We start from the raw sequence: 288,358 nt of genomic DNA, 5'->3' as shown, positions 1-288,358 counted from the left end.
TGCGTCCGTCTAAGTATTGCTATAAAACATTGATACATCCCTATTGATCTCCACAGTACTCAACCAGTGCATCTAAATCACCTGCTAGAGAAGGAAAATCTTTATTTATTTATTTTACTTTTTTTTTTTAATCAGTGGGCAGCCCATGAAACCCACTGCAAGATTAAACTGCATCCCTGTCTCAGTTGTATCCCTCTGGCTACAGCCTGGCTCTGTCAGGTATAAACCATTTACAGGGCAAGGGTTCTTAAATGCCAGCAAGGAGTCTCCCTACTAGATAACCACATTCCACAAGCATCCTGCATTTGGGAAATCAAGGATTAAAAAAGGCAAGTGAAAGCTTGCAGAGGGAGTGAGGCAGCATCCTGCCTTGGGTTGGTGGCTGAAGGGATACCCCAAGGGTGAGTGCTGGTGGGAGGGATCCCACCCTACCCTGAGCCTCCTCCAGTTCAGGGCAGTGGGGTACCCTGACTGTGCAGCTCTGTGCACACCTCCTTTGGGGAAACAGCTGGGAATTCCTCAGGCAGCTGTGTTCGAGGCTAATAAGTCTTCTTTTCCTCTTAATGCTGGAAATTTACAGTAAAAATGAAGTCTTGTGGAGCTTTTTTGCAGCCAGCCCCAGCTTCCCAGGAGTGCGGAGGCACAGAATCCGAGCTGCCTGAACCAGATGAGACAGCAGGAGCCCCCAGAGCAGGAAAAGCCATTTAAAGCTCTTCTGCTTATAACTCTCACTGCTGAACTTGCTGAAGGGGTAGATGTTAATTTAATGAGTACTCATTAAATTATCTTACAGTAGCTCAGATATGTCCCAGCAGGTTCCTTGAACATGACACAGGATTTTGTTTTGTATTGTTTGGGCTTAATTAGTTTTTCTGAGGGACAGTTATAGTCCTAACAGAGAAGGGTATAGAAATACCATTGTACAAAACTTTGTGGAGAGAACTTATGCTTAACTCCACCTATGATCATGCTATTTTTAGAGTAATATTTAAACTATAGTTCAGCTTCCAATATTTTTCCCCCAAACATTCTAACTGAATTTTTTTTTTGAGATGTTAAAAACAGTGGCCTCAAACAAAGAAAAATATTTTAAGGCAAAACCAGTATTTATGACTTAAATGAATTTGAAGGAAATCAAGAAGTTTTTGCAGGGGTTTGCCCGGGATCCATCACAGTGTTCAGATTTCCCACAGATACAGAAGATGAGTTGTTCACACTACAGTCAGTGTGAGCTGGAGAAATGAATTCCACCTGGGATGCACAGTTATAGGTGAGGTGTGACACTTCTAGCAGCAGCAATTAAAACAAAAAAATAGGCTGATCATCTCAAACTGAAGAACTGTAGTAAAGGAGGAAAAGTGGGAGATTTGAAACAAAGAAACTACCTGTGAGTGGTCGCAGATGATGTTTTCCAAGGCTGTTCCTAAAGACAAATAACTGACAGATTATTGGAGATCCATCTTGTGTTAGTGATAATTGGGGACTAATTAGCAGCAGGGATCAGTGTTCTCAGTGATCCAATCTTGGCCAGTCTGGGTGATGGGCAGTCAGACACTCACCATGCCCAGGGCTCACAGGGCTGTCCGGGCTCTCCAAGAGGAGGTCGTTCCAGCTCCCCTCTCTGGAGAATCCCCTCCTCATGCCAGGGGAAATACAGGCATAACCCATGGACTTTGCAGAAATGGATGAGCCCTCTAAGCAGCCTAAGGTCCTTCTCCTAGCTGGTGTGGCTGATTCACCTCTTCCCTTCCTGGATGTGTGATCTCCTCTCTGTTACAGGAGTGGAGCAGAATACCCTGCGGGCCTCCAGTGCTGCTCTCTGCTCTGCAGTTCCCCGTATCATTGGACGAGAGAGCTCAGATCAGGCACAGAGTGAACGAGCAGGATGTTCAACAGCTAATTTTATGTTAGAAAAAGATTTTTTCCCACCCCCTCCCCCCTCCTTATTTGGGCTAACAGCTTATCAGCGTGAGTCAGGCCTGGAGAATGAGCACTGGGTTACATGGGTTTACATATAAAAAAGCTCCCCTTTTCTCAGAGGCAGCCTGGGCATTTTCTGCTAGTTTAGCAGAATTTTCCAGTGATTGGGGTTTTGAAGGTCCATGCAGCCTCTGCAGCAAGAATACTTGTTCATGTTAGAATTCAGTTTATATTGGAGATGAGGTGTGGTCTGGCAGTTCATTAACAGCTGAACTGCTGTGCAGCTGGCGGGCAGGTCAAACAGGAGGCAACATTAGGTAAACTGGCACAATACTCTATGGTACATTCATTTTAGGGAAATATGGAGACAAATTCAGCTCCCTCTGATAAATAAATAATATGCCAGGCTTGCAAATTGTATTTTAAAGGAAATGTCGGGTCAGTGTTTCCATGCTTCTGAAACAGGCACCCAAAGTAGGCTTCAGTTAGTGAAGTGTGGGGAGCAACATCTTAAATCATTTGCCTATAATGGTGAATTTTGAATGATCTGAGGTTTCCAGTGGACACAGCAACTGAAGGTATTTACTTCAGTAAGGAAGGACTGTGATGAACTAGTGCACGTGGACGTTCCATATATTGTGATTCATTTCTGAAATGCCTAATTCTGTGCTAGAAAGTACGGTAATGAGAGAGGCAAAACTGCCTCCAAGGGCCATTGCTCAGCACTTGGAACTCACTGTGGCTATCAGCAGCTTATTTTACTGACACTGATGCCAGAAGTGTCCAAGAGTCACAGAACAGATGTAGCTGGGGTGAGGGAGGGGAAACTGAGACCTTGGGGGGGATGTTTGGTGGATCCCAGGCTGAAAGGAGAAATCGCTGTGTTTCCTTTCCAAGGTCATCTTTGGAAAGGGACAAGGAGACCTTCAGAAACGAGCCAAGGACGGTTTTTATCACAGGTCTTTTATTTTCCAAATACAATCTCTGTGTCTATGTGTGTGTACTTACTTTTTAAGAGTATGTATAGTACTTAACCATGGTAAACCTATGGTTTCTGGTCAATTTAATGATGCTGTAAAATGTGGTTTGTGGCTGACTTTGTGTTAATGCCTGCAGGAAACTGAGGCTTTAATTTTTTTTTTCCTGTGAGAAAACCAGACAGTGACTGCTCCTGATTCTGTGGCTGAGAAGTTCCTGATCCCTTTTTTTGTTTATTTAAGGAGTCTTTTTAGTGGAACCTTTGCTGCCTTTCCCAGGTACAGGAAAGAGGCTGCTTCATTACCTTGGTTTATCAAGCAGCTGTATCCACATAACCACTTCTTTTGTTATCTGCTTCCAACACTTCCAGAATGGAACTGGGATCTGCTAAAATTCAAGGAGATCTGATGCAAGATGACAAATTATTGTAGGAATTTTATGTTGTTAAAATAAATGAATAAAACATTTGTAATGAACTCCTAACTTGTGGACACAGAACAGTTCTCCAAAATGCAGATTGTTTTCATACTTCAATACTTTCTCCATTATGAAGCAATTAACTCTCATCTGTTGTCTTTTAAGAACAGAAGCTTTTGTTTCAAATGTAGCATCTTCCTCTCTTCCCAAATATCTTTTTGCAGTTTCTTAGTCTTTATTGTTTTGGATGAAAGATTCTCATTCTTCTTTGTGTCACAGGAACAAGAGCTGAATTTTGATGTTTTCAATTTCCTAGAGCACAAGTATTGTTTAAGGTTGAGTTCTTAATATCTTTTTTCCCCAGTAAAAGTAGTATTTATTTCATTGCAAAATGAAGCAATTGCAAAAATATGGGAATGTCTGCATCTTCACGAGGTGACATAGATTTCAGCAAATTATTTTATTTACTTCAAGTGGTGATTTCCTCTAGTCATCATAGCAAACCTAGATTAGCAGTGTGATATGCATTGCAGAGGTTGACATCTGTTATATATCATAACTGAAAATGCTTGACTTTGCCATCTTATTTCAACATCTTTCTCTCCACTGCCTGCTCTTTGAACTGACCAGAAAATCAAAGTGCAAAAAGTGCTGTAATTCAACCCATGCTTGGGGAAACAAAAAACTCATTGGTACTTTGATGGAAATGAAAAACAATTTATATTTGTTAATACAACAGCAACAACAAAAATCCAACAACAGAAGGGTCATGAATTTGGTTCTAAGGTGGATTTGTGTTGAATTGGAAAACTGCCTTGAGTGTTGGAGGACATAAAAGCCTGATGTACCACTTTCTAATTTAATGCTTATTTGTTTGTGCTCAACTGGTGTGCTATTATGAATATCATTAGCCAGGGCAAAAAATAATGATTTTATGAATAATTTTAATGCTGACAGCAATTTTTAATTTGTGTTGTAACCTAAGCAGCATGTAAGCAAGCCTTTGAGTAGCTTCTGGTGATCCTCGGATCAGAATAGTTTTCCAGAATTCTTTGGGCTTTTTGGTTTTCAGACCCTCTTCTCACCTGGGCCCAAGGTAAATCGTGGCATTTAGGTATGTTAATTAAAATTCATTGCATTCCATATTTTTTTTCAAATGTAGCCTGTTGTTTTTTCCTGCTAAGGCCAAAAGACTCATTCTTTCTTGTTCCATTCTTTACATTTCTCAACCACAGGTAACTTTGGTTTCAAAAAGAGACAACTTCTTCCAGAAAATTTCACAGCTATCTTGACAAGGCAGAAGAGTAATCTTTGAAAAGCTGTTGTAAAGGATTTGTCAAACACACTTGTAGGTGTGTGGTTGAACTACCAGGCCATGTTGCTGTGAATTTTCTGTTTTATTGTGGAATTTTTTTGGTCATGGTCTTTTTTTTTTTGAGCTGTACACTTAAATAACTGTGAACTGTGACAGAGCTTAGGCTGAAAGGATTCAGAAGTGGGATTTGAACTCATCTCTGCCACCTCCCAGGTCAGTGATTCCTATTCTAGATTATGGAATTACTTGCTATGTTTTTGGGGTTATTTGGTTGAGGATTTGTTTGGGGTTTTCTTCCCCTGTAAAAAGAAATGAAAGCAGATTTTATTTTTGCCTGTGTCTTCTATATCATGTTCTTGCTTGGAGATGAATTAGTGCATAATATCCATTTTGTCAGACTGAACGCTTTGGTTTAGGTGCTGTGTATGTTAGAGGAGGTGACCTTACCTTAATTGTCACCTTTTATTCTTTCAATCAACCCCCCCATTTATTACCACAAAGCTGTATGGGAAGTACAGAACTCCTACTCCAAACTCTCCAAACTCTGCTTCCTTCTTTTTTTTTCCCCCCTCTGCTTTTTTAATGTCAAAAAGCTTCAAAAAGACACTTGAAATCCACAGGGGAAAGAGAAATTAGACTCCAGCTGACATGACTGAATTTTAAACTACTAAATATTTTACAGTTAGATTAGATAATGTGAGGTTTCACTAAGCACAGCATCAGGCTGTTTGGGAGTTTTGCTTTTAACTCAGTCTGTGCTTCACCATCTTGATCAAAACTATTGTAGGACTTGCCTGCAAAGTTGAGAGAGAATTTTGACCTTTCCCAGCACTTCATGTAACTGATCTCAGCTTCATCCCTTGCTGATTAAGGTTCACCTTATTCTCCAGGAGCAGCAGAAAAAAACCCAAAGTGCTTCCTTGGACTGGCTCTTTCTGGCTCCAGCTGATAAGGTGGAGGTGCTGTCTCTGTCACTTCTGAAAATGGCTGCAGATGGCAAATCCTGCAGTTCTCCTCTCCCAGATGATGTGGCAATTCTTTATCATAATGCTTCCTCTGACCCCTCTCACAGTCCTGCTTGGAACTTGGTCCCAGAGTGGGAATTCTCCTGGGTATTTTTGATTTTTTTTATTTTTAGAGAAAGATGAGGTAATCCAGGTCTAGCATGCTGAGTTGGCTGATCCAATCCAAATAATTACATTTTTCATATTTCTGAACAGATGTATTTAATTGACTGAAGGCAATGTAGCTGAAAGCACACTCTACTCCTTTACTTTGATCTTTTAAATATGGTCACAAATGTCTAAGAGACTCAAGTGCATTCAGACAGTGCTGAGACACATTCTAGAGCACTGTGCTGTGAATTCTTTCGGACAGAAAGAGGTGAGGGTGAGAACCAGACATCTCCTGGTGTGAGCCAGTGAACTGAGGGTAATTCTATTCTACTTTTTGTTTTCATTAGTTCCGTTTAGAATAGAAAAATAAAAGTTCAGTTTGGAAATCTTGCTTGACAACAGTGAAACCTTACAAAGTGCCTGGGTCTTGCTAAGGAATGTTGTTTGTGGGCAGGCTGTGCCTTTAGGGCAGCTTTGAGGTTCTGCTGTGAGATGACACTAAGGGGATCTTTCTGGTGAATCTTCGCTGTTTCTCTGATGTAGCAAACAGGATCACAGACCCCTCAGTCCCAGGTTGATAATTACTGCTCTGCAAACAGTGATTCATTTGATCTGCCTGTTTGCCGCACATGGATCTTCCGTATCCTTTTCAGAAGGGACAGGATATTTTTCAGCCTGAGGATTGTAGTAGATGCAGAAGAGGCTGCTATGTTGAAGGTCAAATAGTGTTTTGGTTTTTCCCTTCTCTCTGCTGAAGAAAACCCACAGTTCTTATTTCAGCACACCTCGGTGATGTGTGACACTGGAGGCAGTGCTCGGTTACTGGAGCACAAGAACTGTTTGGCATGGGCTGGTGCCACCTCGTGTGCTCTTAGAAACAGCAGTGTGTAAGAACACATTTTCTGCTCTCATAGAAATCCAGTGTGGGGAGGAAACAGGGATTCAGAGGGTTTGGTTTTGTAGCAAGAAGCCGATGTCTTCTATTCCTCACACTCCTTCAGAAGCAGCTCTGCTGGTACCCCCTGTGCTCTGCAGCTGGCTCCCACAGCCTGCCTCCTCTGAAATCCATCGGCGCAAACCACTGCGCTGCTGCTTTCTCCCTTTCTCTCCTTTGGAACAGTTGTGTGTACAGGAGCTCCTTTGGCCTAATTTTTTCCCTCCCCCTATAGAGTCATCATGTCTTTTACATTGTGCTGATGTGCAGAAGCACGGGGGGACATTTGCATATATGCAAAGCTTTACAGAATGTGCTGAGATGTAACCTCTTCTTGGTCGAGCTGTTTTCATTTGCTTGCCCAAGAGCCTTCCTCCATCCTGTCCTCTCTGTTTATTAAAGGCACTTTTCACTTCTCCAATAAAATAGCTGTTACTTTTTTCCACAGACAAGCCAGTGCACATTATCTTTTCTGATGAATAAATCTCTTTCTTGCACGTGCTAAGGCTGTCAGAAGTTGCAGAGTGAAAGAGGATGAGCAGTTCCCTCCATGGTACTGGGACCAGTGCAGCTGAACTGCTACAGAGAGGGACATTTGGAGGCCAATTTTAGAGAAGGGTAAAGTGTTGTGAGCTTGAACAAAGACAAGGCTGTACTGCTGAATGTTCATGGGAAGTGAAAACTATTAAGGATGTTTGAACTGCAGTTGTTTCCAAGGCACTTCTTCAAGTTAAAAGGGAAACTTTATAGAAGTGACAAAATCACATGCTGAGTATAATTTCAATTACCACGCATACAACTTTTTCAAGTCTGTAAGAATCTGTAAAAACACTAGAAAAATGAGATAATTTATTTCAATACTTGGTATTAGACTAGAGGTGCAGCTCCTGGAGCAATTTCATTAAAATGCTGAAGTACTGGATGCAGAAGAGAGAGGCAGGTTTACAGTTATGCTGTATTTGATACCAGATGTTATTGAAATGTCCAACCAACGCCACCAACCAACTCCATCAGCAGTTTATACACATGGAAATGTGCCTCGTGCCACTGCCAGGTTTTGTCACAAATTGATGATTACGGGGACCAGCCTGTTTGAGTATCCAGCCTGAGAGGCCTTAAAAAGCCCTTTACTGAGAGTGCTGCCAAGCTGCTTGCCTCAGGATGTTTCAGCACTGGAGGCACCTCAAGCTACTGGAGCTTTTTGAAAATCTTGGCTGTGAAGTCTGAAGCTGTGAATATCTAATATGTGATGGCACCAGGCCCAGCAGGAGTACAAACACACACATACAAAAACGCATGAGAATTTGAACAGTGCCAACAAGACAGAGATACTGTGCTCTGCTGCTGCTCTCATCCCACTTCCATAAAATAGCATATTGAAAAGGAGAATTTACTCTCTGTCCATTTCTTCTAGCCTTAAGGCTTAATTCTGAACTTTATGGGACTTTCTGGTTTCCTCTGTTTTTCATCTCCCCTTTCAACTTAACGTTGCCTTTTAGTTTTATTATCTTGAAAGCTCAGAGAGACTCTGAATTTTATCTGCAGGGAAGCTCATTTGTTTTTGAATGATTTTCAGTCTGGAAGTTGGGAGATTACAGGCAGCTGTAAAAAAAATTGCTAACGAATAAAGATGAGTTTCTTGGTTACCTGAAGACCAAAATGGGTTCAAAAGAAGAGTTTAAAAGATGAGATTCTTTTGGGTAGCTCACCAGTGATTTTGCACCTCGAGGCCTGTTAGACAACGAAGGCACTTGGATTTCTCCACCTCTTATTGTCTGTCAAACACTGAGCTGTGGCAGGACGTGAGCTCTGCATTTACTCTGTGGCACTGTTGTAGGCAGCTTTGCAGCTAAAAATCTCCCAATGTTGATAAGGGATGTGTGTGCCACTGCTCTGACCTGGCAAGGACAGCTTGGAGGTTGACAGGCAGACGAAGGAAGGGACCCCAGGCCCTGCGTGAGGTTCCTGGCTCTCCTTGAGAGCTCTGCTGAGCCCACACGAATGGGGAGAAAGGAAAAAACCCGGTGTGCTCTGGTGGAAGTGTTAGTTCTTACCACTGCATTCCCATCCTTAGTGACTCCAGGTTATCAGAGTTTGGGAGTATGATGGCACAGACCCTCATTTACTCCTGGGTTTCCTTTGGTACAAACTTCATTTCATGAGAAAAGGGCGAGTCAGGAAAATGACATGGCTGTCAGGAGATTTTTATGTTTTGTGAGACAGGTAATACTAAAATACTTTTTAATGGATGGTTAAGCTTAATGTGATTAATAGATCATTTTGGTGTTCTGCAGTTAGGATGATATCTAGGAAAAAGCAGAACAGAAACCCTAGGGAAGTAATATTTTCATCCCAGTTTTTTTCCTTTGTTTTTTTAAATTTCTTTTTCTCTCACCTCTTTTTTTTTTTTTTTTTTTTCTCCTTTTGTTGCTTTACTGCCATCATTTTGCTTTTAAGGAAAGATAATTGTGAAAAGAAAGAAATTTAAAATTAAGACATTTCAAAGTTAGTCTTCTAATATTTTCTAAGGAAACTCAGATTGCCTCTGTTTTCCATTTCAAGTTCTGTGCTGTGCTGTCCCTGATAAGGGACTTCAGTGGTTTGAATGAACACCAAAGTATTAGCCTAAAGCAAGAAAACTGGCAAAAAACATCTCAAGGCTGTCTTTTAATGGACAATGTTTCTTTCTGCGATGACTCTCCCGTGACTGTGATCAGGAATTCTAAGGACTGTGGTACCTGCAAGTAATCAGGTGCAAATGCACACACAGAGGCACAGTGGGAGGAAAAACACTGCATTTGATCTGAGGGATCAAACATTTTGGGGAATCATCTGATCTCAAGGATGTCTGCTCCTTTTTTTCCCCATGTTATGTTTTTAAAGACGCATCCCTAGTCAGGCTTTGCCACTGCTCTGTAAACAGCAGGCCTGTTAGTGATGCTGAGAGATGAAGAGATTGGCAAAGAAAGACAAGGGAACTTTTCTCTGTGTTTGTGTTTTAAATATTTATTCTGGATGTGTGCTGGACCACTTGCTTCTGATTTGGAGAAAGGGACCTCGAACACGAAGTGATACAAAACCGGACAAGTATTGTGCAGACTGCAGTCACTGCTTTTTATATTCCTGTAGCACATCCTACCCAGTGGGGACAGAGAAGCTGCTCTTTTGGGTCATAGCCCTTGTCTTGTCTCCTCTCTGGCAGTGGCTGGTGCTGGACACCTCCAGGTAACCCTCAGTGCACAGCAGCAGGAAGACTCCTGGGGCAGCACTTTTCCAGTCCTGAGGCTGAGCAGCATCTTCAGTGCTTGCCCAGAACTGCCAGGTTTGGGTGGGGGTTCTCATTCCTCTGCAATGCCTCCCAACCCTTGGCAAAAAGTGCTGTGAGCATGGGCCAGCCTTCCTTTCCATGGAGTCAAGCAGCATTCCTGCCTCTCTGTCCTTTTAAGGCATCTGAATTTTTGTGCCTGCTGAAGCAGTTTCCAAAGCTGTGAAAGCATTTCTGCTATACCTCTATTAAAAACCAAGCACAATCAAGACAGGCTTTGGTTTTTTAAAGTCTTTCAAAGGTAATTTCTTTCTTATCAATATGTCAAGGTGCTTGGAACAGGTTTCACTATGTGTGTAGCACTGTAATCCCTTCTAGCCTTGACGTGTATTTAAAAAGGAAAAAGTGTAAGTTCCCCATTCAGCTTCACAAATAACAGCCTCACAAATTCCAGGTGGGATGATTTATCACTGGCTAAAAAAGCAGTGGGCTTTCAACCCTTAACTCTATATGTTTCCTGCATAAATCCACCAGTGTGGCACTGATCTAAGTTGCTGTAAAGAAGTCACACACAGAATTTCTTCTTGTTTGTTGAGAGCATCCAAAGTTGACTTTCTGACTGCACAGCAGAAATACTCTATTTGCTACTTACATGAGCATAATTTTGTGACTACATTACTTAACTCAGCAACTAATTTCAGTGCTGCCTCAGACCTGCTTTAAATGAACAGGTATATTCATCAATCACTTCCCTTCTTCTTTGAGTACCAGCCTAATCAATAAGTGAAAGAGCTGTTTAAACACTTTCCTATTAAAAAAAAGTGCGGGTAGACAAAACAGCAGAATAAACATGAGAGAGAATTTTAGGGACAGGCATTGAAGTTAGATGCTATTTTGCATTAAGACTTTATAAATCACTAGGCAAGAAGGATTATGCAATGGTACTATTCCACCCTAAATTACTAGAGCATGGTGATTGCAGACTTGTGGTTGCATAGAGATGCATCTGACAGCTTTGGAGCTTGGATAGTTTTTTAAATACCTCAGTGCAATGGGATCACATTTTGCTGAGCAGTGTGAGCACTGAAAGCACATCCCAGTCATAAAAGGCAAAGCAAACACTGTGGACATGTTCTGTGCTGGCCATCAAATGATCAAAGTGTCTTGCTCAAGAATCCTTTATGCTGGGAAAAGGGCCAGAAAGGGGTGGAATAAGGTCTCTGGAACAGCTGTGTGTGCTGAGTCTGTCAGACCCCACCACCTCTCAGTGAGCATGGCTGGTGTTGGTGCAAAGGCAGCGCTGTGGGCTTCTTGCACAGAGCTGGTTTTGTATTTCTGAACTGGTCACAGCTGAGCTCTGCCAAAGGTTACCTGCACAATCTGCTGGCTGCAAGAAGTGAGGCATTTTAAAATACATCCCAGTGCAGTGATGCCTAAGCCATAGCAGATATGCCCAAAGATGTATTTATGATTTGGCTTTTTATTTCTGATCTAAGCAATGGTCGTTGGCACAGCAGCCTGTGCATCAGGGCTCTGGCAGTGTGAGGGGGGTCCCACTGTGTCCTCACAGGGGGAGATGGAACACAAACCTGTTGCTGAGAGCTCAGGGATAGCCTCAGTTTGCAGGAATTCCACAGAAATGGCCACAGGAAAACAAAGGATGCGAGGCATCATGTAATTAATAGCTGGTGGTGTAGAAATCTTTGCAACCCAATTAAAACCCATGTGCCCTGCAGGGCTGTGCATGTCACTGGAAGTTACCATTGTCCTTTTCATCCTGTATTTTGCAGCATTGAGGACTTTTTGCTTTATTGACTTATTTTCTGCTCTCAGCTTCTATTCTTGTGCTGCATAAGAATGAAGTGGCTAAAATGTGTTTGCAAACCAGAAATGTTAATTTTTAGAAATATCATTTCTTTTGGAAAATTAATTGGAAGCCTGAATTAATGGTTTTATATCATGATTCATTTAGAAGAAATGTTTAGTTAGATATAAGCTTTGTTTGCATGCTCAGTACAGTAAGACAGAGTCTGAAGTTCTTGCATGAACAATATCCTTCTCTCTCCCTCTTTGTGTTTAAAACTCCTTTCCTACACATTTCACAAAATGAAGCTTTAATAACTTCCTTTTCTCTCTCTAAATGTACCGGTTAAGTCATATTAGTCTGTTTTCCACCTGTAAAACTGCATTTACATGCTTAATCACATAATCTCTTAAACCCATCATTATCTGCAGCATGTGCTTTTATAATCAGAGGGTTTTTTTCTCTTTCAAAGTAAAAGCATGCTTCATTGTTCAGAAAGTGGAGGCGTCTCTTCTAGATATTGTGTAGAAGAGGACAAGCTGCTGCATGTTAAAGAAACATGAAATGTGCAGATCAGCTTCCCTGTGGAGGAGACAACAGAGAATCAGTATATTAAATACAGCTCTTTATTTATCTTTATTTACATACCTCTGTGAGTGCTGCAACAGAGGCCACCACAGAGCAAGTACTCTGACAATTCTGCCTTCCAGAAATGCCATCCTGAAGCTAAGGACACCTTCCTGGGAGGCTTCTCTTCCCTTACGGATTTAGAGGACAGGAAAAAATTGCAGGAAAACCAGCCCTGCGAACCAGCACTGATTTTCTCCAGGGGCAACTGCTGAACCAAAGTTAAAACTCACAGCTGTCTTTAAAGACTGAAGCCTTCCTCATGTGATGTGAGGGCTAAGTTAGAAAAAGACTTTTCTTTGCAGTAGTTCTCCTTTGTACCATATCTCAGCACCTTTTCTCCTTCATTTGAAAATTTCTGGGGCTGCTTTTCTTCTATTTGTGTATACTTTTAACACCTGGTAAAATCAGTGCCTCTAAGGAAGAATTCTTTTTCTTTGGTGCAGTAAGGTACAGCTCTGCCATCTAAAACCCTGGGTTGGCAAAACAAAACCAAAGCTGAAAGATTCCCACCTACTGCTCTTCTAAATCCCTGTTGATCTGTAGGGGATGGGAGCAGAGAATTGCTCCCTTCAAAGACAGGAACATTCAGATGAGGAAATTTTAAAGCTGCACGTTTGTTTCAAATGGATCCTATTTAGCTTGACAGTAAAAGAGCCACGGGGTTGAATTTTATTAGACATTTGTGCAACAGGCATTAAATGTTTCATGTTAAGAATATATTAAATTCCATAAGAAAAAAGCCACATTCAGAACAGATACAGAAAAGGAGTAGCATTCCTCTGAGATTTCTGTGCACTGAAAACCTGAAGATTGAAAAAATAAGTGATGAAGGCAATACAGAGATTTCATCACATTTCCTGCCTTAGGTCTGCTGTGTTTTTATGTTTGGATTTTTGGGGGGCTGGTTGTGGGTTGTTTGTGCATCTGAGTTCGGCCAGTTCAGAAAAGTACCTTCAGAGGAGTCAGCAATCCCATCATTACTTCAGCTCTTGCCGTGAACTTGCTGGGCCAAGCCTTCATGAAAAGTCAGACCCAAGCTAATGCTCTCTCAGTGGCATGAAAATCAATTTGGAGCATCAGTCCTGAAGAACCAAATCCTCCCATCTTCCCTTTTGTAGCCTCTTTGATTTGGGTATTGTCGCGGATTTGTCTCAGTAAAGGTGAGAATTCTGCCTGTTTGCAGAGAAAGCAGCTCTTGGGCACAAGTGAAATGATGGAAATGGACCTGACTGAGACAAGATGGGAAAAAAATTTGCAGTGTTTGAATTGAAGGAATATTTTCACTGCAGGTGACTGTCGTGTTTGTGCACCCTCAACTCTGAGAGGGAAAATACTCAATAGAATGTGTGTGGGGGCCAGTTTCTTGCTGTAGTCTTCACTGGAGTGACATCAACATGTGGTGGGGCTCTCTTCCGTTTGCCACTAATTGATAAATGTTTTAGGGCTATTTGGAGAGTTTTGTTCCATATCCTCTTGCAATAGCAAATGAATGTTCCTCAACACTGAAACAATACGAGTGTGTTCTGACCTGGGGAGTCATAGACAGGCAGATACACAGATTGCTAATTGCACTGCCTATAATCATTTCCATATCATAGACAACTTACACCCTGCATTCCTCTGTTCCCATCTGGCTCTGTGCATTCCTGCTTCTGCCTTTTAGCCACACAGCATTAACTATGTTATAGATGCCAGAGTGGAAAAAGACCATCCTTGGAAGCATGTGGGGGAGGAATGGTGAATGACTGGCATTAATCATGCTGCAATTAGACTTCCTCGTTGAGACTCTGATAAGTCTTTGGGTGACCAGGCTAACAAACTGCCAAGTGTTCCTCATCACCAAACTCTGTGCTGGTTCTTATCCCCTCTTCTCAATAGTAGTTTCCTTTTAGCACGTTAAAGGTATAATCAGGGGACAAGGATCCAAATTTGTGTGCTGTGTGTGGGTGGGATCTAACCTTTGTGGACTTAGCTCTGATATCATGGCACCTTTAGTGACAAAGATAGTGGGGCTGGAGCAGTACAGAGAGGGCACTGCAGTCCCCTGGGGTGGTGGACACATCTGATACACATCTGAGAGCATGGAAAGGGCCCCATGTGTTCTGTATAGGTTCACCTGACTGATTCCACAACACAGCCAGAAGCAGTATTTCTGCTGAGGCTGACTGCACAGAGCAAAGGCCCAGGGTCTCACAAGGTCCAAAAGGAAGTGGTGGCTTCCCCATTCCCAGCAGTCTTTAGCCTCAGCCATCCTGAAATAGAAACTTTGGACAAATACAGGTTCTGAGGGCAGCATGGGAGCAGTTCAGTGAAACAGAAGACCTTTGCCTATGTGGAGTAGCTCTTTTAATCTGGTCTAAACTCTCAGTGTTAGTAAAAGCAAAAGAGAAGAAAATGCCTTCCAGGTCTGTAGACAAGGGTTTCCTTTGAATACCTTTCCTGAAGCACCAGCAGTGACATGTCTGAAGGGTGGTGTGACATCTGAGCAGCTTCTGAATCACTCAGGATGCTTTCTGCAAGTGGGAAGCCAATGTGACTCATGTTTTAGCACCAGAGGTTTCTAAAAGCAAAGCTGTTTTACAGCAGCAGTGTGGCTTTTGTGTTATTCTTTGGTTTATCAGAGGAATATATTTTAGGTTTGTTATTAAGATTTCATTTCTCTATCTGGGAAGACTTGACAGGTTATGACTATTTGTTCATATTGATGACTCAAAATGCTGGATCTGGACTGGATTCTTTTCAGATGCCTTGTATGTGCTCTGTCAAAGATGTGGAACTAGGCCTGGACCATAACCAGGTACAGAGTGGTCTAAATACATTATTCCAATGTCTGTATCTTTATCCAGAGTAAAGATTTGCCTTAAAGATGGCCTTAAAATGTCTGAATAGTGTTCTTTTGCCTGATGTCCCCTCATGATCATTTTATATTTCCCCTTGTTCCATGTAGAGTAGCAAGTGCTGACTTCCATTCGTGTTGTGGGAGCAGCAGGGTCATTTATTACCATGGTCAGTGTCCTGAAAACCTGATAAAAGAGACAAACTAAGGATGAAGTGAGCATTACTTATGCATGACTGACAAGATGTGGAGCAGGGAGAAGGCTGGCTCACATCTATGCTGAAGCTGCTAATTGGCTGGTGATATCCAGGATTTGGATTTAGATCTTCTCTTCCTTTTCTTTGCTATGAGAGGGCCCTTCTGAGTTTTCTTGCTGGCATTTTAGGGATGGTGGCCACAGAGTCTAGAAAGAGAGTGAGCTGTGGAAATGATTCTACCATCCTTCCTAATCTAAAAGGTAGCTAAGCATCAAGTTTTCAAGAACTCCACAGGACTCTTTTTTTCCCTTGGGATCCTGATTGACAAGATTTTTTTCTATCAGTTACATCAATGGCTTCATGTCTCAATCATGTTTCTCCAATTCACTGTTCAAGAAAAATGTGTTCATTGTGCCTGAACTTTTAAATGTGCAGGTTCTGGCTGTGCATTTCAAGGTCAATCTAAAGCTTGAATGCTTTATTTATCTGAATGGGTAGAACGTTTCAGCGGGTTATTTTCATTTACTTGTACAATTCTGATGCAGAGCAAAACTGAAGAAATGAGGGTGACAAGTAAACATGCTGCTTTTGTTCCTGGAGAAACATCAGCTGTGCACGGGTGGCCTCAGGAGAGAATAGGCACTTCAGGTAATGAAAAATAAAGGCACATGCTGGTTACTGTATGATTCTTCTGTTCAGCTACCCTTGTCCTTCATATGCAGTTCTTATGCTTCTTAATGTTATGTGGTACTTACAAATAAACATCTATTGCCTATTCACCCTCTTAGTCAAGGCAGAATGGAAAGCAAATCTGAATTTCCTCCCCCCCTCTATCACCAAGTTCACTTTGTCTTGGCATTCAGTAGATCTTGAAGGAAAGAGCTGAGTGGCTGGGTCACACTGGAGCAGTAACAAACCAGATGGCATCTCCATATGTGACAGGCCAGGAGGTTTTGAAGCTGTGCATCTGCTTTTAAGAATCAAGTTTAAAATTAATTGACAGTCCTGTCAGATGGGCAACACAGAGCTGCTCCAGCAGGTGATAAAGCTGCTACAACACAGAAGGCTGCTCTGAATTTCCCAGTCTGGAGCTTGTGTGCACTCAGATGAATCTGAATGTGAACAGGAAGATGCAGACTCGTAGTGTCTGGCCAGGCCATTGTCTGAGACATGCCCTGGAATTAAAGTCAGAAATTTTTCTAGCTCTTGCAGAGGTTGCTTGGAATGTGCCTTCTCTGGAACTGAATGAGCATTTTTACTACTTCAGGTACAATGATAATGTTTTGTAAGCAGAATTCAACTTGACACTGGATGCCTTTCCACTCTGACTAAGGGATTTTTGCATACCTTACTGTTGTGGTGGCTAAGTCCACTTTACACCCCCCAAGTTGCCCTAGAAGTGGTCTCTCCTTACAACACTGTGCTAGAAAGTTCTCCCTTTGTCTAGATCCTGCAGGTCACTGGTCCTCTCCCCCTCCCATCCCTTTTCCCATTGGCCCCTGTTGTGCCATTCACCCTTACCTCTGCCCCCTAGCCCTCAGACCATTGGTTTTGGATGCTCTGCCCACTTTTGGGAGTTTTCAGGATAAAACTGGCATGGGCTTTTGGTTTGGTTGTTCTTCTTGCCTCTGTTCCCTTCGGGCTGTTGCTGTTAAACACCTCAGAATTGCATGCAGAGAACCCCTCTCACCTGTCTGTCTCTGGTTCATACACAGACTGGGGGTGTGAGGGGCTGTTCACAACCACCTGCGCAGGTGAGATCGTGTGCACATGTGGGTGCCAGGAGAGCGCCGCCTCAGCGGTCCACGAGGGACCCAGCAGGGGCAAACACAGCATCCATCCCCCGAGGCCCTCTTCCATACCTTACAAATCAAATCACTGGGACTCTCACTGTTTTATTGACTGTGCCATCAATAGGACTCTGTAGCACGTCCTGCTTTAGGAACAAGAATGCAGCTCTGCAGCTCTGTCCCTGTGTACTCAGCAAAGGCTCTCCTGCTGCACAGCTGTGCCAGGGCTGCTTCTTGCTATTCAGAAAACCTGAGGACTGTAAAAATGATCACCAATTTCTGCTGTCTGTAAGGATGGATTTGCTTCATTTGGTGCAATGTCTCACACTATCATTGCTTGCTCAGAAGTTGCACAAGATCCATCTTTTGTTCCCCCTGCCCCAGGATGGAAAATACTTGATCAGGACTTTTTATTTCTGCTGAAGGCCTACATGGCTTTATCCAAAATCACATCTGTCCATTAGAAGGTGAGACACAGGAGCCTGTATGCTTGTTTGGACTATTTTCAGTATTCCTGTGCCCACTCTAGGATAAGGATCATTATCCTGAGTTTTGTTTTTATTTTTGTCTACATAATTCCAGGCAAAACAGTATACTAAAATCCAGATGCCATCCTGGAATACAACTTGAAATAATTAGCGGGGAATGATTTCAAAATTCAGGAACATGTAGTTTAATTTACTGGAGGAATTTGTTAGGAAAGCCTAATTGTTTTCTCTGTAGTATCACCAACTTTATCTTTTACTGCATAAATATTTAACAGGGGTCCTTTTGTGAAGAAAATGCAAGAGAAAAGTATTATCATACAACATAAAGAGCTAATAGTTTATTTGCCACAGAATTGTTAATACTCTGTTTCTACAGCACTTTAATGCATTTTGTAAATCTTTCAAAAAAAAATTAAAATGCTGTGAGCTCAGGCATTGTGTCCTCTGCTGTCTGGCATCTAAGTCTTGGCTCAGCAGGAACAAACCCAAATTTGAATAGAAAACCATACTATGTATATTCTTCCTTTACTACAAGTGCCTGTTACACGTGAAATGCTGTGAGGAGCAAGCAAAGCACATGCAAATTGCCGAAGAAACCGTGCAAAATAGATTTCCCAAATGAAATATGTCATGCCATGATAACTTCCTAGGCTCTGGAGCAAAATACCCTGGCAAGACACAGGAGAGAAGGATTTGCTTGCCAAACCTTGGCATTGCAGTGACACCCAGTGTAGCCCAGGAGAGCTGAACTGTGCCAGGCTCAGCTCAGGTGTGGGATGAGGGGTTTCTTCCCTTCAAAGCCCCCCACTGCAGTCCAGCTGTCTGTGTCAGGGAGCTGGCAATGCTCTGCTCTTTGGTTCTGTGTAGAAACTGGCATAAAATCCAGATTCTCACATCCTGTAAACAAAATTCAGCTGTTCAGAAGTTTTCCAGAGGTTGGATTCCATCTCCCATCATGGCACCAAGGGGATAAAGGTTTGCTTTATTTGTTACAAAGGGGTTCAAGATATTCCTATCTTAACTGTAGGCTTTATTAGAAGGAAAGGCTAATATTTAGGATAATAAAAGCACACAGATAATTAGAATAACAAAACTCCAAAGATAATGAAAGCAATTAAAGTGGGTGACATAAGGATTTGGAATAATCTTCAGTAGATCTGGGGGTTTGATTCTAGTGAAATTGTCTGTGACCTGAGAGTTGAATAAGAGCAAAAAGCATTTAAAACTAAAAATGGCAGAGCTGAGCATTTCCCTTCTCATTCTTCTGGACTGTAAAACTGTTTATCTGAAAAAATATTTAATTTTCTTCAGGATCAGTGTGATCATCTGCCTTCCCTTTTTGCAATGCAGGCAATAGTGTCATCTACAGCCCTAGTCTGAAGAGCTGTAATTTCTCATGAGAGATCCACCTGCTAACATAAGTTATATTTCAAAAGGCAACAGAGATCTTTTGAGCTACAAGAACATTAAAATGTCTTTGTGTTAGCCAAAATTTTCTTCTGTTTAATAAAATAGAGGTGTTGGGCTCATCTCCCACCTCCCCTTTCTCCTGTTTGTGTTGTATTGTGATGATAAACTCTAGGCACTGTCCTATCTGTGTTTCTTCAGCCCCTTCCCCACTGAACCAGAGCACCATTCTGGTGCAAATCACTGAGACCATTTAGGGTGTGGAGCATCTCAATGTGGTTTCCATCATAAGGGCTTGGTGGCCCGGTTGTGCTTAATTTCTCCCCATCATTTCAGGCTTCTGGTACATCCAGTTCTGTGAATGTTTCCTCTGGGATGTGTTTATCATCTCACAATATTATGTAATTCCACCCCCAGCCTAACACTTGGGGTTTTTTTAGCTGATTGAGTTGGGGCTTTTTGTTTTGGGGTTCTGTTTTTTTTTTTTTTTTTACTTCAACCACCTTGATGAAAATAACACCAGTGTGGACTTGCTGAGATGTGCTGGTAGGAAAGAAACTATTATCATTCACACAGTGAAGAGGAAAAGCAAAATTCTTATTCTCTACAAAATCATTCTCAGCCAGGGCTCCTGCTGGGTTTATGTTGTTTTTATTGTTGTTTCTTCCCCACTTTCATTAAAGCTGGTAGCATCTCTTATTTCTGACAGTACAAACCTGAGTATTTTAGATCAGGCAATGACAAACCATCCCCAGAACTGTGACCAGCCACTGCTGCACGTGGTTGTGTATTGGGACCTGCAAAAATAAGAGGATGACATCTTGGATGGAGCAATGGCACTGTCTGTCACCTTCATTCTGAAGCTGAGAAAAAGGAAAACTCTACAGACAGGAAAGTAAGGCAGGGAAGGCTTCTAGTGCAGTCCCAATGAAAAGGTGAAGTGTGAGCAAGAAAAGCAGAGTACACTCAACAGCACAGCTATAAGAAAAGTAAAATTATGCCCAAATCCTACTTGGGGATGAAATGTTAACCAGGGGAAGTGGAAGCAAAACATAGGTTTGTGTGACTTAGTGAGAGTTCTTGGTCTGTGGGCAGGAGCAAAATATCTGCGTGACTGCTGGTCTTACAGAGAGATTTTATTTTGTTTTTCTCTCTCCTTTCTGGTTAAAAGAAAGCTTCCCCGACAAAAAGAAGCTCTGCTTTTCACAGAGAATTACTTGAGGATTTGTGACTGTAGAACAATGGATCGATATTTGTTTGCGAAAAGCTTCAGTTAAAGTGGGACAAGAGGAGATTAGCCCGATGATCTGCTGGTTGTCCATGGCTATAGATTTCTCATTGTTAGCTGGAGAGGTTTATCTTGCCCTCCCTGTTCAGAACTGAGAAGTGATCTGGGATGGACTGCGTGGCTCACAGGAATTACAAATAAAAGCTGTAGGTGCCACAGGTGCAACTGGAAAGAAGGACTTCTCTGAGGGAGCAGTGTGGGCACCTCGGAACCTCTTTGTGCCTTGGACAAACTGCCCTTCCTTCAGTCTCCCTTTGTATCCAGAGAAGCCTGAGCAGGCAGGTTATGGGCTTGGGACGAGGTTAATCAGCCTCTGGTTTTATAATTGCTGTGTAGAGACACCACAGAAACAATGAAGAAGGCTCCGTCTTAAACGGGTGCACTTCATAATTTTCATGGCTGTACCCTTGTGCCCAAAACAGAGCTGGGTTTTCTCTCAGCCAGTTTTGCCCAGATGCCAAATACCAGCTCTGGGGGTTTGACAAATTGACACTTGCCACCAATTGCTCAAAGATCCACTAAAATCAGGAGGAGCACAGAGGTTTAACCTTGTGGCTCAGACTGTGGGAGATAAGGCAGGATGTGATTTTCTCTGAGATTCAGAAATGTTCAGGTTGGAGTGAACCACACAGTGTTTTTAATCTGAGTTTTTCAGTGCCATATAGTCAGGTCATTTTTATACCAGTTAGATTCATTCTAGTGTTTGTTTGTATTTCAGTAGGGAACAGCAGGACTTAATGTGGGGTTTTTCAGTGATGTGGATGTATTAACCAGAAGTGTCTAATTATCTTTATTGATTAACCTTATCTTATAAAGAAGTAGTCACTCAGTAGAGCAGTCCATATCCTGTACACTGCAGAAAGAGAAAATGATTAATTTACTCCCTGGATTGTACTGCTCTGTATGCTGTGAGAGTAAGTGATGGATAAAGGACAGCCTGCGCTGTCTTGGGTCAGAACAGGAGGTCAGAGTCATTATTTACCTTTTGAATATAGAGTGAGAATTTCCTCTTTTTGCAAATCATGATCCCAATTCACTTGTGTACAGGGAGAGGCAGAACTGTGACACACACCTGTGTTCTGCATATATTTGTGTATATATAGAGCTGCATTTCCAGCAGGCCTGAAGGAGATGTGGAGGGAAGTACAACCTGGGATTTCTGAGATGAATTAGAAAAGCTTTCTGTTAAAAGTCCATAGAGCTTTACTGTTCATTTCTTTCAAATCCTACTTTTCAAACTGTCTTCCTCTGTGATGCCAAGAAAAAAATGATCATAGACAGAGTTCATATTTGCTTACTTTTTATGTCAGCCAGTAACACCTTGCTTTCTTCCTTGTGATCCACCACTTGTTAGTCTGATGTTACAGCTGGAGCTCTTGCTTTGGTCTGTGTTTGTAAGTCTTTAGTGCAGTAAGATCCTGATGTGTGGTGAAGGATTCTAAATGCACTCTAATGACACAATCTGACCTTTATCCAGGTTTTTGTATGGTGTGTGTATGTGTGTGTCAGGGTGGTGTGTGGGTACATATGGTTTCTATTCACATCTGGAGATGCTTCTGTCTTACAGACATCAGACAGGAATGCTCATCCTGCATTGAAATTGTTGGTATATTGTAATATTTATTGCAATGGAAACAAAGTTATGTAAGCAATAACCCAAAAAATCCCAGAAACAGAAAGGTTAGCCCAAGAATGCTCTGTCAGTGCCCTGTGGGTCAAGAGAGCTGAAGGTTTCACAGCATTCCTTGCTGTGTTTTTCAGCCTCCCACTTGGTTTGTTTTCTTACCCACTATGTCTCAGGTTTAGTTTCATTCTCTGCACAACCAAGATTCTCTTCTAGCCATTCCGTATTCTCAGGTTTCATTCTGCCTTCTGTGATCCTGTTTTTTGTCCTGGAGGCAGTCTTACTCATGTTTAGGTCTTGAATGCAGTCACCTTCTTCTTTTGTTACTTTGCCTCCTTTACACCTTAAGGAGAGCTTCCTCTCCCGCAGCCCATCAAACGAGGCCCCTCCACGGTGGTAATCACATCCGCTGCTGCTGTCATCTCTCCTGTTCCTGAATCACTGCTCCCTTCCACTCCAGCAGGATGTACTGCAGCCACTGTTACTAAAAGCACTGCATTCCCCTTAATGCTGAACCAGCTTTCCACTCTCTCCTGTATCTGTAACCAATCACCTGCTTCCAAAGGAAGTCTGGTGTCCCTTGCTGCCCAGAAAAAATGGGGTCCCCTTAATCTTCGGGGCTCTGAGTGTTCCCATAGCATCCCAAATCATCCTGAGGGATACTGAACACATTCATGCCTGTCTTTCTGCAAAGGCTGGATGAAATCATCTTCTGATGAGTCAGATGCTTCTTGCTATTGGTAAAACAAATGTAACTGAGTCAATTTTGCCTTTGAGTAGTTTCACTTTTATTATATCCCACCTGATATGCTGACATTTTCACCCATGCCATACTTCTTATCTAAAAAAAACCAAACAACCTCGTGATTTTATGTGGGTTTTTAGGGTTTTTGGGGATACTGCTCGATGGTGATTTTCCATATTCTGGGAGCTGACAACTTCAGAGATGATCAGGGAGCTGCATGTCCTTATAGCTAACCTGGTGCCTGCTTAGCAACTTCTGCCTGTTGTCCAGAGTACCTATTTTTGTCTCTAAAGGACATGAACTCAGTGCTCAAAAAGAAATCTCCTCCTTAATGTAGCCCTGACTTTTGTGATTTCGGGCGGAGTCCTATTCATATATTTTTAATTTCATTTTTATATTATGTTTACTTCTATTACACAACTGTAAGATCATGAGATTGAATGATAAAGTAATAAACAGGCATTTGCACTTATCACAGATTCTGTATCCTCCACAGAATTATTCTTCTGTCAGTCAGATCTTGTCTGCCCCACTGACATGCGTAATAGCACTCTTGAGACCAAAGAATTGTAGGGATTTTCCTTCTATGGGGAGAAAATCTAACCTGAGCAGCACTGCTGATAGAATATTCTGTTGATTTGAGGTCTTCTGGTTATGAAAGGCAGCTGGGGTTTGTTCTTCAGACATTAAAAGGGAGAGGTTTTTAGGTTTCATCTTCTGTTTTCCAAATTTAACCCACAACATTTATTTTAGATGATTGTATCACACAGTATAAAGTAAACTTGGGCTAGATTAAAAGCCATTTTATGGAGTTTACACTTTGCTGGTTTTACAGACTAGCATAAAACATAAAGGTACCTTGGGATTTTTTTGTTCCTCCACAAGAAATTGAGGATGTTTTGCTAGCTGCTTGAAAATGGAATACCAGAATGTGCATTAGTAGAAAATGACCATTTTGATCATGTTAATGCTGCTCTGTGGGGCAAATTGTGCCTCATGAGGGCAACCTTAAATTTTTCTACTACTGAAATAATTATGTTCAATTACAATTTGTAATCCAGGGTTTAATTTAATCCAAGGATAAAACGTGTGCTTTGTCTTCATCTTCACTATCCAGCTGTTAAATGGAACAGAAGGGAAGCATTTATCACTGGGAAAATTTGTTTTTTAAAAGTTCGTGTTATAGCTTTGCTTCCATCAAGTTCTGTAAATCAAAGGCATTCATTAGTGGGCCTTGTCAGGGGTGGGACTGGATAATCAACACACACAGAAGTCTACAGCTTTTCTTTCCACATTTTTCCAAAGGTACTCAGGATGGGAAGGTGCCTTGTGGAGGTTTCCCACTTCATCCTCAGGCTCAGGCTGATCTGTGTCCACATGGCAGCTGGAGCAGCTGATCCTGTTTCCTGAGGCAGTTGGCTTTAGGAAACATGCAGTGGGTAAATGTCAGGCTAAAAACTACAATGTGGAAGAGATAGGGTTAGAAAAACACTTAAATGATCTTTGGGGGAAGTGTGAGACCTGGAATGATGCAAGTTGTGTTTCAGGGTAGCCCACGAGCAGCATTTACAAAGCAGAAATCTCTAAGTTGTCTCTAAAATAAATAAGTGTGGCTTCCAGAGCTATAAGAGCATGTTTGGGAAAAGGCAATATCTTGTACTGACTTTATTGTGCCCCTAATAAAGACTAAGACTTGAGTGTGGGGTTAGACTGGGACATGCAGGCAGCAGGTTGAGCTCCTCCCATGGCCAGATATGGCCTGCTCTCCTTTGTGAATTTTGCTGTTCAGCTTGATAAACTTCTGCAGTTTTTCTATTATACAGGACAAAGCATCACTATTGATTTTTACAGCCTGATGAATTTTATTTCTGTTCTCTTGCAAAATCAGCACAAAGGGGAAAAATCACAAATCATTATACATAACTACAGAAAATTTTCCAGCCTAATGAGAGCTTTGTACTTACATCTGAAATTTTAAAAAGCACGTGTGTTGGACCATCCTATTGCTACTATTTTTTCTCTGGCAGCAGCATTGTTGAAAACAAACTGATTGCTGGTTTGACCATTTGCTATGTGGAAAATCAAACTGCCATGAGCTATTGCTTTTCATCTGATGAGGGAAACATGAACACACAGCTCTGGCTGAGTGGGCTGAAGGAGAAGTTATTGAACACAACCACTCTGTGTGTCTTTGTCCAGGGAACCTGCAGACATCAACCCTGAAGTCAGAGCACTGAATTCTGCTCATGAAATCAAGTCAGCAGGAGCTTTGTTTCTCAGAAATCTCAAAACCATATCAATGAGGAGAGGCTCGTGCTAACAGTCACATGGAGCAGGAGTTGCCTGGGAAAGCATGGGGAAGGCTGATTTTAGCATTTCACTGGGTAGGGGGAAACCTTTCCTCTGCTTCACACTGTGATGACGTATAAATATATCAGGTATTCAAGAGCACAACAGCCACAGGAAAAATAATTCCTCCTTTCTCCTAGACTATAGACCATTTTTGAGGTGGATTTAAAGACAAGAGGAAAAACCTTTCCAAACTATAAATTAATGGCTCAAATATTTCTAAATGAAATTGGAACAGTGTCTGTGGTGTTTTATTATCTTTTGCCATACAGGGCTGGCTTTGAAAGAGGAAAAAAGCTTAGTAGAAAGTAATTTCAGAGCCTTGACTGCTTTTTGATTACAATTCGGGATTACTGTTTTAATCACTGCTTATCAAGTAATACCACAAACCTCAGAGCATGACCATCTTTCTCAGGGGAAGCCAGATTTAAAAGCCAATTTCCAGCAATCCGTCCTCTTTCTTCCAAGCTCCTCCAACCAATATGGAGGGATAATAATCTGAGATATTACAAGAGACCCTAAGCAATGCATGAAACTTGCTGTGTTCTCAGATTCCTTCTGAGTTGTGCTTATTGTTGTGGAAGTGGAAATACTGGTGTAAGGCTGAGCCAGCTCTTGTTCCAAGGCAGCCTCCACTGGAGTGCAGGATCTCACACACTCGCCCTTTCCCAGGCAGATGACAAATTTTACATATGCAAACATGTCCAGATGGAGCACAGGCATGTTTTCAGGGGAGGTCTGAAATGTGTGCCTCGCATTTGTGTGCAAAGCACTGCTGCAAAATGCCTTCATGCACCAACCAAAGCTCTTGCAAAGATGTGAATGAGCAGCCATGAGAGATACTGAAGCTAAAAGATGGATTTTAACTCGAAGTTACTGATATTGCATGGTTTTCCCATGGCTGGAGATGGGTGGCAGCCCTGCATCTGAAGCAGAGTGAAAGAAGAGCGAGTCCTTGGTTTCTGTAGTGCATTGGGGTGTTTGCAAGGGGAAAGACCCCTCTGTAAAATTTAAGGAGATGCTCAGTGAGGATCTAAAGTGGCCAAGATCAACTCTGGAGCTGTTTTCTTGTGTTTTCACTGGTGACTCTGTCTCACAGTGGAGCACCATGAGCCTCTCTGCAGGATCCCTGGTATGTCTTAGCTCCTCCAGATAAGTATTGCTGCTGCTCTTTTCAAAAGAGAATGCAAAGCCTCCCTCCTCACTCCAGAAAGCTTGCATCTAATTAAAGTAATCAGATTCATCCTGACCACAATTAACTTCTCTCTGAGTTATTCAAATGCTGCTCAGTAATGCTAAGGATGGAAGAGGACCAGTGGATCTTTACATTTCTTCTCTGTAGAAAGCAGGATGTGACCTGATGGGAGATGATGTATTTTTTGTTAGTGCTGCTGTGAACCGTCCTTGCCACAAGGCTTGGAATGTGCTGCTGCCTGCTGAGGGGCCTCCAGAGCTGGTTCTATGCAAGAGATCATTTAGTGAGGTACAGGAGCTTGTAGACAGTGCTTGGAGTGTGTGTACTATGGCTGAGGAAGGCAGTGTTCACTGCCAGGTTGGTTCCTGTGAAAAGAACACTTATAAACAAATCACTGCTTTTGTTTGTTTGTGTTTGGGTTTTTGTGTGTTGCATATGCAAAGAGAGTTTCGAATGAGGCACTGAGTAGTGCTAATGAACCGATAAACGGCTGGAAGGGATAAATTGGTGTGCACCCAGCTTCCAGGAGTAACAGAGAGCTCCCACTACCACTGTGGGCATCCATATTTTACCTACAAGTGACCAAGTGACCAGCATCATTCCATGAGCCAGAGAAAAAACAATTACAAAATCTCCATGAAATATTCTTTCAAAAGGAAGTGAACTCCTTTACCTGTGGGTCATCAGTCACAGTAAAACTGGCAAGGAATTACAGTCTGGAAGTCCTGAGCTTGTCTGTGTGGTAACCCAGTGAGATATCTCTGGTACAGAAGCCCAGCATTCTATCCCTGCTTGTTTCTGCTTGTAAAATTAACATCATCTTCATCTGCTCGTTCTGCCAGCCTAAATCAATGTGCCAGCCAGCTCTAAAAATATAAAAAACAAAACCCTCCACCCTGCTAAGAAAATACATCAATGCCAGCAGCTCCTATACGTGAATGCGCCTCGATAAGCAAACCACTGTGCATGGGTGGCAGAGGAGGAGAAAAACAAGGAATTGATAAAGAAATATATTTCACTTTCAGGCTTCTAAGACATTGGCTTAAAAACAACAGAGAGAGCAAATAAACCCAGTCATTTTTTAAAAGCATGAAAAATTCACTGAGAGATTAAGTAGTTTAAGGGTGGGGGGGTTGCCTGCAGAGGTAGGCCTGGGAATTATTTTCAGTTATTCTTCTGGGGCTCTAGTCAGGTTCCTCAAATATGGATTGACCTCAATCTCTCTAAAAGCACGATTCTTGAACCTCTGACTTCTTGTAATGTTCAGCTAAAGTTTTGGATAGGTGTGTTAGACTCCCTTGTTTTTAAGATAGCTACAGGAAATGGTCTCTTTTGTGTGGTTATCTCAAATGCCAAAGCAAAACTCCCTTCAAATTCAAATGGTCTGCTGGTAATTATGAGTCAGGGCAGAGGATCTTGCTCTGGAGAGACAGCAAAGTCAATGTGCTCACAAGTGAACATAGCCAAGAGAGTTTTGATACTCACCTAGAGCCTCCCAAAAATGAAGCAGGGCCTTAAGACAGAGATGACTCAGGTGGGCGATTAACTCAAAACGCAGGGGCAAAAGACGTATTTTAGCATGTGCTTTGTGGGGGCAGAACACATTCAGTGTGTCAGAAAAAAAGTGGAGGTAAAAGGGCTTAGATTGTTAATGCCAGTTCTGCCAGAAACAACCTTAAGAAAGATGGCTCGGTCTTTCTGCAGAGTATGTTGCATTCAATGTGAACACAGTATTTCATGAAACAGGAGCACTGGCTGGCTGCTTGACCTGAAAGGTGGTTGTGAACAAGTCCAGGCTTTCATCAGAAAGGTGTAAAAAAAAATCCTGATACCTTTGGTAGCATCAGTTCTGTAAGTCTGAATGTGCTGTAAGAGAGGGCCCGCTGGGTGGGCCCACGAGGACGTGGATCTTCATACATGCATCTCTCTGCAAATCCTGCTGCACAAACACATTTCCCTATAGCAGCTGAGTGTTCTCCTTCTCTCCCACACAGTCCCACAGAGGTCAGATCCTCTTGTTTTCCTCCAGTGCAGATGATGTACAGAGGCAGGAAGTCCAAGGGCCAAATTTATAAAATCGTTGACTTGTCCTGAGATCTGAGTCCGTTTGCTGGTGGATTTTGTAAGTGCTGAACTCCCAGTTGCAGGAGGACATGCGCATCTTCAGAAGTCTGAAACTGCTTTGGACCTATTCCTGGGTGATCTGCCCAGACCACAGCATTAGTTCATTGCTGTGGGAGTGTCAGACATGAGACTGGAAACGCCAGCCTCGTTAGAGATGTCGAGGGATGAGGTAATAGCATGTGGATGTGGCAAGGGAGGGCTGAAAGATGAATCAGGTGACTTGTTTACATCTCCCTCCAATTTCTTGGTGAAGAATGATGTCCATGAGAAGCTAAGTTTTGAGGGCTTCCTCATCCTGCACAGGCAGAGATTTTCTGGACTTCCCTCCACTGTGTTCTTGCAGTGTGAGAGCATTAGGACAAGGGAGGGTTGCCATGTCTGTCTGGTATATTGCTCACCAGGACCATGGTTGATTTATTTTGCTGTGTAGATTTTCTCCCCGTGCATCCATAGAAAACATGGAATAAATGACATAGACTGACTGAAATCGTGTCTCCCAAGCCTCCTCTGAAAACTTAATTAAACCCACAGGGTCTTGTTTGGGGATAGAAAAGCAGCAGGATGTGGTACTGAAGACCAGTAAATAAATTGTTGATGTTCCTTGCTATTTCACTGTGCTGCTAGGGATGTGAAAAAAAGTAAAAACCTATTCTTTCTGCCTGACTATTTTATCATTAGCAGCTTCTTTTTGTTTTATCCATGACTTCCTGTTGAAGAAAACTGCACTGGGGAAAAAAGAGTTTTTAAAGGTTGGACTTAGGCTCATAAATATACAGGGAACTTCTCTGCTGAGCCTGAAATTTGTTGCTGCTATTTTTCATCCAACAGATCTCGTCTCACGGGCTGAACTGGAGACTTGTGGATGTAGTCTGGAATGCCAGCATGACTTTATGTGACACTGGGACACAGTGGCTATGGTGGGGGACAGAATCCAGTGACCTCTGTAGTAAAGCTTAGCATGCACAGCCCATTAACCATCCTTAATCTTTATCCCCATGTTTGGTAACTTATCTGTTCCAGGGAATTGTGGTTTATATTTTCAGTGATCTATTGAAGTAAGATCCTGGGTGAACAACTGAGGTACAGTGACACGGTCAAGGTCCCATGGAAATCTGTGTTGGAGCAGGGATCTGGAATGCTTTTTTGACTGGATTGGTAATAATGGATGGGGCTGAAAGAGAAGTATGTGCCCCTGTCAGATCCAGGCAGAAAGCAGAATACAGGAACAGTGTTATGTGCAATGAGCAAGAGAATGGCTTGGGATCCTGGCAGCCACAGGAAAGACTAAAAATTATATCCTGTGCCTGCCCTTTGTGCTTCTTCAATGGTGGCAAAATCTGGGAATGACTGGTGCCTGAAGCTGACAGTGGTATTTGCAGTCTTCACCTCTTCTGTCAATGATGTATCAGCCTAATTATCAGTGGAAAAGAGGAAATGCCAGTTCCAGAAGTGCTCCACACCAGTGTCTGTGCCTGGAGGCCATGGCCAGGCAGGGCTGGCTAAAGTCCCTCATGAGGGAACCGAGGAGCTTCAGCAGGACATGGGTTGGCACAGGAGGAGACAGGTTGGCACAGATGGAGACAGGATTCCTGAGTGCTTCACGTCTGGGCACAAAGCCCTCTGGCTGATCACCTTTAATCTGCCACTGTGAGGGGAAAGGGACCCAACTTCTGCTGCTGTGTAGGAGCAGCCAGACAGATTTAGCAGACAGCAAACTCTTTCCTGCAGGGCCTTGTGGATGCATTTGCTCAGTCCTGCCTTCACATAGGTAGACGTGAATGGAAAGATGCTGTGGATTGGCCTTTTTGGCCACTGGTTGTAAAATAGGATGGTTAGATTCCGTCAATAATTGCTGTGTTTTCTTCTTCTCTTTAATGAAATTGAAGAAGAGGAAACTTAACAACTTCTGCTTTACATGTAAAAATTTCTATCCACATTTCTCTTCAGGGCCTTTCCTTTCAATGGTGTAAGTACAAGTGGAGGACAAGCAGTTCTTGCTGTTGTTATGTGGAAATGAATAATGGTTTTTGGGCAAAGACCAACCTCAGTTTCCAGAAGGCTGCTCTTCCCTGCCCGTTCATCTATATGATATAAAACGAACCCAAAATATACAGCAGGAAAAAAGGACTGTTTAGTATTCAGAGCTCCAAATACATTTAACAACATTGCCCTCACCTAGGAACCAAATTATTTCTTCAAGAACTGTACAGAGAACACTTGGCTTTCAACTTACAGCATGATCTGTTGGAACACACTGCAGTGTCAAGTGTGCTGTGGCAGGATTGCTGAACTTGTACCAGTGAAGGTTCTGAACAGCATCTTGCAAATCTGCCATATCAGAGAGTGGGTTGGAGACTCAGATCAGGAGATGGATTTTCTGATGCTTTTTCCAGAATTTTTGCTGTTTCTGGAGGATGAATGTTCTACAAGAGAGAAGATGAAGAGCTCAGAGCCTTGTGGTTTAAGCAGTAGATGTTCTTTAGGCTTTGTACCTGAGCTTCATTGGCTAAACTAGTTAATGCATGCCTTGGTTTCTGCTTTTTAAACTGGGATAACCCCTCTCTTAGACCTTTTCTCCAGCCCAAATAGGTTGCACATTTTTAGTTACCCAAATAGGGATTACAGGGCTTTAATGTATTTGAGTGAAGCTAAGACTTAAAAGGGCTGATCTGTAATAGCCATAACTGCACTATATACAAATATGAGGACAAAACTTTGTGTTTCACCAGGATTGAAAAAGTTGTGGAAAGTCCTCTGAAGTTCCCTGCCTTCCTTTGGACAGAGTAGAACATTTTATTATCTCATTTCTAATTTCATCTATTGAATCTTTGGCCTTTTGCTGATATTGCTAATGTTCATAGTTCATGAACAAGCTAGAGTTTGGGAAATTAGAAGGATTTTCCATATCTTCATGGGAATGTGTGCTGCTGCTTTTATGCTGAAGAACTGACCTGGATAATGCTGGGTTCTGTTTCTTTAATGCCCCTGGCTTCACTCATTCTTGGACATATGAGGTATTTATTCATTCCAGTTTATTAGAGAAAAATTGTACCTGAAGGCTAATTTCATTAAGACCTTTAGAAGCAGAAAATAGCCCTAGTAAGTTAGTCTCTTAAAAGGAAAAAAAAAAAGAAGAAAGGTAATCATGCCAAATCTAATTAAATGTGGGAGGACTTTGCTGTGGGGTTTTTTGTTTGGTTGGTTTGCTTGCTTTATTTGGCCTCTCCTTAGATTCTCTGGCCATTTTGTTAATGGCACAATGGCTAGCACGTGCCCATGCTGCCTCTCCTATGATGGAGGAAGATGTGCAGCATGAGCATGTGTGAAGAGACCATGCACAATCCACTGGGGACACAGAGGTTTCCACAGCAATTTTGTAGAAATCCATAACAAATGCATTGTTAGGTTGGTTTATTCCTTCTCTTTCCTGCTGTGTAAAGTATTTGATATTCAAATTAAAATGGTGCTTGTTTAGGACAATTCAGTTATAGAATAAGCCTGGTAATTGGTGCCCGTGGGACTGTTTACACTCCGCTTGGTGTAATCCACTTATGGAAAATTAATGAAAGGCAATTTCCTCCTCCGTTGTAGCTGTTTTAATATGTACACTATGTCGTTTCCTCTTCCAGCTGAAGCTTCAGATGGTTATTTGGGGACAAAAGCTCAGACAAACCAACGTGCTCCCCAGAGAGCCCCTTGGGGTTGTGGGTGGTTTTGGCGACGCAGAGGTTGCACGAGAGCCCCGCGGAGCAGCGACTCAGCACGCTCTGAACTCCAAACTCTTCCTGTTCCCAGGGCTAGTTTGCTACCAATTCATAACTTTTATTTATAACAACTTATGAGACTTCCCAGTGGCAGCTGAGCTGAGCTGGGGGTTTGTCCAGCCAAGCTGTCAGGCTGTGCCCTCTGGAGCACAGCGCAAATCCACACCCGAATGTTCAGATCCAGTGCTTCCTCCTGCCCCAGCTCTGGGGAGCTGCTTCAGGGAGGGGACACAGACTTTTCTCAGGAAACAAATGGTCTGAGTCTGAATCTCGATTGAAACAACTGTAGTTTTTCAGCTTCCTCAAGTAGCTGCATAAGCCCTTTTTGTAATATTGAGGAGAAAGTGGAAGGGAAATAAAGGGGTTACTGCACACCTGTACATGCTGTGATATACTCAGCGTGCAGCAGGAGTGTGATGGGATGTCAGTACCACTTCTTACATTCCTGTAGAGACATTACTTTCCCTGCAGGTTGGTGAAGGGAGGAAACCTTTCCAAGGCCTGAGTGAAGTCTGAGCTAAGGCACTGCTGTCACTGTGCTCTGATTTCCCATTTCCCATTTTGTCAGACAAGGGGAGGAAAGCCAGCATTGCTTCTTTACTCAGGGATATTTTCTAGCTGTTTCATAGAGAGATGACTCTAAGTGCAGGGGGGAATGTGAGAAATGAAGGATTTCAGTAAGTAACTGTTCAATTTTGCAAACAGCACTAAAGCAGTTTTGGGCTGTGGGATACCTGAGTCAATATGGCCAAAGCAAAGAGCTCCAGTTCCAGAGCAAATAGCAGCAGCAGAATTGGGAATACTGAGAGTAGAAGTAGCATTGTTTTGTTATTCATGGTGGCTACAAAAAAAATTGCTGAGGAAATATCAAATGCAGAAAGCTGGAATTCAAAGAGGAGAATGAAATCAAGCTGATCCTGGAGAAATTACTGATCTGCTTTGCCTGAAAGGGATGTGAAATCATTGCCTCTTACGTCAGCAATAAAGCATCAGGGGGAACATAGGAAATATGCTCCGTTTGACCTAGACCTATTACCTAGATACCAGCTCTTCACTGTCTCACCCCAAATTCCCTTCCTTCCTTCAGGCAGTGGACAGACTGTATTTTCTTTATCACTTCTAAGAAATGCTTTTTTTTTTTCTTTCTGTGTTCAGTCAGATTTCCTATCTAGACTGTCATGCCTTCAAGTCAAAAATATTGTAGCCTTCTCTCAGCGTCCTTAAAATTGGCATAATTCTCCCTGACCCAGACACAATTACAAATGCTGAAATCGTCTTTCTGATTCCCACTTTGCCTGTTTTCCTGGGAGCTCCTTCAAGTCGGGGCCCTCCTTTCACAGTCTCCTGCTAAGAGATTATTTGGGTAAGATTAGGCTGACCGAAAGAGGTAGATGGGGAGGGGAGGAGATTGTCCCCTTTTTTGTCCCCCTTTGTCATCTCCCAAATGTACTTACATCTGAATAAATAGCAGGGGACAAACTCTCCCTAGATATTGATGTGGAAAACGTGGGAAAACTCAGTATTGTGCATGCCTCTTTGTCTGGTCTACTGATGTGAAACACTTGTTTGGGGAATGTGTTGTTTGTCAAAGAGGGTCCTGGGCAGAGCTGCTGTGCTTTTTGCAAGTCCAGAGCCCAGAGTACAGGCAGCAAATGCTTTGTTTTCCCCAGTTCAGCACCATCCCATGCCTGTTCTGCAAACCGTGCAGCAAACCTCACCTGCACAGTGTCTCAGCCCTTAAAAGCTTGATGTATTTCACACAAGGTCCAACCCATAACGGGCTGCGTTCCACAGCTCATTTGGTGTCGTTCTGAGAAGCATCACTCAGCTGATGGCAGTGTGATCCCTGAAAACAATGCTTCATTCTGCATCTCGGTCCTTTGGGAGACGGGGAAGATTTACTGCCTACAAATAATGAGGATAGGTGAACTTGTATCCCAGGGAATGGGATGGAGGCAATGAGCTTGAGAGATGAACAGCTCTGGGGTCACCTGCATGTTCCCACTGGCATTATCAAATGGAGATGAATCAGATTCACTCTGCCTCCCCACTCCGTTGTGTTCCTGTGCAAGAGCTGAACCTCTCCTTGATGCAGCATCTTCCAGGCACTGGGCCATCTACAGGATGCCCTCAGAGGTGGGCTGAAGGGGAGACAAAGAAACTTTTAAAGGTTTTTATTCAGTTCATCAATACTTGAAGGGAGTTGAAAGGAAAAGACATTTCCAGAAAAATTACTTTTCCTATCCAGTCAGTTGAATGCCATTGAGAGGTTCTGTCTGTTATCTCCAGGTGATTGGCACCTCCTGCTCCAGATTGAAGGAAACTCTGTTCGTATTAACATAACTTTTATCCTTTTGTCACTTTTGAAGTCCCTGTGGACTTTAATTTTTGCTTTAGGCATGGTGAACTTTATTATAATTTTATTTGAAGAAAATAATGAAAGGGACTTGCTTGAGAAGTGTCTTGTTTCCTCAGGACTCCTGGGTTCAATGACCAAGACCTCCAGTTGTCTTTCAACAATTCACACTTGGTTGTTGCTATGCATTAAATTCTCTTTATGGATACTAGATGTAAATGGTAAATATTCATCAACTGCAGGAGCTGGGTTGCACTTCTTGCCATGTAGCTGCCCAGCTGGGGAAGGCAGAGTGCAGCCTGTGGTCCACTGCACCACCTGAGTGGTGTTTTGCAAATGGGGAATTGTTTAAACGGGTTTTGAGAGCTGTCACTGCATGTGGTGGGAGATGGCCAGTGACTTCCCATGTGTTGGGTCTCATGATTTGAATGCAAGGGCAGGAGCATAGAATGGTTTTGTTAAAATGGGTTTCATCAGGAATTGCAGTGACAGGACGAGGGGGGATGGCTTCAGACTGAAACAGGCTAGGTTTAGATTAGATGGAAGGAAGGAATTCCTCCCTGTGAGCATGGTGAGGCCCTGGCACGGGATGCCCAGAGAAGCTGGGGGTGCCCCATCCCTGGAAGTGTCCAAGGCCAAACTGAACAAGGTTTTGAGCAACGTGGGATAGTGGAAGGTGTTCCTGCCCATGGCAGGGGTTTGGAATGAGACAGTCTTTAAGGTCTCTTCCACCCCAAACCCTTTTGTGATTCTGTAACTTGGTTATCTCTGATTCTGGGAACTACTTGGGTGAGCAGTTGAGGGGAAATAGGATTTTGCACAAGGAGCTTGCCTGAAATGGAGCAAGAATATGAGGAAGATAAGAATAAGATAAGAATATTTAGGTCTATACCACTGTTCTTCTAAGCAAGTAAAATTAAAGGAAGCAAAAAAGGTCTCATAATGACTACACCCCTGTTCCCTGATTATTTTCTGCAGGTTACTGGGGATAAAATAGAGCAAAAAACTGAGAGTACCTGAAAATCACTCCACTGTCTGTAAAACTTATGACAGATACTTTTCATTTAATTCATTCAGGAAATCGATGTGTCTTACAGAATCATTTGACTGTGGTTGGCAGGGAAATGATAAATATACATGAAAACAGAATTGGATTAATAATTTTTGACAGGTAATATAATGCAGCTCTTGCTGAATGATATTAACGAGAGAAGACATGTTAAGTCCCAATGTCAGAGTAAGGCTAGGTGGTTATAATGTCTGAATAAATTTCATGCTTTGACTGAAGACTCTGGATGGCAGATGGAGATTGACAATATAAAGTTCCACTAAAAAGTCCTTTGCTTTGCAAATTCTTGACTCTTTTACTGGTCAGTAGTCTGCTCATCGATCTTGGCTGACTGAAATAGAATTTCCCCATTCTGTCTGCCTGAGCCAACACATTTCATTTGCAATATACTGAGTTGTGAAAAAGTGGGAAACTTCACCCTCCTGAGATCAGCATCCCAAAGAAGGCTGTGGTCATCTGGGCAGGGCAACATCTCTTTTACCTTCCTTCTTTCCCAAGTAAGACTGAGATTTTTAGATTTCTTTCTTCAAGGTTTACAAAATGTTAGTAAATGAATATGAAAGACAAAATTTTCTCTGTGAAAGACATCAGATTGGGTTTTTTGCAGTTTTTCTCTTCCAGTTTTTTTGTTCCCCTTCTTTTAATTTTCTGGGTTTTCGTTTTGTTTTTTTGTTTTTGTTTTTTTTGCTAACCCCCTAGACCAGTTGTCTCTCCGCTTTCCCCTGTGTGGGATTTTTTTGTCCCCAAATAATGCAAAGTAATCAGAACTCACTTTTAACTACCTATGAATTCCACCTGGAAAAAAGTATTACATGTGCTGTTTTTTACAAAAGACAGAGAGGCCGAGATAATCACATTTTGACACTGTTCATAGAATGATGAGATGAAAAAAATACACTGGGAGTTTTTCTGTAGAAGGTCCTGTCTACACCCAGCAGAAATAGAGCATCTCCATGAAGAACCTGCTGTCTGAAACTGCTGTCTCGCTGGGGGGGGTTGTGTCAGTTTTGGTTGTCTAATAAAGGCTGAGAATTGCTGCAAGCTGTGAAGTGACTGGGATGTAGAAAAGGATCTGGTTCAATACTTTTCATAACAGTACGAAACAGTTAACACGGGGAGAGCCTGGAATTAATTGAACTGTTCAGCCATAGCTCATCCACTGCTCTGTCATGAAACCATCAGAGCTGCCATTTTATTACTCATCCAGGACCTGGACGAATATTTTAGTGAGACAGAGTAGATAAAGAAGCAAGGAATATAATGGGTAGCACTGGAATTATACAACTCTTATTATAGCTTGTTTCAAAGATTATTTTAATTTAATTGATCAATTAGATAAAATTATATACCAGCGTGCTGCTGGCACAGGCTTGGGTGGGTGCTACCAGAATTTTTAATGTCCACCATATCAGTCACAGGTATCTTTAAAGTGATTTACATGATGGAAAAGAATGTTTTTAATTAGAGCATTACTTGTTATCTTTACAGGATTATTTAAACGAGCACTGGGAACGGCGGCTTGATAATGTTCCTGTAAGAAATAATCTGCCAAATGTACAGCCCATAGATCTTGAGATAGACACATTTTGACTGGCTTTACAGCTTCACATATCCACTTTTGCAGTGATTAGAAATAAAATCACATCAGGAGATTAACCTTCATGCCCAGGTTTAATTGCTATCAGTTAGAAACTGTTTCTTTCTCAACGTGTTTGTTGTTTTCCCCTTCCTCTTGTCATATTCATCTTTATTCTTTCAACACATAGCAACAATTTCAGCATCCTTAGCTCATGCTAGGCTTTTAATACATAGTATTTAAAAATAAAGAGGCTTCCTGTTCACAGTTTTCTCTAATCTGAACAGATTCTTCTCTTGTTTTGATAACTTTACAGCCTCTTCATTTCACCACCTTCCATTACTGAGTGATCTTGATACTCTGGACTACTGAAATATGGAACATTTTCTGATACTGCTCTTGTACAGAAATGGCATCTTTCAGTGTGATTTCAAAGCCTTTCTGAATAGAGCTTCAGCTGTCCTGTATATTAGGAAAACATCATCATCAGGCAAACATCATCACCAGGCAAACTGCTTATATCCAATTAAATTAAATGTTTTCAGAAAGTATCTGATTTTGTCTAGCAATGCTTTGTCTTTTATTCACAGGAAACAGCCCAAACTCTCTTTTAATCCAGCTTTTAATGTCACCTTCTTTAGATTTTGTGTCTAATAAATGCCAGTGTTTTGCAAATGAACATTTCACAAGCACAAAAAAGGCTTTGTTCAACTTCTCCCCAAGAAAGGGAAAAAAAAGATTGTCTAAATAATCCCAATCCTGACAGTTCTGCTGAAGCAGAGAAGACACTTCCTTAAGTGGCACAAAATGCGTGATAAACACAGATAAAGATGGATCTCTGTGCTCTGGGTGACTGATGTCAGTCAAATCCTGGCCAGGCTTTGCTTCCTGAGAGAGAGGTTGGAAGAGGAGGTTCTGTGCTGAGCACTGAAATACTTCTGGGGGGCTGAAGTCTTCCCTTGCCTTCACCTCTCTGCGCTGCATCGGCACGTTCCGAGGAACACAGAAGATTGATATTTCCTGGTAACTCTTTGGAAGGATTCAGCTGGGTAATAGGGTAGGCATTCTGCTCAGGAACTCATTTAGTCTGCTTCTGTGTTTCCAGTTTATGCCATGATGAGATGAGTTACTCGACAGACACACAGGACCAACGATGTGCTGCGGTTTGATTGCCCCCTGCCAAGCCCTTCAGGTGGTTGTGTGCCTGTGTAGACAGGATGCAAAGCAGGGGAGGATTCTGCCCTGGATTCTGCCATTTGCCTGGTTTTTAGATGCTGATGTGATCAGAGTGAAGGGAGAGTTGCCAAAGCAGAGCAAGGCAAGCGCCTGCTGCTTCCAGTCCTCTGTGTGTTGTGTGCATGTGATCTGTAACATGCAACCATGGACCTCCGCTGGGTTTGTGACACTCAGGGAACCTGTGCAAATGCTGGGACTCTCCCTGCATCACAGGCCAGCCCAAACCTCATCCTAGGATATCAGCAATCCAAATTACTGAGCCTGTCTTTTCTGATTTCAAGCATTTTTTTCATTTACCTTGCACAGAGTAAAGCAAAGGACTGCATGACAGACATGGGCTAATCAAGCTGTGACCTGTCTTGTTCTTTCAGCAGATTTTGAGATGTGTGCATTCTGCTGGGGGTTTTAGGGCAAAAATATACATTTCTTCCCAGTCTGTACAGTTTTCATTAGTTTTTCAGGGAGAACAGGATGGGTTGAGGAGAAAAACCTGAGGATGAAGTCGTTTCTAACGAAGGTAGGTTCTACATTTGCTGTGTGGTGTTGTAAAATAGGGCAGGCATTTGCAAGTAGGAAACTGAGGAGGGGGAAAAACCTAGAGGAGATGTCTGTGTTGGTTCTGCAAGTCCACAGCAGAGACAGGAATGTGTGTTAGTTTTCATGAATCACATGCTTTAACCAGATTGCTGGTTTAATGCTAGAGAAGAGCCAGGCTGTGTTGGGACCCTACAGAATTCTGCAGGAACTCCTGTCACACCCTTTTTTTGGGGTGTGACTGCTCAGCTGTGTCTCAGGCTTTTCCTGAGCACAAATATAACCCAGAGGGTGACTCCACGAGAGCAGCCTGTACCTGCTGAGAGCTGCAGGATCAGACAGGGGATGGGGAGGCGGGAGCTGTGTCTGCAGCACCATTCCTTCCCAGGCCCCTTGGTTTGTGCCAGTCCTACACTGAGCAAAGGCTCAGTCCAGGTCATGGTTAATTATGAGGTAAGTGTCCCTTTTGATTAAATTTGATGCTTTTTAAAGACTTCAGGCAAAGCATGAGATATGCTGGGACCCTGGAAAAAAGAAAACACACACACCCCCCTCATGTCCATCTTTAAAATGATGTGAGTAGTGTATCTGATTTATGAAAAATGTATAAATGTGACTTGGGAACAGCTTGTGCTTTCACACTAAATAAAAGGAGAAGACAGAAGAGGGAACTTGAATGTCTGTGAGCATACTCATGTATACAAATGACTGTCATAAATCTTTTTGCATGATTGCTTTGCTTTGTGGCATCTCTTTGGGGAGTTCTGCAGGGAAAAAAAAGCCCTGCAGTTTGGGAAACTGGAAAAAAAATCGCAGAAGAAAATGGATTTGCTGATATAATTATGCAATTCATCTAGAACATATTTGGTCTGCTAATCAGAATGGAAGGGAAAAGCCTAGGCAGTGCTGTTGGTTTAAGGGAATTGAATTAAAAGACCAAACATCCTGGGTAAGACTGCTGCAGCCTCAGGAGACAAGCCTGGCTCTGGAGGGAGTTGGAAACAGAGCCCTGCAAACCCTGCTACTGTCTCGTGACTGAGGAAAGGAAATGCTTTATTCTTGCAAGGTGGGCTGGGGAGAAAACAGATTTCTCAGCTGGTATAAATTTGCCTTGACGTTGGTGCTTGCTCACATTACCTGCAGCTGTGGTGCACAGCATCCTCAGCTGGGTCTAAAGTCATTCCTGATTGTGGTGCAGCTCCATCAGCCTGGAGTTCAGGGTAGGATGCAGAGCTCCCCAGAAAGGCAAGAGGAGCCTGGGAGAGCTCATGTCCCCCGGGATTAGTGCTGCCATGGCCACAAGGGATCCTGGACCTGAGCTGGGGCTCCTCTCTGACTGCAGCAGCTCTGCCCCGCCGAGTTCCTCACAGCAGTGCTGCCCTTTCTCTTCAGGCTGTAGGGTGATTCTTAGTGACCCTTCTGGTGTGTGAAGAAGAAGAAAGTGAATGAGATCGTTCAGAAAGATGGCAGAGAGAAGAAACGAGGAGAAAGACAATGGAAAATAAACAGGAAACTGGTCATGCCCGTCTAATGTGGTCGATAGTGTTGTGCTTTTCCAGGAAAGCTCCATCTTCTGCAGAGGGGAAGGTGTTCCTCAGCAGACCCAGGCTAAGGAAGTGTGACTGGCAGCTCTGTGGCTTGTTCCTGCCTCTGACTGTGTGCTCCTGATTTGCCCTGAGCTGTACATCTCACTGTTGCTTGCATATAATCTTGCTGGGGACCAGGGCATACCTGAGAGGTATTTCTGCAATTATTAGTTTGCAGAGGAATGCCTGTTAATTGGCTGGGCTTTTGCATGCTTGTGAAATAGTTAAATAATGTAGAAAGAGTATTAACAGTTATAAATAATATTGATAATTAAAGCCCCCAAATAAAGCTACAATAAAGTGTCCCCCAAAAGTATATTTGGATAGCAAGGAAGGATTTACTCTGATGGTATTGAGGACTTTCCAAACCATGGTGGTTGTGATTTTCTCTTCTGTGAGAGGGTGTGTGCATGTGGGATAGAACAGCTCAGAGCAACACTCATGATGGGCCCTCGTGCCTGTCCTGAAATGACCGTGAACGGTGCCAGCAAGTTCAGTCAAGCTGCTCTGTCCTGTTTCTCCTCACATCAGCCATCTGGCTGCAGAGCCTCTGTGCTGTGCCTGACCAGCCAGCTGGCCATCTGCACGTCCCAGCCTCCAGACCCCTCAGCTCCCTTGGACCACTGCTGCCTTTGGGGCTTGAAGAGCAGTTCAGACTTCCACGAAGGTGCAAGTCCAGAGAAACTCCTTCCTTCATATTCAGTGAAAAGAGCAGTAGCCACATGGAAATGCCATTGCCTTTTTGTCCTGTCATTGAAGTGTCATGCAAAAGGGAAGAAAAGCAAAGATTACAGCAGAGTTGCTGTTAGTATGGGGGAAGCAAAGTCCTCAGCTGCTACACGCTGCCGTGGTTTTTTTTTTTTTTAAGGAGCTACTTATACTAAAAGCAAAAGTAATTGTCTTTGATAGATATTTGTTCCTTGCAGTTGAAAGCTTCTTGAATTTTGAAAGCCAGCAGAGAGTTCCTTTGCCTTCCTTCACAGAGTTTTTGAAGTAACCAGTGAGATTCATGTTGAAAAGGGAACCCAGGACCTGTTCTGTGGTTTTCTCATGCTGTGCTCAGTTCCTCCATCCGCAGCATTTTTTGCTCTGGCAGCTCCCAGCAGAGCCAGGCCTGGGCTGACTCCCATTAGCATGGGCAAGCAGAGCCAGCTTTGGTTCATCTACCAGGGCATTTGTCTGAGACCTTTAAATTCTCCTCTAAGTCCCAACTGCAGCTGTTGGAAATCTGTCTCCCCTCTGCCTCTCTGGCAAAAGGAGCACAGCCTCTGAAGGATTTCAGTAAGGACAGGCTACCTGTGAGCAGCCACCTCGTGCAAGAAGCAATATTTTGGCCCAGAGGCTTTTGCTAAAGGGGGGGACCACGTCCCAGTGCTTTGTAGAACAGAGTAACAGAAGAGAGGGAGGGATGTATCTTGCTGTAAATGCCATTCTGTACTCTTTTGAAATAATCTTTGATAACTCAGAGAAAGGTGCAGCTGTGCCTTTCATTGAGCAGTGATGAGTATGGTAGAAACTGCTTACCCCTACTTATGCAGGCTTTTCTTTTACATTAATAGCCATCTCTCTCCCTGGCTGGGCTGCCCGGGGTTCACTCAATTCCTGTGCTCAGCAGCCAGGATGGAAACTGTGCCACCAGCAGTTCTTGCTGCTGTCATCCAATTTTCCATGGGGTGTATAACATTAGCAGCTGGATGCAGCAGGATTTGGTGGGTTATTTCCCTGTGCTGGAATCTGTCTAATCTGCCCTCTCCTCAGGCCTCTCTGCATTGTTATTGGGAGCCAGGTCTGCTGCAATTTTCCAGGCAGAGGTTAATGGGATAGATTAGCATTTTATTACTATGATTATCTTATTGTTCTTTGCGTGACACTGACCTAAAGTTTGCAATGCTGCATAAAACATAAAGGAGACATGAGTCCCACTCATAAAAATAATCTTTAGATTAATGCAAGCCTGGTCCTGCAGGCACTCGGGAGGCAGTGTGCTTGTTCCCATTCTCTTTCCCAGGCTGTTACTGGGAGCATGGTGCTTGTACCAGCTTTCTCCAACAAAGTGCCTTCTATGTGGCTCCTCAGAGGTAGATGCAGCATAATTAGGAAGGGAATTAAAAAGGTTTCAGCAGGAATTTTTTAAAGCTCCCAAGTCATTAAGGAATGCAAGTAACAAAGTAATGGAGTGACCTTTGTGCTCTTGAGGGCTGAGATGCTTCTGAAATCCCCTTATTTCTGCTTGGGGCCTGACACAGCCACTGTCAGTTGCTCCACTGCCTGTGGAGAGCATTGGTCTCTGCCCTACTCAGTGTTTACCCTTGCTAGCTTGCACAGGCTCTGGAGGACAGTTCACCACTCTTTCCCTTGGGATGCACCCTTGTGTGCTTTTAAGTCTCATTTGTTGCAAGGCATTGGAATTCCTGGTCCCAGTGCTGTGAAAGGTGACACCTTTGAGCACAAAAGCTCTTATTTCAAAGAACAACAAAAAATCTGCCCTCAGTCATTTACCTAGCCACTGTCCAGGAAAGCAAGTGCCCTTGGTGTGTTCAAGGAGCTCAGGGTTGAGACCTTCATCAAGTGGCACCACCGAAGCCTCTGAATGAAAGCCCAATCAAAGGTGTCAGTTCAGCTGCTAAGCCCATTAAAATGTCTATAACATTGTTGTCAAGGTAGTAGAAAATACTAATTGCCTACTTCTACTGAAAAGTCCGTATTTTAATAATTTTTACCATCCAAAGGCAGTGTCAGTGTATTCCATCATCTGCCCTGAAGACAGATGCCTCATGCACCAGAGCTCTCCATTTCCCCACTCATCCCTTGGCGGGGGAGGGAAACAGCCACGAGCAGCTCTTGCTGCTGCCATCCCATTTTCCATGTGGGGCGTGCCATTCGCAGCTGGATGCAGCAGGGTTTGGTGTTCTGATGGGCAGGGGTGGGGGGCACTGCAGGCTCCTCCATCTCCACCCTCAGGCAGTGTCTGTGAGCCTCTGGTCACACACCAGACATTGTGGGGAAGAGCTGTCATCACTCACAGCTCCTGGGCCAGTTGGGAGCCCAAAGATGCAGCTCTTCCAGCCTCGAGTACAAAATTATGTTTGTTTTTTTAAGATTACCTAAAGCTGGGGTTTTTTTTTGTTGTTGTTGTTTTGGTTTGGTTTTTTGTTTGTTTTTTGGTTTTTTTTGTGTTGGTTTTTTTTTTTTTGTCAATATATACCCTACCATGGAATATTTTTTCCCCTTTTGGGTTTTCTTTTACCTCTTCCTAAAATCCCTGACTGGGGAAACAGCTCAGTAGCAGATACAAGTTTCTCAGCAGTTTGAAGCACTAAATTGAGGCTTAATTATGGAATTAAGAGCCTGACCGTATCAGGGCTGACTACATTTTGGTGTCTTAGCATAATATCATAAACTAAATTTTGTCTAGTGAGTTATAAGACATTAACATCTCATTAAGGATGAACTCTTTACCCCACAGAAGCCTGCAATGGCACTCATGTTGTTTCCCATCTGTGAATCATCCTGGGATGATACTGCTGGCTCTGCTGTAGACTGGATAGACACTGCTCCAAACCGCAACTGCATGTTTGAAACTCTTCTCCAGATACTGCTGCCCTCTGTTCTTCTCAGAGGGGAGTCAAAGGAACCAACCAGGAAAAAAAGAAATTTTTTGGAACTATTATTTGAAGAACAACAACACTTAAATAGCATGCAGATTGAGGGTCACAGACCATTCCATCTCAAGCAATGGTTTTCAGACCCCTTTAGAGACAGGGTCTGGAAACCTACCAAATGTAAAGCCATTGGACCTATTTCCCACTGGATTTACTTCCACCTCTGCACAAAAAGTGCAGAATCCACCCAGAAGTAGCAGAGTTTTGCATATGTTCAGATGACTGTGTAGTGTCAGGGCAAAGAGAACACGACCCCATATTTCCCTGTGGAAGACAAGAGATCACAAAATAGGAATGTGGTGTGGTTCCTGGTTTTGCCTTGCTAAACCCAGTGTCCTTGTCATGTTAGTTTGGAAGGTTGGTACTTACTTTACAACTCTACCTCCAGGAATCCTGTGGGCTGGGAAGAAAAAACCTGCCAGAGACAGGACTAAACTCTGCAGCAGATAATGCTGCAGCTGTTGATCATGGATGCCAGAGTGATTATTTTATATTTTTTTAAAATTAGATAAAGTAATGGTTGTTTTCCTCTAATGAAAGAGATTTGTCTTTTCACTGAACCTCCAGCCTCCCAATCAAGGTTTTTTTGCCCTGTTTATAATTTTTTTTTCTTCCCCTTCTTTTCCCCTTGTGCAATCAACAACAACAGACCAGGTCTACAGCAGTTTGATGTTTATAAAGTGGTCCAATCATAGCTTCACTTCTGGGCAGGAGTAAATAAATTCATCAAGCAGTTGATGCTTTTGCGCTGCTGTTATGATAAATGTTGCCATCAATTATACCAGTATGCTCAGACTGCAAGGAGCAGAACTAGCTGCACATGCTGCCTGAGAGGAATGACAACAAGACAATTCGTGTTCCCTCTCTTTATGCTTTGTATTCACAAGCACAACTCTCCAATTATACTAATTTGTTTGTTTGGCTTAGCTGATGGATTAAGAAATGTTTTTAGTTAACACTTGCGCATAACACACATTAATATTTTGGCAAACATGACATAATTCTCTGTGTTGGGCTGGAATCAGTGTAGTCTCTGTGATGCTGGGGTTTCACCAGTTCCATGCCTTTGGAGTGTGCTGAGGGAGCAAACACCCCTCTGGCTGGGACCCGCTCACTGCAGCACCAAGAGAAATCCAGATGTCACCAACATGGGATCTGGTACGTGGCAGCATTTGAGAATCACCTGACTTTGGATTCCTCTAGAAAAAATGGTACCAGTCCCCTTACTGAAGGTGTTTGTTCATTGATGGTTTTGAGGAGAATGTAAGGGGTAGTTTTTAGGAGATGTTGTGTTGTTTCAGCTCAAGACTGGCAATAACAAGGCAGTAACTGGCTTTTGTTTGGTTTCAACATTGGTTCTGGTGCCCTCGCTCTGTTATTCCTGTGTGGTGTTTAGCAGAGTCCTTGCATGATGTGTTTGCAAAAGATTTGTTAGAGAAGTGGAAACCAAACTAGCAGATAGCACACTGTAAAACCTAAACCATATTTAACATTATTTAAGGCGTCCTTTCTTTGATCACAAACTGTGAAGTTGAAGTCTTGCATGAATTGAAGGAAATTAATTAATTCAACAGAGAGTTCCCTTTCTTCCTTTGAAATTAATAAACAGCCAGTGCCTTTCAGAATTGGACATTGTCACTAAAATACCAAGAAAAAAGTGCATCTTCCAGCTCAAAGTAGAAGTAAACATACAGCATCTGCTTGTTGTGGCCCAGAGTTCAGCGTGTTTATTTGATAACTGGAGTTTTAAAATTAAGCAAGCATATGTGGCCCCCATATAAATGGCTGCTGAAACATTCCTTACTTGAATTCTATATTCCTAGATTGCCTGCATGCAGCAATTAAATCCAGAAAAGAATTCTGTCTGTGGTGTGCCGTCCTAAGAGCTTTATTTGCCATGTCTGCTCTTGTCTTTAACCCATTCTTTTCCTGATCAGATGCTATGGTGGGGTAGCTGTGCCCCATTTTGTTTAAGTGGGAATGGAGATGAGGCATGTCAAATACCTCTTTAATGGACACTACTGGCATGAATTTCAGATCTTTGTGCAGGTAGGTTTAGGTCAAGAAATAGGCAATTCTTAGCAGAGCATCAAATTCAAACTTCCCTTTCTGTCTGCCTCAGTACCTCTGAAGAGACAACATAAATGACAATCTGGTCTGTGTAAACAGCAGTTGTTATTTGTTATACTCCTGGCAAAAAGCAAAATAATGGATCAAAACCATTGCAAATTGATGTTACACTACGAGGTGTGAGGCCAGGGATTAACCCACTAGTGCAGCTGTGAAGACAGCCCTGAAAAGGACCAGAGATCCCTGTATGCATGAGACTGTTGTGAGCACAGGGAATTCATGCAGCTGGTTCTCTGTGGCTCAGCCAACTTCTCTGATCCAGCCAGGACAAGTGGTGACTTCAAGGAAAGCTCTCTGAGAAGAGGAGTGCAAGTTTTCAAACTGGGAGTGGGATCCTCTGTATGTCACCCATCACACGTTCAGCAGTGTGCCGGAGCTGGTTTGTTACGGTGCAGCACCTGGGTCGTGGGCACTGGAGCATGAACTGAAAAACACAATATGCAACATCCTTATTAAACACAGCCCGAAAGGAGGAAGGCTGGGCCCTGTAATCTATTCTGCAGAGAACAATCGTGTCAGGGTTTGTAAATGACATTTACAAATGATTAGAGGAATGCTGTGCTAATAGCATCCAGACAAAACAATTCTCTGGAAGATAAGGAATGGGTTTCAGTCCTCAGAGCCATTCTTGGTCTGCAGCAAAAGGATTTTGTCTTTTTAATAGCATTTCTTCCATGTATACATCTGCCTCTTTATCAAGAATTCAGGCTTTCAACTAGCAGAGTTCTGAGTTTCTAAAGAAGGTGCTTTTTTTGTGTTTGCAAGTTGAAGGCTGGTTGTGGGCATCATTTACTCTGTTGTCCTGCTGGCTACTTCCTGATCTGCTGTAACACAAATAACAAATGCCATTATGTCTGGATAAAGCAAGTATCTGATTTACAGCCTCTGCTAAGGAAGCAGCACAAGTCCCATCGTGCTGCCTCAGGCTCAAGGGCTGCCCTCTGGATGAGGTGGGCACCCTGCATTCCTTAGGTGGGACAGGTGGGCAGCAAGTAAGTGAAGGTCCTGACTGATTTTTCAGATTACAAAAGCCCATCTTACACTTTCCTGGGCTTCTGCATGAGTGTGTAGTGCTGGGGTTTTGTGATCAGAGCCAATATGGAAAAGGGTTTTCTGATTCCCCACAATTCCTGACGTTGCAATGATGGATTCTAGAAATAAAACAACTACATTCCACTGCCACCAGCTCTGGGCACCTGTAAGTGTAGCTGCTTTGGTGGACAAAGATTGAGTTTGCGTGAGTTCCTTTGCACCCTCTAATACCCCACTTCTCATTTTGTGCAGTAGCTGTAGAATGTTCTGGGCTAACCAGTCTGCTCCTGATGTAATTGTAATGAATGGTGACAGAATGGTGACGCATGAAAAAGAAAGAAATCAATCAATCTGATTTTGAAGAGAATTCCTTTTTCTTGAGTGAATTATCTGTGGAGCCAGAAAGTGACAACCCATGTAGGTGGTCCAGCAAGTTGCCTTGCCATGAGTTTATGAAGGGCTGTTGCTTCCCAGACAGACCACCCACCACCACCATCCTCCCCCCAACTCCAATTTTGAGAATTGAGAACTTCTCAAAATAGTACTGAATACCAATGCTGTTTAACTGGAGAGGAAAGCCTTGCTACAAATACAAGCAAAAATAACAGAGGCACAGTGTACCTCACAGAAGGACTTTGTAGAGTTTTCTTGGCTGAGACACCAAGGAATATCACAGGGACTCTGCATTTGCAGGGAAGCTATTTTAAGTTATTGTGGAAGAGGCGAGTGTGATTTTGTACTTCCATTTCCATCCTGCATGACTTCTTGTAAACAGGCACAGCTTAAACACAGATAATTGGGTGAAAAGGGAAGAAAGTGGTGTCTCTTTATGTACAAGTAATTGCTGTCACATCTAGGTACTGCTGAGACAGGGAACAAGCTTTGTTCTATAATTGCTGTGCAGCTGTTGCACTTGCCCAGAGAGGGGTGTTTTATATTTACCTTGCAGGACTTTCAGCAGCAATGCAGAGTGGGCTGCTTGGGTGAATCTCTGGGCTTGGTCTCTGTGGATGCCTCAGTTTCCAGCTGCTTATGGCAAGGCAGTACATCCTTGAGGCAGATGTGGCACCTTGTGTTTGTAGCTTTGGTCAATGGGGACGGATTGCCACATCCTCACCTGTGGTTAAGGTGGTTTTGAGGTGTGTTTTTCATTCAGTGTGTAACACAGCTGGGAGTTTCCTGTGCAGTGAGCTATGGCAGTCCCTGGTACATGACATAAACAGATTTATATTTCCCCCAGCTTTCTGCTCTGGCCACTGTTAGCCGGGTACTGAGACAGCTTCTGTAGGGAGGGACCAGACAAAGGGAACAGCCTTGCAGGGAACCACGGCTCCACACTGCAGCTGGGCCTGAGCTGCTCCACAAAGGGAGCCAGGCAGGTAAAGAAAAAGCTGTTTTGAATCTCAGACTGATTGTAAATGATGAGTTATCAGGGAGCATAAAGAAGGAACCACTGTACCTTTCATAACACCGATACTCTTTGTTAGACTACAGACAAAAGTAGGCTTTGACTTGAGACTGCAGGAGAATACAAGATGAGAGCCTGTAAAGATGGAACATATTGATCTTCCCTTTATCTTTTCAAAGCATTCCTCTTTTGTCTAGGGGTCCTATTTTTTGTACAGCATGTCCCCATCTTCCAATACTTTGTGCATTTCAATGCACATATTTTAGGGAAATACATCATTAATGTTTTCTGTAATCAAAATCTTTTTTAAACTGAATATTTTTGAGTGATGAAACACATATATTTTCAAACAAAAAAGTTACTCCGAATTGAGATAGTAAAACCAGGTAGGTTGCTGGCCTGGCATGAAAGCACAGTTTCATGTTCCTCACCGAGGGTATATTGATTTATATGAACTAAACATCTTTTTCTCTAAGTCCCAGATCAGAGTGGGTTGTTTTGAAGCATGCTGTCTCCTATAAACTTGAAAAGGGAAGGCTTCACTAAGGAGAATGGAGATATACAAATAATTGGCTTGTTTATTCCTTTGTTGATGAAATCAAAGCATTGGTAAAGAGAAATATCCAGGCCAAAATGAATTATTTAAGCTTTTTCACTAATATATATACATATATATATATATACATATGTATATAAAACTGAAAGTTCTTCAGGGTCAGAATTGGCCCACTTCATGTCAGGGCATCATTTATAAATGTAGAACTTGAAAGTGTGGAAAAATGTGAAAAATTTGAAACAAAGCTACCCTTATAAAGTTTATTTGAAAAAAAAAATCCTACTAACAGTTGCAGTAAATTCATATTTTTTCATATTCATGGCCCATTTTGGGGTGCCTGAAGTCTGTTTTTCAATGGATGAAATCCCAGGTTAGCCAAGCCCCTCGTCCCCACGTGTCTTGAGCACAGAGTGCTGTTCAGTCACTCCCATGTTCTGACAGCACAGGAATGGGCCATGGTGAAATTCCAGGAAATAAGGGTTGACTAATGCTTTCTAATAAAATATAGTGGTGTGTAATACAATAAAACACACACAACCATTATTCAAGGTGCAAACCTTTAGAAAAGCTCTTATGGTTTGGTTTTGTTTTTTTTTTTCCAGTGAGGAAACAATTGAATCTGTCCCAAATCAGCTTCTTAATCCACAGCTGCTATAAATCAAAGAAGACGAGAATTAAGTTTCAATTGACTTTCCTGGCTTTGAGCATCAAACGAGAATAGCTTGAAAGATGGAGGGAACTCTGCAATTTAAAATTCAAATGCCTTGCCCTGGTAAGCTCACCAGAGTGCAGCTGAGGGTGCTGTGGGGCTCCAGGAGATCCCCTCTGCAGCCAGGTGGCTCAGCTGGGGGATGACAGCAGAAAGGGCACAAAAAGTAGGACTTGCAAATACATAAATGTTGAACAATTCCTTGTTCTGCACAAGCCTTGCTTCCCCAAATGAGAAGTTATCAGGAGTGAAACCATTCAGATGTGACAATGGGGCGCATTTATTCATCTGAAGACTAAAAGAATTTTCTACACCATCATTTTGGAGGGTTTTCTTTCTCCCATTTCTTCTTCTCTTATTTTAAGTCTTTGTTTCAGCTCAGTACAGAATGTTTGGGTTTCTTTTCTAATCATGTGAGTTGCCTCACGAAAGTAGAAATAAATAGAGTGCCACAAGCTTTCTATCTGAAATTTTTTCAAAGTTTTTAAAGAACCTAATAAATTACTGGATTTCTTTCTTCTTTTCAACAAGGAAGAACTTTGTGTCTTTAAAAACCTTTTTTCCTTCTAAAAGCAACAGAATTCATAGGTCTGAGGAGCTGAGTACTTTGATTTTGCTCTACTTTGATGGAAAATGCGAATTTACCCTCAAATCTGGTAAATCTGAGAGGGGTATTGTTTAAAGTCTGTGCAGGTATTTACAGTCAGTTCTACAGTTTGTTTGCTGGAATTTCAGTGCTACTTTAAAATATCACCTGTTATTGTCCTTGTTGTTTTAATGGACCATTCTAGTGGGTAGTAGAGTTAACTACCAGCATTTGTTAGTGCCAGCTCCATTTCCAACGTTTGCCAACAGAAAAACACATAGAGAAAAATTCCTCTTCTGTTTTGCCTTCAGCATGATCCTTCTTTCAAGTTTGCTATAAATCTGTGTAAAGTGATATTGATTGGTTTCAGTGTCCTTGCTTGAAAGGCTGGGGCACCTTTTCATTTTGGTTCGATGTTATGGAAAGGTTACTGTGTTCCAAGGTCATCTCCCACTGAAGTCATGCTGGGGGAGTGCCTGGGGCTGTATCCTGAGCTGATGGAAACTGGAGCAGCTCTATTTACTGCTGCAGGATCAGGCCATGGTGTGGAAAATGCTAGAGGCATTTTAAAAAGCCATGAATCTTGGGATTTATTTGTGAATATCAATATTAATATTGAATTAAGTAAAAATGAAAAAGAGAAGGAATTAGCATGAAAGAGCAAAAGAACTGCAAGAAGCAAACAAACAAACATTACTTTTTAATTGGGTTGTGTATTTTCTAATTCCCTTTCTAATCCAGTATAAGCAGCTGGCTTGTGACAATGAATTCCCCAAAGACTAAGCAATTTTCCCCTAGCATACCAAATTGCGTCCATCATGGCACTGCTTAGTGTCTTCTTGGCTATTACATCTAGATTTTTCATTCCATAAAACAAAGGGGTCTTGTCTTCCCTCTTCTCTGCACCCCAGAATCTCATTGGGGTAAGAATTTTTTATAGAATCGTTTAGGTTGGAAAAGTCCAACCATAAAACTGAAGTATCTATTACAGGATTTACTGTGCTTTAGAGGAGTGCACAGAAAGGTGTTCAGGTACTTTTCTGACCATTTTAAGACACCATCAGGTTTGCTGCAAGTTCACATCGTGCAGTTGAGGAACAAGGCGATGGAAGATTTGGCTTAGAACTGTTGTGTGTGCCACAAAAATTTGAGGTGAATTTGGGGTATGTTTGTCTTGGTATTGGGCTTGTCTGCACATCTGCAGCATGCTTTGGAAAGCTGGGTGAGCATGAAAGAGAATACATTCACTGATTCTGAAATAGATTTTTCTTAAACTGAAGGTTTTACCTGGCAAAGGTCAGGCTTAGAACTGCTTGTTCAGTTCTCGTGTTTGAATTTGCACTGACGCTATGTACAATTAGTGGCAATTAAATGAATTAACATTTTCAAGGCAGAGAATTTTCTCAACACCGTCTGCTCTTGATATCCAGCTCTTCCAATTCCATTAGTATGAGTGTTATGTGGCAGCCTTCACTTATCTAATTTTAGAGTAGGCTATTTAAAGAATAATCTGATGTATTCATTTATGTCATACATAGAGTGGATGTTATGAAGATGCACTGTTCTTATCGCTGCTGCCTATCACTTGTCCTGCCTGTGTATTACGTGTCAGGTGGAAGCAGCTCCCTGTCCCAGTCAAGACAAGGGTCCTGTTGTAGATAAATGCTCCATTCAGGCACTGAGAACAAAAAATTTAGCAAAGTGCCATAGGGGAGAAAAGAGGACTGTAAGATAGATACTGAAGGATTCATCAACAGAATTCATTTAATTGTAATCAGTAGTTGCACCTGTGACCAGTTAAAGCTAGGAGTAAAATGTGTTCTGTGAATGTCACTTCTGGCTCCATTACAAGATTAAATTATAAGTTTTCACTTTAAGCCTTTCTTACCCTCTGTTCCAAACCTGACTTGTGCACTCGTGCTTGAAACAGGTGTGCCCCTTCTGAAGGCTTCCTACATGTTATTTCCTCAAAGCAAACCTGCAGAACACTTGCCTGGGCAGGTAATCCACTTCACTTGCCTCCAGTTAGCCAGGTAACAGTGGCACCTAGTCTGGATTGGGCTCTGGAGCTTTGGGATGATCTGTTTATTATGTGAGTGTCTTTTCATAGTGCACTGAATGTTGTCACCACAAGAAATACATTATTCTTCCTATGCCATTCTGTCTTTTTTTGGCTCAGGTGCCAATTCCTCTGAGGCCCCTCTGTGCAATACCACAGCAGTTCCCTGTGCACATACTGACCTCAAAAATCTTCAAGACTTGGAAGGAAACCAGCTTCAGTTATTTTAGCTACAAACACATCAGATAAAATTGAGATCTTCATTAACTTTTATTCTTTATTTTTTGCCCATTCTACCCTAGACTATTTTGGCAAGTCTGTTTGGATTCCTCTGTATTCACCTGCCTGCCTCTAGTTTCCTCCTGCTCTAATCCACTTCATGTCATGGTGTCCTCCTTCCTGTGCTCAGGAAGTTGCAGTATTTCATGTGACAGACAATTACTGTTCCAAGAGAATTCCCCTAACCTTTTGTCAGAAGTTGAATAACCCCAGTCTATCACTGAGCTATCCCTTAGCGTTTTCTCTGGTGGGGAATTGTACTAATTGTGTTGAACGAAGTGTGCTAACAGGCAGCAGTGCAGCTCCCTGCAACGCTCTCTGTTAAATAGCAACTGAAACCCCAGGATTTCAGGCCAAAGCAGGGCCCTGCTAAGCTCAGTCCAGCCATGTCCTCCTGGGATCTATGTGCCTGAGGGGTGGAGGGCAATACCCAGCACCAACAAAACCCTTGCTCAGGGCTGGACAGCCCAGACACCGCCTGCTGCTCATCTTTGGTTTATGTCAATCAAAAGCAGCTCAATGGACATTAAAGGATTTAATGTCAGGATTTCTTTTGTGAGCTGATACCGCTGGATGTGTGTTGGATATAATATATAATAATAAACAACATAAAGAAAACTACAGACTGATCCATTTCACATTTCCTACAGATCAGTGGAACGTGATCTGTCCTTTATGGCTGGTATTAATGTCTGTACCACAATCAAGCCACCAATGTAAAATATCTCCCTGTATTTAGTATCAAAAGCAGCAAGTGATCTGTGTCTGTAATTATATATCATGATGTAGTGGCTGATGGCAGGCACAGTATGGAATGCTTGGGAGCTTGGCCAGAGGCTTTGATGCTGCAGTTTCACCAGGGAGTGCTTTGCTGAAAAATCGTTTTCCCTCAAAATAAGTAAATATATAAATAAATGAAGCTTTTCAAATTCATAGCCCAGAGCAAGATTAATTAATAGGGGAAAATGCTTAATCTATGTGCTCACCACAGAATTAATGAATAATAGAGAATGTCTTCCCAGCATCTAGAGCTAAAAGGGTGATGAATATGTGTGCCTGTCATACCTCCATGTCTCTGCCTACCTGCAGCTCCCCTCACCATTGCACTTTTTGTTGCACTTTTGGTGCCTCCTAACAGGTCCGTTGGTTTTCCTTGTTTTCCTTGGTTTGGACTTCTTTTTGTTTTAAACTCCATATGGTCTCTAAATCAATTGAGAGGGAGATTAATAACAGCAAATTCTGTCACTTCCCTTATGGCAAGCTGTCCCCAGTTTTCAGATGGAGAAATTGAAAGCTAGAGAAGTTGTGTGGTCTGGAACAGGAAAAGACAGAACTGCTCTGAGAGTATTTACTGTCTTAAATGTTCTTTTCCTACTGACTGGCTAATTTTCAAGTGTGTTTTAAAAATCCCCAAAAAACAAAACCCTCAAAAAACTCTCTCCAAAACTGTTAAATTGGACTTTGCCCTTTACTGGGAATATTAGGGAATCCAACCAGACTAAGTGAATATGGTTTTGTCATCCTATTTCCATCTGTCAAAGATTCTCACTGACTTAGTTTTAGGATGGAATTTCATCATGCATCAGCCTTTCACTTTTTCTTTTTTTAAGATGAAATATTTTTAAAATACATTGAAGACTTTAATGCTAGAAATGTTTTGGTTTCTATTTAAAGATTCTGAACATCTCTGTTAAAGGCAGATACAAACTGTACTAAATGTTCTTTATTACTCATACATACTCTGTCCCTGTGAAAAACATCATACATCAGAGGCAGCAGGGATTCTTCAGATTTGCCCAGTGACAAGGCACCATATAGCTATTCTTTGCTAAAAATGTCAATGTCAACTTTATTTGCCAAAACATGTTTTCTTCTTTCAAGCTGCCAGTTGTTGTTTCAAAATAAATGGAATCTAAAAATCTCATTATTTTTATTGTTTAAAGCCAGCATTGGGTGCAGCTCCGGGGGTCAGAAGGTAACAATACTAATTTACCCTGGTGCTGCTGCACTTAGAATATTTAATCTCTTAGGACTTTGACATGATGGCTGGCTGTGTTTCTTAAGTTTGTTGTGAAGATTTTGCTGGAGGGCCAGGCAGCTCTTAATAATGTGCATCAAGACAGAGACGAGTAAGTAATGAATATTGTATGAGGTTCTTTTCCTACCAGAGGATCAGCCTGGACAAATACCTGCACAAGTCCACAAGCCTGCTCCTCCTGGCAGAATTGGGACTGCTACAATGATGGCCAAAGATTAATGTGCCCTACTGGATTCAGTGCAATTCCAGTAGCAAAATATTTTTAGCTATTCTAAGCCAGGGATAATGTTCAGCTTTTTCATAGGCTTTCAGCTGGATTGGACCGGGAGCAACATCCTTCCAGCTTTTTGGTGCCAGTGAAGAACTCTTATATTCCACATGTATCCAAGGGGCTTCTCCCCAAAGCCAGCCCTGCTGTTTTAAAATGCTGTCATAGAAAACTTGATCTGGACAGTTTCCTAAAATAATATCTGATCAAATACTAATAAAAGACCTGACAGGAAATTGTGCCACCATAAGGTTGGCTGTTTAAGAGTAAAAGTGGAAATGAGACAAATGGATTCCAAGGAGGAACTGAGGATCATAATCCACAGATGTCACTGACAGAGCCGAAAATTGATTTGCTCCTGGAATTAGGAGCATCATTCATGAATCCTTTTTTTAAAACAGCCCTATCAAAAAGCAGTCTATGTTTTAAAGGCTGTGCAGTGCATGAGAGCAGCAGAAGGAACATGCAGAACCAGAAGACAGTGCTGGTCCGTGTGAAAAGTAGAAGTCTCAGCAAGCAAACAGCCTAGCCATTGTTTAGGATTTTGTAAGTTTTCTGGCATCAGGAATAAGTAAAGATGGATTTCAAGGAGTATAATGAGGTAATTTCTATATCTGTAATAGCTGGATATTAAGTTACATTTATATATCTCTTGCACATTTATTTTCTTTATTGCAACTCTCATAAACATAGAAGCTGTCCTTGAAAGCTTCCCTGATTTATTTCCACTGTGAGTCTCTGTCTTATCACAGCAACTCTGAAATTCCTTGCAGTAAGTTATGGTGAAGATCAAAACCATCACTCTGCAGCTTGGGATCCCCGTGCAGCAGCTGCCAGGCAGGTCCCAGCCACCTTCCCTTTTCTGAGGTGCAGGTGGGCTGAGCCTCTCTGTCATTTGGGGGAGACGAGGTCCTCAAGGTTCTTTTTCTCTTGTTGCATGGGTAAATCTGAGTCCCTGCAAGTAATTTTTTTGATCAGGGTGAATGGTGATAATCCTCTCTTAGCAAACAAGCACCTATTCAGGAATTACAGTAGGAGATAATAATAGGAAATGGATGGAGGACTATGCAGTTGGATTTTAAAAAGGTAGCTCAACTCAATTCTTATTAAAATTGGTGAGAGCTGTAATGTTTATAAATTAGAGCTTTGAAAAATGTAAGTATGTGGGTTGAATATTTTAGTCTTGGTGTTATTTATATTCTGTTTTTACAATGACAGGTTTATTGGGGGTTTTAATGTGCGTTTGGATAATTGTTGAGTTTTATCTGTATGCTTTTACTGCAGGGTGGTCATCAGCACAATCTCACAGGCATGAAAGGAGCAGATCTGCTGGCAATTGTGTTTTCTATTATAAATTCTCTCTGCAGGGTCAACCTGTAGCTTTAATGCAACAGGAAGAAGATAAAAGCAGTGCATATTTGTGTCACAGCCACAGGTGTTAGAACACAATGTGATCTGTATATTTGAAGAACTGTCCCATGTGCAAGTGGGCATTGCTGCAGTTTTAGAAGGAAGCATCCCAAATTCCATTTATGAAACTTCTGTGTAATCCTATTAAGTGACTAATACAGCCAAAATTAAAAGGATATATATAAATATATTACATATATATATATAATTTCTGAAATGTGTGTTCAGATTTTAAGGCATCTCATTTCATTTAGAACCATCCTCAAGATGCATTTAAAATTCAGCACCTCCAGGCTGATCTTGTGCATACTTAATCCCTGTGTCATGCCCACTGCTTTGAGCAGGTCTGCTCATTATGAGTGAGTCTTTGCACACTGTAATTGTGGCCCCACTAACAAACGCTGCTGGCATGGTGTGTGTAATAAGTGTCGCACAGAGGTCATTTTACTAAAGCAAACACATTCAGCCTGGCTCAGCCACAGCACAGCATGTTGTCATTCTGCCCCACGGAAAGCAGAGCTGATCAGGGTCAGGGCTGTCCAGTCTCCACACACCTTCACTTTCTGAGCCAGCACTAAATGCTCCCAGTGCAGGATCACTGCACAGACATCGCTCATGGCTTTTGGGCTTCCAGCCTTGTTAATGCAGTGAGGTGGATAGCAGATTCCTCTCTCACTTCTCTGCTTCCAGTGACGGGCACTGGGTCAGCTGTGAATGTGCCCCAAAGCCTCAGCATCCACAGGAGCACAGTCGAAGCCCTGGGAACCTGGAAGCACCTTGTTGCAAGAGGAATTATTTACTGTGGGCCTTCTCGTGCACTTAATTCCAGCTTGACATCACCTCCCAGGCTGCAGCAGCAAAGGTGACAGGCTGGTTGGAAACATCTCCAGCGTGAGACAGCTGAGGCTTCCTCATTTATTTCTCTCCTAACTTGTGCAAAAAGCTTCATGCAAACGTCGTGTTTGTGCAGATCTCATCTTACAGAGCCTGCTGGCGCTTGGTGAGCAGGGGCTGCGCAAACTCTGAACTGAACCCGAGGGGCTGCAGTGCCCCTTTGCAACAGGGCGAGGGCCTCAGCTCTGTGTGTCTGGGTATTCAACAGATCTGAGACTCTGCTGGCTGGTTTTCTTGCTGTTTTCTTCTAAGTAAGTAGAAAAGTAGAAAATGAAGTAGAAAAATGTTAGGCTATATTAAAACTCTAAGCAAAGTGCTGGCAAATGCAGTTGGGGTTTCACTAGGAAAATGGCAGGTGATGTCTGTGTGTGAAAAAATACAGCTGGAATCTACACTGGCATAATATTTTGTCTGTGGTGTCTTTTTCTTTCTTTAAAGCTGGTGTTCAAATATTTTAAACATCAAAGTCTTCCCTTCTGCACATTATTCATTCTTGCAAATGTCTCATATCATGCAGTAGGATGATCAGAAAGGTATGTCTCTTTAGATATGGTAAATCAATCTTGTCCTTTTGGAAAAGTGGTTGGGAATGATTTTACGGTTATTAACTTGAATTCAATATTTTTTTTCAACCTAGACTTTTTAAAATTCAAAAAACTTTCAAGCAACTTTTCAATCATCCTCTTCTTGCCTTTTCTCAAAAGTAAAATCTTACTTTTTTGTTTCATCAGCCAATTCCTTCATCTCATTTAAAATGAAACTCAACACAAAACACCTCAAAGAAAATTGAAACTCACTGGTTATCTGAGTAGGCACCCACCATACCTGGGACTGAAGGCATGGTGCCTCCAAGGGTTCTACCATAGGGATGGCACTTCGACATGGTCCCTTTTAATACATTTTTCTGAGGACTTTTTGGGAAAACTGGAACTTGAGAATGTCCAGATGATGGTGGGTATCTTGGTCATACTCAGTTGCTGCACAATCTACAGATTCCAGCAGCTGGCTAAAACAATGTGTATTGGTTGAGGTTAGTAGCTCCAAATAAACTGAGGTCAGATTGACTTGGAGTCTGCTGCCTTGAGGAGCTGCATGATGGACTCTGCAGATAATGGCTGTAAGACGGATGCTTTACTAATTTTCTTTTCAAAATATTTTAGTTCCATGTTGCTTTCAATGAAACTTTCTGTCTCATACCTCAGTAGCTAAGTAGAACAGGATTTTAAATGCAGAAGCAGCTGAAGTTTTCCTCTGTATCAACATCTTCGTGCCAAGATGGAGCATTCTGCAGTAACCAGGAGTCAAAAGAAGCAAATATAACTGTTGCAAGATGAACGTTGCACAAGACCAAGCACAGCTTCAAGGAGAGCCCCAGACAACAGCAAGGTTTGGTTTCACATGCTGCTGCTACCATTACAGCCTCAGCTATCTGACAGCCCAGTAGCAGCTCAGAAGTGCCCCAAGGCAATAAATCATCTTTGCTGCGTTTGGGGAGATGCCTGTGGCAGGTGGATATTTCAGAGTGCTGACTGGCTTTCCAGAGCCCTTACCTCTGGCTGTTTGACCTCCCCTTCATCTGCAGCCAGCTGTCCTTTGTCCAGGTGTTCCCTTTGGCTGAGCACAGTGGGAGCACAGCAATGTAGAGTGTGGTCACCTGTGGGCTGACATTTGAATGCGAGAGAGAGAGAGAGAGAAACTGGATTTGTGGTTTGGAATGGGATCCCAGCATTGCCTCTGGCTTGTTCCATTGATTGGGAACACGCTAGCAATGCCTTCCCATGATCTCCATTTGTAGGATGGGAAGAAAAATTGGAGCTTGACCCTTTTGGGCAGGAAACAGTGGCTTCAGCTCAGTGCTGTTTGTGTGAAAATATTTCAGTGCCTTTTTTGTTTGGTTCCAAGGAAAAAATAAAATATCATGAAATTTGATCATGAAATTTTTCCAGAAACACTTCTGCTGTCCTTCAGTCAGCTCTAGTATGTCTTTTGCAACTTGCTTTGAGATGTCTGAAGGAAAAGTGAGCTATACAAACTAGCTACTATTTGAGTGATACTGGGTAAGGTTTCAGCCATGTGAACATAGTCTGTGGTGTGCACAGAAGAATATGAGAATATTTTAAGCTGACCATTTAAGAACATTTACTTAGGTCAAAAAGTGGTTTCCTTTAGCTAAGCCAGTCATGGGTGAAATCATGTCTGTGAAAGCCAGTTTAAAACTGCAGTGGTGCAAAAAATCCTCATCAAAACTTGGGAAGTTCTCTGAGAAATTTGAAGGTGTTTTACAAGCCTTGGGACAAACTATAAACCCGTGTCAGAATCCAAACTGAATTCTTGTGGCCAGCTTGTGAACTTGGGGTTGATAATGGAAATACGGATGTAACAGATTCTTAACCATATCAAGACCAGCAGGTGTTGCTATAATATATTAAATGCTGTGGAGCCATCAAATAAGCTGCACTGGAGCATTAGTTGAATATTTTCTTATACCAAATGGTTATTTGCTAGGAAAATGTAATGCTGTGAGAGATTTACAATAAAAATACTACTGAAATAATCAAAGCACTGGAAAATTTCCAATTCTGAGCTGCTTCTGCTCAGGGACTAAGAGAGTTTTGCTATACCTTGAGTGGAAGATCTGATCCTGCACCTAAGGCATTATTTGTGTTTAAGAATCCAGTAATGTAGGAAATAACTAAATCCTGGACATATTTCCATAGAGACACACCTGTTTGGAAGAGATGACACTGCAGAAACTTGTGGCATCTGCTTCCAGGGAAAAGATTAGATGGGTGAAACTCCAGTCTAGGTTTTTTCTGCTTTGCTGATCTTCTCAATGCAGGTCCAACTGGTGATCCTGAAAAGACAAGGGAAGAATTCCTCTAGGACAGAAACACATCTTCTCAAAGAAACTGTACCCTCAGGGGCCTTGCAGAAGGTGAGCAGCAGGAGTGCCAGAAGTAGGACCAGCCGTGGAGAATTTATATCTCAGGAAAACCTGAGCAGGACTTACTAAGTTTCAATGAATTCAGGGAGGTTGTAACTTTTGCTGGACTTTGAGTTGGCAGCTCCTGAAACCAAGAAGGAAGGATGAAAGGAAAAAAAAAATCCCAGAACCAGGATATATCCTATGGTATGTGACCCTCTAAGTGAGATGGGTATATCTTTTTGTATAAAAGAAGGATCACTGTGAACATGAATGGAGAAGGTGTTGAAAGGGCATATTTAATGCCTGTAGGTGTTGAGATTAAAGAGTTAATGGTTTTGACCCGAGAGATTATCAGTTTAGACTAGATATAAAGAATAAATGTTTTATGATAAGGGTGGTAAAATGCTGGCAAAAGTTGCCCAGAGGGCTGGTGGATGCCCCATCCCCGGACACATTTGAGGTCAGCTCAGACAGAGCTCTGAGCAACCTGATCTAGTTGAAGATGTCCCTGCTCACTGCAGAGGGCTTGGAGCAGATGGGCTTTTAAACGTTTCTGCCAACCTAAACTATTCTGTGTGTCTGTATTTCTATGGATGCTCGGCAAGAACTTCTCTTGCCTGTGCATGTGGTCCCAACCATGTCATTTCCATGTAGGATCCCAAGCCAGTGTTGTACTCGGGCTGCTGGGAAACCCACGGAGCTGAGTGCGTTACCAGCTCTCCCTCTTGCTGGGAGCGTCTGAACTTGTTTCAGCTCTTTTCCACCGGTGAGACGGGTGGGGCATCACCTCCCCTCCAGGGCTGCACCACAGCCAAGGACACCTTCGTCCTGCCGCCCTCAGGAGCTGCCCGTAGCGATGCTCGGGCAGGACAAGTGCTCTCCAGGTGGGCAGCGGCGACAAAATGGCCCCTGGCGCGTTCCGCGGGCGAGCAGCGCGCAGCTCCCGCGGCGCTGAGCCCGCGGCGGTGGCGGGGCCGCTCCGCAGGGCGCGGACGCGGGGCGGGCGAGGCGGGGGGGGCGGCGCGGCTCCGCCGTGTGCATGTAGATGAGATCCCCCGGAGCACGTCACTCCGCACCGGCGCTCTGCGTTTGGGGCGGCGGACAGCGAGCGAGGGCGGGCGAGCGGGAGCCGCCGGAGGAGCAGGAGGAGCAGGAGGAGGAGGAGGAGGAGGCTCGGCGGAGGCTCGGCGGAGGCTCGGCGGAGCAGCAGCGCTCGGCCCCGCTCCATGCCGCCCTGCCCGCCACGGCGCGGGCCCCGCGGGGCGACGGCGGGCGCGGGGCGGGGAGCGGCGCGGCGGTGCTGAAGGACAGCTCCGCTCCCCTGGGCTCCGCTCCCCTGGGCTCCGCTCCCCTGGGCTCCGCTCCCCTCGGCTCCTCTCCCGTCAGCTCTGCTCCCCCTGGCTCCGCTGCCTTTGGCTCCGCTGCCTTTGGCTCCGCTGCCCCGGCTCCGCTGCCCCGGCCCCGCTCCGCGCTCCGGGCGCGCCCCTCGCCGGGTGGCCGCGGGGCCGCCGCTCGCCGCGCCTGGATGCGCCCCCCGCCACCGCGCCCGCGGCTCCCATGGCGGTGGCACGGAAAATCAAAACTTTGTTGACGGTGAACATCTTGGTCTTCGTGGGCATCATCCTCTTCTCCGTCTACTGCAGGATCCAGGACCGCTCCCAGGAGCTGGTGCAGATCGTCCGGAGCGCGGACCGCCGGGCCAGGAGCCGCGGCGCCAAGGTGGGCAGCCTGGCCGACAGGGAGTCCATCCTGCAGCGCCTGGACCACCTGGAGGAAGTGGTCTACAACCAGCTCAATGGTACGAGGGGCGGGGAGGGGACGTCCTGTGCCCCCGGAAGGGTGCTGCAGGGTGGACAAGAGCCCCCAAAGTGTTCCCCCGCTGGGGAGGGGAGCCCGGGCACCGCTCTCACTGACCCCAGCGCTGAAGTGCTGAAAACCCAGGGGAAGAGAGGGTGCAGGGTTTTGCTGGAGGGGTTCGTTGAACCTCCCATCACCAGCACCCTGCCTCTCTGCCAACTCTTGGTCCGAAGTCAGGACTTCCTCAATAGATACAAAGTTAAGGAGGCTGACGTTTAGGGGTTTCAGGATCAGAGGAAGTCCCTACGAACTGTTACTAGGTTTTACAGTTTGTCTGGATGTATTAACTCTGCATAGGAAGTTGTTTGTATAGCAAATACACTGTTAGGTTATAGCTGGAAGTCATATACTTGGTTTCAGAACTCCTTTAAAAACATTCTGCTGAGTTCTTACATTGTGCACTATTAATGGTCTGTTCAAACAGAGCACCCATATGCTTCCTTAATGATTTTGCCACTTAAATTTGTTATTGTCATTGATGAGGAGGGGAAGCATCCACTAATTCGTTTTATGACTTACCATTCTCATTCACCAGCCTTGAAAAATATTGCTAGGTAAGCAAAGAACCTTTCCATGGTAGCTAAAACAGGCTAAGCCATCAAAGTTGTTATAGGACAGATAACATTTCATATAGAAACTAATTCTTCAAAACAAGTGCATTTGTATTTGCATAGATTTTTGAAGTTCTAAGTGTGAGACATCAAAGAAATAAGTATGTGGTTAAATACAGCAGTGTTTTGGACAATAAGAGGCTGAAGGAGTGAACTTCTGCATGAAATTAGAATATAAATGTAACATTTAGTGTTTCTCACCAAATAAAATTTCCAGTGTAAATATGTTTAAGTAGAGCAAATGTGCTTCTGGGCTGCTTGTGGAAATCCTAACTCATAATATTGATTTAAGAAAGGCTACTGTAGTCTCAAAATGCAGACGAATAGGAGGGTTAGCATAAAGTATGTTTCCTATTACTACTTTGTGAATGAATGTATAAATCTAAGTAAGTTGGGCTGTTATGGTAATACACAGCTTGTGCCAGCAAGTGTTAGAGAACAGGCATCCCCTTACGTTCTCCTCTGGATAAACAGGACAGACAGAGGGGGAACGTGGAGTGTGGAGTGTGTCCCAAAGCCACACATTCAGGAATGAGAGAGAAAGTGTCAACAGCTGTGCTTTCTAGCCATATTTTGGAACAGTTTTGAAGAATGTAGGATTTAAGAGGAAAAACCTTCTCGTGAATTCCACAAAGCCACAAAGTTCCCAAACTAAATCAGATTGCTCTGCAAGATACATCCATTGCAGCTCAGTGAATGGGGGGGTTTTTTGGCCCAAAATGGATTTGTTCTTGATGTTGTTCATAGGGGGGACTTTGGGTAGGATTTTCCTGTGCTGTATTCATCTCAGCATAGCACCCCCTGGAGAATCAGCAGGAGTCCTTAACGTGCTAGGAAGGCACCATTGCACGCAATGACTGGAAGTTCTCTGTAAAGTATGCCTCTACTTTGGGAACTATTTTCTTCATCTTCTTTAATTTCATTTATTGGATATGGAACTTCATAGTGAAATTACTTGAAATTAGTGCTATGTTGTTTCTTCAGGTCCTATCAAACACTGCAGGCAGTTTTCTTTTCCTGAAAGTTCTTGCACAGGAAAATACAGAAAGTTTTTCAAGCAGACCTGTTCAAATTTCCTATTTATTTCCCTTTAATTTCTCTCTGATGTGTTTGGTGGGGGTTTTTTCATTACACAGTGGTACATTATCACAGATTAATTTATTATTTCATCATCATTCTGAAGAAAACCTTTTTTTTCCTCCCACCCTGTTTCAACAAAAGCAAAAAGTCCTAAGAAATTAGGAGGTGCTCCACTGAAATGATCAGAGTTGCATTGCTGTAAGTAAATCAGTATCAAGCATCTCTGTTTGGGTTTAGCTCCCTGGTATTCTGTTTTTAATACCATGACTCATTATTTATGCCATTAATGAGCATAATGCTGCTCTGGCAGCGCTGGGATTTGGGGGAGCCTGTCTGACAGGGCTGTGCTGTGTCACACAGCAAGGCTGGTGTTACACAAACACTCCATGTGCTCTGGAGCTCTGCGGCGTCACCTGAATGTTGAGTAAGGTTCTCAGACCCTGTCCTGTACATGCTGCCTGATCACAAGGTTAGAGAGCCGACTGAGGCTGTCTTAGATGTTACTTTCTCATAAGGTGGGTCAAAGTCACTTCTATATGGAGAGACAGACACAGGTAGACAGATTTTATTCAGGAGGAATACGAGTTCCTTGCATACCCAGAACCCCTCAAAGCACCAGGAGGCTGAGTCCAGCTCAATGTTATCATTGCAGCAGGTCAACCCAGCCCAGTATTTCAGTTTTCTGCTCTTGGTTGTTTCTCTTTGAGATCAGCAAATTTAGAGCTACTTATTAAGTATATTTCTGGTAATAACATCTCAGTGTTCTTTTATTTCATTTTTCTCTTCTGTTCAGATGAGACCTGAACTCCTAAGACTTACTTGGATGTTCTAGGGACTCTGTTTATGATCCAGTGCAATAAAAAGTTACTCTGTGAGAGACCAGCCCTGCAGCTGCACAGAATTTTGTTTCTGTCACACATATTTGTTTACATACAATCAAGGAAATGTTATTGAGAAGTGTGTACCTTCTGCAAGGAAAATAAACACAGGCAGTAACATTACAAATGTATAAAGAGGCAATCCAAAACTGATCACTTGAGACTCGTTAACTTTTCAGTCTGAATAAAATCTGTGAGTGCAGTGCCTGTGGAGGTGAGTGCAGGACACAGAGGACCATGCATGAAAGTCAGGAGAAAGCTGCTCCTTGTGATTATCTTTGGCAGATCAAGAGTTTTTAGAATGGGATGAATGAGAATTTCCATGATTCCCTGCAGAGTCGTGCAGACATACACCCAAACAATAGTTTTCATTTGGCTCGTGCTCTGGTTTTTTATCAACTTGGGAGAAATAGTGTTTCTGAAAGCTTTCTTTTCACTCAGCTGCTGCTGGGTTTGGTGGAAGCAAATGAGCGGAGCATGTAAAGGGAAAGGAAAGCAATGAAACGTGTCTGTGGAATTTTCTTGGTCAGACTTTGTATTACCTCCTGATGCTTGACCTTGGGTACAATGTTTCTTTTGAAAAATTGAGTTATTATGGATGTAGTTGAGCAATCTATATATCTTCTTTTTTTTTTTTTTTTTTTTGCTGTGGTATTGCTATTGATGGGTATATTTTATTGTCATTCAACACAGAACTAATGCCAGCTAGACTTGGTAGCAATTCATTAAATGGCATAATGATAACACCTTGGTATTTTCTTCCTTTGCCTTTACTTTTTTTGTAAAGGGGAAAAATTAAAAAAAGGATTTAATTGACTGAGTTTTTCCCCCTAATCAGTTTTGCATCTAAGTCTGTTGCTAATGATTTGCCATAGAGGATAAAGAATTTTTGATGCCCCAAGTAGAGCATAACCTTTCATGCCAAAAGCAGTTGAAGGTCAGACTACAATTTCAGTCTAATTGCCTTTTTCCCTTTTCACTGTCTCTTTCCAGTAATACACAACAATCAATACAGCATGTAATTAGATTTCATTCAATCTGCAAAGATTAAGAGAGCTTTCATGTTCTCATTATGTATTCTCACATCATGTCTTCCTACCCATGTCTTCTACACTAGACTCCTTTGACCTGATCTGTTTTAGATGTGGAGGGATAAGTTGGGAGTATTCCCTTGAATTTGACAGGTTATCATTCGTTACACATCATAATTTGATTTTGCTCTCTTTGGGAAGATTAAATGCAATAGTAATTTCCAGTGTGATAAATGGGGTTTACATTACATATGCATTTCATGGAGAAGGCTGGGGGAAAAAGTGGACAATTCACATAATTGCAGCACCGAGGCTTAAAAGGATGGAAATAGCTGGTCCTGGATGCAGAGTACTGATTCCTGCTGACTGGGACTCCTGATTTTTAGAGTGCACTGGAAGCCAAGTGATTGCATTTAGAATTCTTCCTGGCAATCTGCATAGGTAAAAGTTACAGTAGTATTTTTTAAAGGACAGTTTATTCTTTGTAAGCTTGGGACTGGTCGAAAATGGGTCCACATTTCCATATTTGAAAGTAAGGGTTGGGAACAGGCTGCAAGTGAGTCATGTGAATGTCCACATCAGCTTTGACAAAAAGCAGTTTTACAGCTGGCTGCTCTCAGCTGAAGAGCAGTTCCTTGGCAGAGGAGAGAGGTAAAGCCACACATGCATGGGTCACATTTAGTGTGACAGCAGTTTTGTACCAATGAAACTGCACCTTCTCATACCCACACATTTTCTAACTATTTCTATTTTAGGTGGTTATGGTCTGCTGCTAACATAAATAACTCCAGAAGTATCTGCTCACTTGTGGGCTCTGCTCTTAGCCCTGTGCTTTCCTTATCTCAGTGAGGGTCTTATCTTCACATGGTCTCATTTTCAGGACATTTTTAAAGAAATGCAAGGTTGGGCCTCATGAAGGCAGGAGTGAAAAAAATACTAACTTCTTTTTTTTTTTCTTTTTTTAAGTTAGGCTGCCATTTCTTGGTTTACCACACAGTATTTTCTATTGTGCTGGGTCACTTTCTCAACTTTGGGTAAGTCACCCTTGCTACAGGCCTGACCTTTTGTAGTGCAAAGTGATGGTCAAGTCCAAAAGACTGATTTCCCCATCACACCTGCTTTAGTTGTGTTAGTCTTGATTTATGTAGCTGAGGGGATTCACAGTCAGTGCTTTCAGGAAGGTGAAGATTTCGTTCCCTAAAACAACAGAAGGAAAATGTAATGAGCCAATATTTAGATAGTGTCTATATAAATATAAGGTAATATTCAAAATAATATTACTCTATTTAGGCACTTTAGGAAGAAAAGTTCTAGAAGTTTAGTTTAAAAAGAGTGCAGCTCCCTTTTGTAAAACAGGCAAAATTGCACTCAGCTCTGAAAAATATTGACAAATACAAAAAAAAGGTCTCAATTCTAGCAGGACATCAGTGATTTTAATGCCTTTCCCTGTACTCTGTGTTTCATATAGTGGTAACTATTTTTTATGTAATGTTTCTGCTTTTTGCCTTTGTAGCTGGGAAGAAAGCTTATTTTGACAGGAAAAAAAAAAATCATGTGGTAATTTTATCATTGACTCATTTGTGTGGAACTTGAATCATTTGTACCATATGAGATTAAAAGCAAAGTTTACAGAGGCAGAAAGGAAACCTTTGACTGATGTTGTTTTTGTTGCCTTTTCAGCTGTATTCCAGTTCAGTATCTTTCCATTTCTTTGTACATGTAGCTGGAATTGGAAAAGCAAATACGGGTCTCTCATCTTCCCAGAGAAGAGCTGCAGTGTGGTGGTTGCACACCTACAGCCACTGCACAGGTTTAGAGGATTAGAAAACCTGGCTTTAACTTAATACCCTTGATAGAGAGAGGTGGAGTTGGTTTTTTGAGTTTAGGGGGTTTTATTGTTTGTTTGTTTGTTTGATGTTTTAGTAAATAAAGGCAGGTAGCAGTTAAACCAAGAGCACCGTTTAAGAATGAGGTTCCAGACACTGAATGTGTGGCACTTCTCCAAGGAAATACTAAGATTTATGAAAGGAAGGAAAATAAATGAGTCATGTTTAATAAATTGGCTTTTTTTTAATGCCCTTCTCTAACTTTACTAACGGGCACTCAGTTTCTCTGGGTATACTTGGCATACTTTTTTATTATGGTTGTTGTTGTTTGTGGGGTTTCTCTTGGTAGTCATTACCATCATTTAGTTTAAACCAACACACTGAAGGAGAGAAAAAAAGAAAAAAGAAGAAAATAAAAAGAGCCTGTGATGTTCTGGATAACAGGAAGGAAGAGAGCCAGTAACAGCAGAGCAGCTTCCAACCTTGTTGTAGTCCTATTGATCAAAACTGTCCTCTGAAATAAGACACCTCCAGTTCCTGAGAGTGAAAGCCAGAGAGATCCTGCCAGTGACCCAAAGTCATCTTCTTCTGAGAGCACAAAGCTAAAGCAGCCAAGTACTAATTGGATGTGTCTGCTTTTCCTAAAACTCATAGCTGTGGTGCCATGGAAGTGGCTGTGAATATCTGAAAGCCTCATATGTGGAGGCAAAACCCGTTTCTAGGACAGTAGGGCAGATGCAAACAGATTAAAAACTGTCTGTCTGCCCTAGAGTTTTATCCTTTCAGGTGTTCTGGAATATCTAGGTTCCCCAGACAGTTATGAAGTCAAGATGCACCACAACTGGCACTTGCTGGTTACTCAGAAAGTCCTGTAGGAGATAAAAAGAGTGTAAGGCCATCTCCTGAGCCAAGATTTCTTGACTTACGCAACAGATGGCAGCAATCAGGAAGCAGCAAGATGCAGCTTGGTCTAGGGCCCTCTGTTTAGCTGGGGTTACTCTGAGTTTAAACACATGTGGTGCTGCTGGGGATGAAGGTGACAACCCTGGTTCCATCAGTTATTTCTCAGTTGGATCTGTTGGGCTTTCAAATTCTTGTTTCTTGAAGTGATGTCACACCCGTGATCTGGTGTAGGTCCAAGTGAAGTAAGCTCTGTGTGTATGTGCACATCTGCAGATGTCCAAGGAAGGGACAAGGAAGGAGCTGAGTTCTGCTGTCTTATCCCTGTGATTTGATGCTCTCCTCCCACAGTGAGGGAAGGGGGCTTGTGCTTCTGCAGTTCTTTGCACTAAGTTTTTATTTCACCTGGTTTAACTAAGTTGGACTCATTGCTGTGCATGGAAAGACAATACAGCAGCACCTTTGGTGGGAAACCCAGCAGAACGGGAGCTCTCACACCAGTTTCCTACCCCTCTTACTGCACTTGTCAGGTCATTTCATTTCTGAACAATTCTGTGTTTGTGTTTAATTTACTTGGATGACTTGTTCTGAGGCATCTTCTCTCAAACCAAGGATGAGCCTGGGGCCATGAATTGGTTTGTATCCTTGTTGAGGCAGTCCTTAGTGAAACAGTGCAGTAGAAAAGGGCTGGTTTTGAGAATCTCAGATAAATGGCAAAAGACCTAATTTTTTTGGTTGGGGTTTGTTTTTTTTTTTCCTTCAAGTTATGTCCTTGATTACTGGCTTTGAAGGAGAGTCCAAGGGCAGCAGCAGGGTAGAGAGCTGAGGAGACAATAGAGTGATTCTGCTTTGTCATCATGCGCAGTGTGGACGCAGAGTTCTCTTGGGGGCTGAAGAGTTGTTGAAGTAAATGAGCAAAACGTTTTTAGAGAAGGTGAGAATATAGATTTCTGAATATCTTAAGCCTTGCACCACCTCCTATGGAGCCATTCTATAGAAGCACTTTCACATGCCACCAGTCTGATTTATCCTTTTAATACATGAGCTGTAATTTGCATGTCATCCCGGGAGAATGGGCAGTGCTGAAGAAAACTAAACCAAGGAAGAGGTTTTTAGAAGACCTTCTCTTTAAGTAGCTTTCTGCTACTTTAAAGCAGTTCTGTCAGGCAGAGATATTTGATGCCAAAACACTACAGGAGAGCATTATCTGTTTCACAGCATAATGCTTGGAATTCCAGTGTTGGGAATCACATTTAAATAACCAGGATTTGGTGGATGAGGATACAAAGGAACATGCTTGGCCTCTGGGATTCTTTAGTGTGCATTTGCTTCAGTCCCAACCTCCTGGGCTGCATGTTAGAACAGCAAGCCCAAGAGGCTGCTGCAACACCAGGATCTCCCTTGGGCTGAACAGCCCCTGTAAAATGGCACAGCACTGGCACAAGCCTTGCTCTCCCCCCACAGATTCCTGACACTCCTTCCCCTGTGCAAAGCCAAGACAGGTGTGTGGAAAGAAGCTGCTGGTGTAAAGGCCTGTGTTACCTGTGTGCCACTGGGCTCTGCTGCCATAGGATTCATAGCACAGAGCTGGTCTCTCTGGGATTCCCAGTGTGTTACTGGGTTTTGTTGCTGAGGAGCTGTTGAAATTCATGTCCGTGATTGAGTCAGTAGTTGTGTTGAGCTGGGAATGCAAGCCAGGTACAAAAGTGACACTGCTTTCTAAGCAAAGTGCAGGTGCTGCCAGCCCTGCTGTGCTGGAGCAGTGTGTGGGGTGACAGACTGCTGGCTGCACGGGATGACTGCCTCAAGTAGGTTTTTATGACTGCAGCAATGATTCAAATTCTCCTCAGCTCACCCGTGCACTTAGTCCTGCTGAAACCAGTTGTCTAAATTAATCTTTGCTATTGATCCAGAGGCATCAGCACAGTCAGTAGTTATCAGTACAGTAACTCCAGTAGTAAATTTGGCCAGCTGAAGGCATTTTTGCCACAGGATGAGCAGGAGATTTGGTAGTCATGATGATGTATATGTCGTACAAAGGATGAAGTCTTGCTGTGTCCCTGTACTACTTCAGCATGGCTGAGAACAGGGTCCTTCCTCCTTGAAGCTTTTGGACAGATTCCCCTTTCTAGTAGAGCTTTGGTGAACTTTGTGTTCCTGCCTCTGACTCCTAATCCTGGGGGTTCCAGTTTTTTCTGTGTTTGTGCTGTTTGGCTCCAGTTGGCATTTTGCAGAAAGGAGTTCTCAGACCAGGTCAGATTAGCACTTCATCGTGGCTCCCTTGCCAGAGGCACTGCAGGACCATTTGCAAAGAAAAAGGGGTTTTGTTGCATAGGAGCTCATTTTTCTTGGAAGATATCCATGAAGACAGCTGGAAAGCCCTTTCCTGCAATACTGGGAAAGTTTGCTGCTTCATTTTTTTTTCCTCTAGCATTTTTGGTAGGGTGGTGGGGTTAATTGGTTGTTTTTCATTTGGATTTTTTATGCTGGTTTTGTATTTTATTTGGCAATGGGGCCTTACTGCCCTTTTAGAAATTGAGTTTATTTTTTCTACAGCTTTCACATGCCTCTAGGATGAGCAGCTTTTGTAAATAAAAATGTATTTTTTATTATATTAACTCATTTTCAAGCAAGCCTTGTGTTGTAGAAAAGATTGGTGGTATTCTTTCCTGTGCATGCTGAACTGAAGGCAGTGATAAGACTAAAAATATCCCCAATTGAAATAGCATTGTATAACCCATAGGTTAGTTTTCCTCAGGATGAAAATTTGCAGTTTCTCTATAGATTCCTTGTAAGACAGATTTCTGGTCATGCAGCCATGTGTAAAATGAGGCTACTGATAGCTGCAAAGTTCTGTATCTGCAGAACTCAGCCCCACGGGTGTCTGCCACGAGCAGAATTCAGCTGGTGGCCAATGCTGACACCCACTGCTCTGGTCTGAGCTGAGGGTGAGTGCTGGGTGTGTTACCAGCACTGCACTGCAGGTGCAGAGCAGGGACCAGGCACTGTTCTCACCTCTAATAGGAAAAACAGGCTCTCCAGCACAGAGCTGTTAATCCTAAAACCTGCTGATGGATTGCAGGTGGCTCCATGTACCAGATGGGAGTGGAGTGTGAGGGGAGAGCATGTTGGAGTTATTTAACAGCCTAATGCCCAGCTGCTGAAAGAGTTGATGCTTTCAACTTCCACAAGCAATCAGTGGGTTTGGCTTGGAAAAATGGGTGGTTGGGTGGCTTAGGTGTGAGCCTGTGCTGGCCTTGGGTTTGGAAACCACTTTGTTTTTGGGAGTTCTGTTACATAATTTCTGTGTCACATGGAGAATCCCCAGGACCCAGGTCTGTGGATTTAGGCTGGTGACTCAAAAACCATCACAGGGATGTGGGCAGCCAAATTCTCCACTGGAGCCTGCTTTATGTATTTCTTCCAGGTGACCAGTTGTTTCTACCACTCTTTAATGAACTTTTGCATCTGCCAGAAGTTGCAACTTTCTCAGCAGTTGAAAAATGTCTTTTGCTTATTCACTGCTAGTATTGTAAGGAGCAGTGAAAATGTTTGCAGGTATTAATTATAAATGTCACATATTTCTTCAATTTAATATTTGGCAAACTCACTCAACACATCCTTCCTGGGGTGCTCCTTTAGGCATGGACATGGCCATGTCAGCACCTGCACTGAACACTTCACCCTCAGCTATTCCAGCTCTGAACACACAAACTCAATAATCTTTCATTTTAGACCTGTGCCAGCCTGAGCTTCCTCCTGAAATAGATCCATCTGGCTCAATGTGTTTCCATTCAACAGAAAATTAATTCTGGAAGGGAAGTGGCTTTTATAATGCTTGTATCCAGTGGGGTTATATGTAAAACCTTCTGCTTCCTGAAAGAGTCAGCTTGGTATGGGTCCCATATTCTCAGCTATGTTCCCATTCCAGGCCCACATCACTCAAAGCCAGGCTGCAGAGAGCCCTCTCAGATGAGGTCATGGAAGGAAGAATTTCTTCTGTGATTCATTCTGAACCTGATCTGCCTAATAACTGGATTCTTTGTCTCCCTCTTTCTGTCACACATTAAAAAGTTCACAGAGTGAGAATATTCAGTCTTCTTTACACAATGGGAAGAGCGAACAAAAGATGTGCGCAAATGGAGGAGAAATATTTATGAGGGAACAAAGACATGGCCTCAACTTTGAAGCCAGGATGGAGCAGCCCAGCACGCCAAGGGACACGGGCTAAGTGATGCAGCCCTCGCAGAAGGAGCTGATCACTGCAGAAGGATTTTTGCATATGTTACAGGACTACTTGTTTAGGCATCTCTCAGCCTTTAATCATGCTGACAAGAAGCTGGAGCACAAACAGAGTCTTGGAGACACAGTGGAGCCTGTGGAAGAATGAGGCCAGGGTGAAATTTTTCTTACTGCAGTTGCTTATAGTTGATGGAAGTGCTCATGGGATGAGTGAACTGAGGTCAGGGTCTGTGCCCAACTCATGGCAGAACTGCTCTAGCCTTAATAAGGAGAGGTGGAGCTCCCCTTGGCAGCACCATGCAGGACAGGTCACTTTGGGAAAGCCCATAGCAGAGTTTGACAATGCATCTTAACATGGAGTGTTGATACCTATTGTGGACCAGTTTTGAGGGAGAGAAGCTCTTGCATGGCTTCCTGATGGCACTGAGCAGCAAAGTCAGAACCAGGCCCAAAGGACAGGACAGCTCATGCAGGATCAGCACCAATTAGACATGACTAGGCAGTGCTCTGTGTGAGGGCAGGCTGACACATTGTACTGTCATAAAGCAAAATGATATTTCTGGATGGAAATTCATTGTAGAAACAGAAATCAGCCTATAGGCTTCTGGATTTGTCCCTGAGCTGGAAGAAGATGCCTCTAATCTGTTTGATGGGTGATATTGCATGCCTGTGGGCTCTCAGCGCCTCAGCATATGGTTGTGAAACTAGAGGTTGATTATTTTCAAAAGTATTTAAACAGATATTGAACTGAAAAATTTCCTGTTAAAAAGAGAAAGAGAGGTTCTGTTTGCTCCTCTGCTCATGAGGCTTTGTGGGTTTGAGATCATATCTTACTTTATATTCCTTTCAAAGGTAGGGAGGGAAAAGCACTCCTACTATAAGCAATCAGAAGGATTAATTTCTTAATAAATTCCAGGGGAAACAGGCAGAGCTGCATGGAGTGGGGTGCCCTGCTGTCATGGTCCTCACCTCTGTGTTCTCCCTTTCCAAGGGTAGAAGTGCTAATCTAGCAAGTCAGGCCTTTCCATGTAAATTTTCTTTAACATGAGAAAGTAGTTTTAAATGGGATCCCACACATACCTCATTATTTCATTAGGAATCCCCTAATCTGTGACCAAAAAACACACTCTTTTATCACTTACCCTGGTTCTCATCACTGCCACTAACACCTGACTGGAAGCAGAGTGTGTGAGCTCACAGAAACTGGAACTGGGGGCAGAACGAGCACCTCCAGTGCTGGGGTCAAGAAAATATTTTAAGCTGCTGAAATACAAGTCCCAGACTCAGGAGACCTGGCCTTCATTTCCAGGGGGGCCATCCTGTGCTCTTCACCCTTGGTGACAGCCTATCTCTCCTCCCCTGCTCCCCTCCCCTTATCTGTGTCCTCAGGTTAACTTTGTGATCTTGTTAATCAATGGTCTGTATGACTGCCAGACTGCCAACAGACCTAGACACCTAGTAATTAACACATTTAATCCTAAAAATATGTGTTTAGCTCCTTGAGCAGCTAAACCAAGAAAATTGACTTTCTTGTGGCTTGGCATCCCACAAGTGAATTCTTGGGTGGTCTCTAACAGCTCCAAGAGGTCTCTTGTGTTTGATCTTTCACCAAACCTCTTCTCCCAGGAGGAGCATTTTAGTGGCACTTTCTTCCCAGGTGTTGGCTTCTGTGGCACTCAAGGAAATGTAATTTTTGGAGACCTCTGACTGTCTGCCAAGCTTTGGCTGAAGTTAGAAGCAGTCCTCGAAATCTAACGATCAGAGTGAGGGGAGAGTATAGAGAGGGAAGCAGACTGATAGACAAATGGAGACAGCATGATCCCACAAAATGTTTTTTCTTAGCAAACCAGGCTAAAAATCATATTGGTGACAAATGGGGTTTTTACTTATTTAAACACAATCAGGAAAACTAAATTTTGAGCTTTTAAAGGAACCAGACTCAGATATCCACCTTGAACTCCTTTGCTTGCTCTGTTAATTTGCAATATGTTAGCACAAGCATTTTTTTCTCTACTTTCCTGCTTATTTCAGTTAATAACTACAGCAGCATGACATTTCCCTGACACTACACCAGTACTGCAGGAGAGCCTGCTTTATTTTCAGCCTGCTGAAATGGCAGACTCGGGTCCCACTAACCTGTCTCAGTGCCTTTCAGCAGGGAGTGAATAATTGAATTAGGAGCCGAGCAGTGATGCCGCGCGCTCTGTGCTCGGCAGCATGACGCATGTCCTGCTGCTCATCTCATCACATCTCCCTCATGGCCCAGGGGGCTCAGCCCTGCCTTTCTCTGGCACCACTTGATGCTGGGGAGCTCTTTCTGCTAAGGAGAAATGTGGGTGTGACCTGAAGTTTAAGCGTGACCAGCGAGTGCGTCTGCTTTGTGTCCTTGAGGAGGGATGAGCCCAAGCTGTAAACTCAGAACTCGGGTTTCTGAAATTCAAATTTTGATTCATTCCAGTCTCTCCACTGAAGGATGATCTTCTCCTGTATAAAGGCACCTTCTATCACTGTCCTCGTTTCTCTCTTTACTGTGTAATTGAACACCTCATAATGTAGTCGTAAGTACAAGCCGGAGACACATCAGGGGACAGGGACATTCATTCTTTCATGGAATTTTGGCATAAGGGAAAGGAAAGCTCAAAGAAAAATTGAGTCTCTGAAAACTTGAGTTTCTCTTTACATTGCCTTGGTGGAAACCAGATAAGCACTATTGCAGTCAGTGGCATTAGGAAGGTAAATTGAAGAAGGTAGATCCACAACTTCAAAAACGTGGCCATTGTCTTTACATATGATCTGAATTCTGTGTATGTGTGGTAATTTAAACATGCTCTGTAGGTGGATCAAAGCAGCACATTGTTACCAAATGCATCCTTTTCCAAGACAAGCCCAGTGGTCCTGCTGTGGGTATGTCAGGGCCCAAACCAGCCCTAGGTCACAGTAAATTCGTACAAATACCCACACGCAATGAAGCCAATCTTGTTAATAATGAATCAGTTATTATAGCAGGGCTGGTTTTTAAAGTGCCTGTAGTACTGGATTGTAGCTTTCCTGCTCCTGGGAAGTCTGAGTCAATTTATCTTTATATCAACAATAAACCAGAAAGGGCAGAAATCAAAGTAAGCAATGTTTTTATTACCACTTTTAAATAAAACATTGTGCCAATATTTTTTCCCTAACATTACATCTTTATTTTCTCAAATTTATCGGCAATTGCTATTTATCTTCACTTCTCCTTTCTTTTGCAAAGCTATCTCATCCTTTGATTTGCTTCCCCCAGAGAATGCAGTACCTAATTCTTGTTATTTGTCCTTGATAAATCCCTGATTAATTGTATGTTATAAGCTATCCATGCAACATCATGTCTTTCATTTCTAAATAGGCTTTCTTTTATGAATATCAAGAGCTAAAGCTTTCCTTTCTACTGCCAAAACCAAATCCAGACTCAACATTTCCTTGAACAATAGCAAGGCACTTCAAAACCAAGTAAGATTCTCAGCACTGTAGACTCCTTCTATTCCTCCTCTGTGAGCAGGAGAGACTCAGACCTTTATTTGGACACATCCTCTAGTAGATAGATCTGCTATAAATGTGGCTGTCACTTCATCTCATCAATCAGGAGGACTCTGCATAATAACTTTCTTCATGCATTTTAGCTTCAAACTTGCCATAATTTGTTAATTTCTAAGCATTTTGGTTTAGATGCTGGATTCAGGACTGTATTTTTGCCATTTAAAATGTGTCCTTTGTTTGGTTTTGAGCTGACTTGTCCTGCTGGCAGAAAATTAAATCATACACACATTAAGAGGTTGATGGAAGGAGGCACTGCAGCCTGGCACTGACAAGCAAGACACAGCTGTGGTGTATGTTGACATGAGATATGAAGATAAAGTGAAGGGAGGAAACGGGAGGAAAAGCAGAGATGAGAGTTCTGTCCCAACCAAATTCCCAAGCTAAGCTCCCTGAGAGGTGTCAAAGATGCGCCTGAAAAGGAAGAATGCAAAGACAGGTCAAGAAAAATACACATATCTACAGATCTAAAATAGACAGTCTGTCAGGAAAGTAAGTGTGTTTTGAAATTGATGTGCAACGATGCAAAAAAGAAAATGTATGTCACCTTTACAGAGTTTTTAAGGCAATCCCACACTGAAAGGAAAAGGGAGGACTCGGGGCTCTCTCTGGCACTTGTGAAAACCAATATCCAAATTAACTGTTTTTCAAGAGATTGGGTGGAAATATTTGAAATCTCACATCCTCAATAGCAGCTGATCTCTTCTCCCATCTATTCCCAAGGAGAAATGTCCGATGATAAGGTGGAGAGGCAGCAGAGGGAGAACCAGCCCTGCTCTGACAAAGTCGGGGATTTTCTCAGATAATTTCACTTTCTCATGGCCAGTAGGGGAGCAGGCAGTGACTCTTGGAGCACGGAAGGGAGAACAGTGGATGTAGCCAGCAAGTCTGTAGTGGTTAACACTGGCTCTTTATTGTGGTTGCATTGCCAGGGGTGAACTCAGTGACTAATTTCACAACAGTGGAAAATCGAGATCTGCTTTCAAGCACGATGTGACTCTGAGCTCCAGCAGCTCCCACGTCTGGGTTTAATGCTGCCATCCTCTGCTGTGCAAAATGAGCTGAACAACCGGGAGCTTTTCAGCTGTACGAATGGCAAAGTGTTCTATATGACTTTGTTGTTGGGAAAGCTTTCTGTGTGATTATGTTAGTTTAATTTAATAGCAGGCTGTTTAGGTAAATGAGCAGGGAGGCATATGAGCGTCTGCTAATAATGTGGAGCGTGACTGCAAAATGATGCTGCAGGAGATGGGCTTGTCTGGCCCTTGTCGGGGCTCTCCAAACACCCTTGAGCAGGAGAGGAGTCTTCCTTAACCTTGGACAAAACCCCTCTGAGACAGAGACCCAAGGGTGAATCCTGGGCTGAAAGGCAGTAATTTGGCAGGTTGGGCAATGTCAGATGTGGTAGAGCCTTTGATGAGTTTGGACTTTAACATCAGCACAATGGAGTCTGGAATAGTACAAACCTGCATAGGACCTGAAATTAGATAGATTTTTTTTATTATTATTCCTTGTGTTTAAAGATATTTTTTTTTTCCTTTTGGAACCTAGGCCTGTGGGATTGACTGTTGGAGTGGAGCCGGTCTGAGAATAGAGCAGTCAGGGACTTCTCATCCTGAATTGCATCAGAAGTCAAAGGGGTATTTTTAATGGTTAGAGGTGTGCAGTCAGCTCTGTAGGGTCAAGGAAATGCCATTGCATCGAACAGCAGCTTTCCAGCTGTGGGATCCATCCTGCCAGACCTTGGGTCACAATTCCCTTCCTGCAGTGCTCCACTGCTTTCCTTCCCTGCCTTTGATTAATACAAGCAAACTCCTTGCTTTTTAAAAGATACAAAAGATAGTTTCCTCATTTATGAAACAAAAGCCCTTTAACTTGGCTGGACCAGCTTGTTCCTGAATCTAATTAAACAGCTGCAAAGTTTTATCTCTTGCACTGTGGAGCTTTTCAAGGAGAAGTCCCTTTCTCTTCCTCTAGAATGGCTCTGTTATTGTTTTAATCATCACTTTCCCAAGAGTTTTCACCTCTGTTTCCCTGGAAAAACTAAAGAAAATCTAATATATTGATGCAGATGATCCATTTCATGTGAGTTGGTGACGCTCTGGCCGTAACAGTACCAGAGAATTCATTGCTGCAGGAGCCCATTGAATCTAATGTTAGTGGCCGGGCTTTTAAAGGACACTGCGTAGTTTTATGCCCTGTTTCTACCTGTCTGAGTTAAGATAATGAGGGTAATCTAATATTATGCTTCAGGGCTTTAGTTACCTGCCCATGGGGTTCAGAAAGGAACTCTGCTTCCAGGGACTGTGCAGAGTTTAATTGGCCAAGTGCTTTATCATCTGTGTTTCATTTCCTCTGAAGCCTCAGGTACTGGCCACTGCCAGAGGACAGGTGCCAAACTGATGACACTCAGATTTTGTCTCCTTTTAATATCAGTGGGCTGCCAGGCAGATACACCAACATTTCAGCTCCTCCCCCTCAACTCCAGATTATGCCATCACCAGAGGAGTTTTCTGGCTTTCCTCCAAAGCCCTAAAGAGAAAAATCCATTTTATGTTTCACCAGCACAAACCACGAGTCATCTGAGATTTTAAAACTTCCAGAAGAATCGTGGCATCTGTTATTTATTTAAAGATAACAAAGTGATCTTTCTCTGTGAGTGATCTTTTTGATCACTGAAATGAAATTTTTTTTAAAATCTGAGTTACACATATAATTTAAAATTATCCACATGGGATAGGGGCTTTTTATTTTGTCTCTCTAAATATATCACATAGCTCTTCCTTGCTTGAGGAGGAAATCGATTTTTGTTTATATCAAACTTCTGGCAAAACTCTGGCACCTCTCTGTAAATTTGGGGTCAGTGTCCTACCTCACAAATGATGAGCTTTTATCTTCATCTCCAATGGACTGTACAGCTGCTATTTCTTGGTCCTTCCGATTGTCAATCTGTTTATCTCCTCCTGAATTATCTGTTGTAATTAGAATACATTTTCTCATCTCAAGGGGAAACCAGCTCCAAATGAGTGTTCTATAAAAGCAATTACTTTTGATATTAGATATCTGTACATAAAAACACAGTATTTCTTCCAATTAAAAAGCACTAATGAATTTTGTGTCTAGAGAGGCAGTAGCCTACGCAATGCTGCAGTTTCTGTGAAGCCAAGGAACAAAAGATTAGGCCTGTAAGAGGGCAGTGGTGTGTGTGCTGCACCACTGAACAGCAGATCCAGAGAGAACGTGGCTCTGCAAGGACATTGTGTTCCTTTCTGTCCCCAGCAGGCCTTTTGTCAACACTGCTGAACTAGATCCCTCTCCACATTGTGCCAAGATGACTAACACAGTTTGTCCTACTATGCCTGTCTCCTACACCTGGCCCTCAGTCTTTTTATTTCCTCAGCTATTCCTCTCCTCTTCTTCAAAGTGTGAAGTCATGTGGTAGGACTCTTCCATTTGGCATGGGGCAGCTTTACCAGAGGTCTCCATGGACTCCTTCCCTCTACAGACACAGAACTGCCACCTTTCGTCATCTCAAAATAACCTGATTGAGTAGGGAGCTTTTATCACAAGCTTTTCTACAAAAAGGATAATTTCAGAAACACCTTGACCACGTTATATTGTCTTCATGTCTTCTTTCTTCATTATCTTTCTTGCATCTGGTTCTTGTCTCCATTGATAGCGAGTTCTTTGGGGTGGGAACTGTCTTTTTGGGCTCATGTAGCATCTGCTGCAGTGGTATCCTGATTCTGGACTACATGCTAGGGAAACACTAAGGGAAAAATCTGTTCTGGCCAAATCCTGTCCTGGTAGGACTTACCATGTAGGATTTAAAGATTAAAGCATCAATATGGTGGGAGCAGAGTGTGTAGGATGGAATAAGGGTCAGCTTCCAGCCCAGATGCTGAGAACAGCCCTGGGCATCTTTATGGAATTTTCCATATAATGTATTTTGAGCACCTGACAGATGTTGTGTCTCAGAGTGCTCTCTGCAACCTGGAAAAGTCCTTGTTTTGAAGAAGAAACATATGGCAAAGCACACGAGGGGTTGGATATTGGTCCTCTTTCCAGGTAATTTGTCCTAATCTATGTAATTTCCAAGGCACCTGGTTCTGCACTCTCTGCTGAGTGGCTTCTGTGGGTGGGAAAGGAGCAGCCCCCTTACAGGCAGAGCTGCCAAATCCCTTCATCCCCTCACCACCATTCAGCAGTCTTCTCAGATGGATGTCTTATAGGATTCCCTCTCATCTGGGCATCAGGACTGAGAAATATGGTCTCAGGCTTTCCATTGGGGTCTTGAGATGAGGTTAAGCTACAAAACCACTGCACCTCCTGTTTTCAGAGCCAAAAAGTTGTATATTAACTGCTTCAGGTTTACAAGTTGCTGTACTGTTTTCCTTTTCAAGCCATCAGCTGCAGGATGCTGTTTGTCTTCTCCCTGATACATCTGCAGAGATACTTGGGGCTGATACCAGGCAGCAGGGGACATAAACTTTTCAAGCAAGGATGCAGCAAACTTGACTACAACTATAAAAAAATAAGACTGTGTTTTGGGTTTCAGATAAATGGAAATGCTGGAATTACTTAGATGGGGTTTTGTTTGTTTCTCTCCAGTTTCCAGAAGTTGGAGCTTGTATCCCTGTGGGATGTGATTTGCTGAATGTTTCTGTATGTAAAATAAATCTCCTCCACATTCAGCATTCCTTCTAGTTTAGAAGGTGAGCACCTTTAGATATGGGCAAAATTCAGGTCAGTTCTCTGGGCAGCAAATCTTACATATTATGAAGGCTTGCTTCAGGGTCATGGTGGGAGAAGCTGATTTGGGATGTGGAAAGTTGGGATATGCAGAAATTAAGGGCCAGGATCTGTTTAACATTTAGATTGAATCATGAGCTAGACACTACCAAGTCCCTTTGCTGCATGCTGCTGTTTACAGAGTTGGCTAAAACAGTGCCAAATAGTGAAATAGTTCCAAATAAGAATTTTTTTCTGCATATTGTTGATCCTCATTCTAGAAACTGCAAAATGCTTTTACTTTCTCAGGTTTAATATTGGTGCACTGACCTGCCAATGGATTCACTGAATTTATGCCTATGGGGCTGTGCTGGGGTTGTGTGAGAGGCAAGGGGCTGTTTACACCAGCGAGCCTTTGTCTGGTGTGAGCATGTTCTTTTAGAAACTGTCAGCTAATAGTTATTTTCAGGGATCACTAAAATGAAATTATAAAACATCTGGTGAGCTGAGACCTTTAGCTTAGTGTTGAATGGCTCACTTGTAGCGCAGTTTTCTTCCTCCTCCTCCAACCAGCTGCTTTTCTTGTGCATCTGCTTCACTCTAACATGTAGCTCCTGAAGGAGGAAGACCAATGCTTCACTCCATGCCTACAGCTATGCCATTCACTGAGGCTGCAACAGAACAAGATTACAAAATTAGCACAATACAGTAATTCAAGGTGGAAGCATTAGGGCTGATTCAGTAATTGCAACTGCTCTAATTCCTGCCTCCAAACAGGTGGTTTCATATAAAAATAGCTTTAAAAGACTTTGTAAACTGAATCTTGTTTAAGCTGTTACTGAACCTATTCCAGAATCTCTGAACTTTTTTCTTTTCCTTCCAAAGCTGTAACTGGAAATGCTAAAAGTCAGCTTTGTCAATCTATGTGGACTGCTATTGTCCCTGATTCTTTTTTCTTGGTTGAGCTAGGAGCCAAAGGTTTTTGTTGCCTTACATGGTATGCAGTGATATTTTCAGCTGAGAAATAATAATTGGAAAAGGAAGGAAACAACTGTTCTGCTGATGAGTTTTATGTTTCCTGTTTAAAAGAGAGAACTGTTTCGGGAGTCACAGGCAGAACTGCTAGGTGACTATGGTTTTTTGACCTATGCTAGGTTTTTCAGAAGGAAATGTTTTATCCCCTCCTTTTAAGGTCCTATAAACTGAAATACTTTCCTGTAATTATTCAAATGTGCAGATGATGTAAGTGTAGATAAAGCTCAGAAGTCTGGCTTTGGAGCCCTCTCAAGCTAAGGCTGAGACAGGCCAGCAAGGGCATTTCAGAGACTTTGCAGCAGTTCTGTCTGTGCTCTGACATTCTGTTATAATTTTCAATCACTTATTTTTATTTTGATTTGTCAAAAGTGTAACTTTGTCTGAGAACCTTGGCTGAACCTGATTTACAGCTGCCTGTAATTGTGTTGCAAATAAGAAAAAATGATAGTAAAATAATCACAGCCATAATCTGATCTAGCCTTTGCCATAGTTTCTCGTGTAAATCTCCTTAGTACTTTTCCCATTGTGACAGGGTTTATGATGAAAAATAGAAGATCTCTTTTCTTCCTAGAAAATTATGCATCCTGTGGAGTAACTAATCTGGTTAAGGAACTAAGGCTGGTTTGTTCTGCTCTCCATTCTCTCAACAATTTCTGTCCTACACAGAAATCTCTGCAGTGAGAGCAATAAATTTGAAATGAATGACAGACACTAATTATTTGTGACCTCATTGTCATCTGGAGTGTTGAATGGGCTATGACCATTCCCAGTGCATCAGCTGCAGATATTTTTAGTCTAGAAATTTTAAACAAAAGACAGCTTTAAAAATAGCTGCTCACTGGGCATCCCCTTTCTGCACATCCCCATTCCAAAACTGGCCCCATGACCTCAATCCTTGGCTCTGGCTGTCAGCAAAGCCGCTGTGCCTTGCCCTCCTTGGCTTCACGTGCCATGGAAAAATGGGTGTGAGTTAGGACTGTAGGTGAGTAACCCAAAGATAAGAGGAGGATCTGGAAGTCTGCAATAAGCTTCAAAAAAAGAAGAAAACAGAGAAGTGCTCTCAGATGAGGGCCTGGAGGATGTGCTGGAAGGTGTTCACCAGCAGTGTCTGCTTCAGCCCGACTGGGGGATGCTCATCCCGTCACCTGTCTCCTGATCCCATCTCTTAATACCAACCTGGTTTTGGGAAGATGCTGCTGAACTGTCACTCCTTTTCTGTTTTGTTAGAAGGCTAACCAATGCAGGAACTGTGGATTTGGGGGTTAGCAAGTCATCATCTTGGCTTAGAGAGTGATGGGAAAAAGCCTTCTGTTGAGGAGACACTGGCTGAAGGAACAGCAAATCAACTTTCAGTTGGAGAATGCAATGCAAATATGTGAGACATGGTTATGTTGGGTCTGGCTAACTAACCATGCATAGAGGAACATTGCCTGTAGTTGCTGCAACTAACTCACGCACATATATAAAATTTAGCATATTCATTGTTCCTAAGAACTTCTAGAGACACTTTAGTGCTCTTCTTGAAGAAGGAAGCAATGTGATATCATTTATTTAATTGCTGCTGTATACTGGTCAGTGTTACTGCATTGATGAAATAACTGTCAGTCAGACTAAGCTACAATTTGGGTAAGGAATAGAGAAAAAACCTCACAGCACTGTGCTCTGAGAGCAAGTCAGACATATGATCACTCCTTTGCAGAACTAGATCAGATTAGCAGCACAAAGAGCTAGAATATCAGATTTAGAAAGAGGTATGTGAAATAATTGTCATTATGCATGGTTTGGCAGGCTGTCTAAATGATTCTCACAGAAGTAAAATAGCCAATTGCTTGATGCTTCCTGTGGGTTGGCAGTTTCATTCTCACATTACTTGGGCCATAAAGACTCGAAGAGTTTTGTTCCATAAACTGCAAGAACATGTAGTATGAAGAATAAAGGTTTCAACTACTGGAATTAAATTGTTGCTTCAAGTCAAATGAGCATACCACATCTTGGAAACCCTTTCATTAAAGCAGGTCAGTTAATTTGAATGAAGTCATCTTCAATTTGTTTTGATGTTATATCAGAACCAAGCCCAGATGATTCCAAATGAACATCAAATGAATTCCCACATTATGGTCTTGCAAGGATATAGGCTTTGTCAAGTTTTCTGGGGTTTTGACTTTTAAAGTGCATAATTTGACCTTTTTTTTGGAGGGAACTGCTGACTTTTCTCTGAAACTGAGCCCCCTTTAAGATTCCCTATATTGGGCATGTAAAGCAGAGCTTGCAGCATCACTGCTGGTGGTGTCTGTTAAATCTAAGACTGTATCATGCAGGAAGATTAGGCTGCTGTGTTTTTCCTTTTGGATGAGGAGAGATTTAGAGTCTCAGACATATAATTTCTGTAATTACTTGAGCAAGGAGTCATTGTCAGGCCAGCCATGGAGGGCCCTCTGTTCTAATTTTTCCAAAGGCAAATCAAAGTGCCAAATAGCCTCTCATCCTGAAAAACAAAAGGACTAATGTTAGAATTTTCTTCAGAATTAAGCTCCCTAAAATATTTTCAGAAATACTGAACATGGATCGAAGTGCTTCACTTAATAAGCTAGAAGATTTTCTGTGGTTTGAAATCAAGAGAAGTGTTGCGTTTTAGTCATGTTTCAGTGCATGGTGATGAGGAGCATGAAGAAGCTGTGAAAGGCACAAACACTGGCAAGGTCTGTCCTGACTCAGGACCACTGATTGCAGTATTGATGTATTTTTGTAGGGAGTGTCTGAAATTCAGCAGCGGAATTCCTGAGTACTGCAGGTACTCAGCCCTTTTGTGTTAATTTGTTTGTATAGTTGCACTTTATATTAGCACAGGATTTTGTCATAAGCACTGCAGTAAAAATGCACAACTTTAGTCTTTCAGACCAGTAATGAACCACTGTCTCTCTGGTCTGTCCTGTCATGAAACAGAGATGTTGATGGAGCTATAACAGGTAAGGACATTGTTAGCAGTGAGATGCAAGAGAATTCCTTCATGAGGGTCTGAACTGCCCTCCTTAATGCGCCTTGGAGAAGCCAGTCCCACATTTGTACTGCCATATGTGTTTGTTGCTACCAAGTGCTGACAGTTTCTCCCTTTCTTTTTTAATCATTTAGTTGAAATAATGACTTTTCCTCTTGAAAAAGTCTTGATTTGAAAAATGTTGAGCAGGTCAAACTCTAATTGCTTTACTTGGTGTCGTAAATGATTTGGGGGAGAGTCACACATTGCTGTATGGTATTCCTGAGATTATTATAAATAGCTTTGTCGCTTATAATGACTTGTTGATAGCGAGCCTTTTGGAAAGGAAAGCTTTGACATTAAACACAGGATATTTGAGGAGCTTATTTATGGGAATTCAGCACCAAATTAAATGCCTGTTGCCATGGAAGAGGTTCTTGGCGATGTGATCATATGGACATTTTTTATGTTGGTTTAGTTTTGTTTTACTTTTATTTTTGAGTTGACCAGTGAATGAAACCTGTAAAGGCATTGTTGACTGGCTAATTTCTCAGCACTTACCAAGTGTCCAAACTTTCTGCTGCTGTGAGCTGTACAGAGCTGAGTATCTTACATATTTCATTTGTCAGATGTGAAGTACAGAGGAAATCTGGAGTGATTTCCAGGTGAGAGACAGTGTCAGCTCCATTAAAATAGTTTTAGCACATCTTTGTGGGAACGGGCTGGGCAGGGTGTGCAGCTGAGTCCAAACAACCTATCTGACTCAGGCAGTGAAATCAGCTTTATCCTGTATTTCCTACCCAGCAGAAGCTGGTGACCAGTCCATAGCTGTGTCCCCAACATGGGAACCAAAGCTTGACCAAAGCTGCAGTGGTCTTGGAGTCACAGAGCAGATACCAGAACTGACATTAATGTGGAGTTAAACTGGCACACCCACATGTGGTAGAAATTCGACATCTCTCCCTTAAAATGAGGGAAGCTATAAAGGGCTACATGGGGAAATCTTCCAGTTCTTATGGGGAAAATTTTTTCTTAATTATCTTAACAATAATCAGGCATTATGGAAAAAGAAGAAGTTGTGAAAGCTGCTAATTGATTCTTTATCGTTTGCTCATTATGCACAGATACTACAAGATGTGTTGACTTGGACTCTGGTTTGGAAAGCTGAGGATAATTTCCACAGAGCCATGAGGGTTTCAGAGCTGAGATTCCTGGGAATTCAGATCTCATTCATCTGAAAATATTCTGTGGTCACAGAAGAGGTTCTGTCCGTATACTTTATATTAATAATTCGATTTTTTTTTTTTTTAATCTATTTCATTTAGGTCTGGCAAAGCCCATGGGATTAGTTGAAGGTCCAGGAGGCTTGGGCCAGGGGGGAATGGCTGCTACCCTGAGAGACGATAGCCATGAATCAGAGACTAAGTATGAAGAATATGGTTACAATGCCCAGCTCAGTGACAGGATATCACTGGACAGGTCCATCCCTGACTACAGACCAAAAAAGTAAGTTGAATTCTGCATTATTATTGGGAGTAAGAGATTGGTTGTTGTTCTGTTGACCCATGGTGGCATTCTTCTCTTCACATCCCCTCCTGGTTGGAATACGACAGCAGTTACTTGTACAGATAGCCCTGAGCTGAGTGAAAATTGAATAGACCACTGCCATCTCAAGCAGGAAGTGCCACATTAAATGCATAGCTAATTCTGTCAGTAGTGCATTAATATGCACGTTCAAGGCCTCAGATCAAAAACTACATCAGGATATCAGTGCTTACTGGGTTTGGTTCATTTAGAGAAAGCCTTCAGAGGTGGCAGCTTTAATCTGAGCTTCTCGTAGTCACATGCAGTGGGAGTGGGGCAGTGCAACAAACACTTTATAGTCGCCAGTCCCTTAAAAATAACCCCAACTTATCAAATCAGCTGTCTTTAATTGCATCTGATATTCTTAGAATTGTTTAGTCAGGGTTTGCAGTGTGCTGAAACAAAGACTAAGTGCAATCCATCAGCGTCCTGTAATTGCAGTAAGATTTTTTTTGTCTTTGGAATGTGTGTCTATTTTTATTCCAGCGTTTATAGTCTTCACACGCCCGTGCTATGCTTGACATTGCAATTACATGTTTATTATTTGCACTGATTTATTATATTTTGTATTAAATAACTTTCAGATCTTTCATATTTATGGAGTTATATATTTTCCAGATGAGACATCCGCACTGTCATCCCATGAATGACAATCAGTAATGTCTTAATGCGGAGGAGATCAGCAACAATGCCTAGTTGCTCTCAGGAGACAGAATTGAAAAGAATACTTAATTAATTTCTAATAATAATCTTCTGTTTTAAAAGACCCACTGGGGCTCCTAGGCAGAACTGAAAGTTAAATAAAAAAGTATCTTATTAAGTGGTGAGAAAAGTTTAGCCAAGCAAAACAGCTGTGCTCTGTGAGTAGATTGCAATTGAATTAGGATTTTAGGCAGTTCAAGCTGCCAAAACCAAAACTTCAGCTTAACTAGAAATTTCATTAGCTGTGTTACATATTAATCTGATCTCAGAAGTATTGACTCAGGTTTTGTTTCTCAAACCCTTGCTATAGAAAAGAAAACCCAGGTAATAGAAGTGGCAAAGAGAAAACAATTTACCTTGATACCACATTTGATGCAAGTACACGGACTCGTTCAATGGTCTCGTCTCTCCTCGTCTCTTGTCTCTTGTGATGTATCATAAAAATCCACCGTGGGATTATGCTGGGCGAAAAGGAGTCTGTAATTATGCAAATATTGGAGGTGTGCATCAGGTCTGGCCTAGAGACCCTTAAAGTCAAAGTGAAGTTTCCCGAATGGAGGTCGGTGAGGTTTGACCTGGCTGGCTTTTGCTGCTGTGGGGGATGAGGATAAATGAGATGTGTTCTGCTAGGAAATGCAAAAGCAAAGGCTGCAGAGCTCGAATCCAGCTCAGCAGCTGTCAGAGGCATGAGACCATTTGCAATGCAGTGATGTTTCACTTCAGATTATGCTCTCCCACAGTTTTACTTAGAAGCTTTGATGCGTCATTCAGATGAGCTTTTCTCTCATTGTGGGTATCTCAGAAGGCCATTCCACATGATTAAATGTCTGAGTTACTGGGAGAACTGCCTTCCTTGCCATGGTTTGACACTTCTGAGGTGGTTCTACTTAGATCTAGATGCTGCAATTGATGCACTTGTCTCTAGATGCTTATGAGTCACAGGAAAGCCCTTCAGACTGAATTTGCTATGGAAAATGAGTGACAATTTGGAGAAGGTAGAAGGTCTTGGTATACGAAGACTTTTGCCCACTTAGATGGATTGAGAGCAGCCCTGAGGAGGAGGACATGGCGGTGTTGGTTGACACAGAGCTCAACATGGCCCAGCACACTCAGAGTCCAGAAAGCAAATGTGTCCTGGGCTCATCCCTCACAATGGACAGCAGGGAAGGGAGGGGATTCTGCCCCTCTGCTCCACTGTTGTGACACCCACCTGGAACTGCATCCAGCTCTGGGGCCATGAGCATAAGAAGGACATGTACCAAAGCTGAGCTTGACTGTTTGGTTTAGACACTATGCTCTAATTATGTTTTGGAGAGAACTGAACCTCCAGGAGCTTGAGACAGGCTTTGAAAAACCCTGCTTGTCCAGCTTCTCTGTGTGCTGACTTGCCCTCCCCTCTCCATCACTGAGCACTTCTCCGTTTGCTTGTGATTTATATTCATGTAATTCCCAGAACTGTTCATTTTTAAAAAGAGAGGGCTTTTCATTTTTAAATTGAGAAGCAAGGTAGAATTAATGTCCAAGGCTGTGTACAAAGTCCATGGCCAGCCTGTGAACAAAAACACTTACCTCAATTTACATCCCCACAGTATTAAACTCTACTTTCTCTCCATTCTGGCTTCCATTTCAAATATTCAATCTATGTATTTGCACACACCAGTAGGTATTAAAGATATGAACTGGGAGAATTCATACTCAAGTTTGCATTGCATAGGCACAATTTATGAAAGTAAACATGATTTCAGTATGCAAACTTGGGACTTGTAACATTCCAAGCTTGATGAGAAATACTGTATTTTAGTTCATTTGAGCTCCCCTCTTACTGCTGTCCACTATCTTATTCTGATAGAATAAGCCTTCTGTTCCATCTGCAAGCATGGGTTCATAAACATTTGGCAGTTTAATTGCTTTTCAGGAGATACTTTCATCCCCATGCAGCAAATTAAAAAGTATGTTGCACTACAGAGGTGCACAGTCAGCCAGCATGACCATGAAGGCTCCTAAATTGGAGTCACCTCCCTGTCGTTCCAGTGAAGCAAAGTCTCAAGCCTGGGTGGGTACTCCTGCCCTCGAGATGCTTTTCTCACATTTGGTTCTGCTTTCCTACCTGCTGCTGCCACTGCAGATATTCCTTTTAGCTCAGACACCTTTTCTTTAGGATACAAATTTGTGTTGGTACAGGAGACAAGAGCAAATTTTGTGCATGTTGTGTTTGTGTGCCAAATAGAGGCAATGACAGTAAACAACTTGCTTGTGATTCCGAATCACACAATAATTACAAAATTGTAGTTTGATTCTAGCGTGGTATAATAAATGCATCTCAGCTTTTTTTTCTCAATATCAGAGATTTTTTTAAATCTATCAGAGATGTATAAATAATATAATACTTCAAGTTTTTTAAGGGCTGTACCACTGTAGGAAATATGTTGCAGAGAGCTCAGAATGATTGACGTCCTGATTTCTCTTCCCAGCAGTAAAATATTAGCAGGACTTCAAGCCCTCACTAACACATCTTACATCCTCTGTGCAAGAGAAGAAAGAGAAGCTCTTCTTGTAAGGAAAAAGTTATTTTTGTTTTGGAAGCACATGGCTTAAGCTAGAGCTTGCTCTGTAGTTCTCCAGGAAAAGTGTTATTTGATGGTGAAGTGTTATTGGATTAATTTCCATACATGTTCTTCCATATATAAAATGAGTATCATGATTGAAAAAAACTGAGCACTTAGTGAAAATAATCCATTGATGCCAATGAACCTTGTGTGTGGGAAAGCATAAGAACATGTATTCATGTCAGTTATCCCTCCCAATATGTGTAGGTGTAGAATAGTCCTGAATCCTGCCCCTGGGAATGCTGTGAAATCTGCTGGACCCTCTCCATGCCTTTCTTACCATAATATCAAAGGGACAATGTTTGATTGAATAGTCAAAACCAGACCTGGAGCAACAGAGCTGAGATTTTGGTGGAGTTTCTGCACTTCCCAGAGTCAGCCACCTAAACCCCTGCAGGCACTGAGCAGAGGAGAACAGGTTTCCCTGTGTGGCTACAACAGGCTGCCAGAATTCATCCTCCTGCCCTTTTGGGGGTATAACAGCCACTGCTGCCAGCTCCAGCACAAAATATTGGCTTCTGCTTCAGTAACAAAGGATCAGACTCAGTCCTTCCCAGCCATGCATGAAGGCAGAGGTGCTAGAGCATGTGACAGTAGATTTTGACTTTATCAAAGATAAAGAAAGTAGAAAAAGTCCAAAATATTAGGGAATGTCATTCAAAGATGGGGGAAAGGCCCCCAAACTTACAAAAGCTGTTTGTTTTACAGTGTAGCGTGCTGGAAAATTGGGAACTGTCAGCTCACCAGATGCTTTCAAACATAGGCATTGTCTCTCAGGATAACATTAATTCCCTTGTTCTTTTTGATGCACAGCCTGGATAGCAAGAGGTTGAATTGAACAGGTGCAACACCTGTAAATCCAGCATTTTCTATCTTTCTATCACTTGACTTTGCAACTTAAATAACTTCAGGGGTTTCTTTACATGCAGGACACATCCACACACACACAGACTCACACACACTCAGGCACTTGTCAAAACCACTTGCTGTCGTGCATTATGCATACTTTTGAGAAAAGTTAATATGATCCTGGAGCTTCCATAATGGCTAAATTGGCTTTTACACAAAATTGTCACTGCTTGGTGAGGATCTTTAATTTAACTGATCTTTTTTTGTGCAACTGGATGCCGAGTGCATTGTGGCAGTTCAGTGATAACAATATTATTAATATATGAATTCAGTCTGCTGGCTCTATCAGCCAAAGAAGATATTTCTTTGTGTTATGGTCAGGGATGTTTGTACTGAGAAAATCCAGCCCTAAAGAACAAACTTATTAATGCTGTGGCAACTCAAGTCTTCAGCCATAAAACGCAGAGAAATCTGGGTCTCGAGGAAATTGCTTTCATTTATTCAGTTCTTTTATGGAGGCAAGCATTTTTGTGGTTTGCTATAGACATTTCACAATAGCAAAAGAATTGCATCTCTGGGGCTGTGAAGTGTAATTAATGGTTCAATCCACTCCATACCTAAGGAAAAGCTCTTTTAATTACCTATCAAAGAGAATTCTGGAGTTGATCAAATAGTGTTATCAAGGGGGCAGGCTTGGTAAATAGACCTCTGATTTGTTCATTCAAAGGTTTAATAACAGCAGCTTGAGTGAAGCCAGCAGCTGGAGAGCAGCCCTGCTGTCAGAGATGGTCCTTAGTGACCCGTGAGCTCCAGCCGTCTGTGAAGGCAGAACGATCACCTTGAATTCTGACCCTTTCTTTTGGTGGTAGATCTCTGGGGAGTCCCTGTGATACTTAAGCCATCAGTCAGCAGCTCTCTCGAGCCACATCATCTGTGTGTTTGCAGTTTCTCTGTGCTGGGAGGAGGGCTGGTGGTGTGGTTGGATGGTCCCTGCCCGAGGCTGTCGGCGGCCGCTCCTCTGCCCGGCCGTGCTGGATGTCGCTGCAGGAGCAGGGCATGAAGGCAGATGGCTTTCAAAGAGCATCAGCTTTTGGATCAGTGCACTGGAGAAGGCTAGGTCTGGGATTATTTGGTCTTCTCCACCTCTGCTGCTTGCTCTGCCTCATGACCTGTTTTTCAGATCCTCTGGGGGTGCTGGGTGTTCTTTGAGCCACTTAGAGAAATGACACAAGAAAGTCCAAATTAAAACAGACCCGTAGGATTCTTTCCAGGGTAACCAGAGTGCAATGTAATGGGCTTCTTCACAAGGAATATTTGAAGTGGAACAGATCCAGAGCTTTCCAGGAATCAGAATTTCTGATTAGCAGAAAATGACAAGTGAAAAAAAAATATCGCCTAAAAATATTTTGTGTTAGGCTGAAGATCTTCTGTAAAATGTTTGTTTAAACAAAGAGTTTAGACCAATGAAACCTTTAGTTTCCCATTTTAAAAATCAGTCTTGAAATGATGAATTTTCCATTACTAGCTTGTTCCAATACTTTCAGATTAAATATCAGGTCGCAGTAAAGTGAAACATTAGCTGAAATTAAGCATTTCATTTTTTTTAGGCAGAACGATGTTTCACAATCAAAGTACAGGCATGATATTTTGATTTCAATTAGGCTTATTTTTTATAGGAAAGCATTTGACTTTTTTTTTTTGCACCCACTCTCAATTAATTGAAAAAAGCCATGCTGAAATTCTGAAAAATCCCTTTTTTGGGTACTCTGAACACATGACGTAAATTGAAGCAGAGAGAAGGAAAAACATAGACAGAAAATGAAGCAGACAGAATTACCTCTGGGCAACAGATTAAGATTGTTTATTGGAAGGAAATTCAGTAAGAGATGAAACTAACTGGAGTGTTTTAATTAGATCCCCAATCAGTGTCCAGATGTGGATTTTGAACAGGGCGAAGGAGGGGGGTGTGTACACGTGCTCTGGGACTTCCTGTAGCTGTTGACCAGCTTTGCCAAGTCACATGGGCTGGGCATTTTTGGGCTGTGAACCCCCTACAAACAGCACTTTGCACACACATTATCTGTGTGAACAGCTGGAGATACAGCCCCACAGAGATGTAGCCGAGTTTCAGCTGACTTTTGCCTTGCCCAAGAGGAGAAGGAACTGGTGTGGACTGAGTAAATCCCTGTGCTGCTTCCTCTGACCAGCTCTTCCTCAGCGTTTGGTGTTGTAGTTCTGACTCAGATCATTTGGGATATCAGCTGACAGCCTAAATTCACTCACACTGCTGCCTCTGGGCCATCTGTGCTTATTTGTGTACGCCACAGGCTTATCACTGCATTTTGGGAAATGTTTCTTATTTGGCTGTAAAGGGCTCAGATTGGAACTGTGCAAAGCCCTCAAAGGAGAGGAAAAAATCACCTGTTCCTTTGGCTGGGAAATAAAACTCTGAGTCATAGGTACTTCCAGCACCTACACCCCAGTGCTCTGTATTAGCCCAGCCTGTAGCTGTCACTGAGTCCTGGAGTCATGCCCTGACCCTATTTATGAAGGTACTTCAGGTCTTCTCCCAATCTCTGCTGGAGCTCTGCTAGCCTTGCACAAATAATGGTTTGGAATTAGTTGGAATGTGGGCTCAAACCTTTGTCTCCCAAGTCCCAGGTCACTTTTGGGTCTTTGTATATTTAGTTGTGCAATGTTAAATTACTCCAGGGAGAAGACTGACTGAGAAAGAGGTTAACACAGTGGCTGTGTTTCCTTGTAATAATAAAAAAAAATATTGAGAAACCTTCCATCCCCTTTTTGAGGCCAGTACCACAGTTTTTTGCAGGACATGGCTCATGAGCAGAGCCTCCCCATCACCGGACTCCAGGCTGTCTCCATAGCAGCAGTGCTGGACACGTGGCAGTATCTCACAGTTATTTCTGATATTCGATAGCTGTTTTCTCTGGCTTTTCCCATTAGATTCATTATTGATTCCCTTTTGTTTAGGGCTAGGTTTTCCAATTAAGTAGTGACTTTAATTATACTGCAAAGTGTATAACATAGGTCTTGATTATTAACACTGACCCGTGGGATGAAAGGAGCACCAGAAAGGCTAAATTAAAAATAACCATAAAAATGAGCAACCTTTTCCAAAAAGCCACCTAATGTTCAAATGTAGTCATTTTCCTCTTCTACATTTTTGCAGTGCCTTTGTGTATACTAATTGTTGAAGACAAGTTCTGCATGATTGTCAGCACTAATAAATGTGGATTTAGTGAAGGCTGAATTTGATTAACTAGGGAGTATGAAAAATAACTGATTGCAATGTTGTGTTTAAATGCAGTGAGACTGGAAGCCATTCCCTGCAATTTGTCTGCACCAGAATGTACTCTTGAATACATGAATAGTTTACCTAAGGTGGGTTGCATAACACTAGAAATTAGACATCTAATTTAGGGTGATTGACTTGGCTGCCTGTGTAGTTGATGGAGATGCCATGGCAGCATTGCTTATCATGTACAGAGTGTAATGTCCTCTGAAGTCCCTCCCTCAGGAACCTAGGGCAGCCAGCTTAAATAGGATTTCAGGTGAATCCAGCCCAAAGTGTTACATGCTCCAAGGCATGCTGAAACAAGATGGGATTTCTGTACTAGCAACACTCATTGAAGAATGACCTGCCAGCATGGGCAGCCTGGTCAGCTGGGAGGAAAATAAAAGATGCTCTATTTTGCATCCCTCAATTTTTCTTATCAGTCCTCAGACTAAATGTGTCTCATGTGACCTGCACATTCACAGGTACCTTAAACATGTGGTTTTTTCTCTTTTAAAGTATGCTTTAGAGACTGCAGTAATTTCTTGAACTTAAAAAACAGAAAGCCACAGTATTTCCATGGCAGAAAGAGTATTTCCTCCTAAAGAAGAGCAATGGTGGGGTGCTGTCTACAAATTGTGTGAGCTGTTCTTTCATAGGTAAAGGCATATCTGTAGTGCAGAAGCACTACCTGCAGATCCAGCCAGGACATGCAGCTGTGTGCTGGCATTTTAGAATTTCTTTCATTTCCCTCCCCTGAGCCCATGGCTGGTTGTTGCCTGCTATCACTTCCAGGGAGAAAAGGGTATTCCTGTAAATTTCTGAACTGTCATGTTATGTTACACTCCATGATATCACATTACAGGATAAAAAGAAGTAGCAGAACAAGACAGGCAATGAATTCAGGGTGGTGTTTCTTTTCCTTTTATGTTTCCTTGCATGTCTCTCTGTTACACTACACCTGAGATTCTTTGTAGGGCTTTGAAGGAGTTCTAATGCTTTGAAATAATGTTTCCCGTTTCTTTCTTAAAAGGTGTATGCAAATTTAGTTCTGCTGACAGTGTGAGGTATGTGTTATCTCCAGGTGTCTTCCTGATGTAGCTTTAAAAATTACCGAGTTCTGATTCCTATTTTATTTGGATAGGTTTCATAGTATAGGAAAGTCAAGGTTTCAGGTCACATAACCTCAGGGTTTTTTAGTTGTTGTTGTTTGTGTCTTTGTGATAAAAACATGAACAGGCCAAAATGTCAGACAATTTACTCTTCTGTCTGAAATAAAACTGAATTGTGAACTCCAGGTTGATGCAGTGTTTCATTTTAATAGTGTCAGTTCGTGCTTGTTTTGCCTGTGTCTCCTGTTTTGAGTGAATTTAGTGCTAATAAAAGTGAGAGACTCTTAAAAGTAGCCAGAGCCAGAAGTACCTGACAGATACAGGCTGGCAAATGTTAGCTCCCTGTCTTGGTTAGCTTGATCTAGATGCTTTCCAAGGTTTGGTTTCTCTGAAACAGCATCTGCCAGTTAAGCTGTTTGAAAGTTTTGTGATATTGGAGTGTGGGGACTCAGTTTTCTTTTCCTCCAGCTTTCTGAAATGTTTTTGTCTTCTGTTACATTGCATCTAGACCTTCTGCTGTGGTCTCAAAAACAAACCACAGTCAATCCAGGCCACCTTGCCAAATGCAGCTCCAAAGGAGCTTGGTCTAAGATGTGCACCCACAATTTCAGGTGGTGTTGGTGTGTCAGAATTTATCAGTGAGGCACTTAGCAGATCTAAATTACTGGAGATATCATCTCTGTGTATTACTTCTGCACAAGCTCCCTGTTTCTCAGCTTCTGGAAACGAAACCCTCTGGAATTGCTTTTTACCTGTGTGAGATGCCTTCAGGTTGTCAAATAGTTTCTTAATTAGTTTATTTTCTTCTTTGCTCCAGGGGATATTATTTATTCTACACTCCTAGACTTTTGTTAGTCTGCATTTATGTGTTTTGTCTTGTGAAGGCCCCAGCAGTGGGCTGGCCTCTGGGGTGGTATGAAACATGCCTCTCAGGCAGACACGGTACTTCAGACTTGAATAATGGTGGAATATTAACAGCAGCAGTAATAATTAAAACAGTGCACTAAAATACCTTGGGGTGTTGTTGCTAAGCTAGTCTGTACCCCAAAAATTTCAGAGGAAAGGCATAAATTTTAGTTCTTTCCATCCACAAAGTGAACAGTTGTCTCATTCAGTGACTGGAGTAAGCTTTCATCCCCGCCATGGATGTTTCATTAGGACACAGTTCTCCCAGAGGGTCATGGTGCAGTTTACATTAAACTCAAGATAAAAATGACATTGAAGCTTTGCTCCTACATTTTCTGCACTGCCTGAAAACAAATGTTTGACCTCCAGCTACTCCACTGGCTTATTGCCTTGGTGTTATTAACCCGCGTGTACCAAGAGGCAGGGAATTTGTGTTCTGTTTGCTCAGAGAGCAAACTCCACTCCTTTGCCTGACAGACCTGGGAATCTATGGAAGCACTGGGGGGAAGGTTTCTCTAAGCGCAGGTCTGAGCAAACAGTGTGGAAGGCCCTGGTTGGATGTGTGTGTCTGCAGATGAGGGATGAGGAAGGGCACGGTTGTGAACAGAACGTCAGCCTGCTGGGCACGCAGTTAATGGCAATGCCCCGTTCCCCCAGTGCAGAGCACTCACTCCTGGCTTTCTCTGTTGTGGCAAATTAATTTAAGTCTGCAAACACTGAGGATGTGAATTTAAAATGCTTGTGTTCGGTGGACAAGATAGAAAAGATACCAGAAAACATAAAGTGAAAAGGGAAGTAGTTTCTCAGCAGGCTGGTTTGGGCAGGAGCAGTGCAGGAACACTGATGTGCTGCAATGGCCAAATCCTCTCAGAGCCAGGAGAAGGCTTTGAGTGTCCTTGGCCTGCTCAAATTCACAGCCTTACTTATGTACGTTACCTGGTCTAGGACATGTGCCTAATTTCTGTCAACCTGAGTGAAAAGCAAGCACATGTTGACCTGGTTCTTTTTTTGAATTAGGATAAGAGCCCATAAATATAAAAAATCCCCATACATTGCACTGTTTTGCTGCTATCAAGCGTGTGCTCTAGGTATTAGCTGTGTGCTAGACAGTAATTGTGGCTGGATTTTTAAAAACTGTTTTCATTTCTACATGTAACCAAAGCTAAATAAAAACGCAAGAGTTTTCTCTATTTATATAAACTGAAGCTATATAAATAGTTAGAAAGGAACTGTTGTTAACATTTAACTTCTAAGTTCATGAAATTATCAAATACTGTGCTGTTCACCTCTAACTAGCCTTTAATTTAAACAAAAGCTATAAAAGTGCAATTAGGCTCCAGTCCAATGAAGCACTTAAATATGTTCCTAGTTTCAAGTGTATTAATAACCCCAGTGAAGTTAAGACATGCCTAGGTGCTTTACTTGAATAGGACATTTCACAGAGTAGTTACAATGCATAGAGAACAATCCTGCAAGTATCACTGGGGGAGATGGAGAGAGGAGTAAGGTCCCATCTGCACTTTAGGATTTGACTGCTGTTGCCTGATGATTTATCCTATGGGATCCTGATCCAGAGTTCATTGAGAGCTTTGGATGTGCTCCATCATCTGATTGTCAGGCAGCTTCCTACCCAGATACAGCACATGCACCTTCCTTTGTCCTCTCTGCCTGACTCAGACTTTTTATAAACACTCTGCTGCTGCCACCAGGCTCTCTCCTCAATCCCATATAAAGCATCTAAACATCATGGATTTAATACTCCCATTTTCAGTGCTAAATCAATGTTCTTTATGCATTTGTTCTTGGAACACTGCTCTGTTTGAACCATAATTCTTCCCACATACCATAAACTTGGTTCTGTTTTCACTCTGATAGGAATTGATCATTAAAAGTAAGAGGAAGCCCATGACTACTGTTCAAACATTTCAAGGCCATTGCTGGTTAGTCAAATGAGCTTGTGCACCACCTCAGCCAAGTGTTGTGATTACTAGGGGAGCATTACCTTTCTGGGCTACAACCAGCCTTGCAGCAGCTGGGAGAAGTGAAGATTAAAGAGCTCTCACTACAGTTTTGGCAGGCAGTGGTGGGGTGGGTTTATTCAGTTTATAGCTGACCTCCCATTTGGTGGTTTACTCCTCCAACCATCCTGTATTTGTACATAGGTAGAAAGAATCATTCTGCTGCATAACTGAATTTGACCAAAGATTAAAGCTGGTCTCCTGTGAAATACACTGGAGCCCATTAAAGAAGGGATTGTTTGCCAAACATTGTTGTATATCCTCCCAAGACCATAAAAAACATTGTTAGCTGAAGTGATAGTGGAAAATTATTGCATTCCTCTATTCTCCTCCTTACCACTACACTGCAGCGTGACAGCAAACCTGTAATGAAATTCATGAAGTGCTCTGCAGCAGTTACCTTGAAAACTTTTTTATTGCCCTACATTTCCAGGTAACACTGTGACACTCAGCCTCTGTCCAGCACCAGCAACACCAGCTGAGGCAGAGAGATAGTCAAAATTAAACAAAAGTACCTGGAATTTTTAATATTAAGTACTTGCAGTACATTTTTTAATAGTCAAGGATAACTTCCTCTATTTACATATTATTATCTGAATAACAAATAGCTTCAAGGGTACAGCAAACTGTTCTGTGCAAATGGAAAAGGGTGAGCTTACTCTTATGCATTATTTATTGAAAATAATTCCTTTGATTTCATCAACTCCACTGCTTTTCCTTTGTGTCTGGCATGGGCTCAGTAGGCAATAGGAGAGATGCTTCAGAGGAGGGGTGGTGTCTTCAGATACATAACCTGCTGTTGGGTGTCTGGGCTGTTACCATCTCACTCCCTGCAGACATGCTGGGACTAATTATTCCTTTGCCATAAAGAACCTTTTCTGGGATCTTGATGCATCACCTTGAGTGGAAAAGGACTCCTTTAATGGGAAATGTACTGACAGTCGCTGCTGGAAGTGCAGCTAAATGGCTTCACGTGGCTTGCTGGAGAGCAAGGACCCTTGGTGGCAGCAACAAGAAGTGGTGCCACTGAGTAGCAGCCAATTTTGTGAATGCACCCTGGAAAACAACTTCTGGCTTTTTGGGTAGCTCTTTGTGAACCTTCCCTATTTGAAATAGGAGGTCTTAGTTTTGGCAAAGCAGAAATGAGAGTGTAAATTCTCTGTTCCCCACGGACAACATGGTTCCCAGAATTAAGTTTTAAAAAGTTGCACAAAAGGTAGTGTTTTCCTGAATGTATTTTGCTGCTATGAACTTCAAATCAAATTGACACAAAGTTTGGCCTTTATTTAATAATCACTTCATCAGCTTCACCAATTTTTATATTTCACTTAACTTCAAAGAGCTCTTCAATCTCAAAGCAGAATTTTCTAACACTGCCTTTATGGCTTTTTTTAAATAAAATTCTTCACTAGTTTTTACTTCAAAAGGATGCAAGCTAAGAATCCAGCTGGAATTGGAGTGAGGATATTTGCAAAATCATGAGAATCACTAAACAAGCCATTTGTTTTAATCACCTAAAATGAGGCAGAATACATGTCACTTGGAATTTAGCTGAGCTCCCCCTTAAATTTAAGTGCAGCACCATTAAAAATAAAGTTGCACAGGGGATCTGTTTTCTTTGGGGATTTTTGGAAAGCATTTGAAAGCAGATTTCAGCCTCTCCATTAATTTCAAATGAGCCTAATGCTTTGTGATGCAGCATGCATACAGCCAGAGGCAGATCCGGACTGGCACACTGGGGGATAGAGTGGAAATTTTTTACAGATGGTATTTCAAAACATATTAATGACTCAAGGTAAGTTACAAAAAAAAAAAAAAAGGCAAAGACTTTTTACTACAGAAGGATGTGAGCACGAGCTTTTAGCCATTTTTCATGTTAATAAAGAGGCTTGTTTTTAAAGTGATTGAAACTAGTTTTAGCATTTTTATATGTATAAATCAATAAGGGTATTAGACATAATGGTATGTTTCTGGTATTGTTTGCCTGAGGAAAACCAGAAATAGCTCACTGAAATACAAAGCCTCTTATTTTATGTGTGCAGCAGCTACTTTTGAAGAGTCTAATAATCTTAAATATAAGGGTTAATATTCTTCACAAGTAGAGTTGTCTTTATGCTGCATTTGTTAATTCTGCATTTATATTGCGCTACCAGTCACTGATTGACAGTTCTCAGGGCTTTCTACTATAAATATAAAAATAATTTGTCATAGAGAAAGGAGGAATTAAACCAAATCGAGCAAGTGTGTTATAAAACAAAAGGCACGAACATGTGTTGGGTTTTTATGTGCAGAGCAATTAGTCACAGTTGTACTGGCCTGGAATTTAAAAGAAAGGAAGAAGAACAAAAAACAAAGCTGTGATTCTCAGGAAACACTTGTCCAATGTGTGTTATTGGAAGTTCATGGGGAGCTTTAACCTACCTGTGTCCAGCTTGAAAGGGCTCTCTCCTTCATAGAAATATTAGAGGACTGAAATTCCTGTAAATTTGGTCTTTCCTGTAGGAAATAGGACAGTGAAGAGAGAGTCCTAAAGTATAAAAGGCAGTTATTTTAGGAAGGCTGCCGCTGTTCTTCAGTCTGCAAATCCTACAGACATCAAATCCAAATGTTCAGCCTGGGAATGTGGGAAATTCCCATGACCAGGTGTGTTCTGGAAAACTCATTGCACATTGCAATAAATTGCTTGTGGCTGACATGGAAGAACATTTTTCCTTGATACAGGAAGTGTTTGAGGTTAGCTCAGGTACAAGGACTTGGTCTGGTTTCTTTCTGATGAGTGTGGGGGATTTCTTTCTTAGCCTTTTGGATGCAAAATAAGAAAAAATATGTCAAGAAGCATGTGAAAAAAGCTGCTGGGAATTCCCACAGTATGGAGTAGATTTAAGATCTCACTTTATGAGAAAATGATCATCAACATCACTGTGTATGAGGAAAGATGGAGAACAGGTTATTTTAGTGGATTTCCTCTGACTTACAGCACCAACAAGAATTGCACCGTGTGTTGTACCTGCACTTCTCCAAACATTCAGGAAGAAGGAGAAGGCATTGATTTTTCTGCTGGAGGATATTTGAAAATGGAGGCTGTTCCATAAGGAACACAGAAGAAGGCATCTTTTGCTATCAACATAATTCCTAGGCTTTTTCTGAAAATGATTCACTTCTTGTTTTACCTTAGTTGTAAGTGTGCTGCTTTTCTCAAGGTACATAGAGCATCTGTGTTCTGTACCCCTGCTCTCTTGTTCACAGTTGTATTTATATGTTCTTAGGGAATGCTGTCCCTGGGCTGAAAAACAGGAGCAGAAAGTAAGAGCATATTCTGAACTCAAAAATTTACCATTTGGGTTTTTGGATAGGGCAGGAAAATCCACCCTCAATAGAAAGAGAATGTTGTGCCATAATACAGTTAACATCTTCTGTTGAGAGGAAGAATTAATTAGGAAGGAGTTGGAGCCTCTGGCTGACAGATTCATGATCCATGGAGCTAATCAGTTTTGTGGCCTGTCACTGCTTTTGCTGCTGACTGGTCAGCAGCTGGATCCCATGCTGGGGAAGGAGATGTTTGCAGCTTGTCACATTTCCTCTTTTGTGCCAATGGGGAACAGGAAGGTAATGTTAGTTTATTTTTGCAGCTCAAAAGTTACTATTACATCCAGCACTAGCTGTAAAGCCTCAGTGCCTTCCTGGAGAAAGAAATCGGGCATTGAGCTAGACACTAAATTAAGTGATTTAGCTGTGGTAAATCGTCTGTGCCTATAGAAGCCACAGCAGCATTTAGGTGCTAAAAGGTAACCATGTAGGTAAGATTAGTCTGAGCCTTTGGTTTAACAGGGCTCAAAATACATATTGATCTGGTGATTAAAAGTAGTATTTGTTAGTATTAAAGAGCAAGGGTTCAATAATCTTTTTTAATATTTATCTTTGTCCTTTCATTGATCATGTACCAAATAAGGAGCTGTTCCAAGTCTTTCTCCTGCTGTGGCTATAAAACATGAACACAGATCATTCTGAAGCTTTCAAGGTGCAGAACATGTTGGGGTAGGGGTTTTTTGTGCCAGAACTGCAGATGTTTCTTCATGCCCTGCAATTTCATCAAGTTTGTGAAGGAGAGAAACCTTCAGTCATCTCCATCCCAGTAGTTCATTGGAAAAACATATCTTGTATTAAACACTTTAAAGATTCATGAAGCAGCTTTAATTTTGTTTGCATTTCTTCCTGAAGGGTAAAGCTGTCAGAAATCTCTAAATGCATTGCTTAATCCATTTCCAAACTCAGTATATTAAGGTCTGCAAGCAAAACTCATTTTTGGAGTTTAGCAAGTTTGCAGACAGGAAAAAAGGGCAGGGGAAATAGAGCAGGAAAGATTTTTCTTTCTTTGGTAATGCACTGAACTACCAGCATGGCTGCAGTGTCAGTCGTTCACAAAAAGTAGTGCAACCCAAATGGACTGTAAGAGCAACCTGATAAACAGAGGACTTCATGTGTTTCGCTTGGATCAGATACCAATAAACTAAATACATCTATCAGGGAATGAATGTTCAGACAAAAGAAAACTTCCTTCCTCCTTTTATTGCCATGAGCAGGTTCACGTGCAGCTCAGTACCTTTTGTTTTCTCATGTCCCAGTTTCTATGACCTTTTTATGTCAGTACATGGGGTTTTTTTCCAAGGTTCTGGTCTGCCAACCAAAGAGCTTTCCCTGTTTTCTTATGCCTGCAAGACAGTGCTCGCAGTTGGGCTCAGGAGGCTGGCTGGGAAATGTTCATCTAAGGAACCAGTTCAATGTAAAGGAAAGAATGAGTGAAAATCATCTCCAGAATAGAGAAAAATGATCTGACATCAAGCTCTCTATCATGTACAAAGGAAATACCTCTGGGTTGCTAGCCAAGCTCTGCAGTAGCAAATACAGAATGAGAACACTCAAAAGACCTTTCCCAAGACAACAGCAGGATGCCCCAGGTTTGATGCTTGGCGTGTTGAATGAAAGCTGCCTGAAGGGCTGTTTCACATATCCGGTCTAATCCATCCTCAGCTGGCCCATGGAAGTGATTAGCCATGGCACTGCCAGCCTTTGCTGGAATCCCTAGTCCTGCACACATCCAGGGTGTGTCCCTGTCCAGGGTACCTGTGTGCCCTGGAGACCCGAGCTCCTCTGCTGGTTGTATGCTGTGGGGCCTGCTGACAGTTCAGAATTTGAAATTTTTTTGAAAATTTGAAATGATTTGAAATCACAGGAATATCCCACGGAAGCTGTGCCTGCCCAGCTCAGACTATCGTTAGCTACCACAGAGGTCAAATGTGCACTCTGAATTCTTCCTGAACTCAGGAGTGCTGGATGTTAACGAGGCCAAGTTTCAGCTATTGATTACTGTAATTGTCCTCCCTCACCTGGTTGCCACAGTTCACTGTGTGGTCAGACCTGGTACACAGATGTGGAGACTGTGCTGGCACCCTGCTCTCTTCCCTGGCAGAGCATTGGGTGCTTTAAACTCTCAGGCAATTCACTGCACAGCATGAGGGCTGAAAAAGGCATGATTTCTACATTTCTTACTAGAGTTCTGTTGGCAGTAAGGCTGAAGGATTGTAAAGGTGTGCCTTGCTAGTACATTTTGCACAGTTTGATTTCTTCACATTCCAGTAATTTTCTTCTCAAAAGAAATAATAAAAGTGACTAGTCTTGTGCTAAGCTGCTTCATCATTAGCTCATAGATTTCTTGTTGAAACCTCTGCATCCAGGCTGCTGCTCCAACCGTTTTCTGCAAAGATGCCCTTTGGCTCATTGAAAGTCAATAGGTTTGTTACAGCCTTACCTTTTTCCTCTGTAATGAACTGTCCCCTGCTGCCTTGCTCCAGGGCCATCAAGGGCTGCTCCAAGGAGGACTCTGTGTGTTCTGACACTCTGATTTTCTGTCCCTTGCATACAGGCACCACTGGCTGACCCACTGCAGTGCACTTGGTCCATTGTCAGCCTCTGGCTGAGCAAAGGTGGTGAGAGGTGACAGTCATGGGTTTGCTTTGGCACTTTGAGACTTGCTAATGTCACTGTTTGGCTCAGAGTGTCAAGCTCTGGTTCGAGTTTCTTGGAATGAAGGAAGTATTAACTGTAAATTGCTGTGGCTGGTATCTAATTAGAGAACACACTGGGAAAAACTCGGGCGACAATCCAGAAAAGCACTTAAGCACCCACTGATTTTTAAGGAAAGACACCTCAACTGGGACTGCTCATGCTCTCAAACACCATCAGAAGTGTTTGTTAGCAGACCAGTAATTTCTCCTGACTACCTCAGCACATCGATCCCATTTTCTGAAGTGACCTAAGGAGTTGGGAGTTCAAGGTTGACTTGAAGTCTGCAGCAAATAAACCCTTAAATCACTTCTGTGCTTTGGAAAGTGCTCAGCTGGACAGCTGCTTTTGTTGTTCTTCATCCTCACTGCAGTAAATAAATTTATGACAGCTTTTAAACTGCTGCTAAATTCCGAGGTTTTGCTTTTGCACATCTAGGTGTCCCTGTTGCAGTGGCATTACCAAAAATATTCCAATATATATTGTTTGGAGTGCTCTTTTCAAATGCAGCCAAAATGCAGTTTTTCAACTATGTCCTGCTAATAGAAAAAAAAAGGGGAGAACTGCCAGACAGAAGGTTGCAGTGAGAAGTGATAGGGATGACTTCATCCAGGTGGAATAAGAAATTCAAACAAGTTTTTTATCTAAAGCAGTCCCTGATGCCCTACAGTGTAAGTAATCACTGAGAACTAAGGCATGAAAAGTCTTGTGAACCAGCAAGGCCATGGAGTGACACTTGGGACAATAATGCATTGATTTAGTGTAATGAAGAACAAATAAATAAAAAATTAGGAGGTTATGGTTTTGGTGTGCTGGTTTTAAAGCTGGAATTAGATTTTTTTTATTTTTTTTTTTCCTCAGAATGAAAGCAGGAGGGTGGCAGGAAAGCACTGGAATTAGTCCTGCTCACGCTTACCCTGTCAGTCTGACCAGGAACATGTGGCTGGATGCCCAGGTGTTTCAGTTCACTTGCCAATAAAACAAATACTTTTTACTCTGAGAAGTTCAGCAAAATTCCTAATTCTCTGAGGTCTTGTAGTATTCCAGTGGTTCCCTGTCTTTTCCTAGGCAATCTTGGTCCTTCCACACATGCCTCTTTGTTTTGGACATTTGTGATCATCCCACCTTTCCTGTAATTGCTTGTCCCTTCTGTAGTAAGTGCTGCTTTGACTGACCTCTCATTCTTGCTGTAATCCCTCCTCCTGTGTCACAACCTCTTACACACTTTCCCACCGTCCTTTCCTGCCAGCTCTGAGTGCTGCTGCAGGACCCCACGAGGATGGATGGCCTGGGGTGGGCTTCCTCCTCTGCCTCACCTCCACCTGGGGACTGGTCTGTATTCCTGAGGTGCAGTTTGTGATGTGTTGATACAAGTGAGACTCTAGAGAAAATTGCTGTCAGGTAAAAGATGTCCCTCATCACAGGAAATCTTGCAAAGTCCATGTTTTTAGCTGATGGCTCTTTCCCATTACTGAAGTATTCCTGACGGACTTCTTTGATATGTTGGTGTGCTCAAGAGGAAAATTGCATTCAAACAAGAAATGCAAAAAAGAGGACTGTGTCAGAGCATTCACACTCTCCTGAAAACCTCTCTACTTGTTCCAGGCTTATTTTTAGGCTTTGTAAGAGTGCTGCTTAGCCAGAAGTTTTACACAGTGGTCCTCTGTGTGGCACAGGCCACCAGCAAGCTGCCAGTAAGTAGCTATGGTAACACTGGAATCAATGACAAGTGCTCAGGTCTCTGAGCAGATAGTGCTGGGATCAGGAATTATGAACAATTACACTTTACCAGAATTCATAACTGACTTCCAGAGGTTACTCAGCAGTCAAGCATTTGTCACCTGCCCTATCCCCATGACTGCTAATAGTGGGGAAAAAAGTGATTGTTATGCCAAAGTAATGAGCATAGAGGTCAGAAAGTTTGATAAGAGCAGGAGAAGTCATTTTCTGTGATATCATTAGCAGTATTTTAGAGAGCAGATTCAGTAATTGCTATGGTAATTCTGAATGGCTTTTGACTGTGAGAACACGGAGGTAGTTTTTAAAGTTAGATCTTTGCTAATGGGAGAGAATTCCACTGAAATAAGGCAGTGTGGTGTTACAGAGGGGCATGGGCCGAGGACTTGGGAAGCAGGAGCTCTGCTCTGTGCTGTGTGACTTCTCCAGGCCTCAATTTTTCTTCTCAAAATGGTCTGTGGTAAAATATACGTGTCGGTGAGCAGCACAAAAGCAAATTGTGAATCAGGATGTAGCAGCCTAGCAAGTTGACGTCTCAGAGGGAGCAGACCTGTTTACAGATATTTCAGCAAGTGCAGGCCTGTACGACAGCCATCACGTGTTTGTTATTGCTGCACAAACTGCACACTCAGAAAGGGTGGCAAGTGCTCTCTGGATGGGCAAATCCAAACTTTGCTCGAGTGAATGTTGGTTTGAAAAGTATGAGATGCGGTTCTGCTGATGGTTCCCCTGGGAGCACAGCCAGGGTGTGCCATTGTAGGCCTTCTCCAGGCTGGTTTTGAGCAGAGTCATTGATGTTCCTTTGGTTTTCAAGAGATGCTTTTAACCTTCCAGGGAATGAAGCTGCTACAAATCTGTGTGCATGCACACACCCTGTGTTTTATACTGGGCCAATGAAGAGGTTCCTGCTCCTGACCAGGTTGATTCTTTCAAGCCTTTACCACATCTTTCCTTGGGGTTAGAAATGACAAAGTCTGCAAATCCCTACCCAGATGGAGAGCAAGGAGAAGAGGATGCTCTTCAGTCTGTTTTGCCTCCCAGTGGCTGCTTGGGTTTTAATTGTGTCTTTCTTCTCTCCAGGTGCAAGCAGATGACCTACCCTGATGACCTGCCCCAGATCTCTGTGGTGTTCATATTTGTGAACGAGGCTCTCTCTGTCATCCTGCGCTCCGTGCACAGCGTGGTGAACCACACCCCATCCCACCTGCTCAAGGAAATCATCCTGGTGGATGACAACAGTGACAATGGTGAGCTTTTGTCACTTTGCCTCTGAGTACTGTACCCTGTGGGATTTCTAGATGTGCAGTGTAAATGTGTTTGTTGATGAGAGGGTTGATTGAGCCATTTGCACAAAGCTGTGAGTAAATATTGACTATTTGTATAACAAATAAACATTATGTGGATAAACCCTGTTGATTTCATTGAAACCCTCACGGAATGAAGGCATTTGTGTAGGCAGTCTTAATATGACACTTTTCTCCAAATTTTCAGACCCAGAGGAGTATCATCATTAATACACTAAAAGTTTAAATTCTGCTTCCAAGGAAAAGTGAGGCTACAGATTCTCCCTAAAGAAAGTTCCTGCTCTTTTACATGGCAGCACATTGTTTCTTCATGATTTAATCCAAAATCAAAATACTGGTGAGCATACAGGGTGCTGTTGATCAGCATGTTTCACAATACAGTCATGTTTGAAGAATTCTCAGGATACAAGGGGCTAGCAGTATTGTTGTGTGTAAAGTTGTTGTACCTTAGACTTCTAGAACTGATACATGCATCCTCTAAAATCATATTTATTTCCAATAAGCCTAAAATTTAGCACTTCCTCCTCAGATAAACAGCTTTAAGTTCTTTCAGTTTTAAGTTGCTGTTACTCTTCAGGATCCCCAAAGAGACGGGAGAGCTGAGAGAAGAGATAACTCAAACAAAAATAAGTTCCAAAACCTGTAGATTTAAGAAAATGTTTGTGCAATTCAGATTTTAGTTATGGCAGTGTAACCTGTGGAGTAATTACGTGAGATTGCAAAGTGTTTGAGGCAAGGCAATCCTGAGGAAAATTGAACTCATCATTTCTCAGTGAACTCTTAGATGGCTTTTCTCTGCCACTCTTCTAAATAACTGGAGATTTATCAAGTCTTTGATTCCAATGGTAATGATTCTATTGTCTAATATAGATCAGAAAAATGAGGCTCCTAATGTCCTGGAAGCCTCTACTAGTTTTCCTGATAAATATATTAGGGCAAAAGCCACTTTATGAATACCTTTCAGTGTAAAGGAATTACCAAACTACATTGATTTAAAAAAAAATAGAGAGACCGTTTTGGTAATTTGCCTGTTTATGAGCCTCTTGAAATGAAGCTGAGAAAGGGTGAATGAGTTCTGCTCCATCTGTGATTGAATGCCTGAAAATGAACAAAAGAGAAGTCTAATTGAGATCTTCAATATCCATTTAGTTAAAAAAGAAAGAAGCCTGGTACTGAGGAATCTTAATTATATTTAAGGGAAAACCCTGAAAATAAAGGGAAATTAATTGTGATCTGAATTAGGTCTTGACCCAAAATCCATTGCGGTTATTTTTCAAACTCTTACTGAACAGCATAAATCAGAAAAAAAAATCACCAGACTGACATGTTACACTTCCTTATGGTCAGAATTGCTCTTCCAGAGGCCAGTTGTAACCTAACACGAATCATCAGAGAATTAGAACGGTAATTATTTAAAAATATTTAGACAAACTACTTCTTCAGCACTATACTCAAATCCATCAGGCCACATTAAACCTGGGAAGTCTCTGGTGTGTAGGGAATTTCTCTTAGCTGAAACCCCTGGAACTGGTCCATGCCTCAGCTGTGATACTGGCTTTGTATCTGTCAGACTGACCAGGGGTTTAGGAACATTTAAGGATTCCTTTCCCTTTCTGTTGCAGAATAAGAGTAGAACACAGCATTGCAGGGCCTTTCTCATTCTAAATGTTTGTGTGGCTTGGTTTTTTCTGTCCTGCAGTTGAGCTAAAATTTAATCTGGACCAGTACGTCCATAAGAGATACCCGGGCCTGGTGAAAATAGTGCGCAACAACAAACGGGAGGGGCTGATCCGAGCCAGGATCCAGGGCTGGAAAGCAGCAACCTCTCCTGTGGTCGGGTTCTTCGATGCCCACGTGGAGTTCAACATTGGCTGGTAAGTGCTGGCTGTTCTCAGAGGGACTGTGGCACTGGGACAGTGGCACTGGGACAGCGGCACTGGGGCTCCAAGGCTGTGGGAGGGCTTTGCTCAGCTCAGCTTACAGGGATGAGGCGGCTGCAGGCTGCTGTTACCACATCAGCAATTACTCCTGATTTGTGTTCCTGATTATTGCAACATTGCTGACAGGCTCCTGCAAGATCCATAAAAAAGCTGTTGTGCCTGGTCTAGCACAGCTCAGTGGAGAGAGAAGTAATTGAAACCACAATGGATGTGAAATCCCAAAGCAGTCAAATGGGGAGACACCATTAAGGAGGCTCTGGGCTGGAGGATTTCAAGTGCTTTTTTTACCTCCTTGTCATTTTCTAGCATTTCTTCTTAAAACCTTGAATACCAATCTGATTTCCTCATAAATTTTCTTGCATTTACATTTGAAGGAAACATTAAATTATTGCCTGAATATTTTAATAGGGCTTGAAATTAGCATGCCTTTCCCCATCCCCTTTTGGTTTAATGGGCCACAAGTGCATTTGAAATAAACCTTTGTAGCACCACTTGGTGGCCAGTATTTGGCATTACTGGAAGTCGGGACTGTCGGAGCTGATTTGTACCATCAGCTGCAAAAGGGCTGCTGGGACCTTCAGCATGTAAAACGTGCATTTTCCAAAGATAGGCTGGTATTTGATAATGATGATGCAGAGTTACAGTGGAAATGATTATACTCTGCAATTCTGGGAGATATCCTCAAATTAAAACTAAAAATAGCTGTACTTACAACTAGAGAGAAACTTAATTGCAAAGGAGTAGAGTGTTTATTTTTATATGTCCATGAATATCTTTATAAAATGGAAGATACAATAAAATAAGTCTTGTAGTGCACCTGCTTTATGTTCATCCCATTTTTTTTCCTTAGGACTATGTTAGACTATAATAGCAGCTGTAGTTAATTTTCTAGAAGCTTAAGAGCGGCTTTAATTTATTTATTTGCTTTTAAAGCAAGTAGATTGTTCAAATCTTTTCAAACATTCATCTAGGGTAATACCAGCTAGGGGACAGGATCAGGGACAGGGGAGAGCATGCTCTGGGTGCTGTCCCCAGTGCTTGTCCTGCCCAAGCTGCAGTTTTCTGAGGCTTGAGGAGAATTTTGTTATCATTTTATAAAGACATTGAGGTCTGACTGATGTACTGTACCCAGGGAAGCTTGGCAGTGGTGTCAGTAAGCAGGGAAGGGCTTTGTGGTTGCTTTGGGGTTTGTTAAGGTTTGGTTTTTTTTACTGTACTGCTTTGCATTAATGTCAGAAAGGGTTGAAATCAGCATAGCAAGAACCTGGACTGCTCAGTGAGAGTGTGTGTGTATCCAAGATAAAGAGTTTGTGTTTCCTGTCTGGTGCACCCTCCTTCCAACAGAGCACTCAGGTCTCAGTTGTTCTGCTGAGCCAGGCTCTGCTCCTGCTATGGGGCACTCGGTGGATAAATGGGGACAGCAAACATGCACCAGGGTCATCCTGTATCCCTTCATTTCAGAGCTGCACCTGTGGGCTTGCAGCGTTCCCTGCTGGTGTTTCTCCTCTTGTTCCACTCAACCTGTGTGGCTGCTCAGAGCCATCTCAAACCCTGTTCCACCCACTTCCTCCTAGTTTTAATTTTGTCCACCTGTGCACATGTGGTTGCCTGTTGTCTCCATTTTCATCTCATCTCCTTTGACTGGGAGGAGCTAAAGTCCTTCCATCTGGACTGCTCTATTTTTTCCCACCAGGTTAGCACTGCCCCCACTCCACAGCCCTATGAGCTCGGGAGTCAAGTGGGAGTCTCTTGTTAAAGCTCTGCTGTTCTGTTCTCCTACTAAGTTGCACCTTGCATGAATGTTTCCCCCCATTTTCAGTGCTTATTTATGTATTCAGAGGCCACACGGTTTGCTCCCACTAAAAGCTGTCTATGGATTATTTGTGAGGCAATTAAAAAGAAGCCAATTCCTTTACCACAGAAAAGAGTATTAGCTTTCTGTTTGGTTTGTGTTCCATCTAAAAGTCAAGTGGCTGCAGTGCAATTTCGTTTCCCAATCTATGGCTGTTTTACCTGCCTAATCAGTTGGCAGATTAATTCATAAAGAATCAAAGAAGGACTTCATCAGTTTCTCATGAAATATGCAGGACTGACAACAAAAAATCTTCTTTAAACAGTAGTGGCCCATTTACAGGTGGCTTTTTGCCTGATACCTCACTGTAGCATTTTATGGGCTCTCACAGCATTGCTCTCCAGGGACACTTCTTCTAAACTAAATTACAATCTGGTAGGATATAAAAAAATACTCTACAACCTGGCAGGTCAAATTAGCTATTGAATTATTTATTTTGCTGTGCTTAATTGCTGCTTTTTGGCTTCTCAGGTGTAGAAATATGTTATCTCAGAGCGGTGATTTTCAACTGACCTGTTCCCCTTAAGGCTTTTGGTAAGGTGAGCCAATACTGCTGCTGTGAGAGTGGGAAGTGGAGAGGACTGCCTGAAAGGGAGGCCATTGCTATTCATTCTCAAATGGAATTTAAAATTAGAATTACAGGGTAATATATGTGTACAGTTCACATGTGAAATTCTACCTGTCCCACTGTAGAACCTGGTCTGTTTTTAATGGTTACTTGATGTCAATGGGAGTCAGCAACCCAGCAGAAACAAGAGAGAGGAAAAGCTCCTGTGCTTTCCTCTCTGAGGGTATATTTAAGCTTGTTTAGTTCAGTTTTACTTCAGTCCTCTGAAGGTTTCATCATTCTTGCTCTGAATTTTGGGTTAGGTCTACCCAGTGTGCCTGAATCCACCTCCAGTAACACTGAGAGCAGACCAGCATATCCTGGATGCTGATTGTGTTGCAGAACATGCAGAGCATTGTATAGACTCGTGCCTTTGAGAGATGGGAAAGAATAACATGACAAGGAGAAGAGACCTTCCCTGCATTATGTCTGGGAGCAGGAAAGAGATTACAGAGATAGAGTGTTAATTCTCTGGGTGAGAAAAAGGACACATTGAGTGAAGGAGAGCAGAAATCAGTACATGAAAGGCAGAAACCACAATATATTAGCAGCCATAAAGAGGGTGCTAGGAGCAATAAAAGAAGACATAATGATAGAGTATTATTGTTGCATTCTATCTTAAGAATTGCTTTTGCTCCTATCACAGAGGTATTATCAGAGCACTGAATGGAGTTATGCAGTCCTGTAGTAATTAAAATTTTGCCAGACAAAGGGCGAGTATCAATAAGGAAGCAGTGAAGTAAGAGGATTTAATCAAAAGATTTCAACATACCGGACATGAGAAAGGGAACATGAAATATAAGTTGAGTATCCATCAGACTGTGTCACACGGGTCCCATCATTATGGATTATCCCTGAAGTTGTATAAAAATATACAGAACTGGTGTTTTAATGAACTGAGAAGAGCTAAAGATCAATATCCCTAGGCCTGTGGATGGTACTTTGCAGATGCTTCTTTATACTGTAAGGTGCAGTTTGCTGTGGTGACCATAAGCAACTGATTCTCAAAAAGGCGTGTAAAGAAGGCAGGAAGCTGATTTCCTCCTCATCTTCTACTGACTTTGATTATCCCAAGTACTCTGTAAGATGTGGCTGTGCTTTTTTGGGGCAAAGCCACAGGGTCTTTTTCCCCCTGAGAGCTCCCTGGTAACCTTTTCATGCAATGTACTGGCAGCCAATCTCTATTCACAGGTAACCTGTCCCCCCTGTTCAAGCTCAGGTGGCTCTCTGGGGATGTGACAAGGTCCAGGTGGCTCTTTCCTTCTAATGAGAAAAGTGGTGAAGGTGAAATTACCTTTGCAGTCCTTCTCCTGTGCAGTCTCTCCCCTCTGGAGTGTTCAAGTGCATCACTCCTGCTCAGGACATGGTTCATTGCAGCATCCCTGGTACCGGGCCAAGGCTGACCTGGGAAGCCCAAATAAAAAGGAAAGGAGAATGTGTGTTTAGTAGGGGAGTTTTTCCTCATCCAAAGCCTTAGGATCATTTTGGTAACTTAATGGAATACACGTTTTAGATAGCAAAAGTGAACCAATATAATCTGAGTGGAGCATGCAACATAAGCCACGTGGGCCTTTGGGATCCGTGGGACTGTGCCAGCCGACACGCAGAGGATGTACCAGAAAAGCAGCTTCAACTGTTCATCTACCTCAACAACCTAGAATGTTCACTGAAGCATCCTCATTGCTTTTCAGTGGTGCAGAAAAGAGCTATTGAGGTTTGGCAGCCAAAGAGCTGATCTTTAACTCTCCAGCAGGCGTTGGGGCCGCGTTCCCTCCGTTCTGGCTGGGGGCTGTGGGTTTGAAACTTCCCTGGGCACGCGGGAATGCTGATAGAGATGTCAGGCAGGACAGATGGGGAAGTTCTCTCTTCTCTTAGAGACCGAGGAAGGGAGAATGAAATTTATTTCTTTTCTAGTTCTCTGAACACTTATTTACAGGAAAGGCATTCCACATTAAATATTCTGCAGATGGCCTCAGTGAAGAATTATGTATGTCCGTAGATCTGCTTGTCTGCATCTGATAAATGTATATTGTCAGTGAAATGTGAGGTAGCATGTAAAATCATGCAAAATAAGCTTTCAGTTTACACAGATTTCTTTTTTCTTGCATTTCTCTGTTAAGTTTACACTTCATGGTACCTGACAGTGGTAGAGCCAGAGTAAGATACGGTGTTAAACCCCTGAGCAATAAAATCTAGCAGATGAGACTTTGTTGACTTTCATTTATGTCTTATAAGGACTCTTCCCTAACTGCTTGCAAGAAAAGGAAAAATTCTGATTTGTGAAAGCAGGAAAAAGAAGGTTGGATTTTTTTAATGTTAGTTCTTCATTTTTTTATTGGAGTAAAAAGTAGCATAGTGATGGTGGAGAAGAAAAAATGACAGCCGTGTTTATGTCAAAAGAACCCAGAGATGAGGGTATTTAGATACCCACCAGGGATAGGGCAGACTTGGAGAGACATTTCCCAATGCAATTCCTGTCATTTAGGAAAGGACTTACTTTTTGAACAAATTTAGAAAAAGTGACATTTGGGCTGCAGGGAGGAATTTTTTGACAATTGCCTTGTACAGCCATTCTGATTAAGAACTGGAAGCTAAGATCTGCTTCTCAGATGGTGCATGTTAGCAAAGCATCCCTGAAGTTGTGAAGGCCATTGAAGTGACAAAGTTGGGCAGCAGAGGATCTGGCCTGCACCATGCATGTGGATTCCCTTGGATTATGTGCATTTATTCCAATGTTGTGCCTTTTTTAAAGTCTGCTTGAAGTCAGCAGGTGTTTTTTACATGTTTTAAAAGGTGAATTATATAATCATGTGCACTGAGGAGCTCATTACTAACTTCTTTTTATCTGTTTTTTATCTGGAAGAAGCTGTTCTTTTTAGCATTGTGAAAAATCAGGCTTCCCTTTGGCATGAATTCTCCAGCAATCTGATAAGGATGTAAGACAACACAGAGTTTTTGTTTGCTGTGGTTTCCCAGGGGGTTGAGCTGCTCTGAATCAAGCCAGTGTTAAATACAGAATGCATATATGTTCAGAGATAGACTTACAATGGGATTAGAGAGGCCTGTGTGATCACAGTATGGCTCCTGCCTTTGCTCTCAATCTTCTTACAAGCTTATTCTGGACTCTGGCTTAAATTCTGCCTTCCAACTCTTTTCCTACTCCCAGTGCTTATCTTGGGAGCATTTACTCTTTGAATCCCATAGAACCAGCATTTTTGGAACTCCCAGTAAAGTCATCATGGGTGCTCAACACCTTGGAAAATCCACTGTTAATGAAGAAATCTTTCCACTGGTAGGCAAAAGCATTGAATGCATGTGCTGTTTAGTGATGTGCTCAACAGACTTGGACAAATCAAAGTGAATAAAATTGAAGTGAAAATACCCTTTAGCCTAGCAGAGTCTATAATAGAACTAAATTTACTGTCCTTTCTCTTCTGGTTTTATTAATTCACCATCAATCTTTTCAGAGAGAGAGGAGGACAGTGACAAATACATCGTTTTAGAGGGGATGGAAGGGAGAGGATCTTCCTATGTCACTCACATTCCAGTCCAAATTGTCTGCTTGGTTTTTATTAAGTGGAAAAAAAACCCCACTGGATGATGTGAAGCACTACCTATAAAGCAGAATCTTTTGATTATATTTAGTTTACTGAAATCCATCATGTCTACGAATATGCCTGGGAGAACTTTCCCTCTTGCTCCAGTAAATAACTTGTTAACAATGCATGCTGCTCTTTGCCCATAAAGTATCTTGACTCAGATGCAAGCTGGGAACCTAATATTTTTGCATCTGAGTGAAAAATGGAGATGGATCCCAAAATTCACATCTGGCTTATGCACCTAATCAGGCAGGGCTGAATCCTGCCTCGCTGCCAGCGGTGGCCATGTGGAAAGGAAATACTCCAACACCACATTGCAGCTCATCAGCTCCATGTGTTGGACATACTTGGACTTCAGCAACCTCTTCCCCTCTTATCCTTTCAGTCCTGTGATCTGCCAGAAGCACCTGACTTCTGCAGATGGACAGCAGAAAAAACAAGATAAAGTGGGGGAAAAAATCACAGAAAGAACGCTGGTGTCTATAAAGAGGATGGGTAAATCTACACAATAATGTAGCAGTTTGAAATTAGGGAACAAATTAGAAATTACTACGAAAGATTTAATCATAATCCTTTCAAAAGACTGAAGCAATTATATAAAGCCAGAGTGACCAGGAAAGGTGACAAAGGATTTGATGAATGTGCAGCTCAGCTCAGCCTTACAGACTGACTCCGAGGCTGGACTTTGCTAGCCATGAATAGCGATGAATCCCCCTCATATTTCATGGATTACTCAAGATAAGCAATGCAAACACAGTCCATTGCCCAGTCCTGTTCAAGCTCATAGTCCTTCTTTACTGGCCATTACCTGGGGATCTTGGCAGGCAGAAAACCAGCCCACAAGCAGTGTTGGCAGTGAGAGGGCATTGGCAGATCTGGGATTGGAGTGTTCCTGCAGACCTCACTGAGATGAGCTTGGGCTGAGCCTCTGAATACACCATTGCTGTCTCTGTTTCTTTTATAGGGCAGGACAGGCTGTGATATCTCTCAGGTATGCAATGTTTAATTAAAAGGCTCTCCATTCTGGGTTTTTGCTAAGAGAACAGCTCTGCCCTGGATTTTCTCTTTCCATCTGTGACTCAGAGCCTACTTTCTTACTTGTGGGTGTGAAAATATTTTGGGAGTTAGGTAGCTGTGCAGTCTATCCAGATACTGAACCTTTCCTGTTCCTAATACATGCAGGGGTGTGATTTCCACACATGTGGATACCAGAAGAGCTAGGAAATCACCTCCATGGGTGAGATGGGAGGTTTAGAAGATGAAGTTCCAGCAGTTGCTTTCATACCAATTGACTCCATAACCTTGGCATGGCATTTGACTTCGTCTGTAACCTGAGGGTAGAGAAATTAACACTTGTCGAAGCAGTGGTATCTTAAACATTTACATTTCTTGAGTGCAGGGGACTTAAACAGAACTTCCATCACATGGGCGGCTTATAGATGCCTTGGATTACATGAAAGTTCAGAATCTGTGATTTCACATTAATAGGTTGATAGAGATTAATGGAATTTGATCATGTGTTTTGACCACAACTGTTGCATTACACCCCAGAGATCCCTCCTTGCGTCATTCAGATGCAAAACACCATGTCAGGTGGTAATAAATGTGAGCCACACAAATGGGAAAACACAGAAGTTCCTCAGGTATAGAGTGACAGGAGTAGTTTGGTGATAGCTGGTGTGAGAGCAGCACCAGAGCTGGGAATGGATTGTTCTTCATGTAAAGAATTAAATGAGGACTCAGGTTAGCATTTCCAAGACTCAAGTATTGGACTTACACAATCCCAAATATGATTAAGGGCTGAAAACCAGTGTGACTGTTGAATATTTTCTTCACATTCTTTCTCTAACCATTATTTGGGATACACTTCAGCAGTCCAATTTTAAGATGTCTTGCAAAGTAGCAGGCTAAATTCCCTTTATATTCAAGATAGGCTCCTCTGGAACATTATTAATCTCACCCAGTTTCAGTGTCTACATTATTATGAGAAGCATCTGACTATAAAAGTGCCAGCCTTTGCCTTCCTCTGCTGAGAATGAAAGTTTGAGGCAATTACCATGTGTATGGGGGGTCCATTGCAGATATCTGACATTAAGGGAGAAGAATTCCTTATCTCCTTTCAGCTTTTTTATTACACAATCTCAATCTACCCTACGAAGTAAAATACTTGAAAAATGAGCACCCCAGGAGGAACCGTAGAAGGGACATAGAACCTCTGGGATAGTTTTGCTTTGTATCAACATAAATACGCTATTAATTGAGGACCTGGTGACCAAAGAATTCCCACCAAGAGGGAGAAAAGTAGTTTGGAAAACTCCCGGTCTTTCCTTGTTTGTCCAAGACCTGTTTCCAGAATCAGACAGTAGTGAATGGCAGAGTTTGGTTCTTACAAAAGGAAACCCATTTACAGATTTCTGCTGAAGAAGGCATGCTGTTGGAAGCCTGGGTTCTGAGAATTTCAGCCTGTCAGTACTGAGAGGCAGTGATCCTCAGAAGTACACTGCATTCAATCCAAAACCCTGGGAAAAGCTTCCTAAATTGTGTGATAGCACTGGGGTTGTTGCTGTGTAATTGAAAGTTATGTCACTGGGTGAAATATGTAGAAGTGTAGAAAATTAGGTTTAGGGGTTATAGGTAATAATAGGTTACAATATGGAGGATTTGGGGTGTGGATTTATGTCTTCTTCTTTCTCCTTCTTCTTCACAAATCTGAATGTTCTGTTATTGTGTCAAAAGTTCTGCACTGCAGAAGATGAAAAGTTAGTAATTGCATTATAAGTAAAAACATATTACTTAGCATTTCATAATTGGTTAATTTAGATGTTAAAAAACCTTGGAAGTGAAAACTCACAGCCATTTTCCACCCTGCCAACTAAGAGGCACATACTGTGCAGCTTTGTTACTGATAAGATATAAGAAACAACTAAGTCCGAACAAGAATTCTCAATCTCCTGCATCTTAATTCACACTCTGAGTAAAAGAACTCAAGATACAAAAAAAGAAGAAAAATAATAGCATGCAAGCAGCTTTTCTGCTTTGCAGGGCAGATCTGGAAATCAGACCCAAACATAATAAATTTCCTTGTGCCGTGGGAGTCACTGGTGCAGCCATGTCCTGCCGTGTGCACCAGGTCTCACTGGAGGGTGTCATCCCTCTGCTCTGTGACTTCCCCTCGTACCAAACCTTGGAAGCTGTGCCCAAGGGCTTCAGGAGTGGACCCCTTCCCAGGAAGGTGTTTGGATTGCAAAGGAGCTCAGAGGCAGTTCTGCTGCAATGAGGGCTCTGCTGCAAATGCTCCACAGGGACAGTGATGCGCACCAAGGTCATTTTTTTCCTCTACAACCTTGAAGAGGAAGATTCTTCTTCCAGGCAAACAATTAGTGACACCTGTACCTGTTGTCTGGTATTTTGAAATCCTTTGTTTCAGAGTCTAGAAGGGAGCAGCAGAGCTTTATGCCCAAGGGTTACGGTGTCCATGCATGGAGTCGTTGGATTTGTGATGACATGTCCATCGTTCTGTATTTTCTTCTGCTGATGAGCAGAGGTTACATGATGGAAAGAACAAAGCAGATTCAGCTTTTCTGCATTTGTCCCTGCTTTGTTGGATTTGCAAGAGTTTTTCTGCTACCCACCCACTGGTTTTTAAAACACTTAATCTCATAAATATAATGTACTAATAATGGAAGTGGCTTATCCAGATCTGGGAGGTCACACTGGCTCTATGGGGGTGCACAAGTGTGGCCAAAAACCCATATGAATTGAGAGTCTGAATAGGGTGCAGTATCTTCTGTTGGCCTACACAAGAAAATTCATGGTAACAAACTAAATAAAACAAAATATGAGGTAACAACATCGAAACCACAAAGGAGCAATTGCCTTCTGACCAACAGCAAAAGAGAAATGAGAAAAGATCAGTGTTCAAATCCTCCTACGTCTGTGAGTTGCAGCAAACCTCCATTCCCTTAAAAATCCATGTGAGAGCTCTTTAAAATCTTCAAAGCTTATTTCAAGGGGAAACACACTTACAAAGGAGTGAACCAGTGGCTCTTTCTAATACTGCTTTGAGGAGCGATTTCCACCCTTATGTAAGTCTGCTACATCTTTGGATCAGTTTCTCTGTAAATTCAGAGCAAACTCAGACTACCTTGGTCAGAAATGTGTGCTTGCACTGAAGCTTTTTACTTTCCTTTTGGGATGTAGCTTCTGTGGAAAGCACATTGATGTTTTAAAGCCTTTTGAAATGATGGAACATTTCCTGCAGTTCGCTGCTTTTGCACCATCTGGCACCTGAAATCTTCTCATCACCAAAGAGGTTTTAGAAGGCATAATGCAGCCGCATTTGTCATTCAGACTAGATCTGATGGGGGTCAGTCTTGGGAAACAGGATTAAAATCTTTGAGTAACCTTCAGATTCTTGCAGCCCCTGGTGTGTGTTTAGTTCTTCAGGCCATGTCAGCCAGTATCTAATGGCTACCAGGAATCCTGGTGGTATAGCCAGTAGGAGACCATTTAGCTGCTGGTGGTGATGGTGTCTCTCAACATTTGTCCATTGTGAAATGAATTAACAGTCTCTAGGCCTCAGAATAAGTGTTTGGTCAAATTTTGTCTTGTTAGACTCTGGTGCAGCTTCACAGAGGTGATAATTCCTGTGCAGGTGCTGTGTGCAGTGTCCCACACCAGCTGCAGTCCCGGCAGCGTGTGGCTGGGATCTGTACCCTGTCCCTCTCTGCCATGCTGTGGGTTTTCCAACTCGCTGGGCTCACGCTCACAGGATTAGAGAACCTCATTTTATCAGCCTGCAAAGCAGGAGCTGTGATTACTGGATGGCTGTAAAACATTGTGCTGTTTTCATTGCTCTCAGGGCGGAACCTGCGCTTACCCGGATCAAGGAGGATCGCAAGCGGATCATCCTGCCCGCCATTGACAATATCAAGTACAACACTTTTGAAGTGCAGCAATACGCCAACGCAGCCCACGGCTACAACTGGGGGCTCTGGTGCATGTACATAATCCCACCACAGGACTGGCTTGATAAAGGGGATGAGTCAGCTCCCATCAGGTAAATCTCCCCTGTGCTGTCACTCTGGGCCGAGCGATGTTTCCATCTCGGCTGTCTGCCGAGGGGGAATTCAGGTGAATGAGGCTGCAGGCTTTGTGCAGGAGTAACACAGACTGGGGAAAAATGATGGCTCTACAAAGCTGTGGATGCACGTGCTGCCTCTCAGAGCTGCCCCACAATGTACACAAGTGCTCTGGCTCTGAGTGTGTGCTTCAAGCACCTTTTCTGGCCCTTGGTAGGATAGCAGGATCCTTTTCATCTAACCTTTTATTTTCCAGTGGACTCTGGCCCGTTGTGTACATGAGAAACAAAGGTATTGTGTATATGATTACAAAGAGGCTGGTTTCTCTCCTGTTCTGTGGTTCTTAGGCAGTCTTGGCCATCAGCCTAAACCAGAGCTTCCCAGGAGCACCAGTAAGAGCTTTGTTTGAGAGTTGCTCTTTTTTTCTTTTTTTTTCCCCTTGAGAACTTTGCACATGTTCAGAGTTTTCCTACTGGTTGAATTTTAAAATGAAATATCACCAGACCATGTAGTCAGTGTGTCAATTTACTTTTCCCTTTAAGAGAACATTTTACATTACAGAAATGGAATTTTCTGAGGAAATGCTGTTACAGGAACTGTGAAGGTGTTTCTGAGAATTGTTACAGTGGGAAAACTGGAACTGATGTGAAAAGGGCTTTCTCTCCCCTTCATTTGAAAAGTCATGTCTCCTAGCCTTTCATCTCCAGCACAGATGCTTGTCTAACAGCTCCTCTGGGACATATTGTGCTGGGTTAAGGGTACTGTTGTTACCAACTCTAGAAATAAAAGCTAAAAAATATGAAGCCCAAGTATGCACTTTAGGATGCTCTTATTTTTAAGAGTTCTTATGCACTTTAGGATGCTCTTATTTTTAAGAGTTCTTAAGAAGGACACAAATTACCACCTTAAAGTCATCTTCATTTTCATGTATATCAGCCTCATCTTAAATTAAGTTAAAACTCTACTGTATGGTCCCAGTGTGGGCTCTGGCAGAGGAGCTGATGTACTTCCAGTGCAAAGCTTGAGTTGTCAGATCCTGAAGAGTTTGTCCAGCCACTTCAAACAACACACCCACCTGAAAAAATGCAAGTGATCTCTTGGAAGTGAAAAGACACTGAAAAACTGATCCCATTTCTAAGTGATCAGTGGGATGGGACCACCTCACAGGATCCTTCCCTTATGCAGAGTAGTATTTTAATCTGTATTTGAGCTAGTGTTGCAAGTTGTACTTAGGTTCATTCTCATGCTCTGTGACTGCAAAACAGAGCTATACAGTAATATTAACCTTATTTACTACAGGACAGCACAGTCCATCATCACTGACCTTTTGCTTGGCTTGAAACCTCAATAAGCAGGGAAGTAATTACTTAGGAAATCAGTTTTCCTGGATAACATGCCCTGCTCACCTCACATTGTTTTAAAGGTGCAGATGTTTTATACCTGTTTCAGTCAGCCGTGAGAAAGTTTATTGATAAAGGAAAATTAATCATCCAAAGCTTTCATTCCTGAAAGGTTTTGCACACTTCATGACTCAGAGTTTATATGTGAAATCACTGCAGTAATTTTTACATGGACTGCTTCAGTATTTGAGTATCTTCTGTTCTGGAGACAATGATCACATAAACAGATAAGAATGAATTAAGAGGTTAAACCTCAGTAATAAAGGGCCTGATTTACCATGGACTTGCTTCAGATTTACGTTCAAGCTCTTGCTGGTGTCATGCTGGCACTGAGCTGGACTGATACAGAAGTGAACAAATCCAAACTCAAGCACTGAGCAGTGTTAAAATCTGATGCACACGAGTAGCTGGCTCCCAAGAGCAGCAATTTTATTCTGAACCCGAGTGAAGAAACCCTCCCATTCAATAGTGCATAAACTGCCCAGAGACAGATGAGACAAGCAGCAGAAGGAGGAGGACACGCAACCCTTGCTGGCAAGTATCAGGAGCACTGACACACTGCAGCTGCCTAAGCATCTCTTCTGCAAATTAAGAATTACATGTCCTAAAATGCAGAGACGTCCACATGGAGCTGTGGACACTTCCATGTCTCCCTGGGCACAAGTTCTTTGAAGGCAGGGATCTAGGAGAGCAGAGCAGCCACTTTATGGCCACACTGCACTGCTTGCTGAGGGGCTTCTGAAGCTGTAGCACCTGGATGGATTTGCTAAAGCATTTGGCTGTTGTGTTCTTCCTGCCCGTGGAAATACAATGCAATTTTGTGGCTTTTAAGTGATATACCAGTGTAATTATGGTAATGCAAAGAGTGACTGTGTGATTGTTATTGATGAAAACAATCAGGAATCCTGTCCTTAGGACTGAGATTTTAAAGCACTCATGATGGGAACTTAGTAGCTGTGAAATATTTCAAGTGTGTTTTCCAAAGGAAGGCAAAGTCAGGCTAGTGAGCAAACTTCTAAAAAAAATCTCCATTAGTTTGGTACAGATTTTGGTTTTGTAACCAGCTTTCCAAACCACATTCTGCAACCATGATTCCTGTTTCAGTCCACTTTGCAAGACATGCACATGGGTGCATTTTGATGGGGTTTGAATCCGTGTGTGTGTCCAGTGCATTCATAAGATTGCAAAGCTGCTCTTCAGCATGAAAACTGCAAGTTCATTTAGTCCTTGCTAACACTGTTCCTCTTGAGGCTTTCTCTGATGCTGTCTTCAGCAAGTATTGGGTTTGGTTTGTGCCTCTCTGTGTTTTTTTGTGAAAGAAAAGGCTGGCAACAAATAAGCCTGTGACTGGTTTTGTGGTTGGTGTAGCTGAATACTTCCTGCCAGATCCCCAAAGGGATTTGAGATTTTCAGCATTAAAGAACATGTGTACCCTGGTATCAGTGAGGATCAGAGCCCTGGCATTTCTCTTGTTTGCATTGTATGAATAAATATCATCGATGTGCAGAATTGGGTGAGGCATTTGGAAAGCAGGGTCCAATTCCTGTTTTCTTCTGGGACTGCACAACAGATGTGCTTCTTTCCTAAGAATTTTTCTATTTGAAGCCTGATCCTCTAATTCCTTGAACACTGACAGTGGTGTGATTCTACTCAGAGCCTTGCTGGGAAAGAGCAGGAACTGTCCCTCACGCCAGTGGGGCGTTCATAGGCAGTCATGTCAAGTGTGCACCATAAAATGTCACATCAGCTGTTGTGAGCTAAGTGACAAAGGGGATGTGGCCTTGAAGTGCTAACAAAGGTAAAGAAATAGCAAGAACAAAGTGTCAGATTTTGTAAAGATTTCTGATGCACTTTAAAGTTGGTTCTTTTTTTCCCCCCATGTTAATACTCTGAACTTCAGAACAATTGATGTTCCCCGAGCTGGCTTCCGCAGGCAATCCATTTTACATGTTTGACATTAGAGATGTGAGATGTCTGTAACGTGAAGATTTAAATGAGGATTGTTATTTTGACACGCTGTGTCCATCACGTCATTTTCCATTTGTGTTCCTGCGATCACGCTGCCCCAAAACGTCCTTATCATCTGGCAACACACTGTGTAACAAAGGATCCTATTTCAGAGGGCTTCTAATGGATTGGACTATGCATTGAAACAAGCTGGGGTTTTTAATGCATGCTGTATATTTTTTTTTCTGGGTTTTGGAACAGCAAGGAAGGTTTCTGGTATTCTGAGCTCTGGCTCTGACTCGTCCTCCCTCACCTGCCGTGATGATGATGGACTGCACTGCATTTGATTTCTTGATCAGCAGCCACTAACATTAGAGTCATTAGTCAGCCTCACCCAGCCAAGCACTGCACAGCTTTCCATTTTATCTTCCTCCAGCAGCAGTGGTGCATTTCATTGTTGCATATGTTCTCACTTACTGCTTTAATATGCCATAGCTTGGTACCAGTAGGGATGTGTATGTACATGCACTGCATCAGCCGCTCCAGAAAGTGCCAGTGCCTTGCTCATGGACGTAAATCAGAGTTTGATGTGCCCCCAGAGAAGTGTTTCGTGCTGCCTCCTCTGTGTGGGGGTGTGCGTGCCCATCTCATATGCAAGTCAGGCCCTGTGCTGGTCTGCAGTAACAATACTGATGAAGCCAATCTGGGCCTTCACTGCTCTGGGAAGAAATCCACCTGTGTACCTGAGCTTAGGAAGTCAAGTCTTTCAGGATAAACCATGCTGTCATGTAATAATAAAGCTGGTGACTGTTTACTGAATGCTTATGGCCATCTTTTCAGTTTCTGGTTCACAGAAGCCTGTAACAGAGCAGTTTCGCTTTATTTGTCCACATTCTGATGGGTGTCCTGCCTGTTCCAAAAAATTTACTTCCACAGGGCATCAGAGACTTATTCTACACCTGTATTTGCTCTGCCTTTCTAGCTGAGCATTAGCTTGTCATCTTGTCTTTTTTTTTTTCCCCTGTATCTCCTGAGCAGCAAATCTGTCCTTAAGTTCCATTCTCAAGGCCTGGTGTGACTCTTTCTTGCAGGAGACATGAGTTGTAAGAAAAATAGAAATACTTATGCAGGTACCATGCAGATTTCCCCACTTACATGTCAGACCAGGGCTGAGGTGCTGCTTAAGAACCTGAATCAAAGAAACACTCTGCTGGGAGAGGTGGAAAGCTCAGAGACAGGATGTGTGATGTGTCATTTGAAACTCCTTTTCTCTCCTTATGCCTGTATATATACATTTATGCTTATATGTTTATTTATGGTTCTATTTGTGTTTGAATTTATGTATTTATTGTGAGCATTTGTCAGTTTTCCTGGAAATTGGAGTTGGCTGCTCAGGAAACTCTTTCAAATGTGACCTGATTGTATTGTGCACATATGTATATATAAATATATAAATATACATATGTGCTGACCTTAAGGCAGGAGAGACAGATGCATAAGGCAGAGGAAGACTGACTATCACATGCAGTATGTCAGCTTAGTGCCATCACTTTCTCCTTCACTTGTTCTTGGATGAAGCCCCCCCAGGCAACTCCCTTCGGTTGTCTGTGAAGGGGAGGGATGCACCTGGCTGGAGAAATGGGTGTCAGCACCCGCTGGAATTTTAGCAACAGAGCTGTGCTCGTGGGGATCTCACTGACACAAAATAATTCTGCCTCACACCTACAGCAAGTGCCTTTCTTTCCTGGCCAATGTGCCCTCTGTTCCCTGTGCCCCATCCCATGCCAGGCACTGCCCTCCTCACACAGGGCCTCTCTTCCTGCTGCCACAGGCAGGCAGGGAGGGAGAGTTCACCACCAGAAACCTCTCTGTGCTTCCTCCCTTTCCCCAGGGCATTACCCAGAGCAGTGTTTCTGTGTGTCTCCCTTGCTACAACAGTGCTATCAGGTAATTCCCCCAAACTGACTATGCTGTATCTTACTCCAGCGCAGAATCAATACAATTCTAGGCTGCATTTTAAGCTTTTAGTGGCAAAACCCACTTTGCTGTGTTTCCCACATTATCCTTTGAGTGCTTCTGTTGATTATAATTGATGCTTATAGCATCCTCCATTGTGTCAAAGAATATTCCACAGATCAATTAAGTTTCACAACACCTTTGAGGTGTTGGTAAAGAACAGTGCACTTCTAATTGCTGTTTTACTAGAAGGTGCATGATTAAGGAAAAAGGTTGTTTTATATAAAGCAGGTTCATATGTTGTGCTCTGAAGCTGTGAAGTGCTAAGGGCACTCACCTTCTCAAGTGCTGCCCCCTGGGCAGTGAGCAGTGGGTAAGAGGTGCTAACACAGCTGCTTCTGCTCATGTAGCCATTTCCAGCTTTCAAGATGAGTCTGCTGCACTGCACTAAAAGTGGTGGGTGCACTAAAAAAGTGGATGGACTGGAGTATTTCAGGTACTGGAAAAACCCAGTTTTAGCACCAAGTGAGGGCCTTGAGCTTTTTTTCAAGCAGGTTTTTTGAAAAATGTTTGCAATATGTCAGTGTGACACTGTAGTCCAGTATAAAATTATAAAAGCTGGATATGGTTCCTTCTGTCTTTGTGCTGCTGGTGTTGCTCAGTCCTGAAAACACTTTTTTTTTCTGAAAAAGCCATGAAGGTTTGTGAAGTCTATATTTGAATATATATAATGAGCAGAAATAAATGCTAGAAGGGAGAGAGGGAGTTGCAAAGACAGTCCTCAGTGGCATTCATCTGTGAGTGATGATTATATAGTTGCATCTAAAATGTATTTCCCACCCCCATTCAATTAACAACTCAGTGTTTTAATGGACAGAGCCAGCAGCTGCAGAAATCCATCCCCCAGAGAGAGAGATTCCAGCACCTGAGAGCAGTCTGCAAAGCCTGGCAGTGCAGCTCCTCATTAGAAAGGGAGGGGATGTCCTCATGGGAGCATCCTACTGCTGTAAGGAACTGCCTCCAGAGGATTTTTGTGAGGGAGGAAGGGCTGGAAAGAGAATGAGTCTAAGCCCAAACTAGCGTCTCAGTTTTGCAAAGCAGTGATGCCTTGATCCATTGAAGCCTGTGTTTAGCTTTAAATACACAAAAAAGAAAATGAAGAAAGTGGTGTGTGTTTCTTCCCCCCATCTCCTTCCTTCTTTTATCATGGCTAAAACTTAAAAAATACACCTGAAATATTCCCTAAGAGGCTTATTTCATTGCAAAGGTACTGAATTTCCTTACCTTGGTTGTGTACTCCTTTTATTTCAGTTTCTAGACCAAATTTATTCCTTGTTAGCCTAAGATCTGCTTTTCAGTGATACAAGATGTGAAATCTTTTCAGTGATACAAGATGTGAAATCAAGATGTATATAGGATATGTCTTATCCTGTGTACAGGAGAGCTCTCAGCTTTTTTAGGCAAGTCTGTTTCCAGGCTTGGCTCTGGGAAGTATAATCAGGAAAATGCATTTTATCAAATAACTTGAATTTATAAATGCAAAGATCCTGGTGTATAAATATATGCATCAACAGAGGATGGAAGTGCCCAGCCAGGAGTACAGAGAACCCTGGGTGGTTTTTGTAGAGCCTTGAGACCACTTCTAACTAGAGAATGATTGAACAGAAAGTCTTCAGAAATTACAGCACCAAATAGAGTAGTACTGGAATTTCTTGCATCCATGAAGTGCCATGTGATTGATGCTATAGGTAAATTTAAAATGTTAATTAGAAGACTAAGAACTGTTTAATCTGTGCAAATTTGTTCTGAGGTGGGGTCTGTAATAGCTAATCAATTAAATTTTTGCTTTAATCTCTCTGTGCAGGACACCAGCCATGATTGGATGCTCTTTTGTGGTCGACCGAGAGTATTTTGGTGAGATTGGCTTGCTCGACCCTGGAATGGAGGTCTATGGAGGAGAAAACATCGAATTAGGCATGAGAGTGAGTAACAAGGAGCAGACCTTGTGCAGCGTCCCTTTTCAAAGAGTGCTGGGGAGCTTGTGGCCCAGCAGAGCTGCTGTCTGACTGATGGGCTATCATGCTGGAGTAATTGAGGCTGCAACACTATCTGGAAGTGACAGTGCCAGTAAATGAATGTTCCTGGCCTTACGGGCCGGGAGAGAACTGATAACAGTCAGAAATATGCTTTATTGGTTCATTCTGTCAGTGTCTGAACCAATGAGAAAGATTTTCTCCTTTCCCAGTATCTTTCCTCGTGCAAACAGCCGCTCTAAGTCTCCATGTGCTCATTGCCCTTAGCTGATGTTGCACAGGTATGGTCTAACAGATGCAATTCGTACAGAAAACTAAGGCCAGGCTGGTTGAAGTCAGTTGTAATGTTCATCATAAACACATTATGAATTCTGGGATGTTTTGCTACTCTAAGGATCCTCCTTGTAGAATAAGAACTACAGGGTACAGGTATTCAGTCCTGTCGGACAGGCCAGTGCAAAGTGTGGGCAGATGACTTTGGAACAACATCAGTCCCTGCACCCTGGACCTATGGGAGGTCTGATACCTGTGATCCCTTGCCCTTGTTTTCAAGGGGGTGCTTGCCAGCAAGTCCTCCTGAAGTCCAAGGAATATGTTTTTGCTTAGCATTTGAAAATTAGGCTGCTTAATGTTGCGTGAACAGAGTTTCCTCATTATAAAGCTGGCTGTTTAATTATTTTCCCTCTACTCTTTATCCCCTGCTTCCCAGTAACATGTCCCTGGTGCATGTAATGTGCTCATTAAAGCATATATTCTGCTCATGGTGAAACATTGAACATCAAATTAGTCCATTCTTTATCTGACTCTTTTTTTTCTAAAATGGCTACAAACTCCTTCACACCACTGGACTGAGGAGGAAGGTCACTGCAGCAAGAGTTTATTTTCACACACGGGTGTGTATTTGTTATTCCAGCATTGCAAGAGGGATGGGGTTTGTAATGGGACTGTGTGAATACACTGCTTATACTTTAAGGTTCAGAATTCACATAGGGGACAGAAAAACTGCTACCACAAATCATCCAATTTTCCTTAAGAGGGTCAGGCTATTACAAGGATTGTGTGAGCTTTCCTTTATCATTGTGCAGGGCTTTGAGCTGTTTGAAACTTTCTCCACATGGCTGCTCCGAGAATAGATTGAACACTCTGGCAATACCCTGACGTGGTTGATGAATAAGCCTCCTAAGAAATCTGAAAGCTGTCGCTCCTCCTTAAACGAGGAGCACTTGCTGAGTCCGATTAGGGCTCCTGGTAAACAGAGGCAAAGGTTTTAATAGGATTATGAAATGGCACTTGCCTGAAGAGACAAGGATTTGAAGTGAGCAAGGACAGGTTTTCAGGGATAGGGAACCTGTTAAAGCCTGCAGAAATCTTAGATCTAGAAACCAGCTCTCATTCTTTGGGTTTTGTTTTGTTTGGGGTTTTGGTTTTTTTTTTTTGCCCTATAAGAAAAACTAACCCTACTGTTTGGAAAAGGTTTTATGAAAGTACAAGAGTATGAGTTTGTTCAATCTGAAATAAGCTGTGTGTCCATAGCATGGGTCTGTTACTCTGTGTTTCCAGCCTGGATCCATCATGGTAAGTGATATACAGTGTCTGCCTCCTAATTTGCAAATCCTGTGTGTGATCCCCTCCTGTGTGTCTTTCAGAGCTGTCAGAAACTAACAGCATGAAAATGCACAGGAACCTTCTCCCTTCTCTCCAGGCTATTTATAAAACCACTGTGAATTTACCAAGCTGGGTTTTTTTTTAACTCCAGAACCTGCAAGTACATTGCAAAAAATCACTTCTTTCCAAGGGCCTGGTGCAGTGACCCATGCAGGGATATTTGGTGCATCCCCCACACCTGCCCAGAGGGATGCTGTTGACCATGTGTGACTGCTTGTGTAAAGCAATGAGAGACAGAAAAAGGAATGAATAAATGAATGAATAAGTAAAGAACAAAAATTAATATAATAATAAATAATAAGACATAGAGAAAAGTGGTAGCACATGCTTGGCTGAAAACAATCCCTATTTGAAATAGCTGTAACAATAATCCTTTAAAACATTTTTGCAAACTATTATCATGTTACTGCTAAAAGAAAAGGGATTAGGTTTGGAGTGTCTGAAATAGATTACATTGCATCTAGTGAACCCTTGTTTAAATTGTTTTAATGAATTGAAATAGGAAAACTCAGTGAAACTAATGAGCTGATTTGGGAGGATATTGTTTGATAACTCAGCTAATTCCCATTAAATCTATTGTTTATTAAAAAATCATGATCTGGGGTATTTCACAGCTGGCTTTGCCCTTTTCTAAATTCCATAGATGGAAATATTTAAATAATTAACCTAGGTGATTTTCTATATTGAATAAGCAGTGCAGCAACAGACTGGGGCTACTACTATGCCTGTTGAAAATATTTAGGCCTCTGCAGCTCTTCTCTAAACTCCTATCATTTTTTGTGTAAACTTCACAGTGGTTAGAGCTGCAACGTTCTCCTGTTGGGGCAACTTTACACTGAAGCCAATGTCTGTTTGCCAAGAGAGGGAGATCCTGGTTTGGTTGAGAAAAAGCACCAGCTGTTCTGGGAAGTAAAAGGGCGATGGACACATCTGCAGGCTTGTGAGTGTAAGGAAATAGATGGACACTTACAGAATGTCATCTTGTACTATATTTTTCAAAGGTGACAGTTTCACTGCAAGGTGGATAAATCCAGGGGAATTCTGTTAGGACAAATGGTGCTGTTCTCTCACTGTTCACCAACCAGCTACTGAAGCTGATGGGAGTTATTATTAGCACCTAAACACAGGAAATTACAGCATCCAGTCTTGGCTGACTCCTCTGTGGATGAGTTGCCCTTCATGAGCACAGGCTGAAGAAGAGCCTCTTAATTCAGGGTAGATCTTCTTTGCTGCTCCTGAACATCAAATGGTCTCTCTGACCTGTAGTACAGAGAGATGTCCCAGCAGGAAGAGAAATTCAAGCAGTGCTTGAATGTGGAGAAAGACAGGGATCCCTTTAAGTGAGGGTCCTAAATTGTGACCCTGTAAGAAACTGCGTGGTTTGCAAGCATCATGTGAGTTCCATTCCTAGTGGGAGCCACAGACACACTTAATTATTTAGAAAGGGATCGTATAAACATTAAATGCCTAGTTTATGATTTAACCTAATACAAGCAGTTTATGATGCATCTTTTTATAGTGAGTCATTAATCATTGCACTAAGGATCCCTCACTTCCTCTGGTGCTCCCGTGATAAGGTGAATGAATTGCTGTTCTTTTTACTTTGTGCCCATCAGCTGTAATGGTGGGTGGGAAGAGATCAAGTGTTTATTTTAAAAGATGCTCTAGCAGAAATTAAATTCTGCTGCCACCCTTAAAAATCCAAACAAATTAAATAGAAAAATATCTCACCCCATTAATAACCTCAAGTAAAACTTCTTTTCTTTTATGGCCAGCATCAACAGGCCAGGCTGCTCTATTCTCAGTAGCACTGTGTCAGCAGCAGCAGGTGTGTCCCAGGTAACTCTGGCCAGTTTTGTGGCCACTGTCAGTGGCGTGGCCCTGGGAACACACAGCTAATCAGGATTGAAAAGAGCTGACCCAAAGCAGGATCCAGCTCAGACCCCGTGTGCTCTCTGGTGTTGTGATTTAATTGGTGATGGAGGCCGGGCTGCCCAGCTGAAACCACGGGTTGTGTGAACAGAAATGCAGTCCCACCCCTGGCTTACACAAGTACTGTGTGTACTGTAAAAAAATCATGATGCAGATGCACCGAAATCTCTTTATGAGGAAATGAAGCTCATTACCTAATGGACTTCCATACACAAGCAAATCATTATACTTTCCAATCTTATATGTCCTGCCTTTACTTTCTTTAACAATAGATGAACTACATTTTTTCTGAGCAGAAATGCTAATGGTAGATTGTTGAGTAGTGAATTTTTGACCTCATTTTATTACCTTTAGCTAAAGAGATTTAGATTCCTTTGAGCAGTCAGTGTTTTAAATGCAGATTCCAGACTGGTATGCTGTAATAAAAATGTCACAAGGTTTATGTATAGCAAACTTTAATTCTGGATTCTGGACAATGCTTTTTGCTCTGTGTGATTCATGAGGCCAGGTCCCCAGTCTTAGAGCTAAATAGAAACCCAGTTCTGGTGAGTTACTCAAAATTCCACCATTTTTTCACACATGCTGTGGTAACAAGTGAAAATTGTACAAAAATAGAGGTTAATCAAATTGTCTTATTTTGGTGAATACAAAAATACTTCATTTTTATTTTGACCTTTCCCAAGCTGTAATTTTTAGTATAAATTAATTCCGTTTTGAATTAAAGGTCTTAAAGCCTTTTAGTGGGAAGGCCTTTAATCACTTAAATGATGTTAACAAAACCCCACAATTGCCAACATCTGAAAATGTAGTGTGCTCTGTCCTGAGACATGCCTATTCACACTGGAGTGCAATAAATCAGCATTTTCAGCATGAAGTTAAATGCTATTAAAATGTTTCTGAGCAGTTCTATACTGCCTAAGCAAAATCCTAGTAAGTGATGTAATCTGCTGTTATTGGAAGTTGCCCCACTGCTGAGGTTGCAAAGATCTCAGTGATAAATCTCCCAGGTCTCACGCTCCAGATAAACGGTATAAGTGAAGGTGTCCCCTTTTTCCATCTCCAGTTTAATTTAGCTGGTTTATAGCTATTTCCTAAGGTAAAAGAATCCTAAGCTTGTAAAGCCAAGCTTTAAGAAATCATGAAAGGATTGAAGTCATGGTGCCTGGATTACATTCATTCCCAGCTCCCTTCCCTCTTCAGAGCAGGGATTGGAGCAGTTGCTTCTGTGGTGCTGTGCATAAGTGATGAGCCAGGTCCTCAGCACAGCCGAGTGCTCAGCGTCTTCTAATTCCACTGGAGTTGCACAGATTCAGGCAGGATGGGATTAGGCTTGACATTTGTGTACAGCAGCAATGCATTCTGTCTGGAAAAGGGGACAGGCTTCGTGGCAAGGGAAGGAGCTCATGCAGGCATTAAATCCCAGGCTGCTGAGCCCTGGAGTGTCCAAAGGCACCTGGAGTCACCGCTGGTGGTCCTCCATGGCCAAAGTCCCAATGTGCTGCAGAGGGCAAGAACTGCATTAACAACTGCAAGGGAGCTGTCAGCAGTGCCAGGGACTCTGATCCCAGCTCTGAGGTCAGATCCCCACCCCGAAACAGATCCAGTGCTGCCAGCAAACAAGAAAATGGTGGGAAAGCAGATGAGGACAGGCTGATTCCAGTGATAACCAGCACTGGGGACAGGGTTCAAATGTCTGACCTCAGCCACATTTCAAACCAGAGGGTTTCCTCTGTAAAGGGTCTTCCCCCGCCTGAAAGAACAGGATGTGCAAAGAGTGTAAAGCAAAGCCAAAGAGCTAAAATGGGGCCCTGGGCCCATTCTGATGAAGTTAAGAGTACTTGGGTTTTTCTATGACCAGATCATTAATATAGTCCTAATTGTATTTTTAATAGGATGTATGAACCTGGTTTTGGAGGACAGAGCCCTGCCTGTCTGCAATTTCTTTGAAGCATACTGTCCTTTTTCCTTTTCTTTCTTATTTTCTTCATTAATTTTCTTTTTATTAAATTGAGGATAACTTTAACCTAGCATGGAAAACAATGGTTTCATCAGAACACAGCACAGTGGTGCTCTAGCATGAAATTGCCAGCACACTACAGGACTGGAGCTTGTGAGTACCCTTAAAAACACTCTCTAAAGTGGGAGCATTGGAAATAGCTCAGAAAAGAGCATCTGGCCATTTGGCTCCAATATCACATCATGCTCCATCGAGTGTAACATTTTATGTTACAAACTCTTTCATGTACCAGGACATTATCAAAGCACAGGGCTGGAAATTTCAGAAAGAGATCGACAGTGAAAGAACTGAGGAAAGAAAATGCTTCCTTTAGTCTTTGCCACTTTCTTCTCAGCCACTTTCCTGATGGTTTGATCTAAATCTAACACAGGTTCCTTTTCAGAGGCAAGTGTGAACTGAATGAGAGAGAGAGAGGGAAAATGAAGAGGAGTGTTAATTGTGTTGAGATTGAAATAGGTTTCACTTGCCTAATGATGAGTCTGAACCAAACACTAGAGATGAGCTACAGCTGGTCAGAAACTTTCTGATACAACATATTTTGTGTTGCAAAATAACAGCTCATCCAGGACTCCAAATGGTCTGTAGAACTCTAAATTTTGATGCTGATTACTGAAAGCCTGGCTTGGGCTATGTTGTACCCAGAGGTGCCCAGCTGTCAGTCTTTAGTTTGGTCCCAGCACACCTGGCAAAAGAGTTCTTTGAGTTTTTCTGGAACCATTTTGAATCTCTCTCCAAACTATTAAAAAAGATGAAAAATCGGGTTTGTGGAAAGCATCCTTTTTCCACTCAAAAAACGAGATGTGAAAGTGATCCAGGATACCAGCTGTTCCCAGAGCAGGGGATGCCTGTTTCCTAATTGACTTTTTGAGTAGCTCCCCAGTTGGTGCTCATTTTTCTGGGGATGAGAGGTTTAATCAGGAATCTCTAGGAAATATAAACGGCTCTTAAGATGGGAGGAGTCCTTGCAGTCCAGGTTTCTGCAGCTGGAGCAAAGATTTGGCTTGGAGGAGCATCCTGTCTGATGGTTCTCCAACCCAGACCAGCAGCCTGGGTAAGTGCTGGAGGAGCAGCTGGTGGATGTGAGGGTCAAAGTCCAAACTGCTTCCCTTGGCAGTGCCCAGGGCTACTGTGTGTGGTTGTGTTGGTTTTCCCAGGTACCTCCACGTAGGTGACTTCATTTGGGAAGGTTCTTTTTAGCCTTAGGGCTGAGCTGTCAGATTTATAGGCTCCTCCAGGCTTGAGTGCAGGGTCTGGAGGTGGGGTTGTAGATGTTTAAACGTACAGCTGAGGTGTTACCCTTGCAGGAGTGTTGAGGTCACCATTATTTATGACATTAAACATGAAGTCGTCACCACTGGCAAGTGGAAGTGTTTTTGTCATGGGAGCATGAGGGTAACAGAGCTGATCTTTGAGAGTTGTGGGTTTGGAAGGCTAAGAGTTGTGGGGCTTAGGTTTGCTTGGCTTTGTTTTAATTCTGCCTGGAAGATTTTGGGAGGTAATATATTTTTTTTCTGTACATTTTCTGGTCTGCTAAGGAAATATCTAACTGACTAATAATTATCCTTGCACTAGTGTCACCTGATTAAGGCAAAGCATGTTGAGCTGGCCTGTGTGACAGGTACCTCTGAGCTGAGGAGCAGGAGCAGGGAAGGAATAATGCATGTAGCTGTGTTGTTGGATAAAGGTCCACTCCTTGGTGCCAAATTTATCATTATCTGCATTGTGTGTAACACATGGTAAAAAGGCAGCTTAACACTGTGCTTGAAAGAGCATTTTCTGTGAAGGCAGCAGCAGATTAGCCAGCAGTGAGAGGTGTAGTTGGTGCTTCTCCCCCAAAGAGCTCCCAGAGGAGTGAGGTCTGGCACCTCCCCCTAGAGGAGCCAGAATAGGGATCCAGATTCCTATCTGGCTAAGCACAGACAGAAAAAAAACTTCATTAAAACACTTAGAGCCACAAAATGTCAAGATACTCTTAAATTTTGTTTTCTGCATAGGAAAAACAGGGAAGCAGGTCGGCTGGAAAGCTTTATTAGCACATTTATTGTAACATAGCTCTCTGTGTAGTTTCACTGCTTGCATGCTGCAGCCAGTGTAGATAAACATAGATAAATTCCCTCTGCATCCTCATGTGTCATTGTTTCTCTTCCATGAACATCAGATTAGATTTCATGGCAGTGTTAGACGTATATTTAATGTGCACAAAAGCATTGGTCAAGATGCCAATTGCTTTCCATTGGTAGCTTTCTTTCAATGTAAAGGAAAGGCGTTAGCTATTTAAAAGAGAGGAAAACAAACACAAAATGACATAACTGTCGTTTCTATTTGTATTCTAGGCTTAGAAAAAGCAGATCTCACTGAAAAATCATACTTAATATGACCTACAGAATTTATAGCATGAGAAACGGAGCCAAGGAGAACCCACAGAAGCAAGAAAATATATTTGCAAAATCTGTTTTGGGTGCAACTGCATATCCCATAGTCAAGTGTTTTGACTGTGATAAAATAATTTATTCACGTGTTTTGGTAAAACTGTAGCCTCATATTTCTACCTAAAATGCCACTTAGATTTCCTCTGTGTCTCTGAGAGAATGTCATTTGCACAAATATCTTCCTATCAGAAGAAAAACAAATGATTCAATAACCTCAGAGCATGTCTGTAATTTCTGGCACACTCTGAGGAAGCAGGTAAATGAGTTTGGTTTCATTAAGCCAAGGGGAAGCTGAGGCAGAAGGCTCCAAAGATGTCCTCACAGGAAGTCTGAGAGTCATTTGTTGGCAGAGCCAGGCTGAAACTATTTACAATAAACTTTATTGTATTTCTCTACTAATTGGTCTGCATTCAAAACCTGAAATGATTACTGGAGGTTACAGCATGTGCATACACTGTAAGAACTCTACTTGAAATTCCTGTGTTCCTTTAGGGCCTGATTGAGTGAAAAAAAGGACAAGGGTGATGGACTTCAGAAGGAATGAGTGAGTCCTAAATCCTGGGTCTGAGTAGGAGTGTGAGAGCACATTCAAAGCAATCCTCTTGAGATCTGTCTTTTCTATTCCTGTTTCCAGCTGATGTTGCCACGTTGTGCTGGCAGGTAGCTGGTGGGTTGCAGACTTTCTGATATAATCTTCTGTGGCCAGGTCACTGCTGCTGTCCCTGTTCCCCCGAGGAGAGGAGGTGGTGTCATTTTCTGTCTCTGCCTCCCCTCAACTTGCCAAGGACATCCCTTGGGGCCAGTCTGGCAGCAGTCTGCTGAGGACAAGTGGGGTGTCCTGTTTATGCACACACGTGGCATATTCCTTCTTCACTCCCCTCCCTCACCCTTCTTACCCCTTGTCAAGAAATCTCTTGGCTGCTGAACACTTGTACTGCAGGACTGTGCAGTCTCGAGCTGCACTGGTGCACATGCTGGGCTGGCTGGTGGGTCTGTGACCACTGAGCTGTGAATGGTGCTGTATTCCCTACCCCTCTGTCTGTGGCTCAGCCTTTCCTGCTCCTGGCCTGAGCGTCTGCTGCCCTGACATCGTGCCTTGAGCCGAGAGGCGCCGATCTGCCAGACCCCGTGAGCCTCAGAGAGCTGCTGACAGTTCAGCTCCAGTTAGCTGCAGTTCAAGGTCAAATGGGACTTTAAAATATGAATAAATGTCAGGGTTTGCTGGCACATCGATCTCAGCCTTTTTGATTACTGCCAGATCGCATGAATAAATTAGCCTTGACAGGTGCGATAAATTATATAGACTACTGATCTCAAACAGTAAATGTTAGAGAAGGACGTGGAAGGCCTGGAGGGGAAAATACCCTCTGCAGATGCTTGCATTAAATGAGGTGAGCTTTGATACAGTACTCAGGGGGTACTCTTCAGGCAGGAGGAGGACTTTTGTTCGTTTGAGATTCTGTGCCAAGCCAGGACACGTCTCCGCCTGTCGTATTGATTTCCTTTGTCAGAAGGAGTTTGGGTTGCTGTGAGTTGTGAAGCGAGAGAGCTCGGCTGCCTTTCCCACCCACTGCCCTCCCCACCCTTCCAGGGGTGTTAAAATGGCCTGGGCTCAGGCCTTCTGGGTCCTAAGAGGGGACAAACAGCAAGCAGGTCTCTAACTACAGTAAAACAGAAGTAGAAGGCGTTGGAAGTGGCTCTTGATATGTTGTCATGCTATGCTGAACAGTGTCGAGCCACAACTGACTTTTGCATGTCAGATCTTTGCTTTGCAGGGTCTTTTTACTTAGAAACCGAGGCTGATATTCAGAGAAACTCACATGACACATGACACATGCTTTCTTCCCTATGATTTCCTGTAAAACATAACTGGGATGCTAAATTTCCATATTATGCATAAATATTAGCAATGTCAATCACTAGTTAATTTTATTTTTACTAAGCGTTTTTTCTCTTTTATTGATTGCTAAATGAGCCTGTGAAAAGAATTTGAGGATAGGGTGGGGTGTTTGGATCCTATTTCATGTATCTCTGTCCAAGAACTTCCAGTTTCGTTAAATCTACAATCAAATATTGTAATCCTCTCCAATATCAGACACATCGCAAAGCCAGACTTTTTGTCACAGACATTTAGACTTGTTCTTTTACTGATATCCTTTAATTAAGCATGCCCTCTTTCTGCAGCATCATGTACACATTCTGTCTCCCCATCTTGATAACTCATCTGTGTGTTTGTGTATATAAGTCTGTGTATCCATATTTATATGTAAGTAGAGATCATGGGCTAGTGCTCATTTTGGGCCATTCCTCCTCACAAGGGCTTCTGTGAAATACTTGGATTTATGCCGAGACACTGAGCTTCACAGTGCAGTTAATCTGAAATGCCCAATTTCAAATGCAGAAGCATTTTTCTCTCCAAAAGCAGAAAGGTATGGCATCTTGCTATATTTTGTAGCAAGAGAATGAAAGAGAGAAACTCTGGGTTTGCCTCAGTCGATTTTACAAAATGAAATCAGAACAGAGTCTGAATCCAGTGGATTTTAAATTTTCATTGTGAAGGTTCTGCATAGCTCCACTGTCTTAACTATAAATATACAGCCACCAGTTTTGCACATAAATTGCCCCTTTAATATACATAATCAATAGCATATGTATAATTTAAAAGAGACTATTACAAATCTCTTGTTTATATGCCAAAATGTTTGGGTTCTGTGATGAATTGATACATCTTCAATACATGTGTAGTGTTAGAATGGAAGGAGTTACTAAAAGGATTTTTACTTGTCTCGAAATGCCTTTTCAATGTAAAAATAAGGTGAGGTAGACAGAGATCAAGACAGAAAAGGCTGGGGGAGAGAAAGGGCCTTTCCTGTTACAAGATCTTTGCCATATGGGTGAAATCCTGCACAGACCATGCTAAGGAGGGTGTTAAGAACAGTGATGAGAAAATGGGGTGTATGACAGAAAGGAGGGTCAGCCATGGTGCTGAGTGGTAAGAAGCAAATTGCCTAGCAAGAAGGATTTTGAGAATCATAGAGGAGCTCTGGGAAGATTAGCCAATGCAGGCAGGTGTCTCCAAGCCTCAAAATGTGTGCTTTTCTGATTACTGGTATTAGAGAGGAAAAAAAATGTTTACAAAGCGATAGGGAGGAGAATGAAGATTATATTTTGAGGGCCAGGGAAGTATTGTGCCAGACTTAAGAATCGCAGAAAAAAAAGCTGTTGAAGTAAATAGATAAGAGAGAAGCATTAGTATTGCTAGAACTGGGGCTTCTTGAACACATGCCAAATGAAATGTGGAGGGATTTGCTCGTAAGAGTCGAACCATCTTCAGTCAAAAAGGCTGCAGAGATTATTAAGGATATTTTTTGCATGCCTACAAAATTGCTTCCCTGTTTCTGCTCACAATATCCATTAGTTTTCTGATCTGGGGCAGAGCAGCAGAATGGGGCCATGGCTATGATGATTCTGTGTCAAAACAAGCTTTGCCAGGCACCTCCTGAGAGAAGAGGTGGAGTCTTGGTAGAGTCAGTTTGGAAGCTACCTATGGTAGTGCCAGCTGCTTGAAATGAACCTGGCCCATCCCTGGAGGGGTTGGAGTTGTGGATAATAGATCATGGAGCCAAGCCCCAAGTGTTCTGCTGTGAGCACCCTCAATTTAAGCCAGACCTGGCATAAACTGAATCAGTCCATTAACTTTCCAACTTTTCCTTGCCTCCTCCTTCCCAGCTCCTCCCTAGGCCATTTTTTAACTTGAGGGTCAATGTGTTTTGCTCCTGGAGTTGTGCTGAGGGGTTCTCTGGGCTGCAGAGAAGTGGGAAGTGATTTTGGAAAGCTGCATTCTGACCCAGGCTTGTGTCACTGCTCAGTAGCACTGTAGGTGCTTTCATTCGTACAGGTTACTCGTGGTTATCTCCAGCTGGAAGCACAGCAAAAATAATTGCTGAGGGAAATGTGGTTCATTTTTCTCTTTCCTCATTAATCCCTATTCAGTATCTCTTCAGGAAGATGCAGTGATGTGCCAGTGTGCTGTAAGTTACTTTCTCTCCATTCCCTCTGCCTGTTTTAATTAAGCATAGCCTGTTGTCCATCTTACTGGAGCAACATTCCTGGCATGTCAAATGCAGTTTCTATATGAAAATATAGCAAATTCTTGCACTTATTAAGATGGCTTTTTTAGATCTTTACACAAAATGTTGTCATTCTGTATACCTCATGGGACACTGACTTTTTTTCTAGAGTCTAGATGTGAAGGGCTGACTGTCAGCCACATCCCTATTTATCTCTAGGTGCTTTCACAATAGTTTCTGGGGTAAACATGGATCTGCTGTCGGTTCTGCCTGGTAGTGTTTCAACATACAGAACCAGAGCAGGGCTAAGGAAGGTGTAAATGTAACCACACTGGTTGTGTGTCAGGCCCCAGCTTGAGAACCATGAAAATGAGATGCAGAGGGAGGTACATGTTTGACTTTGCTCAGTTGTCAGCCCTGGCAGGAAGGTGTGGTATGCAAGCAGCACTCACGAAATCTTCTCTAGGGAAGTCTTGGGGCTTTGGATATCTTTTGCAATCCACACATGGAGCTGGCAACAAAGGAAGTGTTTTGTGGGGATAGTGGAGATGAGCCACTGAAGTGTGTGAGACAAATGGCCACGACTGAATCATCTTGAGCTGTGCAAGGGAGGTGTTGAAAATTCAACCCACCTTGGTTCAGCTTTTCTCCCAGTCTTAAATCCTTTATTTCTGGCAAGTGTTTAGATTTTCTCTCTACCTTCTGTCTCCTGCCCTTGCCAATGTATCTCACTCTATTTCATCCCTCTCCTATCCCTCCCTCCGCCTTTCCTGGCTCAGCTCCACCAGGCCTTAATGTTCCACATTCTCCTCTAGCTGTGCCAGTGACTTATGAGCTCAGTGCTGCTGTGGACACCAGACCTCTTAAGTACCTTAGCAACTCCCAGGAAAGCTCATAAATGTCTTTCACAATGGATGTTCAAAGTAAGAGAAGCATTAGAGGTTTGAGGAGTTTCTTGCCTAACAGGAGACGCCTAAACTAGATGAGAAGGGGAAAACCTATTACCCGGGGTAGAAAAACACAGATGCCTTTTTAATTGAAAGAATCCTGTCTGTGACATGAAGTGAGAATGTAAAGGAAAGGTTTTAGTTTGAACAGAAATTAATTCAGAGGAAAAGTAGAAGAGGCTTATGTTTTGTCGGGAAATTAACCTTTTTTGATCATAGAGCTTTCTTTTGACATCCCCTCTGACTGTAGAAAGATGGTAGAGTAAGGACTTCTAGAGGTGTTATGCATTTGAAAGAAAAATTTGAAACAGTGACCTCAGGAAATGAACACAGAGGTGCAGGCAAATAGAATCTGATTAATGAGTCGAAGGAGGGCCAAACTCAGATGCACAGGGAGAAGTCTCTGAAACCCTCAAGGTCTCAAGAACTAATCCTGTTCTGGGGTTTGTCTGCTGTATTCCTTATACCTCTGTTATCTCTTGCCTGATTGTCTCTTCTGCTCCTTTGGTCTCTCTTTCTCTGTGTGGCTGCTTGTTTTTGATGCTGCTTTCTTTCTTTCCATCCACTCGTTCCCCTCAGGTAGTTGGACAAAGTAGCTTGGAATTATCTCATGCTAATGAGAAGCCAATGCTGCCTTTCTCCCACTTGATGAAAACAGACCTTGAGGCCCCACACTGCACGAGGAGCAGATTGCATAATATGGACATGGGTTTAGTACAAACACAGTCGTGGGGTGTAGAAGTGGAACAGAAAACAAATTTTAAATTCTTACAGTGCCTTGTAACATTAAATCCTGGATATTTGGGCTAGATGCATCCCTCTTCATATCCAGTGCAGCCACATTGTTTTAGGGGTGGTTTTGATGCTAATAACTGTTTGATATCATAGACAGGTTGATTTGGTTGATTAATTTGGATGTTCCAGCTTATGTACATGAGTATTCCCAAACTACTCAGGGGTTTTTCCAACAGCTTGGCTGTGGTGGCATCAAGCTGTGCCTGACACTAACTGTGCCAGCTTATGGGTTCTGATCCAGTCAGTCTTTTCTCTCGCTTTGAACCAAAACATCAAAGTACTATTTACTTTTTTAAGCAATCACCTGTGAATTTCTATTGGTTGGCATCAGTAAAATGTTACAGGTGGGTGTCTTAGGGACCAGTTCCTTTGGATGTTCAATGCCACGTGGTTTGAACACCCTAACATAGAGATGTGCACAGACTGGCTGCCTGCATGCAAAGCTGTGTTTTCACTGAATGGTCATGGTGAAGGTTAAATGAGTGCCCGTGCACACACTGCAATACTGCTGACATTCAAGTGGCCAAATCTGCTTTAAAGAATTGGTGTCATCACTCTGAGACACACTGTCCAATGTTTGCAGCTATCGTTTAGTTTCACGTGTATTTAGGAGGTGCCTCTTTTGGGTGTCCATCTGACTAGGCCTTGGCTTCTGGCGAACATAAGCCTTGTGTTTCAGAGGAACTTAATTCTCTATCAGCTTGACTGCCCAACAACAGGAGCGCTCTGTCTCCAGTGTTTGTTAGTGATTGGCAGTCAGTAAGACACTCTAGAGTGACAGCTTAGCACTTTTCTACATATCCTTTAGCTAGGTTCAAGTGACATTCATGTGTTGGCTCCAGACAGTCATTTGTAAGACCCTGTCTACATCTCAGACTAGTGCAAGATGAAGCATTAGATGTCATTAACTGGGACAATGTGGTATCTAGATTTCCAGCCCACATCTGGGCCAGAATGTGGTGTACATTCTGCTGTATGAAGGCATCAAGAACCAAAGAACCTGATAAATTGCTGTTGGGGTGCATTTTCAGAGTAGTGTCTAGCAATGTGGCTGGGCAATTCCATTAATATTAATAGGAATTTAGCAGATAAATCTCCTTGAATAACTTTTAGAAAATTTACCCTTAATGTGCCTTACATTTCAATAGGCTGAGCTGTGTTTTGAAATTCCATTTGAGAAGGGTAAAGTGATAGATATAATAATGAGGGATATGCAAAAAACAGTGGGATGCATATTTCTGTGTGACACTAAAGGCTTACAGTACTTTTAAATCAGAGCATCCTGGAATACTATTAATGAAATCCCCTTTAACCTTAAGGGGTAATTTTTTCTAAGTGATCCACGGGGGATTTGGCTGTTAAATTTCCATTAGCAGTAATGGGATTCACAATATTACAAAGCAAGTTCCCCACTAGCCATGCTGAAATTCTACCCCCTGCGGCAATTAATCATGCCCATTGGGCTCTCTAATGGAAATATGAAGCAAATTATCTGGCTAATCATGATATGTGATCAATTGCCTCTCCTGCAGTAATTGATTGCCAACGAGTCAAAGCCAACTCACAGCTTTTGTAGCCGAGTGACGATAGACGGGGTGTCCCTGTCACAGGTGGAGGTGCCAAGGCATCTGCAGCCCTTGGATAGCCCAAACCAAGGCTTGCAAGTAGCTGTTCCTCCTTGTATTTTCCTATCTTCCATCTCCTGGTTAACCCTTTTCCAGCAGTCCTGGAGAGGCTTCCTTCCATTGCCAGGGTGTAGCAGTGTCCTTTTGTTTCCTTTTATTTTTTTTTGTCATATCCAAGCCTACTTAGTTGATTGGTTTGGGGGTCTTTTTCCTCACTGGCATTCTGTGAAGGCTTCACATTCTGCCAAAATGTACCTTGAGCTGGGCTGCAGGCTCAACTCTTGAGGATATTTTTTGATATACATGGTGGTGTTATGGTTAAGCTAACTGGCAAACATGCAAATCCAGATGCATGCACGATGCCGTGCAAAATCAATAGCATTTCTTCAGGCAGCAGCACGCTAATTTATAGCCACACTGCATGACTGTGTCGTTTTCCTAATGAATTCTCCAGTGTGCAGAGGTGCACTAAACAACAAAGCTAAATACTGGTGTGCAGAGGAGCATAATACAGATTTATAGCCATAACAGCACACAGAGTACAGATGTTTTGCATACAACCAAGATTGCTTTATGAGCTTTTGCAAGCAGGGGTATCTGTATTGTAACTAAGGACTGTTTTTCAATGAAACTTGAGATTAATAAAGCAACAGGAATCTTCTTAAAATACATTTTGGCACCATCCACACAACAGCATTTTCTGCGTGCCCCACTACGTGTTTCAGCTCCTATTGAGAGCTGTCTGATGGCAGAGGTTGGGTGCTAAAAAGGGAGAATCCTTAAAGTCACCTGAGCAACTGTGAAACAGATGTCATTGAAAAAGGACACTTACAGGAGCACTAAGCAATTTTTAAAATCCCTCCCAGAATGTGTATTAGGTTAGCCAGGCACCAACACAATGAAGAACTTTTCATTGCCCGCTCTCTCATTTGGCACAGAAACATTGACCGCCTCGTTATTAATTTTTATAAATTTGGGAGCTTATTTCTGCAGAAATCTTGATTTTATTTTTCTTCTTGCTGGGGAAAATAAACCAAACTGCTTCTATTATTCTGTGTTTCTGTGGGGAACTTTACTAATGTACATAATACGCAACAGCTGATGGCAAGTGATGATAAGCTGCTGATACCACGGGGAGCTCTGGAATGAGTGGTTTACAAAGCCGAGTAAGTAATGAAAGTCCATAAACAAGACACTCCATGGAGCATCAGAGTGACAGAATTTTGGCTCCAAGATTGAGGCTGTTTGGCTGGTATTGGAAATCCATATAACATCCTTCCCTCCTGGCATCTGCTACTTTGAGAAGGTTCGGTTCATTACAATAACAAATTTCAGCTAAGCCTGATTGCAGTCTGTGGCCCCATGGATGGATGGGTACATCCTGTAGCTTGGTCTCCCACTACTGGGTGCCACAAGACAAGGCCTCTGTGGTCATTTGTCACTCCCTGACTCTAGGCAGGGTACATGTGCTGATTTGTAGTTAATTCAGGTGATCTTTGTAGCCTTTCTGATCAATCCAACCTAATTAAAGGAGTAATTCCCTGGTTTTGGGGCCAATTTACCTTTCCAAGATGGTGTGAATGCCTGCAGCTGAACTAATAATGAGGTAGCATCTTAGAGCCAATGAAGTGAAAATGAATCAGTAGAGCCCATTAGACTTGGTAAAGTTCACTAAGAGATGGAGCAGGTGAATTTGTCCTTGTTAGGAACTCTGGTGTCATATGGAAAGTTAGAAAAGTCACAGCAAGCAGCTTCTCACACAGGAATGTCAGGCTCTGAGTTCCTGAAAGCAATCCTTGTCTTCAGCTTCAGCCAGCAAACTGATGGCTTCCTAAAACAGCTGTGCTAGTTAGAGGTTAGGGATTCAGAACAACTTATATGTAACATACTTCTGGATGTTCTTTTAGTGAATATTCTTGCAGATCAGCCCTTGTCCATGAAAAGATTCTATTAATAAAGCCAGCTGTGGAATAGGAAGGGAGAGTGATGTTATTAGTAACTGCAAAACGCTTTCAAAGCACTATGCATCATCCAAATAATTTACTAAATGGTTTCTGAGAAGAACTATTAATTAACTGGCAAGAATGAGCCACATTAACATTTGTTTATTGCGCTCTATCTGTTGGCCTCATGAGCTTGGACCAGAAGAGAAATTATCGCAGAGGGGCAAATTTTAGCTGTGCCCTGCATGGACAGAATATCTCAGTGATTCACACTGTGAAAGCTGCTTGGGATTAAGGCCAGATCCGAAGCCGTGGTGCTGCAGCTCTTTCAGACTCAGTTCTGCCCTCCCATCCTGCCTGATTCCCAGTCCTCCAGAGAAACAATTCAGTGGCTGTACTTTAATTAGGTGTTTAATACTGTGCAAATCAACTTGATGAGAAGAACACATTATCGATGTAATTTAAAATATGCATTTGTTTTTCTCTTCTGAAATGGGACAGATTTGAAACATTGATTCATTCTGTAATTTGGTTTTTCTCTATTGAAAAGTGCACTTCAATAATCACTATGACATAGAAGAAAAAATAATCATGTTTTTTTCAGTCCTCTCTGCTTTATTCACATCTACCTGTGTTTCTATTTCATCTTTGCTTTTATGCAGATCATTAGGGTTTGTTCATTCAAAGGTAGTGGAATTGGAGAAACACATGTTAAGCCTGAATTTTTTCTTGCATCTAGGTCATCACTACAACAAGATGAACCAACTTGCTTTTCAGCTTCCCCTTTGAGGCGAGGGAATAAAGAACAAAAAGTGTATTGTGTTTACCTGAATATTAAAAAAACTGACCACACAGTGGCAGCCTTCGTTGCTGTAACTGAGCTCGTTCAGAGAGGGTTAGAAAGGCAATGGGTGAGTTAGAAAAGGCTGCTTGAAGGGTCGATGTCAGCCTGTAATACAAACCTTGGGCTCAATCCACAGGTTCTTCCAGTGTGAGATATCCATAAAGTCATTAGATGGATTTTCTCAGCATGTGCTGTGTCATCTGCACTGTTCTTCTTTCACAAAGGGGAAAAAGCTAATTGAATGATTCAGATATGTGAACAGAGCTGGTTATCACGAGTGTCTTATGCTTCCTTGCCATGTGCAAACGGGAGAAGATGGTTGTACAGCTGATGAGCCTATTAAATAGATCTGCGTCATCAGTTTCAATGATGAGACCTAAATCAGAGCCTAATGTTACCTTGCTTTGCAGGTGAAGTGTTCAGTAGTACATTACACACTTCTTGCAAGCAGGTGCTATGGACAGCAGCTCCAGCCTAGATGGTCTGGTCAGGTGTGTGAGCCACTGTCAGGACATCTGGGCAGCCATGGTCAGTGCCGAGTCATATTTGCATAGTCATGGGGGTTTAATTTTATTTTTTTAAAAAATGCTGTATGGGGTGCAGTAGGCTGGCAGAGTGTGAAAGGCTTTTCTATGCCTTTGTTCCAAGCATCCTCAGTGACGTTGTTTTCCTTGTCTGTTGTCTCTGTGTTTACCAACTCCAGTTTTAGATTGCTTTAGATTGCTCCGCCAGCCGATATAAATGCCTTTCACTGTTCAGTGTTTCACTTCAGTGTTTCAAAAGGGTGGCACTGAACTACTTATTCATGTCAACACTGAAGGCTAAATCACTTCTCTCACTTACATGTCTGTGACAAATTTCAAAGTGTTTTCAGAATTTGACACATCCTTTCAGTGAAGATGTCAAAGAAACTAATGTCTTGCTGATTTGATTCAGAAAGAGTGAATCAATTCAAAGTGTGAAGGGAACATCTGTGTTCAAAGTTGCCTTAGACTGCTAACCCAGATCTGCCATGTAAAGAGACTTTCACCTCAATTAGAGCTTTCATAGTAGTCCACTATGTTTGTTTAATTACATACGTTCACTTTGATATCTGTTAATTAACCAGTCTTAATTATCTTTGTGTTGAGAAGTCCTGAAGTATCCGGATCAAAAGCAGAAGTCTTATATTGTGCCCTGCACCACTGAGCTCTTAAGTGGATTTTCTGTTGTGCTAGGGCCACATGTTGGGCTGGTGGAAGAGACCTGGGCTCAGTGACTGTTGTTTGTGGATAAATTTATATATGAGACCTGAAAAAGAATATCTGAGGACTCTAAAATAGTGGTCTGGTAGTGAAGAGCAAGAGAACCTTTCCAGGAGGTTGAATTTGCATGATGAAGACTTAAAAACAAAGTGTTTAACATTTGATTGTTATCTCTCCTCCAAGTCCTAGGCTATATCTTATTCTCCTTTTTGGCAATCTCAGACTTCCTTTAAAACTTTCAAGCATCTGTGAGAGTAAGAAATATGTTAGCCTAACCTCTGGAGACAAGCTTCCATCTAGCATGAGAATCAACTCGAAGTTCTGGACTATAAATTTTGTTCTTGCCATTAGAGCTGAGAACCCTCAGCTGAAGATGGACTAAGAAATAACAACATTCAGACTTTTGAAAAATTGCCTCTGATTTACAGTAGTGACACAAAGCTAAGTATTGAGTTATCAGCACATTCATCACTAGATTTAGTGCAGTATCTCAAGATAACTTTTTTTTTGAACAGTGTTACTGTCTGATTTTTGTGAAGCAATCTAATGTTCCTTTTTCATGCATCTCAACTACCCCTTTGTGCAAGTTATTACCCATCACTTCCTTTAGGCTTTTATTTATCTGCCCTGTGTAAACCTGCTGATATTGCATTTTCTTTAACTTCTGGGGTGTATCCTAAAACTTGGTTATGGCCAGTGATAAAGGGGTTATGTCCAATTCTCAGTTGACAAATGAGTGTGGTTCCCTTGAAATTGGTAATGAGATGCCAGTCCGCACCAGTGCAGGGTATAAACCAGGAAGCTGTACTGGATCCAGAGGCATGTAGCACTTAAATTTTATTTATTTCTCAAATGCGTTAAAAAGCCTTGTGTGAAATGTTTCTGCCTTAGCAAGCTGAAAGCTGTTGATGTTTTTCCAGACATCGTCCTTTTCGAGCTGCAATCCTGAAGAAAGCTGAAAGGTGCCAGACTCGCTATTTCTATAGTCATGTACCAGTGAATCAGAACAGCTTGAATTTAGTGCTGGGTTTTTTTGACAGCTTGGAAATGCCTTATGTCATTGGAACTCATGCTTCGTGCATGGGATTCACTCCTTCACCTGCTCAGAAGACAAAACTGTCAAGTTCAGACCTTGTGCCCACTGAGATGTGAAGTAGGACCTTGTAATACTAATTTTTCCCCTGTGTGCCTGTTCTTCCCCATAATCTTGCCTTGAGATTACCCTAATGGCATCTCCCATGTTGCTGACTTGGGGTTTTATTTCCAAATTAAGCCTCCTGTCCAGAGTGACCTCTCTTTCCCATTTTAAAGACCAGACACACTGGGTTTTGTGAAGGGCTGTGTGATCCAGCACAGGAATTGGACCTGGGTGCTGAAACTGGGTCAGTTCCCAGGTAAGTGGCTCAAGAAGAAAATTAGCTGTTCTGGAGAAAATAAAATCCTTATGACTTCCATCAAAATGCCAAGAGGCTTTTCATTTTCCAGGGCCAGCCCTGCCAGAAGGGGCAGGTTTCTTGATCCTTCTTTATTTTGCAGGGTCTGGTAAGAGTAGTATGGGGCTATGTGGACACAAATAAAGCTGCAGCACTTAGAAAATTGTATTAAAATAGAGATCAAGCAGGAATTAGGAGAGGGAAAGGAAAGGGGAGTCACTATCTGGGGACTGAGAAGCCACTTCAAAGGAAAATTATGTCAGGAAAGAAAATCTGAAGCCACGACATTAAATTCTTTCAGTGTCCCTGCATTATCTGTTTGCCTGTTGGAACATCCTCGAGTATTACAGCAGCTGAAATTGCTGAAGAGGAGCAGCGTGAAAAATAATAGAAAAATAATCTCTTTATAGGAAGTGGGGGCTAATGCCCGGAGGCATCTTGACAACAAACAAATAACAAATCCCTTACACAAAGGAGAGGTACTCAAATAAGGCAGCAAGCCTCCCTGACACCAAAGCCTGCTGAACAAAGCTTCTCTTGTAAGCCCTGCCCACTTGCTTGCAGTAGATAAATGCCACTAAACCTTTCCAAAAGAAGCTTAAGAAAACTAACAAACAAATCACAAACAGCAACAAAAAAAATTCCACGAACCTGCAATCTTGGCTCTTTGCCCTGTCAAATACCCAAGACATATTTATTTTGACATGCAGCCAATAGAGACAATTGAGAAGAAAAATGAGGGCCAGGTCTTCTGATAATGTAAATCCTTCTGACTTGATTGCTAGCCCAAAAAATCAAGTGGAGTGGAAGCAATAAAGTAATGGTAATATTAAATATTTTTTTGGCTTGAAGTGCCCTTTCCTTTCTCTCCCCCTTCCCAAGCACATGTGCAGTCACACTTCTGTTTCTTCATAAAGCCAGGTGTGCATCTGATTTAAGGAGTGATCAATAAAAAGGGTGAAATTTTCCAGAGGATGTTTGATGACCTGGATGCCCAAATCCCATTGAATTTTCACTTTAAAATTTCACTGGTAACACTTTGGCTGCAATTCTGTCAGATCCTCTCTGCAGGGAGCTTACAGTACTGTAGCACACCTCAAACTTAATCTCATACTTGTGATGTTACTTTTGGTGAGGTGTTTGTTTGCACTTTCCCTCAAGCAAAAACTTTGTGGAAGGATGCCAAGAGTGTGTATATCTATCCCAAATATATATATATATATATGAACCATATCCTAAAATTATACTTGTGTTTATGTGATTTTAATACTTTGTATCAAAATATGTGTAGCCACCATGTCATTTTAATGACTGACAGGGAAACATGCTCCCAAAATTTAAATGGTGTGTCAGAGCACCCATAGCCTGTTTGCATGCATGATGATTCACATGTAATTATGACAGGATTCACACATTAAAATAATAGAAAAAAATCATTTATATTAAAATTTTCTAAGCTGATTTGCTGGGTAGGAGAACACAGTGGTTTGTGGTTATGTTGTTTTTTTCAGTCAATAGCTTGGAGAAGCTTTGGGATGTGCACCCAAAGCAGACCCAGACTCTTACTGCATCTTTGGGGCTTTGCCATCAGTGAAGCACTTGTGCAAGTCCCCTTGATGTCACCAGGAACTGAGTGCCTGGTTAAAGTTAAGCACATGCTGAAGGGCTTTGCTGCAGGAGATGAATGCAGGTGAGCTGTGAGGTGTCCTCTCTGTCTTAGCCTGAAAAATGAGTGCCTCAAACCCAACAGTGACATTTGAAAAGTGTTGTAGCATTGATTTTCGCAAAGACATGACAAACGAATTTGTGAGAAAGCAGCAGGGAGCTGCTCAAAGCAACGTGGTCCTCCACTGTAAATGAATAACAGTAAGGAAGGGGATCTTGACTGGGAGGAAGGAAGAAATACCAAATCTATTTTTCAGACTGGGAAGAGGTATTAAATACGTACACCAGCTCCATGGCTGTCTCTTTCTTTGGAGAAAAACTGAACTTTTAGGGAAGTTCCTGCCTTTGCTTCATCTGTTTTCTCCATTTGCCTGAGAGGACAGCGAGTACTTTGAGGTAGGAGCTGGTTCCCTTTCAATGTGTTTACAGTGCAATGATGCCCTCGTGTGATGCTGTACTGCCAGGAGTGATGGTGTGAACCAGTGCACCTTCTGAAAAGCAGAACAATTTGAGCTTGTGTTCTTCACAGTGACTCAAATCACCAAATGCTGCCTCTGCTTTGTTTCTTCTGAATGACTTGAAGGAGTTGCAAAAGCTCTGCCCAAACAGGATTGGACTTTGATAAGATGGGTGGGTCGTGCTACTCCCCTTTGACTTAGTGGTGCTGGCTTTAAAAGCTCATCTAAGATGAAAGATCACAATCATTTTAAGCAACAGGTTCATGAGAGACACCTCCTTACATTACAGAAGCATTCCTGAGAAACAACGTTTTTAATATTTGATTCTCATATTTTTTGCTATTGGAACTGTAGAACAGTAAGGAACTGCTGACAAGTCAATCAGATTTGTCTTCTGAAGAATTTTACAAAAGCTGGATTCTTTTGTAACATTGCCTTTCAGTAGATAGGCTGAGCAGGGCTGTATTTTGAATTCTGTCAGGCAAAACTCTCGTCAGTTTGTGGCAGTTTTCTCCAAAAAGCTTTTTCTTGCTCTGTTTTCTTTAAAACTTTTTTTTTTTTCAGGCAGCAAAATACTTTACCCACATTGCTACAGCCATTCCTTGTGGACTTTGCCACTCTGCTCTTTTGAAGCATCCTTCAGGTTATATCAGAACAAGAAGAAAGTTGGGTTGTTCCTAGGTTTTTCAGCCACAATTTTTGTTTAAATTCCTGTGTGGTGTCTTGTGGCGTGCACTTGGCAGAGCCAGGAGACTGGATTCCCACTCATGTATTTATGTCTCTGTTTGCATTGTAATGTCACCCTGTAATGCCAAGATGTGTGACTGGATGAAAAGAGAGGGTATTCCATGGGCTCTTTGTTTCTAAGTGCCAGGTACAAAGGTCTGTGGGTCCAAGACTGGATTTCCAAGGTACTACAGTGGAAGAAGGAAACAGTGGTGGTAAAACAGACAGGGAGTCATGTATTCAATAGCTGAAACCACAGAAAGAGTATGTTTCATTAGTTGACATATGTACGTAGAAAAAGTAGGAAGTTTTTGAGCTCAGAAACCTTCCTTCAATTTTATTTATCCCTAAACCATATGGTTATAACATCACTACAGCATCATTTTACAGCAGGGGTGAAACTTGTTTTGTATCATTCAGCTGAAGGAAATGAAATTGATGTTTTCTGTAAAATTTTACAGCCCGAGGCTGCTTTTAAGGAGCGTAAACAGAAATATCAGATCTTGTCTTCCTGAATCCATTGCATATTTATCTGAGTTTTGAAAAGCAGCTGGTAGAAGCATCAGTTCCATGGTGTGACAGGACTAAGGTGGTTATGAGAGAAGAAGGCACCTTGGTAGGAAGTGCTGATGTCCCTGTGACAGAGGGTTTAGCAGGCTGGTTCCCTCCTCAGCAGCAAGCCCTGACATGTGGTGTGATGTCCAATGCTGTCACTCTTGTGACTGCTAATTGCACTCAACAGGCTTCTTAACTGCTGCCTGTCAGTGCCCAAAATGTGTCTGGCACAAATGGGACCACCACGTCGCTGTTTTCTTGTGCTAAAGGCACTGTAAGGCTTTCAGAAAGCGAAAAATAGAGCAGTGTCATGCACATACTCCATCTTCAGTACCTTCAGATCCCCACTTTAAAATTTCATAACTGACAAATGATGCTGCAGACATTTCAGCAAATACACTGTGTGGTTCTTAGAAGGGCTTTTATCATTTTAAAGCTGTGATGTTTCTTTCAGTTTTTCTCCTCTTTCACTTTCACAAAGCAGATGCTTTATGTTTATAGGTTCAGTTTCTATATTTCAGCTGATGAAAATGTATTCTGTTTCTTTCTGAGTGTAAGAGTTGCCTGACAGTGTGCCAGTGCCACTAATCACCTCACTAATGGCACAGCCAAGCACTCCCAGTGCTTCTGTGTTTGCAGGTACATTTTCCACACCAACAGATGGGGCAGACTAATATAACTTGGAGCAAACTGTGAGTGCTCAAACCTCTACCCCAGGTGCTAAGGTTACCCAGGGGACCACCAGGCAGCTGGGGTGTAAATGCTTTGGTTCTTTCCAGGGTTGCAAAAAGGCAAGGGGAGCAGGAGAGTAAACAATTTCTCCTTCAAGCTTCACTGAATTTACTCTTCTGGACCTACTACTGACTCTGGAAAAGAGTCAACTTTTCTCTCCCAGAAAATTTTTAATTTTACTTAGGGAAACACTGAAGAAAAGCAGAGGATCACCCTGATGCTAACCTGCTAACACAGGGCCTATTCTGTGGCTGAAAATGGCTGAAAAGGACGAAAGCTGTATGCACTGAAAAGTTCACTGTGTACAATGGTTTAAATTGCTGCCCTTAAAGATCAAAGGCTTAAAGAAGAACAATTTGCTTCATTCTTGGTGTAGATATCATCCATTACAGACATAAAATACTGGTTTGTCCTAATATGTGTCTTGATCAAATTGCTGGGAGTAGTACCCATTTCACAGATGACACTTCAGTTAGGGCACAATTATATTTAATGGTGTGTGCCCTTCCACTGCTGATGATCCACCTAACAGGAGTGATGTGCTGCACGGTGTGCTGAAGGAGGGAGTAGCACAAAGGGGGTCACCCTGCTCAGCCAGCATCTTCTTGCTGTTGCTAAATTGGGAAATAACTGCAGGTGGCTAAAAAGAGATGCATTCATTGACTCTGAGGAGCCCCAAATCTGCCATATGCAAACTGAGGCATGTCAGTAATCAGGAGTGTCTGGAGGACCCTCACTCTAAGTCAGCACAGAAAGTCCTACCAAATATGTGTGAGCAAATTGTCAGTATTTTAAAACTCCAGTGCTGTTTTGTTAGAAACAAAGCAAAAAACCGCCCCGGGGTCTTTTAATTGCTGTGTATTTTTTTCAGCTTCTGATTCTCCTGTGTCTTCAACAGAAGGCAGTTTTATTTTCTGATCTTTACATGGAGAACACTGAGGTATGGGGTGTCTTATTCAAATACTCTGCTTTTGGCAGAACCAAGGATTCCAGCCAGCTCTGCTTCTCAGGCTTACAAAAATGCCCTACCAACAAGGTTATGCTGTCTTCGTACATATGTATATTATGCATAGTTAATACCCATGAAATCAGTACCTGAATTTTCCACAGTCCCTTTATCATCTCGAGACACCTTTTTTTCAGCTTCTTGCTTTGGAAAACACACTTTATTTTGGCTTCTTTCATAGCTTCTATTAGAAGTAGTCATGGTTTGATATTAATGTTTGCAGTGCTTTTGACACAGTGTAAAGCATGAATATCTGAAACCAGCTTTGCTTTGTATATTTTGTCAGCAGTTTAATGTCATTTCTCTTGCTGAGCAAGTGAATTTTTTCAGAATACAAAATGACTGTAATTTAAGGAAAAAAGCTGCCTCCTGTGCAGCAACTTGGAGATGTGAAATATCAGAGAAGTGAAACAAGGCAGGATTGGAGGGGGGTTCCATTTGTTGATTAGTACATTTTTTGCTAACTTAGCCTGCTTTTGCTAAGCTCAACACTTTAAACAAAATTGTTCAAAATGTATCACATTTATCAAATACTGTTTGATTATTGTTACTTTGGTTGTTGGGTTGCTTTTTTTCTCCGCCTGGTCAGACTCAGAATGTCCTTCAATGATTAAACGCCATTTCTGAATAACAAATTAACCATGTTATCTACATAGTGAACTCAGAATTCATCAAAACAAACGATGAGGACTGTTACTTGTCATCTGAAATTGTGTAATCACAGCTCTGCTGCGTTGTGTTTTGATTAAGTGGAAGATGATTACAGAGATCCGTCTCGCAAAGATGCAAGAGCACCCAGGGCAGATTTAATTCCATTCCCATATAATAGAGGTTTCTGAGCACAGTTTTAACTTCCCACTCAGGTCAGGGAAAATGCTTAAAACTGCGCATGTGTTTAAGGCTGTGCACCCATCTGTTTCTTCATTTTTCTTTTCCAAATGAAGAAATGGATGATGGAGCAGAAAACGGACAGGAGGCAACATGTGCAAATTTTGTTACCATAGTATAAAGCACAGACTTCTGATACTCAGCCAAGTATCTCAGGGCCACAGATTGGTTTCTTCAAGTTGTAGTATCCAGAGCTGGAGTGAAGAATCAGGGCTGACATCTTCCAGTTTGGCTTAGATAACATGGACTGCTGAATGAGTCTTTGAAGCAGTCAAAGGTTAGAATTGGAGCAGTTTTCTGTTCAGAATGAGGTCACTCAGAGGTCCCTACTTCTCTACAGTCATTATGACATTGAGGTCTTTTTCTTCAAACCCTGAAAGTGTCAGCTGAGAAACTGAGAAATGAAGTTAAAGTCTGTTATCTGTAGTGTTTCCCTGAAAGCATGTGATCACCCTCTACAATACTTCTCCATAAGATAAAAATAGTGTAGGAATTCCATTTTAAAGTTCATTTTAATTAAGGTAAGTTTAGAAATGTGAAGGCTCTCACTACAAAGCTGAGCACAGCATCTGAACTACTCCAAGAGGTCCACAAGACAAATTGCAGAACTGCGCCACTAGTTTTGTTATCAGTTCCCTCTTTTGTTTTTTTAATATGCTGAAATCAAAGAGGATTCCCGGGTCCAGTTGTGATAACAAATCAGGTGACAGGAGAGGATCACAAGAGCTGTTCTTATGGCCAGCAGCTGCCTTTAGGCCAGTACAGTTTCAGAGTAACTTCCCCACAGTCAGTGAGTCATTGTAAATTTACAACAGCCAAACTGAAAGTACAGTTTAGTCTTGTTATAAGAACAGAGGAAAAAAGAGAAGGAAACAGAAGATATAGCCAGTATGTCAATGATAAATTGTAGGACACACTTCCTAGAGAGCATCCAGAGGAGCACACTGAGGCAGCTTTAAATGTAGAGAATGATGATGATCAACATATGAGCATTCTCTCAGGCAAGGAAGCTTTTTACTCTGTGGCTCTTGATGTTCTCTGGGAAATATTCCTTATGAGTTTGTGAAAAGAGACAAATTGTTACACTGCATCAGACTAGGTACATAATGGAAAATTTTACTTGCACAAAAGACTCCTATAATTCACTTATGGCTGGGGTACTTGTGAGTTATTGGGCTTTCAGATGTGAGAAATAACCCTCATAAGTCATTGCTGCTATTGTGACCCATCCTCTTTTCCTTTACACACAGTTTTTCTTCCTTACCCTTCTAGCTGGAGCATATTACAATTATTTGATTAGATCTGTTACATGCTGCTCTATAGAGCAAAATGATGAGACTGTTTTCCCAAGTTCTGTTTTCAAAAATGCCAGTTTCTTCCTGAGGTTACTTATGCTATTCTCAGTTTAAACGAAACCCAAAAATCCTCTCTTCCCAGAATTTTGGTAGTCAAAGTCTGAGTGCTCCAGAAAGTTCTTTCAAGATTAACTTTCATTTTTCACATACCAGCACTTGCAGGCTTCAGCTGAACTAGAAAGGTGAGAGGCTGGTTCTGTGCCTTTTCCAGCCTCTGGGAAAGCCAAGTCTGTGCCTTTGGGAAGTTCACCCAAAGCAAACCTGTCAGTGGGACAGAGACAGGAGCTCTCCTTGCCCCCTTACTGGACCTCAGTGCATTTTGACTTTCCCTCATCTGCAGTAGAACACTTCAGGGAGTTATGTCTGTTGTGACAAGGATTAGTAATTCTTTATTGATGAACACATTGCTGCTGCTTTGCCAAATCTGGCTGGGCAATCAGATTGTACCAGTTGGTTTTGTGAGGTCTCTGATGTCCTAGGTGTCAACACACACCCAGGGCTGCTGCTCACAGACACGGAGCTTTTTTCCTTCAAGCATTTTTGGCTTGATTTCATTAGCAAGAGGCACTACTTAGTGCCACTTTCTTCATAAAATCTATTAGGTATTAAATTTTTTTCTTGGGTATAAAATTGGTTTAGAACATTCCATCCCAGGCTACTGTAGCTGTAAAGATTTCAGTGGAAATTCATGAGATTCATGGAAAATTAGAGACAGCAAGGCTTCCTAGGTAAATCAAAAAAAGGAAGACCCACCCACACGGTATGTACTGCCTGAGGAGATGACTGCTAATGAGATAAGTGTGATGTACAGCTCTGTTATTAAAAATTACATAAGTTGGAAAGATAGCAGGTTCTTCAGTAGGTCTCCTCATGGGTGTTTTCAGGAGCACATTTACGTGTTCAGCTTGGAGTTAAGAGGAGTTTTAAGAGAAGCACTGCAGTGAGAAGGAGCGACAGCCTAAGCAGGTTGAGGTATTGGCGGTGAATTGTTAACAAGCCAAAAACCTACAAGGCACTTAACCAGGCATTTAATTTTAACTGTGTGAGTGGTCTTGCTCTAGTCAATGGAATAACACAGAGCTGTGCAGTTAGGCAAGCAGTCAAGTGCTTGGCTGGATCTGGAACTACAGGCAGTTGCAAATTGCTTTCCTGCCCTCAGTAAGGCCATTCTGCAGCAGCAGCTAAGGCAGGAAGGGATTTCCTAATGATCTCAAGGGATATAAAAGATAAGGAAAACTCACACGTTTTCCTTATGTCAGCAGGCAAAGGCAAAATGCAGTCTAATGGTTAAAAATGGAAAGCAGTTTGGAAGTAAGGTCCAAGTTGAGATAATCCACGCAGGGATACAGGGAAAGTCCTGACATCCACCTTGGGACTGCCCTGCAGTCCCTGCCTCAGAGTCCCTGGCAGTCCTGTGCAGTCACCCTGTCAGGCTGGGAGGTGGCTTTGATCTGCTCGTTAGAGAGGGCAATTTGGGAGCACCTCACTTCACCTGCCTTCTTCCCAGTAACTCTGCTGCTAGCTTTTGTTGCTTTTTTTTTTCCAACCTAGCACCAAATGACGACTGTCCCAAGGGCTAGCTTAAAAATAAAGTTCCCACTTTCTACTCAACAAAGACATTTACAGAACATTTGCTTCTGAGGTGTTGTCACACAGCGTGCTCAGTCCTGGCCATAGTTAGTCCTGTTTGGTAATAGCTGTTACTTGCTGCCTACTCTTGTGTTTATTAATATAAAACCATGACTGTACTGCTCACAAGTGCAGTAAGTTTGTTCTGCTTGATAACTTTTGGTTTGCTGCACATCCTTAGTCATGACAAGCAGAGGAAGAGGTTGTTCTTTTGTATCTTGGATTACCAGAAATTGATGCACTGGGCATTCATTATTCTTCAGCTTGTGAAGGAGTTGTTAATCTCCACCTGTATCTCTTGCCCTGTAACTACAGTAATTGTAGCATGAGAAATTTGAGGAAAGAAATATTGTTTGAAGAAATTCTAATTCTACATCAAAGGATCATTAGGCTGAATTTAGCCCAGTCTAGGAAGCTTGCCTGATTAATTTTTAATACATAAAAGTTTTATATAATTTATAAACATTGGAGAAGTTTGCCAATTTTTGGACTTTCTTTTGAGATGTGGTATTTTCTTCCTCCTTAATGTTTTGTGAATTTGATACACAAGGTTAAATTCCTCAACTTCTATCAGGCTTCTTTAATTAAACTGGCTAACGAAGGGCCAAGATCCTGACCCAGCATCTTACACAGAGAGCCCCATCATTTCTGTTTGAGTTTTTTGGTAGGTTTTAGAAGATGCCTACTCTGACTGCAAAAACCCTCCAAGTGGTAGAGAATTTGCCACAGTGGGCCAGCAAGCTGTTCAATGTTTAATTATCTTTGTTGTTTAAAAAGCTCCAATTTATTCTGAAGTCAGAATTTCTCTAGCATTATCTACCAATTATTAGCTTTCATTATGTCTTCTTCTGCTACATTAAAGAGCTACAACCAGGAATTTCTTCCCATGCAGCTGCTTATTAAACTGTCTCTTGGACTTCTCTCAGAAAATAGATTGGGCTTCTTACATCTCACACATTGCACATTTTTGAGGTTTAAAGCCACACTTCTGCTATTTAGGAGGAATGCTAGTGAAATACACTTAATTTGTCAGAGGAAGACAAGGACTTTTTCTTGGTCTGTTTGCACTATTTTGAGCAAGTTTGAGCACTTTGACAAGAGCAGACATGGGACAGGTTTACCTGCAGAGTTTTCTGGTGCTGTCTGGCTGCCCCTTTAGATGCCCTGCAGTGTCCCACAAGCAGCTCTGGGCACACTGGAAGCTCACAGACAGGCTGTGTATTCACTGGGGCCCTGTCCTGGCTCACCTGGGGCTGCCAGTGCTTCTCAGCTCCTGTCAGAGCACCAAGGGAGATTTCTCTTCAAAATAAGAAAGGTGAGAAAGACTGGCTTGAACACTAATTTTGCAATACTGAGCAGAACTGATGTTTTCTAGCCAGAAATCCTGTAGAGATGTGCTACTGAGTAACAGCTCTCTGCCTGTTCCACGCAGAGCCCAGAGACTCACCACAGCTGGCTGTGTTAGGATGATTTTTTGGCTGAAGATTTCCAAAAATTGGGCAACCTGAGTTCATTTTTTCTGACTTCGCTGTTGTTTCAGATGTGACTTTGAATAAGGCATTCTATTTTTGTATATTCAAATTTTTTTCTTATGGCAGATGGGAGAAAATATTTGTTTCTGTCCATGTCCATCTTTCAGAGGAGGAAATGCTCCTGGTATTTCAAACTGCATATGTAGCATCTGGATGTAATTGAGGCTTCCATAACTGCTGCCACATCAACAGCCACAGTACTGCTCTTTTAAAAATTTAAATTTACCCTTTAACAGGTCCATAAATTGTAGTTGGGCATTTTGTGTCCAGCAAAGCTACAAGAAATGTGGCCTCCTCTTCCTCTTCATTCTGAAACAGAGATTACCATTTGCTTAAACCTCAGTGCATGCTTAGCCTTCCCAAATCTGTTAAAACAATGGAATATCTTATTATCTAAGTGTTTAAACTAGACTGTATCATTTTGAATTATGATTTACCCAACTTATGGAGCATTTGCACACCCAGCTCAAGCAGCAGGGATGGGGGAGTATGGAAGGCAGGGGGACTGAACCAGGACTGGCACAAACACCTCTGGGATAAAGCCCAGTCAAATAAACCAACCAACCTCCAGTTTAGCCTGAGCAATGGGACACAAGCAGCCACAAGGCCCTTTCTGCTGTTGTGGTACAGGGTACTTGAATTACTCTTTTCAACACAGCATCCTTCATGAAAAACTGGAACTGCTCAGGTGTCGGTTCAATCATAGAGCAGAGCCTGTTACCAGAGCTGGTTGGCAGAAGGTGACAGAAACAGGGGAAATGGGGAAAGGAAATAGTTGTTGCCATCACCTGACAGAGTAGATGATAAGGCTGGAATCCCTCTGAAAACGTGAGTGGTAGAAGCAGCAGAGCATGTAAACATTGACACAGGGCAACAGGGCAGGATTTTGATAGAGTGGACACTGTAGTTAGATCTAGTGAAGAAATCCCTGGGGGCCTTGACTGTGGTTATTGCTTTTGTCTTATTTTATCTCTGTAGAGGTATTAGCTGCTTGTGACAGCCTGACTCTGAGAGTAGATGGAAAGAGATTATTTAGAGACAAGAGGAAAGACAAGTGGGTTGTATTCCATGTTACTCACAGCAGACGTGCTCCAGGGCAAAATTAAATGAACTGCAAGTCCGGAAGAGTGCCTTCATAAAAATGATGTAAAGCCGTATTTTTTTCAAATTTTGCCTATAGATGATAGGCAGAGTAATGCAGCCCCTGTAATTGTTCTGTTGGTTTGGGTTTTTTTAATCATCCATCCCATTTTACCAGAAAAGGGTTTTTTTTTAACAGAATTGTATTTAGGTTGAATAGGAAAGACTCTTGATTATTTCTTTGGCAGCCCAGAATGTTTACAACAAAGGCTCCACAAATAAATAGTTGGATGACACCTGGAACTCAGTAAACGAAGAGCACTTGTGATCCAGCAGGGATAAAACACATCAGCCATGTGATGAAAGAATTACTTAACCCTGTGGCACTGTCTCTCTCAGTTCTTGGAAATTCAGACTTTAATGAAGCAAAGTAGCATTTAATGATTACTGCCATTCTACAGAAACAAAAAATTACTGGAGTAACAGGGGAGTTGTTTTTATTTGTTTATTTTAGCCAAGCTGAGGTTGAAGTGGATATTCTGAAGTAAAAGTATGGGCACTGTCTGGGAACATAAAATGCTGTGGGTCACTATGTAAGCTCTGTATTTATTCTAATGCAGTATTTTTCTGGTCACATCTGACATGCTTTTAAGGTCAGTTTTGTGCTGATACAAGTGAAGAATGGTGATGAATGACTTAATTAGGTAAGCTCTGAAAAGGCAAAAGGTAAATGTTAATGCCTTCTTTGTAATCAGCTAATGATCTTTTTGTCTATAATGGGACATTAATTTGCCGAATAATTTATCTGAGAAAGAATACAGATTTGGCAAGGAAATATATCTAAATTCATGTGTTGAGAAAGGAGAAGCCATTACATTACATCCTCAAAAAGGTTATTTTCAGATGTTGTTGAAACAAAATATTTTGCTGGATCTGAAGTGAACTTTCATTCCATACTTTGAGTTGTCAAACACCTTGAAATGCCAAGCACAATTTTGGTTCAGTTTGAAACCGTATCTGTATCTCTATATATTTGACTTCTAGAAATCTCTTGCAAACAAAGAACATCACTTATTTGCTCAGCACTTTTATAATATGGGACACTATCTTCCCAATAAGCTGAAGCTAATATTTGCAGAGTTCAATTTTGAGGACACTTTTAGCTCTTGGGAGAAATACTGCCAAATTCGTGTGTGTGTTTTCACATCCTTATGCTAGATGGAATGTGGCCTAGGTAATTTAAAGAATAAAAACATGCCTAGCAAAGACCTTTACATGTCACCATTGATAAACTTATGTTGGTTTCATTATACAACACAACAAACAACCAAAAAGAAAATCCGCCAAACAAAAGAATTTGTCAACTAAAGCAAACCATAATCTAAGTCTTAGTAAATGGGAATAACTGGTCTTGAAGAAATGAAATGAAAAGAGCCAGTAAAAGGCTGTGTCTGGTGATACACCTCACTTCAAATTTCCCTGGAGAGGCAACAAATCTACAGATGTGACAGCCTACTTTGCAGTCCTGGAATGTGGAGATTCTTTAGGGAGCTGTCCATCAAAATCACAAACAGCCTTTTTCTTTCGTGTTTAACCCAAATTGCATCCCCTTACCAGCTCTTTAGGTGGTGTACAAAATAGCTTAGTTTGTCAGTCACTTCACAGCCTGTGATTAATGGTAATATCTGTCCATTAATAGCAGCAATAAAGCATTTAAGCAGAGTGAATCACTAGGACATAATAGCACTTTCTTCTCTAAAAGTTCTTTTTCTCTACCATTTTGCATTTCTCTGAGGTATCCAAAGACCATTCCAGACATCTGCTGTCTGATAGTCAGAAAGGTAAAGTCAAAGAATGTTGTAACTGACTCACCAGAGGGAGGGTTTGCGTATTTTCAAGTTCTTTTTGCAGCTCAGATAGCTGCCAAGGCTGGCGGTGCCTGGGTGAGAGTGCAGTGTAGGCAGAGGCATTTTCCAAGCCTCAGACATGTTTCAAATATCCTATTCCAGTCGTTTATGGGCATTGCCCGTCCTTTGGTGCCTTCCCATAGCTCTGGGAGGAGAATATTAATCACAGGTTTGCCATCCCAAGTAAATAAGCATTCCCAGGGAAAGCCATGCTCACACACATCTTATGTTTATCAAGGATTTGGCACTTGCTGTGTAAACCAGGACATCAGCTGAATTCAGTAATCATGTGGCATTTTAGTGAGCAGGCACTCCAGCTGAACTTGTCCATTATAAGCAGGTGATGATTTGTGAGGTTTTTAAGTGCAAGTTGCAGGTTTCGTTTGCTGCTTTAGAATGGGAGTATGGGAAGGGCTGCCTGGAATTACTGTAATGATTTGTTAATACTGGAAATACTGTAATGATTTGTTAACACTTCTGCTGACAAACTGATCTTTTTCTTATTGCTCACCTCAGATATTTTATTAATTATCTCCTAGAGATCAGTTTTGATTTACTAAAATACGACTATCGATCTAGTATCGATATCCAACTGAGACTGACAAAGACTCTCTAACAGTTTAGAGTTAGAAAGTGCATGTTTATTTGGTGCCAGGCACTGCATGGGATAGCTCCCTAAGATGCAGGGCCCTGATCCAAGCAAACACAAAGCTTTTTATTTACAAAAATTATGAATATCTAAAATACAAGTGCATATTCATAACATCAACACCTCCCATTCTCCTCTTCGTATGGAAATGAGCTTTAATGTCATTCAGCATGCATAGTGTGTGTCCTGAATTGAGTCACTGGTCTTGAATTGGGTCAGTGGTCCCAGACAGATGAAGTAAGCTCCTCTCCCTCATTTTGACCTTTTTTGCCTCTCTGAACTTTAACAATCCTAATTACTTTAGTGACCTCCAAACTTCCTCTTGTGTGACTTCTGAATAGGTTCTCACAGAGGAGGAAATTGGTAATTGTCCTTGTTCCCTACACCAACTGATCAGTATTTCTGTTCCTCGTTCTAAGCACAGCTAAACAAACATACAAATGACAGATCATCAATTATTCCATAATCAATTACTAACATCTTGAAAACTGTTTCAGGTCCAGCTCTCTGAACTATTTTAATTAACTCTAGCTGGGCCCGAATTCCTTCCTATTCTAACTAATTTCAACACAGCTAGCCTATAACTAAAATCTTTGTTTCTTTTAAATCTATGTTTCAGTTTTCAGTGTAAATTCTAGCTCCAGTTTGAGTTTTGCTGCTCAGGGCACAGGAGAGAATGCTTTACTGTGGTGTCACTAGACTGGCTGGGCTCTGTGCATATGAGGGATGAGTTCACACTATTCCTTACAGCAGGATTACCTCTGCTGTACACTTAAAGCACTAAGACATGGCAAGATTTATAGAACTATTAAGGAAGAGCTATCAGGTAGATCTCCTGGATGATAATATTCATCGTTCTGCGTTCGTACAACTGCTCCCTCGGGAAGGTCACAGAGGAGGACCAAGATGGAATTAATGCTTTGAAAAACAGGAGTGCCCCTCCTCATCCTCAGTCTGTCTGCAGGTCACAGCTGCCAGGTGAGAGTTTAAAGAGCAGTAACAAGAGATGGAAACAGCCACAGCACGCTGAGTGCCAAACATCGAGCATGAGGACAGTGGTTTTGCTCACGTCTGCCATTTTTCCCATTTTATGCCTTGCTTTATTTCCCTTTTTTTTTTTTTCTGTCAGCACTGCCCTGGAGATTGTTATGGAGCAGGGCTGTGCAGGACTCACACCTCTCATCTTGTGTGTCTTCCATAGAGGTCCTGGTGAGCATCTCTACTGGTGAGGCTTCTCTGCTGCCTGGATGCCTCAGGTGCCAAGGCTTGAACAAATCAAACTTTTTGTGCTTCAGCCACCAAGAAGCCAAGTGACAAACGTGCCTCATCTGTGATGGCTTCGTAACGTGGCCTCTAAGCTCTGTGTGACCACCCATGCTCCTGCTGTGTGCCCCTAACACTGAGTTCTTGGGACTTCTTGTGACCATGTTCAAAGCTGAATTTAAGCTGACACACCAGATGTTTTCGTGGGCTAAAATATTAGTAATTGATCTGAGTTTGTAGTGTTCCTGCCTTGGAAGAAGCTTTTACTTTAATAGGATTTTTTTTTTTTTTTTTTTTTTTTGGAAATGTTATTCTAAGTAGATCAGCATGCTGAAATTTGCATCGTAAAAGATTGTTTTGGAACAAAGCAGGATCTAATGAGCATATAGTAAATCCCTTGGCTCTGCAGCACAACCACAATAAGCATAATAGCTCTCACTGAATGAATCCCTTGCAGCCTAAAAGCTTTTTTCTTTAAAATGAAATAGCAACCTTGCAGGATTTAGTGTAGACAATATGCAAAGATCATTTAAGGGTCTGCTGTGGAAAGAGAAAACAAATGAGGATGACTCCACTTAGGGTCCTTTCAAAAGACCCTTTGTGATCACTTCATTAGTCAGTCTGTTTCAATATTTTCTTATTCAAGAATGACTTTATTCTAATTGAAGCATCAATAAATCCCGCTCTTTATTCTTCCTCCCTGTGGTCTCAGCTAAAATGTCAGGAAGCATTTTATCATTTTTCAGCCTTCTTACTGAAGGCTGAGCACACAGTAAGTATTATTTCATTAGCAAAAGGCTGAAAGTGTGAACTACTGGTATTGCACGAGAAAGCTGAGAACTCACTTTGAGGGGAAAAAAAAAGTTTAACAACTTTTACTTTTTACTTCCACCCTGGCTTAGCTTAGGTAACAATTGAAGGGAGAAGCTGTTGGAGGGTTAGTGTTGTGCTCTTCAAGAGATTTCTGTGGTCATGTGAACCCCTGTATGTCAAGGAAGGCATCCCTGCTCTGACCTAAGGTATCCTCGCTGATCTGCCCCGGCATCTGACAGAGATTAAATGTGGTTTGGAGATGGCTGCTGTGCTCAGCTGATCTAATCTTGAGCCTCTTTTAAGCATTTTCTGTGGGCTGGACGGTGTTCCAGAAGCAGCTGCTGAGCTGACCAGGCAGCATTGCCTGGTGGTTTGGTGCAGATTAATAAAGCACTGTCTGGCAAAAGGGGTATTTTCCTAAGAACTTAAATGTTGCAGGAGCTCAGCTGCAGATTTTCTCATGTAAGCTTAGTGTACATAAAACTTTATCCCTTGCTGGGCTTTGAATTTAGAGGGAGATTTTCTCTATGGTCCATTGGGATAAGGGAGGAGAAACAACCTAAAGCAATCACATGAAAGAGATGTGAGGAACAGGAATAACAGGCTGGTCTTTAATGCTGTTCAATATATCCCATACAGATTGTATTTTTCCAAGGCCAATTTGTTGAATTTTAACAGTTACAGTACAAACAGTATCTGTGCTGTCATATTTACAGAAATGACTGACAATGATTCTGTTGGTTTGGGAAAAAGTTGAGTAAATTTGTAAGAAAGCAGAAAATTATTCTCATCAAATCCATTCTTAAAGAATATGTTATGAGAAGCATCTGCCTGGGACAATTAGCAAACTACATTAGAGATACCAAATTTCATTTACTTTAGAGAGGAAAAGTTATTTGTGCTTGCAAAACACAACATATATGGTATTAGACCAGAAGAAATCTGCAGCCTCTTTCAGACTTGAGGAGAATTCAGAGAAAAATAAAGTTATTATCTCTAATCCATGAAGTTTGAGGGTTTGCCTCAAGCCAGTCTCTTTCCTGTGCCTGTCATTTACATGATTGGAGCTGTTAACATCTCTTGGAGCATTTTGAGATGCCAACATTCATTAATTTGCTAAGAAAAGCAAGCCTTTGAAAATTAAAGCCTTGCACTTAGGCTGTCCTGTTTCCTTCTCCCATTCCTCACTGCTTCCTCACCCATCAGACCCTGCTGACCTCCCTGAGCAGTGATGCCAGGGAGGCTGGAGTAGGGGGGATTTGCCCAGCATCCCTGCACTGACTGAACTCCCCTGAAGAATTCCTGAACCACCACCACCTTTTGGAGTCAGGGATATTTTATTCTTTGCCATTTGAAGTCTGTGTGTAAAGCCCAGCAGTGTGGCAAAGGGCATCCTGCCTGTGCAGGGGCAGGCTGCTCTTCTTGCTCTGAAGGGTTTTTGCAATTTCCGTCTCCTATCAGCAAGACATTTCAGAGAGTCTGGAATTTTCCTTGCAGAAGGGAGATCTGCTTCCCACATCAAATCATCAACTTCTTCCCCAGACATGCTTTTTTTCAAAGGTGCATTACCCTTTGTAAATGTTGTGCAAAATATGGGTTTATGGAGATCGGATTAGTGGTTAAAGCATTTGGGGCATTTTTATTATCAATTTAAATCCTATCTCCTCCCTTGCATAGCAGCCAGTCTATTAATTTATCAACCCCGCTTCTTTACACACAAAGTTTATCTTTACAGCAAGATAGCAGCTGCTGAGGGTGAGTTTCTCTAGAACGTGTTTCAATTTCGTCACGCTTATCTATTTCCTTCTGGAAAAGGGTTAACAGAAGGGTTTTATCTTCTTCTGGTGTTACATCTGAGATCTTAACTGGCTTGAGGTTCTGCGTAACCTCTAAGAAACCTGTGAAGGACAGCCTCTAAATTTGGCAGTGAAGAGGCACCAGACAAATATAAAACATGCATGTGTTGAGTGTTTCATTGCAAGAATGTTATTGTTCCACTGCCTTTTTTTTTTTTTTTTTTTCTGAAAGCAATTCTTCTGTAAATACCAGAATACCCCAAGGGATCAAAGCAAAAAGGTCAAACTAACAAAGTATTAGAAAAAAAAAAAGCTAAATTCTAACAAATTTTGAAGGCTAATCAAGTACCTATGTAAAAATTGGTTTACTTTTCTATAAAGAAAAGGTATTATTTTGAGTCTGCTGTGAAATTCACATTAAATTATTCTGCAGAAGGATCTTGCAGCACACCTTTGAACTCTATTGTAATAGTTCTAGGAAAAGCAGCAAGCTTCCAAGTATTCCTCACTGGGACAATTGAAATATTGATAAAAATAATAATCATAAAGCCATAATACTAGAGCCAAACATATCCTGACTACTTGTATGGCTACATCTACTCTATCCTCCCTATCTCTGCTTCTCTCTTCAAATTAGTTATTGCTGTTTGAGCCAGGAAAAAAACACGAGGAGAGCCCCAGGTGAAATTCAACCCTCCAAAATCATCAGTCCAAAAACATTGCTTTGTGTTCCCAGCCTTCCAGGGCAGCAAGAGTAAGGGATGGTATTGACACACTTAGGATAAGAAGATTCCTAACAACAGAATTAGCTTTCATATTTGAGCTAATAATTTGCCACACTCCCTCTACATCTGCTGTGAGCAGATTATCTGCAGACTGCTTTGAGCAGGAGTTGAGAGCAAAAAGGAAGGATTGTCACTAAGTCAATGTCAGGATCAGTCGACCAAGGACCCTTTTGGGTCCTGAAATTTGAAGGCATAGGTCAGAAGTTTATCCTGAAACCTCTGACAAAACAAAGATCTGTGGATCTTGAGATGTGATTTCTTCCTTTTTTCCAGTCTCTTTTTGGCAGCTAAAAATCTCTCTGATGTAAGCTGGTTTGTCCCAGCGTGGAAAGATTTTTGCTCTATAAGTGCACCATTAAACAGCACAGGCTATTTTGAGAAATGACAGTTGAGACTTATTTAAACCATAATTATGGCTGCCTTTAAAGAAGATGATAAAAATGCAGTTGATGAACAAAACGAGACCATGTGATTAATTTTTCCATATGATGTGTTTGATTATGACAGCTCCCCAGTCTCTAACAGCTTCCTATGTGAAGTGAAAAACAGAGAGCACTTCATCTAGCACAGCTGATTAAATATGACTATCTAGGCAGCTCTGAGAATATGTGGAAGGAAAATATCCATAAAACTCCATTACACAACAAGAAAATGTCAGGCTATAAATTACTTTGGAAAATCAGCTTTCAGTGAACTACGTAAATTGTCAATATCAGAGATGCAAGAACACTAAGTGTGCTATATTCATGGTAATTTTTTGTTTCTAGTGTGGGCACTAGAAGAGTTGGCACATCCCTTAAGGGCTGGAGGATAAGTACAGAGCTCCCATGTTTCAGATGGGAAAGGATTTTGTTGTCATCTTTCAAATATACTTTGAAGAATCGCTTCTGATTCAGACCTTGTTGGTTCATGGCTGAGTGGAGAGAGAAACTGAAACTACAGCATCCTCTTCCTGTGCAGGTTTTTAAGAATTAAGAATTACCTTCCTGTTTGACTTCACCAGAGTAGGAATTTTCCTGTAGCTGCAGTACACATGGATTTTATTTTACACTGTGGTGTTCAAGGGGCTGAAGAGGGCTCAGTGGTGCCTGCTGTTGAGAATTTACTACATGTCCTCCTGCCCTTCAGGTATCACAACTTCTGTCAGAAATAAGACTTGTCACCTCAAGGAACCATAATTTGATCCCTCTGTCAGATCCAGCTGATAAATTAAACAAAAAATATTTCTTTTGAACACTCTGCACTTTGGCAAAATTTCTAAATGGGAACAAATACCTGGTTTTAATGTTGTCAGAAGATTGTGTTGTTCTATTTTTGCAACAAAGTTTTGTGTTTTCAGTTTAAACTGACCTTTCAGATTGAAATATATATATGTAATCTTACATTAAAAAAGCTTTTAACACCAAGCAGATATTCTGAAAATCATCAGTTACTCAGTTTCAGAAAAACCTTTGTGGGAAACACAGGTGGAGGTAACAAAGAGCTTGTGTTTCAACCGATGAAAACATTTAAAATTGATGTTATTCTTGAAATTTAGGTCAACAAAATTTCTGAAACATGTGGAGATTCTTTCATCATAGAAAAATCTTTTCCAATCCTGCTGTAGGGGTGTGTAGGCAGTCTAGAAGACATCCATTTCTGGTAGTCTTTGCCTTGAAAATCAAAGAAAACCTGAGATCCCTGACTTTTAAGAATTCCCACGCTGGAATATCATGAAACAGGGATATCTGAGCTGCTTTAAAAACTCCTCCATCTCTTCTGCTGTCTTCACTCGGAAAAGAAAGTTTGAAATCTGAAAGGCTACTTCTGTGGAGTGCTGCTCAGGTGGAGTACAAAACTGCTCCATAAAACCTCAGAGCCCTGTTCCAGCACAAGGGTTTTGTTTCAGGATGTGCTGAACATCCACGTCTGAAGTGCTGCTGCTGGCAGAGCTGTGGCACAAGTGCCGGGTGACATCCTCTGCTGGGTGTATCAGAAATGAGGGGCCCTGCTGCCACATGTGTGTTCTGAAGCTGGTTCCTTCCATTTTCTTACTGCTGGAAGATGCAGACTGTGATTATTCCTCTCAGGAAAGGCCCACTGAAATACCCACAAGTTCTTGGAAGGAGATAAAGCACAAAGCTGCTACAGCACCCATGCACGTTGTGCAGTGACGCCTCCAGAGAGATTGCTAACTATGAAAAATGGGCTCAAAGCCTCAGGATACTGAAAATTTCATTAATTGCTCGGTGTTCTATATCAGTAGAGAAGCTGGACTAACCCCAGCTTTACCAGAAAAGTCAGCAGGTTTTAAAAGAGATGGAGACCAACACGTTGCAAATGCCTGGGTCACTCTCCACTGGAGTTGATTTGTCATCTATAAACTTGTGATGTTGAGAGGAATGGATGGAACTGGTGTGTCTGTGAAAAGGGTATGAAAGTGTTAGCAAAGGGTGGTTATTTGGAAGCAAATCCCACACACACTGAAGTGTCCTTTCCACTATTACATGTTCTGGGATACCTCATCTCTCCAGCTGCTTAAATCAAAGGTGTGTTTGGTGGAAAAAATAGTTGTAACAGAGAATCTGAGGCTTTTCTTTTTCTCTCTCACTGAACACCAGGGTGTTTAAACTGAAAAATTCACAGCAAGGTACAAAGTTCTTAAGGATCACAATCTTTACTTCCAGTCTAAGTTTTCAAAGTTAAAACTGTCTTCCCAGCTTTTCCTTCACACTGTGGTGCCATTTTTATTTTTACCTATTGATTTTGCTTTTAGTGAGATCATCTGCACCAAATTAAATAACCCTGTGCAGTCACTTCAGTGTACAAAATAATGTGATATTCAATTTACAGAGCACCAAGTCCATGGAGAGGGAAGAGCCCTCTCTATAATCAGCAAGAGCCTCTTGGGAGCTACAGCCACTCTCTTGCCAATGGCAAATATTAAATCCCAGGAATGATACTAAAAATACTAAAAATGGCAAATATTAAATCCCAGGATATTTCTGAGCTCTGACATTTGCTCTGCAGGCCATGATGCTGTTGGAAACAGGTCTCACCTGCAGAGCAGGAGACCACATCAGCAATGTTCTCTCTATATGTATTTAGGAATGGATTAGCCCAGCAGCCTGGCTAGCTCTACTTCCTGCTCAATGGTGGCCAGGCTTGTTTAACTCCTTTTAACTTTAATTTTTTTTAAATCCTGATAAAGATGGTAGTTTCAACCTTCAGCAGAAAGTACATGTGGGAAAATGCGTTTCCTCGGAAAACTTGTTACTGTTTGTCAAGAATTAAAGCTTGGCACCTTATTAGCCTTTCTAAATAATGTACCCACGCTGCCTTCAGGGAACTTTGCTGATGCCCAGTTGAGGCCATGGCAGACAAGACATGGCCTCACCTCAGATTTTCTCTGATGCATAGAATGTGATGTCCAGCTGGCTGCTGCATAAATAAACACTTGCCTGTAGGACAGCCACACCTCAGGTGCATAGGAATAGCTAATAATTAGTGTCAGTAAATCATTATAGTGCAAGCCACAAACATTATCACTCAGTTTGTAATTTAGTCCTGATGTGGGTACTTCTTCTTCTCAATACTTAATATGTCTGTTTATAGAAAAGTTGATTGAGATAATTAGCAGTAAAAATGCTAAGGTAACACGGCTATGGTAACATTTAAATTGCTATCAATTTTGTTTATAGCAGCCTAAAGAGCAGTGCTGAAATTAGAAATTAGCTACAATTAGCAAATAAATTGAGTGTCTCTTGGAATTACTTGATCATGTCTTAAAACGTTGCACAGTGTGATGCTCAGAGAGGCAAAGCTGAGTCCCTGGGCTGCTCAGCTGCACCAAGTCAAGGAGCACACACTTGGCTTTGCTGCTGCTCCTGGCCTTCCATGGAGCCTGGGCTGTTTCCTCACAGTACAAGTTTGAGGAGTGCATGCTGTAAAGCCAAAAAAAAATTTTTCTCTAGGAGATTTGTTTCTCCATGGGGAAAAAGAAGGCAGAGTGGGATTTTCAGTGATGTGCACCCTTGTGGAGAGCAGCTCAGGGACTGAACACTTCCACCTTCTCAGTAAATGAACCTTGAGACACACATTTAATGTTGGAAGCTCCATTTGAGAGGAATAACTTGGGCTGGAAATGTGTTGTTATCCCAGAAGACAAGGCATAGATATGGAAGTCAGTTTTCTTTGATTGCCTGAAATGTGTCGCTTTGGAGGGCCTTGGGCAATATTTTATGCTCACAGTTAGAAATAGTTTGCTTCCCCCAGTAAGGTACTTTAAGGATCCTGCTTGATAAGTGCTTTACAGAGGCATGTAATTATTTTCCTGGCATAATTTCATAGTTTGATGTGGAAAGAAATGTGTTGTCTGCTACTGTTAAAATGGGTCATTAAGTACAGTTTTGAGAATGAAAAGAGGAGGGGAATCAACCAGTTTCAGGATCAGCCACTGACTCACCTCTCTCTTACCTGACTCATACAAGAAAACCTTCCTCATTCTTTCACCCTTTGTTAGAAGCAGACAGGCAATGGTTTTCTGCATCACAACATGCCTTTCAACTCTGTGTCCAGAGAGGAGAAGGTGCTGCTGAACCTCCCATCCTCCTCCTTCAAGCCCAAGTCTTGAGTACTCATCCAAATCTCACATGACGGCTCTTAACTGCTGGGATCTTGCCCAGTTTTGAATGCACATATTTGATTATACTACAGAAACTCTTCTATTTAGTGAAAGTTTAAGTAATTATTGGAAGGGAAGGAGAGAAGATCTTCACTTTGTTCTTAGCCATGTGCTGAAAGGGTGTGGGGATACTGAGTCATGTCTGTGCTCCACTGAACAGCAACTAATCTTCATGAAGTAAAACAGGAGACCTTATTTGGCCTGGAAAGAAATGACCCACAGCTGTGACATTTGTCTGGGATGTGAAGAGATAGTGGCACGATGATGTACACCTGGTGATCCACAACCATCTGACTCCTTGCCCCCTGTGCTCTGCATCCAGTTCTCTTTCTCTGGGGTTGGAAATCCCATCCTTATCCAGGGAAACATCCCCTGCTGGTGGTAAAAGTTACATATTCCCAGAAAAAAAAAGTTGTCTGGGGTAAATTCTAATATCTTGTAAGGAAGAAAAGTTTCCTTGTGTATTTCCTGGCTGTTCCCTTCCTTCCTTCCATGTCTTCAGCAGATGTTGCCTCTTTAAAGAACAAAATGGGGCTGAGGGGAAGGGTAAGAAGTGACTGAATGTCGGTGGAAAGCAGTCCAAGGGATTAGGGATGGGGCAATCACACCACAGCCAGACCCACGCTGAGACCTGAGCACCAGGATCTGACAGGGTGTGAGTTATCTGGCCTGAGGCTGCTGCTGCCTTTTTTTGTTGTGTTTCCTTCAAAGCCAGGTGTCTGTGTTCCCTGTGGATTTCATCTGTGGGGAATTTATAACTGATAAATAACTGTTTGTGTTGAATTTACAGATGAGCTAAACTGTTTTCTTTAATGTTGCAGTTTAATACCTTTTCCTTTTCAGGTTTTTGTGAGCACTGGCATTCGAAGGAAATAAATCTGTCACTCAGATAATGTACTTGCCCTTGGTACCAAAATATATAAATAAGAGTTACAAGGTCATTAGGCATATCAATAGAAAGAAAAATGTGCTGTGCATGAAATAGCTGACTTCCAAGCTGGGTTGGGCAAACAGCAGTATACTAAAGTGTACTGCTCATTTCTCCTTCTGATCGTGAAAATCAATTAATTCCTTTCTTTTTTCTCTTTTTTTTTGGTAGCAGTTCCCCTTTGCACTGGAAACCCTCAGCACCTGTCAGTCCAAATTTATGAGCATGTTTTGCAGTGTATTCCATTTATCAAATGTAAATTCCAGTGGCCAGTGATTTACTACAGAACTGTTTGGAAAGCAGCAAGTAAATACTACCTAACAAAGTATTTAAAAAAAAAAAAAAAGCCAGAGCAGAGATCTTATTTGCCACTTCCCAAGCACTTCATCTTTATCCTTGAGAAGGCAGGTAGGCAGGTTAGGTGGAGAACTGCCCCAGTATGGTTCTGGAATGCATCTTCTATGGAAATGTACTTTTATTCTAAGTAAAAGGCAACCTTGAAAAGTACTGAATTATTGTTTCTATTTTAATATCTTTTATTTACTTCAGCTAGACTCTGCTACTCGGTGCAGACCTGAGGGAGCTGAATCCATAAGCCTCACTCACTCTGCGTCACTCCAGATCTCACTGATGCAAAGAGACAAGTCCTCATTGTCCCCTGCCGTGGAGTTCAGACAGTAAATAGCCAACAGGGGGAAAATTGCACAGTGTGGGTACAGTGGTATCTGGGCAGGCTGGCTGATACAGTCTCCACTCAGCCCCTTTTATCCCTCTTCATCAGCTCAGGGGTAGAGAGATACGATGATGAAAGGTCTGGAGCACCTCTCCTGTGGAGACAGTCTGAGAGAGTTGGGGGTGTTTAGTCTGGCGGAGAAGGCTCTGGGGCGACCTTAGAGCCCTTTCTGGTACCCCGTTCATGTGTCAAACACAGACAGATGATACAGCTGATTTCTGTTGAAGTTTCAGTAACAAACACTGGGTTAAAGCAGCATCCAGGGCAGAGGTTACCCCCTCACAGTTCGTTCTCTGCCTAGTGGTCCCAAGAACAGGGATATTATGGTGAAGGACTCGTCTCTTTATGGCTTCTACACTTATGTACCTAATGCAGCCATCTGCATTCCCCTCCGACTCATCTGCAATGCACAGAGAGAGGTAAATTGGGCGATCCTTTTGAACTGTTCAATAGCCCTCACCTCCAAACCGCAAACACTCTACACACAGCATCTGAAAAGAAGCACTTGTATTGCCTCAAAAGGGGAACAAAAGGCCATGTGGTTGTTTTCTGTGCCTCCCCCAGGTGTGGCAGTGCGGGGGGAGCATGGAGGTGCTGCCCTGCTCCCGCGTGGCGCACATCGAGCGCACCAAGAAGCCCTACAACAACGACATCGACTACTATGCAAAGCGCAACGCCCTGCGCGCCGCCGAGGTCTGGATGGATGACTTCAAGTCACACGTTTACATGGCCTGGAACATCCCCATGGCAGTAAGTACAGGTCACACTCTGTCCTGAACAGGGGCAGAAACACGGATGGCTGTTCCTAATTAGCTCTTCGAGGTGAAGGGTGGTGCTACAGCAGCACAAAGTGGGCTAAGCTCAGGGAAAGTGCTTTGGTGCATGCTCAGTAGGGAGAGTTCTGCCATGTGAACTTGCTCCCTCAGTCTAAGTTTAGTTGTGCACTCAGTCCAGATGGTTGTATGCAGTGACACAGATTTATAATTTCACCAGAGCAAAATGTCTCAGGTTTATGTGCTCCCCAAGAAGTCGTTAATTTGGGGCGCCCTTAAACTCTGAGGTGTTCATATGCTACAACGGTGGGGACGGCAGAAATGTCCATAAATAAATATCATCATTCATCGTGAGACTCAATAGACCTCACCAGCATAAAAAACAAAGTATGCAATAAAAGAATCACACATTAAATAGCTTTATTGTCCACAGGCTCAGAGGTGCAGTGTGGGCACGTTCTGCTTCTCACCGCACATACGAATTGTAGATGGCATGTGGGGGCCTCTAGGAATCCATGTAATATAAATATTAGATAAACTCTAGGTTTGGTTTATCACTTTGTTCTGTAAGCATATCACATGCTACATCTGCACTGAGCATAATTCTTGCAGAGAAGAGCTATATGTTATACCCCAGCCAGGTGGAAGCTGGCTGTTGCTGTGTTCCCTAGCTGTGTTTGCACCCAAGTTATTCATGTGAGGGGTAGTATACACTGATCTGTAGGTAATGGTGGTTTATTTAACCCTTATAGCAGGGGTTTGCCCAGAGCTGATTGAAGCAAATAGAAACAGGAATGTTCCTATCAGAACAGGAAGATACACAAACCCAGCAGTGTCTTTGGGAATATTCAGTTATGACCTAGAGTTCATCAAAGTCATGGGAGTCTTGTCAAAGACTTTATTAGATTTAGTCTGTCCTGGACATCTACTCATACTGTGGTACACAATTAATATGTGTACCCATTTTTGTTCTTTCCTCTTACAGTTTTTGAAATACACATACCTAGAGGAGTAATGTGTCCTCCTTGTCCATGCGGTGTCTGAATATGTCAGATATTCTCAGAGCTCTAGATTCACTCACTGCTGTTCACTGTTGGACACTCTGTGCAAGGTCTCTGAGATGTGTTTTTGGTGACTTCTTTTGGCACAAGAGGTAATTGCAGAGAATTATTTTGCCTTAACAAAAGGCAATACTGCATAACTTTTTCCACACAAGATTTCTGTGACAGTAGGAGGAAGACAGAGCAGTGTCCATTAAAGATTCCAGGGGCATTTTGGCCCTGTCTGCACACATAAAAAACACTTGCTAAAATGGTCAATTTTCAATTAGGAGATGAAAAGTTAACCTCTGTAAATTTGCTTGCTTGATGACATCTGCAAATGAATTCTGAGAGAAGATGATATTTAAATAAGCATTTACACCAAAACATGTTTCCCTTTAATCTGAGATTACTTATTGATGCAGTTTTCTGTGCTGAGCTATACAGCAGAGCTTTAAAAAAAACCCAGGCACATCTACAATAAAAGACATAAAATCAGCAGAAGTACTGAACATTAAAATTTTCTTTCCATAAAATAAATTGATTGATTGATAAAATGTGCATCATAAAAAAAAGCCTATTAGCTCTCAGGAAAAGGAAGCTGATGTTAGTGTTCATTATACTATTCACTGTAGTATTTGATACAGATGGCAGAAGTACTGTACTGGAATAAGCCATCACAAAAACCTTCTGCTGGGGAACTAGAAACCTTGCTAGCTGGTTAAAAAGAATGTGTCCACAAAGTAAATCCTGTGGACACCTCATTCTTACACCATCAAACTGTAACCTGCCCATGGTGACTGCAGCTGGCACAGAGGGTGAGCACAGCGTTTTCATAGCTGCTCAATTTGCTGCTTTTGTGCTCTGCAAAAAGGGCAGTGTGTTGCCTCATTTTAAACAGGGAAGAAAAGAGGCAAGTAAAATATATGCATTTTCCCATACCACAAAACCAATCCAAATTAATTGTTTTATAACTCCCATCTTTTGTACAAATCACAGGTTACTGAGAACATGTGCATAATGTGTATCTGGATTAGCAGCTGGTCTTGGGCACACCTGCAAGATCATGTTCCTATAACCTTCAGCAGCAGGTCAGCGTAGCTTTATTTTAGTTAACCAAATATTTGGTACATCCCCACTTATGATTTATTCCTCAACAATTTTAGTGATAAAGGAATCTTACATTGAATGATTTATTGCACTGAGTGCCTCGGAGGATTGCTCTCCTTCCATGCAGCCTCAAGTACTACGTAAATTAACATTCATTTGAATGGATGCTGCACTGAGGGCTCCTGACAGAACGTGCATCAGCAAGCAGCAGTGAGCACAGCAAACTCTTTATGTCGCAAATAGGAAAACCTGTTCAGTATTACACTTGTGTTCTCTCCTGAAAAGCAGGCATCTGTTGGGGATCTTAATAAACCCTGAGCTAAGATTTGCTGCTGCCTTGTAACCCTGCATTAGAAACAATCTGTAAAATGTACAGATATTCTTCTGGAGGAAAAGCACAAGGCACTTCAGAGAGATCTCACACAAAACTCCCCAGTTTCAGTCCATTTTATTAATAGTGTCGGAAAAGGGTTTGGATGAGGTAACTCTTACTGTCTTAATGTTGAACTGTGATGATTTACAACACTTTAAATCAACAGACTCTAAGTCGGGACCCACCAGTTTTAAATGGCTGACTTTGGTCATATTAACTTGAATCTTCCAGCCTGTGACTTTCATGGGATTTGTATTTAAACATAAGTTAAATTCTGAAGTAGAATTATAAAGGTTTTGAGTTTAACTGCATTCTATGGCTCAAGTCTGCAAATGAGCTCCAGTTCTAGTAAAAACTGAATGCTGGTCTATATGAATGCTTAGTGGAACTTAATGACTTTCTGAGCAGCTTTGCTTTGAAGTTTTAGCAGGTCTGTTCTGACATCATTTACATTACTGAATACCCAAATCTCTTACTAGAGTAAAACATGACCAAGCTGCTCTATTTTCGATCAGAATTACTGCCTAATTCTAAATGAATCTGAAAGTAAAGGCTTCAGGACTGATTGCAAATACTTAGAACTCCTGTAAGTAACAACATTCTTACTGTATTCTTATTATTTTGATTTATTTTTGGTTTTTGCTTGTTCTTTATGGTTCTTTTTCCACTGGCTTTCATTAATATTTATTGTCTGCATTCAACAGCAGCTGTTTGATGAGCTGCTACTTACAACAAAAGAAGGAAAAGAGGGAAATACAGCTTGGTATACAAAACGAACTCCAGTTTGATTTCAGTAAAGATAGCAACCATAAAATCAGTGCAGTGAGATTTCTTTATTCGCTTTCTGCTTTGCAGAACCCCGGAGTTGACTTTGGAGACGTTTCTGAAAGAATTGCTCTGCGACAGCGACTGCAGTGCCGGAGCTTTAAGTGGTACTTGGAGAACGTGTACCCTGAGATGAGGGTTTATAACAACACAGTCACTTACGGAGAGGTACAGTATGTCTTTGGGAACACATCGTGGCTGCATTCGAGCAGTCCTTTCCTTTCAGTGCTGGGTGTCAGGATGTGCAGAGCAATTACAAATCAGCACAGCAGCGACAGCAAAAATGCCCTCCCCTCCTTTTAGTCAGCACCAAGGAGTGTGGCTTTGGAAGCTCCGTTCCTTTCGTTGGAGTGCAGCTGGTGAAGTCATCCACAATGACGATGACATGCAACCGCCTAGGCTCTCATTTTAAAATACTGAGACATAAGTTTGAGGCAATCATTTTCCCAAATAAGACGTCACAGTCATCATGAAAAAACATCAGTGGTCAGCAGAGCTAAAACAATTGTGTACATGAACGGCAATTAAATCCAAAGGCAGGATATTTTTCCCACAAGACAACTAAATGGACACTGTTCCTTTCTCTGCCACTTGATTGGCTTCATATAAAAATCAGTCAGGCACTTGAGACACTGATACAAAGTGCAAGTTCTATTGCATAATATCACTTTGCATCCTAATACAACTATCCCCATCAGGAACTGAGAAAAGACATTGAGCAAATTCAAGAGGAGCTGTTGGTATCTGTCAGCTCGGAGGACGTCGTTAACAATGAAGAACATTGGCAGAAGTGCCAATGTTGTGTCAATTATACCAGACCCTGAGCAAGCTGGGCTCTAAAACAAAGTTTGTTCCTCTTGAGCTGTCACATAGAAGGTTCTTGAGTCAAACAGGAAGTTCAGTGATGCAAATATCTATTTCTTTAACAGTTTAAATAAAATAGAGCCATGCAAGCTATTTAGCTGGTATAAACCAGCCTAGGTCCCTTTCAGTCGTACTTTAGGCTTCATCCTAAATGACACCGAGCTTGTTATTAAATACTTTCTCTTCTGGTTGTTTTCCTGGAGGAAAAGACGCCTGGATTTTTGTGAGTTTCAAGGAGAATAAATGTATTGAGTAGATGTGAAACAGATTGAAACAGTAGTAAAAATCTATTTCCTAGTGACTCAATTCCCATTTTTTTAAAGCCATCTCATAAAGCTGTCTTCATCTTCTTTAGCCTTTATAGCACCCAAGCCATAAAATAAACCTCCTGAAATTTGGTTGTTTGTGAGCCCCCTTATCCAGTCAGATTCCCTGTTATGCTTGTACACTATAATATGAAGGATTATATACTGATTTTTTTTCTGGCGCCTTATGCAGCAGCTGTTCCTATATTATGGGGGTGGCCAGACAGGTACTTCACAGTCTAAAGCAAAACTTACCTGTTGAGTCTTTTGAAGTGTCTGTCTAAGTAACTTCTTGTTTATGATATCCCTAAAATTTTTCTATGCCCAAAATATGTGTGTAATGCTTCCAACCTCAAGAGAAATGCCTGGATTTTAACAAGAGCTCCATCCCATTTTTTATAAACTTGTAAATTCTCCTTGTCTGGGGAGTGCAGGTTGATCTCTGAACCTGTGCCCTTTCATAAAATGTGCTTTATGTCAGTTCTGTACATAACAATGTACTATATTTTCAGTTCAAATAAAAATTTTTCACATGGTTTTTTGGTTTTATAGAAACAATAGGAAGAAAAAAAGCATGTCACATCCAACACCAGTCCTAGGTAGTTCCTATCCTGTTTGTAAAGCCACATTCTCAACAAATAGGGTCAAAATTTATGTTTGCACAATGGGAATTTGGAGAAAAACTTGGCCTGGGTTTCTTAGGGTGGATTTTAAGAAGTTCTGATCCTTGAGTAATTGCTGAAAACACATCTCTGCCCCAGGGTCTGCAAAGACAGCAGGTTGTCCAAATAATGTCTTTTCCTGGAGCAGATTCACTGGTGGCACCCTGTCGTAGCTGAAGGAGAAGCATGTGTCTCTCAGAGAGCAGTTTTACGCAGTACTTGTTCCAAGAGCTGTAGCACAGCTGAGATTTAGCTGGACTGAACTAAAATCAGGATTAATTTCCAGCTCAGCTGTTTTCATTCTGATCTGGTTACAGGTGCGTAACAGCAAAGCCAGTGGCTACTGCTTGGACCAGGGGGCCGAAGAGGATGACAAAGCCATCCTTTATCCATGCCATGGAATGTCCTCCCAGGTAAATGGTGAAAATCCGATAATTAACAAGAAACCTTTAACTTAGAGAATATTCAGAAGATACAAAGAGTCATTTGGTATATTTGAGTTGTGTTTGGCAGTATAATTCCTGAGCTGCAAAGGCAAATGTCTGGCTTTACTCCAGTCTGGTTGGGTGCCTTTTCCAAGGTTGTCCAGCATGTGAATCTATACTTCAAAACTGCCAGTTAGGAAAACAGAAGAATCACATTATTTTATTTAAATAACAGGGATCCACTGAAGATTAATTAATTTAGGTAGTCTGTGTGAGGGAGCAGTTCTTCTTGTTATGACATTACTTATTCAGGGTACCTCTTTAATTTAACTGTTCCTTGGTCCAACAGACTCCTGGGCAGAAATTATTTAGCAAGCTGCTGATTTGATTCCCTGAGAAGGCAAAAAGTTAAGCACGTATTTAACATCAACTTCAAAGGGAATTAAGAATACCCTCTAAGTTAAGACTTTTCTAAAATATTTCTTTTCTAAAAGATTTTTTTTGTCAGTCCCTGTGCATATTATTATTTTCTTACAGATGTCTGAAGATTTTAAAATGACATTTCTTCTTTCTGTGCTCGTAGTGATGTTACCTGTTTTTTAAATACAAGTTGGATAATATTTAAATCCAGGACTTGAGCTTCTTCTGAAATGCAATTCCAGTTTCTTTTGAAGGAGCATCTGAATCAAAACTATGTTAATGAACATTCTCATGTGTAAATAAACTCTGACCTTATCAGGCTTAACAATTATCTGAGGTTCAGTCATACATATATTGATTGGGAGTCCTGGCACGTGCATCACCACGGAGGCAAAGTGAGATAGACAGTAATTCCTACTGGCATAATGTCTATCTTTGGCAGGATCATTATGGAGTATTTGACTGACACTCTCCTAGTAGAGGTGGAAGGAGCAGCCTTTAAATAAGGTAAAAAAATAGCATTGCTTAATTAGATGTAAATTAGCTTTTCAAGAAGACTCTCGTTAGAGATGTTAAGGTGCTCAGAGAGAGTTCAGTCTCTTGCTCCATTCTAATCTGAAAGTTGCAAATTTAAGTCCTTCCAGAAAGTCCCCTAGCAACATCTAATCTCTATCAGTGTGCTAGCACTTAAAAGAGTAATGAAGTAAATGGTTCTGACTGTAATTTATTTTGCAATTTAAGTCCTTCACCTGCTTGTTTGCCTCCATGATTCCTGTTTCACAGAGTAGGCTTTGACTTCTGGAAGAAAATAGATGAGGCCATAAGTTATAGTGAATTTCTTTGAAGGTACAACATGCCCAGCTTCTCCTGACTAACTTGGGGGTATAAAGTAGCTCCTTTTAGCAACCAGCTCTGACCAAGTGCCAATGGGACAATGTAGGTACATTCCCACAATCCTTTGACCCTGGTTGTGAGTCTGATAGTCCATTTCCTGCAGCAAGCCCCAGGTATCTTGGGTTTATATTGCATGATGAAATAACACTGTTCCTCAGGTGATTCTGGATTTGGTAAAGAATTTTATGTAAAACACAAAGAACACATTGTACAGTATGGCACATTTATTTCTTAAATGGCCCTACCAAGCTCTTCGTTAAATTCCTTACCCTAATACAAGAAGAGTGCACAAAAATACCCAGATATTTTCCCTTTTAAAGAAATTTGATACTTCAAAGTATTCTTCAGAAATTCGCAAAATATTTACTGCCTAGAAACTTGAAATTGGGTACTGACCCATTAAATCCTGCAGGTAGATCTTCAGTGTCCTGTATATGTGAATTTTCTGGAAAAGCCTGAAAAGTTGGCTTTAGACTTCACATTGCAGCCACAAGCTAGAGCTGCTTTGTTATCAGCACTGTATAAACACATAAAAAGAGAAACTCACTCTTTTCAAACCCGTAAGATCCAAAGTATTCCATGTGTCCAAGAATTATCAAAGTATGGGAAAGGCAAAAAGTTAATTTGTCAAATCATCCTGCAGCACTTTTCATTTCCCTTTAAAACAAACAAACCGACCAACAAAAAACAGGAAAAGAGTTTTCATTCTGCAAAATACACCAAGTGAAGGTGATGAAGAGGTGATGTTTTATCTAAGTTGCGTATTTCACAGACAAGCATGGGTTGGAGCCACTCAAATGCAGCCAAGTTAATTAATGATTACACAGCTGGAAAACTTCTGTCATCTCACTACAATTTACAAAATTAATTCAGTGTGAGAACCACAGCTGCACAAACCCTAATCAAGGATATTCAAGCACATAGCATGAAAGGTGTTGACAGCAAGCGTTTTAATATATTAAATAAACATTTTTAAAGCCCCTCTTCTAATCAGCCTGGGTGAGCATAGTTGTCTGCTGCATTTAGCTTTCCATTTTTGACATTTTTCATCTCAAGCATAGGATATAAAATACCCCTACTGAGCCAAGATTTGGTTTATTTGTACATGCCTACTGAACATAAATTAATATAAATATGGAACTCACTTTCCCCAGTTGGGTTATCACTGGTTTTCATGTGTCCTACCAAAGTGAAAGCCTCTCCCAGTTCAGCTACAGACAGCCTTGTTTGTTGTTTGTACTCTTCAATTCTGACAAGCACCTTACCAGTGATTTTAGTGTACTCATGGTTCCATGGAAACCCACACAAGTCAGGCAAGTGTTTAAAGAAAGCTGAGTTAGGGATAAGATTACTGTCCATCTGTGATAAAACATTCTTTTTCTCTATGTCTTACCCTTCTGTTTCCCTTGGATGTTGTTGTCCTGCATTACAGTGGCAAAATAAAGCCACTCCACTGTGACTGCTCCATGAACAAAATGCCTTTCCCTATGTGTATTTTCAAGATCAGTTTTCACCATGATAAATCACATCTCTGTAATGACATCAGCTTTTAAATTTCTTTATTCAAACAGGGACAAGCTCTTTAACGGATGCTCTGGAATGCATTTAGCCTGAGTTTACATCAATTTAGTTTAATGAGTTTGACTTGAGCTAAGTCATTGTAAGCTAACAGCTAGGAATATCCAGACAAGGTTTTGCATCAGTCTGAGTCGATTTCAAAACCTATTTTACAGAAAAGTAGTGTCCTTTTTATATGTGTTCATTGGATCTGAAGTTTGAGTCTAATGGCTTTCAGGAAAAAACTGTTTGCAAATACTGCTGGGAGAAACAGTCCAGGACTACAGAAGATTTGTAAAGAAAGGAATATATTGGAAGTCTTGAACTGCTTTGCCTCTGTGTGTGGCCTCCATTATACGATCAGCTGCAAAGCCCAGTGGTGCTATAGCATTACATTATACCCTTTCATTGTAAAATAAATTTTTAAAAAAAGTGGGATTGTGAGGACAGATACAACGCCCCCAAAAGTGGAATGTGTTGTTCTGGAAGCTTCTTAGAATGGTTATAGGACATGCAGGTTTTGAACCATCTGAGAGCACTTACACAGCCCCAGTGGAAATATTCACTGCTGTGAATGCTGTGATGTGGAGCTGGTTATATGGTATGTGAAAGAGAGGAGAACTTAATGAAATGGCATCTTGGGACAGAAGGGCCACGGTGAACAGCCTCCTTCTCCACCCTCCTCCTTTCCCTTTCACAGCAGAGAAAGGGGAGGCACTGCAGCTGTGAAAGAGAGAACTCCCTCTGCATTGAGATCAACCAGAAGGAAGGGAGAGCTCCGTGCTGGGATTCCCGGGGCTTGCAGCTGCACAAACAGACGGAATGAGAGGAGATGAACGGCTCCACTTAAACTGTTGCTAAAGGACAGATATTTAACATTTTGCTGGGCAGAGCTGTGACTGCCCAGACTTGCATGCAGGGCAGCAGGGTGGATAAACAGGTAGTTTCTCCACTTGCAGGAAGAGGTGGGTGAGATTCTGGAACAAACATGGAAGTTTGGTACCTTGTGATCTGTTTGCCTTGAGGGGACAGGGACTCTGGAGATGTAGGGAGTTTGGGATTCCTGCATCACTCTCTGTTTCAGTTCCTGTGTCAGCTTACAGCTTGCTTTAACCTGCAGAACTGAGGGACCATTAAAGATTGCCTTTTGCCTGGAGAGCAATAGTGAGAGAGAGGTTAAATTGAGTGTGGAAAGCTACCAGGCCCATCCTAGTAACTGTTTCCTACAAACAATCAATCACCAATCATTGTAATCATTTGGTGCTTTTTTCACTTGACTGGAAATTAGCAGGAATGGATGTTTTTGAAGTCAAATCCTCCAGTTAAAAGCTGCCATTTTCTTACCACATTGACACTCCTGGAGGATCATGTTCCATAGGCAGCAGCACTGACTATTTTTGATCCAGGTATGGTGGCTTTGATAAACAACCTTTGACATCTTTTGCATTCTGCTCAGATTTCTGGATGTTGAAGGGAAAACTATCCTATCTTACATCAGTATAGAAGATGGTATCAGGATTAGATCTTGAGTATTTAATAGAGCACTTGGCTTCAGTGTCATTTATGTGAATCCTTCAGCTCTTCCCAGATAAAAGAGAAAGGCTGAGTGAAGGTCCATCCCCATGTGATGTATAAAAGTTTGCTTCTGTTCTGCAGCTTGCAGTTTGGAGTATGTGGATACTGAAGGATCTCAGCCCATCAAAACTGGCACAGATTTTTTTTTTTAATTAATAAAATTTAATATTTCTTAATAAAGGGGACTTTGTCATTTGATTTTGGCTGGTTGGCAGCAGGAATGGATTTAACATGATGTATCATGCCTACAGTCCTAACACAAATTCAGGGATTATTTCTTTGTGGATATGTTAGTGACACTTAACATGAAATTTGAACAGAGAAGCCATCATTTTCATTGACTATATCCCAGTTCCTGCTTTCTAGCCTGTAGTAATAAGCAACTTATTTTAATGCTTATTTTATTTTCGCAGTTTATGTTGTCTCTTGGAAGTTAAGATTGGAATTCTTTGGAGGGAGATGTTATTAACCACATAGTAGTTTCTTGAACCTTAATTTCTGGTCTGATTGTGCAGAAGCAGGCACTACAGCTTTGCTATGTAATATGGTCTGAACTGAGATAATTCTTTGTGGGTGGGTTTTTTTTAGAATTCTATTTTATTGCAGAATAAGCCTAAATTTTCATGACTGTTGGAACAGCCATAAAAACTTGACAGAAAGTGCAGATTCAGGAAATTAAGCCCAAGCTGTTCCATTTGTCTCGAGATGGTACAGATAAGTTTCCTGCACCAAGCCATCCCTGACCCTGTTGAGCTGTAACACAACTGCCACTTTCAATACTGCAGGTGGTTTAGAATAGAGTTAATGTGTCTTCCACTTCTAAAGCCTAAGAGAACTGGTACTTTCTGCTTTGACAGGCTGCTCTATGACAAAGTCTTTCCCAAGTACATGGCCACTGTGATGCAGAGCACATGTAACTCCCTGGCTACTGAGATTCTGATGACAGAGAATGTTTTAGACTGTTTTAATATTAGTACAGAAAATGCTGCTCATCTCAAACCACAGGGAAAATTGATCCTATCCTACAGAGCAGATAGCCCATTATAAACAGTGCGTCTGATTATCTACATAAGGCAAAGCCAACAAGCTTGTGGGGTGGGATTTTGGGACTACAGAGAGGTAATACACACTGCAAGATGAATACATTTTCTGGTCAGTGTTTCAGCCATACCTGCAGTTCATTTGAACTCTGCTGAAAACCCATTAAATAGAAGTGTGAAATATACAATCAGGTTTTACTTTAAAAAAAAAAAAAAGAAAGAAAAAGAAAAAGAGAGAATGTTGTGTTTGCTTTGGATTTTTTTCCCAGCTCCTTTTTATGTGAAAAAAAAAAGTTAATTTGTCAGACCTGGCAAGTCCATTCATAATTTGAATTACTTTGCTTGCTTGAGCTTCTTTCACATATGTCCCTCCTAACCTCAGAGTGGAAAAAAACCCCAAAAGTGTCTTGATTTAGTGTGTACAGACTGTGCCATGACAAAGGCGCTGTTCATACCCAGAACAACCTCGTGTGGTTATCTCTCTGCTCTTCTCTCTTATGTAGGCTCTGTTCTACCTCTGTGCTTCACATGGCTGCTCTGAACAGAAGTGGCAGGTGGGAAAATGAACACATACTATGTCAAAGAGCATCTGGTCTGGGAGCAAGTAGACCATGCTCTTTTTACCACCAGCAAGAAATGATTATTCACAGCATGATTCTTCTGAGGTTAATAAGGATGGCAGTAGAAAGCCAGACTCTAATTTGAGTTTTTTGATTGACTCTTAATGATATCTCACACACTGGTCAGTGGCATCCAATAAATGGCAGGCACTTCTGACCTTCCTTCCCTTTCTTGTTAAGTAATTTCAGCCATATAACAGCAATAAGCCCAGACAGGCAGTGAATTTCCTGGGTGGTAATTGCATTTCTTTGGTGGCTCAGATCCTCACCCTGCAGCATCCAGACTCACAGCACACAAGCCACGTAGCTGACTCCACTCTGCAGTCTTTTGGCACCTGGCTGTTGCACTTTCAGAGTAAGAAGGGCAAAATATTATGCTGGTTTAATGACTCTGGGTTTAAGCACAGAAGTGAGAAGTAGATAAGTCTGATCTGACGTATTGGCCTGCTGCCAAATTAGCATCGTGCACTTTTGCTTTAATGTGCTTCACACAAAACTGAAATACCAGAGTGTCATTGTTTATTATGTAGGCCTGAAGCATATGTTAGCAAATTTGCTGCCATTTCCTTCATGGTTTCTTTTTTCCTCTCATATTTTTGGATACTGGTTGCATGGTTGGATTTTTTCAGTAACATTTATTTACAAAAACTAATTAGACTTGTTGCTATCAATAGCCTCTAACAGAGCTCTTAAGAACAAACTGCACGACGAAATTGACATTGTGTCCTTGTTAAATCAACTCCTGCTGAGTGGGCATGATTTACATATTGATTACTTCACTTTCTTGATTGCCCTTTTTACAGTGAAATACTGGGTGGGGAGTGGTGGGGAGCAGAAGTGTGGGAGAAGGGACTGTTGTGTTCTAGGTTTTACCAACAAGGTTCCCAAGCTTTGCCCTTGAGCAACGTGTGCCAGACCCAAGGTGCAGCAGGACAAAGGGCTCCTCACCACCTCAGAACTTTCCTTTCTTCCCCAGCTTGTCCGCTACAGCTCAGAAGGTGTCCTGCAGCTGGGGCCACTGGGCTCCACCGCATTTCTGCCCGACTCCAAATGCCTGGTGGATGACGGGAAGGGCAGGACACCCACCCTCAAGAAGTGTGAAGATGTCCTGAGGCCAGCACAAAGGTTCTGGGATTTCACACAGGTGTGGAAGAGCTCAGGAAGCCTTGTAGAGATAAATTGGAGAGGGATGATGCTCTAGAGGGTATTCCGTGAAAAACAAGGATGTCTTTAGAGGGCTGTACTAGGAATTGTCCCAGTTGCCTTTTAGAAATAGTCAAATATGTTTTCCATAGATCATGTGCTACCCAGGAATATTCTTTCATTATTACTATAAATTTTGGAGTATGCTTCCTAGGAATTTTTACTTATCCTGTCATGGAATATTCTCAATTTCTGTCATGAAAATCAAGAACATGCTTGTAATTGTTTACTGTCCAGGAATTTTTGTGTCTAGAACTTTTCTAGAATTCATCTAGCACCTTTATGGGCTTTTTGTTTTTTTCTTCTTTTTTTTTTTTTAAGATCTAGAATCTTCAAATCATTTTTAAGACTTTCAAAAGCATTATTACGGTTTCTGGGATTTCCTATTTCTTGGGCTTCTGGGATTCACTAGTGCTTTTTAGATATTTTCTAGTGATTTGGGGGATTTTCCCAACAATTCCTAAATCTACAATTATCAAGGAATTGTTTTGGTACTTTGTATGCATTAGCTAGCTTCTCGTAGGAATTTCTAGCACCTTCTGGGGCATTTATCACTTGATATATACAGAAATTTCCATGCATTTCATAATGTTTTTGAGGATTTACAGATCTAGTACTAGGTTTTTTTTCAGTCTGTTCCTTCCTCTAATCCTTTTTTCTCCTTCTTTTTTTTTTCTTTTTCCAGAATGGTCCAATCATCAGCAGAGACACTGGCCGTTGTCTAGAAGTGGAAATGTCAAAGGATGCAAATTTTGGGCTCAGATTAGTTGTACAAAGGTGCTCGGGGCAGAAATGGATGATTAGAAACTGGATCAAACATGGTCGACACTGACTGTGGGGCTGAGCTGCCTCTCCTGCTGTTGTCCATTGCTCAGTGTGCCATATCTTGTGAGGCATTTGTCTTAAAGCAAATTAGTTTGAACAGGTCTTAGCTCTCAAGAGTCCTCTATAGTTGGGCATTCCAAGGAAAGAAAGAAGAAAAAGAAAAGCAGACACACACATGCCCTGTTTGACTCTTCCTTGCTCCAGCAGATGATGTGGGAAGCTTAATGAGAGTTTTCTGTTGATTTGGAAATCTTGTGAAGATCAGAACTCAACAGGAAAGTGGATTCCTTAAGCTCTCCTAGGGGAATGGATGGACAGATCTTTCTATGCTGAGTTCAAAGGAGACATCTCAATACTGCCTCATAAAGAGAGTTCTCTGATGGGTAGCTTTTTAGCTTTAAGTTTTGGACTGGTGCACAACTCCTATGGTGAATAATTATGTGCCTTTTTTATTGTACTTCGTATAAAAGAGGACTGGAAAAATCCTACCTTTTCAGCATGTCTGGTTCATTGTACTAAACAAGAAGATCTGTAAATAACACTGGAAATATATTATAATAGATGATACATTTCAAGGTTGATTGTTTAGGAGTCTCTATTTCTAGAAAGAGACTGTTCTGCAAATGTTTACAGGTGGTTCTCAACCTTTGAGCTGCTGGAAAGCAGCATTTTAGAGACCTCTTCTAGTTAGACACAGGTAAATGTTGAATAGGTAAAATAGCCACACGCTCCGTTATATTGCCACGTTTTACATTTGTTGGCTGTAGAGGCATCACAATTTAGCACTTGGATATTTGGCTCTCCCGAGGCAGTAAATGTACTGGCAGATGGATGGATTTCAGGAGGCCTCAGCTGGCCCCAAAGCCCTGAGTGTGTGTGGGTCTCTGTCCTGCAGGTCACTGTCGTCTTGTTCCAGAGACTGCCTGGAACAAGGATACTCCTAATTCTGGAGATAAGTTGACTGGCTTAGGTGCCATCTGTGGAGCTTAATAACTCAGATCTTCCATTTGGTTTCCCACCCTGTGAAAATGTCAAATGTGAGCAAATACACTTTGTGAGCCCTGTCTAGACAAATTTCCTGAACAAACCAACAAAGTCTTTTCAGCATTTGAAAAACAAACACAAGCCTAGTGATAAGAAGGCAAATTAGAGCAAGAGGTAGGGAGCATATATAAATACTGTTATTCTGAAATATAAATATTTTACTGTAGCTGACCCACTGGCAGCATCTTTGTGAACCTGAATTTAAAAAGGTATCCAGTTGCTCATGCAGGATCTGTGCATATGGACAGAGCAGTGACAAGGTCTTATCCAAAAGGCTGTCAGAATTGATGACCACTGTCATCAGCAGGTTTTGGATGGGGCTCTGTGGCACACAGCTTTTCAGTACAGATTATTTCAGTCATACTGAAGGAGAGACACAGATGGTATCTGTTAATTTCACTGTTTAATATTTTATAGTTATTTTTTAAAAAAAATGTTTTGTTTTACTGAGCCAGGAAAATAGGTAATTGCAGTCACTGTGGTACTGTGAATCTTGGTGATCTGTTCCTTGAATAGTTTTTGCCATTCCTATTTCAAGGCATGCTGAACAAAACTGAATGGAAACAGTTAATTTTTCAAGGGCATGATATGTAATAAAATATTTACTTTTAACATGCAAAATCCATCAATTCTTGTCAACTCTTGGTTAGTATCTAGAAAGCATATCACTATATTTTGCCCCAGTTTTATTCTTGAAATAGACTGTGCAAGATGCAATACAAAGCCTTTTCTCCTGGAGTTTACTTGTGGCTAATTGCTGATCTTTATTCATGTCACATGGACCAGGTTACACATGAATATACACAAAAGAATAATTCTGGGTGAGATTCTAGATACAGAAATGCTTAAAATTCCATGTTTTTGGTAAGTTGAACAAAACCTTTTGAACAGTGTAATAAGACCTGCAGGGAGAATAGCATCTTTAATAAATCGAGCAATGCTGGATAAAATCACGGACAATCTCAGTTTTCAAGCCTTCCTGCAGGTCCAAAACATGTAGGAAGCTTCAGGCTAAATATAGATTGGGAACAGCTGCCCTGCATTTAACCTCCTTGTGTTAACCTATCAGACAATTTAAAATTATATTTGCCATCTATGGAGCAGGTGTTGAAAGCTTTGTACAGGGTGAATTTGTGAGTGAGTTTTCATCTTCTCTCCAAATACAAGTTCCACCTTTTAAATTGTATGAAAGCTGTATTCTCCTTTTGTTTGCTCTGATGGAGTTTTACTCGAGGGAGGTGAGAAAGCAAAGGAAGGAAAAGATGGTTTTACCAGGTGAGATTTAGAGGAATACCAGGTTTTAAATCTTCTCTCCTAAAAGGGGTCTTGCATGTGCAGTTTAGGAGCTTTGAAGCTGAGATGACCAGATAGATCTGTGTTTACTGGCAAAGATTTCAAGGGAGATTTCAAACCTTCACTCTGACACAACTCTGATGACATAAAATTGGTTGTCTTGGAATTTTGCCACTGAGTGCTCAATGCAGAGCATTTGACCATGGCCACGCTGTCTGAGAGTGGTCAGTCCTGGCAGGTTTGAGTGCCAAGGCCACCAGCTGCAGGAGGCTTGCAAGAACCAGACTTAGGGTATAAGAAGGAAAACAGGTTTTTGTGGTAGATAAATGGCTTTGAGATTTACATAATAATATAAAAGAAATCAAATAACTCTTAAAAGGTGGAGTTGGTATTTTATGTGGTTGTCATTTTTTTTAAGATTTGTTGGAACAATTTCTTATATTTGCAAAACACATCTGTTGGATTAATTTTACTTTAGTCTTCATCTGTAAGAACCACTGCTTTGGCTGTGGTACTAACATGGTGACTCTGCATGTGAGAGAGTCTTAAATATTCTCTCATCAAAGGAATAATAATAAAAAAAGCCTTGAATATTATCTCTTTTAACCAAAGTCTATCGTTCTTTTGTCAGTGATTCACCCCTTAGTATAATCTGAAATCCTGCTTAATGGTGTTCACATTTTCAGTCTTGTTTCCTACAGTGCAGCATTCTAGATCTCATGAAAAGTATTCAGTGTAGTGTAATATGCCTTGTAGAGAAAATTCAGTTCAAAGGCTTCAGATGCTAGTTTGTTTGATTCAGGAGATTATGGAGCTAAATACTAGGTCATAGGACAAAAGAACAGAAGGTAAGAAAGACTATCAAGTCTAGCACACTGTTGTCAAAGGCAAGGCAGGAAAAACGTACTTTTTAAAGTGTGTCAGGGTCCCTAAAAATTAGCTTGAGTCCCGTGGTAATAAAAAGCCCTTTCTCCTTTGAGAGCTACAATGTGTTTTCCAAGCTGAATTTAATTTTGCTTTGGTTTAATCTGTTTGTTCCTTAGCCAGAACAGTCCTCTGTCCTTACTGGCTTGCTGATTCCTGAGGCATGCTAAGCTCCAGTGGGAGGGAACCAAGAGAAAAAGTTGGTGTTTTGGAAGGACCCACTGGATTCCCCTGCAATCATATAAGATCTCTGTTGTGTTCACCCACCAGAACTCTTCAGGGCTGTTCCACATCAAAAAAGCCAAACTCAGGTTCCATAGAAGTGATCTAAGACCAAAATATGGAAACAACAGGTCTTCATACATGTTTTGAAAGTGTTGAAGTATTTCCCTCAGTTGAATGAATAACTGGGGGCTCAATGTGTCTGAAGATGAAGCCTTCACAGTCCTTCATTTATATTCCTTTTCATCAGCCTATTCCTTTTTAAAAACTGTGATCTAGTAGATGAAAACCTCACTTGCCATGTGACAAGGGGTGTAATCTATCTGACACAGGACAGCTGCAATTTTAAGTACTTAAGCCAGAGCTAATAAGATTTAATGAAATAGCACCAGTCCTAATCTGTTCTTTAGATCAATTACACAGCATGTAATTCCTTCAGTATCCAGTATTCATTTGAAGTGGTTCATTAACAGCCATACAAAAGTGCATTATGGTCTGTTTTGAGATCCAGGGAGCTGGGCTATAAGAAGAACTACAATAGAAGTTGTAGTTCAGAGGGAATTTGGCATATTATTATTCAGTTAGGACACAAATACCTTTGGTTTTTCATGAGAGGCTTTGAGAGGAAAAACAACTACCAGAATTCACTTGATTGAAGGTGTTTCTAACAATGATGTTCTATTTTTGCCAGCTGCTATTTTGACTACCTGCTTCTTAGTGCTGATCCAAGTCAATGGTAGAGGTCATACCACAGATAAAAGATGGTATTGCAAATTAGAAGATCTAGCTAAGAGGCTGGACAGAAACCAAGGAATGATCAGGTCTTCACATGTCTCTGGATCTGGATGCCACCACAGTAAACTTAATACTCAAAAATTCTCTTTGGAAAGAATTCCAAACTACAGTGACCTCTTTAGTACATTATCATGGATTTCAGAATGGCTTCACAAAATACAGTGACTTATATTACAAAAGCATTAATGACACGTAACTAAAAGTTATTGAGTTCAGGGGTTGTCCTAAATGAAAACAATGGGTTTTAGCCAAGAATGCTTACAAATACCCAGTGAACAATATATGGCAACCTGCTTTTGAAAAACATAATTTCTGAATCAAAGGTTTCTTCAGACATGTAGAAGCATGGATTACTTTTCATAGTATTAGAGTTTCCTATTGGCCATCAACAAGTGTTGTGCAGTTTCCAAACTCTTTGTAATGTTTAATTAAAAAAGAATTGCAGCAACTAGAATACAAGTTGTGACTGCAAATAATTTTTCATTATGTGGCACTTCATCAAATCAATTTGTATTCACACTGGAAAAGTTAATAAATTACTATGCATTTTACTGCTGACATGAGCAGCATGTTTTATTATTGTACATTTGGGAACGTGTATTAAAATTCAAAGATTCACACAAAGGAAAACTAGAATAACAAAGCATATGGGCATTTTAAAATTTAAATTGCACGTAATGTGTTCTGAAAGGTAGTCACCACACACTCGTAAAAGGCTTGGCCCTGAGGGTGCCCATCCAAAACTGGATTGGTAACAGTACAGAATACTGTCATCTATATAACCCAGCATCTCGTCACTGAAAACAGTCAATAACTGGTGTTTAGAAGAATGCAATAGGACACAAGGGATAATGTAGAATGATCCTTTCACCATATATCTCCCCCTAGTTTCTCAGGGTAAGGCCCTCCCAAGCCAGAGGCTCTACACACCCGTCCAACCATTAGATTTAATGAGGACAGTGGGATTGTATGTATCCAATCCACTCAGAGCTCTGGATCTCACAACATCCTGCTGTAATAAATAGCACAATTGCTGCAAGTCAGTACCACAGCCTCTCCATCCATCCATAGGATGCCCCGTAGTTCTCTTCTGGTGAAAAGCTGTGAATAACTGCTGCCAACTCTTTTTTAACACCCTTCTTAGTTTGACCTCTGTCATCCTGTTTTAAAATACATTTCTGAACTGACTGTTGTGCTTTTTTTGTGTCACCAGCAAACAACTTTGTAACTGTACAAGCAGATGCTCTGTGTCATCTCTTGTGCTGGGTGATAGCAGGGTGAGAACCCATCGGGTTCCTGAGGTGCTCAGTGGGATAAAACATACATTGCTGGTTTCAACATTGATTTTGGATCTCAGCCAGGCTGTTTCTGCAGTGTGTATGACAAAGTTTGCAATTTGTGATCAAGGAGAACAGAGCATCTGAGAAAGGATCCAAGCCCTTCTTTCATTCTTCCCTGCCCTGCGGCTCCTGTGGGGAAGAGGCTGTGGGGCACATAAGGTTAGAGCCGAGTGACCAGGGAGGGACATGGCCATGTTCCTGACTCTCTTACACCCCTCTGGTCCAGCTGAATCAGCTGGGTGAGACCTGAGTGCCCAAGTTTTTTCTTTCCCAATTTCTGCAAGGACAGTGACTGCCTAAGTGGAAGAGCAGCTACCGATTCCCTGGTTTTCCCAGAGGAGGTAGGGTTGGCTGTAGTCTTCAGGTGGGTGACAATACCACCAGCCTCAGAAGGAATGGCCTGATACAGCCTTGGCAAATTTAGCTCCATCCCCAGGATCTGTGTTTGCATTCTTTCGCATTTCTTTGCAACTCCATGCTGAGGACTCTGTGTAGAAACGCTGCTCTGTTTCAAGCCAAGGCATTCTGTAGACCCAACTACCTATTGTAATCAAGCCAGCATTTCTTGGATGAAGAAACATCACCTTTAAAGGTACCATATGCTTGCTAGAATAAGTGTTTTGTGGATAATACCCAGCAAAATTAGGTTTGTATAAATATTTTGTCAGCAGTTGTGCATCTGACAACATTTGTACTGCAGAAGTTATCCTAAGCATCAGATTTTTCACGGTGAAGAATGTATTCTGTGGATGTTGCCACCATTTTGTTCAATAAATCTTCATTAATCGACTCTGAACCATTAATATGTGCCTGTAACTGAGCATTGAGTGGCAGTGATAATGATTTTTCAGCCTATTGTGGCTTGGTCATTGTTTTGTTTTGGCTGTCTGTTGTTACTGTAATGTAGTTGAGCACCTTTACTTGATAGACTTGCCTTTGCATCCTGACTCATTACTGGACATTAAAGCAGGGAAACAAGGGCAGGGGTATTTTTCTGCAATGTTGAGGCAATATTTTTCTGTAATGTTGAGGCAAAAGCAAGCAAACGAACAAAACCCCCTTTCTTTACGCTAGAATTTGTGAAACATTCCTAACCTGTGAATTAATCCAAGAGTTTATTTCAGTGTCTAACTATAATCCTAAAAACCAGGAAACAAAACTCATGCAAATTTAGAGCAAGGTCTTTCTGCACTTCATTCTTCTTATCATAAGCTCACTTTTACTGCTTAACTATATCCTACAATTTTCCTTTCAGGCTTTGTATTTTTCTATCAACAATTATTCCTAATGCAGATCTTCTTTCCGGTGTGTTACTGATGTCGATGACCTGTACTGGAAAAAAACAGCCTTCTAACTAACAAAATTCTGTCATTCACAGAACTTAGGGGTAAGGCTGCAACCAGCAAAGTGATGTGACATTCATTGTACAACATTATGTATTTTAGAAAAGCCTAGCAGAGCTTCCTAGTGGCCTCTGTCTTGCTGACAGTGCAGCCTGTGAGATGATTCTTTGGGTGGGCCCAGCTGGCAGAAAAAGTTCTTGAGGAACTCAGAGTTACAGTAATGGGATGGGAAGGGAAGGACAAGGCACATCAGGATTCCCTTGAACTGGAAAAGTGGGGGTTAAGGAAAGACTGAGCTGCAGTGTCCAACCTGGAAAGCATGAACTGACACACAGCAATTCACCTGGTGATAAGGCCTTGGGTTCTTTACACAAATAACTGAGCTTAAGTAAAGAGATTATAACCAGGATTCAGGAAAGATTTTTCTGCTTTTGTGGTTTATTACAGTGAAATCTGCCTAATCTGTTGACAGAGCTCCAAAACACACAGGTCAGTGCTGTGGTGTGTTAGCAGTGAAACATTTGCCAAAACCTATTGAAATTCTTCGTGTACTTCAAGCACTGGCATTCTGAGCAGAAACTGGTGCCACCTATCATCAAAAATGAGGAAATTAAACACCAAAATGATGTGTTTAAACTGAAGAAACTGCTATTTTCATTGCAAAGATGATTGTTTTATATTAAAAAGCAATTAGCAAGATGTTGGGGCTTCTCAGGATGATTCTGGGTGAGGTGGTGACCTGGCCACTCTCACCCTGCAGAGGAGGTCAAGGCTAGACAGATGCTGGATGTTCTGGTTTTGCTGGTCAAAGGGAGAGTTATGAGATTATAATCTGCATCCAGGGTACAAATGCAAGTCCAGCAGATCAGCTGAGGTCCAACTCACTGCAAGTAAGTAGTTAAATATTTTTGTGAATCTGAACATAAATAACTTTTTTCTCCACTTTTTCTCTTTTTAGATGGTGTAAGTCATTTTGAGTCACTCTTGAGAGCAGAGTGTAGGCTCATTAAAGTGACACAGGTATTTTGAAAATGTTTTTCCTTTTTCTTTGGAAGGGTACATTGGAATGATAACCCTGTTGGAGTTTTTGTTTAAAATACTGAGAATACATCCTAGCCTGTCCAAGCCATGTTTTTTCCCTCACAGTCTCAAGCTATCATAATACTGAGGCCCAGGATACTGCATTATGCCTTCTTTTTCTGAAAAGAAATGAAGTTCAAAGCTTCAGTGGGCTCCTGAGGGGCAGTGAGGGATCTGTGTTGTGCTCAGCCTTATTGGAAAAAAAGTCACCACACTTTTCATCTCTTAGAAGCCGGCTTCATGTTTTGATCCTGGAGCCAAATCGCCTTTCTTAAGTCTGAATCAGAGACCCTTTTTGCCAGCCATCAGGCCAGGGTGACACAAGGCTTTTCTCCTTCTTTATGACTCTGTGTAACTATTAAACTTATTCAAGACCTTACAGTTCTAATGGTTTTGAAGTAAATTTTTAAGTTCTTCGCCTGAGCACAAGTCAAAACAGTGAATAGGTTGTCTTTCTTTCTTTTCCTTTGAAATGCATTGATAAATGCATGGATGATAAATTTAGTCTGAGACAAGTGCACACAGCATCATCACATCTCACAGAATTTTTCTTTCATACACCAGCTGAAGATTCAGCTCAAGTAGAAAAATGCTGGCTGCTTAGAAAAATGAGGCTCCTAATCAGTTAATTTGTGCCAGGCCTGAGGACTTCATGAAAACCTGTGGGTTTAATGTGCCATGTATACATATCATCCATATATTAATAAGAGACATTCTGAAAACTCCTCCCTCTCCTCCTCTTGTTAATGTGCTGATGAAATCTGATTCAAGATAAGGTTCTGACTTACTCAGTGTGTAAATATCGGTGTGACATTTATCACAGAGCTTTTATGTCACACAGAGGCCAAACAGTAAAAGAGCATCAGCACCATCATAATAGTGGAAAAGATGACAAGCAAAAATTATTTTAAATATGTTTTTACAGTCTACACCTCCACCGTGCATCCCTCCCTCCCTTCATGCCCCAAGGTGAGTCTCTTGCTGCCAGAACTAAGAAGTTCTGGTCTAGCGATGTTTTGTTGTACCTTATCACATAAAACAAATGTTTTTCCAAAAGCTTTCTTGCATGAAGGCAATGAAGTAAATCTAATCTCTAACGTTCAGCTCAAGCTTACAGAAGGGCAAAGAGGACTCTCTTTGGCTTGGATGGCATTTATGGCCTGCAATCAGCTCATGGATAGGAAAAGGCACCATGCTGTTCTCTGTAGGATGTACAATCTGAAACAATTTTATCAGAAATGCTGGATAGAACTCTTAATAAGCTGGATTTAAACAACTGGGTGGTTTTATCTTGGAGGGAAAAAAAACCCAACCAAAAACCAGTACATTTAAAATCTGCCATATGCACAGTAACTTGCAGTTAGTAATTAAATTCTCACAACATCCTTCCATAGTGCCAGGCAGAGCATATTGGCTTAGGTTGGCCTGGTTGTCGAGCGTGAACTGAAATGATTTCTAACAGCAATCAAATACATTTTGAAATATGCTCATAAAAATGCTAGCTCAGAGGCTCAAAGCAATAATGATTCATGTGTTAGCAAATGAACCTGTCCTCCGCAAGCTAGCCCCTGAAATGTAGTAAGGGGTCAGTCCAAGGAAAGAAAAAAAGTGTGTTTATTAAGATGTTGAGAGGTAGTATTTTGGGATGGGAGTTTGGGGTGACATCTATTCAACATCTATAGATTGAGGTGTTGGACTGGCCTCCAGAAGCCAATCTTTGTCAAGGATGCCTTTATCAAATCTATATCCACAGAGGGATTTAGGAAATGTACTTGCTAGAATCCCTCTGTCCCTTGGTGGCACCCAAGGTAAGCTCTTTGGTCCCTGTATCAGCAAGATTGGGACACAGAGAAGGTGAGAACAGCTGTCCTGCATCTCCTGTGCTGTGAGGATGCTTAGGAAAGGCCTGTAGGTGAGACCTGGGAGATCTCAGATAAATAACACAGCTACCCTCCTCAACCACTTCTGCACATGTCCAAATACACTCTGAAGAGATTGTGAATTTTAAAAAAGTAGTAGTAATCTCCTCTGGAGCCTAATGGCATGAGCAGTGGCCAGACACCTCTTTTCTTCCTTGTTTTGAGCATGAAACAGGGGTCCGTTCTCCCTCTCCTTGAATGCTCATCACCTGGCACTCAGGAGGGCTCGTGGCAGAGTGCCATCAGTAAAAAAATGGGAACAGGAGAGGAGAAGCAGCATGGAGAATGAATCAGCAAGGGCTCTATGAGAGCAGAAAAGCCTTAAATAAATATCTGCACAGAACCCCCACTCCTTGCATCTGAGATGATGGTCCATTGTATCCCACAGGCTTTAATTTGTTGCCCGAGGCTGCTCAGCTAAGTGGCATTTAGTGACTCAGGGATGAAGGGGACAGCAGTGCAGCCTGCAGACTCCAAAGAGCCGTGACCTTTCCCAGCACTGCGTAGAAAACCTGCCAATCTCACGAGGAGTGAACAAATCCGGGCGCCGCGGGCAGAAACCGGCCCTGCCACCATCTGCAAAGGTGACGCCTCATTAACCCCAGGCACAACAGCCATCCTGCTGGGGTAGGACACACAGGGCCATGCCACAAGTCTGGGGGCATGGCTGGAACCCCACTGGGACAGCACAAGCCCTCAGCGACCAGGCCTCAAGAAGAGGCTGCCAAGGCCTTCTCCTCCCGATGAACGGGCCGTGTGCTGCCTGGGAGCAGCCCTTAGCCGGGACACAGCCACTGTCACTGTGTCCCTGTGAGGGGGAGCTCGGTGTGGCACAGCTGCCCTCCCTGATGTCTGCTGCCTGTGGGGATGGAGGCCTGGAACAGATCCCACCGGGAGACTTCTGGAGGAGGGCCAGGAGAGCAGGAGCTCCCAGCCACCTCAGACCTTAGGGGAATGGGATATATGAGCTCCCAGCCGCCTCAGACCTCAGAGGGATGGGATATAGGTCTTTTCCTGAGGGGCTGGAGGAACAGTCCCACATACACCCCAAAAGGGGCGGCACTAATGAATGCTGTCTGTGAGGAGGCTCGGGGATGCTCTGAGCTGCTCGCTGGGAAAGCTGGAGGATCCTGCACAGCCTGTCCATCCCTGGAGACAGAGGTGGCACCGCAGAGCCAGACAATGGCCTCTGCTCAGCTCAGGGCGCTTGGGAAGCTGGGCACTGAGGTGCAGGAGGCAGAACATGTGGGCACAGACTGGGTTCATCATAGCAGCTCTTGTGTATTCTCCATGGGGCGTGGGCTAGAGCAGTCTTAATACACTTCATGCACTGAATTCGCTTTTCCTTTTCTAGCATGCAGATATATTTGTTTTCCTTTCCAAAACCTGTGCATGTCTCTGTTCAAAATGCTATTTTAAAGTCTCAGGTGTAATATCCCTTTCATTCCCCTGTAGGGACATCTGTGTTCTTACAGGTTCTTTGGATACCAAGCAACATTTAGTCACAGAAATCTTCATAAAATAAAATAAAATTCTTCCTAAAATTCTTCCCTCTCCCCAAATATTCATGAGGGTTTCAAACTTTGAGACAACAACCTGATACTGGCAGAGCCTGGAATTTTCTCACATGAGGTGCTGCTGGGGGATCCAAGACAGAGATTTAATCAGGACCAGGGGCAGCTATCAGAGCAGGCTGTCATGCCTAGGAAACCTCAAATTACATGCTAATTATCTACCTACACTACCAGGGAATAAATAAATAATGACTTCAGCTTACTGTGCTAAAGATAATTCCAGTTGTTACCAGACTGCAGGCTGGGTTTTTTCTGTGGTGTGTTGGAGGTGCAATAAGGAGGAAGAGGGTTTGCTCAGGAGTGATGGGGTGGGTTTTGAGTCCCATGGGCTCTGGAGCAGCAGAATCAAAGCTCAGGGTGGTCACTTTGGAGGGGTGACTGCTGGTCATTGCCTGCCTCCTGCAAGGGCAGTGTAATGATATGTGGCCGGGTATCTGCTCTTTTCCACTCCACTTTCTTGCTGAGTAGTGTTGCATTTAATCACAGGAAAGGAAAGCAGGTTCAGGGAAACAGGCTTTGTCCTCACCTTGACCTTGCAAACAAAAGAAAATGCTGACAGGAAGATCCTTATCGAGTCAAGGTGTTAGAAGTATTGTTCAGACTTGAAAATTTCTAGAGCTCTGATCAAACTAGATTAGGCTCATGCATGTGAGTGAAAAATAATGCCAGCCTTTCTTTTAAGCATTTGAAATGAAAGTTTGCTCCCTTGCTTCTTTAAAAACTAGAAAAATTAACACTTTTTCTGTTCTAGGAGTTCTGTGTTTGTTCAAGTGCAAAGGCTGCTGGCAATAAGGGAAAGTACGAGAAGAACTGTGAAATTAATTAAGTTGACATTTCAAGAAAATACCTCTATTGTTGTAATCCTCAAAACAGCAGTATAAAGAAAACTTACGACATTTTGCCAAATGTTGTTTTTCATTATTAAGAAAAGCTAGAGATTTTGCTAAACTCTGAAACCTGTGGGTTTGGTTTGATACACATCCTGAGGGTGAGAGCAACTGTTTGTTGAACTGCAGGAACCTGGATGTATCTCTCCTTTCCTGTAGTTCTCAAATAATGAATTGCTCCTAGATGGCATTTTTATTAATGAATTATCATTAAGACTTAAGTTCAAAATGTGCCATAACTTCTTTTTATGATTTTTTTTTTTTTAAAGTACGGTGCATGCTATGAAACCCATACAAATCTATTCTAGTTCTTTAAGGATCCCAGTCATTAATGAATAAGAAGGATAATTACCTCTTATTGTCCCCGTTTGGGTGTTTTCATCTCCTTTCCTAGATCTTCCTTCCCCGTTTTAAATTTGGAATAAGTGATTAAGTGAAGCTGGTGAATTTTGTTAGCACCAGGAATAACTCTACCTGGATTTGAGGACAAAGGGAAGTAGGCAAAGAATGAGAAGTAGCAGGTAAGGAGATTAATGTAGGCAAGAAAGACTGACTATTCCCAACTTGCAAGTCATGGTTTAGGTGGGATTTTTTGTTTGTTTGGGTTTGTTTTTCTTTTTTAATCCAAGCTATTGAGCATTGATAGCTTTTTCTACATAAGCCTTTTCACTGGTGAAATTCAGAAGCCTGTATATGGCTCTGCTTCAGGGTAAAAGATATCTGCTAGGCAAAACAGAAACCAGTGCAAGAGTTCAGACTGCAAAGCAGGGCAGTAGAAGCAGAGGAGTCTTAACAATGGCCTTGACTGAAGGGGTGAGTTTTTTCCATGCTTCACATATTCAGAGACCTGGATTTGTTCTATAAAGTGATGAGAAAAATGGCCCACATGGGAAACCATTATTGATTGCTTCCTCTGCCCTTCAGTGATAAATATTGCATGACTACCTGCTCATCCTTTGCATTAAAGGAACAATCTGATATCCATTTGTGTTTTCTCCACTGTGCTAGTATGACAAGCTCTTTCCTATTCTTCATAAAAAGCAAAACCCAAAGAGGTTTCTTCTGAATGCTGGATGACAAATAGGAGAGTAATGCCTTCCACAGGAAATTTCATGTTGCGGTTGTATACACTGTCAGGATTTTTTTTTCCCAAATTGATAGTGGAGAATATTTCAAAGCTGTTAATGTGGGGGATAACTTTATACCTTGAATGTGTTCTCACCATTAGGATTCCCAGGTCAGCTTCTGAAAAACACTTGAAAATGTTTATTTTGTTTGCTTGCAAAATCTGCACCTGCAGGCACGCTCTCTTAGAGCTTCTCAGAAATATATTGACAGAACAGAAGCAAAACTCGTGCTTCCAAACCCCAGTACTCAGCTGCAAGTAGTGGTTTTTTTCCTTTAGAAAACGCTAAAGGATCTTGATGAACTCAATAAGCAAAATCAATACAATAAAATTTAGGGATTTGTTTCTTCCAGCTGTTTGGTCTTAAAGCAAATATTACTTTCTTCTGCTCTGTAATTTTACAAATTTTTGTGAACAATCCAGATTTTATATTTAAACAATATGACATAAAATTTCTCAATTATTTCCACACCTTGAAGCATTAACAGCTGAAAAGAAATAGGGTCCTGGCAGGTTTTTTGTTGAAATCCCCATGTCACAATTCCTCTGCTTACTTTGTTGTGTTTGAACTGTGCTTGTGAATTTTCATTTCGGGGCTCATTTGGGCAAGGGATCTGCTTGACCTCTGGGTGGCCCAGCTCTGATACCCAGCTGTGACCCCCACATATCTTCCTTTTATTCTTCAATCTCCTGAGTTGCTCTGTACGTTATTATGCCATTCTGGATAGGTTCTTAATACCATCCATATTGATTTCCAGGAGATAAATGTCAGGCATGGTCCGTATGTCACTGTGATCTAGCACTGGCCAACCCAGGTGAACAGCAGAGGTGAGAAGCAGTGTGACAGCACCACATCATTTCTGGGACCTGCTCTTTGCCTGGGATTGGCAACAGTTATCAAACCCTAATAAATAACTTAAAAAGACTTCAAATAGGTGTTGGTTGATGGAAAGCTGCTGAGGAGCTGTGGCTAGGTGGTGCTGTGCTTTGCTGTGCTCTGTTGGCACTGGTCCAGCTGATACGAGATGATTTATTCCTTGCAAATCAGCCCAAAATGCAGTTGATGCCTTTATCTTTCTTTATGCAGCTCATTATAGCAGAACGTTAACAATACAGAAATGTTGAGACTGTCTTTCCCCTCTGGTGCAAACTGGCTGCTTTGGAGGTGCTGATTTACTGCAGTCCCTTCGTGAGGAGCAGCAGTTGGTAGAAGCCAAGCATAAATTGCACTGGAACAGCTGCTGTGTGCTGCAGAAACTCCACGCTGGGTTCTAGAAATTTCAGTCCACTCATCACTTTGTTTCTGCCATTAGACAGGCTCAAGTTACCAGGTCCTGTGGAAAACTACTCCTTAACCTTGTCCTACTGCTTTTTCCTGGTGTATGTCAACAGCAAAGTTGGGAAAATGCATATAATTTATGAAGTAATTTCAAGACTTTGGAATAAAAATGGAGAACCTAAAAAAAAATCCTCATAAAATGCTGTGTTTTGCACTTCTTGAGGCTGGGGGAAAACTTGTGCCATATATTCATTATACATATGTTCTTTCATTTGGTTATTACAATAAAAATAGCCAGGGATAACAGCAAGGGAAAATCTTTCAGCTGTGTTAAATCCCAACGTGTTGTTTGATAAGGGCAAGGCATCAGCATTATCAGATGAATTTTTAACAGTAAAATATCATTTTGGGAAACATAAGTTGAAAGAGAGGACTGTAATATTAAGCTTGGGTTAGTTGTGTCTTTTTATCTTGTCAAGAGTAAGGAAGAAAATACTGTGCTTCCCTGTTATTCCTTGTAAAAATACATAATTTAGAAGGTTAAAAATATATTTGATTTAACATAAATATTTCTTTTCTTCTGAAACTGTTTTGCAGAAGGTAACATTATTGAGAGAACCTCTGTTTTGGTTTTTGCAGCTCACATCTATTCTTATTTTTCTTTTGCAATTGTTCTAAAAAAAGTAGCGCAGATGCTATTAAAAAACTCATTGCTCACCTTGGTTGTTATCACCTGGAAAGTTCTGTTTCCTCCAAATTAAATGTTCTGGAGTAAACAAGGGTTAGGTGGCATGAATTAAGACCTAATTTAAGGCAGCAAAAATATACCAGCTGGATATTGGGGGACCGGGGATGGGGGTGGGGGGGGGGGGAAGAAAAGGAAAGAAGAGAAGGAAAGGAAAAATTGAGAATTGAGTTATGCTTCATATATACCTATCAAGTTTGTTGAAGGGCAGAGCTGATATGATAGAAGAAGAACTGTAGGATTTTTCCACTCTAAAAATTTGTATTAATAATTAAGTGATAAAATATTTAAACAAAAAGGAAGTGCTTACATTCAGACAGTGCATCACTTTGTCAGTGGTTTCCAAGATGATTATTCCAGGGTACATTTTTTAACCTAAGCTTTACTCCTGAGAGAAAAGGAGAGAAGGAATGTGAAGAGCCAGAAAAAGAGGACAACTTGGAGAAGCAAGTGAGGATTCCACATTCATGAGAGCAGAAGATTGGACCTTGCCTTCTCCTTTGGCAACAACTTGTTGTGCTCCAGGCTGCCTATCCAGTGGTTGGTTTGCTTTACCACTTCCCTCCCTAAAGCATTTGCAGTCCCTGGTTGGTTTGTATAAGTTGTTTTAAGCAAGCTTTAAGAAAAGACTAAGACCAGGACATTCATATGAATATTTCTCTGAGTAATCAAACTGTACAATGGTGAGCTGTTCCCAATTCTCCAAACCCACCCATCATTTTTGTCATATGCTACACAAACAGAGTTTGTTCTTTCCCACTGCCTCAGCAGCAGCTCACACAAATTTCCACAGCAGTACATGCAAAAAGCAATCCCTGGCGGTTGCATTTGTAGTTCTAAACAGGAAAAAAGCATTTACAGTTAATAATCATATTTTATTGTGGGGCTAGCTGTTACAAAGACAGGCTGTTTCTTCCATACTGCCATTTCTGAGCCATCTAATGAGAATGTGTTGCCATAGCAACCAATGCCATAAGTACTTTTTTTAAAAAAGTAATTAAACTTTCTAAGTCAATTTTCCCTTACTTGTCAGGTTAGGAAATAGAATGTTGCTTATTGTTTTCTGCTGGAGCATTGAGGTAACTCAGAGGGCCAGCGGGGTTGGAGCTACCTGAGGAGATATCAACTATGCAAGCCCTTTGTTAATAAATTATTCTTTTTCTGATATGTGGCAGGTGTGGGAGGGCTCGATGAAAACTTGTGGATAATTCCATTCCAGCTGGATTGGTAGGGTGTTGCTAAATGGAGACATGAGGTTAAATACAAGGACTTTGCTTTGTGACCAGGTGAATGTACCGGAGACCAGGATGCCATTTCAACAAATGTGTGTGAGCATGATATGAAAAACAGTGTCTTTTCCAGGCTGATAGTGGAATGAGACAGACATCCCTGATTCAAGCTCTGCTTGGTGCTGTCAGATTTATTTACCAGCCCTCATATGCTGTACAACATGGAGTTTATTTCCAAGGCACAGAATGCCCTAAGAACATAACGGAGGGAGGGGACCAAGTCTGCTCAATTCCTGCAGAACAGGGATCTGTAAAGTGCCCGGTTCCCTTTCCTGTAGCTTGATGCACAGACGTTGCTGGCTGCCCAGGGCATTCTCTGCCCAGAGCGTGCCTTGGGAATACCCAGAACATATGGGCCAGCCACAGAGCAGGATGGAAGAGCGAGGCCCATTTCATGCCTCCTTTGATTCTGCTTGAATTTCCTGAAGTCACTGTATGCTTTTCCAATGCCTGTCAAACCTCATCTTAAAAACTACAGCTGTCAGCTATCAGATCCTACGAAGTTTATTTTAGCTACACTCTGCTTGTGCCCTTTAGCTCAAAAGAGAATGAGTCTCCAGCAGAAAACGGAGGGAAGAGTCCTTCAAGTGTTTCAATTTTTAACTGTGAAAAGGCTCTGTTTAAGCATCAGAGACAGAAGCAACGACCCAAAAAGCTGCAACTTTAAACTTTAGAAACTTTAAAGCGTTTCAGTTTTATTGATCATGCTATTTGCTGTTCCATTGAATTGATATGAAATAAGGTATAAAGAGATCTTTGTAGAATATTTGGTATCTTGACTTCCGTTGGACAACGGAAGATCCAAGCAAATAATGTAGGTTTTTTGTGCTTGGTGGCTGAAACTGGAAGCAAATTTTCTTTCAGCTTTGCCTGAATGCCACACTTTAGCTTTTCGTACCAAACTAAAATTTGAGACAAGTAGTCTTGGTTTAGAAGGAATTTTGTTATTGATGTGATTTCGTAATAGAACACTGAATTTAGCTATTAAAAATTGCAAAGCCTGTTTATTTCCCCTTGAAGTGCAATTTTTTCCTGCTACCTAATGAACATCTCTAACCTGTCCAAATATGTCTGAAGGCTGATTTGTATGTCCCCAACCTGTGCCAGCTGTTTCCTTCTCCCCTCTTCAAGAGTGCTGATACATGACAGTGCTCTTTGCAGTATTTATTGTTTTTGGACTGGCCTGTGCCCTGAGGGGCTCTCTGGGTGTCTCATTTGAAATCACTACAAATCCATGACAGCATAATTAGGTCAATCTGGTTGATGCAGGTGCCTTTTTAATTTGCTCTGGTGAATATGGAGCATTTTCACAATGACATTCCCTCTAGCAAATCAGAGCTCACAGATTGTCTTTAAAGCACGAGTTTGCTGGCTCTCAGAGCAGGAGAGTGATGGAGCAGCAGAGCAGCTTTGACATCACATTTTGTTTTCTACCTTCCCTCTAAAGCCTGGTTAGCTGATATGAAAGCAAGAGGGCATTTGTCATGGAGGCTTTTGTTTCCCAAACTGCAGATGCTCACCTCGACAGCTCGGAATCTTTGGGGGTGGGGGAAAGGCTGGGCAACAGGTTTCTCGTGTTTGTGCATGGGAGAAGGAGTCTGGCATTATCCAAACTCCCTGGTATATCCCTCAGCTATTAAAACGTGGAAAGAACTAGGAAGGAAGCAATAATGAGAGGAGTCACAGATATAAGACACAAATAAGAAAGAGTGAAATATAGTGTAATTTGACAGCAACGAGGAAAATACTGAGAAATCTATCACATCTGTGCTCCTGGTGTTAAGAAGGCAGAGAGAGCTGTTAGGGAGGCACAGAGCATGAACTCACAGTACTTTTATGCAAAGGCTACAGTAATGAATTCCAATCTTGCGTGGGAGCAATTCTTAAGATAAGCACAATGGTGAGTTTGGAGTATTGATTTTACTAAAAGGACGATAAATTGGAGTGAGTTGTAAAAAGTTAGTGCTGCCTGGAACAGTTCACATTAAATCAGTGCACAAGTAAAGAGGTGCAGGCTCAAAGGGGAGTATATCAGGATTGAATTTTGGATCTTGGAATCATTGCACAGTAGGGTCATTCCTTCTTCCATTCTGTTCCCTTTCCCCTGCCTCCTTTGTTGCAGTAACCCCTGTGGATAGATCTCCAATTAATAAAACTTACCTTTATGTATGCATTATCATAGTAAAAAGGCTCAAGGGGAGCACAATCCCTTCATGCCTGAGCAAATTTAAAACTCATGATTCTCCTGGGATGCTTGCTGGGAAATAGAGAAAGGGAATAAAGGGCATTCTAACATTTCTGCTGAATGATTGCTACTCCTTGCAAAGTGCTATGAAGCTTGTTAGATTCTGAACATTTATGGGAACCTTATTGCTATTAGATCCTTTGAAATGACTATAATTAAAAAATTCTGGTCCTTTTTACATGGAAGATCTGCACTGTGTGTTAAATCATTTTCTTGGAAGAGCCTGGGAGGAATTAGAGATGTGATTGGTACAATAAGAGCAAATGACTAGAAATATTTAAATTGCCTATGTTTTTTAATGGAAAATACTGTGAATGCCAGGTGTGAATGCACATATACATTGGCCCATGTTTTATCCTTGGGACACCACTCTGTGCTAATGATTACTGATATTAAAAATTCTGGGTTTTCATTGTTTAGTCTGTTGTGTGACTAGAGGAGTCAGGCCCATCACAGTTTGTGCTGTACAGAGCATTTATGGAACAGCAGCTGCCCAAAAAAACTTAAAATCTATCAGGGCTGTAGTGACAGACTCAGTTAAAGAGATGGGTGAGGGAGAAGTCAATAGCCCAGTAATGTAATTATGGCAGAGTTATAATCAAAACACTCCAGCTTCCCAGCCATTGCCAAGTGGTCTTCAGCATGCCAAAAAGCACAACTGTAATCCAAGACTTTAACAATAACTTAGTGGTGGTGGAGGATTTGTGTGAGTGTTCACACCACACATGCACGTTCAATGCAATCGCTGCCCATTAAGCAGATTTAATAACACTTTGCAGAATTGTGGCTTTCATTAACAATCACCTTGGAGTGCCAAAGGGACAAATGAGAGGATGAGCACATTAAATAAAGAGATTTTTACTATTTGGCCTATCTGTAGAATATAGTAACTCCCAACTTCTGTTTTTCTCCAAGAGTGAGCACGGTCAAGGAATGTTTAGGGCCTGGGAGGAGCCTAAAGGAGCATGAGTTCCCTGTTCATGATGCTGGGTGTCTAACTGCAAGGAAATCCTCTTTTGCCAGAAGAGGAACCTGGAACCTCACTAAATACCTACTTGACTAAGACAGGTGCCCAACAGATAGCAAACACTTTTCACTTTGATCTAAAACCTTGCACACAAAGGAAGACATTCTTTCCTTGTTTGTAATCCCATGTTGGGTGAGAAGCCAGCCACAGATTTATGGTCCAATTTTTATTTTGTTCTGTGTTTCATCCAGTTTTCTATGAATTTATTTATAAAAGTCCCAAGTGAGAGTGTGGGGATATTTCTTCTTGGTTTTATAACCTGAAGTTCATGAAAGATTTTTGCCCCAATGATTTTGAGAAAAGACTCCATACAAGGCCTTCCTTCCCATTCCCAAACCATTCCTAGAAAGGCAAGGTCATTCCTTAGTGAAATCCTGTACATATTTACTTCTAGCAATACCAGATAAATACCCACAGGGACAAGTATAATTAAACTGCCAATCTTTTTAAGTCAAGTAGTTAGTAGCTACTAGATAAATAAAATGAACTCAGACTTATTTGTTATGTGTTCTCAGTCTTTAATCACCCAATAGTAATTCCATAATTCAATTAAAGTACTTAACCATTCTAATGCAAACTGTCTGGCTTACAGTTCTTCAATGAGTAAATTATTGCAAATCAGGTACCCATGATATCAACATTATTCACTTATAGTTAATTTATCTTTATAATAATGAGCTAATTTTTGTTTATTCCAGAACTGGATGTCTTTTTATTTGTGAAAATTGCAAATTTAAAACTTGGATGGCTTCATAAAACAAAACTCTCACTTTGTTTTCTCTTCTTTTTTTAATATTATTTAATATTTCATGAGACAAGGAAGAGAATCCAGGAAGGATATGGATCATAGCAGCAGGCCAGCTTCCACTGCAGTTTTGATAAAGTGCAAGCAAATGAACTGTAGACAAGAAGAATGTTGCTAAATATCTGAGAAGGAATATAAGAATATTTATGAGACTATACACACTGTTAAGAACTCCTTTTCATGCTTAAAAAGAATAGAAGGATTTGCCTACGAAGAGGAAGTATCCTAATTAAAAAGGCATTTTAATTAGAAAAATTACTTATGATTTAACAGAATATTTTAGCAAAATTGTGAGCTACTTTAAGAATATGTTTATTCTGCTCATAAAATACTAGCCAGGAAGAATTTACTAGAGAAACTGTACACAGATAATTCTGTAACTGCAGCAGACAAGTCAACAGCTGCAGGTAGCAAGCTAGGTGTCACAAATTGAAATGGTCAGCAAGGCAGAAGGTAACTTCAAACAGGAAGCTTCTTCTCTATTAAGAACAGGGTAGTTGGACAAGCTTCAGCTACTGAGCTTCTGAAAAGGTGAAAATGCAGTTTCTCCTAACTGATGTCTGATTAACCACAATTAGCATCTGGTAAACAGGTGCCTTTAGCAATACAAAAGGATGGTGGTTGAATAGTGGTTGTGCTGCTCTGTGTTTTTCAAGTCTGTTAAGAGTTTAGAGAAGCCTTCTGAAATTTTAGAGAAAGGGAATTTTTTTGTTTTGTTCTTGTTGTATGTAGAGCTCTCTTGACTTTGTCTCATGAAAGCAAAACAATGTAATATGGAGTACTTCCATGAATAAAAAATACTGAGTTGCCGAATGCTTTTGAGGCAACTCTTGTCAGCTGCTCAGAGGACTGAATAGTTCTACTATAGGAAAAGTTGTAGTGATAAGTTCATAAGGGCTGTGAGAATTTTGTTTTCTCTTATAATTTTTTTTGCCTGGTCTTTTATTTTGTTTGTTTTACGTTTTATTTGTTAGCTTTTGCAATTCATCGTTTTAGGACCTAATTCTGCAGCACATATTAACCTGATGTATCATCTTACTACAGATACATGAGGGGAGGAAAAAGCTTATTCCTTCTCTAAGGCTCACTCAGTCTTACAATAGAACAAGTCTAATTTGATAAAAGGCTGAGGATTATTTTATGTGATGATAGCAAAGTACACATGCCCTTACTGCTTTGTTTGAATCAAAGTAATAGGTAACTTCTGATGTAGATTCAAAGCCTCAAGTCAAAGTTAAGATACCAGGATGGGAGGTAGGTGGTATTTATGTGCTGCAGTAAGCTTTAAAACTTGTACCTGGTGCTGGGGCACTCTTTGATGTGTGAGTACTGTGTGTGATCCTTGTCATGTGGAGCCTTTCAGAAAAAAACAGTGAGGAGCTTTGCAGCTCCCAGTGTCTGTTGTCTGTGCAGTCTCTTTCACTGCCTCTGAGGTTTCAGACGAGTTCGCCTGCAGGTTGGTGTAACTCAGAGTCAGATGGGAATTTCTGAAAGAATTAAACAGAAATTGCTTTCACAGTTTCTGAAGTAATAATTAGTTGAATTTCACTGTTAGAAGGATACAAAAGTTTAACATTGTCCTTCCTCTATATTCTTACAGTTATATGCTGTCACCTTCTGCTCAATGGGTTGGACAAAACAGTTTGAGGCTCCAGAGCATGAACTTGTCACTCTGATGGAGGTGGCCCACTGGTGGGAGATCACTTGGTGCTTTTTTTGCTCTTTTACTGGGATGACTCGGAATCTTCTTAGCTTGCTCCTGCTCTTTTTTGGGTGTCTGAATTCATAGCAGACTCCTCCCTAACAGAAATCCCTGCCATATGATTGCTCAATTATCCTTGTCTGTACGAAGTCTACAATGACTAATCCGATAGAAGCTTGGAATGGGATTGTGAATGCTGTTACATTTATTAGCTACATTTATAATACCCTTACTTTTTAACTTTCAGTATTAAAATATGTTACTTTATGGTATTACTTTTTTGACAGTGACAAATAAATGCCAGGCACAGTGGGAGCTCAGAGCACAAAGTGGTTAAATATAAGTTTCACGCAAGGTTAGAAATAAGGGTTACCATGAAAGGCAGCTAATTGCATTGCAAGGCTTGCTTCCTGTTTAAGGAACATCAGATGTGCAAATTCCCCCATTGTTACGCCTGCCACGTACTGACAATTAAAGCTTTTACCTGAGAACACCAGACAATTGTATGGATGTAAAAGGGGGAGAGGGAAAACCATTCTTTTTGCAGTATGCTGGGTAGAAAATGATGGCTGGTACCTGATTAGGGTAACAAATGTTCAGGAACTGTAAAACTCAGCTTTTGGTTTGTCTGGCTGTTCTAAATGAATGGTTTAATTTGAAAATGTTGTTACAAATCTGGCTGGACTCTAACTCCCACTAACCTCTGGCTCCTTGAGTCTCTGTTAATGAGGTGCTATTTATCAAACTGTATCATGAGCTATACTTATACTATACATAAAATAGTTCTGCTGGCAATATGATTATTTGATTCTAAGACTGTTGCCTTTGTAATCTCTGATGATTAGAGTTATCCTCTTTCACTTTGCAGTTAAAATATTATTTCTGTCTTGACAATGGATCTGTGTTGGCTCAACCCTGAATGCCCTAACCAACAGTTCCTGGAGTATATGCTCTTTTTAATCCTATGTGAGACTAAAACACCTCAAGTATATTACATTCTTATGATCTGTCTAAGCTGGGAATTTTCTGAAGGTGCTGGTGCTGCAAACCTTACTTGAAAGTACCACAACTTATGGAGTGAAATGATGGGAAGTGGGTGTTAAGCATATCCCAGAAACGTGGGATATTGGTTGTTAAATGTCTTCTGTTATTTCAGCAGATCTGTAACACTGAAGATCAGTGTGGTGTTTATTAATTCCCGATACTTCTCTTAGTAAGGTACAGCAAAAATTGGTTTTTAACCATTAGAGGAATGAAATTCTGAAGCCAGCATTATTCTACTTACAGTGGGGCAAGCGAGCACTCGTAATTTGTGTTAATGAATGAGATTTTTATGATGTGCTCACAGCAATAGCATAGGCTTAGGCTGGATGCAGGAGTCACGTCCCACAGATGTTACATCCCTACTGTTTATCCCCATCCTGCCTACAGTGTAGGGAAAGCAGAAAGGCGGTGTGAGCCACTGAAGCCGAGGCAGAGGGTGAGTTAAACCCTGTTCTGCCATTTGTGCTCCCCCCTCAGGCCCATGAGAGCTTGGCCAGGTGCCATAAGCTTGGAGTGTCCCAGCTGCTGTTTTCCTGCACAGGAGTGGGAAAACAACCTGTATTTTTTGTTGGTGTTGCATGGGATTACCCTGTTAGACCATGGTGTGTCTTTCTTGCTTTGTGGTGAAATGGTAGAGATCAGGGAAAAGATCAGTATTTTGTAGTAAGAAAAGAAATACAACCACGAAAAAAAGCACTCAAGTCTCTTATCACACCTGATCACTGGCAGGTGGCAGATGTGATCTCATCACACAGATGAGTTTTCTCTCCGAAGTTGAGCTGGGCTGATAAGGAAAGGAAGTGGTTAAGCAACCTGAGGTTGGAGTTACTGCCCTTCCTGCGTTGTGTCTGTAGGCAAAGTTCTCCCTTCAAGGACAGAATGGGCTTGAAACTCTTACACTGAGAAATGCATGCTTTTTGAAAGTTTTGGTATCCCTTTACTAATTAGCTTCACCCTTAACTTTCCTCAGTATTAATAGGTGGGTTGCTAATGGTCATATCATGCACATTTTGTGACTGTAGCTCAGTGTAATTGAGAATAATGATAACATAATAATGATAATGGTCTATACTGCAGCTCTGTCTCCAGGCAGTGGAAGTAGGATGGAATTTCCTTGTCAGTTAATGAAAAGAAAAAAACATTGCTTGAGACCTGCAAAGGAAATGATAAAGCATCTAGGAAAGTGTTTGTAAAAACCTCCTGAAAAATCTGATACAATCTGTTTTTAGGATCTGCCAAATATGTTTTGGGGAACAGTAAAGATGGTTGTATTTAATCAAGCATTAGCATGATCTGTGAAAACAGATGCTCTCCCTCAAGGACAATGATGAAGCATTAATTACAGGTAGAAGTGATTTGAAACAAAGACTGGAAACCTGCTGCTACCAGAGCCTTGTTTTGGTAGAGCTGATTTATTGTAGCTAACTGTAGAGTCTAAGTCCTAATGAAGATGAACCTTGAGACTAGGCAGGCAAATGTACTCTTCTATAGTCCAACATGATACATTGAATTTACATCATGTTGGAAATTAGGCTTGGTAGGAATTGCAGTTGTAATGAGCAGTTTACCGTGTGATTTCAGTGAAAGCTCCTGATGGTGATAACTGCCTTACAAATGCCAAGGACTCTTACTCTTCTTTAGAGCAAATGACTTCCTGGACCACATCAGTCACAGAGTGCTGGAGGTGCAGCAGGCCTAAATGAAAATGAATAAATTCAAGTGGGTAATTAAATGTTGCTGCCTGTGATAACCATAAAGCAGAAGATTTGCCTTAACTGCGACAGAATAGGCCAATTTATGGTGGGGTTTATTGAGTCAAAAAAAGGCAGCTGATAGAGGCAGAGAATATCACACCTGTAAACGTGTCAGTGGGCAGTGGGTATATATAAATGAGCACTGGAAGGTGCCACTTAAAGCAGAGTAACTACAACTTTCTGGTGACCAAGGCAAGATAGGAAAATGTAGAAAATAAGAATTTGAAAGCTTTTAATGACTTTAATTACTATACAGTCTCACAGTCTTTCTGTTATTCTGATTTAATTCTGAAATAAAATCACTTGGAGTGATTCTTTCATGGAATCTACTTGTCTTGATAGCTGTGAAGACAAAAATATTCCCAAGAATTTCTCAGTTATAAAGGCATCACCTTTCCCAGGGAAAACTGAGGTCCTGTAGGGACGGGTGTGTGCGAAGTTTACATCAGTAACCTGTTTATTGCACTGTAAACACGAGTGATCGGGTGTGCTACATGTGTAACTAACAGCAAACTGGGAAAGGCTTAAATACAGGCATTGATCATGCATCTGGAACTATTGGCAAAGTTGATTGCAAGGGGGACGAGGGTCATGTATTGATCAGATTGTAATGAAGATTTATTGTGAAGAAACTGGGAAAGTAGCAATCTGTTCTTACATAGAATCAGCGATTTGGGTGTGAAGGAAAGAGAATTAAATGCTGCTTAAAAGTTCTTGTCTTTCCCTGACTTCTGGGATTCAAGAACGTTTAGTATATCATATATTCTCCCACTGGGATTGGGGGATGCTTATGCAGCAGCTTTCTGGCTCATACTTGTAATAATTGTAAGGGTACTTAAAATTCTTCCAACAGAAGTGCTCTGACTCCTCAAGGCCTCTGTGGTCCAGGTTGCACTGCAAAAAGCACCTGTATTGCATCACCTGCAGAACTGAAACTGAGCTGTCTTGCTATGGAGACCTTTCTAAGTCTCCAAGAATAGCAATGACCTCCATACAGAGGAAGTGTCTGTTTGTGTTTTGATGGCAGACATCTGGCTGAAGATCAGGCTGATCTGTTTTCTCAGAGAGAATTCCTTGGACTTACAGCTAAACAAAATTTTCTCCTTAAAAGACAAAGCTTCTATTCTCCAAAGCAAATCAGCAGCTCTTTCAGAAGATGTGGGCTGAGCCTTCCTTGCCAATAGTACAAATCTATTGATTGATTTCCAAGCGCTTGAAAATGGATTAATGTTGTTTCAGCTCCCAGGGGAGCTTTCAGAGGAATTTGAGACGAGTTCAGTGCTATAGTAGCTGCCTGGGCTCTGCTTCTAGTCCATGTGTGCTCCTATGGTATCAGAGCTGAGTCCTCATTTGGTTTTAGAAGGAAGGGCACCAGTGGAACCACTGCTGCCTCTTTTAATATCTCTGGGTGAGATTGTGCTGAACTTGCTTGCTGGCTAAAAACTCAGGAGTAATGTTAAATATAATTTTTAATTTACAGCAATACCGCTTACAAATGCACAGAAATGTGTCTCTGGGCTGCACTTGTGCATGTGTGTTTTATACTACTTTCACTCTTTCCAGCTGCTCTGGTGCAATTGTGTAATGACTGCACCAAGTCACAGATCTAATTGAGATGGGCTGGAATCCCTTTTTGCCAGGAACTGTTACACGATGGCAGGGACCCAAGGGAGATTTTAGAATTCACTACAACAGGTTAAGACAAGAAGGCTGAGGGAGGCAGGAAAAGAGCAATTGAAGATGACAGTTGTCAGATAGAATAGTTTGCATGCCTGCACATCTGCATTGATGTACTGTGGTGTATTCCCCAAATAAAAGCTGACATTGCAACAATGGAATGGTCATTCCTAGACAAAAACAGTAGTTCTTGCTTGATTAGCTGCCAAGTAAATGCTGTTCTTTTGAATAAGTTTTTTGATGAGTATTTCCACTTTGCAAAATAGGGATGTGGTATCAGGCTTGCCTATCATCTTCAGCTTCTCCTATGGAGAAAGCTGGAGATAATCTACCTCTAAAATATCCTCAGCCCTGGGGGAACAGCATTCATTTCATCCTTTTGCTGATTTTCTTTGCTGATTCCTGGATAAATAAAAACATTCAAGTTGTAAACATGTTACTGCTGATGAAACTCATTTTTAGTTTGTTTTGGGTTTTTTTCAGTCGACATTTCTGTGAATATTGTAATGGTCTCAGCTGACTTTCAGCCAACTGCAGAGATTACTTTAGTTGTTCCAGCAAGTTATTCCTGATTTTAGGGCTGCCAGTTATGTTTTGTGAGATGTGCAATTTGGATGGAAGCAAGATGGAAAGACTAGATGAGAGCAGCCAAAAGTTAAAACATAAGCTTTTCATAAGTAAACAAGAATAGTTCTTCCTGGGATGTCTTATTTCAGGGAGCTGCATTCCCTGTGGAATGAGGGGCTGTCCAGCTGCTGCTCAAAAGATGGATTTACTCCCATCTCTGCCATTTCCATCCCAAATGGAGGCAGATGGTGCAATGGCATCTCTGGACCATATGTTCTTGGTTTGCTCAGTTGGTTCCTCCTTTGTCTGTTTTTGTAAGTCTGCCCTGGTTTCTCCACCTGCTCATTTGTGAAAGATGAATGGGCTCTTTGCTGAGCCTTGTCTGTTGTATTTCACTTTATTTCCCCTGACCACACTTTTAAATGTCACTTTCTCGGAATTGCCAAGCAGTGACTTTTTGAGTATTTGATTCAAAAAGACCTAACCAAAGCAGCATAAGGCATTAAGGGTGCAGATGTCCAAGCAGTTGCAGAGTAGTCCTTTCAGATTGCTGATTAGTACTTCTTTTCCCTTATGCTGGTTTAATTTCAGTGACTTTGCTGTAAGTGCTCCCAGTTTGGCATTCGTTAATGCTTCAAGTCTGACTGCTGATAGATTGAAAAGAATTGATTGTAATTGTTTTGGGTGGCATTTTGCTTAGCTACTGTAAGTTGAGCCTGCCCAACTTAGGCATCATTAAGAAAAATCATATGTTCCATAAATATTTTTATTAAAACTTTATTCCCCAGCTGGAAGACAGAATTGCCATTCTAAGATAACTGACAGGCATAGTGTTAAATCAACATTACACTGTCAGGATGCAGGGAGAAATTGAGTCAAAAGAGGCTGCTCCTACCAAAACACTCCCATTCTATAATAAAACTAATGTGTATTCCTAATAGTGTTGAGTGAGCTCTTAAGCAAGCAATTTCTTTTAAAGTTATAATTAGAGCACATTGTTGCTGCTAAAGATGCCCTGTTTTATTCTGTAGCTGACAAGCAAGAGAGATGTGAATTGTAATTGCTTCCAGTGTAATGGAAGCAAGCTGCTGAGGTGGAGCAGCAGGTTTCTGGTGGCTTGTGAGATTCCCTAATGCCCTTTTCTTTGTTCTTCTCTGTCAAGTGATACCAATAAACTGCAATCCTGCCACGAGGCAAGTCCTTCCTCATCATCCCATTGATTTAAGCAGGAAAGTGCATGTGAGAATTGGCTGAGGGAGTTGTGTAAAAGCTGAATCAGTTTGCTGTGTCCAGGAGCTTCTCTCCAGCTGCTCTGGTACCTGCAGCCCTTGCTGCAGTGCAGTGCCTGAAGAAATTAAAGTCTGAGCTCTCTTTGTTAGGGCTTGGCTGCTGAGCTGTGACAGGGTTAAACACCTTTACCAGCTCTTTTAGTCACTCTGATCATGGCTGGGTTTGCACTTGGGCATTCTTCTCGCTGGCATATCCGTGTTATTGAGCTTGTCCTGCTGCTGGTGGCATTTGATCAGGTACTTGTGTCTGTCTTAAAACATCTCTGTTGTGACTTTGTTCTGTGTCCTCACAGAGCCATAGAAAGGGCGTGTTAGCAAACCTTCCCAAATGCAGTCAGAGCTGGCTGCCACAAATGTGCTTCCTGCCTCTGCCAAGCTGCAGGAAACCAGAGGAATGAACCCATGAAGAGAAATTGAGTACAGCAAGTAGCTGTCTGGCCACCAATCTCCTTTTCCCTTCCGTTTACTTAGGTGTGTGACAGATGTTTACCCACAAAGATTTATGAGGAGGCTTATTTAGAAAGATTTGATCTGGCATTTGAACCACGTTCATAATTGGGAACATTTTGGAGGATAAGTTGATGAGTAAGCCCATTTGTTTAGCCAGGTAGGATGAAAAGTAGTTTTAAGGTGCAGAAGATTCATCTAGAAGGACTTACAATTATAAGTAATAGCTATTTGAGCTGGAGAATGGTGTTGACAAGAAAACACTAAATCATGTAAAAACTGGCTCTGGATAAATTTAGACTGGAATTTGAAGACTTACTATTATATCATGGTTTAAATTGAATGTTTCAGTTTGGCTGGTTTCTTTGACAAAACTGAATTTTAGAGAAAGTTGGCTGAAATCAGTCTGAGACAGGAAAGCTCATGTGACACCAAAGAACAGGCTGCTATTCTTTGAAGCAAATCATTGAAAACTTGCCAGACTGTCTCAAGGCTCGGTGGGAGACGCTGTTAAAGCCAAAGTTTTAAAGAGTAATGCATAAATCAACACTGATATTTCCAGTATCCCTATGATTTAATCAAATTATTTCTGTGTTGAGACAAACACTACTTCCTCTATAGTTCTGTGATCTTTGATACGTTTTTATTTAAATGTATTCTACTGGATAAAAACTATATCTTTTCAAACTTAGAAATCACAACCTGATGTTTGCTGAGCTTCCTTCCCACCCCAATGACACTTGTTTGGAAGGCAATGTTTCGTAAATTTCAACCATTTCAGAGCATCTCAGTTTTGCATTTTCATATTGTCAAAACTAATGTGCAATCACATTTTTCCAAACTCCCATTGTAAGTTAATATGAACTTTCTATTAATTACAAAGCTCTAGCTGGAGACTTTTATGGTAAAGGAAACCTTTTCTCTGAAAAGAAATGTCAGTTTTACACGTTTTCCATTTGGAAGTGTGGAGATGGAAAATGTCAAGGAATGACTAGCCAGTTTTCCCTACCATACCGTGAATGAAAACCAATGGAGAAAATTAATCTGGTTTTATCAGCCCTGATGTACAGTGTGCAAGGTTGGAGCAAATATTTTTCAAAGGAAAACTCTTTGCTGAGATTTGTTTTTTTCTAATCTTCATCCATCACCCCAAAAGATGACGAACTAATAAAGGCTGAGATATGAATATCAAAGTAATGTCAAGAGGATGTACTTGCACAGCAGTCCAAGGGAAGCTTTAATACCTTCCATGTAGATGATGATATATGTTGATTAATCCATATCACTTCCCTCACAGATGTGCAGAAATTCCATCAGATGCTTTATTGCCTACAGAGGGAGTTGCAGTTAGAGTTCACCTGTCGTCTGCTCGGAATTTATTTAAAGAGGGAAAACAACAACGCTTCCCTGAAGAGCTGCAAAAGTTGTGGCTGGTTCCACATTCCCTTTCATTATAGGGAGCAGCCAGTCCCCTACCAATCATTAGCATCCTTTAGGCACAGTGACATTGTCTCCTGCTTTCTTAAGGAACTTCATTTTCCAAGATACAAGATACTGAATGGGCTGTGGGAATAAGTGTCACACTTGCTGGAAAAGAGATTTCCTGCAGACCAGCAGCTGGGCTAAGGGGCACATGTAGCTGCTGGTAGGGACGGGAATGAACACAAGGCAGGGAAGTTTGCAAGAGGAGGGAGAATGGAAGTGCACAAAAAGCACAAGGCAGTTCTGCAGTTAAGTACAGGTCTACTGGATCACATGCTGCACTAATGGACAAAAGAATACAAGTTGTGCAGAATCATAAAACCAGAGGAAAGTGTTCAGTTTGAAAAGATATCATGACTTTAGGGCCATCTGGGTTCATTCAGTGAAGAACTAATTAGGTTAGCTTTGAAGAGTGTGGGGCTATTCCAGGATGACCTCCTCGCTCTACAGAAAATGATTCTCACTGCTTTGCCAAAAAATTCAAGGATTCAACTTCTGGTAACCTATTCTACTTCTCTTTCAAAAAACATCCCACTTCTCTCTCATCTAGCTAGACAAATTAAAGCCAAAATAACATAGGGCATTTAGCTCCTAGAGCAGCCACTGTTGTTTCCCTCCGTGCAGATGAAGAATGATTTTGCCTAGTGGGAAGTCAGACTGAGTCCTCATAGACCTTTCAAGGAACTTTGGGGCTGAAAATTGCTATTTTTTTTTTCTTCCCAGCCAGTCATCAATACTCATTACATTAATATTTCTTGTATGTTTATTACTTTCTCCACTTCTCTCACTTCTGTAAAAAAGAAGGGACTTTTATGAGAGTCATGAAGGTGAATTTCTGAACTGGCAGTTTCCTTTAATAAGCTCTTTTAGGAAGATTTTCTTCTTGTAGTAATGAGAAGTCAATAAAGATATTTTATGCAGGATGAGCAATTCTGGCTGATGGTTTCCACTAGGACAAAATGACCAGCTTGTTAGTTGATGATCCCACTCCAGAAGGAAATAACCATTGATTATTATACTAAAGTGAGAGAGAAACAGGGCTTGGTTCCCTGACACCTGTGCATGGATAATCCAGGGAAACTGTTATTTCGAAAGCAATGCAAACACGAGTCTTTCCTTTTTCTCACTTGAACCTTTCCCTGTGCTTTTATAGCTGGGCTGGGGGTTATTTTTTGGGTTTGGGTTTTATTGCTGTGTTGGTTTTGGTTGGTGGTGGCGGTGGTGTTGGTTTCTTTTTATTTGGTTGGAGGGTGGGGTTGGTGAATTTTCTGTTTGGTTGGTTTTTGTGGGTTTTTTTTACCCTTACCAGGGATCCACTTACTCTTTACAGGTAGAGAAAACTAACTTTTCTTGCTCATAAATAATTTTTTGTCATGGAGTATCTAATGACCTCAAGTGGTCAAGGGCTTCATTTGTATTCTCTAATACTGTCTACCCTAGAGCTTACTTCAGAATTAAAATAATTATCATAAGCAAAAAACTGTACAGCAAAGGCAAAATATCAGGTGAGAAGGAAAAAAGGACAGTATGAAAAAACTGTGTGTAAATAAATGGCTTGTCATAGATATAAATAACAAGAAATTATTCTCCTCTTGCCAGAAGAGCAAGGAATTACTGAAGCTGCAGATATTCATGCTCCTTGTTCTCACACAAGGATTTATGTGAATGTGGGTGTACATATATAGGTATGCAACTAAATTTATAGGCTGCCTTCCTATGGAGATTGGAGGATTAAATGATACTTGCTCCAGCTGAAGTTTGCTTGTGAATTGGTCATGCATCCAGTCTGTTTGATTTGCTTGGTGTTTTGTACTTGTTTTCCTTCTTCCTCCATCCCCATCTCCATGGTTTCACTCCTCCTATGTTACCCCTTTTCTGCAGCCAGCGTGTGTATCCCTGGCAGGGAGAGTTATATGGAACCCCATGGTTAGAAGTTTCTCTTTCCTTGTCTCTGCCCTGTATTGCAGCAGAACTTGTGCAATGTGGATGTAGGAAAGTCACGCATGACACGCTCCTCTGTCCCTGTGGTGATGAGAGGAGGAGAGCCAGAGAGCTTTCAGTCTCTTCTTTGGGATAAATCCTGAGCTCCACCACTGTTTATTTTAATCTGTATTTTCCTGAACTGATGCCTCCTCTTCCTTTGGGACTGTGGCACCTCATACATGCAGAGTTATCTCTCCAAGTGCATTCTCTTCCCGTTTTCTGGTGGAACTGTGATTACTACACAGAAACGGGTCACAGAGCCACATGAGGCTGCTTGGAGTCGTGCCCCCAGTAACAGTTCAAGGCTTGCACAGAAGTGCATTGCTGTCATCTAGTGATGAACAATGACAGGCTTGCAAATTAATTGTATGGATCACAGGCGCAGCTCTTGCAGCTGTTACCAGGTTTACTGGCCAAATCTGTTATAAAAGAGCACTAGTGAGCTCTCTAACAGATGCCTGGGTCTGGACTGTGGCCAGTTCTGCAAGAAAGAAGCCCACCAACCTTTCCTCTCCTGTGATCCGTCCAGATGGAGAGGAGCCTACAAGAGTGCCTGGGGGAAAGGAAGGAAGAGACCTCATTACCTCGATTCACAGCTTTGGTTTAGCACAGACTGAACTTGTGCTGCCTGCATGGGGTCATGGAGGCTGCAAAAAACATTGGGGGCTCTTGTGCTGCGCATGGGAAGGCAGCAACTGTGCTTAAAACCTGCCTGTGACACAGGGAATGCAGGATATGGACTGCTCCTGTGCCTGTTGGAACAGCAGCCAGTGTGTGCCAGGAACAATGGCACAGTGTGTCAACAGGAATCTCTGGGAATTATTTGTGGAGGTGGCAATGGCCAGGTTGTACCTCCATCTAGTTACTACATCCTGCTAGTAAGCTACTGGACTCCTATCCTGACCAGTAACATGGGACTCCAGAAGAAAGCTCCTTCCCATGCCAGGAGGAGGAATAACCTGTGCTGCCTCACCCCTGCCTTAAAGCTTTTGTCCTAATGTCTAGTCACCAGGAAAAAAAAAAAAAAAAGGCTTAAGATCAGGAGGTGAAGATTTAGTGGCCCTTTGAAGCTTTGGGGTCACCTGCCCTCATTGTGTGACTGCCTGATGCCCACTCCCTCTTCAACTTTGATGGATGATTTCAGCCTTAACGAGCATCCAGTGGCCAATGAATTTCTCAGCCTAATTACATGCTGTCAGATGAAGTGCCTGCATGTAGGTTTTCTTTTTTTTTCCTAATCTGCCATCTTGTAGCTCTGATTAGTGTTGGCTACCAGCACTAGCTATAGGATTGACATATGGCAGCCCAAGCCTCAAATAAATACAGAGGGGTCTTTTTTGTTCTATCCTGCATACGCAATTTTTGGAAATGCAGTTATGATGCTATGCATGAGCTCTCAGGCAAAATCCAACCTGTCTTGGATCCTAAGTGCATGAAAACACATGGCCCCTCCAGATTTATGGCAGCAAAACCATTGTACTCCAGACATCAACAGTGTAATGCCAGTCACATCCAGGAGCACCAGAAAAGCTTTTCCTTGATTAGTATTCTGATGTCTGCTGGCATTCTGTTTGACAGGGAGATTATCCTTTTGTGATTGCAGACTTATCACAGCTCTTCTTTGTCTATTAGCACCATTTCCCAAGGTGATGGGAAGAGAACTTTACCATCTTCTATCTTTTGTCCTGGAATTATTGATTATTGCTTTCACAGGGACTCTGAAATTTGCTTTGTGAGGAAGGTGACCCTCACAAACGAAAGTGGGGAGAAACCTGGTGAGACTCTAATGTTGAGCAAGGTCCAGGCTGGTCACTAGCTGCCTCTTACTTTTTTGTTTTTACTGCTTTATATATCAGAGGAGAGGCTGGCATTTTTCATGGTATCTCCCATCCTCTGTGTTCATATATCATCTTTGTTTTCACTGAAGTGTGGGTGTGTTTCTCCTCAATTAGTAGACCCAGGGATCACCCTCTCCACTTAGTCCATGAACCAGAATCTTAGAAACGAGCCCTTATAGCCAATGCTGAATGTTACTAGGATCTATACCACAGTATTTTCTGCTTTTTTACCTATGGCTCAAATGAGTTTGGGAGTCTAGATTGCAATAAATTGTTTCTTAAGAATAAATACTTTTTCTTTTTACTTTTTGCAAGTTATTTATATCAAGTTTAACTGATAGATACTGGTTGTATGAAATAGCTTTCAGTGCATTCTGCTGTGTTGTCCATTGCTCATTCTAAAGACCTTGTAGTCTCCAGGTTTCTTATTTTCTTTTTTTTGTTTCCTTAATGTCATAGCTGACAGTATCTCCTGACTGAGTAACTTCAACTGCACTCCAGCTTCTGGGGCTTGAGATCTACAGCCTGGGAGTGGAGGCTAAAGAGGGAATTGATTATAGTACAGCTATATAAAAATAAATTTAAGAAAAGGTACAAACATCAATCTGTCAGAGGAGAAAGTAATAATCTTCTTCCATCTTCTTCTGTGTAATCTTATGTTCTTTATTGAAATGAACAAAATATGCTTTGCTTCAAGGTCTTCTGTTTGATAACTTATCCTCTGTGATCTCTTGTCTAAGCTTTCTTCTCACTCCCCGTTTCCTTAGTTACATCAAGTTCTCTTGTTTATTAAACATGAAGACCTCAGTGTGTCCCCTTGATCATTCTTTAACTTTCCTCTGCTGCATTTTAATGGAGGCAGGTACCCATCTGCCTCAGGTATCTTCCTGAAATAAAATGATTTGGGGGACTGTAAAAGGAAGGGATACAATGTCTTGTCCAATCCACTTTCCCTTTTTAGCTTTAATTATTGAGCTCGAGCAAGAAAAGGTTGACATTACTTAAAATAACTGTTGTCATTATGTCCTTCTGGGGTATGTGAGGAAGCCAGATATCCAGAGCATACAATGAAGGCTGGAAAAACAGGGCAATAATGGTGAAGCAGCACATGCCTTAAAGAATTCTTACAACAAATCACCAAACGCAGCTTTGGTCCTGCAGAAAAACCTGATGATCTGAAACTTTTTTCTGTCACAGAAGAAGATGTCAAGAGGGAAGCTTGTGCTGATTTTGAAAACTTAGTGCCTAATTTTTTGAAAACATGCTGTGCATCAGGGTTCTTTATGCAAGCAAAAGTCATCCATGTTACACAAATACCATGCTGGGTTTTTGGCAAGAAACAAATGTTTTCTTGATTTTTTCCATTTGAAAAATACTATTCAAAAGTATTTAAAATATAGTACATAGCTCATTATCTGGTAGGAAAGCTGATTTTTGTTTGTGGTCAGTTTGCTATTACATAGAGTGATAATAGCAGTCCATAGAAAGAAGACTATTTTTATTTCAGGATTTCTCTCAGTGAGAGACAATACATAAATAAAAGACAAAGCTCATGGTTTGTGTTTACAGACTCTCAGCTCTGTGGGAAGGAGAACAGGGCTTCCATATGTTGTTGATTTAGACATGATATCTAGTAGTCATTCGTTGTTTATCTGGAGCTGGTTCTCTCCACCTGAAGTTTGAGTTAGAGCTGTTTGTGGATTAATCATGAGAGATTTGAACGTTTTCTGATTATTTTTACAGTTTATAAAAACTTCCCTGAATTGGACTGTTTTTCAGATGACCAAATGAAATAAAGTCTTTGCAATTGTTCAGACCCTCTAATGCTTTAAAAGAGGAGCTGTGTAAACAGAACTTTTCCTCATTAAAAGATTGTTACCTTCTCATTTTAATGTTTGTAAATGGACTTGAACAAATATTATAAGATTTCAAATTAAATGTAATTTTATAAAAAGATAAAAAGGAAACTTCAAAATTGACATTCGAGTCTGACACCTGTACCTGGTTTCAAGGAGAAAAGGTGAGGAAAAAGGAAAAGCTCTGATAAATCTTGAGAAAATTGGACCATCCAAGTGAATAATAGGATCAGAGGCCAGAAAATTTTATACTTTGAGGTCTAGAAGGGGAGAAAACTTTTCAACTGATGCTTGAAAACAAAGGTTAAAAAAAAAGGAAACATGCATCAGAATATAAGAGTTTTGCCCTGAAATGTGACACTAAATAAAGGGAGTGTGGAAAATGGAGGAGTGGCAGCACAGGGTGATACTTGGTGGAGGAGCCCCTCCAAAGCTTTGGGAAGCAAAGCAGTTTGAATCCTTGGCTCTTGGCAGAGTAGGAAGCCAGTGTGTGATGCCATGGCTGTGTTGGGTAGGGGAGAGAAGGCAAAACTGGAGTTTCTGGGGAAATTTTCTCTGGAGCCCTCAGTGCAGGTGAAGTTACCTCAGCTTTACTCTCTGCCATAAACTGCACTTCTCCCTGCTCAGCCTTTTGTGCCTGGCTACTCCACATTTAAAGACCAAGTTTAACCTCTCCAAGGTGAAAGGCAGGAAGCAGCGTGGGAGGTGTGATCTAACAGTGAGAATTGATCCAGCAGTGGAGATCTGCTGCCCCAGCACACGAGAGAACGCGTGTAAAGAGCCTGAAACCTTTCATTATTGTTTTCAGAAGTTTCCTGTATCGATCTCTGCTGCTTAGCAGCAGGTACCTCTGCAGTGCCTCAGCTCTGTGGGAAGCCCTGATCAATAGCTCAGTGCAATGGCCTGACAGTTATTTACTCATCAGCTCATTAGGGTGGGAAGAGTAGATTACACTTCTCATAATTTCACTATTGACTGGCACACTGCACTATGGTTTTGTTGTTGGGTTTTTTTTGAAGTACCCTGTAATGAAGATGCCTGAAGGAGAGGAGTAAAACCACAGTCTTTTAAAATGAGAGATGCTTGTAAAAGCAGAGGAGACTTATCCATGGCAAGACAAAATCTTCAGCCATCACAAAGAGCAAATAGGAGAAGGGAGGAGCATGGGCAGCTCAGCCCTGGCTAAAATGAAGTTGTTTATTTGCATTACATTGTGTGAGCCAGAATCCCTTGTTTTGTTCATCCAGGGCTATTGACTGAGGGGAGAAGAAGTGAATTTAGTTTGAGGTCAGTGATGGTGTGGCACCGGCTAACAGACTTGTACTGACACTTGCCTGGAAGGACTCCAGCTGGGAAAAGGTATTTTAGGAAGCCTTACTCAGCAAATGTGTTGCTTGCAGTCCCTGATGAGATTTACAAACTGCTGGTGACTACAAAAAAGGGAACCAAGACCACTTTCACTGCCCAGAATTGTCCCGAGAGTGGATACCAAAATTTTGAATTTTTTCCTGGCTTTTGGGTGGATTCCATTCATTTCAAGTGAGCTCAAAATGCCAAAGAGCTAAGAAGAAATCCAAATAAATTTAAGATGGGGTATATATACTTTTATTTTTAAAGTTGAGCATAATTACCTATTGGAACAAGCTGGTAAGTAATACATGACTTCTGCCTCTCTCTTCAAGCCTTTGAGACACTGTGGCCTGTCTGGACAGTTTTGATTTAGACTTAAGTGAAGTGAACAGAACTCATTTGGCCATGGAAGGGGTAACTGAATAAAATTCTGTGCCTGTGTTGTACTAGTAATTGGACAAAATAATATCTTCTGGAATTAAACTCTATTTCCATCACGCCATTTTTCAGGGAACCTGACAAATTTTTGCTGGAGTTTAGTCACACTCTGCCCAGGTAGGGCTGGGGAAGTACTGGTAGAGATGCCTACAGTGGGTGAACTTTTTGTCACCAGTTGTCAAATCTAAGTGGTGGAACATGATTCCTTCATTAAACTGTGCTCTGGGGGGGAAAGTTCCCACACTGGATTTGACACCTCTGACTCTGTAGCCTAGGAGTTGCTAGGAGAGGAACAGAACTCAGTACAAGTAAAACTGAAAATGTGGCATTTCCAAGGCTCCCCTCTAAAAATTTGCTTTAAACATGAAACTTTGTCTCTAATCCAGATTCATGATCTATAAAGTTGGAGCCCCTACCCGAAAATTCTTGTTCCGCTCCGGGACACCTTTGTGATGCAAAACACATAAACAAGGGCTGCATCCAGTTAGAAACCATGGGGTTTATGCACCCCTTTATGTACTCCATGGAATAGGAGCCTCATTCTTCTGCTGAACCACCTCAAGCAAACCTATAAACCAGGGCCTCGGTTTTCTTGATTGCTTGCCAAGTTGCTGCTTTTTCAACTGCCTATAAGGAGTGTTTTTATAATTTTGTACCTTTATGACACGAGGTATTAATATTTGAGACCGACTCTCCTTGATTTGATATATCTTGCATTTTTTAATTTGCTTTCTATATAATTCTTCTTGGGATGAGCAAGTACATTATCTTTTGGGGAGTGACTAGAATGCTGGATCCAGACAGTGCTAAATCTTTTATGAAGCAAAGCACTCCAAGAAGCTAAAAAACTAATTTATGAGAGCCATTCAGAAAAGGAAAAGTGTCAAGAGAAGTGTTCAGCCCTTGCATTGATTTTTCTGTAGCTGCTTGCATTCTGAACTGGTGCTTATATTCATTGCCTGAAAAACTGTCTGCTTTGCAACTCCTGCCAAGGGTGTATTTTGTATTTTTGATTGTAGTCTTATAAGGTCTTTTTCTCTTCTGTTTTTCATTGCCAAGAAAGAACCAATTTCCCCATTGTAAGAACTAAATGGCACTAGGGGCTTTTTGTAAAGGCATTAACTACCAGTTTTACTCACCGGATTTTGTGAAATATTGAGGTCAGCTGATTATTGCTTGCCCCAAAATCAATCTTCCAAAACTAGACACTAGGCTATGCAAATGAGCAGGCTTATTGTGAAAACATTTGAAACTGACCCAGCAAAAAGAAGCTGTCAGTGGCAACTTTTCCATTAGCTTCAATAAGCCCTAATCAAGCTCCTGTAATAACACAGCACTTCCAAAACATGCTGTTTCAAGAGCAGTTGTAGGTCATTTATGGAGAGCTGGAAGCAAAGATCAACAAAAGGAGTTAATCTGTGAAACATTTATACAGGCACATCTGTAAAGTACCATTGTTTCCTTACAGAGCCTTTGCAGGCAGGAATTCTTGTCCATTGATGTACTACAGTCTTCTGATACTTGAAAAAAATAAAATATCCAAAGCCCTGTGTCCTTCCCAAAGAAGAACGTGATGGCTTGGTGGACAGTTTTCTATTTTAGTAAAATGAGTTCTGAGCCAGTGTGGGAGCAGTAGCAGCTATCCCAGGGTTTCAGCAATCCCACAAGCAGCTGTGGAAGTACTGGGCTCAGCAAGGTCGGTGTGGATCCATTAGCACTGCCCCATAAAACATCCCCTCCCAGCCTTGCCCTGCTCCCTGCAGTGGTTAAAGCACAGCTGACTCTGCCTCAGCAGAACCCTACACAGCCTAACCAGTTTCAATTAACCATCAGCTGAAGGACTGACAGTTTTATTTCATCCAAAGAGAGGCAGGGAGACCCTTTAAAATGCAGGCAATGTCAGGTTAAGCCCTTAAAGCCATGTTTTAGCACTGAAAAAGGAGCCGAGTTTGCTGGCTAGGACTGAAATTAGGTGGAGGGAGGTTTGGTTTTGCAGCTGAGGTGGGTGGCTGGGGCTTCTGAGTGCTGGGTTTTCTGCTTTTTTTGGGGTCCAGGGAAGCCCACAGCACTGCAAGCACTTGCATGGGGTGAAGTGCATGGAAAGGACTGCTGCCACAACATTCTGCTGATGGATGACAAAGAGAAGCTGTGTCCATCATTTCTACTTGTTCTCCTTTAACACTCCAAAATGCAAAACATCACTCTTCTTCACAGAGCCCTTGGGGAGTGTCCTGATTGACACCACAGGATAAATTCTAGGACTAGGGACATGTGAGCAGTGAAGCTGAGGGGGCACGATCAGTGGTTAATAAATCATAAACCTGTTTTAAGAGTCCTAGCCTAGTTATTGTTTGATCCCAAGATCAGTTTGCTAGAACTCATTTAAGGCAAATAGAGCTTGAAAAATAAACATAAATGTGAAGCAGAGTTATGTCTTTTAGAGAATACATGAAAAGAATGAGAGCATGAGGCACCAAAAGGAGCAGCTGTGGGGCTGACAGCAGCATATCTGTGTTTGTGGGGTTTGATTGCCCTCTTGTACCTTGATTTTTGTGAAACAATCACTTCCTACTTTCATTTTCTGGTTTTTTTCTGCTCTCTCCTTCTCTCATCCAACAATTAAATGGAAATGGATGCCTGGAGCTCGCTGCTAAGCTGTTCTGCTTAGGAATGGTGACATTCACCAGTGGGAAAAGAAGCACATAAATGCACCAGTCTTCAGCACAGGAGTCCTTTGTGTGGTGGCCAGAGTACTGGTCTCTTTCCCACTGATCATCTTTGCTCATTTTTCTTATTTAGTTCAGCATGACCTTTAGTTTAAATGAATGTTGTGTGATATTTTCTGGGGGAAGTGTCCTGTGAGCTCCAGTGCCACAGCAAATATGGTGCTTGCTCTGGGAAAGCTTCATAATTTAAGATCATCTTTGGGAGCATCAGACACTTAAATTTTTCATGGGTTCTTTGTCTCCTCTCTGGATATAAATGTGAGACAAAGATTGTAAATGCTCTGGGGTAAAATAATAGAAAATGCCTGGAAAATGCCATTGTGAACAGAAAGCAGCAGTGAGCTGGAGACAGAGATCATAACCCAAGAAGGGCAAACCTCGTGCCAGGAACCAGCTGCCCTTGCTGGGTGCATTCACCTGAGCACGCAGGAGCTGCAAAGTCTGTTTGGAGGTGGAGGGAACTAAATTTAGAAGCTAATCTAAGTGTTGCTACACTGCATGTCTCTAGCTGGAATATCTGGTGCTGTTCTAGCCCTGGGAGCCTTCAGACAGACACTCAGCTCCACTGGTGGCAATACCTGGCACGTTCAGTGCTTGAATTTTTCCCAATCTGCTGATGAAGTCAGGAGCTGTTCATTTCCGTGCCCTTTGTAAGTGGCTGATAAGCACATTCACTAGAGGTCTGCAGCTCTGTTGCACTTATCATGGTGTGCAGTCTCTAAAGAAATAAATTTTTATTAGCCTTTTGAAGGAGGAGAGGCAGACAAAGTAGACAGCACGTTGATCAAATGGGCGACACTTGTTCCAAGGCTTTTCCCTGAAGCAAATATTATCTCTTTATTACCATCTTTCAGCTTGGAAATAAAGGAGCTAAACTTTCCCAGTTGGACCTTGATTTGTAACTTTTCTTCTGGACTCGCAGCAATTTAGATTGAAATTCTAGTGGCATACTGAGAATGGGATGGAGACTTTGCTTTTGTGAATGTGTGGTATTTAACCATTTTCATAAGAGCTCTCTACTATCTCATGGAAAAATGGTTTATTTTAAATTGGGGTTATTCTGGGTCTCCTTCAGAAATTCAGTCTAAAATTAAGTTGTCTGTTGACTAAAATTGATTTGTCCTCACAGAACCTGAAATCAGTTTGTCTAAATAGATTTGGAAAAGCCAGCACAAATGTGGAGGTCGAGGTGCCCTTTTAAAGGTTTTGTTTTGAAAGCTGGTGAAACCAAATGAAGAGAAAAAATTGTTTGCTCAGGGGAGGACAAGGCAAGAGAAGAGAGTTGTAAGCAAAGCAAACTTTTAAATAGCTGCTGGATAATCATTTTTAAAAAGGACTCGCTCATCCCTTGGAGAGCAGGGTACTCAGGGTTAGGATGGGGAAAGGATGTGCTGCTCCTGTAACTAGTGCTCTCCCCACACCACAGAAGAGAAGGGCACAGAGGCTCTGGGTTAGATCAAGCCAAGTGCTGTCTTCCCTGAGCTTCTGTTTTGTAGGCAGGGCTTCTGTTCTGTATCTGCGGTGACTTGACACCTCTGGAGTGCAGCTGGCAGGGAGCACCACGAGAGGGCTTGTGAACAATTCCAGCCATGGCTCAGCGCGAAGGGATTTTCTGTTCCAGCTGTTGTGCTGGTGTGTCCTCTCCCCTCACCCTTGCTCCTCTCTACGGCCACCAATGGTCAGTGACTGGCTAGCCCAGGAGCTGTTGCCTTGTTTACTTACACAGCACAGTTTCCCTGGCTCCCGCACCTATTGGCACTAAAACCCCGCTCTAATTCCAAACCTATGATACTGCAATACCCGTGGAGAGACTGGGGCAGAGAGGCAGAACAAAGTGCTGGCATTCAAGGCTTTCTTTAGTTCCTGTGTTTCTGAGATGGATGTAGGTCAGCAGCCACCACTCACCATTATCGCTGACACTTGCCAAGGGCAAAAGCTCTCTTCCTTCTTATTGCCCTCCTGGGAACAATTTTGGATTTGATCTTGCTGGTGCTGGCTAACTGCAGGATCAGGCTGAGCAGGAGTAGGATTTATTAATGGACAATTACTAGGATGTAAAAAAGTAGGCCAATCTGTTCTGGTTTAGTAAAATAAAGTACTATGCTTGGGAACTGCAAGTGTTGAAGAGATGTGGGTTGGGTTTTTTTTATTTTTACGCAGCTGGGAAGCAGTGGTTTAAGTAAAGTTCACACTGAGCTCACTGGGGAAGGCAGGAGCTACCTGTGCTCCTGAGTTCTGGAATCCAAGTTTGTATCTCTGGGAAGAAAAGAATGGGACTGGAAGAGGAACATGGGCAAAGTATAAAAGGGTTAGCCCAGACTGGGACAGGTTATAAATAGGAAAAGGTGTCTCAAGGCCCTGTGCAATATAATATTTAAGAGGAAAGCTTATTAAACGTGCCTGATAGGTCAGTGACAAGGCACACTGGGGATTCATTTTATTGTCATTATTAAAGCTGGTGAGAAAAGAGAATCAAATCTTCACTGACAGAGTATCCTAAACCACTTCAGTCTTACTGAGTAAACGTAATCCCTGACTTGTGAAACATTCCCAGCCTTTTGTGCTTTCCACAAATCCCAGAAGTTGCCCATAGAGAAACACTTTGTATTCAGATAGAGTCCAAAAATTGGGGTTTTTTTCCCCCTGACAGCACCAGAGAGCCAGAAGTTTTTTCTTTTTTAACCTGGCAAGACCTTTAACCTAGAATACTTGGGAGACCAAATTACAGAATGGAAGCAACATGCAATCAGCAGCATATCCTGTTGATGGTAACAGTTGTGTTACATTCAGTGTTCCCTGCTGCTTGCCATGAGTGTCCAAGCAAAGGAATTCATCTATTTTAGAAGGTACTTGAGAAGTTACTGCCTTGCCAGAGTTCACATAGCAACGAGCCAGAGGCATCGGCTTGCCTGTGTTACTAATAATATAAATATTTAAACTCTCATTGCAAGTATGGTTTTATCTGTAAACCTCAAACAAGAAAGCCATGCTCAGTGGTCTTCCAAAGAAGTCTCTTCTTACACAGAGAATGATGCCAGTTGGATTTGCTATCCCTGTAACCTCCTGTAGAGCTTGGAGAGACGCAACCTGTGCAAATGCACAACCCTTTTATGTGCGCATTGATGACACAACTTGCCTTATGTTTTCACATTTAAATGCCAAATCCTTCTTCAGTCACACAGGGAACTGCTTTGGTGCAATACAGATTATCAGGCTTCTGGGCAAAAAAGGCATTAACTGTGTTAGAAAGTACTTTTATCTCCACTAGAGTATTGTATAATTGTCTGCTGTGGAGTTTCTCTGGCTTTCTTTGAAGCATCTGTGGTTGCTGATTGGAGCCCCACACAGGATTAGCTTGCATGCTCGTGTAATGAGAGGTAGCAATTACTTCTTTTTCCAGACCAGAGCAGTGGGTGCCTTTGTGATTAAATGGTTTATACACTTTAATGGTACATAATAAAATCCAAAATTCAGGCTGCTTTGCAAAGCCTCAGGTCTTCATTCTACTTTATAGGTATTACCTGAAGAACTTGGATCACGCAACTGCCATAAAAGTGAATTCAGACCCAATATTCCCTTTTTTCCATCTTTGCTCCTATTTCTGCCCATTGTTGTATACCTAGGCCAACTTCTTTTCTAATATGAACCAGACCTGTGTCTGTTCCTGTGCAATATAAGGTGTGTTTGCTTTCACTGCTACAAAAACTCTGAGTCAGCTATCACATCACAAAAAGTCTAATTATTTGCTGAACTTCCCTGCCTTTCCTCTCTTGCCCCCATGACTATTATTTTACCTCATTCTTTGTGTTCTTGAGCTTTTGGCTTCACAAACAAATAGCAAATGACCACAAAGGGAAAAAAAATCTTCCTGCCTTTTTTCTTGTGTTGCAGCAAAGGTACAAAGCACACATGAGTGTATCAAAGACAGGTGGGTCAGGGCATTGAGGGACCTGGATCACACAGGCCCAGATCTTTAAAAATACTTACCTAGGAGCTATATTCCTATCACAGCAACTTCATACTTCATCATTGTTTGTAAAGTTCCTTGAGCCGCTTCTCTTGTTTAATGTGGAATGGGATTCACAGTCAAAACTGAACTGTGGCATGTTAAAATGTGTATCATTCACATTTTAGGAGAGCACAAACATTTAAAAAACAAACAAACTTGTTAAACAGATATTTCATATCAAGCATTACTTTGTGCATCTGAACCAGTCGAAAATCAATCACTGTAGCTGCCAGGGAAGATGTAATGTACAAATGTAGATGGCAAAGAGAGAGTGAAAGAAAGCATGGCTTTAAACTATGCAAGGACTTTGTTGGAGCAGCCTGCTTTGTTGAGGAAATGTATCCAAAAATCCTGACTCAACCCAAAATTCCATCTGGGAGGTGAAGTTTTTGCAAGAAAAGTTATGGAAATAGCCCTCAATACGGGAGTCAGAACCAACCCACCTTCCAAGTGCTTTGTTTCTGTATTATCTCATGGACTGAAACACCACAGACAGATGTTTTTAAACCTGCTCAATTATCTGTTATAATTATTTAGGTCTGGTGACTTTCTTGCCCTTGGATAGGACAACACGGGTTTGGGTTAGGTAAGGACCTGGCTCATACCAAGCTCATCCTCCGTTCTTAATGCTCCGCTGTCTCCAGACCATTTTTACAGTTCTGAGATTGTTTCAATTACCAACTTCTGTCAGGCTTGTTCCTCAGTAGGCATCACGACCCATTGCCTGGGAGCAGTGCCCTGGATGGCATCCCTTGGAAAGCAAAACTTTACTCAAGTTTTACGTGTTTTTATACCACTGCTCTTTCATTTTCTAAATCAAAGCACAAACTCGAGGCATTTTACAAATTACAGAGTTGAGCATGTCAGACAAGTCCTTGTTTCACAGGAGATAACCAGTAATCAACCCACTGTACAAAGCACAGAGCAAGCAGAACTAGCAGGGGGCTTGCAGGTCAAACTTCCAGCTCCGTATGTTACCTTTTATTGTACACAATTACAATCCTGGCAGGTATTTGAAATGAAAAGCTCCTTTAAATGCAGCATGCTATGTGCTTTCCCCTATTCTTTGATATTGAACTGAAATTTTACAAACCGTTCATCCTTAGAAGACTTTTAATATCTTAAAAGCAAAAATCAGAAACGCTTTATGAGTTATATCTCAAAAACTAGTGGATATTTGTGTATAGAAAGCAATTCTTGCATGAGTATTTTATAATATTGAACTGTTTCAACCTGAAAGACTGAAAAGTTTATTAAAGCTAAATACCCATGCACTAAATAGCTTCTATCTACTGATGAACATGGAGCACACTACAGATCTCTGCAGTAGTTTGTTTGCAACAGGAAAAGTTCATGACATATTTCTTTGGAGGGAAATGAGAAAGGTTTTCAGACTTCATGTGTGATATTTGGTTAGTTATTTAGTTAGTTCTGGACCTACAGTTTTAGAAGAAAGTACTCACCAAAGTAATAATAGATGAACACTTACAGGCTCACTGACAGTGAATGCATAAAAAGCCAACACTTAAAGGACAGACCTAATTTAAAGCCATCAGTATTAAGCATTCCTTGGCAAAGGGCTGGATTTTCTACCTCACTAAGCTCACTTATGTAATTGAAAACTTAAATTGTCCATAAATGATAGCACCAGGACTGTCTCTTCCACTGGGCACTTACCAGGCACATTTCAGAATCACCTCCTTTCTCTCTAAAGCCAGACCGGGATTGTGTGGAGCATGACTCTGACTCTTCATTACCTTCCCTTTACTTCCACATGCAGATGGTGGCTCCTACCCTCGTGCCAAGTTCAGGAGGCAGCAGACTATTGAAGAGCACCACCTCTCTCCTATGCCTAAACAAAATATGAACCAAAGCAGCTAATCCTGCCTCGCTCTGTTTGGCAGCTGGCTCAAGGTGCACAACCTCTTGGGGTGGCTCTTTGCAGCAAAGAATGGGGACAGGATAGGAGCAGTAATCAGGGTTTTGGTGGGTTCAGGATTTTTTTAATATCACAGTCATTATGTGCTTCATGTATTTTGATGTCTGGCTGCTGTTTTGATGTCTAAGGTTTTATTGTGAATGATTTGAGTAGTCCAAATTCTCACAACTGGAAAATACCACCATGTAGTACATCAGAAGCAAGAAACCATTACACCAGTCATTACCTGGGTTTAATGTAGGGCTGCTTGAATATTATCTTTCTGCTGTTCCCTGACTAAGTAGATGCCTTTTAAACCAGACTCGTGTGCACAATCAAAATGTTCTTGACACACTCCATCGCTGGTTTATGGATACGATAGCTGGGACTCTGCAAAGTCTCTGAACACATGGAGGGATTTCAGCTCTATGGTATATCATCTTCTGCTTCCACCTGTTCAGGAAACTGCATTCCATTTTATTTTAATTAAAATCTAGCAGATGTTTCATTAGGGTTGATCCAAACAACAAGAATGCCAGTTTCTCATCAAAACAAAACCAAAGTAAACTGCAACATCTTGTGCTCCTACCACCTGGTCCAGAAAGTAGTACTTTTGTCCATAGCCCAGATTATATGTCTAGAAATTGGTAGATTGCAGGGATTTTATTCATGACAGCTGGTTAATGCCTGATGACAAACTGCCCATAACCATTAACAGAGCAGCAGAACGTTCACCTCTGTGCTGAAGAGCCCCAGCAAAGCTTGTAGGTACACTGCTAACTTTGTTAAACCCCTCTTCACCACAAAACCAAATCCTTCCCTATGTTATTATTAAGCTTGATGTGAGAAATAAATAATTTAGGAGACAGATCTGATCTTGAGAGGCCTGAGATTGGAAGTGATTTGTGCAGATGCACAGCACTGTGTGTTCCATGAGTGTATGGGAGCAGGTCAGGCCATCTGCTCCACACTGCTGCCTTTGCTCCTCAACCAGCAGCACCTGAGGCAGAGCAGCAGCAAAATGGAGCTGCCAGACAGGCTCCTGCTTTCTTCCAATACCTGCCTGGCTTTTGAATAGAAGGGGTCCCTGCAAACAGCCCCTTTCAGTATCAGTTCACCAAGCAAGAGGAAAGATAAATAAGCTCAGAATTTTACATTTTGTTTCTGTGTGCACACACTCTCTTGTTTAAGTGAAGCAAAATTACATAGCACAAATTTTACAGGCAGAAAAAGCCTTTTCCACCTGCTGCAGTTACCAACAGCATCTTTAAAATAATGGGAGTGCAATGGTTTTTTTTAAATTTTGTACTAAAGGCATGAAAATGCTGTTTAGTGCCTGACTTTATTTAATATTTTGTAGGCTGACTGTATTTTTTAAAGCATCCAGCAAAGCTGGGAGAAGTTTCAAGCAAGGCTAAGCATGATTTCAAAGACAAGCTGTTTTTCAGCTACCCTGCAAATTCTTAAACCGTGTGTACATTGGTGAAACATGACATCTACCCAGATTAAGGGTGTTTGGATATGGGACTACCTGCTGTGATAGCTGAGGAAGGATCAGACCTAGAGGTTTCTTATCTGAGGTGTGAAGAAAATCAGTGAATTATTTGGTATTCAAATGTAACAAAAAGAACTCCTCACAAAAGTTGTTCAGATTCCCCCTGGATCTCTGTATGCTGGAATAGGACTTTGAAATAGCAACTGAAATTGAATTATAAATTTGATACCACCTCTGCCCCTGGGGTTTCTGTAATTCATGGACTCATGAAAATTCAGTTCAGATACAGCATCTGGTTCTCATTAAAGTTCTTCTTTTAACCTGGTTTTCTAGTATGGTTACTCAAAAGTCAAATGTCCTTCTTTGAGGTCAAGTACAAAGCAAATCCTTCACTGACTTCTGTCCCAGAAGACTGAGTTTGTTATAGAAGGTATGCCAGGGGTATTTGCTGTATTTTTTTTTCCCAAAATAAGCAATAGCACTGCCTAGAGCAGCATGCCAGTGCATCTCTGGACAGACTCACATGACCACATACACTGTGGTTAGCCATCTAATAAAGAATTCAGCAGGTTTAATCTTTTTTTCAGAAAGCGTGAACAATCTTAATTGAGACTGTGGTGAAAATATGTCATTTTCATCAACTCTGGAGAATTATTTTAACATCAAAATTCCCTCTTATAAAATTCACTTTTCCCCTCTTATAAAATTCACTGTACAAAGGGCCAGTCCTCACACTTCATTACAAATCTCAAGTCTCTGTTGTAGTTCCATGAAGACCAAGTAGATCAAAAATCAAAAAATGCCAATAAGGAATATGATCCATTTATCACTCAGGAATAGTGTTCTCTCTCCACTTACAGGGCACGGGTAGTGCTTTCTGCCAATGTTAAATGTTGCTCCCACTATTCTGTTCCATGCCTGCTCAGTGCTGGTCCTCTTGGATTACCCATTGAAGGATTCCCACTTAGGAGGACTTGATACCTATCTAATTTGACAAGAAGCATGAGGAAATTTCAGAACTCAGGAGAAGTGCACTGTTTCTAGGAGCTTAGAAGGTGGCAATACCAACACACTGCAATTTCTCCACACAGTATTAAAGAAAGATTAAATGAGGTTGTGAGCTGGACACTAAAATAGCGGCTTGTGGGCACTGGAAATTATATTCCCTGGTTGGCAGAGTTTCAGCTGGAAAAGATTATATGCTTATGTGGTCTCTTCTGCTACAAAGAATGGGATGAAGAATTTCAGACAGATAGTCCTGTGCTGAGCATGGTAGCTTGGTCTGGGCTATAGGAGATGAGCAGCTTTGATTTGAAGGCAATGAGAGGGAGAATCAGCCTCTTTCCCTCATGATATGCTCCAAAGGTTAATCACCAATTCATAGCTGAACACTCTGAAAAATGGCTGCGTGTTGATTCATCTGTTTCTGTCTCTACCAAAGCATCAGCTATTCCAAGGTTTAGGTGACCTTGCAAAATATCTAAACCACAATTTTTATTTGATAATTGCATCAGTTTCACCTTTGCCATCTTCACAAACTCTAAGAGACAAAAAAAAAAAAAGAAGAAAAAAAGAACATTACTGCAGTATATAGTGTGGATATGTAAGAAAGTGCTAAAAAACTTGAAATTAAGTTAGAGGCTTTTTCCTACAGGGTATTCTGACACTGACATTCTGAGGTACTAAGACTGTGAGCTCTAAATCCCTGTTTTCCATATGCAAAAGCTTATCCAGGAAACTGGAGTCTGAGTGCCACTGTGACCTCCCACCTTTCTGAGGAAAGTAGAGCAGAAAGAAGGAAAGAAGTTGTGTTGTACTAAAATAAATACTCCTGCTCCCCTGGCAAAGAGAGAACTTCACCCAAAGTGAGATGATTTGCTTAGGTGTGGATTCTTGCTGCCTATTTGCATGGAAAATCCATGCTGGGATATGGGAGAGATTTAGCACCTGGAGACAGAAGCTCAATTCGCTTTCAAGGGATCTCTTAGTCTGTGTCTCCTCAGTGCTAAATGCAATGAAGTCTGCTAGAATTATCAGAATAGGAAATAAATATTTGTACCATTTAGAGCACTGTTCTGACAGTAATGGATGAATTGAAGGGACAGGGCTGAAATATTTTAGTATTCCTAATGTTTAGGGTTGTTTGAGTCTTGTAACAGGTGTCTTTTCTTTTGTCTTCTTGGCTTTATTTATCCTGGTTTTGAAAACCTTTGGGCATTTTAAGATGTCTTTTTCCTGAAGTTGGTTATATGCCTACACAGTGAAGAAAATTAAAAGATGGCTTCATTTAACTTCAGACTGAGGACTTTAGCTTCAGCTTCTTTAACTGAAGACTGACTTGAGCAAGATGCAATACTGTAAAATAATATTCTATATGCAAGACCAGTAGTCATATACCTGGAAGCCAAATGAAACATCAGGACTAAGGGTTTTAACAGCAGAGAATTAAAAGCCCCCACATTTACATGGCTAGATGGTAGTAAATTGAAATTCTGTTCATTAATGACTGCAGCACTTTTTAAAATGCTCAGCATAAACCTAACAAAACAACACACACACACATTGGAAAGTTGTGAGCTGCAGCTACTTGTGTGCTGAGCAAGGTTATCAGAGCAGAGAGACTGAGCCAAGACAGCCCTGCTGAGGCAAGAACAAGGATTAGATTTTCATCAAAGTAAACACTGAGATAGCTGAGCTGTAATCCTACAGTGGAGCTGTTCTTGGCCAACCATGTGCACACACCATTGGAGAAGAGTTCTAGATGATTTTTCACAAGCTGAAATGTAGCTTTTGGGGGGGAATTGGGAGGGAGTCGTCCTAATGTAATGCTCAAGTGAAAAGGGAAGCTCTGTGACTGGCTGGATGATCCCACAATTCAGAACTTGCAGCCAAGAGAACAAAAAAGTGGCTGAAACACTATGAACTTGACAGTATTTTGTAAAGTTGCTCTACCATATAAGGGTGGTGTCCTACACCTGTGAGAAGGATATTTTATTTTTTGACCTTAAGATCAGTCACTGATGTTATTGGCATAGTTATGCTATTCAGTGTATATATTCAAAATCCATTCTGCATGACAAAGCATTTTGGTTTATATCCCCTTGTTCTGCTCTCTGTGAAGTAAAGCTGTGATTAGGATCACTGTATTTTTCCTGGCATAATGCATTGCAGAAGTGGCAAATGCAGCAGCCTGCCCTTGAAACTCAGGTTAGTTGAGGTTCCTGGAAATTGCGCTGTCCAGAGCAGTTTGGAGGTCATACACCTGCTAAAATAGAAGATTCTGTTGTAAAACTCCAGACAACCAAGATAGGCATCTCTCAAATTGGCTTTGCTCTTAGGAACTTAGTTGCTTTTGAGTGGAAAAAATGGGTTCATATACCAAATATCATGGTGCAAAATTTCACTTGAAATGAAGTAATATCATTTCGAATAACAAACACAATTCTTTGGAGTCTCAAAATGGACTGGGGTGACAAGACCCTTGAGATTTGTGCAAACAGAATGTGTGACCTTCAGAAGGTCACTGCAGGTCCAACAATCTCCTCTTGCCCCTGAGTCCCTCAGGTTTTACATCATCTGTCAGTCATCCTCATTCAGGACAGCAGAGGTTCTCCCACAGTGTGTGCACCAGGCTCCTGGGCTCACATTGCCCTTGAACCAGCAGGAACAGCGTGGGTGCAATCCCTGCTTCCCAAAACCGGGTGGATTTCAGCTCTCTTCCAGGCACTCTTTTTCTTTTTAAATTATTTTTCTTCACGTTATGCTGCAGGAGAAAAAAGCCTGAAAAGAGCTTATAGGTGTTTAGAATGCAGATGTTAATCAGATTACTCGATGCTGTAATTAAAGCCAGCTGTTTGGGGTGTGTCCCCTACCAGCTGGGACCAGACGTGGTCAGTGCTGTCGCCGCCCTATTGACTGCTTGAACAAAAACCTCTTCAGCCATGGTGCATTTGGAGGCACAAGGGGATGTGGATTACAAAGTAGAATTAGTGTGTGAAATAGGAATCAAATTTGGGATTTAATTACTCCCATCTCTGCTCATTACCTCTCCTTTGCTGAGAAGCTGGAGAATGCATGAGAGCCATTTCCATAACTGAGCTGGCGGGCAGGAGCTTTGGTGTGTGCTGGAGCCAAGAGTGAGCTTCTGCAAATCTTCTGAGACCAGGTGATCGAGTTTCTTCTGTCAAAAAAGCACAAAAGGCTTCCATATTCTCAAGGAAAATGCATTTGGTACAGCTCACTCCACTGGGACCCACAGAGCTGCATTGTGCTGGATAAAATAATGTAAATATTCCTGGAGGCAGAAGTGTTATGCCAAGGAGCCTTATGGAAGAGTTGGGACTTTCAGACACAGTAGTACGCTATTATGTAAATTACCACTTTGTTTGACAACTGAATGGTATTAAAACTGTCTGGAAGTTTATTTCTTGGAGCAGAGAGTTCCTAAGAGCTACATTTGACATAATTTAAATTACAGTGGTGCTGTGTGGTATGTAAACTAACTGTCTTTGTTCAGCAAGGTGTGTGTGTGCTCCTCTGCTCGCCTCCTCTCTGCCCACAATCATTTCAAACGTGGGCAAGACCTTTCCCCACAAAATTCAGTGTCGAGCAGACAGGGGAGTATTACAGGATTTTCAGAAGAAATTAATGGTAACAGGAACAGCCTCAGTGGAGAGCCGTGTGGCAGGAGGCTTTCCCTGCCTCAGGAGGGAGCAAAGCTCTGCTCTGAGTGAGGAGGAATCCTTTGGAGGAAGCGTGTTAATGGATCTGATCCTCAGCAGGAGGAAGGGCTGCAAGGCCAGGAGAGAGCTCCTGGTCCTGGGTGCCTGCTGAGAGGACACAGAGAGCTCCTGGGAATTTGGCACACTCGATTTTTTTCCTGCAGCAGGTCTGCATGGTGTAACTCTGGAATAGCAAGATGAGGATCAGACCCAAGCTATCCCACCTTTCAGCTTCTCCCATAGGGCTGGGTATAGCTCAAATACAGCTCAGGTATTTTCCTGTGCAGCATCCTGGGCAAACAGGAGGCTCAAAGCCAGCATGGAAAGCAATCTTCTGTCAAAACTTGGAGGCAAAGAGCAGGATCCTTTCCTACTCCCATGGATGACTTTGCAGGCATCTTCTTGGCCAATATCTTGTTTTTTCCTCCTGTCTCTACAGAGAAAGTAGCAAAGAGAGAATGTGGGGCATCTGAGAAAGCCTTGAGCCTCGAGTGTAAATAAAACTTGATGCGAGGAACAGTTTTCTCAGGAGTCCAGTTTCAGTGCTCCTGTGGGAATCACTAAGCTTTGCTCTGGGTTCCTTCCCACCTGAGAAGTTCTGTGAGTTGCTGGTTCAAAGGGGGAAACTCAGCAACCATTTTCTTGGAAATAGCTTTATTTAAACCTTGTATCTTCTGCTGTGTGCCCCAGAAGCATAAACCTGTGCAACCAGGGACTGAATGAAATATTCAGCCTTTCCATTCTCCTGCAGTTTTTCCTGCCTGCTTGGCATATGGAATCACTAGATATGCTTGCCAATAAAGAACTCCTCTGGAAGAAATCATTTAACAAGGGATGAAAATGTGATAAATGTTTTATAATCAAGGTCCCACAAGCAAAAGTGAGTGTGAGGCAGCTCTTATCCGAGTGGGAACTGGCTGGAAGTTTTAATATTCACTTGGCACTGGATTTTTCTGGGTTTTGATGTGAAGAGACTTCTTCTAGTAGGCTCATTTTTACAGGCATTCATCTCTGCTGCAGCTGCTCCTGCAATAATTTATACAGATGCTATTACTCACAAGCAGTCGTGTCCCCAGTACTTCAGATGTTAAAATCTTTTTGTTGTTGTTGTATTCCAAATCAGAAGGACTACTTCTACAAAGTATAGGTAATTCATGCAATTCCACTTATCTGCATGCTGATGCTAAGGAACCTCATCTAATTAAAAAGCTGTTATCAAAAGTCTCTTCACCCCACAGAGAGCAGATAAAGTTGGTTTACCAGCTTCATTTCTAAACTGCAGGTTAATGAATATAATTTTACTGATGAGGGATTTCTGTATGATTCCCCACACGAACTGCACGTTTAATCTAATGGAGGACTAGCTGAGCTTGCAGTGACAGTCAAGTCATTTTTCATACTGGGGCATAGTCAATATCTTTAAAATCAAATTGTTACTCTCTATTAATTACTGCAATGTGTTTATCTGAAACATAATAACTGGAGTGACAGTGCTTATTAACAGCCAGGCACTTGTAAGTATGGTGGAAAGATCAAAAATGAGAATTGTGAGGAACACTAATGAGAGACAGGGGAATACTCAATTATGTGCAGTGAGGACCTTCAGGGTGTGAGTACCTGGCTGCTGACTCTGACATCTGTCAGCAGCTGTGGCACTGGATCAGCTCACAGTGCATCTCTGGAGGCCTCGTGCCAGTGATGAATTAAGGCTACCACAGCAGAGATTTTAAATTTACCATCTCATCCAGGGATGCTCAGGGCAGGATGGATGAAGGCATGTTCCTACTTACAGAAAGCAGAAAATTCTAAGCAGAGGTGCAGCAGCTGATGTGAGGGGGATGTGCCAGTCTGTGAGTGGAGCTGTGCTCACATTCAGAAGTGGATGGCATGTGTTGCCCATGGGGATGTGGCAAAGTTACTGCCCTGACCTTAGAGGGAGGACCAAGCTGCTTTTCTGTAATGATAATTAGATGAAAACTTGGCTTGGGATGGGACACGAACTGAGATAGCAGACTTTATTTTTTCATTTCACAGAACACAAGTCTCTTAGAAAGATGTTGCCTTCCAGGTTCTGGGAAGAGCAGAACCCTCAGCCAGACTTACCAGCCTCGCTGTCATTCTAGGAGAGGCTTTTGTTTTGGAAAATGTTAGAATTTGAGGAGAGAAAAATATCCATGGTTTGCCAATCTTGCATTGCCTCACAATTTTCCTGGTGCTTCATTATTCAAACAAAGATTCACATAAATCTGATAATTTAACTCACCTCCCCTACTTTCTAATCAGAAAACCAGCATGGTCACGAGCTCTTAATCTGCTCCTTATTTACTTCCCCCGGCTAATGTCCACAGAAATTGTTACTGCTGCTGAAAAGTCAGCACACTTATCTGAACCAGGGTTTGTTCTGTTAATACAGCTGCTAAATATCTGGGATGAAGGAAGAAAAAAAATTGTTCTATTTCTCAGCAGTTAAATGCTGCACTGCATGGCCATTCAGTCAGGTCACAGAAATCAGAGTATATTTTCAAGAAACAGATGGTCACAAACCTCTGTAAAATCTGCATGTGTTCAAATGTCAAAGGCAGCACTTTTTGAAAAATCAAGTTAATTAATGCCTGTGATTTCGTAGGAAATGAAATGCAGGAAGCATTCCCTTATACCTTGCTCCCGACTGGATGGCTGGAACTACAGTAATTACCTTGTATCAGGAATGTCATTTTTCATTTCTAGCAAGTCTTGTTTAGCCAGACAGGTTCTTAAATTACAGTTCATTGTCTGCTCTGTAGTGAAGCAAACCTTTCAATGCTGTTTTCCACACGTGGAAGCACGAATTCAGAGGGTGGCTGACGTACTCTGCAAAGGCACGTGCTGGGCAAAGCTCTTGCAGCCTGTGTAGCTCCATCAAAGGATTGCTTTCTGCTGTTTGTCTTTCTGAGTGATCCCAGAGGGAAGGAGAACATGAAAAGCATCCCACTGTTTAACTGACTTCAGAGATGTTTGTGGTTCTGTTTTGACCCACTGCTCGAGCCAATGGATAGTTTGTGATTGGGTAAAGAGGTGACAAGTCACTAATATTCACCTTATGCTCTTCATAAAATCTCCTGGGCGTCTGGTTTAATTTTTTTCCCAGAATCTGACTCATTAAGCCGTTACTACTAATGGGGGGTATTTTTCTGGGACCCACAGTTATCAGGAAATAAATCCAAAGAGACTGGGAAGAGAATCAACAGGTCCAATTCTAAGGCAAGGGTAATTCCTTGGCCACCACAGAGTTGCCTTTTCCCAAAAAGTAATTCTTACATTTCTACTTCGGCTGAACTCGGCACCAATGATATTTTCAGGTGTACCCAGCTTTAGGTATATGGGACTTTAATGAGGGCTGGTCTCCCTGAAAAAAGATTACTACTTCTTCTTTTTTCAATAGGAATATGAATAAATCCAGTGAACATTAATTTCCTTGTACATATTTTTATTAATTCTCCTTCCTTGATCCTTATGTTCTTTGTATCCTGTGAATAATTTCTAGACCATGGATGTTTTTCTTCACCATCCCTGGCACAAGCTCTGCTGTCTAGTTCATACATTTAAAACTCCTTAATCTGTGTGCAAAAAACATCCCCCTATGTTCCATGTGGGCAAGGTTGGGCTCATTATTATTATTAAAGCCTAACATAATTCTCATTAAAATTCTAAAACCTGCTAATGCAGATGACTAGTGCATGACAGATTTTCATCAAATATGCTTTATTCATTTACAGATGTTTAAAGGGATGATGTGCTAAGAGCACTGAACTCATTCAATCCAGTTCTAAGCCCTCCAACCACAATGTGAATGTATAATTCTGGTGGTGAGAACTCAGTAGAAGTGTTGCCTTTAATATCTGGTCCCTGGCATCAGTGGGGCTTAAGAAATAAGAAACTGGCATATTTATTCACCACCTAAATTTTTTATTAACAAGTGCTCTTAAAGCTCTTGCTGAAATATTTAAGCCAAGCAAATAACAAGTAGATGATGTGTGACAGGGAGAATAAATTCCCTGATTTATTGAAGAAAAGTGAATTCTAGAACTTAGTGTGATGAACATTCTTGTTAAACTGAGTGAAGATGATTCTCTAATTAAATTGTTCTCAGTAGATTATTGAATTTGAGAATCTGTGAAGGAGTTCCAGCCCAAGGTTGTAATCTGACCATCTAACCCTTGTGAATGTCAGTCACTGGCAGAGATTAGTCTAGAAAGGTTTACAGAGCTGTCAGCAAGTTCACCCAAAATCAGCTGCTTGGCAAGAATAGATTAAGAAGGGACTTTAATGTGCTAACGCTGCAACCTGCCATCTCCTTCATTTTGTGCTGGGAGTGGGAGAGAGAAATCAGGTTTCAGGCTAGTGAACTATCAGACTCACAGTTCTCTATCAAAAAGGAGTTCACAACCTGTATTTCTGATTTAAAGCTCTTCATTCACATCTTTTCCCCCCTTCCCCCTTTCCTTTTTTTACAAGAAGGAACCCTCTGAAGGGCATCCAGAAAGGACAGGAAGGAGAGGGAGAAGCAGCAGATGTACAGCTCTTATAAACACTCACTCTTTCTTGGCATTTATGGGCTGCATCATTTTAACAGCTGGATGTATGTTCCTTTATTTGCAGTTGATCTCCTAAAGTGGCACTTGTTCAGAGACTTTTATGACCCTTTAGACTTCAGATGCCTGTATATATTTTGAACAAAAGGCAGAAAAGAATAAACTGTGTCAGTTCTCCTCAGAAGTTTCTGAATTTCCTAACTCTGCATTTCAGAGTTCCCGGGTTTTGCTGGTGGAGGATGCTGTGGCTCTCTCAAAGGCAGTGTGAAAGAAGCAGATTACACTGATTTCCATTCTGGTTTCTTATCCCATGCAGACTAAACTGAGAGAGACACTGGGGCTTTTCCTGCCAGCAGCAGAGCTGCTAATGAAGCTGCTCTCAGTTCACCTTGCAACCCCAGTGCTCCCTTTGAGCACAGGGCATTGTAACTCATTTCTTCTGTGGCAGGGACTGGAAGCTGGGGAGAGACACAAATCTGAAACACTTCGCAAACTCGATTTGCCTTTTAGATTTCTCTTTGTGTTTGGGATGAGACAGCAGATGTTAGTCTAAGATAAACAAGTGCATTGAATTCTCCTGAGAAGGAAGGGTGAATCTGTTAGGAACACTAAGGAGCTGTTGGCTGGCTGACTCTAAGCAGCACAGAAGCAGTTAGATTTAGCCTCCTCTTTACTGTTTAGCCTCACATTGCAGCTGATGAAAAGAAGGTTTTAGTGAATTTGGGAATAATCCAGCAAAATTCTGGTTGGTTCTTTATGCTGAAATGTCAAGCTGTGCTCGGAGCAGGTCTTAAGGCTGGTGACGAGGTAACGATACTCCAGGATCTGATCACAGAGCAGTTCAGATGAAGTAGAAGGCGATGGAAATTTTACCTCAATGATTTGGAAATAAATAGGCAGATGACTCAATATTTTTGTGATAGAAACTCTGACATCCTATGCTTACATGAGCATTCATGTAAGGGTGAGGGGGTTTTTTGCTTCATGACCTTCCTTAACCAAGTATATTTGGTAGGAGAGGACAAATAAGAGATAAGATGGTATTTCTTAGGCTGTAAGCCAGAAGTTTTGCTTCAGTATTGGCAAATTATATTACTATTGTTCAACTTAGGAATTTAGAAAATTCTCCCTATCAGAGTTATGAACATTTCTCTTTTACGATGAGCCCCCAAAGTCGCTGTGTTCACGGCCAGTTTCCCCATAACAGATCTCCAGTAAGCAGGCAAATGGAGCAACTCAAAACCAAAGTGCATAACACCTGAGCAGTTTAATACCTATCAGCTGTCGACCCTGAATTTCACTGGGTCGTCTTTTCAAGTGCATGACTGCACTAACGTTGCTGTGTCAGGAAACTTTGTGTCCAATCCTGTAATTATGCATTAGATGTCCTGGCAGGAGAAAGGCAATGGAGTTTCTTTGCTGAACTCCAAGTGCAGCCTGTCATTATTTATTAAAGAGCAGGTAGCTGAAAATTCAACTATTCTTGACACTGCGGCCTTTCCCAGCCTTATTTGTGCAAGTGGTGAAGTCATTTGCAGAGAAAGACATCTCCAGCCACTTCTGAGGGAGCTGAAATGATATATTTTTCTTATTTAGGAAGGGCATCTCTTTTTATTCTCGTTTAAAGGATGGGACAGCGTGGTCAATTCCCCTGATGCTTGCAGCTCTCATTTCAGCACGCCTGCAAAAGGAGAGTCCCAGCAGAAATCTCAGGAGCAAGTTATAATTAATTGAAGCAAGCAGATGGCTCCAGCTTCGTGTGCCTTAGCGAAGTGACAGCATCTGATGGAAGAGCTGTGGCAGCACAGGAGAGGGGGTGGGATGAAAGCTCTCCATGTGCATCTGCAGCAGGCTCAAACACTGTCTTTATTCAGGCAAGTGTTATCTCACCCCTCATTGAATTATCTCTCTCAAATGGCCTTGGGTAAGGGATGGCTGTAAGGGAAGGAGAAAGAGGTGAACCAAGATTTATTCTCAAGAAAGTGTAGAATAAGATGAAAAGTTTGAATGTTGAGCCATAATTGGCTCCTAATTGGCTCTGTGAGTTGTTTTTTCCTATTTTGGAAGAAGAGTGCATTTTCTGAATAAAACTCTCTTCTAAATGGATTAAACACATTCAATTAAAAGTCTGAAAATGTTGTTAAAGGATGAACACAATCACATATGGAATCAGAGTCCAAAGTAATTTCTGGCATAAATATATCCTTACAAGTGCAAACAAGCGGTTTTGTGCCGTTTCTGAAGGGTGTGTTTGGTATTTAAGTCAGGGTGGTTCTGAGCAGAGAAATTCAAGAGTGTCTTTTCTTCAGGAGCCTCCTTCTGGATACATAAAGTGTGACAGATGGAGAAACTTGCTGCATCTTGGATAAGTGAACTGAGATATTGCAGAGCTGCTGTAAATATTGTGGGACCTCATGACAGTCAAAGAAGACGAAAAATGACACCTACCCAGAAGGGTTGCAAAGTGTTTGTAAACCTCCAACTTTTAAGAAGAAATTAATATCCATCTGCTTACAGTCTGGGGTCCTTAGACCACTGTCCTCTACGGAGAATCATGGTGAAATGGATCTCCCCACACCACATCAGTGTCTAGAGAAGGACCCTCCAGGGTTTCATGGTGCACAACATCATTTGTGGAGGGTTCAGACTATTTCAAGTCTCTTCCCAGGTGGCCCAACTACCTTGCCAGAAGTATTTGGTTCTCAGGGAAAATCAGACTCTGGCCTGACTTTTATAACTGCAGATGGTTCAGTTTTCCCTTTAGCTATGTCCTCTCTTTCTTTCTTTTGTCTGTACATGCCAAATTTGTGACATAAGCTTAGTTCTCACCAATATTCTGAATTCACAATTAGGACAGACTTTTCTTTATAAGATCTCTATGCACTGCAGTCAGCAGTTTTCTTTAAATCCTTATACCTAATTTAATCTCATGTGTTAAAAATTTTTATTCATTACTCTAACAATTATATATTATTATCTTTAGATACCCTAGAGTTTGACATGCCAGCTTTTTGGCTGCAAATTCTGATTGTGAGGGCAAGCTGTCATAAATAAGGACTCTCTGCAGAGCAGCTCCTTAATCTGGATGTACAGAAATGGACAGCTCTCAAGCAAAGTCACAGATGTGGCAGGATCAGACCTCTTATTCTGAGGTTCCTGATAATTCAAGCTAAAGTCTTCCATCAAAACTTCTTCCAAGTTCAGCATGAGCATAACTGATGGAATCAAAACCAGTTCCCTGCTAGTGCTAAATTATTACTCATCCCTAACCTTCTGATTCCAGAAAGATGGCTGGATGAATCCTACACGTCCCTTGGTGCAAATATTTTCCCACTTTCTTCCTCCCATATCTTCTGGTTTTGTGTGTGCATACATTTTTTAAGAAAAAAACTTGCTTATGTCCCAAAAAAATTTCTATTGCTGCTTTTTCTTTGTTCCGTGGTTTCTCTGTTTAAATTGCCTCACAGCAGTTCCTTTTCACTCACATGTGTTTATCAATTTTTAACAATTTCCAATTACCATATTCATTTTGAAAATTTGCAGGAGTACTGTTGCTGATAGAAGCGTTATATTTATTTACTGCCTTGCTACCAGCCTGCCTGAAAAACTGTGAAAACAAGTGTGCTGTTTGCAGAGATGTCTGACTTTGAGTCAGCAGTGATCCGAACCAAACTGGTACACACTGACATCTTTGGGATCTGAAGGAATCCAAATTTGTCCTTACCTTGTAGCCTGCAACCTAAAGATCTTTCCTGGGAAGGGTTAGAATCAATTACCTGAAGGGGCATATTCTCAATTTTCAATATTTGGCATCTCATCCAGGTTCTGTGCTTATTTCTAGAAGCCAAAATACCTCAAGCCATAAGAAATTATCTGAAATTGTGGAAAACTTGACCTGCACATACTTTCCCTTCCAAACTCTGCTTTAAAATAAAAAAGTCAAACCAGTTGGAAGAATAATTAGCAGAACAAACACCAGTGTTCCTAGAGGAGACCTTGTGTGCCAAACCAGTGACTGGAAAGGATGGTTACAGCTGCGTTACAGCCCAGCCCTCCTTCCCCCTCTGCAAAACAGGCTGGAAAATGCTGACAGACCCTGAACTTTATCTGTGCAGGTGAGAGACATGCTGTAATAAATCACACCTCTGCCAAGGACATAAAATCAGGATTTAATTCAGAATCTGATGCTTAACTCTGCATCCTCACTCTTCTCTCTCTGTTTTTATCACACCAAAATATGTACTGTTTCCATCTGTTAATACTCCAGAGCCTGTTTGACAACTGAATGCAGCTGAAAGCTCTTAATTCTTGATTTGTATTTTGTTTTTTTAGGGGATGGGCCTTTTCTTTTTCCACATGGCAGTTAACACAACAAAGCTAGATGCTAAGAGCTGGCCTGTTCTTTACTGAAGTTTGCCCAAAACAGAACCTGATTTGGAAGAGAAAGCTCTACTCCAGAGCTTATTAAATAGAGTTTGAGTGGATTGACAATTATTTGAGGCTGATGTCTATTATAAAAGTACCCTTGGTGAATATTTAGGAAACATCAATTTTCAGTGAACAAGGAAATTGAAAATATTATGCAGATGCTAATAAATGGAACTCCAACTCTGTCAGAATTAGTCAAATTCATCCCTGCCATGTAATGCCTAATATTTTACAAAATAATAAAATCTCTGCACATTTCTGAATGAGAGACTGGTAGTGCAGAGCCCTGTAAGTTTTAGTGGAGGTGTGTGGTGATTTCCAGCCACTGTGAATCTTGTCTGGTTGCAATCCAGAAAAGGGGCAGGAGGGTGATAGGTGGGGAAATACTCAGTGATGACAGGGCTGAAGGGTCAAACCTGAACATAAAACCAGGCAGTAAATGCACGTATTGGCCCAAAGCCAACCTTCACAAGGGCCTCCAGGTGCTTCCATCCCAGTTGTTATGTGCCAGGTCACCAAGAAATTGGAACATTGTCAGTGCTGTGGTGCTGACAGTGCAGCCCTGCTGTGTCCCCTGGTACCTTCTGCTCTTTTCCAGGCAACGCTTCTCAAACACCCCAGATTTGGCTAAGATCACAAGGATTCTGCAATTCTCCGTTCACTGGCTCAGTGTTGCTTCAGCTGTGCTGGAGATGGGACTACATCCCCAGATTTGGACTGGGAGGGATTCTCTGGGTCACCTCTGCATGGCAAACAGGGAAATGTCAGCTGAGGCAAGAGAAAAGCAAGCTGAAGGCACAGCAGGAGAAGTGTGTTTATCTGGCACAGCCACTGTTCCAGCTGATTTCTGTGGTTCTTCTGGCAAATACACAAACCCTTTGGACAATTAGGAGCACAAGGACTCCGTTCCTATAAAAAAGGGGGTTTCCATTAAGAAAATCTGGCATTTCTGCACAGCAGCAAAGGTCATCTCACCTATAACATTCTCTCATTTCCCTTGCAGTTACTTCCTTTCCAGCTGAGTTCAGCAGGCAAACCAACAACTCTCCCTGTCTTTGGGGGTACCTGTGCTTCTCATTCTAAAGCACAGCAGTGTTCTGTAGACTGAGGCACTGCAGCCTGGAGGAGTGGGGCTCTCTGATGGCTGCTGGGGGAGGCAGGACACCCAGCTGGATGGACCCGTGGTGCACCACAGCTCAAACCTTCCCCAGCACCCCTTCCTCCTCTGTCAAATGCAGCTGTGGCAGTCCTGTGTGAGAGCACAACCAGAGCAGAAATCCCATCTGTGTGCTGCAGAATCATGAAATGGTTGATAAAATCTAGTTATGCGAAGATTTCTCTTGCTCTGTCTTTTGACCTTTTGTAGTAGCTGGTAGCTCATTTGTCTTCCAGTACTAACAGAAATAGGAAGAAGGAAGCAAATTAAAACCAGAGTGCTCACAAAACTGAACACGGATTCAGATGAGACAGGCAAAGCTGATTTTTCTTGTGGAGGTGTCCCTTGTCACTTTTTACTCATCCAAGGTAGGTCAAACTTTTCAAACTTGGAAAATATTTTGTATTGTCTGTTGAACCTAATCAAGCCATGATTCAATTAACTGGGTTGAGAGAGATGCTACTGAGTTATTTGTGCACCTGGCAGTGTGTGCTGAATACTAATAGTCTGGGTAATGTTCTCCAAGTTCTTGATCAGCAGCAGCTGGAGCAAATTTTTTACTTTGATGAGAAGGGAAAAAGAAGAAATCTATTTCAGTGCAGCGACAGTAGTAAATTTACATTACAAACACAGCAATTGCTAAGCATTACTGGAATTCAGCTGCCAGAATAAAGGCAGTGGCATTCATTTAGTTTCATTTCCAATTATAAGAGATCCTGATGGGGTTTTTTCTCCAAAATAAAAACTTTGCAAACCTAGCTTAATTACGAAACTACATGGGCCACGATCCTCCTTGTCTGGCTATGGCTGTCGTCAGCTGTCATCCCAAGCATTCTGAACTCAGTTGGGTTTTGGGGAGGGGAAAGACAGCTTTTGGTGGTGTGATTAGTGCAAAACTTCTTTTATTTCATAACTGAACTGGGCAGCCTGGTGCTGCAAGGAAGAGCTATCCACAGTAAATTCAGAACATCCCTCAGCCCCTTGTTCACCAAGGGAGCTGAATCTCTGGCAAGCAGCTCCTCTTACTGGAGTAAATTTTTAAATTCACAAGTTTAAACTTTTAAATTCACAGGACTAGGACTTTGAATTTTTTGTACACCTCCCTGGTGTCTGATCCAGTCAGTGGGAGACCTTCTCTTAACTGCAGTGTAACCAAGTCAGTCACCTGCTCTGTGGTTTGTACAGGCAGCAAGCAGAGGGGTCTTAGAATAATTTACTGGTGCTCAGGGAATTCCTTACAGCAGCAGCATTGCAGGAGGGCTGGAGAGGACACAGGTTAAAGGACAGCACTGCTCCAGGACAGCAATCAGTGTCTGCAGCTCCCATTTCAAGGCAGGTGACCCAGTAATAAACATTATTCAAGGGAGTTTGATGGGAATAGATGTTGTAAGAATGAGATGTGTTGAAACAAATCCTGCTGTCAGCATAGGAGAGATTGTACTGAAAGGACAGGGTGGACTGAATCGTTCCTTTCACATTCTGTTCCAAAAAGATTACTGAGGCTTTGCCTTTCCTTCCGCACTGAGGCGCGATGTCCCCAAACCTTTCCTGAGACCCCAGCCCTTTGACCTACCTGCAGAGGTTCTGGGAACCTAGGGAAACTAAGACATGGCAATAGGCACAATGTCTAAAATCTCCTGCCTGGGGCCCAAATTTCCTGAGCTCACAGCAGGAATGAAATATTTCAGCTGTGACATAAAGCCTCTCATGTCTGTTGAGCAGAGCGATGCAGGGATCGGATCTGATTCATTAATGAACTTTTGTGTGCAGTAGCTCTGTTTTTTCTTCAGGCTCTTGATGCTATACAATGAAGTACATGATTAAACCCAGCAAATGTCAGCTCAGAATCAATCTGGTTTGAGTAGGTTCTTTTTAATTCAAGTTACTTCAGTGGTGTTTTCAGTTGCCACTTGCTGAACAGTTGGAGGGTATTGGTTATGTTACAATCCTCAGGAAAAATTAATTCTGTTCAGACCTAGTGCAAGCAAATTTTATCGTGCATGCAGCTGCTCAAGATTAAGTAATTATATGGTGAGGCTTTGGAGGCAATGAATTTTAGATGAAGCATGTACACATTTTTATTATGCATACATTTCTCTTGATCAGTTTTCTCTTCATTTGGTCACTCGCTTATGTGGAAGCAATGAGCAAAATCTGCATATTTCACTCCTTAGAAAGAAAATTTCCATTTACATAGCCTTAATGCTTTCAGCCCACACATCCTTTAGTGAATTTTCAAAACCCACTGATCTATTACGCTCTACGCAGCAACTTCAATAAACAGGTCATCTCAAAAAGACCAAGCTGGCTCAACAGCCTTTTCTCTCTCGAGCTCTCTTTGAGGTCACCTAGAACCATTTCACCTTCAGTTGAGCAGGGGTGGCATCACGACCCAGGTCTCATCAGGGGATGTTTTACATGTTTTTTTTTATTGTTTAGAAAAGGTTATAAATCAAACGTTTCCTCTCTTTGTTTTGTTCTTTCCAGGTGGCTGAAAGCTCTTTCTTTTAAAGCTGGTTTCTGAAAAACACCCAAAGAAGACAAAAGGGGGAAAAGCAAATCTGAAGCCATGAGCAAAAGGGTACTTTTCAAAAAGAGCCTTTCAAATACTTCACAGTCCACATTAGCTAAAGTGTATTTGTGTAATTGGCCCAACCTTAGCGAAGCCTGCTGCAGCTTTGTGTTTCAGGTCAGATCTGTTCACCATGACTTTGCCCCCACATCTCAAAGAATGGCTTTTGCTGCCACCTTGAGAACTCCCCTACCTCCCTGGTCAGCCCAGAGGCTTTGCCCTGGGGCAATGCATCCTGGAACTGTTCCAGCAAAGGCTGAGGGTGTCATGCTCTGTTCTTCATACCAAATTCATGCTCTTATGGGACCATCTAGCCACATGGATTTGAAGCAGATCAAGCATGGACATGTAATTGCACCTCTAAATGTAAAATAAGGAGCTTACGTTTATTTTCTGGTAGCTGAAGGTGGTATGGGATCTCAGAAAATGTTAAAGTGTTTCGGATACCTGGTACATGATCCCGACAATGAAAACTGAACCTTTCAACTCTTTCTCTAAAATATTTGAATCAGCAGAGCAAATTCATAGTGGGTCAGTGCTCTAACAGCTGCAGCAGGTTTGGTCTAAGATGGATAAATTATATCACTGAACCATGATGTGAGTGTGCAGAAGATGTGAATACAGCTGAAGGAAATGTGTTTCTGTCAGAAGAACACCCCCTGTAAGATACCTCACCCTAAAGCTGTTTGGCTACATTACTTTAAAGCCTCTGTCTGAGAGCCTTTCTCCATGACTGCCTTTTCCTCAAGCCCAGCTTCTGTGGTTCCTTGCCATGGTGTGGTACACAGAAATATTCATGTTCTCTTCTGAAGAGGGTCTATAGCAGAAAGAACAGTGTATCTATGCAGTTACAGGTATTTATAGATAAATAAATACAGGTACAAAGCTGTCCCTTTTCCTATCCAGCCACATGGCAAAATATCTGATTTCTGATGCCTGGGTGGAGCATGAGTCAGCTTTACAAATTCATCCAGGGATGAGACCTAAATACCATTGCCATCACTGGCAGGCCCCTTATCAGTTGATGAATAAAGACACTGTAAGTAGGTGCTTTGTAATGGTGCTGTAAAAGCGTTCTGTGTGCTCACAAGAGCTGAGAATGTTCCATAAGACCTTGCTGTGAATTGAAAGCCTGCTCTGTAATGCAGCAGTTTTGACCCAAGGACTCTCCAGCCCCCGATGCCACGGAACAACACCAACAAGAAACACAGGTGAGCCCCAGACACGCTGCTGTGATTTCATTGTAATGTTTTTTTCTGTCAACAGCTCCGAAGAAAACACCCGATATTGTTCAAAACAATGGATATGAAAAGTGATGTGTCTTTGTGACCCCGTGCACTTCAGTACTGCATACATAAAAAAGGGGTAGATTTCTTTTAGGCTGTATTTTATATCACTGAGACTGTCTTATCTGTTCAGACTGATGGCTCTTGTTCTGTATTTTATCTAAATGTGTGTTATTAACTGCCTCATGTGAAAGCAAGAGCAGCAGTGTGGTACCAGAGGAGCTCAGGGGCTTTGCTTAAATCAGTGCTTTGTTGACTTTAGTGGAGCAGGGTGTTGACCCCCCTAACAGGACTTTTGATAGCACTTGTAAAGCCACTATTTGTACTGCAGTTGCCAGTAAATGAAACCAGCAAATTCTTTTTCAAATGGGCCTTCAGAAGTGAGAGGAGATCTGCAGTGATGAAAAACGGGGCCTGAACTCTTAAAAGCTCAGCTGTACTCATTTTTTCTTAGTCTGTCAGAGTCATGGGTAATGACAATTACATTGCCTGTCCCTATCTCATATGCAGGAAGAGCATATGAATAGTTGGGTAGATTATTTTTCACTTGTAGACATTGTAAAATGAGGAAGGGGGAGAGAAAAGAATCTTGTTTTTATGAACAAGGGTCATAAAAACCCAAACTGGAAAGAATAGCAGAACTCAGGACAAAAAACATTCCATTTTAGTTTTGGCAGTTTGTAAAAAAATCCTTGAATGAAAAACTGTTCTGCATGAGAAAACAAAATATCTCAGTTAAATGTTTTGACTCCTTTTCATGGCTTTTTTAACAGATAAAGTCCAGAAAGTTGTACAAAATAATACCATGGTGTCCCAATGCCAGTATTTCTTATTTTTGGTGCTCCAAAAGCATAAGGAAGAAAAAAAATTATGCTTTTTCTCTGAGGTTTTCCAGTTTAGGGCCAAGCTTCAGGTTTGTCTCAGTTGCCTGGACCAGGGTGAGCTGCTGCTGTGGGGTCCTGACAAACAGAGTTTGTCCTTCCTGACACAAGCCTGGGGTGTGAGGCTGTCCTGGCTGTGTGTGTGGGATGTACAGAAATGCTGATTTTCAGAACACTTTGGTGTTCACTGGAGCTGCAGCAGGGCAAGACCAGGTTTGAAGGGATTCCTGCAGTGGATATTTCAAGAAATACACATCAAAGATTTTCTTTTATAAGATCCAAACCTAATTTCTTGCTAGAAGAACTCTGCTTTTACCTGCAAGCTGTGCATGAAAGAAAACTTCAGAACAATGACTTTTATGGCATCTGCCAATATTTTCATTTTAGCTTAATGTGGGATTTAAATTATTATTGAGTCCTATTTTCTGAAGAGAGAAAATGCTCTCTTTGAGAAATTTGATTATATTGAGCCTCTAACTGCATAAACACAATACCAGCCCCAGTGGACTAATTCCATTAAGACTTGAACTATCCACCTTGAAGTTGCTCATGAATACAAAGTGCCAGAACTGCTGGCATTGCTGGGTTTGCAAAACAACTTGTACATTTATGTGTCAGATAATAAAAGCCATATTTATTTAGATATTAAAATGAACAGATTTAATAATATATTTTTAAAGTCACTGTTACTCATATGGTTTTTCTCTCTGTATGAATAATATTCTTTATTACAGCTGTATATTACCTTCAAAATAATTCTTGCTCTGAACCTTGCAAGGTGCTGGATCTGTGATCTGTAGCATAGACAGGTGGAGAATTTTAATTCTCACAGCAGAAAGGTCCTTTTCAGTATTTTGCCTATCCAAACTATGCTCTGTCTTGCCAGTTTTTTAATTCTACCTATCTTTTAGATAACTCTTTTCTATCTAAATAACATATTACTGCTGAGGTTTGGGAGTCATTAGGGAAGATCTGCCCAATTAGCATGTTAATTAGGACCTACCCAATTCAGGGATAGGGAGGTGATTGTTTTATTAGCATTCTGTGAGATGAAAGAAAGATTAATGACTGTGCCTTCAACCCTTGAGGGGTATAGAAGTAACACTTCTTATTTGAGATATCTGTGTGTGTGAGGAGGTGTTTGAAATGGCTGGGCTTACTGAGGGAGTTGCCTGCTGATTACTTATGCCTGGAGCAGAGAGAAGTATAATTGAGTTTGTTTCTTGATGAGAAGAAAGTGATAGTGCAAAGCAAACATAACAAGGCAGGGATGTCTGCTCTTACAAGTGAAGTCCTGTTGCTAGATGGATGTCAGCTAAAGCCTTGGTCCCCTGAATTGGGCTGGCAGGGTGAGTCTCAATACTGCAATTGTCCCATGCAATGTGGTGTGTGTAGGTACTTAGATGCCTCATGACTGTGGATGGAAAATTTTGTTTATGACAAACATCTCTTCCAGATGCTGTGTTTTCTCCCAGCCATGTGCTGCCACAGAGTGTGGCCCATGGGTACCTTGAACAGGTTGTGCCCAGGGCGTTAAAATTCAAAGGGCCTAAAATAAAGTGCAGGGACCTTGGGGGATGTGCTCTGGTTTGGCTGACAGTTGGTGCCACGCAGATTTGCTCCTCTTCTCCCTGTGATGCTGTGAAACTGATATGTTCCAAGATTATCTGGCAAACACAACTCATGCCTGTCATTTTGTTGCAAAACTCCAGCACTAATTTATTCCAGGCCTCTCAAATATTCATATGCCCAGGGAAACACCAGATTGTTGGTTTCTTCGCTTCCTCTGAGTTCTGCATAGACAACACCTGTTTTGATGTGCTTCCTTCTGATATAAAAAAGTTGTTCTTTGTTTCCTTTGTTAAATTCTTCAGTAAAGAGTATCAGCTTCTCAAAATGTAGAGGGTTGTCAGTGTGGTCTCATCCACAAATGCTCAGGAAATTGTATTCCTGGCTTTGGGATTTGAGCATATATTCCTTGTAAAGCAAAGGATATCTTCTTCCCAAGATTATCCTCAGCACCACGGAAGAGATCAAAACAAGACCCCTGTGGGCATTATCAGTTTACCATAACTTGTTCTGGTTGCAAATGCTGTTCTTTCAGCCTTTGTTCTATTATTGAGTCTGTGGTGCTCACATACACCTCTTTGTTTTTGTGTCACTCATGCCAATCTTAAAATTTCTGTTAGAAATTGATGCAGTTCTAGGTAGATTTGCTAGAGAAAATTCTGTCCTATTTAGGTGTTTCTGTTGACCCTGTTTGATGATCATAAAGAATCATTTGATGCAGTAAATTCCCAGTGCACAAGCACAGACCTTATGCTTTCAACATTTTAGATGTCTCAGTGTTGGGATTTTTTAAAATCAAGTCGAGCTGGGTGAATTGCTTTATTCAGAATTATATTTTATTTCTTTTGTGATACTGTGTCATCCTTATCCATGTGAGTGCTTCTGGATCTGGATTGTAAATTAATCTCTTGCTGAGTTTTAAATTGGGGTATGAGCCACTCACTCATCTCCCAGAGAATGCAGAAACCATGAGATAAGGTCTCTGTGCTCACATGAGTTACAGCCAGGCTGTTCAATAAAAAGCTGCAGATAGCCATGGTTTGTGATAATATTGTGGTTTTTCAAGTCACCCTGAGCTGGAGTTCACGATTTGTCAAACAATAGCATTTTGATAAAATAAAAGTAAAAGCTGCCTACGTTATCTTTCGACACAACCAACAGTACCTGTGGGAGACACAGTTCTGTATAAAGCAATTGATTCTACTGATATAAGCAAATTAGGTTTTTGTGACACAGGGAGGAGTTTTCCTTTTAGTCTAAAATGCTCCCCACTGAGAACTCCCACCAGGTGTGCTATGCTTTCTGAAGTCATTAATGTAGATCAAAGAATAATTAGGCTTTGGCAAGCATAAGGGGGTTTGATTAATCAGTCTGAACAGCATCCTTTTATCTCATAATACCAACTGTTGAATCAGCGTGGCGTGGCCAGGCTGTAGGAAAGTACTCACACAATTGTTTTCCTCTTGCACAAAAGCATGGCATGAGGATGAAGCAGAATCCATCTTTTGTTTCTTACCTTCCTCAAAACTGAGGGCTGGGGACAAGTGTTTGTAGCAAATAACAGATCCAGCAGTGCACTGAACAGAGAGTGAACCAATACTTTGTGACCGATAGAGACCATCCCACCACAGAGATGTGGAAAATATGTGTAGTAGATTATTTTTTGAGGACAGTCCTGTGCAATGAGAGACTGTGTGTGTCAGAGAACACACCAGTACTTTCTTGCTCACTTACAGGAGTTTGCTTTACTTTTTGAAAGTTCTGTTTGCTCTTCATAGTCCATTTTTCCAAAGATTCCTGTACTTTTTGTAGACATCTGTGCCATAGCTGTGTAAAAAGCTACCTCTGTTCGCAAATGGCCTATCAGTTCCTGGAATATAAATGTTGATGGATGAAAAGGGGAGAAAGTCAATGGTGTTAACATGATCCTGTGTCTGTAGAACACGAGTAAGACTGTCTGGTATAAATGTGATCAGGGTTTGGCCTACAGAGACCTCCTCTGGTTTAATTACCTGGCAAGCCCTAGAAATTTGCTATCAGCATTTTAAAATCCATTGATTAGATTAGTCAAGAGGCAAAGAATCTGACCAGAATTTTTTTAATTGTCTTTGCATGCTTCTGTTAAATAAGAGCATTTGGTCCTTCTTCAGAGAGAAGGCAGCTACTCAGGTGACTTTTGTTGTGCAGCCTCAGAGAAAGAAGGGAGGAGCAGGTAATTAAAAGGTAAGGGGGGGTGCACAAGCCACTCACCAGGCAAAGAGAAATGGGGAAGGCTTTTCTTTCTCCCTTTTCTCCTGAAATTATGCTGCTGACAGAGCAACAGGGTGCAGGATGGAGAGTCTGGAGCAGCAGCCTCTGCCCAGCAGATCCATCCCAGCACTGCTGTCAGAGCCCCTTATGGAGACACAAGGAAAGAAGATGTTACAGCAAGTAGGCAGCATTTTCCTAACAATATTATACTGTTTGTCTTCTTCACTTACATCGACGTTTCAGTGAGAAAACAACAGTGTTCCCTTCCACCCAGCAGTAAAATATGTCTCAAATAAAATGGGAGCAGTAATGCTTTTATTACCAAAGTATCTGCAGAACAAAGTGCTTACTTTCTCCTACTTATTTCTAAATCATATTCACGCTAACTGTTGCATCCGTTTTCTGCATCCCTGACTGTGTGAGAGAAACTTGGGGAGAAATTACCTCAATAATGTCTTTCTAATCTTCCTTGTTTACAGCACACTTTTTGTTCAAAGTCATTATGACAGTCATGGAAGATTCTGAGTATGATGCAGTTATTGAATTTTAAATGAAAACTAAATTGGCTGTGGTAGAGGGGAAAAATATCTCATAACACAGTAATTTTTCCTCAGGGTACTGTTGCTACATTTTATTAGAAATAAGCAATTTTCACCATGTCTCCAAAATGTATAGTGCAGATAAACATGAGATATTAATCTAAGGAAAAAAGGCTTTTACAAGTATTTAATGCCAAATGGCGGTTTAAAGTTTGCATGTCTTCTACATTTTTCTGGTGTGCTGCAGAAACTATTTACCCATTTTACTGAAGCGAAACATATCTCAGTTCTCTGCATTGGTCAGAAACCTCCTGTGGTGTCAGTTAGATGGGATTTCATTGAAAGGTCTGGAGGTTTTTTCTGCTTCATTTGCACATTTGGGAGGCGAGAAACATTGTCTGCATGTGAAAGGTATTGAGGTGCCTGTGTGGCTGTTAAACAAAACTGTCTGTAGAGCATCTACCACTTTTCCCATTGGGATCCTCCAGCATTTCCCACTGCTCTGTTCCACCAGCCCTGAGGTTGCCTTGGGGGTTCTGCTAGCAAGGATGCAAAGGGGAGGTGTTTGAGAAGATAAATACGGGCATGAAATAAAAGCACCTTCATCCCAGCGTTGCAGCCAGCTGGCTGGTGTTAGTTCCACAGGCTGGCTCTGTCAGCTGGCAGATCTCTGCAGGGAATGGCTCATCCCCAGCACAGCTCAGAGGCTCCCAGGAGGGAGCTGGGAGCAGCCCTGGGCCACAGGCAGCCCCCTGAGCCCTGGCCCTCTGGGCAGCTCCCTGCCAGGCCCACTGGAGAGCAGATTTCTGCAGCTGCTCCAGCAGCATCCTCCCTTCAGCCATTCTTTTCTAAGCCAGCAGCACTGGTGCCCTGGTTTTATGGGTTAGATTTGCTTCATTCCTTCAGCAGCTCTGAAGTTAGGCTGCAAATAAGAGCAATATTCCAATCAGTGTTTAGTGAATTCTCATTAACCAGTACTAGTTCTTGCTCAGTTATAGTTTGTCAAACAGGGAGTGGATGTGAAATAATTGTTGAAGAGAAAGGGATGTATTTTAGTAGTTGCAAAGTACAAATTAGTATGGAAAATGCATCCACATATGCTTGGTGGAGTCCATAAGGTCACGGTTTTACTCACCCTGGCTCTGAGCTGCAGCTGTGACCAGCCCAGAACATTACCCTTGTGCCCACCCCTTGTGCTCGTGTCTCCTGTTTGTTTCATGGCTGTAGCTCACACTGAAAACCTAAACACAGAGTAGGGTAAGAGGTTCAGTTTGATCAGAACAGGTGGCCTTGACATAGGATGCAGTTACAGAGAAATCATGGCTTACTTGGCATCAAGTTATTTTGGCCTTTGGGAAGTAAAACCTGCATAGGCACAGAGTCCAATGTGAGTGTTAGAGGCATGTTCAAGAGAGTCCACATAGAGGATTCTGTAAGATCCTCACAAACTGGTGCCATTTTCAGAAAATCTGGTTTGGATTTTGAATTTTCACACTTCTGCCAGGATGCTAAAATAGAAAATCCGGGGAGGTTTACAAGCAAGCTCTCAGCAAACTCACACTAAGTAAGCTAATTCAATTTATCAGTCCTTGTTGGGTGCTGGGATGAGAGAACATTTAGAACTGAATATAAGTCTGTTTCCAAATAAATCACAAGCTGTTATACTTTTATGATTTAGTGGTGTTGTTTATGACTAACATTTATGGAAGATAACTAGAAGAATTTCAATAAAAGCTTTTCACCTAAAACTAAGATTATAACAATTTTAGGGGTAATTGGGCAACCATTGAATTCAAAAGCTGACAAATACAGAGAGTTTTTCAAAACTGTTTATTGCCTACTGACTTAATGGCAGGTTAGACTGCCAGATGCATCGCTCTGTGATGAATGTATAGCTTGCTAAAAATAATGTTGGTGTTCATCAGTTGAAATATATTGCAGCCTATAAGCAAATGAAAGGGGGTCCTCTCCAGTTTCGAATTAAATCAGTTGTGAAAAGCATTTCCTAATTAACAAGGCTTCATTTTAGAGCAAATAACAAAACCTCTTATAATATATTTTTCACTCTTCTGTATTTTCTCTTTGTAAACATGCCATTATGTTGCCATTGGTTGCTCTCCTTCTTCCCGTGTTGTCTGTTTGGGCTTCATAAACTGAAATGAGAGATGTGTGTATTAAGGAAAATTATGAAAAAATTATGTGTACCTCACTGTGTGATCTGTGAGCTGTCTACAAGGGCAGGAAGGAAAGAGACACTTACAGCCATCATGTTTAAAGAATTTTACAGTAATCTGCATCAGCCTAGAAAAATATTTATGGTAAATAGGTTGAAAAAGGTAAAATATTTCTATTCTAGGGGAAAACTTTATCCTCTCTCCTTCCCAAATGGAATTTCATGACCTTTGCATTTTGCAAATTTGCTGTAAAAGTGCTTGAATTTTAGCACAAGTGCTGTTTACACGAATTTAACACAAAAGCACTCTTCAGAATTTTTCTCTGTGTGTAGGGGTGCATCTTCACTCAGGCAGTTTTGTGCAAGTCTATCCTCCCTTTAATGATATTTTAATTAATTGCTTCCTGGTTTTCAGCTTCGTGTTGACTGCCACCCATTCAATCTCAGCTTCATATTTTGGACAAACTCTGCTGTACATAGCATGTCAATTTTTTCACAAAGAGTGTAAATGTAGTTCTCATTTCCAGCATCATTCAAATGCCCACATAACTCTTATCCTTGTGAAAGTAAATTGAATCTGTCACGTCATCTTCTATGGCAGCCTGATTCTTGGGAACAAAAGATATTGCAGCTGACAGATGGAGCCACACACTACATAATTAAGTCTCCAGTGTGTGTCAGCTGCAGCCTTTCAGGCACAATTAGAGTCTGACCAGTTCACCCACTTAGGTACTTTAAATAAAAACAAAAAATATCCCTTAGGTGGATGTGGAGGTTTCTGTGAAAAACAAACTCCAAAATGCGCTAAACAGAAAAAAATAGGGTTGTGTTCATTGCCAGACCTTCCAGTGATAAAATTTGATACAGGTCTTTAAATCCTCACTTTATGTCCCTTTCTTTTGCATTTGTTATGTCCTTAGTGTAGCTAAGCATAAACTCTTCTCGGTAGGGAGGCTCATGGAGGCAATGGATAGAAAATACATTTTCTTTAGAAAACCAGCTTCAGGAAGCCCCAGCTGTGCAGGAGATACAATCACGTTGTGTTTGTAACAGGAGGCTGTAAAACTTAGGCAAAATTATGAAACAACAGAAAACTTTAAGAAAAGACAAAAGGCATTTAGTGGTGTGTGATGCAACCAGAATTAAAGGTGAGCCTGATGCACAACCTTGTGATCTGGTCTCAGCATCTGCCATGTCTGGGAATCTCCATGTTTATATGACTTTTCCTCACAAAGACAAAGAGAGAAAAGGTTTTGGTTAATCTGCTCCACTGCACTCCTGGTAAATAATTAGGTGCCTTACACTAACCACCTCTGCATACCTGAATTGCTTTGGTTTATAAGAACACTGAGCAACACCAGATCTCAGTGTTCTGTCATCCCTGTGGTTTTAACTTCCAAAGTTGATTCCATTATTTCTGACTCACACTACTTTTTTCAGTCTTTCTTCTCTCCCTAAAACCTACACAGCAGTTGCCTGGTAGTCATTACAATGATGCACCAACGGCAGCAAAAGCAGCTCACAGAGTTACAGCTGCTTCTTCACCTTCTTCTTCTCTTTTTAGGTATGTTCTGTTGCATTAAAGAGAAGTTCCATGCTGCTTTTATTACTCTGACTACTAATGAAGGATAAGCTTATTAATTCAGAAGTTTTAATTAAATCACTTGCAGAGGGACCTGCTTGGCATGAAAATATATTCAGTGGATGACTGTAAGGAGTCCCTGGTGGTACAACCTTCCTTGCTGACCATCCACGCTGGATGCTTGCATTCCAAATCTACTTTGGTGGGGAGGTCAGGAGGCAGGAGACACAGGGATGCACTTCCCAAATGCAGGGCTTCAACCACCAGGGCAGTATTTCAGCTTTCAGCAGACATCTCAGATGTCTAAATGGAGAAAAACAGGTTGCCAAGAAGCAAGTCAGTCAACTTTTCCTACAAAACTAGCCAAAAATGGGATTGACTGCCTCATGGTTGACCCTATTGGGTTACTATTTTAGGCTGGGGAGTTCTAGCAGTTTAAATTAGGACTGGAGTGGGATTTATCCACTCTTCTTGAACCTGAAATCTCCAGAAGGCACATGCGCATTTGTAATCCATCTGCATTCAGAAGTCCCAGGACTTGGTTTACTTCTATGACTTATATCAGACAGACTTGGTTTTAAGAAATAAATGTTTCCTTGGGAATAAAAAAAAATAAATAAAAAAAAAAAAACCTGCCTAATTCTGGGAACTGTAATTTGTGGTGAATATGGCCTTTGACTTACCTCTTTCATGCTCCCTGCCCCAGTCTGGCATAAATTCACAAAACTGATTTAAAGATTCATACTTCTTATCCTGTTGCCATGCTCCCTCCTCCAAAGTAACCAAGTTACAAAGCTTTCCTCAGATAAAATGCATTATTAGAATGCCATTACCCCAGGTGGGGTCAGGAAGGAAATATTTTTCCTTGCAGCCAACTAAAGAAAAGAAAAAGACAGAGAAAATGTCTTGATTTCATTTATCAGACTTTACCCTGTTGCTTCTCTTTGGCCCGTGCCTCTCAGATCTGCACTGTCATTTGAGTTATCAGAGTCCTGACCCTGACAGGGCTGCAGTGCTGGGAAGGTCTGATTTGGATCTTGCACAGTGGTGTAAGGCAGGAGAAACCCCCAGGCAGGACCTCGTCGCTACAAATCCAAGTAAGAGCTGTAATAGCCACGATCCATCAGGTAGGAAACCTGGAGAGAGCAAATGCTCTTATCTCAAACACTGAATTTACAGTAATTAACAATTGTAAATGCAATTGCAGTGTTTTATAGGCTGTCCTTTCTATGATTGTGGGGAATGGAAGTTAATGGAAATGCACTTGATAATAGCTGCTGGCTGAAGGGCTTCCATTAGCTGATCCAGTACCTCCAAAAGCACACTTAGGTAATAATGCAGCAGATGAATCTGTGAGAAATGAATTGGGGTTTTTTGGTTGGTTTTGTTGTTGAGAGAGATAATAAAGACGTTTCTCACCAGGCTCAGCTGGGATATTACTGCTGTTCATATAGCTGAGTGTTTTGTTGGAGAGATGCAGTGCTACGTATAAACTTGTTCACTACCAGAAACCTGACAAATACTGAGCTAATATCATGTCAACAATAAACTGGGGATAATGCATTTCCTCTCCTTCTAATAGATTTTTCCTTACATATAATCATAAGCAATACTAAAAAATTACAATGGGAAAGAAACAGCCGCTGTCTGCTCTCTGTGATTCGCCGTTCATCTGACTCGAAGTATCAGGTGCAGAGAGGATGAAAATAATTTGTTTGGGGATTACCTACACACAAAAAGAAACTTGATAATCATTCAAGTGAGTAGCTGCTGCATTTGTCTGCTGCCCTCTTGGCTAGTAATCATTGTTGAATCCAATGAAATTATTGTTTCCAGGGCTGGGGAGTGAAGGAGAACTCATTGTTCATCGAGCTGCCTCTGTTTCGTCATTGGAGAAGTGTCAGTAGCCACTTAGCAGGGCTTGGGCTACTGGGGGGCTGTTAGTTGGATCTACAGTCACTGACCAATTAATATTGTTTGCTTTTTTTTTTTTCCTTAGGGAAACACAAACACATAGCACAAACATGGAAGTTTGACACACACAACCACTTTAGCCCTCAGAAAATGCTTAGTGCATCTTCAACACAACATGGCACTTAATGGCACATGTATAATTATGTTTTATAAAGATTTTATAGGAATGGCCAGAATAATATTAATGATGTGTGAACATAGGTGGCAAGACTAGATTTATGTTTCAGGCAATTACATTCTACGAGCTGAAGTAGAGAACAGAGGTAATTAACAAGAATAATGAAAGCACTACCTTCCCATAAATCACCGTTAAAAAAAGAGTAAATAATAGAAGGCAAAGGGATTATGAGTCAAGTTATGTCGTTATTCATCAATTTCAGAGCAGGAGGGTGGGTTTAATTAGTGAAATGGCACAGCACTTTTTTTGGTGCTTTTCAAGTAGTCTTCATGCTCTTCTATCATGGGGAACAAACATCTGATTGAATGCAAATGGTAGTGATTGCCTTCTCCACATTCCTGATCAGGGAAGGAAATTTCCCTTTGTGCTCCTTTGAATGAAGCAAAGGGAATGATTAGTGGCCATGCTGGACTGGGAAATTTTGCAATCCTGATTGCAGGTGAGGGTCTCCCTAATCTGCAAAGGATGAAAGCACACTCCAGCAGTTTCAGGTTTCTATGAGTTGCTAAGTTCCAGTTTTTAATCTGCAATGCTTTTTGGGTAAGAAAGCAAATCAGTCTCCACTGTGAGGACCCTTATCTATTAATTAATTTTGCCTTGTCTAATCCTAGGAGAAGACATTTCTCATGCCAAGCCACGGGAAGCTGATGCAGAATTGCAGTAGCACGAGCAGCAGGAGCCCATGAGGATAAACACAGTGTGACTGCTCAGAAAGTGGAGGCTAAGAGCTGCCACAGCCCCAGAGTGGGGTCACCAACTAGCCAAATACCTAGCAAAGCTTCTAAACATCTCATTGTAATATTTTAGCTGATACAAGGACTGTTCCTTTGGAAGTTGTTTTATATTCTATTCACTCCTCTGAGGGCTGAGCAAGTATGGACTGAAAAAATGACTAACAGAAGAGAAGGCTTTTTTCATCCTGGTCAGTTTGGGCTCTGAATTTGACTGGCTGTACAGACTAAGGGGATAAGAAAGTTGCTACTTGTAGATGCATTTGATCTCTCATTGCCAAGAGGACATGCTGCCATTCCGATAAGGAAAAGTAACACTGAGTTGTTTCTCCATTCACAGAACACAAATCTGTTTTTGCAAGCAGTTTGCCAGATTGTGATATCAATCAGTACAGCCACTTTACTAATCCCCAGTGGAGGGCCATTTCAGTGAGCCTGGTGCCTGCCCAGTCAAGTCTGAGGTGAGGGGGAGCTTCTTTGCACTGCTGAAGATTTGCTACCAGGCATCATGAGATAACTCTTTCACAGCTGGCTGAAGAAATCTTACCTACATGCAATACGTTTTGTAGAGCATTAAGGCATCCTTTGACTGAAAAGTAATGAGAAATGGACTGTTAACTATTATTCATTATAGCACAGGCAAAGCTTGTGGGCCAAGTTTAATTAAATTCAATAAAGGCATATGCAATAAAAATGAGCAATTAACAGCAGTGAATGTTTCTGATCTGAATCTGGGAAGACTTCCTTCATCAGTATTAGCAGAGTGGGAAATAAAAAAACTCTGAAACTCCAACTTTGACATATATAGAGAGGAAAGCTCTATGTTTCCTGTACTGCAAGTGGGTAAATTCAGTTTACCTGCATTTGTCCTTGATTACACACTGCTTTCTTCTCTGGCTGCAGACCTCAGCATAAATGTCCAGCCTCCTAAGCCACCTCCAGATAGTGACAAAATGTTCCATGTCACAGAGAGCACACCCACTAAATACAAGAGGCTGCAACACAACTCTAAGGAATACTCACAGGGTATTTGCTGATCCAGTATTGTAGCTGCTCCACCCTACAGGCCACAGGGTGAGTGATAAATGGAGCTGAGGGGATGGAGAGCTGAGCTGAGGGAGAAGGTGTTCATTCAGTACTGCAGATCCTGTTGTTTCCTTATCTCTGGAGATGTCAGGACAAGGGTAATGGAGTAGATCCATTGTGAAAAGGCTCAATATTTTCTTGTCCACAGACTCAGGGGAAATCTCTGTGGTTCAGAAGCAGCATTGACTGATCAGAATCACATGGCAGCCCTTTGGGTTGAAGGCCTCAAGAAATGGGACTTCCCAAACCTTTTTAGACTGACTGAATTAGAAACTTAGCCTGAACTGCACATCCTACAACTCTTCACAGCCCAAAACCCAGATGCAAATTTTGGTATTAGGCTTCCTCCATATCCTCAACTGGGGGGCAGTACCATATGAAAAAAAAAACCAAACCAACCAAACAAACAAAAACAAACACAAACCACCACAAAAGAAGATGAGAATGTGACAGTCTCATGGAAAACACTAATTCTGATTTCAGTTCAGCTTTGCAGACAGCACTGCTTTTGTACCTGTAGTCTCATAAGATACTTTCATATGAAAATGCTCATGCAAAACAGATGTTGTTGTATCCCTATCTCTAAAGATGAATCTGTGGATATGGATGCACTGGCTACTTTGAATTTCAGACCTAGTGGATAAAGGCACTCTAAGAGCTTTCCTGGAAATCCTTAGAATTCCAGTCTGTTGGGGGCAGATTCTTATTCTTGGTGTTCACCTCCCTTCTTGCCTGTGTCTGGGCTTGGTGAGTGAAGCAGAGCTCCCTTTAACGATCCCATTGAAATCAGGGGAGGGAAGAAGTGCTTCAAGGCTAGTTGTGGGTGTGTGGAGGGAGGGGGGAATTTTAAACAGGATTTAATGGAGCTGGGAGCTGGGTTATTTAAAGCTGGTGCAAAGATCCTTTGTATTGACAATTCACTGTATGAGCCATAAACTCTTCACTCTGTGCCTATAAAAGATGAAAGGACCAATTACTTATTGAGGCATTAAACACCCTGGGGACAAAGATGCCTGTCTAGCAATAGTAAACATATTGACTGAAACCTATTTGAATTTCAAATTGCCAAATGTCCCGATTTTTTAAAAGCTTCCTATGATAACCAAGGTCTGGAAAGTCAATTGAAACTTAATTCTCCTGGATATCTCATGGGGGGAAAGTACATGAATCTGGACAGATTCAATTATTTAATTTTAATGAAAAAATAGATAGCTGCTTTATCATTTCCTTATAGAGCCGTAGATGGGAACTCAGCTCCTTTTTCTAAGATGTTATCCTAGGATAAATGACAACAGTTGTCTGGCAAACACAGGTTGCCAAGAGGTTTATATCCAAGTGTTTTCTGCTTCTTCTTGTCCTTAGATCTTCTTTTTTCCCTCCCCCTGGGACCAGGACTCTCTGATGTGCCAGCCCAGTCCAGAGGAGCATTTCCTCCCTGCCCATGGACAGTGCAGATGGAATTCATCAAGCATTGCCCAGGGGACCTGTTACAGGATGCTGTACATCCCCACACTGCACAAGGACACGTTTACTGTCTCATCTATTGGAAAGACACTCACAAAGCCAGTCAGCCACAGGTCACTGCTGCTACTACCAGCATCCTGCTGGTGAGATATCCTGTGGCTGCCACAGGACAAAGTCAGTCCTGACAGCAAATGTGGAAAAACAGCCACTGACCATGTTCTGCAATCCTCCCACCCTCAGATGCTTTTGAGACTTGCCATGATCATCAGCTTGATCGACTTGCCATCAGCTACTTGCCAGGAGGCAGCTGGGCAGAGCTCATCGAATTAAAAGTTACAACTAACTCTCCCTGACTTGCACTGCTCTCACCACATTCATTAGTAGAACAGTTCATTGTATTTAATTGCCATTACTCTGAATACCAATGGAGTTAATTGTTTGCTCTGTATGGACAGCACTGCCTGAAATGTTGACTCCGCATAAACCCATTAAAACAATTAGTGCGGTGTAATTGTGGGTATTTACTGTTGGATTAATTATCCTTTTGTTTTTACTGTAATGTCATATACAGAGCAAAGGTCCACAGCAGCAGCAGGGCTGTTATCAAAACCTCAGAGGAGTTTATCCTCCTCTTTATATTCTCTGCACACATAGAGGGAGCATCTGTAATCATAACAGCTGCTCTGTGTGTACTGCTGGGCAGGAGAGACACTAGTGCACCCCTGTCCTTGACCTTGGCATAATGAGGCTTTTATCAGATCCAGCCAACAAGGACACACTCAGTGCTTCTGTCTGAGCAAAACTGGTGTTTGTTGTTGCTTTTGTTTTAACAGAACCTCGTTACAGGAGGACGAGTGGCTGCATATCAGCATCATTCAGCTGGTCACGAAAGAGATTCCATCTCCCCGCCTTTGTTTCGGGTGGTTTCTGTTGGGATTCCCATTATGCAGTCATTTTTATGTGTTCCATTTACTCTCTGTCTTGGTGTACAATCATAAATGAAGGCAAGCATTTATCACCACAGCAGCTTTAAATAACAAATGCTTGATGAATTTACTCTCAGCTGGCCGGAAGCAATACTGTGATTGCAGCATTTTATAATCATCAGGACTTGTTTCTCTAAGCTGAATTAATTTGCATGGGCAATGTGTTATTAACAAAGTTGCTGGTAACTAGTGTGTACAAGAAGACTGTGGGAGAGGACTCTTTCTGCCTGTGCTTTCCTTGGGCAAACTTAACCTTGTGAGGTGTTTTAGATGGGTGAAGAAATGTATCCAAGGACAAAGGTTTGAAATGAATGCAAGGATTCTGGCTCCATGTGGGACAGATCCTACAGAGCCACGCCCTGTCTCTGGCCATACAGGACGTTCCTACATTATTATCACACTTCTCTCCAGCCAGGGTCTTCCAGGACAGCAAATCCAGCACCAGGGTTTGTAATGCCAAGTCAAAAATATGCAGAGAGACCTTTTCCTTGCAAAAACTCAACGCATCATTCAGGAGTGCTCAGGAATTCTTTGTGAGTGAACTGTGTACCAACACATCAGGTGTCACCAGTCCTTCTTTATGCAGCCAGAATAAACCAGTTGATGCTCTAGCTCACGTCTGGGAATAAATTGACTGGAGTAAACGCGCTGTTTACACTTCTCTAAACCTAATATTTACATTTAGGTGGGCTGGTAGCATATGGATCTGGAAGGATGCTCCAGATATTTGCTTCACTGTGTGATACATGGCCAGCATTTCTTCTGGCTCCCTCAGATGGCTTCTTTTTAAGACGGTGGAAGGTTTATCCATCATGTCTAGGGGTAGCTTTTTGTGCCTGCAGAAGGAGCTTCAGCTGTTTCCTTTCTGTGGAGGTTCTTAAAATATTCTCTCAATTATTTTAAGTGGAGGGCACTGTTTACACTTCCCAGCCTCAGTGAGGTTTCTGCAGCTCATTGTGGTATTTATTGCTGTATTAATTGCTCATGTACAAAAGCTTGTGGTGGTGTGCAAAATGCTAATGATGGATCCTAATGACTGTGCACGTCCCTCTCCTTCGCTGGTCGGTGCTTTATTGATGTATTCATTAAACTGTCTGAGCAGCAAGGCTGGATGCACATACCAAAATATTTCCTTTTCATCGGAGAAAAATACAGACCCTGAGAGAAATTGGTGGTTGGAAGATGCCAGACAGTGATCTCTGAAGGATGAATAAAGGCACTCTGAATAATCATGTAAGAACTGACAGTCAGAGTGAGAGGCTGTGCCTCACAGAGAGAGGGAGGTGGTGGTAGGATGACAAAAGGCAATTTTTGCATTTTTGAGAAACTTGTCTGAAAATGGGTCCTGATCTTGTAGGGATGCTAGGAGATGATCACATGGACATGGAGCACACTGTGTTTGAGGGAAGATGCATATGGAAAAATCTAGTGGGTTAGATGCTTCTGTGTAATTGTAAAGGACTGCAACACGCGTGGAAACGAGCTCACTGATCCTGGAGTGCATCCTCAGGAGAGTCCCCTCAATGCCTCAGGATGGAGACACTGGGCAATAAGAGCTTTATTAGAACTTCCAAGAAATTCTTCCTTGAGCGTGCTGAGCGGAAGGTGATGAGGAAAGCCTGTGGGCAGCTTTGGGTATATCCTTGTCATTTGGTAGAGTTCTCCATCAAGAGGCATTTCAAAGCTCCTTACAATGGAAGTGTCATAACCCCCACATGCCAAAGGAGAAATCAAGGCACAAAGCTATTCAGGAGATGAGAAAAAGGCCAGGTGTCCCAAGACTTCAGTGCTTTGTCCACTACCTTCAGTGTTGACTTTAAACTATGGCTTGCTATTACTCCACCTTTCTTTCTTCATTCCAGAGAAGTACAGGGGAGAAGGCAGTGATGTCATCATATCATCTTTGTCAGTGTCATAAAACACATCCTTATAAAATAACACTTATAATATTATAAAATAACAGTATTTTTTCAATTCCTAATCTGAGTTTATGCAAGAGCTCTGTAGAAATAATTGATTAGGTTTCAATTTATACTCAGAATGGTAACTGACATGGTAGCAAATGTGTTCATTGATATCTAATTTGGTGTGGCTAATTTTCTCAATGCCAGCTAAATGCCTGGGTATTTCTTATCACATTAAGGTATTATCTGAATCTTGTTGCACATTTGTTCAGTGCTTCTGTAGCTATGACTTAATTACATGGCAACTGAGTTTATGCCCTGGTATGGAAGGATTGCTCCTCAGTTAGTCTCCTCAGATAAACAATAGATAATTGCCATGTTCCTACCTTAATTAATGTAAATTATAAGATTATTTTAATGATCTTGGATCCGGCCTTGGTAAGACACAGATCACTTTTCCAGTCACACTGAGCTCCAAAAGTGCCCACTGAAGTCAGTGCAGTCCATCAGAGCAGGCTTTCACCCAGCTCTACAGAAATTAGGGCTTTTGCATAGGAAAATACTGTCCCTCAGTGTGGGGGAATGGCACACACATAACAACATTCAAAATTCTGGTCCTTGTGGCAAGAATTGCTTACCCCCAACCCTCAGAGGCTGTGCAACACAATCCTGCACTGTGTGACCTACTTGAAGCAAGTGGGAGTCAACATCTATTAACTTCTCTCTGTTCTGTAAGTCAATACCTTGTCCTTAAAGCAGTTGTTTCCCTCTCCCTGCTGCACAGCTCATGATCAGAGGAAAAAGGGAATTTTTCTCCCCTCCATCCACTGATGCTTTTCCCCATTAATGCAGCCAAGGGGGTGGTGGTTTCCAAAAACACCCAGGAAAGGCAGAGAAGCAGGAAAGGGATATGGAGGATCACCTCTGGGTGAAAAAATCTGGGGTTTTGAGGGGGTGGGCAGGTGGGCAGAAAGCTTGTGCCAAGATTCAGCTCTAGGTGTGTGGTACAGCCTTGTGAGCAGAGTGAAGGGAACACTCATGGAGTTGGAAATGCTGGGGAAAAAACAGTGACCCTTCAAGATACCTAAATAACATTCCGTGACTCGAGTGAAATGCTCTTGTTAGGCCTTCTGGAGGAGAATTTGACATTTTCTGTGCCACCTGCAGTATTAAAAGAAAATGCTGCTGGCTTCTGCATTGTCTCCTGGAAGGCACAGGAGCTGACAGAAATGTAATTAAATTACCTGCAGCATTCATCTGTTGTCATAGCAGCCCTCACAATGAATGCAACAATAATTTCATCTATAGCTTAACTTAATGCTAAATTTTGCCTACACCAGCCAGAAAAAAGTTTCCATATCTGACAGGGTTCAAGGGTTTCCACTTCAGTTCCACCAACAATGGTCTACAGTGGGGTAAAATCACAGATGGAACCTTTGCAATGCTCCTCCAACATCAGACAGCCCCTACTACCTGTGGGTGACCTCATGTGGTTCAGGAGGTCAGATCAGATGATCATATTTCCTTCTAGCCTTAAAAATCTCAGAATCGCTGCATCAATTTAAGAGCACATAACAGAAGCACAGTGCAGTGCTCTTCCCATCTCGATTAAGTCCACCAAGAAGCTCTGGCTGTGCTCTAAACACACGCCCCTAATTTTCCTGGAGGTGTGTTTCAGGTTGGATGTGTGGAGCACAGTGAGGACACAGCAGTTTTGGCACTGATATGGGGCACAGCAGACAGGGTAAAACTCATCTTTCTTTTTTTTTTAACTGGCCAGGCAGTGTGTTTTAAACTGAGACATTATTGATGGACCCAAGTGGCTCCAAGCACCTCCTGACTCTCCTTTGCTAAATGTGGGATGAGCTCCCTGGCTCACTTCAATATCCTGTGGGGAAGTGATCCCTATCACTGTGCTCGAGGGTGAGGGGACAGCAAACTGTCCAAAGGCTAAAGGATTGAATTATCCTGAACACCTGGATAATGTCTAATACCTAAAGGTAGATCATCCATTAAGTCCAAGAAAAGGTAGCAGGCTACTCCTAATTTCCATGACTTACCCTTCTTTGGATATGAAGGAGTTTGTCATTGATTTATCACTGTAAGAAATTTCAGAAAACCTTGCTTTGCTTGCTGATATTCAATTTTATTTTACCTTTGCTGCTATTTATCTGCTACTTTCTTCCAGGAATGACTCCTGTTTACCGCCTTTCTCAATTAAGCAGTCCCAAAATTCAGCTATGTAGCAATAATATTTCAAGAGAACAATTAAAAACAAGCCAAGAGTAGAAGAATATGATAAATGAGACATAAAACATCTGCAGCAAATATGTGGCTCCACCCAATACACCTGGGACATATCTCCTTCTTTTTGCTTCTATCCATTCCATTCCTGTTTGGGGAGCTTTAGGGAACCGAGGTTCATCCTGCAATGACTTGTTTTTATCTCACATATTCAGGAATGTACAAGTTGAAGAGTGTTTAAATGCCATGTGAGAAAAGGGTAACTTGTGCACGGCCAAGATAAGCTGATCTGTGAGCTGAGGCTTGCCTGAGCCTGGTGTATGGAATATTCCTCCTCCAGGCAAGCTCTGCTCAGAGCAGGGGAGTTTTCTCTCTCTGGAGCAGCTGTGCATAATGACCTTCCCAGGCTAAACAGTGCTAAAAGGAGTTGTTGCAAATTGCTTATGTGTTGTCATTTTACTTTTCCCTGTATGAATAGACCTAATAACACAGCCACATGCACAGTACCTCTCCTCTGATGCTCTCAAATGCTTTACCCAGGTGCACAAATAGCATTTATTCCTGTTTTACAGATGAGGTAAGAGGAATGGCAGTAGCAGGAGAGCCAAATGTCACTCAGGGTTAGCAAGAGTGAGATGTGCCTTTGCCATGCTGGATCATGCCAATATTTTGGTAAGTGTCAAGTAACTATCAAAGGCAAGTTTTGTATCAGATTATAGGTCTGGAAATACACATCCATCCCTTTGGACTGACCCAGAGGCAGGCTAGAGATCATCTGTATTCCTTGAGTTAGAGAGCAAGGGAGAAATGTCCCTTTGCTGTGTCCCTACCTGCCACTAAAGAAGAGCTAAAGTACCTTTCAGAAAGGCATGGGGAGAGGAAGAATCCATAATTTTCCTCAGTGCTCTGTTTTTCCCATAATTTCCTCATGGCTTGAAATCTGGGGATCACACAATCACCCAGGGTGGGAGCTCACACCCCCTCCTACCACAGGAGAAAAAGAGCAGGGGGATGGACACAAGCACTCATCTGTCCCACATCCCCAGATGGAATTGCTGTTTGTACACAAAATTTACCTTTTTTGGGCTCAGGTGTGAGCTGGACAACTCCAGTTCCCATTTAGGCCAAATATGGGTAATTCAGAACTATATGTGATGTTGAGATGCCCCCAAGCAAGGCTGGGTCTGTGAGATTCACGAGGGCACTTGGGAAACTGGGAAACTTTGCTGGGTGGCCATCAGTCAGTGCCTGCAGTGCAGGGCTGGCAAACCCAGCCCCTGGTACATGGCCACCAAGCTCTGGAGTCAAAGGATTTGCTCTGAGTTGCAATGCAGGGTTGGAAATACTGAAAAAATATCAAGGGGCTCAGCCATCATGGCCCACCTCACCTACAGATAACTGATTTTCCTGTGATTCACGTGTTCTTTTGAAAAAGGTCCAGTTTATGCTTTGGAGAATACTACAGCTTGAAATCAATTACATTTTGCTTAAGTCACCCACCCCTGAGAGGCACCAGCAGCAGGTTTGTTCCACAGCTCTCAGAGGCTTTGGTCTCCCTGGCTCCCTGGGCTACAACCTCGATGCCTTTGAGCATCGCTCTGCTACGTCAGGGAATGTGGGGAGAGGAAAGAACTGACTTCCCACGTCTCCTTCCCAGTCCCAGGACTCCTTGGATGCTTGGTTTATAATCTGTTAGGGAGCAGTGGAAATGCTCCATGCTCCAGGGTTTAACAAGGGATGCTGCTGAAAATCAAGACCTGAGAAAGGATTGAGTGCCACCAGTGTTTCTGATCTGACACAAAAACGAGGTCGGTTGTGAAGGAGTAAATGAAAGACACAGTTTTAAGATCCAGCAGTAAATATGCTGAAGGTCATGGGACATCAGAAGTTAATAAACTCAACTGGATAATTTAATTCAGCACAAAGAACCCGTCTGTGTGCACTGAATAGAAGGTAAGAGTTTGACATGATGAGATGGAAAAGCTTTGTTATCCTCTTGTCTTGCCAGGATTTGCTTCAATTACACTAAAGAATGTTACTTCTTTCTTGCCCTAATAACACTGTAGAGGAAATTAAATTACTCATATATAACAAAAGTGAACTGATTTTGACATCTCTTCCAGGCAAACCTCCCGCTGTATTAGCTCCTAAGCACATTCTCCCTCACTTAGGGTCTCATGCATATTTATGATTATCACTCATAGTAAATAAAAGCACTTTGTGAGAACACAAACTAACTGCAGGAGGTAATGGATGTTGCCAAGGGTGTTTTTTTATTGTTGACTGTGACATGAAGTCTACAATATGGGTACAGTAATAGATGGATCGTGAGGCATGGAGAAATAATCCCATCACACAGTGCTCTGACATCAGAAACCACAACAGCAAAACCAGTGTCACTCCAAACTCAGGCTGTTTCACTGTGCTTTTATTTCATTTCATTTCATTTTAAAAGGAGCTCTGGTTTAGCTTGAAATTTTTTCTTTATATTTTTATAACTCATCGATTGGTAAAAATAATTAAAGGCTGTAGAGCTAAGAAGGAATTAATTTCATTTTAAGGCTGACAGACCTTAGCCTTTGGTTTTAGCTGGATTAATAATGGTGGGTTGTCTCAGTTGCAGTGGCTCTTTCTTAAAGTTTGATTTCTTTTTCATTACATTAGCTAGGTTTTGGAAAGATTTTATACAGTAAATTTAGCCTCCAGAAATAAACCTCACAACCTTGAAACTAAGGCTGAACCCTGCAAGGCAGAGACCACTGCATCAGGGATTGGCCCTTGCAGGCTTTCATTAGGGGGAAGCTGGCACATCCTGAACAATACAGCATTTAAAACAATGGAGCCTTATTTAAAAAAAAAAACATTATTTCTCCCAGCCCATTCCAAATGCATCTCTCAACCTTTGTTCTCTGTAAAGCAGGCTCTTATTCAAGTTTTAATTGGGCTCCATCCCCCAGCCCAGCAGCATCACCCTGTCTGGAGCCTGTCCATGCCAAGGACTGTGCTAGGAGCGGGTTCATTCTGGGGGTAGATGCAGATGGGTTTCATCACCCATAATCTGATGTCCTGGACAGTGAGAGCCTTTTTTGAGATGGACATTCCTTCAGTGTTTTCCATAACTTCGATCTCTAGCCTCAGGTTCTTCCTCTGAAGTGGGGATGGAGTTTTAAGGGGCACTAGTGAGCTTTTTGTTTAAAACTCAGTAAAAGAACAAAGACTTTGTGTGGAGCAGGAAAGAGGCCAGGGGGAGCAGCTCTACCTGCCTTTCCCTAAGGATGGCTGTCTGAGCAAGCCAGAGATCAGTCCTCTTTAGGCTGTGGTGGATGTCCCCGTGCACAGGAATACACTGCTGCTGTCAGAGGTGTCACCTGGAAGAGGAGGGCGAAGGGAGCTGAGCTTCCATTGAAAATGGCAACATCTGCTCCATCCATGAGAAAAAAGGGAGAAAAATGGTGCCAGATGTGCCTGGACTAAGTGGAACCTCGCTCTGCTGCAGCTGAGCATCACAGGCTGCTGTGCTGAGCACATCACACAGGTCAGCAATTCCACGTGGAACGAGGCAGGATCACCACGGGCAGCAGAGCCTGCAATTGGGTCACCCTGCTGCACCCACAGCACTGCTCCTTCCAGGCATAAATCGTCCTGATCCTGCCTCCAAATAAGAATTCCAAGTGCCAAGCGTTACGTTAGACAGTTACAAAAATAAATGAAATTTAGGAACTAATAGAGAGTGGAATTTCCTCTTAATTTGCCCATCATCATTTTTGTTTCTAAAGCAAAATGAGGCTGGCACGGAGATGATGGGAAACACAGTGCTGAAATGACACTTACAGCATCCCAGAGGACCATTCAGAGCAACGAAAAAACTGGTGATGTCCTTAAAGACTGCAGATGGTTTCTTCAAGGTGAATAATTTTATTGTTTATTGCCTGCTCTGTGTACTGCAAGGAATGACATTTAAGAAACTGCTCAAAGATGTTTTTTTCAAAGCACAAAGCAAACATTTAGGAGCCAAATTATCCATACCAGTGACTGTGTCATCTCCAGAGCTTGGAGCTTGGCTTCAGGCACATAATAGATTTGGGACAGTGAACTTTTAGAAAGCATGGAACACAGGTCAGGTGTGTATTTGTGCAAAAATATAGAAATCTTACACAGCATGTGAAAATACACCCTGTGAGGGAAAAAAGTGCTCTTACAAAAGCAGTTGATACTAGGAAGCTTTTATTACACAACTTTTTCAATTTTTTAGGAGAATGAAATACCATTCACAAGCTCTCCTTTTCCAAGATTTTTCAAAGCTTCCAGATCTGACCAAAAAGACATTATATACTTCAGTCACATCTGGAAAGTGCCCCTGAACTCCTTTTAAGCTTGTGTTCAAAATTTCATCAGTAGTGAAGATTTTAATGCATTTCTATTTGGCCAAAAATTCCACTTCATTTTCAGGGTTGGATTGTTTGGGGTTTTTTTCATTTTTCCTCTTCATATTCATATTATCCCTTTGACTCCTGTCCCAACAGATATCTGTCACTTCTCCAGGGTGTCTTAACACCAAATAGAAATTCAAGTGTGACCTTTTGCACAGGTAAAAAATTTATTGCTCATTAGTGCAAACTGGTTTGAGACTGCACCTCTCCGGTGCTCAGCCCAAAGCTTTCTGCTACCATGGCTCTGACCATTTGTTCTGATTCCATCAGATTTGAAGCCTGTAAAGCAAGGACACGTTTTGTGAGGAAAAAACCCCACACTCTCTGAAGGTAGAAAAAAGAAAATATCTGTTTATAATCCTTTTGTTTGGCTTTGGGGTTTTTTCTTTTTTTTTTTTCAGTTACCTGTGGAAGGGTGGTGAAAAGGTCACAGCGGAATTACAGGAGAAAGGTGTCCATAGACCAGCTTGCAAGCTGCTTTCAAAGCAACTTTTCAGGACAAAAAGATAAAACATAATCAAAGCAACAACTTTCCTTTTCTTTTACCTGAAAAACCATGTAAAATTTCAGCCTTTAGAAGGGTTGAAGGAGAGGCAGCCCCTTGGACCAGGCAGAGCATCACTCATCAGCCACCTGTGACAGCTCCAGGCACCTATGGGGAGGAGAGATGCACATTGGGAGAGTGAATGCATTGTTTGTTACACTTAGAGGGGTGTTTTTTATTTATTTAGACCTGTCTTTTTGTTTTTCCAACAATAAGAGAAAGCTTCTCTTGCAGCTGAAAGCCTGGGGCAAATAAATAGCCATGTGCTCAGAGAAATCTGTGAGTTGTTAAATGAAGAAGCAGCAGCAGGAAGGCAGAGAAGATGTGGGCTTTAGGGCTGTTGCTTTCATTTTTACTCCCTGTGCAGGAGGCCTGGAGTAGGGGAATGGCAGCTGGGAATAAGTCAGGCAGAAGGCAGCCCTCTACAGCTTGCTGGTGAAAATTACTTGGGGAAACACTGTTAAATCCAATAAGCAGACATATGAAACCTAAACCAAAGGTATCTCACCACAAGAGTTATGTGCAAATTAAAAGATAGTGAAAAGAGGGCATTTCAGGCTCCAAGTCAAGAGGCACCATCAGGAATGGTTGGATTCCCTGGGTGCAGTCCCAGGACTGCCAGGCTCCTGCTGTGAGGGCAGGCTTGGAACTTCCTTCAGATCAATATTGTCCTTCCCTGGCACTCAGCAGAGTGTGGAGCCTACAACCAAACCTGCCAAGACATGTCTTATTATGTGGTTGACTTTTTTTTAAAATGTAAATTTCATGGCTTTAGCAGTGAGAAAGAAAGGAACTGGGAACAGAAATACTAGAAATACTAAAATGTCAGAGATAAAACTCCTTTCACTTAATAAGAAGCTGTTCCGACTAGGACTTGTGGGATAATTAAGGATAAGATGATTTTGGGTTGAGTGTCTGACTGCTGTGATTTAACAGGCTGCAGAAAAAGTAGCCATGGAAGATAGTGAAATCCCATTGGATTATTGTGGAATAGCATGTTGGTGCTCTCTTCTCCCATCTCTCTCCTGGATTTGGGCTCCCATATCACAGGGGAGGGAAGGCAGCAGCTTTCCTTCACAGATCATCTTTCATACTTAGTGCTGGTCCTCAGCAGAGCTGCTAAGCCAGAGCTCCCCTCACCTGAGCACGGGCAGTCTGGAAAAGCACACATTGCCTTTTACCTTCTTTAAACCATTAAAGCCTAATTGATTACAACTGTTGTAATGTGGTGGTTTTAACACTGTGACTAAAGATTACGTATGATTAGATAAGCAGTTTAAGAGCTCAGAGAGCTGAATAGTAGCATTTATTAATTATGCTCACTCATTTATCTTTGTGCTTTACTTATGATACAGTCCCTGAAACCTTAATGAAATTGAATCACAAAGAAAAGCTCATTACTTGGGAAAAAATGTACATTCCCACTTTGAATGAGTTCAGTTTCTGTGGCCCTGCACAAAGGGCTCTTGCTGTGACCCAGGCGTGGGGCAAAGCTTCAGACCTGAGTGCAGGGCTGAGCCCCTCTGTGGGCAGCACTATCTCCTCTGGATCACCTCTGAGAGAAGCACAGGTACAACTGGATAATTTGAACTGATAATTTTAATCATCAGAACTAATAACTTCTTCTTTTTTTACAGTTTCTAGTCTCAAAACTCTAAAAACCACTAGGCTAAGCAGAGACATGGTGGTCTGCCTTTAAATCCAAGGCTAAATCTTCATGTCCTCCCTCTGTTTGAAGGAAAGGGTGAGGGTTTATGCTTTGGTTTGTTCCCCTGGCTGATAAGGGATCACACTGAACTGTAGAGAAGGTTTCAGCCTTGTGTATACATATTTTTAAAGAAGTGGCAAATTAAAAGTAGCAACTCAGGTATTTTGTGTTTGTTCTTCCTCTGGGCCATAATAAATCTTTACACAGAACTGCTGGAAGTATTAAATCACTCCAGAGCAACTTGTCCTTGTTCCTCACTGCAGAGACAATAGGATTTTAATAAACAATATCTTTGATTAGGTTCAGCAGGAAAGCCAAGGATAACCAGGTATTTGTATCTGTCAGGGATTCAGCAAGAATCCTTGTAATTCACCTTGACTGCAAAAGCTATTGCAGTCACATGCAAGACTTGATGATAGATTTTGGGTGTTGGGGAGAGGGGGTTTCTCAAAAACAGGGATCCACCAGGTACAGCAGTACCATCCCCTTTGGGGAAAAAAAATCTCAAATACAATTCTTGTGCATGGGTAGAGAATATGGTGATAATAAATGCTTATTGTGATAAATGCAGCCATGTTCCTCAAAGAGGCAGCAACTCACCAAAAAAAAAAAACCAAAACAGGGAAAATGAGGCTGAACTGGCTTGATGAACAGTAATGATATATAGCCACCAACACAGATTTGTAAAATGCACTTTGACTTAATTTTAAAGTTGCTTAATATTCTTGTCATATCTGTAATAGGTTCCAAGACAGACTTTACACTGCTTAAAACATTATTATTTATGTTCTAGCCACAGTGAAAAGGGATGGAATATGTGGCCAATACTTAAAATGAAAGAAATGCCCAAAATGCAAGTGGGCAAAGAAAACTGAGAGCTTTTGTTTCAGCATAATGACCGTCCCGATGGGATAATTAATTTCTCCTAGAGCAGCTTGTTATTTTTCAAAGATATTATACTTATGCAGATTTAACTGTAGAAACATCATATTGTTGTAATTTGTCCAGTGTGATGCAGCTCTAATTACTCACTGCTCAGAGCATGAAAAGGAAATGCAAGATGAGCAGCAAGTTAATTTTTATTTTGAAAACAAAGAAAATAAGTTTTAAAAGAGGAAAAACAGACCATTGTGTATCAGACTGGGAGCATGGATACATTTAATGGAAAGAGGAGCTGCAGTAATTCTGGATTTTCCCGGGAGGATGTTGCCAGAGGTGAGCCGCAGCCTGGAAGGAGCTCGAGGTTATTTACAGCAGTGACAGCAGGATGAAAGCAGCACACCCTGAAGAACACCCCACCAAGTGCAGGAGCTGCTGCTCTGTGCCTCTGTCCCCTGCTTCTTTGGGTTTACCCTTAATCTGGCTGTACACGTTAGTTTTGACAAATCTTCTCCAAAACTAAGGATGCCGTGGTGCCTTTGGGGGTGTTTGGCTCAGGGCTGGCTGCTGGATCAGACGTGCTCCCAGGACACATCACCCTGACAGCAACCCCACGTGCACAGGCTGCTCCTCCTCTGTCGTGCCTCTGCTTCGTGTCTGGGGCTTATGCTCTACCCTTTCAGTAGTCCAAGCATTTTTCCCAGGCTAACAAAGACATTTTCTGCCTCATTTTTCCTTGCCTTTTCAAGGCTTTATGCAGCGCAGTGCTGAGCATTGGCAGTCCCTGCAGACATTCAAAGTTCCTGATCCCTCTGTAGGTGGGAGCAAAGTTCTCAGTGCAAACAAACTCTCCAGAGCTTCAATACACCTGGTGAACAAAGGATCCTGATATCCTAGCAAGGAGCAGAGATCTGAAGAAGTGCCTCCCTGATGACCAAAGCAACATGAGATGCAAACACATCCTGCTCCTGATTTCTGAATTCCAAGTTTGGGTGGGATTGGCACAAACTATTACCTCCGCCTTATTTTATTCCTTTGTAAACAAACTCCCTTTCTGGAAATGACCCTTTGTTATTGCACAGTGACGTGCAGAGCTGCCAGGCAGCCATCTCAGTGCCATGCAGGGCTGGTGGTGCAGCTGGCACTCCAGATGCTCCGGTGGTTGTTGTGGTCACTTGGATGCTTGTGAGCCAAGAATAGCCCCAGCATACGTCAGCAAGCTGACAGGGAAGCAAAGGCAGCACTGCCCTGCCCTGCCAGCTGATCAGAATGAAGCATCAGGCAAAATTTAAATAAATAATTAAGCAAACACTTTAAAAAGGAGACAGAGTACAGAGGTTGCCTGTGGGCAAGGATGATGCTACAGAGTGATGACACATGGGCGTGTTGGCACAAATAAAAGCTGTCTTTGCCTTTCCTTCCCACCTTTCAAATCAGTTTGGACATCACCTTTCCAGCTACAGGGTTACTTTGCACTGGTTCCATGGTGCTTCACTGGCCCTTTTAAGCGACAGGCACAGTCTGTATTTATCCCTGGCTCCTGCACAGACCCCGACAGTGTGACCTGCTCCTGCAGCATCCACACTGCTGCCAGCACCACCCTCACCACAGTCCCTCCCATCCCACACTGTGGCCAAAGCTGTGCCAGGACACCTCCATCGGGAGGGTAAAAAACCCATCAAAAATAAAACAACAACAGGCAAACCACACTGACTCTTTCCTCCAAACTGTTGGGAGGAACCTGCTCAGATACAGTGACATGCCAAGTGTTCACATTGACAGCTCCTGTATCAAGTGCAAGGCATGAAATGGAGCACATCCACAGCATGGACAGAAATTAAACATAAATTGAATGGCACAATTCAATCCTCACCTAACAACAGCTGTAACAAAGGCAGGGAAAGGAATTCCTTGACTCAGTTGTCATGACAATACTCTTGAAAAATATCTGCCATAGGACCAACCCTCACTGGCTCTGTGTGACTGCTCCTCTCCCCCATTAATGCAGCACTCTCTTCCAGGTCAGTTCCAGGATGGAACAATTACACTCATCTGCTGCATGTGGAGGCAGCAGACACCAACAGTGCAGTTTATAATGCAGTTGCTATAATTAGTTTTTGAAATGAGCACTGCATGGGGAACTCCTCAAGACGTATCATTATAGAGAGAATGGGATAATTGCGATGTGGTTGCACTGTATTTCTTTTTTATTCACATTTTTCATTGCTAATATGCCTGTTAAATAGTGACAAGTACAAATGTTCACAGCAGAAAAATTAAATGCAAATGCTACTGCCGTGCTAAAAAAAAAAATTAAAAAAACAGCAAAACCCCGACCTGCTGTGTCTCATTTTTCTGTAACCTCTGCTTCTGTGCTGGTCTTTGGACTTACACTCCTAAGACAAAACTGCAGCATTTCCTTTGAAAATGATCTTTGATTAGAGTAAGATGATAGTTTTGGTCTTATTCCTAATTAATATTATATTATTGTTTATATATTATATTAATACTTTATATTTATATTATTTTATTGTATTACATTATTATAGACATTATATCTCTATATAAATATTGCCTATGTATTGTTATATATAAATACTACATATTCTATATCTACTGTATATGTATATATTGTAAATATGTATATGTATATATTATAAATAAATTTAATATATATAATAAAGAGAAAGAGAAAAAAAAAGAGAAAGAAACTGAGTGTCTCTGCTGTTCCATGTCAACTTAATTTTAAGAGAAATTTAAGAGCTAACTAGGCAGCAAAGGGAAAAAAATACACATTTTCATCCATGAGCTAATATACTTCCCCTCACTGACTCTGTAGCAAATATGTTGCTAATATCTGTTCTAAACTACTGATAAACTTCACCAGTGTGTGATTTAGCTATTACTGGAATACTTCTTTCTGAAAACAAACAGAAGGATGGAAAGAAAGGGAAAAAGTGGAAGGGTCCTGCGGGGTGATGGACAGCTTGTCCCAGAAAGAACAGGAATGAGGAACCTCCAAGAGCAGAGCATGGCCCAAAGTGTGTAGCAGACAGGTTTTCTCCTTGGATCAGCATTTCAAGGGCAAAATGAGGGAGAAAACCTCGCTCAGTTCAGTTGTGCAAGCTCAAGTGAAGTTAATCTGAGACAAAGCAGGAGCTTTAACACACAGATCCCCACGTTGTGCTCCAAGCAGTCCATTTTCCTTCTCAATGGATGCCCTTGCCCCTTCTCCTGCTCCGATGAGCTGCTTTACACCCACCCAGGCACCTTCCCCTCTGTCACCTAACCCAGCAAACAAACAAATGGCTTTGCAACAGAGCAGGTTTGAACCCCGCAGCCCCTCTTCCCTGAGCTCCTCTGCAAGTAGGGGCTGATTTGCTGTTAAAATCCTCAGCACTGGGGCAAACAGGGCTTCTGCCCTCCTATTTCTCTTCTTCCTCCTCTTCTGCTTGCACAGGAATAACCACCTCAGCCATGAGGCAGCAAGGGAGGAGCAATATCAACCACTCCTGATTTCCACCGAAGTGCAAGGAGAAGTGAGGGTCTCAGACCTGGGCAAACCAGTGTCTGCATTTCCCCTGCTTACCCTCCCTTCTTCTGTAAAGGCTGGCACAACCATAATCATTATTATTATTATTATTATTAACCATACTAACTGCTGGGCAAGGCATTAGTGCATGGATGCAGTGTCACTGCACACAGCAAATTGGCTACATGGAAAACTTTTGAACTAAGCAGATGAATTTCTGTTTGCACCGGACTAGACTGAAGCAACTTTTGGACAAAGCAAGTGATATACACAAGCAGCAGGATGTCACTCTTTTTCTATCTCAAAATCCAGAGAGCCACTTAATTCCTGCTTAAGCCAGACCCACTCCCTGATGGTTTTCAGCAGTGTGCTTTGGAGATAAGACCAGATAGCACCTCAGATGATCCAAAAATGTTCCATGCAGTAAGCTGAAAGTTCAAAATAAAAATCAAACTGAAACCTAAACAAACAAACAAAAAACCTAAAAAGCAATCTTGCCCTTATCTCAGATGAGCTGGAACAACCTAGAGGAGAAAGGATATCATGCAGTAGCAGTGTCAGGCTCTGTGAGGATGTTCTCATGGTTTGGCAATACTCCCGGGGTTTCTTACCTTGCTACAAATGAGCTGGCAAGAGCAGTAATTGAGAGCAAAGCCTTTGCTTCAAATCTAACCAGGGCAGGGTTAATGTGGCAATGCTTTCCAAAGTTATGGGAAGAAACACCCACCAGGTTACTAACAGATGATGAATTTTTCTCCAAGAAACCTCTGGTTTTACTAAGCACAGATTACAAGGCTTTGGGTACTGACCTGCTCCTCCTCAAGGTCTACATTCCATCCTCTGGTCCACCTGGGATGGGCAGGAGCTGCTGCTCAGAGAGGGCTGCACTTCCTGGGCACTCATTGGGAGCTCAGGCAGAAGGCTCTCAGAAAAGCACTGTTGCATTAAATGGTTTCTGTTTCAGCTGAAAGGCAGCCCCAGCACAGCTCTGGTCAGGGCAGCTCCTGGCCCAAATCCCTGCCCAGGGATCAGTGAAGTGACAGCTGGAGGAGGGAGCAGGGCAAGAACCAGCCTGGCTGGGCATAAGCTGCTGCTGCAGCTCCAGCATGACACATTTGGCAGCCATGTGGGCTGCAAAACACCCCAAGGGACACGTGGGATCAGCTGGGACAGCTGGCATGTGCCATCCCACCAGCGTTAGCGAGGCCCTGTCTGAGGTCACCAGCATGAGCTGGCCCAGGGCAGCACCCTTGATATTGAAAGGACACAATTCATTAAATGAACCTCTTGACATCCTCCAGTCCTTGCTGGTGATCTGAGGTGATCCAAGCCCACCTCTGCCACCTCCAGCTCCAGGAATTCGTCACCGGAGTGGAGCAATGTGACCCACGAGTGATGGTCGGGGATAGCAGATTCCTGCAAGGCTGCAATTTGCTGGCCATCAAACAGGTGTGGATGGCTTGGCAGATCCAAAATTACAGTGCAAGTAGGAGTACAGGGGAAATTATTATTGTCAGGATTTTATGGAGAAAATAACCATGTAGAATGTATTTTAAGGTGGTAGTTTAGACAGGAGCATGATAACATCGTAAACCATAAGAGGAAAACTTGAGGCGTTTAAAAACATCAGAGGAAAACCAAGAGTGAATTACTACTGCCCCTTCTTTCCTAGTTATTTGTTGTCTTAAATGATATGTGTGTGCCTGCGAGTGCATTTGTAAATATATTTCCTTTTTTTCTCTTCAGATAGATTTTACAAATGGAAGAGTTCACAGTGTTGCTGTATTAAGGAGTAAAATAAAAATCTGTGAGTGTTTACAAGCACCAGCCAGAGAGAACAGGTAAGAAACTGCACCCCTCCAGAAGATGAAGGATGCTATCAAACCATTTGACTGCAGCCACCAGAGCCAGCAAACTCCCTTTGGAAACCTCCCATCCCTCCTCCCAGATCCCTGTCAGAGCAGGCACACATCCCTATAGGTAGGTTTGATTTGTTAAGGGACCTTCTCAGTGCTCCTTCG

General features: G+C 41.8%; 1 protein-coding gene across 1 annotated transcript; it reads left to right on the top strand.

Annotated features, from left to right (window-relative positions):
* Window positions 1-61,990: 61,990 nt before the first annotated feature.
* GALNT9 (polypeptide N-acetylgalactosaminyltransferase 9) lies at window positions 61,991-193,273 on the top strand. The gene is made up of 11 exons (XM_010398477.4): window positions 61,991-62,297; window positions 86,557-86,737; window positions 107,181-107,347; window positions 109,104-109,278; window positions 120,264-120,461; window positions 127,651-127,768; window positions 174,491-174,676; window positions 178,078-178,215; window positions 180,196-180,291; window positions 187,386-187,553; window positions 188,298-193,273. The coding sequence occupies exons 1-11, from the start codon at window positions 62,057-62,059 to the stop codon at window positions 188,442-188,444; spliced, it is 1,815 nt and encodes a 604-aa protein (XP_010396779.3). The 5' UTR covers window positions 61,991-62,056; the 3' UTR covers window positions 188,445-193,273.
* Window positions 193,274-288,358: the final 95,085 nt, after the last annotated feature.

This window comes from Corvus cornix, chromosome 15 (assembly GCF_000738735.6).
Source record: "Corvus cornix cornix isolate S_Up_H32 chromosome 15, ASM73873v5, whole genome shotgun sequence".
Lineage (NCBI taxonomy): Eukaryota > Metazoa > Chordata > Aves > Passeriformes > Corvidae > Corvus > Corvus cornix.
This window is presented reverse-complemented; position numbering and strand designations above follow the sequence as displayed.

Excerpts from the sequence above, each read along its gene's own strand:
- GALNT9 (XM_010398477.4), top strand. The coding sequence starts at position 62,057 with ATGGCGGTGGCACGGAAAATCAAAACTTTGTTGACGGTGAACATCTTG. Across the intron at positions 109,279-120,263 it reads GTGGAGTTCAACATTGGCTG|GGCGGAACCTGCGCTTACCC; the intron begins GTAAGTGCTGGC and ends CATTGCTCTCAG. Across the intron at positions 120,462-127,650 it reads GATGAGTCAGCTCCCATCAG|GACACCAGCCATGATTGGAT; the intron begins GTAAATCTCCCC and ends CTCTCTGTGCAG.